At 42.5% G+C, this 288,358-nt stretch overlaps 4 protein-coding genes across 29 annotated transcripts in view; 2 read left to right on the top strand and 2 right to left on the bottom strand.

Moving 5' to 3' along the window:
* The window catches only part of LOC115160590 (E3 ubiquitin-protein ligase MYCBP2), a 342,793-nt gene extending 275,671 nt beyond the window's left edge, over nucleotides 1-67,122 (top strand). For 13 of the 19 annotated variants that reach the window (XM_029710772.1, XM_029710778.1, XM_029710765.1 and 10 more), the window contains 27 exons: nucleotides 1,970-3,673; nucleotides 4,029-4,198; nucleotides 7,285-7,529; nucleotides 7,887-8,054; nucleotides 8,274-8,431; nucleotides 8,967-9,166; nucleotides 9,660-9,818; nucleotides 10,345-10,505; nucleotides 15,077-15,233; nucleotides 15,781-16,038; nucleotides 16,170-16,235; nucleotides 17,261-17,500; nucleotides 17,607-17,696; nucleotides 17,824-17,904; nucleotides 18,139-18,405; nucleotides 26,120-26,403; nucleotides 26,818-27,034; nucleotides 27,645-27,746; nucleotides 32,278-32,406; nucleotides 35,697-35,829; nucleotides 36,130-36,233; nucleotides 39,513-39,701; nucleotides 44,686-44,793; nucleotides 55,208-55,417; nucleotides 57,989-58,096; nucleotides 58,463-58,628; nucleotides 65,694-67,122. In XM_029710772.1, the coding sequence (XP_029566632.1) occupies nucleotides 1,970-3,673; nucleotides 4,029-4,198; nucleotides 7,285-7,529; nucleotides 7,887-8,054; nucleotides 8,274-8,431; nucleotides 8,967-9,166; nucleotides 9,660-9,818; nucleotides 10,345-10,505; nucleotides 15,077-15,233; nucleotides 15,781-16,038; nucleotides 16,170-16,235; nucleotides 17,261-17,500; nucleotides 17,607-17,696; nucleotides 17,824-17,904; nucleotides 18,139-18,405; nucleotides 26,120-26,403; nucleotides 26,818-27,034; nucleotides 27,645-27,746; nucleotides 32,278-32,406; nucleotides 35,697-35,829; nucleotides 36,130-36,233; nucleotides 39,513-39,701; nucleotides 44,686-44,793; nucleotides 55,208-55,417; nucleotides 57,989-58,096; nucleotides 58,463-58,628; nucleotides 65,694-65,809 (5,990 nt within the window). In that variant the 3' untranslated portion in view covers nucleotides 65,810-67,122. The remainder of the gene's footprint in view (nucleotides 1-1,969; nucleotides 3,674-4,028; nucleotides 4,199-7,284; nucleotides 7,530-7,886; nucleotides 8,055-8,273; nucleotides 8,432-8,966; nucleotides 9,167-9,659; nucleotides 9,819-10,344; nucleotides 10,506-15,076; nucleotides 15,234-15,780; nucleotides 16,039-16,169; nucleotides 16,236-17,260; nucleotides 17,501-17,606; nucleotides 17,697-17,823; nucleotides 17,905-18,138; nucleotides 18,406-26,119; nucleotides 26,404-26,817; nucleotides 27,035-27,644; nucleotides 27,747-32,277; nucleotides 32,407-35,696; nucleotides 35,830-36,129; nucleotides 36,234-39,512; nucleotides 39,702-44,685; nucleotides 44,794-55,207; nucleotides 55,418-57,988; nucleotides 58,097-58,462; nucleotides 58,629-65,693) is intronic. The other 6 variants (XM_029710779.1, XM_029710780.1, XM_029710766.1 and 3 more) reach the window with 4 other exon arrangements.
* Nucleotides 67,123-81,745: 14,623 nt separating this feature from the next.
* Nucleotides 81,746-83,970, top strand: LOC115161498 (BTB/POZ domain-containing protein KCTD12-like). Its single transcript, XM_029712478.1, has one exon. The coding sequence runs from the start codon at nucleotides 82,879-82,881 to the stop codon at nucleotides 83,788-83,790; it is 912 nt and encodes a 303-aa protein (XP_029568338.1). The 5' UTR covers nucleotides 81,746-82,878; the 3' UTR covers nucleotides 83,791-83,970.
* A 25,128-nt stretch (nucleotides 83,971-109,098) lies between these two features.
* On the bottom strand, nucleotides 109,099-232,123 carry LOC115160588 (LIM domain only protein 7). 8 transcript variants are annotated; one of them, XM_029710750.1, is made up of 26 exons: nucleotides 231,960-232,123; nucleotides 218,893-218,995; nucleotides 184,774-184,890; nucleotides 173,069-173,324; nucleotides 165,706-165,738; nucleotides 164,557-164,671; nucleotides 146,781-146,893; nucleotides 144,599-145,298; nucleotides 140,261-140,617; nucleotides 139,761-139,875; nucleotides 137,538-137,699; nucleotides 132,883-133,055; nucleotides 132,542-132,605; nucleotides 124,764-124,814; nucleotides 121,605-121,630; nucleotides 120,874-120,981; nucleotides 120,041-120,133; nucleotides 119,546-119,955; nucleotides 118,113-118,169; nucleotides 115,420-115,475; nucleotides 115,050-115,208; nucleotides 114,467-114,662; nucleotides 113,613-113,945; nucleotides 111,321-111,429; nucleotides 110,383-110,485; nucleotides 109,099-109,933 (listed from the first exon to the last, which is right to left on the bottom strand). In XM_029710750.1, the coding sequence occupies exons 4-26, from the start codon at nucleotides 173,284-173,286 to the stop codon at nucleotides 109,911-109,913; spliced, it is 3,774 nt and encodes a 1,257-aa protein (XP_029566610.1). In that variant the 5' UTR covers nucleotides 173,287-173,324; nucleotides 184,774-184,890; nucleotides 218,893-218,995; nucleotides 231,960-232,123; the 3' UTR covers nucleotides 109,099-109,910. The 8 variants fall into 8 exon arrangements, with proteins under 8 accessions (XP_029566610.1, XP_029566611.1, XP_029566616.1 ...); XM_029710751.1 differs by lacking the exon at nucleotides 231,960-232,123 and adding an exon at nucleotides 174,780-175,012 and having other exon boundaries at nucleotides 218,893-219,204; XM_029710756.1 differs by lacking the exon at nucleotides 231,960-232,123 and having other exon boundaries at nucleotides 132,883-132,974; nucleotides 218,893-219,203.
* On the bottom strand, nucleotides 167,770-170,140 carry LOC115160589 (LIM domain only protein 7-like). Its single transcript, XM_029710759.1, has one exon. It carries the CDS (start codon nucleotides 169,606-169,608, stop codon nucleotides 168,829-168,831), a length of 780 nt encoding a protein of 259 aa, XP_029566619.1. The 5' UTR covers nucleotides 169,609-170,140; the 3' UTR covers nucleotides 167,770-168,828.
* Nucleotides 232,124-288,358: the final 56,235 nt, after the last annotated feature.

The following is a 288,358-nucleotide window of genomic DNA, read 5'->3' as shown; positions in this document are numbered from 1 at the left end:
AAAAAAGAAATGTCCTCTCATTGTCAACTGCGTTTATTTTCAGCAAACCTAACGTGTGTAAATATTTGTATGAACATAAGATTCAACAACTGAGACATAAACTGAACAAGTCCCACAGACATGTGACTAACAGAAATTTAATAATGTGTCCCTGAACAAAGGGCGGGGTCAAAATCAAAAGTAACAGTCAGTATTTGGTGTGGCCACTAGCTGCATTAAGTACTGCAGTGGATCTCCTCCTCATGGACTGCATCAGATTTGCCAGTTCTTGCTGTGAGAAGTTAGCCCACTCTTCCACCAAGGCACCTGCAAGTTCCCGGAGATTTCTGGGGGAATGGCCCTAGCCCTCACCCTCCGATCCAACAGGTCGTGCTCAATGGTATTGAGATCCGGGCTCTTCAATGGCCATGGCAGAACACTGACATTCCGGTCTTGCAGGAAATCATGCACAGAACGAGCAGTATGGCTGGTGGCATTGTCATGCTGGAGAGTCATGTCAGGATGAGCCTGCAGGAAGGGTACCACATGAGGGAGGAGGATGTCTTCCCTGTAACGCACCGCGTTGAGATTTCCTGCAATGACAACAAGCTCAGTCCCATGATGCTGTGACACCCCCCCAAGACCATGACGGTGACGGACCCTCCACCTCCAAATCGATCCAGCTCCAGAGTGCAGGCCTTGGTGTAACGCTCATTCCTTTGACGATAAACGCGAATTCGACCATCACCCCTGGTGAGACAAAACCTCAACTTGTCAGTGAAGAGCACTTTTTGCCAGTCCTGTCTGGTCCAGCGACGGTGGGTTTGTGCCCATAGGCAATGTTGTTGTTGCTGGTGATGTCTGGTGAGGACCTACCTTACAACAGGACTACAAGCTCTCAGTCCAGCCTCTCTCAGCCTATTGCGGAGTCTGAGCACTGATGGAGGAATTGTGTGTTCCTGGTGTAACTCAGGCAGTTGTTGTTGCCATCCTGTGCCTGTCCCGCAGGTGTGATGTTCGGATGTACCGATCCTGTGCAGGTGTTGTTACACGTGGTCTGCCACTGCGAGGACGATCAGCTATCCGTCCTGTCTCCCTGTAGCGCTCTCTTAGGCATCTCACAGTACGGACATTGCAATTTATTGCCCTGGCCACATCTGCAGTCCTCATGCCTCCTTGCAGCATGCCTAACGCACGTTCACGCAGATGAGCAGGGACCCTGGGCATCTTTCTTTTGGCGTTTTTCAGAGTCAGTAGAAAGGCCTCTTTAGTGTCCTAAGTTTTCATAACTGTGACCTTAATTGCCTACCATCTGTAAGCTGTTAGTGTCTTAACGACCGTTCCACAGGTGCATGTTCATTAATTGTTTATGGTTCATTGAACAAGCATGGGAAACAGTGTTTAAACCCTTTACAATGAAGATCTGTGAAGTTATTTGGATTTTTACGTATTATCTTTTGAAAGACAGGGTCCTGAAAATGGGAAGTTTCATTTTTTGCTGAGTTTATATTACCTATTCTAGGGCACAGTGCTGGGCTGCATGGGCTTCTTCTCATCAGTTGCACCATGATCCATTAGCTACCCCTGTCTGTGTAAGTGGCCTTCAGACATGCATAGATAGTACTTTTCCAAACTATATTAATCTATGTCAAGGCCATTGAAGGCTCTTCTAGAATTATCTATGTCCTCTGCTCTAATGCTGTCACTTTTCTAAAATCTATTGGTCCACAACTTTCCAGTCTAAGAAAGAGGTTTCTTATTGACTCAAAAATAATTATTTCATTTTTTTATGTTTTAACATGTTTTTAAAAAATTATAAAATGTCCAGACTTCTACTGTTGTTTCTTTTCTCCCCCCCATTTTTTCTTCCCTTTCATAATCCATTTTGTTTTGACCCTTAGATGTTGAGTATTGTACTCAGATGTGCCGCCTTTTACAGTAATTCTCTTAGTTATAGTATAACTGTTTCTATGTTGTGCTTGGCTACTAGGTAACTCAGGGCCGCGCCCCATGTCCCCGGCCACCAAACAACGACTGGAAAGTCGCTCCCCAAAACAGGAGGGGCGCGGCGGTCGCTCCTCGGAACAGTCCAAAAGCAAAGATCCGCCGGCCAGCGAGGCCCTGATCCTGAGGTCGGACACTGCCAAGCTGCGGTCGGACTCGCATAGCCGCTCCCACTCGCCCAACCACAACACCCTGCAGGCACTGAAGGCCGACGGGCGTGATCGTAATTCCTCCGGGCTGCGCGCCGAGTCACCTAACCCTGGCTCCCGCTCCACCTCGCCCAAACAGAAGGGCCTTTCCTCCACCTCGGGGAGGTCTAGCCCCTCCAGCACCTCCTCGCCCCGCTCCTCCTCCACCCAGCACGACAAGAACTTTGCTCAGGACAAGAACCAACCAATTGACAAGAATATGCCACAAGACAAGAACCAACCCCATGACCAGAACCTCCCTCCCAATGTCAGCCCCTCCTCCAAGGCTCAGCTGGACCCGCCCAGAGAAAGGTCCAAGTCGGACTCATACACCCTGGACCCGGACACCCTGAGGAAGAAGAAGGTCCCGCTCACCTCGGAGCCCCTAAGGGGAAGGTCCACCTCACCCAAACTACCACCCAAGGACGGGAGCAGCAAAGGAGGTGATAGGAACGCGGAGAACCGCACCCCGTCACCCCATGTGACCCAGGAGAACCTCCACAGCGAGGTGGTGGAGGTGTGTACGTCTAGTGCTCTTCTTTCCAATGATGATGAGGGAAACAACGAAAACGTGGAGGTGAGCAATGCAGAGGAGGGCTCCTCAAAGGTGCACTTCAGCATCGGCAAGGCACCCGTCAAGGAGGAGCTGGAGAGCAGCCGCTTGTCGCCCAAAGTCAGCCGCAAGACCTCCAGCCGACACGTGCGCCCCAAGAAGGACAAGTCGGGCCCGCTCTTCAAGGGCGAGAGCTCGTCGAGGGTCGCCGAGCCCGCCAAGCAGGCTATGTCACCCTCAGTTGCAGAGTGTGCCCGGGCGGTCTTCGCCGCGTTCCTCTGGCACGAGGGTATCGTCCACGACGCCATGGCCTGCTCCTCGTTCCTCAAGTTCAACCCAGAGAGGACCAAGGAGCACGCGCCCATCCGCAGCTCGCTGGGTGGCCAGGGCGGCCAAGAGGAGAAGGAAAGCAGGCTGAAGAACCGCCACTCACTGGAGATATCCTCGGCCCTCAATATGTTCAACATCTCCCCGCATGGGCCAGACATCTCCAAGATGGGCAGCATCAACAAGAACAAGGTCCTGTCAATGCTCAAAGAGCCTCCCCTGCCCGAAAAGTGTGAGGATGGCAAGGGGGAGCACGTCTCCTTCGAGGTGGCCTCTCACCCTGCAATGAGGGCTAAGTCCATCCTGCCGCTCACCCTCCAGCACCTCGTTGCATTCTGGGAGGACATCTCAATGGCAACCATCAAGGCAGCCACCCAAAACATGATTTTCCCCAGCCCGGGTTCCAGCGCCATCCTAAAGAAAAAGGAGAACGAGAAGGACACTAAGAAGTCCAAGAAGGAGAAAAAGAAGAGAGATAAGGCGGAGGTGCGCCCCAGGGGGAACCTGTTTGGGGAGATGGCCCAGCTGGCCATGGGGGGACCGGAGAAGGACACCATCTGTGAGCTGTGTGGGGAGTCGCACCCCTACCCTGTCACCTACCACATGAGGCAGGCCCACCCAGGTAAGACCAACAATGTTGGGTTTGCTTTTATTCCATACTGTTAGAAATACACATGCCATATCAATGTGAGAGGTTAGCCAACCTCTCGCATAAAAGTCTGACTTTTAAGTCCTATGAAAGGCTATATTTTGTTTATTACATTTGTGGATAAAAAATAACGCTTTAAAGCAGAACATTTCTTCATACTGAGGCGGATGGTGGCTGACCCCATTGAACCATTTGCACTGTATCTCTGCTAATATGGCAACACTGCTCAATATGATCTTAGCATATATGTATATTATTTTAATATATTTTAATATGTTCTATTTAAGTTGGTGGATTTTAGCTTAATTTGATGTTTTGTTTTGGGCAGGTTGTGGTCGCTATGCGGGAGGCCAGGGTTATAACAGCATTGGCCACTTCTGTGGGGGCTGGGCGGGAAACTGTGGAGACGGCGGGATCGGAGGAAGCACCTGGTACCTGGTGTGTGACCGTTGCAGGGAGAAGTACCTAAGAGAGAAGCAGACTGCAGCCAGGGAAAAGGTACTGTACTTCTCGACGCTTCAATCAATTGTTGTTTTCTACTGTATCTTTACACATTCAATTCTTCAAGTTCAAATGGATACTTGGATAGTTAACAGTCAGGATTTAACATATTATGCTCAATATACTAATTTCTCACAGTAATAGTCACAGTTCAGAGGATAACCTTTCGCTACCATGTACTTTCATAAACAGCCTTGGTAACATGCTTGTGACAGTCTTACAATGCATTATAACTGCATTATTCCTACAAGTAGAGGTGTGCCCGGGACTGATTTATTCATCCCGCCTGCACCCGCAGTATTTCATACGCTTGCGTCCCACCCTAGTCAACAGCCAGTGGAATTGCGTGGCGCGAAATACAAATACCTCAAAAATGCTATAACTTCAATTTCTCAAACATATGACTATTTTACACCATTTTAAAGACAAGACTCTCGTTAATCTAACCACTTTGTCCGATTTCAAAAAGGCTTTACAGCGAAAGCAAAACATTAGATTATGTCAGGAGAGTACCCTGCCAAAAATAATCACACAGCCATTTTCAAAGAAAGCATATATGTCACAAAAACCAAAACCACAGCTAAATGCAGCACTAACCTTTGATGATCTTCATCAGATGACACTCCTAGGACATTATGTTATACAATACATGCATGTTTTGTTCAATCAAGTAAATATTTATATCAAAAAACAGCTTTTTACATTAGCATGTGATGTTCAGAACTAGCATACCCACCGCAAACTTCCGGTGAATTTACTCACGATGAACGTTGACAAAATACATAACAATTATTTTAAGAATTATAGATACATACCTCCTTTATGCAATCGCGGTGTCAGATTTTAAAATAGCTTTTCGGCGAAAGCACATTTTGCAATATTCTGAGTAGATAGCTCGGCCATCACAGGCTAGCTAATTTGACACCCACCAAGTTTGGGACAACCTAAACTCAGAATTACTATTAGAAAAATTGGATTACCTTTGCTGTTCTTCGTCAGAATGCACTCCCAGGTCTTCTACTTCAACAACAAATGTTGTTTTGCTTCCAAATAATCCATAGTTATATTCAATAGCTCTGTTTTGTTCGTGCGTTCAGGTCACTATCCGAAGGGTGACGCGCGAGCGCATTTCGTGACAACAAATTTCAAAATATTCCATTACCGTCCTTCGAAGCATGTCAAACGCTGTTTAAAATCAATTTTTATGCTATTTTCTCGTAAAATAGCGATAATATTCCAACCGGGCGACGTTGTATTCATTCAAAGGCTGAAAGAAAAAAAATGGAGAATTCTCATGAATGCGCATCTCCAGTGTCACTGTCCCCAGCCTGACCACTCAAAATCTCCTGCTGTTCTTCGCCCAGAGACAGGAGACACATCATTCCACTTTCTGGTGCCTTTTGAGAGCAAATGGAAGCCTTAGAAAATGTCACGTTACAGCAGAGATGCTGTGTTTTTGATAGAGATGCAACAGAAGGACAACAAATTGTCAGACAGGGCACTTCCTGTATGGGATCTTCTCAGGTTTTGGCCTGCCATATGAGTTATGTTATACTCACAGACACCATTCAAACAGTTTTAGAAACTTTAGAGTGTTTTCTATCCAAATCTACTAATTATATGCATATTCTCATTTCTGGGCAAGAGTAGTAACCAGTTTAAATCGGGTACGTTTTTTTATCCGGCCGTGCAAATACTGCCCCCTAGCCCCAACAGGCTAAAGATGGCTGAGTTGGAGAGACTTGCACTTTCTTTTGAGCTATTTTTTATAGCCTACTGTATCAAAGCAGGTAACTAACCAACCAGGCTCAATGTTAGCTAGCTAACACTAGGCTATAGCTAGCTAAGCAAATGGCTCTGAGGTACAAATAATAAGATCATATACTTAACATTAGCTAGCGAGCCAGCCAGCTAACGTTTGCATACTTGCTTGTAAACAATCAACCATAATCACAACTCATGACGTTACTACCCTGCATGAATCTGCAGGTAGCGAACCAACCAGGTTCAATGTTAGCTAGCTAACATTAGGCTATAGCGAACCAAGCAATGGCTCTTTCTGTCAAATGAGGAATGTGTAATATCTGATGCCATGGTTGCCCTTAGTTTTAAGATGTAATCCGGAGACAGGTGTTTTCTCCATCTCCTTAGCTATTATGCTCTAATTCCACTGATTTCAAAACTCAGTCCTCCAAAAAGTGGAGAGCAACACTTTAATACACGATACATAAAAAAAGCAGCGTTATACAGGATTACCAACACATACTGACAAGCTCAAATAGACAGACACATGCTCATCTCTCAGCATGTCCAGCCCACTCATTATCTCAACCAATCATGGCTAGCGGGAAGGTTGCTGACTTTTTGGTCAAAAAAGAAAAAACTAGGCTTGTAATTTAACAATTTTATTTGTATTTACAGATGGCATGCACGTTTGTTATTAAGGCACATGAAAGTTCACATGTTCGAGAAAGCATTTCTGGCAACAAAAAAAACGCATTTTGATAAAAACATTTATTTAAAAAAAGTTTACGTTCAAATGGTTCTCCTGTGAAGTAGTGACCCGCGACATACGCCTAGTTTCCTGAAACGGGTCACAAATATGATTGATCAATATTTATTTCTAGGCGATGTAGTAAACTATAGCTTAATCATATTTAGGAGGTATATTATGTGAATAATGCAACAAAGATGTGCTTTTTAATACAATAGGTAAGCTAACCCATAAAGTGCAGAAGATGACCATTTCCAAATAATCTGCCAGACAGCAAAAAATATTTTAATCCCAAAATTGTCTGACATGACCGCACGCTTCCAACAGAAGCATGAAAAATGCAGACAGCGCCGCAATGATCTCTCTAGGGACCCGCTTCCCTCTACCTACAAATATTACTACAAACTTCAACTCTACATTTTATTAATTTAGCAGAAGCTCTTATCCAGAGCGATTTACAGGAGCAATTAAGGTTAAGTGCCTTGCTAGGTAACCTTTTGTTTACTGGCCCAATGCCCTTAACTGCTAGGCTACCTGCTCTCCCCTCTAACCCACCCGTGGCCTCTAACCACCCTCCCTACCCATCCAGGTGAAGCAGTCGAGGAAGAAGCCCCTGCAGGTGAAAACGCCGCGGGCGCTTCCCACCATGGAGGCCCACCAGGTGATCCGTGCCAACGCCCTGTTCCTGCTGTCCTTAAGCAGTGCTGCTGAGCCCAGCCTGCTGTGCCACCACCCGCCTCGCCCGCTCCACTCCACACTGCCCAGCCTCAAGGAGGGCGTCTCGGATGAGATGCCCAACAAGATCGGCTGCCTCTACCTGCAGACGCTGGCCAGGTAAATGATGGATATCTATTGTGATGATCAAAATGAAAAGGACTGGCGAGACTGGGAGGGAAAAATTAAAGGTGATTTCCTTTTATTTTTTCTTCCTAAAGAGTCTCCTCCTCTTTTAGTTTTATGCCCTTTGGGACAGCATTACACTTGAAGCGCTGTGGCCACTTTAATTCAAGCGATGATCATACATTTTGTGTGTGTAGTATCTTACCCATATCCCGTGAACATGTTACACAGTGAAAACCATCATGGAATTCTTAACATTTATTTGCTAGGAGGTAGCATCCACATAACCTAAACACTAAATCTTTCAACTACATATGATACATGTATGTAAACCTGTCTCCTCTCTTCCAGGCAACACACAGAGAACTTTGGTGGGTACACAGATGACAACCTGTTCCAGGACGAGATGAGGTACCTGCGCTCCACATCTGTCCCTGCGCCCTACATCTCAGTCACCCCCGACGCTTGCCCCAACGTGTTCGAGGAGCCCGAGAGCAACATGAAGTCCATGCCCCCCAGGTAACACACACACACCTCTTTTTGAGAGTAGAGATGAGCAGACTGTGATTATGTCTGTGTATGTGTTGTATGTGGTTGTAGCGTGTGTCATATCTGTGCGTGTGTGTGTGTGTGTGAAAGAGACTCATTCCAGTGTGCTGTGAGTGTGTGTGTGTTCTATTTATGTGTCATGTATGACATAAACAGATGGTCAATATTTCTTTGTTGTATCTCTTGCAGTCTAGAGACCAGCCCAATCACAGACAGTGACTTGTCCAAGCGGACGGTGTTCCAGAGGTCCTACTCTGTGGTGGCCTCTGAGTACGACAAGCAGCATTCGGCCTCCCCGGCCAGGGTCAAAGCCGTGCCCAGACGCAGAGTCCACAGTGGGGATGCAGGTGGGTAAACCTTCCCCTGAACCACGAAACCAGAGGAATGTGATCCTATTTACTAGTATAGTCCATTAAACTAAGGGTTTTGGATGCAGACAAAAGTTATTCTACACTTCACCATTAACTCGTGTACCTGGTGTTTACTACAAAATAATTATGGTAATGGTCATTACGTGATAAAGACATTGAAGTGTAACTCTTTTTTTTGTTTTCATAGGATTAATTGTTTGTAATTGTCAGCTGGAATAGGGTTGCAAATTACTAAGTGTTACCAGTCATCATGACATTTGTAATACCGTATTTATTGTTTTGTTATTTATATCATATTTATACAATGGGTAGGTCTAATCCTGAATGATGATTGGTTAAAACCGCATTCCAGCCGGTGTCTATTCCACAAGTTACTGGTAACCCGTTGTATAAAAGTGATAATGCCCTCGAAGACTTCATCTCGGGCCTAACAACCCCCATGCCAATATATCCTCCAAACACCAGCTTCTCGGGCATTATCACTTAATTGTAACACTGTCCTCCCCTCCAGAAGTGGGTTCCTCTCTGTTGCGCCACCCGTCCCCGGAACTGTCCCGTCTCATCTCGGCCCATGGATCCCTCAGTAAGGGCGAGAGGAACTTCCAGTGGCCCGTCCTGGCCTTCGTCATCCAGCACCACGACCTGGAGGGTCTGGAGGTGGCCATGAAGCATGCCCTCCGCAAGTCCGCCTGCAGAGTCTTCGCCATGGAGGTACATCTGTCAAAGATAGTATTTCCCATAGGAAAATGTCTCATGCTTACTCTAGCTGGGCATTTGCAGTTGTATAGCACAATTAAACAGTTAGCTGTGTAATGTTAAATGCTAATGTGATTAGCCTATTGGCTTACATCCTCTTTGAGGTGTCAGTGGTAGTCGCTAGACGGCCCTGTTAGAAAGGACAAAAGTGTAGGCAATATCTGAGATGATAAACTGATTAGAATGTTTATTTTTCTGAAGTAGTAGTACTAGGGTTAAGGTTAGGTTCGTGGTTTGAAAAGCACTGTACCTTTTTCCTAAATTGTATCGCTTTTCCATTCTGTCCTTAATCTAATGTGATCTGGTGATTTTCAAACCAATAACTTTTGTCAGCGTTATACATCGTTGGTTTTTGTTAGTTATATATGCAATAAATTAATACATTTCAGGTTTTTGTTGTAAAATGAAAAGGACTGAGCCACCATCTAACCCATCTCCCCCCCCTCAGGCATTCAACTGGCTGCTGTGTAATGTGATCCAGACCACTTCGCTGCACGACATCCTGTGGCACTTTGTCGCCTCACTCACCCCGTCACCATTTGAACCCGAGGAAGAGGAGGAGGATGAAAATAAAGCCCATGGGAACAAGGAAATTGTGATGGAGCAGGTATGTTTGATTATTATTATTTGACCCTGCTGGTCATCTATGAACATCTTGGCCATGTTCTGTTATAATCTCCACCCAGCACAGCCAGAAGAAGACTGGCCACCCCTCATAGCCTGGTTCCTCTCTTGGTTTCTTCCTAGGTTCTGGCCTTTCTAGGGAGTTTTTCCTAGCCACCGTGCTTCTATACCTGCATTGCTTGCTGTTTGGGGTTTTAGGCTGGGTTTCTGTACAGCACTTTTGTGACATCAGCTGATGTAAGAAGGGCTTTATAAATACATTTGATTGATTAAGAATCCAGGACCTGGGTGGTGGTGGGGGGGGGGGGGGTGTCGTCTCTTGCGAAACAGGTCTCTTCCAAATTAGATTATCTCAATGCGCCAAACCTGGATACATAAACGTTTTTATTTGAGGTACCGGTACAAACATTTTCTATATTCAGACAATGTCAATGTATGTCTGAAGTCATTGCTTCCTTAATATGTGTGTTTTTATAAACTTTTCCATTATGTTTTCTTCGTACACACAGGAGAGGGACCTTGGAGTGTGTGAGCACCCGCTGTCTGACATTGTGATCGCCGGGGAGGCCGCCCACCCCCTCCCACACACCTTCCACCGCCTCCTCCAGACCATCTCTGACCTCATGATGTCACTTCCTAGTGGAAGTTCCCTGCAGCAGATGGCCCTCAGGTACGGTGGCCCTGTTGCTCAAAGTTCACCTCCGCTTTAAACTCAAACCTGCCTTCAGCTAAATAATTTTAACCATACACTTGGAACAGAGCATATTATCTTGCAATTAGACGAAAGCTATATCTTTTAAAGGGTCAAATCATTTTCTATATATGAATAGGCAATATAATGTTAACTTTAGCAAATATTTTTTCACAGCCACAGTTTCTTTTCACATTTAAAAAAAAAAAAATAAACTAGAACTGCTGGGTTTCTCAACATACAAGTATCCGGTAGACTAAAGAGCGCTGTCCGCCATCACCTTTACTACTCATCTGATGAATCTACTGTGTTGTCATCAACCTAAGTAAATACCATCGTCATTTTTTTAAATGGAAAGATTGATTGAATGTAACAGGTTCAGGGAACAGAACAGAAAACCGAAAGTGATCTGTAGTGTTCCGCAACAAACTTTATTTTAAAAGCATGGGAACCGGTTAATAAAGTTATTTTACATTCTAGGCAGTTCTTTTCAGTCCCAAGAAAAACGGCAACTAAACCTCTATGCAAAAGCATTCTCTGCCACTCAGAAACTACTCCTTCCAGTGTCTGAAGTTTGCTATATGGTTAGGGCTGTTACGTGACCGCATTACTGCCACACCTGCAGTCACAAGTCATGACCGCAGTCAAATTCCACATGACCGTTGTGTAACAGTAACTAGGCTTCTCCAAAACTGCACTCTGATGCCACTGACGGTCATTTACAAAATAGCCTCCAATACCCTACTCAATAAACTGGAAGCAGTCTATCACAGTGCCATCCGTTTTGTCACCAAAGCCCCATACTCTACCCACCACTGCAACCTGTACGCTCTCGTTGGCTGGCCCTCGCTTCATACTCGTCGCCAAACCCACTGGCTCCAGGTCATCTACAAGACCCTGCTAGGTAAAGTCCCCCCTTATCTCAGCTCACTGGTCACCATAGCAGCACCCACCTGTAGCACGCGCTCCAGCAGGTATATCTCTCTGGTCACCCCCAAAGCCAATTCCTCCTTTGACCGTCTCTCCTTCCAGTTCTCTGCTGCCAATGACTGGAACGAACTACAAAAATCTCTGAAACTGGAAACACTTGTCTCCCTCACTAGCTTTAATCACCAGCTTTCAGAGCAGCTCACAGATCACTGCACCTGTACATAGCCCATCTATAATTTAGCCCAAACAACTACCTCATCCCCAACTGTATTTATTTATTTATTTATTTTGCTCCTTTGCACCCCATTATTTCTACTTTGCAATTTCTTCCACTACAAATCTACCATTCCAGTGTTTTACTTGCTATATTGTATTTACTTCGCCACCATGGCCTTTTTTGCCTTTACCTCCCTTATCTCACCTAATTTGCTCACATTGTGTATAGACTTATTTTTCTACTGTATTATTGACTGTATGTTTGTTTTACTCCATGTGTAACTCTGTGTTGTTGTATGTGTCAAACTGCTTTGCTTTATCTTGGCCAGGTCGCAATTGTAAATGAGAACTTGTTCTCAACTTGCCTACCTTGTTAAATAAAGGTGAAATAAATAAATACAAATAAATTAGTAGCCTACCAGTCGCTAATGGCCTGGTACTCAGTCTATTGTCCCAAATCCAGTTATCAAACAGCATCGCCCTCTTGGCTTCGGAGGTTACCGCGCCATCGTCACCTATCCTATCCGGACTCTTTCCCTGGGGGATTCTGCCTTGGACTTGGATCCTCCACGTTCCAGGGGGGATTCTACCTCGGATCTACTGCGCTCCTCCTCTTTCCGGAACTCGAGTGTGTCTGATGCACTGGCTCCTCTGTCAGCCACAATGGGTTTTGTGGCCGGCTTGAGGTGCAAAATCTGCCAGACCTCTGTCATTTCACCAGCCATTATCATTGGCAGCTCTATGGTGAGTAACATCTCGGTTCCTGGGGGGAAAAACTTGTGCTATCCTGGAGATCGCATGTAGGACATTACTAGGTGTTTTCCTACCGTTCTACGACAGCTGCCGGGGGCTGACGAGGTCGTAGTCCATGTGGGGTCAAACGACATAAGGAGGGCTAGCTCGGAACTGCTGAAACTGGATTCTCATGTTCGATCGAGTTCAAGTCCGGGCTCTGGCTGGGCCACTCAAGGACATTCAGAGACTTGTCCCGAAGCCACTCCTGCGTTGTCTTGGCTGTGTGCTTAGGGTTGTTGTCCTGTTGGAAGGTGAAACTTTTCCCCAGTCTGAGATCCTGAGCGCTCTGGACCTTGACATTTTCAACCTCTCCCTGACTGAGTCTGTAATAGCAGTTTCAAGCAGACCACCATAGTCTTTGTGCCAAAGAACACTATGGTAACCTGCCTAAATGACTACTGACCCGAAGCACTCACATCTGTATCCAGAAATGCTTGTCATGGCTCACATCGGCACATGTGACGAATAACATTTGATTTGATATTACATACCAGGTCAAATGCCAGTGAAGACACTTGCCAATTGGTCAGCACATGCTATGAGTATGCATCCTGGTAATCCGTCTGGCCCTGCGACCTTGTGAATGTTGACCTGTTTAAAGGTCTTACTCACATCGGCTACGGAGAGCTGATGTTCTCATGCATGCTTCAGTGTTGCTTGCCTTGAAGCGAGCATAGAAGTGATTTAGCTCGTCTGGTAGGCGCGTGTCACTAGGCTGCTCGCGGCTGTGCTTCCCTTTGTAGTCTGTAATAGTTTGCAAGCCCAGCCACATCCGACGAGCGTTGGAGCCGGTGTAGTAAGATTCAAACTTAGTCCTGTATTGACGCTTTGCCTGTTTGATGGTTTGTCGCAGGGCATAGCGGGTTTTCTTATGAGCTTCCGGGTTAGAGTCCCGCTCCTTGAAAGCGGCAGCTCTACCCTTTAGCTCAGTGCGGATGTTGCCTGTAATCCATGGCTTCTGGTTGGTGTATGTATGTACAGTCACTGTGTGGACGACATCATCGATGCACTTATTGATGAAGCCAGTGACTGATGTGGTGTACTCCTCAACGCCATCGGAAGATCTGACCACTTTTTTATAGACCGAGTCACTGGTGCTTCCTGCTTTAATTTTTGCTTGTAAGCAGGAATCAGGAGGATAGAGTTGTGGTCGGTTTTACCAAATGGAGGGAGAGCTTTGTACGCGTCTCTGTGTGTGGAGTACAGGTGATCTACAATTTTTTCCCCTCTGGTTGCACATTTACCATGTTGATAGAGATTTGGTAGAACTGATTTAAGTTTCCCTGCAAGTCTCCGGCCACGAGGAGCGCCGCCTCTGGGTGAGCGGTTTCCTGTTTGCTTATTTCCTTATACAGCTGACTGAGTGCGGTCTTAGTGCCCGTATCTGTTTTTGGTGGTAAATAAACAGCCACAAAGAAGGAGTGTGGCCTGCAATTTATCACAATATACTCTACTTCAGGCGAGCAAAATCTAGAGACTTCCTTAGATTTCGTGCACCAGCTGTTGTTTACAAATATGCACAGACCCCCCCGTCTTACCGGAGTGTGCTGTTCTATCCTGCCGGTGCAGCGTATATCCCGCTAGCTGAATATCCATGTCATCATTCAGCCACGATTCCGTGAAACATCACAGTTTTTGATGTCCCGTTGGTAGGATATTCGTGATCGTACCTCGTCTAGTTTATTGTCCAATGATTATTGTCCAATTGGCTGATGGAAGATAAGGCTACTCAGTCCAGAGGCTGCGACACAGCAAAGCCTAATCAGACATGCCCGTGTACATCATGGCCTTAATGGCCATGTACTCTTATAACCTCCACCCTGCTTTGCCAGAAGAGGACTGGCCACCCCTCAGAGCCTGGTTCCTCGCTATAGGTTTCTTCCTAGGTTCCTGCCTTTCTAGGGAGTTTTTCCTATCCATCGTGCTTCTACATCTGCATTGCTTGCTGTTTGGGGTTTTAGGATGGGTTTCTGTATTACACTTTGTGACATCAGCTGATGAAAAAGCACTTTATAAAAAAATGTATTTGGTTCTTACAGGCAAAGTGAAATTATACAATGAATTTACTCGTGGTGCACATCTCTCAAACTATATTTAACAACACCCTGAGTGCATCAGACATGAAACAATACAAATGTAACAACAGCACAACAAAATAAATAAACCGTTTTCCTTTTGCAGGTTATTTTTCATTTTAACACCAGCGGTGTAACTAGCACTTTCTATTAACTGCACTGAGCCAAAACAGTGTGTAGTGGAAGTGAAGCAAAACTTTAGTGGTCCAAACCATTCAACTTGAGGCGACGGGGGTTGGGGGTGCAAAATGCAATCTTAATTCTAAAATATTTTAATACAGACTAGTTCAAAACATTACTAATCAAGGAAAATTACAAATGGATCATTTTCTAGTTATAAAGTGGGGTTGCAAAAAAAAATATATATATATATATATATATTTGAAAGTGGTGGTGCAGCTGCTCCGTTTGCTCCATTGCTCAGGCGCCTATGGGTGCACCATCCTCCAACCAACTTAGCTACCACTGTGTACTGATCAATGTGAGTGCGTGATCTCACCGTTGACCCGGAGTGTGTCCCCCTCTTTCTATTAGGTGTTGGAGTCTGAAGTTCAAACAGTCAGACCACCAGTTCCTGCACCAGAGCAACGTGTTCCACCACATCAACAACATCCTGTCCAAGTCGGACGACGGCGACAGCGAGGAGAGCTTTAACATCAGTGTGCAGTCTGGCTACGAGGCCATGAGCCAGGTGAGACAGAATCCAATAGGAGAGCCATACTCATAGGGCTGTTTTCCCGGACCCATATTAAGCCTAGTAGTGGACTAAGAAGTTATTCAAATAGGGAATCTCCTTTGAGAATGATTTCTAAACCAGGACTGGATCTGGGAAACTGGCCCATGACGTTTTGTGGTGGCTAGCTCGACCTTAAGAAAGCAGGTAAAAAAAGAGAGTAGGTGAGTCAGGTACCACAAATGCTGTCTGAGACCCAAGTGCAGACCAACACAACAGATACCTGAGTCGTGTTCATTAGGGTATGCAACAAAAAATTGTTTTAAATGTTCTTATTTCTTAAGTCCAGTTATTCCCTCCTATTTTCAGTCTGCTTTCTTCCGTTTAGTGCCTAATGAACATGACCCTGGACCTTCTTTGTTGATAAAATTATTACTTTTTTGTGGGACTAGGTTTAGGAGTAACTACATTGTAAAACTTTTAGATTTTTAAATGCATTGTATCCACTTGAGTGGCTGAAATGTTCATTTCTAAATTGTCCAATAAATCTTATTTATCTATATAGCTGGGAGGTGTTGAACATCATTTGACCTTCCAGGAGCTGTGCCTGGTGACCAGTCTGAAGGACCTGACCATCTTGGTGGACATGAAGACGTCCAGCCGTCCTGCCATGATTGGCAGCCTAACAGACGGCTCCACCGAGACCTTTTGGGAGTCGGGAGATGAGGACAAGAACAAGACCAAGAGCATCACCATCAGCTGCGTCAAGGGCATCAACGCCTCCTACGTCACCGTGCACGTGGACAACTCCCGCGACATCGGGGTGAGTAGGGAGGGCTGAAAGGGACATAATTCTCCAAAATCAAATTAATCAGATGCCACAATCTAAGGTTAATGGAAAAACTGGCTGTTTTCATTGATATTAAAGCCGCTCTTCTCTGTCTCACTCCACAGAACAAAGTCACCTCCGTGACGTTCCTGTGTGGCAAAGCCGTGGAGGACCTCTGCAGAATCAAACAGGTTTGGCCTCTTATTTTTGTAATGTTGTGTAAATAATGTTGTGTAAATAAAGAAAGGACTCAAATAATCACCCTAAGCTGTGCCTCTGGTTAAAAGTAGGTCACTATATGTATTGCACTACTATTTGGGAATATACCGGAATTTACGGACTATAAGCCGCTACTTTTTTCCCACGCTTTGAACCTCGCGGCTTAAACAATGACGCGGCTAATATATGGATTTTTCCCGCTTAAAAAAAAAAAACTACAAAAAAAAAACATTCTGTGACGTACTCAGTTTTTTTGGCGGCATGAAGCTTTCATTAGACCAATGAAATTGCCGAACTGGTTAAGGTCAAACAACTTTTTTGTTTACTGTTTAGATTAAATCGAGCGAGCTCAAACTTCCCATCATTCTGATTACGGTAGTCATTTTGTCACCCTCATCATGGCAAAGACACGGAGAAATGCATATGATGCAGCTTTCAAGTTGAAGGCGATTGATCTGGCTGTTGGAAAAGGAAATAGTGCTGCACGGGAGCTTGGTCTGGAGCAATGACTCTTGGTAGGCTACTGTTTACTGCAAAAAAAATGTTTTGTTAGAAGCCGTGTTTCGTTAAAGCCTATTTATTTTTGTTACAAGCCGTGTTTCATTAAAGCCTATTTATTTTTGTTACAAGCCGTGTTTCGTTAAAGCCTGTAAAGTTCATTTGTTTCAATGTACCGGTAGGCACCTGCGGCTTATATACATGTGCGGCTTATTTATGTTCAAAATAATATATTTTTTTAAATTCAGTGGGTGCGGCTTATATTCAGGTGCGCTCAATAGTCCGGAAATTACGGTAAGTGAGATACAGCCTAATATCGGATATGGCAAACTTGCAGCAATTAAAGCCCTTTTGTACAATGTGTATTGTAATTTACTGTATGTAAATAAAATTTGTTTTCAAAAGAAGGAACAAAGGAAAAGCAGTACTAAACATTTTGATTCACCTCGGTGTCAAGACAACCTTCACTCACCAATCCCTTCTCCCCACCTCTCTCCAGATCGACCTCGACTCGCGTCACATGGGCTGGGTGACCAGCGAGGTTCCTGGGGGAGACCACCATGTGATCAAGGTGGAGCTGAAGGGGCCCGAGAACACGCTGCGGGTGCGCCAGGTCAAGGTGTTGGGCTGGAAGGAGGGCGAGAGCATCAAGATTGCAGGGCAGATCTCAGCCAGCGTGGCCCAACAGAAGAACTGCGAGGCCGAGACTCTCCGCGTGTTCCGCCTCATTACCTCACAGGTCGGTTCAACTGTCAATCACACAATCAACATTTTTATGTTTTCTTTCACTTTAGATCTAAGAGAATTGGCTAGGTTAAAGTTTTACCCTTGGTGTGTGTGTGTAGGTGTTTGGGAAGCTGATCTGTGGAGATGCTGAGCCCACCCCTGAACAGGAGGAGAAGAACCTGCTGTCATCACCAGAAGGAGAGGATAAGGTCAGGGGTCATACTGTATACCAGGGGTTCCCAACCTTTTTCACCCACCCCCTATTTCACACTAACTTTTTAGCAAATTAAGATGATAAATATTGTCATTTACATGTTATTGTTTACCTGTCATCAGGCACCTTCAGATGCAGACCTGAAGGAACACATGGTGGGCATAATTTTCAGCCGGAGCAAGCTGACCAACCTGCAGAAACAGGTCAGTAGTCTCTTGCCTGACAATCTCTGGAATGAATACCTGGCCAATAAAGTGCAATCAACTACAATATAAAACTACAATACAATGTGATCTCTGGCTACAATAATCCTCAGTAGCAGGCTTTGAGGGACCGGTTTCAAGCCCCTGACTCTGCTTACCCTCTCCCATGTTATCTTAACACTTGAAATTGACTTCATATACCTCTTTTGCTTTCCTCTCCCTTCCCCCTTCCAGGTGTGCGCCCACATAGTCCAGGCCATTCGCATGGAGGCAACCCGTGTGCGTGAGGAATGGGAGCATGCCATCTCCAGCAAGGAAAACGCCAACTCGCAGCCCAGCGACGACGACGCCTCCTCGGACGCCTACTGCTTCGAGTTGCTCTCCATGGTGCTGGCACTGAGCGGCTCCAACGTGGGCCGCCAATACCTGGCCCAGCAGCTAACACTGATGCAGGACCTGTTCTCGCTGCTGCACACGGCCTCGCCCCGTGTCCAGAGACAGGTGGGCAGTGTTCATTTCGTCATCAAGAAATGTGACTAAAATAGACTAAAAACACCTATTTTTCAGTGGTAATTGACGAGAGATAGCTGTCTAAATAGACCAAGAAAAAACTAGAACCAAACAGAAAATCTCTGTCACTAAAATCTGACTACTAAGTGGACTGGACAATAGTTTTTGGAGAGATTGAGAGCATTTCAGCAATAAGCACAATTAATATTAGAAGCACAGATGTGCAGCACAGTTCTGTTCATCAGTGGAAAGGACACCCGGCACCCGTCCTTCATCAGCTGGTGAGCTGCCTGGGAGCAAGCGATGAGTGTGGGCAAACAGTGTGACAGATGAGTGTGACTCCGCTTTCGATTATACACATCATGCAGACGACTCTTGCTTCCCCATAGCTAATCAGTCACCACCAGCCTTCTAGTTATATACCCTTTGCTTGGTTATGAAACACAAGCTGCTTTACGAAATTAAAAACAATATTAGCATTAAGTTTAATAGTAAAACAATAGTCTAGCTATGTTTTTCTCTCCCTTGAGTATAGAAAGGTTTTAGATTTTGTAGTCTCACTCAACCCTCACACTTTACCCACTGCATTTCATAGCTAGGTTCTGTAGCCGACGTCCTAGCCAAGTCTCCCTCTTTTCCTCAGAGAAAACAGCATTGCGTTCAAAAGATATGACCCATAATACCAGTGCTACGGTTTTTTTATTCTGATTGTTCATTGGCGGGACACATTTTGCATTCATAAAGCATATCGCTGGCCATTCTAAATCTAGGCTACTTGCGGACCGGATCGTTAATCATTTGTTTAGGCTACACCTTGTTCAGTCATGTTACGTCATTAGCTAGCTATAGCTAACAACCTGGAGCGCGTTCAGCAGGACGCAGCGTTTTTGAACATTCAGATAGAAATATGTTATGTACTAGAAACATGCCTCTAAAGGCGTCAGCATGTTTCTGTTCTTGAGTAACCCAAGATGGCGTAGCAGTCAGGCGTCTGTCTTCGTCTTGTCGTGTCCCGTGTATATATCTTTTTTCTTCGCATATATTTTTTAAATATTTTTTAACCTCAACTCCAACATACTCTCCTGCAACCCGCCTCACCCAATATGGTATGGATCTGCTATTTTCTTTACTTTAGAACCGGAACCCCCAACAGAAGCTTACTAGCTAGTAGTCAGCGAGCCACTGCTAGCGGTCATCAGCTAACCTTTAGCCCGGACAACTCCTGCCAGTCTGCACAGCACGATTCAACCCAGAGCTTCCTGGACTCTATTTCCCCACATCTCCTGATTCTTACCGCAAGGTCTGAACCTTTTCACCTGGATCATTGCAGCTAGCTAGCTGTTATCCGAGTGGCTAATCCTGGCTAATGTCTCTGTCCCAAAGCAAGCACCAATTAGCCTGGAGCTAGCTTATGCTAGGCCCATCTCCCAGCTCGCTGAAGAGGTCCATCAGCCACTCCTTGGGCTACAATACCTATTTTGCCAATTGCCCTGGACCCTTTTACTACACGGAGCCCTGCCGATCCATCACGACTGGTCTGCCGACGTAACCTCCCGAGGGGGCTACAACTGACTCTTCCGTCGCGACGTCCCCCTAAGGCCTTTCTGCTAGCCTGATTTTTCAACGCCGATACTGATTATTGGAGGACCAAAAAAAGCCGATACCGATTAATCGGCCGATTTAATAAATAAAATAAAAATATATATATTTGTAATAATGGCAATTACAACAATACTGAATGAACACTTATTTTAACTTAATATAATACATCAATAAAATCAATTTAGTCTCAAATAAATGAAACATGTTCAATTTAGTTTAAATAATGCAAAAACACAGTGTTGGAGAAGAAAGTAAAAGTGCAATATGTGCCATGTAAAAAAGCTAACGTTTAAGTTTTTTGCTCAGAACATATGAAAGCTGGTGGTTCCTTTTAACATGAGTCTTCAATATTCCCAGGTAAGAAGTTTTAGGTTTTAGTTATTATAGGACTATTTCTCTCTATACCATTTGTATTTTATATACCTTTTGACTATTGGATGTTCTAATAGGTGCCAGCCTAATCTAATAGGTGCCAGCCTAATCTCGGGAGTTGATAGGCTTAAAGTCATAAACAGCGCAATGCTTGAATCACAGCGAAGAGCTGCAGGCAAATGCTGGAAAGTGCTGTTTGAATGAATGCTTACGAGCCTGCTGCTGCCTACCACCGCTCAGACTGCTCTATCAAATCATAGACTTAATTATAATATAGAACACACAGAAATACGAGCCTTAGGTCAATAATATGGTAAAATCCGGAAACTCATTTCGAAAACAAAACGCTTATTCTTTCAGTGAAATATGGAACCATTCCGTATTTTATCTAACGGGTGGCATCCCTAAGTCTAAATATTGCTGTTACATTGCACAACCTTCAATGTTATGTCACAATTATGTACAATTCTGCCAAATTAATTGCGGTCTTTGTTAGGAAGAAATGGTCTTCACACAGTTCGCAACGAGCCAGGCGGCCCAAACTGCTGCATACACCCTGACTCTGCTTGCACAGAACGCAGGAAAAGTGACACAATTAACCTAGTTAAAAGAAATTCATGTTAGCAGGCAATATTAAAACCTGTTGAGGCCACGGGTTAGCAATGAACCCTGAGACGGGATTGCTAGCAAGGCTGGAAATTCAAAACATCAAAAATCTAATAATTTCAATTTCTCAAACAATCAACTATTTTACACCATTTAAAAGATAAACATCTCCTTAATCTAACCACATTGTCCGATTTTCAAAGAGGCTTTACGGCAAGAGCATAAAGTTAGATTATGTTAGGACAGTACATAGCCACAAAAGTACAAACATCCATTTTCAATTCAAGGTCAGGCGTCACCAAAAGCAGAAACCAGCTAAAATTATGCACCAACCTTTGACAATCTCCATCAGATGACACTCCTAGGACATTATGTTATACAATACATGCATTTTTTGTTCCATCAAGTTCAAATTTATATCCAAAAACCGCATTTTACAGTAGCTGTGAAATTCTGATTTTTTTCTTCTCTGAAATGCTTCCGGTGAACAACGTTACAATTTTCAAAATTACTATTCGAAAACATTGGTAAATTATAATATTGTCATTCAAATAATTATAGTTTAACATTTCGTAAATGATACTGTCTTGCCAGATTTCAAAATAACTTTACTGGGAAATCACAAGTTGCAATAAACCAGGTGCTGTGCTAAGAACAATAAGCTAGCCTAATTAGCTTAGCATCATCTTGTAACCATGTAATATCAATAATACTATTGTCAATAATCCATTACCTTTGATTATCTTCATCCATTGGCAGTTCCAGGAATTCCAGGTCCACAACAAATGTGGTTTCTTTTGACAAAGTTCATAATTGATGTCCAAAGAACTCCAAGTTGTTCCATGTTGTTAGCGCTTCGGTGGCTACTAAAAAGTAGCGCGGGGGGGGTGTGTGAAGTCACGGCAAAAAGTTAAAAAAGTTACAAAAATAATCTATTTATGTTTGTTCAAACATGTCAAACGTTGTTTAGCATCAATCTTTAGAGCCATTTTTAACGTGAAACATCAGTAATGTTTCAACCCGACCTCACCTGTGTCTAGAAAAACGTTTTTGAAAAATGTCCCGTGTCTCATGATTGCGCAGGTGCAGGCCATAATGGAAGTGACGACATCCCACGGACGTCAACTTTAATGCATTCTTATTTGCTCCCTGTTAATCATGGAAGCTTCAAACAACTTTATAAAGATCGCTGACATCTAGTGGAATCCGTAGGAGTTGCGAACTGAATCCTTTCTCACTATGGTATCTAATAAACAATGACACTAAATAGTACAGCCACAAAATTCTCATTTTTTTTAATCTATTTTTCTCAGGTTTTTGCCTGCAATATGAGTTTTGTTATACTTACAGACACCATTCAAACTGTTTTAGAAAATTCAGAGTGTTTTCTATCCGAATGTGTTAATAATATGCATATCCTAGCTTCTGAGTTGGTGTAGGAGGCAGTTAAAAATGGGCACGTATTTTTTTCAAAATTCTCAATACTGCCACCGTGGCCCGTAGAGGTTAACTAAATATGCAGGTTTTAAAATATATACGTGTGTTGATTTTAAGAAAGGCATTGATGTTTATGGTTAGGTACACATTGGTGCAACGACATCGCTTTTTTTTCACGAAAGCGCTTGTTAACCTCTATGGGCAAGGTGGGACGTCACCGTCCCACTCTATTCAACAGCCAGTGGAATAGCATGGCGCGAAAAACAAAACCTCAAATGCAATAATTTTAATTTTTAAAACATACGACTATTTTACACCATTTTAAAGACGAGACTCTCGTTAATCTAACCACTTTGTCCGATTTCAAAAAGGCTTTACAGCGAAAGCAAAACATTAGATTATGCCAGGAGAGTACCCTGCCAAAAATAATCACACAGCCATTTTCAAAGCAAGCATATATGTCACAAAAACCAAAACCACAGCAAATTCAGCACTAACCTTTGATGATCTTCATCAGATGACACTCCTAGGACATTATGTTATACAATACATGCATGTTTTGTTCAATCAAGTTCATATTTATATCAAAAAACAGCTTTTTACATTAGCATGTGATGTTCAGAACTAGCATACCCACCGAAAACTTCCGGTGAATTTACTAAATTACTCATGATAAACGTTGACAAAATACATAACAATTATTTTAAGAATTATAGATACAGAACTCCTTTATGCAAACGCTATGTCAGATTTTAAAATAGCTTTTCGGCGAAGCACATTTTGCAATATTCTGAGTACATAGCTCGGCCATCACAGGCTAGGTAATTTGACACCCACCAAGTTTGGGGCTCACTAAACTCAGAATTACTATTAGAAAAATTGGATTACCTTTGCTGTTCTTCGTCAGAATGCACTCCCAGGTCTTCTACTTCAACAACAAATGTTGTTTTGCTTCCAAATAATCCATAGTTCTATTCAAATAGCTCCGTTTTGTTAGTGCGTTCAGCTCACTATCCGAAGGGTGACGCGCGAGCGCATTTCGTGACAAAAAAAATCAAAATATTCCATTACCGTACTTAGAAGCATGTCAAACTCTGTTTAAAATCAATTTTTATGCTATTTTTCTCGTAAAATAGCGATAATATTCCACCCGGGCAACATTGTATTCATTCAAAGGCTGAAAGAAAAAAATTGAGAATTCTCATGAACGCGCATCTCAGTCTCACTGTCCCCAGGCTGACCACTCACAAACAGAGCTGTTGTACTTTGCCCAGAGACAGCAGACACCCCATTCCACTTTCTGGCGGCTTTAGAGAGCCAATGGGAGCCTTAGAAAGTGTCACGTTACAGCACAGATGCTGTATTTTCGATAGAGATGCAACAGAAGGACAACAAATTGTCAGACTGGGCACTTCCTGTATGGAATCTTCTCAGGTTTTGGCCTGCCATATGAGTTCTGTTATACTCACAGACACCATTCAAACAGTTTTAGAAACTTTAGAGTGTTTTCTATCCAAATATACTAATTATATGCATATTCTCGTTTCTGGGCAAGAGTAGTAACCAGTTTAAATCGGTACGTTTTTTTATCCGGCCGTGCAAATACTGCCCCCTAGCCCAGACAGGTTAATATATTAACACATAATAGTTATTTGTATACATATGTTATATGACAGTGCATTCGTAAAGTATTCAGACTGCTTGACTTTTTCCACATTTTGTTACATTACAGCCTTATTCTAAAATTGATTAAATTGTTGTTTTTTCCCTCATCAATCTACACACAACTCCCCATAATGTCAAAGCAAAAACTTGATTGGAGTCCACTTGTGGTAAATTCAGTTGATTGGAAATTGTTTGGGAAGGCACACACCGGTCTATATAAGGTCCCACAGTTGACAGCGCATGGCAGAGCAAAAACCAAGCCATGAGGTTGAAGCAATTGTCCGTAGAGCTTCGAGACCGGATTGTGTCGAGGCACTGATCTGGGGAAGGGTACCAAAAAAAGTCTGCAGCATTGAAGGTCCCCAAGAACACGGTGGCCTCCATCATTCTTAAATGGAAGAGGTTTGGAACCACCAAGACTCTTACTAGAGCTGGCCGCCCGGCCAACCTAAGCAATTGGGGGAGAAGGGCCTTGTTCAGGGAGGTGACCAAGAACCAGATGGTTACTCTGTCAAAGCTGTAGAATTCCTTTGTGGAGATGGGAGAACCTTCCAGAAGGACAACCATCTCTGCAGCACTCCACCAATCAGACGTATATGATAGAGTGGCCAGACGGATGCCACTCCTTCATAAAAGGCAGGTGAAAGCCAGCTTGTCGTTTGCCAAAAGGCACCACCATGAGAAACAAGATTCTCTGGGCTGATGAAACCAATATTGAACGATTTGGCCTGAATGCCATCTGTCACGTCTGGAGGAAACCTGGCACTACTGTGAAGCATGGTGGCAGCATCATGCTGTGGGTATGTTTTTCAGCGGCAGGGACTGGGAGACTAGTCAGGATCGAGGGAACGATGAACAGAGCAAAGTACAGAGAAACCTGTTTAGCTTTGTCATTATGTTGTATTGTATTTCGATTTTAGGGGGGGGCAATTTAATCCGTTTTGGAATAAGGCTGTAGTAACAAAACGTGTAAAAAAGTGAAGAGGTCTGAATACTTTCCAAATGCACTGTATACACTTGGCATTCCTACTCAATAAAGAACCGTTGGGTGCTGGTCCAGTCTGGTTTCCTGAATCATGACAATCTTAAAGACATATCAACATATCTGGTTAAAACCTGCGTATGTGCTATCAGTATTAGTCATATACAATTGTATTAGTTGCAAAAGTGGTAGAACTTTGGTCATAAAGTGAGTATCTTCCAAAACTGATATTAACAAGATTTAAAGATTCTAGGGGTACATAAGAGTTTTTTGAGGAATTTAGATTTCAAATTGCCGACATGTCAATGGCTGCCAGCACCAGAATAACCAACCTTCAGCCCTTTTTCTTTACAGACAGCAGCGCTAATTGAGGCATTAGCACACAGCGTCTCCGGACTCATTTGATTGACATAATTTGAGACAACGAATAAGACAACAAATGAGAGGATCTCTATGAAAGCACCATTCTATCGGACAACTGCATTAAAAATGTCACATTAATTCAAATTCGTAAAATAGAACCACTGATTTGATCCATGTCGTCTTCTAAAGCAACAAACATCGTCGCTAATGTTATATATATTATAAGAACGAGATATGTTTGTTATTAACACCTGATTTTTTCCCCCCAATTTCAAACATCCTTACATTCATGAGCTAACGTTAACATCACAAACAACTGTCATTAAAAATATGGAAATGCTCAGAGCTTGAGATTCTTGACCAATCAAGTTTGCGTTGTCATGTGGCATCACCCATTTGCTATGCCATTGTTCACGCGGATGGTTGCTGTTTGGGATATTTCAAGTCAAGAGGAACACACAACGGTAGGCTATTAGCGAACATAACTCACTCCCAACTCTTTTTGCTTCAGTAATGGCGGGGGAAAAACTTGGCGAAATCAGTGAATTCAGTCCCCCTATAACATCAGTAAAGCCTAAGAAAATCTCTGCATGATGTGCAGTATATCACTCCAACCGTTAGATAACATTGACCACATGGCTATCCATTCTCATCCTTCACCTGTCCCCTTTCTCCCAGGTGACCTCTCTCCTCCGTCGTGTCCTCCCCGAGGTGACGCCTGTGCGCCTGGCCAGCATCATCGGTGTCAAGGCCCTGCCACCTGCCGATATCAGTGACATCATTCACTCGACCGAGAAGGGTGACTGGAACAAGCTGGGCATCCTGGACATGTTCCTGGGCTGCATCGCCAAGGCACTCACCGTGCAGCTCAAGGCCAAGGGGACCACCATTTCCGGCACGGCGGGCATGGCGGCAGGCAAAGGCGTTACCACTGTCACACTGCCCATGATCTTCAACTCCAGGTGAGACCACAACTTTGAGATGTACTTGGGTGACGGTGGTGTTCATTCAGCACGAAATTGAAGAAAATTGTTTTAAAAAAAATAAATAAAAAAATGAGTGAAATGGGAAGGGACTATGTGGGCTTGTCCAATCAAAAAAAGCGTGTTTTTCTTTTCCGTTGCTAGACGTTTTGCGGTGTCGTGCCCTAACGACCCTGGTACTATAAAGGTAGCCCACCTGGATGGGTTATCTCTCAAAAACAATACATGACTTCATCAACAAGCATTTTGAGATATTCTCAAACCAATTCTCATTTGTGGTTGTTTGTATATTGTCTTATCACATGTGATTTCTCCTTGTTTTGCTGATCATATCTCTAGTATTATGTCCGGTACTGAACACATTGGTCGAACACTGCCTCTCTCCATGTGCAGCTACATTCGCCGGGGAGAGAGTCACTGGTGGATGAAGGGATCCACTCCCCCTCAGATCGCTGAGATTATCATCAAGCTGGTCAAAGACATGGCTGCCGGACACCTGTCGGACGCCTGGTCTCGGGTGACAAAGAACGCCATTGCTGAGACCATTATCGCCCTCACCAAGATGGAGGAGGAGCATCGCTCGCCAGTCCGCTGCATCGCCACCACCCGGGTACGGCTGTTTTCATATCACACTACCGTGTGTGTGTATGTATGTACACGTGTGGTGTGTAGCAGACCTTGGTTGAAATATTATTGAAATTACTGTCACATACATTTCGAAGTAAGTATTTATATTTGTGTGTGTGTGTATATATGTGTATGTATATATGTGTGTGTAATATATATATTTTTTAAATACAGTAGTTGAATATTGGAAAGTATTGGCATGTATTTGAAATTTTCAAATCAAATAAATACTACCATGCATTTGAACCTAGGAGTATTTGAAATAATGCATTTGTAAATAAGTATTTAAAAATATTTTCAAATAGTAAAACATTATAGTAGGACATTATCATTTATAGGACAATACTTTCAAATATTTCGGCCACATTATTTGAAAATAATCAATACACAGAAAGTAAGTAGCTATAACAAATAATTAAAATACACATGTATTTGAACCCAGGTCTGGCGTGTGGGTGAAGTATTTGTATGAACTGCGCTCTGTGTGTGTGTGACAGATGTTTGTCTGTACACATATGTTAGGTTAGTGTGTTTGAGTAAATTTCTTGGGATATTCTCCTTTATCATCTCTGTCCTCTCTCTCTGTACTGTAGTTGTGGCTGGCCCTGGCCTCTCTGTGTGTGTTGGACCAGGATCATGTGGATAGGCTGTCCTCGGGCCGCTGGATGGGCAAAGATGGACAGCAGAAACAGATGGTAACCTGTCCATATTGGCCTCAAAGAACATGTGCACTTTGGCAAAGCAATATAGAGTCAAGACTTTGCATTGTAACTTGTAACCAATACAATCAGAGGCTGTTTTCAATTGTAACCTGTTGAGATAATGCATTAATTAATGGACTGGATTTATAGCACTCAAAAGCGAATTTCTTACAAATGCGATAATTTCTACATTTCCATTCATAGGACTATATGGTAAATCAATTTTAATTCAATCACTTTTTGACAGCATCCCTTTTGATTTAAACAAAACTTCCATACATGTTTGCTCATGGAAGTAGGACCTGAATGCCAAAACTTTCACAAAATAAAGGTGTTCAGTTGAACTGTTTTTGCATACCCCCCCATACCATGAGACATCCATGTCTTCATCACTGGAAAATATAAACTATTTGCGTATTCCTTAAAAATAAATTGCATATGTTGTAGCTTAGACCTTATTTCACATCATCTGAGGTTTTAGTGTTGTGCTCTTGAATTTAGGGTGAGTGTAATTTCAATCATAGGAATAGGATTCATAGAATGGATCCCTTCAGACCACTGCAGTTTAGCTGGTACACCATTGAAATGTAATTTAAATGTTAACCTCTATGGGCTATGTGGGACGCAAGCGTCCCACCCCTGGTACACCCTATCAACAACAGGTGAAATATCAAGAGCGCCAAATTTGAAAACAATTAAATGTCATAATTCAAATGTCTCAAACATACAACTATCTTACACCCTTTGAAAGATAAACATCTCCTTAATCTAACCACGTTGTCCGATTTCAAAAAGGCTTTACGGCGAAAGCATAAAGTTAGATTATGTTAGGACAGTACATTGAAAATAGCTGTGTGTAATGTTTTGTCAATGTGAAGACACGAGTCCCCAAAAGCAGAAAACCAGCTAAAATTATGCACTAACCTTTCACAATCTCCATCAGATGACACTCCTAGGACATTATGTTAGACAATACATGCATTTTTTGTTCTATCAAGTTCATATTTATATCCAAAAACAGCGTTTTACTATGGCGTTGATGTTGAGGAAATCTTTTCCCTCCAATACCGCCAGTCAAATCAGCACAACAAATTAAATAATTACTATTCAAAAACATTGGTAAAATATTATATTGTCATTCAAAGAATTATAGATTTACATCTCTTGAACGCAACCGGATTGCCAGATTTAAAAATAACCTTACTGGGAAATCACACTTTGCAATAATCTGAGCACTGCGCCCAGAAAAATACGCTTTGCGATACAGACTAACCTCCATGTTGGAGAGATCTAAAATCGAAAATACTATGTAAATAATCCATTACCTTTGATTCTCTTCATCAGATGTCACTTCCAGGAATCCCAGGTCCATAACAAATGTAGTTTTGTTCGAAAAAGCTCATAATTTATGTCCAAAAACCTCCGTGTTGTTGGCACATGATCTAAGCCCGCCGGACTTCTCTTCATGAAAGAGGGGAGAAAAAATATTTACGTTCGTTCAAACATGTCAAACGTTGTATAGCATAAATCATTAGGGCCTTTTTCAACCAGAACATGAATAATATTCAAGGCGGACGATTGCATTCTCTTTTAAAACGTATTGGAACGATAGTACCCAACATGAACTCGCGCGCCAGAGTCTTGTCGGCCACCACCGTTCTAAGGCTCTTGTTCGTTCAGTTCTCACAGTAGAAGACTCAAACAACTTTGTAAAGACTGGTGACATCTAGTGGAAGCCATAGGAAGTGCTCAACGATTAATAAGCCCCTGTGTGTTTCAATGGCATAGGCTTAAAGGTAATTCAACACATCAGGTATCCACTTCCTGTCAGAATTTGTCTCAGGGTTTTGACTGCCATATGAGTTCTGTTATACTTACAGACAACATTCAAACAGTTTTAGAAAATTCAGAGTGTTTTCTATCCAAACCTGAACAATAATATGCATATTCTAGCTTCTGAGTTGGTGTAGGAGGCAGTTAAAAATGGGCACATATTTTTTTCAAAATTCTCAATACTGCCCCTTATCCCCAACAGGTTTAACTTGTAATTACTATCACAATGATGACCGCAGGTCCATCCACCTTAACATGTAAACTTAAATGGTCGTACCTATTCTGTTATGTATATTTATGATTTCAATAGGTTTCCTATAGATGATTGACCTTAATTTAAAATAACATATATTCCCATTCAAGTCAACAGTCTTTATGGTACCATTTAAAAGTTTACTTTAAATTTTATTCCCATTTTAGCACAATTATCAGCCAAAACATGATACACACCCTGTGTTCAAGAACATGTCTCAACAGATGGCGGGCACAACACAAAAACCTTAAGATGTAAAATAGGGTCTAAGCTACAACATATGTGAAGATAAAAAAAAATCAGAGTTTATTTTTTTGTCATTGTTGTTCGGAAACCACTTCCCTCAAGTCGCCACCACCCCCACCCTGTCCGTTTGTTGAGCATGCTGAACTGCCATGTACACGCGCCCAGTTGCGCCTTTTCCCCAGTTGCCCGGTCGAGTGTGTATAGCTAGCTACAGTTGAAGTCAGAAGTTTACATACACTTAGGTTGGAGTCATTAAAACTAATTTTTCAACACTCCACAAATGTCTTGTTAATAGGCTAGAGTTTTGGCATGTCAGTCAGGACATCTACTTTGTGCATGACACAAGTAATTTTTTCAACAATTGTTTACAGACAGATTATTTCACTTATAATTCATTGTATCACAATTCCAGTGGGTCAGAAGTTTACGTACACTAAGTTGACGGTGCCTTTAAACAGCTTGGAAAATTCCAGAAAATGTCATGGCTTTAGAAGCTTCTGATAGGCTAATTGACATCATTTGAGTCAATTGGAGGTGTACCTGAGGATGTATTTCAAGGCCTACCTTCAAACTCAGTGCCTCTTTGCTTGACATCATGGGAAAATCAAAAGAAATCATCAGCCAATTGCAACTGCACATGGGGACAAAGATCATACTTTTTGGAGAAATGTTCTCTGGTCGATGAAACAAAAATAGAACTGTTTGGCCATAATCACCATCGTTATGTTTGGAGGAAAAAGGGGGACGCTTGCAAGCTGAAGAACACCATCCCACCCGTGAAGCACGGGGGTGGCAGCATCATGTTGTGGGGGTGCTTTGCTGCAGGAGGGACTGGTGCACTTCACAAAATAGATGACATCATGAGGTTGGACAATTATGTGGACATATTGAAGCAACATCTCAAGACATCAGTCAGGAAGTTAAAGTTTGATCGCAAATCGGTCTTCCAAATGCACAATGACCCCAAACATGCTTCCAAAGTTGTGTCAAAATGGCTTAAGGACAACAAAGTCAAGGTATTGGAGTGGCCATCACAAAGCCCTGACCTCAATGCTATAGAAATGTGTGGGAAGAACTGAAAAAGCGAGTGCGAGCAAAGAGGCCTACAAACCTGACTCAGTTACACCAGCTCTGTCAGGAGGAATGGGCCAAAATTCACTCAACTTATTGTGGGAATCTTGTGGAAGGCTACCTGAAACGTTTGACCCAAGTTAAACAATTTAAAGGCAATGCTACCAAATACTAATTGTGTGCATGTAAACTTCTGACCCACTGGGAATGTGATAAAATAAATTAAATCTGAAATAAATTATTCTCTCTACTATTATTGTGACATTTCACATTCTTAAAATAAAGCGGTGATCCTAACTGACCTAAGACAGGGAATTTTTACTAGGATTAAATGTCAGGAATCGTGAAAAACTGAGTTTAAATGTATTTGGCTAAGGTGTATGTAAACTTCCGACTTCAACTGGATATTTGTATGTTATCCAAAGCGTTGGTGACTGTAACTGTGCTGCTGGCAACAATTTAATTATGCGTGAGTGCTCTGAAATTGGAGTAGATAGCCAGAGCGAATTTACCAGCTATGTCTATCGACAGTTGTCGCAGTACCATCATGAACATTCTACTGAAATGGTTACTTGCATAGTGGAGTCTTTTGTTTAGATGTGTAGCTAGCTAGCTAAACAATGAGCCTTAATCCCAGCTCATAACGTTACCACCCTGCTTGAATCTGCAGGTTGCTAACCAACCAGGTTGGTTCAATGTTAGCTAGCTAACATTAGGCTATAACTAGCAATGCAAATGACTCTGAGATACGAATAATATTACTACACAGATCATACACGTAACGTCAGCTAGCAAGCCAGCCAGCTAACGTTAGTTAGCTAACAGTACACTTGAACTTGAAATGAAATCCCATTTCTGTTGCTAAACCAACTAGGCTCGTAATGTAACAATTTTATTTGTGTTTACAGATGGCATGAAAGTTCACATGTTCCAGAAGGCATTTCTGCCAAATGGCTTTCTTGTGAAATAGTGATGGGTGACATACGCCTAGTTTCCTTAAACTAGTCACAAATTCAAGCTGGGAGTGCCCTTTTTTTGTTGCGCTTGCCCCCTGAAAGGTCTGTGCACAGCCCTGCCGAGGTGTTCAGGTCATAACCGAAAGTCTCGTGCTCCCATCCACAGCCCATGTGCGATAACCATGACGACAGCGAGACTGCAGCCATCATCCTGTGTAACATGTGTGGTAACCTGTGTACCGACTGTGACCGCTTCCTCCACCTGCACCGACGCACACGCTCCCATCAGAGACAGGTCAGTAGTACCCACATTCACCTGTAGGTGGCAATCTGCTCCCAGTCATTCCATTGCCTTCAGAAAGTATTCACACCCCTTGACTTTTTCCACATTTTGTGTTAGACTGAATTTAAAATGTGATAAATTAAATAACAAAAATGTCACTGGCCTACACACAATACCCCATAATGTCAAAGTGGAATTATGTTTTTCGAAATCTTTACAAATTACTTAAAAATGAAAAGCAGAAATTTCTTCAGTCAATAAGTATTCAGCCCTTTGTTCTGGCAAGTCTTTGTAATGGCAAGTCTAAATAAGTTCCGGATTAAAACAAGTCACATAATAAGTTGCATAGATTCACTCTGTGTGCAATAATAGTGTTTAACATGACTTTTGAACGACTACTTTAGCTCTGTACCCCACCCATACAGTTATCTGTAAGGTCCCTAAGTCGAGCTATGAATTTCAAACACAGATTCAACCACAAAGACCAGGGATGTTTTCTAATGCCTCACAAATAAGTGCACCTATTGGTAGATGGGTAAAAATAAAAAAGCAGACATTGAATATCCCTTTGAGCATGGTGAAGTTAATAATTACACTTTGGATGTTGTATCAATACACCCTGTCACAACAAAGATTCAGGCGTCCTTAATAATACTGAAAAACATTTTTTTTAATCCTGAATACAAATCCAGTACTACACGTTACTGAGTACCACTCGATATTTTCAAGCATAGTGGTGGCTGCATCATGTTCTAGGTTTGCTTATAATCGTTAAGGACTGGGGAGTTTTTCAGGATAAAAAATAAATGGAATGGAGCTAAGAACAGGCAAAATCCTAGAGGAAAACCTGCTTCAGTCGGCTTTCCACCAGACACCGGGAGATTAATTCACCTTTCAGCAGAACAATATCCCAACACACAATACCAAATCTACACTGGAGTCACTTACCAAGAAGACAGTGAATGTTCCTGAATGGCCGAGTTACAGTTTTGACTTAAATCTACTTAAAAATCTATGGCAAGACCTGGAAATGGTTTTCTATCAATGATCAACAACCAATTTGTGAAAGCCTGAAGAATTTTGAACAGAATAATCGGAAAATGTTGGACAATCCAGGTGTGGAAAGCTCTTAGAGACTTACCCAGAAAGACCCAAAGCCGTAATCGCTGCCAAAGATGCTTATACAAAGTATTGACTCAGGGGTGTGAATACTTATGTAAATTAGATTTCTGTATTTCATTTTCAATAAATTAGCAACATTTTCGAAAAATCATGTATTCACTATGTCATTATTGTGTATATAAATCTGTTTAGGACTTTTTTAATTCAGGCTATAACACAAAATGTGGAATAAGTCAAGCGATATGAATACGTTCTGAAGGCACTAGACTGGGAGCCTGTCAAAATGTCATTCTTCTTTCCCCCTTTTTACCACCTGCAATAATGTGTATACCCTAATTTGTGAAGACCTGACCACTTATAAATGTTACAGATGTTTGACACAAAATACACTGCTCAAAAAAATTAGGGGAACACTAAAATAACACATCCTAGATCTGAATGAATGAAATAATCTTATTAAATACTTTTTTCTTTACATAGTTGAATGTGCTGACAACAAAATCACACAAAAATAATCAATGGAAATCCAATTTATCAACCCATGGACGTCTGGATTTGGAGTCACACTCAAAATTAAAGTGGAAAACCACACTACAGGCTGATCCAACTTTGATGTAATGTCCTTAAAACAAGTCAAAATGAGGCTCAGTAGTGTGTGTGGCCTCCACGTGCCTGTATGACCTCCCTACAACGCCTGGGCATGCTCCTGATGAAGTGGCGGACGGTCTCCTGAGGGATCTCCTCCCAGACCTGGACTAAAGCATCCGCCAACTCCTGGACAGTCTGTGCTGCAACGTGGCGTTGGTGGATAGAGCGAGACATGATGTCCCAGATGTGCTCAATTGGATTCAGGTCTGGGGAACGGGCGGGCCAGTCCATAGCATCAATGCCTTCCTCTTGCAGGAACTGCTGACACACTCCAGCCACATGAGCTCTAGCATTGTCTTGCATTAGGAGGAACCCAGGGCCAACCGCACCAGCATATGGTCTCACAAGGGGTCTGAGGATCTCATCTCGGTACCTAATGGCAGTCAGGCTACCTCTGGCGAGCACATGGAGGGCTGTGCAGCCCCCCAAAGAAATGCCACCCCACACCATGACTGACCCACCGCCAAACCGGAGGATGTTGCAGGCAGCAGAACGTTCTCCACGGCGTCTCCAGACTGTCACGTCTGTCACGTGCTCAGTGTGAACCTGCTTTCATCTGTGAAGAGCACAGGGCGCCAGTGGCAAATTTGCCAATCTTGGTGTTCTCTGGCAAATGCCAAACGTCCTGCACGGTGTTGGGCTGTAAGCACAACCCCCACCTGTGGACGTCGGGCCCTCATAGCACCCTCATGGAGTCTGTTTCTGACCGTTTGAGCAGACACATGCACATTTGTGGCCTGCTGGAGGTCATTTTGCAGGGCTCTGGCAGTGGTCCTCCTGCTCCTCCTTGCACAAAGGCGGAGGTAGCGGTCCTGCTGCTGGGTTGTTGCCCTCCTACGGCCTCCTCCACGTCTGCTGATGTACTGGCCTGTCTCCTGGTAGCGCCTCCATGCTCTGGACACTACGCTGACAGACACAGCAAACCTTCTTGCCACAGCTCGCATTGATGTGCCATCCTGGATGAGCTGCACTACCTGAGCCACTTGTGTGGGTTGTAGACTCCGTCTCATGCTACCACTAGAGTGAAAGCATTCAAAAGTGACCAAAACATCAGCCAGGAAGCATAGGAACTGAGAAGTGGTCTGTGGTTACCACCTGCAGAACCACTCCTTTATTGGGGGTGTCTTGCTAATTGCCTATAATTTCCACCTGTTGTCTATTCCATTTGCACAACAGCATGTGAAATTGATTGTCAATCAGTGTTGCTTCCTAAGTGGACAGTTTGATTTCACAGAAGTGTGATTGACTTGGAGTTACATTGTGTTGTTTAAGTGTTCCCTTTATTTTTTTGAGCAGTATACAACCTAAAATGATTTTTCCACCTACATTGGCTATAGTAATTTACAAGACAGTTTTTGGATATGCATTTAGCTTATTAAGGTATTTGTTAGTCAAGCTGTGTATTTTCAATATTACCATTCATTCTGAAAATGTCTAACACCCTACAATCCAATTCATATTACAACAGCATCCCTTTCTGACAGGAATATAATTCAACATGGCGGTAACCCTAGTCTGCTGTTTCTCTCCAGGTGTTTAAGGAGGAGGAGGAGGCAATCAAAGTGGACCTCCACGAGGGCTGTGGGAGGACAAAGCTCTTCTGGCTCATGGCTCTGGCCGACTCTAAGACCATGAAGGCCATGGTGGAGTTCAGGGAGCACACAGGTAACAGACCCTGTCCAGACCCTTTCTGGCCCTCTCCAGAAACAACCCCTAGCTTACCATTACCCCCTAGAAACTTGTGTAGATCTGAGAGGGACTGAATATGGTTACATTTCCACCTTGCCTATTAGAAGGTAAAGTGGAGCTATTACTTGTTGCTTATACCTTTCTAATTCTTTACGATCATAAAACGACGGCGGCTGTCATGACTGTTGATATCTGCCATGTGATGTTAATGACAGGGATGTGTATGCCTTATGATCCTTTTGTTGTGCATAGCTAATGCTCTGCCTCTGTGTGCAGGGAAACCAGCCTCCAGCAGCTCAGACGCCTGTAGGTTCTGTGGCACCAGGAACGGCACCGAGCTCTCGGCCGTGGGCAGTGTCTGCTCTGACCCAGACTGCCAGGTACCAACCACTCACAACATCCGTCATAATGATCATAGTTTTGAATTGCATTGATAAAGCTCTTTTCATATTCAAGTGTTCAGAGAGCTAAACTTACTTAGTCTAGTCATAGTGATCATAGTAACATATTGGATCTACAGTTGAAGTCGGAAGCTTACATACACTTAGGTTGGAGTCATTAAAACTCCATTAACACTCCAGAAATGTCTTGTTAACAAACTATAGTTTTGGCAAGCCGGTTAGGACATCTTCTTTGTGCATGACACAAGTCATTTTTCCAACAATTTATTACAGACAGATTATTTCACTTATAATTCACTATCACAATTCCAGTGGGTCAGAAGTTTACATACACTAAGTTGACTGTGTCTTTAAACAGCTTGGAAGATTCCAGAAAATGTAATGGCTTTAGAAGCTTCTGATAGGCTAATTGACATCATTTGAGTCAATTGGAGGTGTACCTGTGGATGTATTTCAAGGCCTACCTTCAAACTCAGTTCCTCTTTGCTTGACACAATGGGAAAATCAAAAGAAATCAGCTAAGACCTCAGAAAATAAATTGTAGACCTCCACAAGTCTGGTTCATCCTTGGGAGCAATTTCCAAATGCCTGAAGGTACCACGTTCATCTGTTCAAACAATAGTACGCAAGTTACAAACACCATGGGACCACGCATCCGTCATACCACTCAGGAAGGAGACGCGTTCTGTCTCCTAGAGATGAACGTACTTTGGTGCGAAAATTGCAAATCAATCCCAGAATAACAGCAAAGCACCTTGTGAAGATGCTGGAGGAAACATGGATCAAAAGTATATATATCCAGAGTAAAATGAGTCCTATATCGACATAACCTGAAAGGCTGCTCAGCAAGGAAGAAGCCACTGCTCCAAAACCACCATATAAAAAGCCAGACTACAGTTTGCAACTGCACATGGGGACAAAGATCATACTGGTCTGATGAAACTGTTTGGCCATAATGACCTTTGTCATGTTTGGAGGAAAAAGGGGGAGGCTTGCAAGCCAAAGAATACCATCCCAACCGTGAAGCATGGGGGTGGCAGCATCATGTTGTGGGGGGTGTTTTGCTGCAGGAGGGACTGGTGCACTTCACAAAATAGATGGAATCATGAGGTTGGACAATTATGTGGATATGTTGAAGCAACATCTCAAGACATCAGTCAGGAAGTTAAAGCTTGATCGCAAATGGGACTTCCAAATGGACAAGACCCCAAGCATACTTCCAAAGTTCTGGCAAAATGGCTTAAGGACAACAAAATCTATGTATTGGAGTGGCCATCACAACGCCCTAACCTCAATCCTATTGAACAATTGTGGGCAGAACTGAAAAGGTGTGTGCGAGCAAGGAGGCCTACAAACCTGACTCAGTTACACCAGCTCTATCAGGAGTAATGGGCCAAAGTTCACCCAACTTATTGTGGGAAGCTTGTGGAAGGCTACCCGAAACGTTTGACCCAAATTGAACAATTTAAAGGCAATGCTAACAAATACTAATTGCGTGTATGTAAACTTCTGACCCACTGGGAATGTGATAAAAGAAATAAAAGCTGAAATAAGCCATTCTCTCTACTTTTATTCTGACATTTCACATTCTTAAACTAAAGCGGTGATCCTAACTGACCCAAGACAGGGAATTTTTACTAGGATTAAATGTCAGGAATTGTAAAAAACTGAGTTTAAATGTATTTGGCTAAGGTGTATGTAAACTTCCGACTTCAACTGTATATAGCTAGCTCTTTCAAAGTGTTCAAAACGCGTAGGCCATACAAATTGAATGTTTAACTGATACATTTTATGGAAAAGTGAGACGAGCGGGGAAAAAATAAGGGGAAAAAGTGAATATACTATATACTATTATTTATTTAACTAGGCAAGTTGGTTAAGAACTAATTCTTATTTTACAATGACAGTCTACCCCTGCCAAACGCTGTGCAAATTGTGCGCTGACCTATGGGTCTCCCGATCACGGCCATTTGTGATACAGCCCGGGATCGAACCAGGGTCTGTAGTGACGCCTCTAGCACTGAGATGCAGTGCCTTAGACCGCTATGCCACTCAGGAGATGTTAGCCTCTGGGGAGGCTAAAAGAGGCATAGTTCAGCCATAATCTGAGCAGAACTTGTATGTCTCTTTATTGGAAGCTTGAGGACATTCTTTATTAACTATAATCTTGCAATTTTTCATTTTACAACTTTTCACATTTCAGATATTTATTTGTATTTTACGTTTCAGAAAAGTGAAAAATAGCATCCTTTAGACATTGTTTCAGGCTTGTTTTCTGAAAAATGAATAAGAATAAGAAAGAGACCTTTCTGTCAGTGGACTGTAGAATCATGCAGTACTGGTTTGCACGCGTGACCGTGTACGCGCCCTTCGTTGTTTTTCCTTTCTATTGAATACGCTATTGTCCGGTTTAAATATTATTGATTATTTAGACAATTGACAACCTGAGGATTAATTATAAACATCGTTTGAGATGTTTCAATGAACTTTACCGGTACTATTGGGATGTATTCGTCTGCATGTTTTGACCGCCTTTGAACCAGTGGATTACTGAACAAAATGCGCCAATAAAACAGAGTTTTTGGGATATAAAGAGGGACTTTATCGAACAAAACAAACATTTATTGTGTAGCTGGGACTCTTGTGACTGCAACCAGATGAAGATCTTCAAAGGTAAGTGATTAATTTTATCGCTATTTGTATGCTTTCGCGTAAAGCCTTATTGAAATCTGACAAAGCGGCTGGATTAACAAGAAGTTAATCTTTAAACCGATATTTAACACATGTATTTTTATGAATGTTTATTATGACTATTTCTGTATTTTGAGTTTGGCGCTCTGCAATTTCACCAGATGTTGTCGAGGTGGGTCGCTAGCGGCACGCCTGCGCCAGACAGGTTAAATATTACATTTGTATGGCCTTAGCTTACCTCATCCGCCACTATTATGAAAAACCCAACTCGGTAATAATGACTATAGTAACGGATTTTCAACTGTCTAAACTTACCTTACCTACCACCAGTGGGAGACACCCAACTCAACTTGGCTTATTAGGCTTGGAGTCCATTCAATATATGGACATTGAAATTCTATTTATTTTAAATTGTACAGTTCATGAATTGAATTCCAAGTCACTCTCTAAATTGATAGATTTGAAATCGATTTGACCTCGACTCTGCTGTACAGTATTGCACTGCAAAGGGTGTTGCTATTTGATTAGATGTAAAAAGCATAATATGACCCTCCGTGTCCTGTGTAGGAGTATGCCAAGCTGGCGTGCAGTAAGACGCACGCGTGCGGCCACCCCTGTGGCGGGGTGAAGAATGAGGAGAGCTGCCTGCCCTGTCTGCACGGCTGCGACAAGAGCACAGGCTGCCTGAAACAGGACGCCGACGACATGTGCATGATCTGCTTCACAGAGGCGCTCTCTGCCGCTCCCGCTGTCCAGGTATACTATACTGTACACAGAATTAAATACAATATACTATTATTTATTAATAGTATATTGTATCTCTATGATACTCTGACTTGCTTGAATCAGACGGTAACTCACCTGGGTTCAATTAGTATCCGTTTTCTTTTGTGTGTGTGTATATATATATTATATATATATATATGTATGTGTATTTTTATGAATGTTTATTATGACTGTTTCTGTATTTTGAGTTTGGCGCTCTGCAATTTCAACAGATGTTGTCGAGGTATACATATACATACAGTCAGGTATACATATACATACAGCCAAAAGTTTTGAGAATGACACAAATATTAATTTCCACAAAGTTTGCTACTTCAGTGTCTTTAGATATTTTTGTCAGATGTTACTATGGAATACTGAAGTATAATTACAAGCATTTCATAAGTGTCAAAGGCTTTTATTGACAATTACATGAAGTTGATGCAAAGAGTCAATATTTGCAGTGTTGACTCTTCTTTTTCAAGACCTCTGCAATCTGCCCTGGCATGCTGTCAAATAACTTCTGGGCCACATCCTGACTGATGGCAGCCCATTCTTACATAATCAATGCTTGGAGTTTGTCAGAATTTGTGGGTTTTTGTTTATCCACCCGCCTCTTGAGGATTGACCACAAATTCTCAATGGGATTTAGGTCTGGGGAGTTTCCTGGCCATGGACCCAAAATATCGATGTTTTGTTCCCCGAGCCACTTAGTTATCACTTTTGACTTATGGCAAGGTGCTCGATCATGCTTGAAAAGGCATTGTTCGTCACCAAACTGTTCCTGGATGGTTGGGAGAAGTTGCTCTCGGAGGATGTGTTGGTACCATTCTTTATTCATGGCTGTGTTCTTAGGCAAAATTGTGAGTGAGCCCACTCCCTTGGCTGAGAAGCAACCCCACACATGAATTGTCTCAGGATGCTTTACTGTTGGCATGGTAGCGCTCACCTTCTCTTCTCCGGACAAGCTTTTTTCCGGCTGCCCCAAACAATCGGAAAGGGGATTCATCAGAGAAAATGACTTAACCCCAGTCCTCAGCAGTCCAATCCCTGTACCTTTTGCAGAATATCAGTCTGTCCCTGATGTTTTTCCTGGAGAGAAGTGGCTTCTTTGCTGCCCTTCTTGACACCAGGCCATCCTCCAAAAGTCTTTGCCTCACTGTGCGTGCAGATGCACTCACACCTGCCTGCTGCCATTCCTGAGCAAGCTCTGTACTGGTGGTGCCCCAATCCCGCAGCTGAATCAACTGTAGGAGACGGTCCTGGCGCTTGCTGGACTTTCTTGGGCGCCCTGAAGCCTTCTTCACAACAATTGAACCGCTCTCCTTGAAGTTCTTAATGATCCGATAAATGGTTGATTTAGGTGCAATCTTACTGGCAGCAATATCCTTCCCTGTGAAGCCCTTTTTGTGCAAAGCAATGATGACGGCACGTGTTTCCTTGCAGGTAACCATGTTAGACAGAGGAAGAACAATGATTCCAAACACCACCCTCCTTTTGAAGCTTCCAGTCTGTTATTCAAACTCAATCAGCAAGACAGAGTGATCTCCATCCTTGTCCTCGTCAACACTTACACCTGTGTTAACAAGAGAATCACTGACATGTTGTCAGCTGGTCCTTTTGTGGCAGGGCTGAAATGCAGATGAAATGTTTTTGGGGGATTCAGTTCATTTGCATGGCAAAGAGGGACTTTGCAATTAATTGCAATTTCTTCTGATCACTCTTCATAACATTCTGGAGTATATGCAAATTGCCATCATACAAACTGAGGCAGCAGACTTTGTGAAAATGTATATTTTTGTCATTCTCAAAACTTTTGGCCACGACTGTGTATGTATGTGTGTATATATTTATATGTATGTGTGTGTATACACAGTACAAGGTCAAAGGTTTGGACACGCCTACTCATTCCAGGGTTTTTCTTAATTTTTTCTACGTAGTTGAATAATAGTGAAGACATCAAAACTATAAAATAACACATATGGAAGCATGTAGTAACCAAGAAAGTGATAAACAAATCAAAATATATTTGAGATTCTTCAAAGTAGCCACCCTTTGCCTTGATGACAGCTCTTGGCATTCTCTCAACCAGCTTCATAAGGTAGTCACCTGGAATGCATTTAAATTAACATGTGTCTTGTTAAAGTATATTTTTGTAATTTCTTTCCTTCTTAATGCATTTGAGCCAATCAGTTGTGTTGTGACAAGGTAGGGGTGGTATCCAGAAGATAGCCCTATTGGGGGAAAGACCAAGTCCATATTATGTCAAGAACAGCTCAATTAAGCAAAGAGAAACTACAGTCCATTACTTTAAGACATTTTCTTCAATGCAGTCGCAAAAACCATCAAGCACTATGATGAAACTGGCTCTCATGAGGACTGCCACAGGAAAAAAAGACCCAGAGTTACCTCTACTGCAGAGGATAGATTCATGGTCGAATTGCTGCAAAGAAACCACTACTAAAGGACACCAATAAGAAGAAGAGACTTGCTTGGGCCAAGAAACACGAGCAATGGACATTAGACGGGTGGAAATCTATCATTTGGTCTGATGAGTCCAAATTTGAGATTTCTGGTTCCAACCGCTGTCTTTGTGAGATGCAGAGTTGGTGAACGCATGATCTTTCCATGTGTGGTTCCCACCATGAAGCATGGAGGAGGAGGTGTGGGGGTGCTTTCCTGGTGACACTCTGATTTATTTAGAATTCAATGCACACTTAACCAGCATGGCTGCAGCAATACGCCATCCCATCTGTTTTGCGCTTAGTGGGACTATCATTTGTTTTTAGCAGGACAATAACCCAACACACCTCCAGTCTGTGTAAGGGCTATTTGACCAAGAACAAGGGTTATGGAGTGCTGCATCAGATGACCTGGCCTCGACAATCACCCGACCTTAACCCAATTGAGATGGTTTTGGAAGAGTTGGACCGCAGAGTGAAGGAAAAGCAACCAACAAATGCTCAGCATATGTGGAACTTCTTCAAGACTGTTGGAAAAGCATTTCAGGTAAAGCTGGTTGAGAGAATGCCAAGAGTGTGCAAAGCTGTCATCAAGGTAAAGGATGGCTACTTTGAAGAATCTAAAATAAATTTGGATTTGTTTAGCACTTTTTTTTGTTACTACATGGTTCCATATGTGTTATTTCTTAGTTTTGATGTTTTCACTATTATGTAGAAAATAGTAAAAAATTAAGAAAAACCCTTGAATGAGTAGTGTCCAGATAGATAGATATCTATCTATCCATCTCAGCAAAAATGAAACATCAAGTTTTCTAATGAGGATGCTAATGATGTGATAATAGTCTAGTCAGTTCAATGACGACAAAGCATGTTAAATAAGTAAACTCGGCAAAAACAAGAAATGTTCTCTCACTGTCAACTGCGTTTATTTTCAGCCAACTTAACATGTGTAAATATTTGTATGAACATAACAAGATTCAACAACTGAGACATAAACTGAACAAGTCCAACAGACATGTGACTAACAGAAATGGAATAATGTGTCACTGAACAAAGGGGGGGGTCAAAATCAAAAGTAACAGTCATGGTGTGGCCACCAGCTGCATTAAGTACTGCAGTGCATCTCCTCCTCATGGATTGCACCAGATTTGCCAGTTCTTGCTGTGAGATGTTACCCCACTCGTCCACCAAGGCACCTGCAAGTTCCCGGACATTTCTCGGGGGAATGGCCCTCACCCTCCGATCCAACAGGTCCCAGACGTGCTCAATGGGATTGAGATCCGGACTCTTCGCTGGCCATGGCAGAACACTGACATTCCTGTCTTGCAGGAAATCACACACAGAACGAGCAGTATGGCTGGTGGCATTGTCATGCTGGAGGCTCATGTCAGGATGAGCCTGCAGGAAGAGTACCACATAAGGGAGGAGTTTGTCTTCCCTGTAATGCACAGCGTTGAGATTGCCTGCAATGACAACAAGCTCAGTCCGATGATGCTGTTACACACTGCCCCAGACCATGACAGACCCTCCACCTCCAAATTGATCCCGCTCCAGAGTACAGGCCTCGGTGTAACGCTCATTCCTTCGACGATAAACGCAAATCCGACCATCACCCCTAGTGAGACAATACCGCGACTCGTCAGTGAAGAGTACTTTTTGCCAGTCCTGTCTGGTCTAGCGACGGTGGGTTTGTGCCCATAAGCGACGTTGTTGCCAGAGATATCTGGTGAAGACCTGCCTTATAACAGGCCTACATGCCCTCAGTCCAGCCTCTCTCAGCCTATTGCGGACAGTCTGAGCACCGATGGAGGGATTGTGCATTCCTGGTGTAACTCGGGCAGTTGTTGCCATCCTGTACCTGTCCCGCAGATGTGATGTACCAATCCTGTGCAGGTGTTGTTACACGTTGTCTGCCACTGTGAAGATGATCAGCTGTCCATCCTGTCTCCCTGTAGCGCTGTCTTAGGCGTCTCACAGTACGGACATTGCAATTTATTGCCCTGGCCACATCTGCTGTCCTCATGCCTCCGGTACGTTCACGCAGATGAGCAGGGACCCTGGGCGTCTTTCTTTTGGTGTTTTTCAGAGTCAAAAACTGCCTCAAGTTTTCATAACTGACCTTAATTGCCTACTGTCTGTAAGCTGTTAGTGTCTTAACGACCGTTCCACAGGTGCATGTTTATGGTTTATTGAACAAGCATGGGAAACAGTGTATAAACCCTTTACAATGAAGATATCTGGATTTTTACGAATTATCTTTGCAAGACAGGGTACTGAAAATGGGACGTTTCTTTTTTTGCTGAGATTATATATATATATTTTTTTTTGTTTTACCTCCCTGAAGTGCCAGATGGGTAGGATTTGAACTTGTGGGACAATTCCATTGGTTTTGTTGTTTGAAAAGAAAACAACAAATACTATTTGAACCAAGGTTTCTTGTTTTACCTTTATGCCAAAGATGTGTTCAGATTCGAGGTCAGGTTCTATGTGTGTGATTCTGTTTTGTTCCTCAGCTGGACTGCAGTCACGTGTTCCATCTCCAGTGTACCCGTCGTGTTCTGGACAACCGCTGGCTCGGACCCAGGATCACCTTTGGCTTCATGTCCTGCCCAATCTGCAAGGTACTATTCACCTTATGTAGCCCCGCCCATTTGACCTGAGCCATTTCAAACGTGATTGTCCTACAACTTCTGGCCCAGTGACACACAAGCAAAACCATGGTTAAATATTAAATAAATGTGTCGTTATCATGTAGTATAAGCACTCGGAAGCCGACATTAGCATATTCAGCATTCCTAAAGGCCATAAAATGGCGGGTTAGCTAGCTAGCTTATTAGGCTGTATCAAATGGTCGTTATCTGTACAGGCTGTATTACTTTTTAATTGAAGATCAATGCTTGAAAGGGCAAATGTTGTTAGACACAGAATACAAAAGACAGCAACAGTGCTGAAATGTTTTGATGTCCATAACATTAAGATATTTGCAGTCGGTTGTGCCCAATGATTTATAGAAACACTAGATGACTGCCACTGTGCCTCCATCTTGGAGCTATAGAAATGCATTTATTAATCTATACATTCATTTTTGGACACATTTATTCTATTACAGACACTTTAAGCCATCATATTAAGTTATATTATGTGGGCAAAAATATAACATTTTCCTTAAGGAATATATTTTTTTATTAATAATGTTACTGTCCCCACTACATTAAAAAAATACCTAGCAGCTACTCTTCCTGGGGTCCAGCAAAATTAAGGCAGTTATACATTCTTTTCAACATTACAATACATTCACAACAGATTTCACAGCACAGTCTGCCCTCAGGCCACTACTCTACTACCACATACAGTATCTACAACATAAAATACATGTGAACATGTGTGTGTATAGTGCGTATGTTATTGTGTGTTTACATGCATGTGGCTGTGCCTATGTTTGTGTTGCTTCACAGTCCCCGCTGTTCAATAAGGTGTATTTGTATCTGTTTTTGAAATCAAATTTTACTGTTTGCATGAGTTACTTGATGTGGAATAGAGTTCTATGGCGTCATGGCTCTATGTTGTAGTGTGCGCCTCCCATAGTCAGTTCTGGACTGTTGGACTGTGAAGAGACCAGGTGGCATGTCTTGTGGGGGTATACATGGGTGTCTGAGCTGTGTGCCAGTATTTCAAACAGACATTCAACATGTCAATACCTCTCACAAATACAAGTAGTGATGAAGTCAATCTCTCCTCCACTTTGAGCCAGGAGAGATTGACATGCATATTATTAATATTAGCTCTCTGTGTACATCCAAGGGCCAGCCGTACTGCCCTGTTCTGAGCCATTTGCAATATTTTTAAGTCCCTCTTTGTAGCACCTGACCACATGACTGAACAGTAGTCCAGGTGCAACAAAACTAGGGCCTTTAGGACCTGCCTTGTTGTTAGTGCTGTTAAGAAGGAAGAGCAGCGCTTTATTATGGACAGACTTCTCCCCATCTTAGTTTCTGTTGTATCAATATGTTTTCACCATAGCAGTTTACAATCCAGGGTTACTCCAAGCAGTTTAGTCACCTCAACTTGTTTAATTTCAACATTATTCATTACAAGATTTAGTTGAGGTTTAGGATTTAGTGAATGTTTTGTCCCAGATACAATGCTTTTAGTTTTAGAAATATTTAGGACTAACTTATTCCTTGCCACCCACTCTGAAACTAGCTGCAGCTCTTTGTTCGTGTTGCAGTCATTTCTGTAGCTGTAGTAGCTGATGTCTATAGTGTTGAGTCATTTGCATACATACACAAGCCAGTGGCATGTCATTAGTAAAGTTTGAAAAAAGTAAGGGGCCTAGACAGCTTCCCGGGGAATTCCTGATTCTACCTGGATTAAAGAACAGCCTTTGTGTTCTCTTAGACAGGTAACTCTTTATCCAAAATATAGCAGGGAGTGTAAAGCCATAACACATACGTTTTTCCAGAAGCAGACTATGATGGATAATGTCAAAAGCCGCACTGAAGTCTAACAAAATAGCCACAACAATAATTCTTAGCAATTTCTCTCAGCCAATCATCAGTCATTTGTGTGACAGCCTTACTTTTGAATGTTCTTTCCTAAAAGCGTGCTGAGTCTGTCAATTTGTTTACTGTAAAATAGCATTATCTCAACAAACACCATTTTTTCTCAACAATGTTTCTAACGGTTGGTAACAGGCTGATTGGTCGGCTATTTCAGCCAGTGAAGGGGGCTTTACTATTCTTAGGTAGGGGAGTTTGCCCTTTTGCCAAAAATGTAATTTAAGGTGCTCCAAAGCATTTTACTGTCATTCTTTGTCATTTATCTTTGTTTCATAGTGTAGTTTCTACTTTCAGTTGAGTCGCATGATTTCTCAATTTGCAATATGTTTGCCAATTGGTTGTGCAGCCAGACTTATTTGCCATTTCTTTTGCCTCATCCTGCTCAACCATACTATTCTTCAATTCTTCATCAATCCACAGGGATTTAAGTTTTCATAGTAATTTTCTTAATAGGTGAATGCTTATTAGTAACTGGGATAAGCAATTTCATAAATGTATCAAGTGCAGCGTCTCATTACACACCATGGACCAAAAAATATTCTTTACATCAGCAACATAGGAATCAATACAAAACATATTGTATGACCTCTTATACGCTATATTAGGCCCAGCCTTTGGAACTATGGTTTTCCTAGATACAGTTGAAGTCGGAAGTTGAAATACACCTTAGCCAAATACATTTAAACTCAGTTTTTCACAATTCCTGATATTTAATCCTAGTAAAAATTCCCTGTCTTGGTTCAGTTAGGATCACCACTTTATTTTAAAAATGTGAAATGTCAGAATAATACTAGAGAGAATGATTTTCAGTTTTTATTTCTTTCATCACATTCCCAGTGGGTCAAAAGTACACTCAATTAGTATTTGGTAACGTTTCGGGTAGCCTTCCACAAGCTTCCCACAATAAGCTGGGTGAATTTTGACCCATTCCTCCTGACAGAGCTGGTGTAACTGAGTCAGGTTTGTAGGCCTCCTTGCTCGCACACACTTTTTCAGTTCTGCCCACAAATTTTCTATAGGATTGAGGTCAAGGTTTTGTGATGGCCTCTCCAATACCTTGACTTTGTTGTCCTTAAGCCATTTTGCCACAACTTTGGAAGTATGCTTGGGGTCATTGTCCATTTGGAAGACCCATTTGCGACCAAGCTTTAACTTCCTGACTGATGTCTTGAGATGTTACTTCAATATATCCACGTAATTTTCCTACCTCATGATTCCATCTATTTTGTGAAGTGCACCAGTCCCTCCTGCAGCAAAGCACCCCCACAACATGATGCTGCCACCCCTGTGCTTCACGGTTGGGATGGTGTTCTTTGGCTTGCAAGCCTCTCCCTTTCTCCTCCAAACATAACAATGGTGATTATGGCCAAACAGTTCTATTTTTGTTTCATCAGTCCAGAGGACATTTCTACAAAAAGTATGATCTTTGTCCCCATGTGCAGTTTTAAACCGTTGTCTGGCTTTTTTTATGGCGGTTTTGGAGCAGTGGATTCTTCGTTGCTGAGCGGCCTTTCAGGTTATGTCGATATAGGACTCGTTTTACTGTGGATATAGATACTTTTGTACCTGTTTCCTCCAGCATCTTCACAAGGTCCTTTGCTGTTGTTCTGGGATTGATTTGCACTTTACGCACCAAAGTACATTCATCTCTAGGAGACAGAACGCGTCTCCTTCCTGAGCGGTATGATGGCAGCGTGGTCCCATGGTGTTTATACTTGGGTACCATTGTTTGTACAGATGAACATGGTACCTTCAGGCGTTTGGAAATTACTCCCAAGGATGAGCCAGACTTGTGGAGGTCTACAATTCTTTTTCTGAGGTGTTGGCTGATTTCTTTTGATTTCCCCATGATGTCAAGCAAAGAGGCACTGAGTTTGAAGGTAGGCCTTGAAATACATACACAGATACACCTCCAAATTATGTCAATCAGCCTCTCAGAAGCTTCTAAAGCTGTGACATCATTTTCTGGAATTTTCCAAGCTGTTTAAAGGCTCAGTCAACTTAGTGTATGTAAACATCTGACTCACTGGAATTGTGATACAGTGAAATAATCTGTCTGTAAACAATTGTTGGATAAATTACATGTCATGCACAAAGTAGATGTTACATTTCTTGTTAACAAGAAATTTGTTCAGTGGTTGAAAAACGAGTTTTAATGACTCCAACCTAAGTGTGTGTAAACTTCCGACTTCAACTGTATGGCTCCTACAATGTGATCACCACATCCAATGGATTTGGACACTGCTTTCAAGCTAATTTCTGCAGCATTAGTAAAGATTTTACCAATACATGTTGATGATTTAATTCCTGTGCTGTTTTTAACTACCCTGGTAGGTTGACTGATAACCTGAACCAGTCTGCAGGCATTATAGTTTTGAAGCTTTCTCTTGAGTGGACAGCCTGATGAAAGCCAGTCAGCATTTAAATCACCCTGAAAATAAACCTCTCTGTTGATATCACATACATTGTCAAGCATTTCACACATGTTATCCTGATACTAATTGTTAGCACTTGGTCTATAGCAGCTTCCCACCATAATGGGCTTTAGGTGAGGCAGATGAACCTGTAACCATATTACTTAAACAGTATTTAACATGAGATCCTCGCTAAGCTTTACAGGAATGGGGCTTTGAATTTAAATGGCCACATCTCCACATTTGGCCTTTCTGTAGGTCTTATAACCATGTATTTCTACCACTGTTCATCAAAAGTATTATCTAAGTGAGTTTCAGAGATTGTCAGAATATGATTATCTGTTACTAGCAAATGATTGATTTCATGCATCTTAAGCTACATGGGCTATTTTTAGCACATTTCTGGGATGCGTGGTTGTTTTTAATGCTTTGCTGGGAAGCTTAGCAGAGGTAGACATGCTCAGGTTATTTATGTTAGTGCAGGGTGAGCTGCACACAGTGCACTTCCTGCTTGGGCACATCGTCTCAGTGCTAACAGTATAACTGGTTCATAGGCACATGATTACTGTATACAATAGCTGTAGGATCAGCAGAGGCATGCAGGGCAATAAGAGGGACATACATTTGGTTACTTACATTGTGTCTTCCAGCGCCCCTGAGATAATGTACATTTGCTAAAGTTTATGACAACTCAGCGACACAATGGTAGGGGATTACATGAGCTGGGCTTGAGTCATTGATAAGTCATTGTCTCAACGCAGCCTTATAATGCTGCGAAAGGATCCAGGAACCCAAGTGGTTTGGGTGGATCCCATCCTCCTTATAATACTTTGTTTCCAAAAGGTATCAAAATGGTCAATAAATGTTACAACCACAGAGCTGCAATAGTCTCGTAGCCAGTTATGGAGGGCTAACAGTCTGCTGAACCATTCAATGCCACGATTTACGGAGGGCAGAGGGACAGATATTATGGGGCGTTTGTTGGTGTCAAGTTAGTGGCCCAATCAATTCTTTAAAATCCATCTTCATGTTAATGCATTCAATATTATTATTACCGTATTTTACCGTTCTCATTGTCGAGTGGACATGTTTGCTTACTGCACAACCTAGGCTACACTTGTGAGGAACAAGTTCTGGTGTAGTTAATTTCTTTTACGAGTTGGGCTGTATGCACTACCCTCTGTAGCGCCTTACGGCCGGATGCCGAGTAGTTAAAATCCAATTGTATTTGTCACATACACATGGTTAGCAGACGTTAATGCGAGTGTAGCAAAATGCTTGTGCTTCTAGTTCCAACCATGCAGTAATATCTAACAAGTAATCTAACAATTTCACAACAACTACCTTATACACACAAGTGTAAAGGAATGAATAAGAATATGTACATAGAAATATGTGGATGAGCGATGGCCGAACGGCATAGGCAAGATGCAGTAGATGGTATAGAGTACAGTATATACATATGAGATGAGTAATGAAGGGTATGTAAACATTAAATAAAGTGGCATTGTTTAAAGTGGCTAGTGATAGATTTATTACATCCAATTTTTTATTATTAAAGTGGCTAGAGATTTGAGTCAGTATGTTGGCAGCAGCCACTCAATGTTAGTGATGGCTGTTTAACAGTCTGATGGCCTTGAGAAAGAAGCTGTTTTTCAGTCTCTCGGTCCCAGCTTTGATGCACCTGTACTGACCTCACCTTCTGGATGATAGCAAGGTGAACAGGCAGTGGCTCGGGTGGTTGTTGTCCTTGATGATCTTTTTGCCCTTCCTGTGACATCGGGTGGTGTAGGTGTCCTGGAAGGCAGGTAGTTTGCCCCCGGTGATGCGTTGTGCAGACCTCACTACCCTCTGGAGAGCCTTACGGTTGTGGGCGGAGCAGTTGCCGTACCAGGCGGTGATACAGCCCGACAGGATGCTCTCGATTGTGCATCTGTAAAAGTTTGAGTGTTTTTGGTGACAAGCCGAATTTCTTCAGCCTTCTGAGATTGAAGAGGCGCCACTGCGCCTTCTTCACCACGCTGTCTGTGTGGGTGGACCATTTCAGTTTGTCAGTGATGTGTACGCCGAGGAACTTTCCACCTTCTCCACTACTGTCCCGTCGATGTGGATAGGGGGCTGCTCCCTCTGCTGTTTCCTGAAGTCCACGATCATCTCCTTTGTTTTGTTGACATTGAGTGCAAGGTTATTTTCCTGACACCGCACTCCGAGGGCCCTCACCCACCTCCCTGTAGGTCGTCTCGTCATTGTTGGTAATCAAGCCTACCACTGTAGTGTCGTCTGCAAACTTGATGATTGAGTTGGAGGCGTGCATGGCCACGTAGTCATGGGTGAACAGGGAGTACAGGAGAGGGCTGAGAACGCACCCTTGTGGGGCCCCAGTGTTGAGGATCAGCGGGGTGGAGATGTTGTTTCCTACCCTCACCACCTGGGGGTGGCCCGTCAGGAAGTCCAGGACCCAGTTGCCCAGGGCGGGGTCGAGACTCAGGGTTTCAAGCTTAATGACGAGTTTGGAGGGTACTATGGTGTTAAATGCTGAGCTGTAGTCGATGAACAGCATCCTTACATAGGTATTCCTCTTGTCCAGATGGATTAGGGCAGTGTGATTGCGATTGTGTCGTCTGTGGACCTATTGGGGCGGTAAGCAAATTGGAGTGGGTCTAGGGTGTCAGGTAGGGTGGAGGTGATATGGTCCTTGACTTCATTTAGCTCAGTTACCTTAGCTTTCTTAGGAACAGGAGCAATGGTGGCCCTCTTGAAGCATGTGGGAACAGCAGACTGGGATAAGGATTGATTGAATATGTCTGTAAACACACCAGCCAGCTGGTCTGCACATGCTCTGAGGACGTGGCTACCGATGCCGTATGGGCCGGCAGCCTTGTGAGGGTTTTACTCACGTTGGCTGCGGTGAAGGAGAGCCCGCAGGTTTTGGTAGCGGGCCGTGTCGGTGGCACTGTATTGTCCTCAAAGCCAGCAAAGAAGTTGTTTAGTTTGTCTGGGAGCAAGACATCGTGGTCCGCGACGAGGCTGGTTTTCTTTTTGTAGTCCGAAATTGACTGTAGACCCTGCCACATACCTCTCGTGTCTGAGCCGTTGAATTGCGGCTCTACTTTGTCTCTATACTGACGCTTAGCTTGTTTGATTGCCTTGCGGAGGGAATAGCTACACTTGTTTGTATCCGGTCATGTTTGCGGTCGCCTTGCCCGGTTGCCATCACCAAGCAGTGATGTAGGCAGTCAAGATGCTATCAATGGTGCAGCTGTAGAACTTTGAGGATCGGAGGGCCCATGCCAAATCTTTTCAGCCTCCTGATGGAGAAGAAGCACTTTTCACAACTGTGGTAGTGTGTTTGGACCATGGTATGTCGTTAGTGATGTGAGCACCAAGGAACTTGAAACGCTTGATCGTCTCCACTACAGCCACGTGGCAAACTTAATTCGCCATGCAGATGTGGAGGAACAGCGAGTACAGGAGGGGGCTAAACCCCCATGTTGAGGGTCAGCGTGGCGGTTGTTTTTGCCTAACCTCACCACCTTGGGGCGGCCCGTCAGAAAGTCCAGGATCGAAATGCAGTGGGAGGTGTTTAATCCTATAGGGTCCTTAACTTAGTGATGACCTTGGAGAGCACTATGGTGTTGAACGCTGAGCTGTATTCAATGACGAGCATTCTCATGTAGGTGTTTCTTTTGTCCAGGTGGGAAAGGGCAGTGTGGAGTGCAATAGAGATTGTGTCATCTGTGGGTCTGTTGGGTCGGTATGCAAATTGGAGTGGGTCTAGGGCTTCTGGGGTGATGGTGTTAATGTGAGCCATGACCAGCCTTTCAAAGCATTTCATGGCTACAGATGTGAGTGCTACTGGGCGATAGTCATTTAGCAAAGTTACGTTGGCCTTCTTGGGCACGGGACTATGGTGGTCTGCTTAAAACATATGGGTATTACAAACTGAGTCAGGGAGAGATTGAAAATGTCAGGGAAGACACTTGTCAGCGAGTTCTCTGAGTACGCGTCCTGGTAATCCGTCTGGCCCTGCGGCCTTCTGAATGTTAACCTGTTTAAAGGTCTTACTCTAATTTGGCTACGAAGAGCATGATCACAGAGTACGGAACAGCTGGTGCTCTCATGCATGGTTCCGTGTCGCTTGCCTCGAAGCGCGCAAAGAAGGCATTAAGTCTAGTAGGCTCTCGTCACTGAGCAGCTCGCAGCTGGGCTTCCCTTTGTAGTCCGTGATAGTTTGCAAGCCCTGCAACATTTGACGAGCATCAGAGCCAGAGTAGTAGGATTCAATCTTAGTCATGTTTGATAGTTCGTCTGAGGGCGTAGCGGGATTTCTTAGAAGCTTCCAGGTTAGAGTCCTGTTCATTGAAATCGGCAGCTTTACCCTTTATTTCGGTATGGATGTTGCCTGTAATCCATGGCTTCTGGTTGGGATATGTACGTACGGTCATTGTGGGGACGACGTCGTAAATGCAATTATTGATGAAGCCAGTGACTGATGTGGTATACACCTCAATGCCATTGGATGAATCACAGAACATATTCCAGTCTGTACTGGCAAAACAGTCCTGTAGCATCCGCATCATCTGACTACTTCCATAATGAGCCAGTCACTAATACATCCTGCTTTAGTTTTTGCTTGCAAGCAGGAATCAGGAGGATAGAATTATGGTCAGATTTGCTAAATGGAGGGCGAAGGAGAGCTTTGTATGCGTCTCTGTGTGTGGAGTAAAGGTGGTGTAGAGTTTTTTTTCCTCTGGTTACACGTGACATGCTGGTAGAAATGAGTTAAAACAGATTTAAATGTGCCTGCATTAAAGTCCCCGGCCAGTAGGAGTGCCGCTTATGGATGAGCATTTTCTTGTTTCCTTATGGCCTTATACAGCTCGTTGAGTACAGTCTTCGTACCAGCATCGGTTTGTTGTGGTACACAGACGGCTATGAATAATATAGATGAGAACTCTCTTGGTAGATAGTGTGGTCTACAGCTTATCATGAGGTATTCTACCTCAGGCGAGCAATACCTCGTGACTTCTTTTATATAAGACATCGCGCACCAGCTGTTATTGGCAAATAGACACACACACCCGCCCCTCGTCTTACCAGATGTAGCTGCTCTGTCCTGCAAATGTACGGAAAACCCAGCCAGCTCTATATTATTCGTGTCGTCGTTCAGCCACGATTCGGTGAAACATAAGATATTTCAGTTTTTAATGTCCCGTTGGTAGGATAGTCTCGACCGTAGATTGAGTTTATTTTCCAGTGATTGCACGTTGGCCAATAGAACCGATGGTAATGGCGATTTACTCACTCGCCAACAAGGCACCTCAACCTTGACAGGGATTTGGGCTTGGTCTCCGGAGAGCATTATATCCTTCGTGACGGACTCTTTGTCCAGTTTGAGGTGAGTAATCGCTGTTCTGATGTCCAGAAGCTGTTTTTGGTCATAAGAGACGGTATGTACAAAATAAGTTACAAACAATGCGAAAATAAACTAACAAAATAGCACAGTTGGTTAGGAGCCCGTAAAACTGCAGCCATCCCCTCCGGCGCCATTATCATTCTCTTCTGATTCGTTGAAATAGAAGTCCTCATCCAAAACGAGGTTAGTAATCGCTGTTTTGATGTCCAGAAGCTGTTTTTGGTCATATGAAACAATATCTGAAACATTATGTACAAAAACAAGTTAGGACCAGCCCAAAAAAAACACAAAATGGCACAATTGGTCAGGAGCCTGTAACGGTGGCCATCCCTCCAGGGGCCATTCTCGAATCCAACCCACTGCCCTTCTGACTCGCAGTCCTCCTACCTTTACGGTCTACTCTTCACTGTCCTATCTGGTCAATAAAACAAAACAAAAAAATACATTGTTGTGTAGAGTTCAGGACTTGAGTTCTCAAATTTACTAATTGACCTTACAAAGATTCATATCTTCAATTTAACTTGCTTGGATCATAACAGCTCTGGCTCCGTTTGTTTGAGCTAACATTTTGTCAACCGAGTTAAGGAGCGAAAATTGACTCATACTCCAAGACTTGAGACTTGACTGTTGCCTTTTTTCCTCCCAGAACAAGATCAACCACTCGGTCATCAAGGACCTGCTGGACCCTATCAAGGAGCTGTTTGAGGACGTACGGCGGAAAGCTCTGATGAGAATGGAGTACGAGGGGCTGCACAAGAGCGAGGCCATCACCACGCCTGGTGCCCGCTTCCACAACGATCCGGCCGGCTTCGCAATGAACCGATACGCCTACTACGTCTGCTACAAGTGCAAGAAGGTAGGCAGAATTCTGTTTCATTATAGAATGGATGTTTCCCTTAAAGGGCTAGTTCACTTTTTTAAGTTCAAATTATTTGTATATTTAGTGTTGTCAATTTGGAAAAATAACCTTAAACTTCAAAATAATTAATATCTTTATCCCCTAGTGTCTGTCTGCGCCCCCCGCGGTAATTGAATTAGCATAATAAAAACATCCCCATTGGTTTGAAAAATAAATAACTTGATACATTTGCATGGGCAATGGCAGCCTTCCCATCTGCGGTCCTCATAAGGGACTTCAGCTCAGTGTACCTCGACTGTGCAAAATTGGCAAAGATTGTGTTGATTATCCCTGTTTCCATTGTGCCCGCCAAGATGGGATTCTTTCTCCAAAACAGAGTAAAGACGGCCTTCTTGAGGACAAAGTAACAAAGCTGCTCCAAGGAGTTGGGCAGTTTTGACTTCCCAACAGCAGCGGCTCACTTTGAACAGGCCAAGGTCTGCCACAAACTCAAGTAAATTAGAGGCAAATTATTGTGTTCATCAGGTCCAGTCCTAGCAGTTCTGCTGCCGCCCTAGGCAAGATCAACATATGCAGCTCCTGTGTCATGTATAGTTTAAATATTTGTAATGGATTGATAGACTAGACTAGGGTAATGATGTATATCATGCGCAATTGGTGCTTATTCAGTAGCACTTGGAAATGAAACATCGTTGCCAACTATTCACAACTATAACATTAACCTAATTCTCCTAACCTGCTATGAAAAGTCAAATCTAACGTTAATTTGACAGAAGCTGGATCCCTTTTAGCCATGACCGGCCAGCCCTTGTGTTCGTAGACAGCCATATTTTGTTATTTATTAGGGCTAATTAGAATGTTCATGCCTAGGCTAAATTAAATTAGAGAGGCCAAGATTTGTATTTGAAAACAGCTGTTTTATTTATTTATTAAAATGTTCATACAATAGCACATGTTGTTCGCACAATAATATGATACTGTGTAGGTGTTCTAGGCTAAATGGTTTTTTTTTCTTAAATTATATTAATTTATAGCAGGGATGAAGAGACGCAATGTTTTGCTTTTCAATAAAACACTCATTTCTATTCTGTTAAGATGAATGACAATAACGTAAATATGATTTTGAGCACGGTGGGTCAAATCAAAGTTTATTTGTCATGTGCGCCGAATACAACAGGTGTAGACCTTACAGTGAAATGCTTACTTACAGGCTCTAACCAATAGTGCAAAAAAGGTATTAGGTGAACAATAGTGAAGTAAAGAAATTAAACATCAGTGAAAGGACAGGCTATATACAGTAGCGAGGCTATAAAAGTAGCGAGGCTACATACAGACACCGGTTAGTCAGGCTGATTGAGGTAGTATGTAGATATGGTTAAAGTGACTATGCATATATGATGAACAGAGAGTAGCAGTAGCGTAAAAGAGGGGGTGGTGGGTGGCGGGACACAATGCAGATAGCCCGGTTAGCCAATGTGCGATAGTACTGGTTGGTCGGCCCAATTGAGGTAGTATGTACATGAATGTATAGTTAGTGACTATGCATATATGATAAACAGAGAGTAGCAGCAGCGTAAAAAGAGGGATATGGGGGGGGCACACAATGCAAATAGTCCGGGTACCCAATTTATTTGGGGTGGACGCCCTAATGCTTTACCTACCCAATGCATATGGATGTCCAGTAAATTTCTCAAATGTCTGGTAAATTCAAATCTTGCCGGTCGCATTGTCTGCTGCCAAATTTTCCTAACTGAAACCCTGATATGGAAGTAATTTAGTACCCTACAAAAAAAGGGGTTAAATATGGGTAATAAAAAAAATGTAATTTCCTGATCTTTCTTATATATCTCAGATATAGGACAGACACTTTTAAAACAAAATGTATTTTTGGACTGTTTTTCCATGTTTGAGTATTTTCTGAATCATATATCACTAGGCTTTAGGATAGTTAAAAGGCCAGTGCTGGAGGACCTGAGGGACCTACTGGGTACATAACTCAAAAGCATACAGTGAATTCAAAAAGTATTCAGACCCCTTGACTTTTTCCAAAATTTGTTACGTTACAGCCTTATTCTAAAATGGATTTTCTCATCAATCTACACATAGTACCCCATAGCGAAAAACCAAATGTTAGCAAATTTATAAAAAATAAAGATACCTTGTTTACATAAGTATTCAGACAAAGCAAAAAAAACTGTTTTTGTTTGTCATTATGGAGTATTGTGTGTAGATTAAATACTTTCCGAATGCACTGTATTTCTTCTGTAGGCTAATAGCAGTAAGGCCAAATTCAATGTTTCATCAAATATTTTTGGGGAATACCTAAAGGGTCCTAAAATTACAAATCAAATTGCCAAATGATCCTTCGTCTGACCATCTTAAAACATTTCCATATGTTAGTTTAGGCTTAGACTCTTAAGGATTAACTTCTGAGAATACAGTAGCAGCAGGCATAAATTTTCCCTACATGGAATATATTTCACAGAGGTCCTTCAGTCAGTTTCGCTTGTCTCTAATAAACTACTTTGGGAGGCTTATCCACTGACCCATTTCCTTCCTCTGTTGCAGGCATACTTTGGGGGAGAGGCGCGCTGTGACGCGGAGGCAGGGCAGGGAGACGACTACGACCCCAGCGAGCTGATCTGTGGAGCATGCTCAGATGTGTCCAGGGCACAGGTGGGTGGAGGAAAAGGTCCAGAGAAGGCCTTAGGGCATTGACTCCATTGGGCAGTGTAACCGCATCCACACTAGCATACTGCATAGTATGCATGGCCAATACATTGCTGAATTGTTGGTAGTATCCAAGTTTGTATAGTGGGACACATCTTGACACTTTAAATATCACTTAAAATGAAGACATTATTTTTCAAATAATACGATTTGTCCATTTCAATATAAATTCATTTTGCAACCTCAGCAATACATTTTAAATACTAAATACACAAAATCAATACATTTTTATACAATACAATCGACACACTATACATCCCTGAAAAGTTTTATTTATATATATATATATATATATCCATGTTCTGTCTGCAGATGTGTTCCAAGCACGGGACAGACTTTCTGGAGTACAAATGCCGTTACTGTTGCTCGGTGGCTGTTTTCTTCTGCTTCGGCACCACTCACTTCTGTAACGCCTGCCATGATGACTTCCAGAAGATGACCAGTGTGCCCAAGGAGGAGCTGCCTCACTGTCCTGCAGGTACTGACTTACCGTGCAAAATGCATCATCATAACATACGTTTTGGCTTTGTACGGAAAGTGCTCCATCTTAACTTGACTGCTGATATGCATACTTCTTCGGGATTGTATTTAAAAGTAAACAAAATTAACTAAATACTGAACAAAACACTAAAAGATTGCTTGTGAGTGTAGTATTCTTTTAAGCCCTTAGCTCCTTTAAGGAGCATATCAAGCCGTTGTCAAATGTCCTCCATTTCACTCGGTACGGGGCAAGTTTTTAGTTGTCGCCACAGTTGAAGCACCAGGTATGCAACCAGACAACCGGACCAATACCCTATTTATCTATTCAGTTATTTACTTACCCATTATTTATAACCAGGAACGTTGATTTAGCACCTATTTATGATAGTATCTTCTGGCCGGGGAGCTTTGTTAAGAGCCCCAACACTTGCTCTAAACGGTTTTGGGAACATACCTTTCGTATCAGTGAGGAAATAATTTCAAAACTAAAGATCAAATTACTACACACCTTTTATAGTGTTAGTGTTCCCGTACGGCTATATTTCTATGTTACAGCACTTGTTTACATAAAACAGAGTCGACTACCAGTGCTAATTAGCTATCTGCGTCCGAACACCTGTGTGTAAACGCTCCCCACACCTAATGCGTGTTGTCACAGACAAATACTGTCCGCTGCAACTTTGTTAAAATCACTTAAAACCAGGCAAGATGGCGTACTGAACACAACGGTGCAAAATCACCTCAAGATAAATACGTAATATTCAATATCAGTAAGTTACACCAAATATTAGCACTTCCTTCCAGACTCACATTAAGCATCTCCAATCCAAAATTAAATCTAGAATCGGCTTCCTATTTCGCAACACAGCATCCTTCACTCATGCTGCCAAACATCCCATCGTAAAATTGACTATCCTACCGATCCTTGACTTCGGCGATATCATTTACAAAATAGCCTCCAACACTCTACTCAGCAAATTGGATGCAGTCTATCACAGTGCCATCCGTTTTATCACCAAAGCCCTCGCTTCATATTCGTCGCCAAACTCACTGGCTCCAGGTCATCGATAAGTCTTTGCTAGGTAAAGCCCCGCCTTAGCTCAGCTCACTGGTCACCATAGCAGCACCCACCCGTAGCATGCGCTCCAGCAGGTATATTTCACTGGTCATCCCCAAAGCCAACTCCTCTTTTGGCCACCTTTCCTTCCAGTTCTCTGCTCTCAATGACTGGAACGAAAAATCACTGAAGCTGGAGTCTTAAATCTCACTCACTAACTTTAAGAATCAGCTGTCAGAGCAGCTTACAGATCATTGCACCTGTACACAGCCCATCTGTAAATAGCCCATCCTACCAACTACCTACCTCATCCCCATATTGTTATAGATTTTTTTGCTCCTTTGCACCCCAGTATCTCTACTTGCACGTTCATCTTCTGCACATCTATCACTCCAGTGTTTAATTGCTAAATTGTCATTATTTCGCCACTATGGCCTATTTATTGCCTTACCTCCCTAATCTTACTACATTTGCACACACTGTATATAGCCTTTTCTATTGTATTATTGACTGTACATTTGTTTATCCCATGTGCTTTATCTTGGCCAGGTCGCAGTTGTAAATCAGAACTTGTTTTCAACTGGCCTACCTGGTTAAATAAAGGTGAAATAAATTTAAAAAATATATATATATATACACTCGGGGGTAATTACATTCAATCTGGATAACAACACAAAACAAATCATAATGCTAGAGAAATGTATTGACAAATATTACGAAAACAAGCAACACTCAAACATGACCGAGGGTAAATGTGGAGAATCAATATCGAAAAAGAAACTCCTCCGCGGATACAAACAATTTATGCTTTTCACCACTGGGACTGGTAAGTGTGGAAAGTGATCTGTTAAAGTCGATAAATGACAAACTGGGCATACTTGAATTAGTCAGTGAGGATATAAAGGAGTTGAAGGCGAGCCTTAAATGAGTGACGAAAGAGCTCCGATAATAGAGAAAGAAACAAAGAAGCTAAAAGGGGACAGTCAGTAAGATAGAAACAGATGTTAATGAACTTAAAAAGAACATCGTTCTGAGAGAAGCCTTACTAGACATAGACTAGATCTATGAGAGAAAATCTGGTACTTACTGGTATCCAAGAGAGAGAAGGAGAAGTTCCTGGAAACGTAGTGAAGGAATTCTTTCTTACAGTGCTTCAAATCCCACTCGATGCTGTCGAATTAAAATCCAACTCAAACATATACACTGTTTTGGACAAAGAGGACATAGATATGAGTATCCAATCGTTGCCAAATTTGCTTTCTTTAAGGATAAAGTAATGGTTAAAAGACTGGGTAAAAGACTCGCTGGCATGAAAATAGGCATGAATGATCAGTTCCCGAGGGAGCAATCTTAAAATAGAACTAATTGGAACACAAAAGTACTAATTCAACATGGTGAAGATAAAAACACAGCAAACAGAAGACATAGAAGGCACGGTATGTGGGGATGTATTGTGATGAAACGTGTGGTGTGTGTTTTTGGTGTTTGGAAAAGTGTGGCGTTGAGGGAGAAAGGAAATGGTTGCATATCCCGGAACCAATGTATGTCTGTGAGCAGGGGTTGGGAGAGAGAGCTTTGAATTTTGTACAGATGAGGGATATACATTTTAAAATAAATTATACATCTAATTTATTTATTTATTTATCATAATGGAACAGTCCACAACCCTTTACCCTAGACACCCACCATACACTGAAGAGAAGACCCTATCTGTTTTATGGGCCTGCTGTTAGCTGCCTGTATGCAGCCAAAACAGAAAGATAAATGCAGTCAGAGACCTACTAGAGCAGTACCGCCCCCTCAATTTTCTGAGCCTGCCTGGCAGGGTTGGTCCTACAAAGCCAGGGCCCCCTGATGGGAGAGCATAATATACAAGGAAATTCTCAAAGTTGCTAATGAGAACATTGACGACCTTGTACCTAGCCGGTGTAGATTCCGGTGGGATTATACTTTAATGAAAACTAAACACTTTTACAAAGAAACAAAATGACAGCAAACAGTTCCGTAAGGCAACAGACAACAAAACAGAAAACAACTACCCACAAACACAATAGGAAAAAAAACAACTTAAATATGATCTCCAATTGGAGATCAACCCCCAAAAAAACAACATAGAAATATAAAAACTAGAACTTAAACATAGAAATAGAAAACATAGAAAAACACCCCGTCACGCCCTGACCTACTTTACTATAGAAAATGACATCTTACAAGGATCAGGACGTGACAACAGGAAACTCATTTAACAATTTTAGATGAAGGTGAGCGGAATATAGACTGAGAAATATACTTCATTCATGGCCAAAGAAACTCAAAAGGGTTGATTATATTAATTAACAGTCATTTTGATCCGAATGTGCAAATTGTCCAAACAGATACGCAAGGTAAATGGATGATTTTACATATATTATTGGACCATAAACAGATATGGCTCAATAACCTTTACGGACCAAATAATGATGATCCACGCTTCTTTGAAAATATATATAATACATGATCAACCCTGTAAGCAATACAAGACTCCATTATTATAGTGGGAGATTATAATACTGTTTTAAATACCTCAATGAACCGTAAAGGAAATCACAATACAAACTATCACCCTCATGCCCTTAAGGCAATCATGAGTGTCATGGATATATTGGAACTAGTGGATATATGGAGGCTTAAATATCCTGACCAAGTGAGATATACATGGCAGAGGCTCAATCAAGCTAGTCGTCTTGACTTGTTTCTAATGTCATTCTCATTGGCACCAAAAGTGAAAAAAGTGTTGATAGGGAATAGAATGTGGTAGGACCATCAGATAATTGGCATATACATTACTTTTACTGAATTTCTACGTGGGCGAAGATATTGGAAATTTAATCAAAGCCTATTGGATGATCATTTGTTTTTAACTAGGACAGAATAATTTAGAACTGAATTTTTCCAACATAACATAGTTACAGCAAATCTGCGTATTGTATGGGACACTTTTTAAATGTGCCTTTGGAGGTCATGCAATTCAGTACTTATCTCTAAAACCAAAGTAATTTAGGTCAAAGGAGTCCATACTAACAAAGGAAATAGGTCTAACAGAACAGATATATGGCAATAAAAACTGTACCATAGAGGCACAGAATAATTTTGTGGAAAAACAAAAGGAAATGGAGGAACTTATTCAAAAAAGATCAAGTCTAATATATTATAATAATAAAGCAAACTGGATGAAAAATGTGGAAAAAATGCACCAAATCCTTTTTAATCTTCAACATAGAAATGCTACCAAAAATAATTTACAGAAACGTGTTACAAATAACGGCGTCACCTATGATTCACCAAATTATTTTTTGAAAGAAGAAGCAAAGTGAGCTAAGCATATGTTTTCATTTCTGTCTCCTCCAGCTCCTCTAACCAAAGCTAATTGTATATATTATTTTCTATGAATAATGTAAAGTTAACAGCCATACAGAAAGACTCAAGTGAAGGTGAAATTACAGAGGAACATCTTGATGCAATTAAAGCCTTTATGTCCAGGAAAACTCCAGGGCTGGATGGCATACCAGTTGAGGTATACCAAACTATGTTTGATATACTCAAGAGGACCATTATTAGCATGTTTTAACGACTCCTATGTAAATAGTAGATTATCGGACACTCAACAAGGCCTGATTTCATTATTACTGAAACAGGATACAAGTGGTAAATATAAAGGTACAGTCCATTAAAAAAAAAAATGGAGGCCCCTTACACTTCAGTGTTGTGATGCTAAAATCCTAGCAAAATGTATATCTTATAAAATGGGTTAAAATCATGTATAGTAACCCTAGGTGTAAAATACTAAATAATGGCTACTTCTCAAGAAGTTTGAGTAGTAAAACAAGGTTGTCCGCTATCGGCATATCTATTTATTATGGCCATTGGAATGTTAGATATTAGAATCAGATCCAACAATAATATCAAGGGATTAGAAATACAGGGCTTAAAAACAAATGTGTCATTATACGCTGATGATTCATGTTCATCTTTTACGGCATCTTTTACAACACGGCTCCCTCCATAGCCTCTTCGATGATCTTGATAATTTTTCTAACCTCTCTGGATTACAACCAAATTATGATGTGTACTATATTATTTATTGGATCACTGAAAAATACAACTTTTACTTTACCATGTAGTTTACCAATATAATGGTCTGATGGTGATCAAATTTATTTATAAAGCCCTTCTTACATCAGCTGATATCTCAGTGCTGTACAGAAACCCAGCCTAAAAACCCAAACAGCAAGCAATGCAGGTGTAGAAGCACAGTGGCTAGGAAAAACTCCCTAGAAAGGCCAGAACCTAGGAAGAAACATAGAGAGGAACCAGGCTATGAGGGGTGGCCAGTCCTCTTCTGGCTGTGCCGGGTGGAGATTATAACAGAACATGGCCAAGATGTTCAAATGTTCATAGATGACCAGCAGGGTCAAATAATAATAATCACAGTGGATGTCGAGGGTGCAACAGGTCAGCACCTCAGGAATAAATGTCAGTTGGCTTTTCATAGCCGATCATTGAGTATCTCTACCGCTCCTGCTGTCTCTAGAGAGTTGAAAACAGCAGGTCTGGGACAGGTAGCATGTCCGGTGAACAGGTCAGGGTTCCATAGCCGCATGCAGAACAGTTGAAAATGGAGCTGCAGCACGGCCAGATGGACTGGGGACAGCAAGGAGTCATCAGGCCAGGTAGTGGTGATGTGGATATACTTAGTATACATATCCCAAAATAAATAAATGATCTCACTCCAATACATTTGAATAAAAAGTTAGCAAAAATAGATAAGATCTTGCTGCCATGGAAAGGTAAATACCTTTCTATTTGTGGAAAATCACCCTGATTAACTCTTTAGTCATATCACAGTTTACCTATCTGCTTATGGTCTTGCCTACACCTAGCGAACCATTTTTTTTATTATTATTATATGAGAAAAAAATATTACATTTTATTTGGAACGACAAACCAGACAAAATTAAACGGGCCTATTGATATAATGAATATGAATTCGGAGGACTACAATTAAAGCATTAGACCACTCACTAAAGGCTTCAGTTGTACAAAAGTTATACTTAAATCCGAACTGGTTCTCTGGCAAATTAGAAAAAATGTGTCACCCTATGTTCAAGAAAGGCCTTTTTCCCTTTATTCAGATTACAACTTCGCACTTTCAATTATTTGAAAAGGAAATCATCTCCCAGATATCGCTATTTTTAAAACAAGCCATAGAAAGTTGCTTGCAATTTCAATTTAATCGACCAGAAAAGACCGGACAAATAATACAACAAATATTGTGGTTAAACTCAAATATACTAATTAATAAATATCTTTATTTAACTAGGCAAGTCAGTTAAGGACAAATTGTTATTTACAATGACGGCCTAGGAACAGCCTTGTTCAGGGGCAGAACGACAGATTTTTACCTTGTCAGCTCAGGGATTTGATCTAGCAACCTTTCGGTTACTGGCCCAACGCTCTAACCACTAGGCTACCTGCCGTCGAAGATTAATTATAATCTTCGTAACAGATATTATAAATACGACTAGTGGAGTTACGTCATACATGCAGCTAACTAAAATATATGGAAATGTCTGCTCTACCCAAAATTACAACCAACTAATTGCGGCATTACCACAAAAATGGTAGAGGAAAGTGGAAGTGGGAAAAAGTAAGGAACTTGTCTGTCGGCCCTGCATTAAAGGCCATAATTGGTTAAAGAAAATTGTGATAAATAAAAAAGTATACAAGTTTCATTTAAGGACCAAAAAATTGACAGCCTTGCCATATAGATTGCAAAATAGTTGGGAAGAGATTTTTGACATACCGATTCCATGGCACATGGTTTATGAACTGATACGCAAAACGACGCCGGATTCAAAACTTTGAATTTTTCAAGTGAAATTATTATACAGAATTCTTGCAACCAACAGAATGACTCAGATAAAGTATTTCAAGCCAAATTCCTCATTGTTCCCCTTCCATCCCCAGGTCCCAAAGGCAAGCAGTTGGAGGGGACGGAGTGCCCCTTGCACGTGGTTCACCCTCCCACCGGCGAGGAGTTTGCCCTGGGCTGTGGAGTGTGCAGGAACGCCCATACCTTCTAAAATCACCCAGTTCTGAAAACCCAGAGACCTGTACCGAACACTCGTTCTTCTTCTGTGACTGCAGGCTGTTGGCTGCAGCCGGAGCCCAGCCTGTCAAGTTTTTCCTCGTGTTGGCTCTCGTTGTCAGGTGGCCATGGACACTGGTTCAGGTATTTCTAACGTACCCAAGAGTCCCAAGTTGTGCTCTTCGACATACCAATCAAAGTCTTCAAGGCTTTACTACAAAAACAGCTCTCTGTGGATTCCAGAGGAAACTCCCATGTAAAAAAAAAAAAAATCTTATTAGTATTATTATTTTTTTTAACTTGTGACGTGTTTGCATGCGGCCGTTGTAACCCCTCGGCTTCCATAGACGTTGCACACCTCCCGATCACTGAAGTGTAAAAAAGTATTTAAAAATTGTATATGAAATACATTTTGCTTAGGCAACTGTGGATGGACTTGGATATATAAAAGGAAAAAAAAATGTGACAGGCCTTATTTCCAGCTTCCTAACTATGAATTCTAAATATTGTTGTATGTAAACAGACTTTTTTTCCCGTAATCCTGTACAGTATTCTCTCCACTGTCGAGTGCATCAGGGGTGCATCAGGGGACAACAACAAAAAAAGAGCAGAATTCTGATGAGGGGGTGAAAAAGTGTACGATTTATCTAATCTTGTATATAATGATAGTATCCAAAATAGCTGTATTCCGAAGTTGCTACTCTACACTTCAGTTTCGTTTGATATTCTGGGTTATGTTTTGAGCCAGAACTTTTAATGAAGTGCAATACTGAGTGTGCCTCCTATCTTGCAGCAGTTTAACCTATGGAATGTATGTCAATAAAAGCCACTGTACATTTTTATACAGTGATAAACACAGTCGTGTATTATCCCAATTCAAAATGTCAGATCACTTATGTTCTCTGAAAATGCAGAGGATCCCAGCGTCTTCAGTGTATGAAGGTTGATTGATGTGAACCCTTTTTTTAGTTCCTCAATTAGACAAATAACGTGGTGGTACAAACTTTTTTTCTGTCATTTTTTAAACAACTGAGAAGGTGATTACGCTATAGGCTACCATTGTATTGTAAAGGAGTGCTAACTGAACGTGTTGGGGGCCAGTCTTCACCAAATATAAAAAATAATTGTGATTCTGTAATGCTTCTCCATCATTAGGAGGCAGGCGGGACATATGGGTATGGGGGTTTGAGAGAAAAAACAAACAGCTGCTGTTATAAAAGCTTAATACTTGTGAATCTGCTCTGTATCTGTGATGGATGGAGTTGAATGGTAATAAACCAGGTTCTCTGTTTCGCAAGGTACATTCAAGCGGACTCCTGTGTGTTTATTTCACGGGGTTATAGTTTTACCAGACCAATGCAAGTCATTTCATACAGTATACTGCTGAGACAGTCAACACCACATGTATTTGGAAAGTGATGCTAGCTAATGTTTTTAATTTGGCTCTTTGGTTTGTTTTACCCAATATTAACTAAATGGTGAATGATGACTGGAGTAGTTTTCTTTCGAAGTAGTATATAACATGTTTCTGAACACTAACGCTACTAAATGAATCCTGATAATGCCATGATTGAGAAAAATCATGAATTAATCATGAATAATGATGAGTGAGAAAGTTAGAGGCTACAACAAAACATGCAAATCTCTCCCTATTACCAGTAACAGGGGATCTTAGCTTTTGGGGGGGATCTTTGTCTCTAACTTTATTTTTCATCGTTATTCACAAGTCCATCTAATCTTACAATAAATGTGACTCCAAAATGACAAGACATTATTCACCATTCAGTTCCTATTGGGCAAAAATAAAAGTTGACTGCCTAATATGAAACAATTCTCAAATCCAAAATTCTGGAATATAGAGACAAATTATATATTTTTTTGCTTCACTGTCCAAATACATATGGTGTTGACTGTAATGTAGAGAATATGAATTGCCAGTTAATATTACTATTACTGCTGCACAGTTTTACACAGAAAAGGGCAATACATCAGACATTCAATGCCAAATGACTTTTGTGCATTTCATGAAGTTGTAATCTGTCTCTCAATTTTTTTCATACTTTGGGCAGATTATTATTTCTTAATTGGGCAGGAGCTCACCAGAACTGAGTACAGGCACCTTACCATTTCTACTGCTTGAGTTCCTGCACCTCTTATAAATATTATCTCAAAAGTATTATACAGTTCCTGCATGTAAATATAAACCGTACCACCACCCAAAATGAGTACCGGCACCTATTTTAGTCAAGCACTGCATATGCCATACTGCTGTGCAGGTAAGCAGACTTCACTGTGTTTGAGATATGCTATGCATTGTTATGTTTACTCCTAAGTAGGTATTCTAAAAATTATTTAGAAAATATTCAACACAGGAGACAGCCATTTCATACAGTACCACCACAAATAGAACAATGAGACAAATATTTCACTGGATGTATGAATGTGAAGCATCGGGTTGGTGTTTCCACTCACTACCAAATATGGTGGTGAGAGGAAGCCAAGTGGCTGAAGATGGAGCGAGATGGATTTTGGCCGACATTCTGCAAATTTTCTCATGGATTAAACATTTGCTCTCAATACAATTTTCCATTTCCAAAACTAAAATATGTTACGAACAAAGTAGAGTAAGTGCCAAAGTTTTAAAAAATGGCGTTGTTTAGAACGATTGCAAGAGCTAATTGAGTTATTGCACACGCGCACTTCAAAGTAAGCATTCCTAATGCAAATAATGCTAGCTCATGCTTGGCCTGTCCACCTCCTTGCTTGTTCTGCCCACTGTTATTAATTTGTTCCCATTGGAAATGACAGGCTGTGGTCTGTCTATCTTGGGTTAGTTATAAAAAATATTTGGTATCACCCACAATGCACCGCTTCTGTCACAACTCATCGCCATTTCAGGGATGGGGGGTGGGAGCAAGCTGAAACTCCCGCGAAGGAATCAAGGTCACCGAAAATATAGCAATTCACACGAACATACTGTATCTTCAAGAAAATTGTAAATCCTGCTCAATCTTAAACTGATGGCACCGAGTTGGTTCCCGATAACTGTTATTTGGCTCGGGCGAATTAGTTTCTCATTATGGGATTCAAGTTTTCAGTAATTAGATTTTTCACTGCGAACAGCTAACCGTTAGCTAGCCAGCCAAGTGCAAACATAAGGTAAGGAAGGGGATGGGTATGCTAACAGCTAGCTAACGTTAGCTTTCCTTTTCACCACCATTCAATGTTTGTCAAGATTAGTATGTTATTATTCACTTAAGTAGATAACTAAAACCAAACGTTAAATTCTAAATACACTGCTCAAAAAAATAAAGGGAACACTTAAACAACACAATGTAACTCCAAGTCAATCACACTTCTGTGAAATCAAACTGTCCACTTAAGAAGCAACACTGATTGACAATACATTTCACATGCTGTTGTGCAAATGGAATAGACAACAGGTGGAAATTATAGGCAATTAGCAAGACACCCCCAATAAAGGAGTGGTTCTGCAGGTGGTGACCACAGACCACTTCTCAGTTCCTATGCTTCCTGGCTGATGTTTTGGTCACTTTTGAATGCTGGCAGTGCTTTCACTCTAGTGGTATCATGAGACGGAGTCTACAACCCACACAAGTGGCTCAGGTAGTGCAGCTCATCCAGGATGGCACATCAATGCGAGCTGTGGCAAGAAGGTTTGCTGTGTTTGTCAGCGTAGTGTCCAGAGCATGGAGGCGCTACCAGGAGACAGGCCAGTACATCAGGAGACGTGGAGGAGGCCGTAGGAGGGCAACAACCCAGCAGCAGGACCGCTACCTCCGCCTTTGTGCAAGGAGGAGCAGGAGGAGCACTGCCAGAGCCCTGCAAAATGACCTCCAGCAGGCCACAAATGTGCATGTGTCTGCTCAAACGGTCAGAAACAGACTCCATGAGGGTGGTATGAGGGCCCGGCGTCCACAGGTGGGGGTTGGCCTTACAGCCCAACACCGTGCAGGACGTTTGGCATTTGCCAGAGAACACCAAGATTGGCAAATTCGCCACTGGCGCCCTGTGCTCTTCACAGATGAAAGCAGGTTCACACTGAGCACATGTGACAGACGTGACAGTCTGGAGACGCCGTGGAGAACGTTCTGCTGCCTGCAACATGCTCCAGCATGACCGGTTTGGCGGTGGGTCAGTCATGGTGTGGGGTGGCATTTCTTTAGGGGGCCGCACAGCCCTCCATGTGCTCGCCAGAGGTAGCCTGACTGCCATTAGGTACCGAGATGAGATCCTCAGACCCCTTGGGAGACCATATGCTGGTGCGGTTGGCCCTGGGTTCCTCCTAATGCAAGACAATGCTAGACCTCATGTGGCTGGAGTGTGTCAGCAGTTCCTGCAAGAGGAAGGCATTGATGCTATGGACTGGCCCGCCCGTTCCCCAGACCTGAATCCAATTGAGCACATCTGGGACATCATGTCTCGCTCCATCCACCAACGCCACGTTGCACCACAGACTGTCCAGGAGTTGGCGGATGCTTTAGTCCAGGTCTGGGAGGAGATCCCTCAGGAGACCGTCCGCCACCTCATCAGGAGGTTAATTCATGTTTTGCTATCATTGTTTGTTCCATTTGTTGGTTTTTTAATTCATGTTTTGTTATCATTGTTCATTTATAATCATTAGTTAGTTTTTTTAATTCATGTTTTATTATCATTGTTTGTCCATTTATAAGTAATTCCCAAGTTTATATCAATTGAACATTAGGACACTATTGTTCAAGAGTAGGGACTGTTGGATTCGGGCTAAACTTTGAACATTGAGATATTAAAGACATGATAGATCAGACGCATAGTATATAAAGAAGTGAGATCTGTAGAAAGACAGAGTTGCTGTGGAATGTGCTGGGTGGACTGGAGAGAGTCACGGGAGTGTGATAGGTGATATGAGAGTGGATTAGGTGAAGGAGGGTTTTTTTAATTTATTTTTTATTTTACCTTTATTTATCCAGGTAGGCAAGTTGAGAACATGTTCTCATTTACAATTGTGACCTGGCCAAGATAAAGCAAAGCAGTTCGACACATACAACAACACAGAGTTACACATGGAGTAAAACAAACATACAGTCAATAATACAGTAGAAAAATAAGTCTATATAGAATGTGAGCAAATGAGGGGAAATAAGGGAGGTAAAGGCAAAAAAGGCCATGGTGGCAAAGTAAATACAATATAGCAAGTAAAACACTGGAATGGTAGATTTGTAGTGGAAGAAAGTGCAAAGTAGAAATATAAATAATGGGGTGCAAAGGAGCAAAATAAATAAATACAGTAGGGGAAGTGGTAGTTGTTTGGGCTAAATTATAGATGGGCTATGTACAGGTGCAGTGATGTGTGAGCTGCTATGACAGCTGGTGCTTAAAGCTAGTGAGGGAGATAAGTGTTTCCAGTTTGAGATTTTTGTAGTTCGTTCCAGTCATTGGCAGCAGAGAACTGGAAGGAGAGACGACCAAAGGAGGAATTGGCTTTGGGGGTGACCAGAGAGATATACCTGCTGGAGCGCGTGCTACGGGTGGGTGCTGCTATGGTGACCAGTGAGCTGAGATAAGCGGGGACTTTACCTAGCAGGGTCTTGTAGATGACCTGGAGCCAGTGGGTTTGGCGACGAGTATGACGCGAGGGTTGAGGAATGGAGGTCAGGTCAGATCCCCTGAAGGGAGTAATAATGGTTTTAGTATCCTGTTACCCTCTTCCTGTGGAACCATAAGATGTAAGGATTGGCGAGAAGGAGGAGTGTCCAAAGTGGGGTATTCACCTAGGGGTCATGATTGGGGCTGTACCAAATGATTGATGTATTAGAATAATTGATTATGCTTATGTTGTATTAATAGAAGGGGAGGGGTCATAAGACCCCTCCCTCCTTACATTTATAGGGTCCTAGACTACAGATGAACAATATATATACATTGAGGTTTAATATTGTTCCACCATTGTTTTCTAGTTCTCTCTCTCTGCCTCTTATAAAGAGACCCCTCTGAGAAATGTGTGACTGAGACAGAACTCTGCAGGGGAGTGTAGGAGATGAGACTAGTCAGACATTCCGCTATAAATCAACTTGGACATTTACTGCTAAGCTGTTAGATAACACTAAAAGCCTAGTTTATATAGCTGTGTAGGCATGGTTTTGGTCTCATGAGTAAAAGGTAATGACGTAGGCAGTGACATCACTAGGGCTGGACTTCGGACCTTTGATGCAGAACTTACTCGGAAACATGCGTTAGGAACTTCTGTCTGCAATTGTATTAATAAAGGTTTTTGAATGATTTAATTGAAGATATTGTCATAATGCTAATTTCACCAATGAGCCAATTATTGACAAGGAACAAGGAAACGAACCACAACAGTATATATACATGTGATGGTGAGAACATGTTTTTGTCTGAATACAGCTGTATCAACCCTTTGGGAAGAATTCAACTTGGTCAAGCTTCTCTAGTGTCTGAGTTATTACTCTGAAAAATAAGAACCTAACAATGTTATTAAACATTATAGCACCTATTTATTAAGCTGTTTGCCGGCTGAAGACGAGTCTCCGACAGTGCCCCGCAGGTCTGTCTAAATGCAAATACACCTCGCAAGCGGTACAGTTTTGGAAACATATGGAACTTAACCTTCATAACAGCGAGAAATAATGTTTAAAATACAAAATCTACACTTGCTGTACGTAGTTTAGGAAAGTTTCACCTGGCTGTATTTTGAGAAACAATGGAATGTGAGCGCAAGGTAAAAGGATGTGTTTTAGCCGACGTGGTGTGTGAAAACAGCCAGGTGCAACATCCTGAAACTGCGTACAGTAAGTATATTTTAGTATTTTGTATTCTCGCTTATATGAAAGTTAAGTTCCAAATGTTTCCAAAACTATCGACTGCAAGGGGTATTTGCATTTACATAGCGCTTCGGGATTAGAGTGTCAAGATTGTAAACTCAGCATAAAAAGAAACGTCCTCTCACTGTCAACTGCATTTCTTTTCAGCAAACTTAACATGTGTAAATATTTGTATGAACATAACAAGATTCAACAACTGAGACGTAAACTGAACAAGTTCCACAGACATGTGACTAACAGAAATTGAATAATGTGTCCCTGAACAAAGGGGGGGGTCAAAAGTAACAGTCAGTATCTGGAGTGGCCACCAGCTGCATTAAGTACTGCAGTGCATCTCCTCATCATGGACAGCATCAGATTTGCCAGTTCTTGCTGTGAGATGTTACCCCACTCTTCCACCAAGGCACCTGCAAGTTCCCGGACGTTTCTGAGGGGATGGCCCTAGCCCTCACCCTTCGATCCAACAGGTCCCAGATGTGCTCAATGGGATTGAGATCCGGGCTCTTCGCTGGCCATGATAGAACACTGACATTCCTGTCTTGCAGGAAATCACGCACAGAACGAGCAGTATGGCTGGTGGCATTGTCATGCTGGAGGGTCGTGTCAGGATGAACCTGCAGGAAGGGTACCACATGAGGGAAGAGGATGTCTTCCCTGTAACACACAGCGTTGAAATTGCCTGCAATGACAACAAGCTCAGTCCGATGATGCTGTGACACACCGCCCCAGACCATAACAGACCCTCCACATCGATCATGCTCCAGAGTACAGGCCTCGGTTTAACGCTCATTCCTTCGACGATAAACTGGTCCCGTGTGGCTCAGTTGGTAGAACATGGTGTTTGCAACGCCAGGGTTGTGGGTTCGATTCCCACGGGGGACCAGTACAGAATTTTTTTTTTAATGAAATGTATGCATTCACTACTGTAAGTCGCTCTGGATAAGAGTGTCTGCTAAATGACTAAAATGTAAATGTAATAAACTCAAATCTGACCATCACCCCTGGTGAGACAAAACCGCAACTCGTCAGTGAAGAGCAGTTTTTGCCAGTCCTGTCTGGTCCAGCGATGGTGGGTTTGTGCCCATAGGCGAAGCCCTCAGTCCAGCCTCTCTCAGCCTGAGCACTGATGGAGGGATTGTGCGTTCCTGGTGTAACTCGGGCAGTTGTTGTTGCCATCCTGTACCTGTCCTGCAGGTGTGATGTTCGGATGTACCGATCCTGTGCAGGTGTTGTTACACATGGTCTGCCACTGCAAGGACGATCAGCTGTCCATCCGGTCTCCCTGTCTTAGGCGTCTCACAGTACGGACATTGCAGTACGGACATTACATCTGCAGTCCTCATGCCTCCTTGCAGCTTGCTTAAGGCACCCTGGGAATCTTTCTTTTGGTGTTTTTCAGAGTCAGTAGAAAGGCATCTTTAGTGTCCTATGTTTTCATAACTGTGACCTTAATTGCCTACTGTCTGTAAGCTGTTAGTGTCTTAATGACCGTTCCACAGGTGCATGTTCATTAATTGTTTATGGTTCATTGAGCAAGCATGGAAAACAATGTATAAACCCTTTACAATGAAGATATGTGAAGTTATTTGGATTTTTATGAATTATCTTTGAAAGACAGGGTCCTGAAAGTGGGACATTTCTTTTTTTGCTGAGTTTAGTTCACAAGGTGTGGTCTGTAACATCCGTTAAGAAATGTTTGTTTTGTTCGATAAAGTCCCTCTGTCCCAAAAATTCAGTTTTGTTGGCTCGTTTTGTTCAGTAATCCAATGGTTCCAAGGCGGTCACATCAGGCAGACGAATACATACTAAAAGTACCGGTAAAGTTCGACGAAACATGTCAAAAGATGTTTATAATTAATCCTCAGGTTGTTTGTCTTTATAATCAATAATATTTCAACCGGACAATACCGTTTTCAATAGAAAGGAAAAATAACAAACGGTCCAAATCAGGTCTGCAAACGTCCTCTGTCCTCTGACCAAAATGGCTTTTTACACGTTGTTTTTCAAAATAAAAGCCTGAAACCATGTTAAAGACTGTTGACATCTAGTGGAAGCCATAGGAACTGCAATCTGATTCCTAACCCATTGGATTCTCTATAGGCATTGAGTTGAAAAACAGCTACATGAAAATAATTCCACTTCCTGGATGGGTTTTTCTCAGGTTTTTCCTGCCATATCAGTTCTGTTATACTCACAGACATTATTGTAACAGTTATGGAAACTGTACAGTGTTTTCTATCCAAATCTACCAATTATATGCATATCCTAGCTTCTGGGCCTGAGTAACAGGTAGTTTACTTTGGGCACGCTTTTCATCCGGAGGTGAAAATACTGCCCCCTACCCAAGAGAGGTTAACAATGTGGTAAGCTATGCATAATTATATATATATATATATGCATGAAAACCAAAGTCAGAGAGCATGACAATTCCCACTCTCTCTTCACCTGACTATGCCTCCAGAATACTTTTCTGCTGGACTCCACAAAAATTAAGGCCTTAACCCCATACGGGACGGACGTCCAGCGAAAAATCCTATCTCCATTAGCATAACAACATTTTTAAAAAATTATATTGTTTTATAGATACACCTCTCCTGAATCGAACCACGCTGTCCGATTTCAAAAAGGCTTTACAGCAAAAGCAAAACATTAGATTATGTTAGAGGAGTATATCGTAAAAGTAGCCACATAGCCATTTTCCGACCAACCACATGCATCACAAATAACCAAAAAACAGCTAAATGCAGCACTAACCTTTGACAATCTTCATCAGATGACACACCTAGGACATCATGTTACACAATACATGCATTCTTTTGTTCGATAAAGTTCATATTTATATATAAAAACAGCATTTTACATCGGCGCGTAACGTTGACTAACTATTTTCCCTCAAATGCATCCGGTGAAATAGGGCTACAATTTACTAAATTACTATTCGAAAACATTTTTAAAATGTAATATTGTCATTCTAAGATTTATAGATGAATATCTCTTGAAAGCACCTGTAATGCTAGATTTAAAAATAACTTTACTGGGTAATCACACTTTGCGATAAAAGGGGATGCGATACTCAGAACAATAGGCTAGCAATACAGGTCAGCGCCATCTTGGAACAATCGCATATCAAATCTAGTCTTGTATACTATTGTCAATGATCCCTTACCTTTGATTATCTTCATCCTTAGGCACTTCCAGGAATCCCAGGTCCACAACAAATGTATTTTCGTTCGAAAAAGTTCATCCTTTATGTTCCAATAGCTTGTTCTTGTTAGCGCGTTCTGAAGGCTGAACCAAAAGAACCGTCGTGCGCGGGGCTACTCTTTCAACAAAATGCATTTTTTTCATATTTAGGTTCGTTCAAACATGTCAAACATTGTATAACATAAATCTTTAGGGCCTTTTTCAACCAGAGCTCCAATAAGATTCAAGGGGGACGATTGCATTGTCTTTATAAACGTTTCGAAAGAGGAGGGTAGCCAGGGGCGCCGGCGTCATAATGGTGATGGCCCTCCTCATGTGACCACGTTCCACAGCGTGTCATTCAGTCAGTTTTCACAGTAGGAGACTCAAATCACTTTGTAAAGACTGGGGACATCTAGTGGAAGCAATAGGAAGTGCTCAATGAACCATTGCTCACGGTGTGATTTATAGGCAACGAGATGAAGTTGAGTCCACAATTCAGAATTCCACTTCCTGTTTCGATCTGTCTCGGGATTTTGACTGCCATATGAGTTCTGTTATACTCACAGACACCATTCAAACAGTTTTAGAAACTTTAGGGTGTTTTCTATCCACAAGTATTAATTATATGCATATCCTAGCTTCTGAGTTTGAGTAGGAGGCCGTTTAAAATGGGCACACATTTTTTTCAAAAAGCGCTGTAGCGCCCCCTATCCTAGGCGACCGTCAAGAGGTTAAGGAATCAGTGATATTTGATCCCAGGCATCTAATAAAAGCTTGTTTTAGACTTGGTCTCCTATGTCTCCCTTAATTAACATACATATACTGTATTGGACTTCCATCAGTCCTGGATGCAAGAACCCTACTCAAGACATATCAGACATATCAGTGTTCCATTTAGTGGAATCGACACCATCTAAAATAAACAGTCCCACAATCACTTTCCGGTAATCCTATCAGTTTAACCTGTTGCATTAATTTAGTAAAATACAAAACTGTTGTTTAACAAATGTATAACCTTCAAAAAGTTGGTGCTGTCTTATCAGCTTAATAGTCAATAGTTATTTCATTCTACTTTTATCACTGTACACTGTTCCACGTAATGGAAACAGATTATAATTTTAGAATACATTATCTTCCTGCTAAAATTCATTGGTGTTACCTAACTATATAACCAAGCAACAATAATCAGAAACTGTCAAAGAATGTTTCTCATACCTCTGCTTCAAATATCCCACTACCTGCTTGCTTTCAACCACAGCTAATCTTTTTTACATTCGCAAAGCTCAATCCCTCTACTCATCATTTAACCTTGTATTGAAACCTCAGCTTTTCAAATTACCGCATCATTATAGTGCTTTAAAAAAACACTAAATAACATATTACCATTCACATACTGTCAGCACTCATTACGTTTACATCAATCCTGCTTATCAATATGACTGTTTTTATCACTAACCACTGCTTCACACTCATTAAACATCTGTTATTTTAAGATTAACTTAACGTCTATTTCTCTATTTCTATGGGCACAAACACTGTTCATGACACAAACTGTTTACACCTGTTGTTAGTGGAGAGAATGTTGCACTTTTATAGCAAATTTTCTTGCAATTTTATACATTTTGCCATGTCTAATGTGCATTCATGTTATGAGTGACAAAAAAATTGGGCAAAAAAATAAACATTTAAAATAAAACTTGTCAGAAATGTCCAGTTAAACTAACCCATGTCAGCTAAGTTATAAATAGTTCTCTAATCTATGCAATGACTAACTTGACCAGAGGAACTGATGATGCACTACTCAATTTCCAAATTGCACCTTGTGCATTGTACTATTAGAACTTTCAAGAGTAAGTTTAAAGCCGGACTGAGTTCTGGACTGAAGCCAGTGTAGAGAGGCTAGCACCAGAGTAATATGATACATTTTTGTTGGTTCTAGTCAAGATTCTAGCAACCGTGTTAAGCACTAACTGAAGTTTATTTAACGCTTTATCCATGTAGCTGGAGAGTAGAGCATTGCTGTAGCCTAATCTAGAAGTGACAAAAGCATGGATGAGTTTTTTTGTTTAAATTCACACAGGACACCGGATGTAAGTTGCTCTGGATAAGAGCGTCTGCGAAATGACTAAAATATAAAAAAAATATATAAGACAGGACAAATACTCCAGATATAACAGACTGACCCTAGCCCCCCCGACACATAAACTACTTATGAGTCTGAATACTTATGTAAATGTGATATTTCATATTATTATTTTTAATTAGCAAAACTTTCTGAAAAAACTGTTTATTTTTGGTCTTTATGAAGTATTGTGTGTAGATTTATGATGAAACCCCCCCAATTTAATCAATTTTAGAATAAGGCTGTAATTGTCATGATTGTCGTAAGGAGTGGACCAAAACGCAGTGGGAAAATGTATACTCATCTTCTTTTTTATTTGAAGATGTCACGTCCTGACCAGTAGAGGGAGTATTTGCATTGTAGTTTGGTCAGGACGTGGCAGAAGGGTATTTGTTTCATATGGTTCGGGTTGTGTGTGTAGTATTAAAGGGGTGTTTGGTTTATGTATTCCGGGGTTTTAGTGTATGTTCTGGTTTTCTGGTTTGTCTATTTCTTTGTTGTCTGTGTGGCTCCCGATCAGGAACATCTGTACGTCGTCGTTCCTGATTGGGAGTCATATATTAGGAGCTTGTTTTCACCTGGGGTTTTTGTCGGTAGTTGTCTTTTGCACTGCTAGTTATATTTAGCCTGCGAAACTGTCATCTGTCGTTCTTTGTTTTCGTGTTCTCTTTATTTAATAAATTCAAGATGAGCATTCATATTCCCGCTGCGTTTTGGTCATCAATACACAACGACACCCGTGACAGAAGAAGGAAAAACAAAATAAACACGTATACAAAACAAACGACTCCAAACAGTCTCGTCAGGTGCAACAAACACTAAACCAGGAAATAACTACCCACAAACCCCCATAGAACAAACACCCCTATAAATAGGACCTTCAATCAAAGGCAACGAGAAGCAGCTGCCTCCAATTGAAGGTCAACCCAATAAACACCACATAGAAATAGTCCAACTAGAAATAACATAGAAATACACTAACATAGAACATAACCCAAACAACCCCGAAACACCCTAAACAAACACCCCCTGCCAAGCCCTGACCTAACTACAATAACAAACAGCCCCTTTACTGGTCAGGACGTGACAGTACCACTCCCCCCAAAGGTGCAGACCCCGGATGCACCTTAAACAACAAAAAAAACACACAGATAATCCCCAACACAAAAATAATCCCCTAACTAAAGGGAGGGAAGGGAGGGTGGCCACCGTCACCGACGGTTCTTGTGCTACACCCCACCCCCCTCCCCAACCAAGAACAGGCTCCGGCCTTACTCCCCAACCTAACCTGTCCACCCCCGCTAACTGCTTATTATTATTTACCCCTCCCGAAGTCTCTGGACTAAGGCACATCGCTGAAGACCTCGGGCTGAGGCACGTCGCTGGAGACCTCGGGCTAATGCGCGTCGCTGGAGACCTCGGGCTGATGCGCGTCGCTGGAGACCTCGGGCTGATACGCGTCGCTGGAGACCTCGGGCTGATGAGCGTCGCTGGAGACCTCGGGCTGATGCGCGTCGCTGGAGACCTCGGGCTGATGCGCGTCGCTGGAGTGGAGACCTCGGGCTGATGCGCGTCGCTGGAGACCTCGGGCTGATGCGCGTCGCTGGAGACCTCGGGCTGATGCGCGTCGCTGGAGACCTCGGGCTGATGCGCGTCGCTGGAGACCTCGGGCTGATGCGCGTCGCTGGAGACCTCGGGCTGATGCGCGTCGCTGGAGACCTCGGGCTGATGCGCGTCGCTGGAGACCTCGGGCTGATGCGCGTCGCTGGAGACCTCGGGCTGATGCGCGTCGCTGGAGACCTCGGGCTGATGTGCACCGCTTGGGAGCTCCGGACTGGAGGGCGACTCTGGGAGCTCCGGACTGGAGGGCGACTCTGGGAGCTCCGGACTGGAGGGCGACTCTGGGAGCTCCGGACTGGAGGGCGACTCTGGGAGCTCCGGACTGGAGGGCGACTCTGGGAGCTCCGGACTGGAGGGCGACTCTGGGAGCTCCGGACTGGAGGGCGACTCTGGGAGCTCCGGACTGGAGGGCGACTCTGGGAGCTCCGGACTGGAGGGCGACTCTGGGAGCTCCGGACTGTGGGCCGTCTCTGCTGGCTCCGGACTGTGGGCCGTCTCTGCTGGCTCCGGACTGTGGGCCGTCTCTGCTGGCTCCGGACTGTGGGCCGTCTCTGCTGGCTCCGGACTGTGGGCCGTCTCTGCTGGCTCCGGACTGTGGGCCGTCTCTGCTGGCTCCGGACTGTGGGCCGTCTCTAGACGGGGTACTGTCGCCGGAAGCTCTGGACGGGGCACTGTCGCCGGAAGCTCTGGACGGGGAACTGTCGCCGGAAGCTCTGGACGGGGAACTGTCGCCGGAAGCTCTGGACGGGGAACTGTCGCCGGAAGCTCTGGACGGGGAACTGTCGCCGGAAGCTCTGGACGGGGAACTGTCGCCGGAAGCTCTGGACGGGGAACTGTCGCCGGAAGCTCTGGACGGGGAACTGTGCACTGAAGGCCTGATGCTTGGGACTGGCTTAGGAGGCGCCAGATTAGGGACACGCACCACAGGGCTAGTGAGAGGAGGAGGAGCAGGACGAACTGGACTGGGCTGACGCACTGGAGGCCTAGTGTGTGGGGCTGGTACTGGAGGTACCAGACTGGAGACACGCACCCCAAGGCTAGTGCGATTAGCGGGAACAGGACGTACTGGACTGGGTTGATGCACTGGAGGCCTGGTGCATGGTGCTGGCTTTGGAGGCGCCAGACTGGAAACACGCACCTCAAGGCTAGTGCGAGGAGCAGGAACTGGATACACTGGGTCATGAGTAGGCACCGGCGGGCTAGAGCGCACCGCCTGCACAACCCGTCCTGGCTGGATGGTAACGGTAGCCCTGCACGAGCGGAGTGCTGGCACAGGGCGAACTGGGCTGTGCAGAGGCCTGATGGCTGCCGTGCGTAGAGCAGGCATAGGTTAGCCTGGGCCTAGGAGGCGCACTGGTGGCCAGATGTGCTGTGCAGGCATACTCCTACCCGGCTGGATGCCCACTCTAGCACAGCACTTGCGAGGAGCTGGGATCGTGCGCACTTCCGCATACACCGGTGCTCTCATGATCCGTTGCTCCCCATAATAAGCACGGGAAGTTGGCTCAGGTCTATTGCCTGACCTAGCCAATCTTCCCGTGTGCCCCCCCCCCCAAAACATTTCTTGGGGCTGCCTCTCAGGCTTCCTTGCCAGTCGTGTACCCACATAACGTTCCCGGTCCTGTCCAGCCTTCCTCCATGGTCCTTCTCCCGCTAGTATCTGCTCCCATGTCCATGATTCCTTATAGCTCTGCTGCTGCTCCTTCCTCCGCTGCTTGGTCCGTTGGTTGTGGTAGTTCTGTCACGATTGTCGTAAGGAGTGGACCAAAACGCAGCGGGAAAATTTATACTCATCTTTTTTTATTTGAAGAAGGAAAAACAAAATAAACACGTATACAAAACAAATGACTCCAAACAGTCCCGTCAGGTGCAACAAAAACTAAACCAGGAAATAACTACCTACAAACCCTCATAGAACAAACACCCCTATAAATAGGACCTTCAATCAGAGGCAACGAGAAGCAGCTGCATCCAATTGAAGGTCAACCCAATAAACACCACATAGAAATAGACCAACTAGAAATAACATAGAAATACACGAACATAGAACATAACCCAAACAACCCCGAAACACCCTAAACAAACACCCCCTGCCACGCCCTGACCAAACTACAATAACAAACAGCCCTTTTACTGGTCAGGACGTGACAGTAATGTAACAAAAAAGGTCAAGGTGTCTGAATACTTTCCCAATGCAATGTGTTTACTCATCCTTTACAACAGTATATGGAGTTATATTAAGTGACATTTGGGAGTAAAGACCACACCTACACAGACCACACCCTTCCCTCTCTCATTAACATCAGTTTTATACATACCTGGCATGGTACATCAGGTGAGCAGGAGCTCTGATTAAGGTCATATGACATACTAGTAGTATGATAACAATGGGAAAGGGTAACCTAGGGTCCATACAAATAGTACAGTTTTCTACCATCTTCACTGGTCTGACAACAAAATGCAGGTGGAAAAACACTAAATAGGAAGAGAATAGGTTTTTACTTTAATTTTGTCTTAGATCTGCAAAGGTGTAGGGAGGAAATAAGGAGATTAAGTGTAAATAAGATACTAATAAACAAATGAAAACTTATTATGAAAAATGTTGAATTTAATAAGTATTCAAGTACAGGAAAGAACGTGACAAGTATGTGTGTTATAAAACATTTACATAAAATAAAAAGTATTGGTGTGTTTGTGCATGTATGTACATGTAAAAATTAAACATTTCATAGCTAAACACACAAATCACCTGTAATCTGTAAGAGAATAACTAGTGCATGTCTTTTTGGCAAAACTGCAGACAGATACAGGGTCTACTCATACAGACAAGACGTAGTAGGGGGACTTCAGACATGGCCATAAAGAGTGAGGGCAGGGCACTGGCGATCTGAGGTGCATAGAGGAGTGGAGGAGAGTTGTGTGTGTGTGTGTGTCTGAAAAAAATGTAAGTGAATGTGTAGTCACAATACAGGTAAACACAAATGTCACCTTTAGTCTTGTAAAAGAACAACAAGAGCATCTGAATTCTCTGGTGTGTGAGTTTCAATTCAGTTACTTTTCATGCAATCTATGTACAACTAATAATGAACGCTATTGAGTAACTGTTTACTTTATGAATTCCATGAATTGTATACTCAAAAAGCCTACAAACAACCGGTCTCCCCTAGTCTTTTCTATCACCCTTTTAGAAAGGGTTAACAGTCATCACTCAAATCAGCTGTCTACTCTCTCCTCCCACACCGACAAGTACAGCACTACATAAACAAACTGCTAGACGTTCACTCTCATTATTACATGATTCCAGTCGGTAACATAGACCCAGGGCTGCGAGTGAAGATGTCACTGGCAGACACAGACACAGAGCGGGGGATCTCTGGCGCCGAGTCCCCTTTCTCGGAGGTAATTGAACTGAATGTAGGGGGACAGGTGTATGTGACACGGCACATAACTTTGGTCGCTGTCCCAGACTCGCTCCTCTGGACCATGTTCAGCAAGAAGACTCCAAAGGATCTGGCGCGCGACAACAAAGGGCGCTACTTCTTGGACAGGGACGGATTCTTGTTTCGTTATATTTTAGACTACCTACGGGACCTCAACCTGGTACTGCCTGATTATTTCCCCGAGCAAAGCCGGCTGCAGAGAGAGGCTGAGTTCTTCCAGTTGCAGGACCTGTCCATGCGCATCAGCCCCAGGATGAGCAAAGATAACTCCATCAGTGACGATATTTGCCAGAGTAAGCCCGAGGAGGGTGTGCTCCAGTGCGGCATAGGGACCTCCAGCGGAATGGAAACTTTGCGCATGATGTCTGCAATGAGCAGCGCCCACTCCCCGTCTCGGGAGTCCAGAAAGTCAGGGTACATCACAATTGGATACCGGGGATCGTATACTATCGGTAGAGATATCCAAACTGACGCCAAGTTCAGAAGAGTGGCGCGCATCACGGTGTGTGGGAAAACGTCCCTTGCCAAAGAGGTGTTCTCAGACACTTTGAATGAGAGCAGGGACCCCGATCGGCCACCGGAGAGGTACACGTCCCGTTACTACCTGAAATTCAATTTCCTTGAGCAGGCGTTTGACAAGCTGACGGAGGTTGGCTTTCACATGGTGGCTTGTAGCTCCACAGGCACATGCGCCTACACTAACAATGATCCAAACGAGGATACATTCTGGACGAGTTATATGGAGTATGTGTTTTGTCGGGACTAAAATGTTGATATGATCCCACCCCAGTAGCCGCTATAACTTTGATGTTTACTGACCGTTTACTGACCCGCACGCACGCACGCACACGCCACCTTTCAGTTATTTCACAGATCAGTCATTATGGCAGTTAGTGGCATTGAGCCAATCTTCAGTATTGTTTTCTGAATCCAGTCCTGTTAAAAAGAAATTGATAGAGATGATTAATGTAAGATATCATTCTGAATGTCCAAGAATAATAGACATAAATGTAGTTGTACTTTATTTTGTATACTAGACAGTGGCGACCTGTCATTCAGGGCAGGTGGGGCAGAGCTTGTTAGCATGTGATTTTGGCATTAATACGTGTCACATATCAGTTTGAAAACAATGTAAAAATAATAATAATTGAGTTAATAAAGCTGCATACAAACATGGTCTCTTTTTTGCTTTCTTGAGTAAGGCAGCTCCAAAATGCAGGTGTTTCAGCCTAGCTCAGTGCTTTCTGTGGTGGTGGGGCAGCCAGCAGAAAATACAGAGTGTAGGGGTTGGTAATGTTCTCTAGTTGAACTGTGATTGGCTCAGTGTTCTGTCACTCATGGGGTCACTACCTCACCGCAAAATCTACAGAGAGAGCTCAAAAATTCAAGGCCCTTGGGTGCTGCCATAGATTTACATTAGAAGTGCCCATCCAAGAAGGCTCAAGGTCATTGGCCACAGATAAAATGATGTCAAATCACATTATATCTACCCTAACTTTGATTGGACTGATCATGTCAACATCATACTTTCAAAATCTTAACTAGCAAGCTAGACAAGCAGTCATTATCATGAATGAAGTTGACAATCTACTGGCAAACCCTTTTCAATCCTTGTCATATGAAGATAAATTATAGATAAAACATATCAGTGCTCATCGGCCATTGTACATAAACATTACACAAGCTGAAAATTGCAAATTCAACAATGAGTGGTTTGGAAGGAATCAGTGGCTAACTGCAAGTGTTTCAAAGCAATCACTAGCCTGCTATTCAGTGGAGAGGGTGTGTAGTCCAAGTCTGGGTTTAAGAGTCTTTTCAAAGCAACACCGTGGGCTAGAAAAAGTTGAATACATTGGCCATGCTGTCAAACCAGCATGACTTCTACCGCGTTCAAAACAACTGGAAACTTGGAACTGGGTAATCACAAGCTTCAGTGAATACAAGAGAACTGGGAATTCTGAAAAAAATGAGCTCTGACTGGGAAAATACGTTTTGAACGGTCATCCATCCAAGTTGGGAACTCAGGCCTCTTTCTAGAGCTCCGACCTGAAGATCACTGATGTCATGATTCAACCTTGTTTTTTTTCAGAGTTTCCAGTTGTCTTGAAAGCACCATAAATCCAGAGGATGTCAGACATTGATGACGAAGTTTGATGACAAAATTTGCCCACAAGAAGGACTGCCACACCACCTTCCTGTTTAAGTGAGCACAACAAGGTGTTGTGTCACCAAAAATGTCTTGTATGCTGCTATATAAATTATGTAATATTTCAGGGAGATATGTATACCGTCGCTAAGAAAATAATACTAAGTGTATGTTGTGTAGTAAGACCATGTGCCTCACCATAATAATTTGGTCCCTTTCACACTCATAACTTAGCCTACTGTTCTGACTTGGTGGTGCACATGTAGCCTATAGCCTGTTTTAGAGAGATGTCCTCATCCAATATTGTATGAGCTTTCGTTGTCTGCTTATATGCCTCCTTTATTTATCCTACGGTTCTGACTTGGTGTACAGGGAGAATACTGTAAGAACGGCCCATGTTCTGAATTCTGTCGCTGTACATTTCAAAAGTGCTGAAGAAATATTTGTATTGACTACGTCTGTTTTAGCTCGCTCATTAATGTCTTCATCCAAATTACAGATTGCCTCTTATCTTCTCATAGTTCCCTTATGCCATATTTTGTACATCTCAATTGTCAGTAGAAACCGCATTTGTTTAAGCAAGTCAGCCATGTTTTTAAAAAGGCAGTAAAAAAGGCTGAATGAACTGTTTTGCTGCCAGACAAGGCTCTGCTGATAGCCAGGTGTAGCGGTGGTAATGATTCACTCCATGGTGCTGAAAAGAAAGCTCTGCTGTTGGGACAGCTTTATGTAGGCCCTTACAAATAAAATTATTCAAGTTCTTTCAAATTGGTTGTTGATCATTGCTAGACAAACATTTTCCGGTTTTGCCATAGATTTTCAAGTAGATTTAAGTCAAAACTGTGACTTGACCACTCATGAACATTCATTGTCTTCTTGGTAAGCAACTCCAGTGTACATTTGACCTTGTGTTTTATGTTATTGTCCTGCTGAAAGTTGAATAAATCTCCCAGTGTCTGGTGGAAAGCAGACTGAAGAAGGTTTTTCTCTAGGATTGTGTCTGTGCATAGCTCCATCCCATTGCTTTTTAATCCTGAAAAACTCTTCAGTCCTTAACATGATGCAGGCACCTCTATGTTTAAATAAAGGTGAAATAAAATAAAAAATAAAAAATGTAATACAGCAAAAATGATTTGTCCTGAATACAAAGTGTTATGTTTGGGGCAAATCCAATACAACACATTACTGAGTACCACTCTCCACATTTTCAATAGCATATTTGTAATAGTTTCCATAAATCCTTTATGCATTTTGTTATAAGCACAATAAAAATGGACAGGAAACCCCAAGCTCTTGAAGAAGTTAGTCAGAACTACACAGTTCTGATTATCACTGATCATGAAAAGCATGCAGTTACTTGCTGTATAACTCTGATAGAGATAAATGTGTGTAATTGTTTTGCATGGAATAATTTGAAATGTGTACTTCTGACTACGCTCTTCAAGAGGTGACGTTATTACAATCAAATAGTTAACATTTATTTAACAATCCCTTGAAAACGGCACACAGTTGTCAATGGTTTTAGCGGAGCTGGGGGTCTCCTTTCCCCCCTGCAGTCAAATCATATCATACACTACAGTTGAGGAACAGTTGAGGAACAATGGGAAAGCAATTCTGCTTTGAAAGTTGCTAAACTTGTAACCTCTTTTGTGAAAATGGCCTTTGAATGTTTTGTTACACCTACTGAAGAGCTCTTCTTTGTCTACATCCATTCAGCATCGTTCACACCCTCTAAAAGCTTTAGCCCCGCCCATCTCTTTAACCTGTTGGGGATAGGGGGCAGTATTTGCACAGCCGGATAAAAAAACGTACCCGATTTAATCTGGTTACTACTCCTGCTCAGTAACGAGAATATGCATATAATTGTTTGATTTGGATAGAAAACACCCTAAAGTTTCTAAAACTGTTTGAATGGTGTCTGTGAGTATAACAGAACTCATTTGGCAGGCAAAAACCTGAGAAGATTCCTTACAGAAAGTGCCCTCTCTGACCATTCCTTGGCCTTCTACACTCTCTTTATTGAAAACCGAGGATCTCTGCTGTAACGTGACACTTCCTACGGCTCCCATAGGCTCTCAGAAGGCGGCAGAACGGTGAAGTATTTTTTCGTCTTTGAACGAAAACAGGGTTTCCCGGTCGGAATATTATCGCTTTTTTACGAGAAAAATCGCATAAAAAGTGATTTTAAACAGCGGTTGACATGCTTCGAAGTACGGTAATGGAATATTTAGAATTCTTTTGTCACGAAACGCGTCGGGCGCGTCACCCTTCGTCACCCTTCGGATAGTGTCTTGAACGCACGAACAAAACAGAGGATATTTGAACATAACTATGGATTATTTTGAACCAAACCAACATTTGTTATTGAACTAGAAGCCCTGGGAGTACATTCTGACGAAGAACAGCAAAGGTAATCCAATTTTTCTTATAGTAAATCTGAGTTTGGTGAGTACCACACTTGGTGGGTGTCAAAATAGCTAGCCCGTGATGGCGAGCTATCTACTCAGAATATTGCAAAATGGCTTTTGCCGAAAAGCTATTTTAAAATCGGACATAGCGATTGCCTAAAGGAGTTCTGTATCTATAATTCTTAAAATAATTGTTGTGTTTTTTGTGAACGTTTATCGTGAGTAATTTAGTAAATTCACCGGAAGTTTGCGGTGGGTATGCTAGTTCTGAACGTCACACGCTAATGTAAAAAGCTGTTTTTTGATATAAATATGAACTTGATTGAACAAAACATGCATGTATTGTATAACATAATGTCCTAGGAGTGTCATCTGATGAAGATCATCAAAGGTTAGTGCTGCATTTAGCTGTGGTTTTGGTTTTTGTGACATTATATGCTAGCTTGACAAATGGGTGTCTGATTATTTCTGGCTGGGTACTCTGCTGACATAATCTAATGTTTTGCTTTTGTTGTAAAGCCTTTTCGGACAGTGTGGTTAGATTAACGAGAGTCTTGTCTTTAAAATGGTGTAAAATAGTCATATGTTTGAGAAATTGAAGTAATAGCATTTCTAAGGTATTTGAATATCGCTCCACGGGATTCCACTGGCTGTTGAGTAGGTGGGACGATTTCGTCCCACATACCCTAGAGAGGTTAACAAGCTTTCAGAGTGCACACTGGATGCTCTGGCCGAGGACTAGGGTGGATCTGAGCGTTCTGTCATAACAACAGAAGTCAAGCACCCAAGCTAACTGGCTAACATTGGCTAGCTTGCTAGCTACTTCCAGACACAAATGAGAAAACAGCTCACTCGGACCATTTTAGTCACCCTAGCAGACCTGGTTAGGCTGTTTTTATGTTATCCAGACCGTTGGGGACTGCACCTGTGCTGATGGCAACAATTTAATTAAACTTTTTTTGCCAACGTTTCCCTACATCGGCAATATTCAATAGGTGTTGAGCGTTTGTAAATTCGTCAGTTATTCTGCTCTCTGGCACACTCAGACAAGAGTGCTCTGAAATCGGAGTAGATAGCCAGAGCGAATTTACCAGCTATTTCTATTAACAGTTGTCGCAGTGACATCATTAACATTCTATTGAAATGGTTACTTGCATAGTGGACTCTTTTGTTAAGACATGTAGCTAGCTAACTAAAATATTAACCATAATCCCAACTAATGATGTTACTACCCTGCATGAATTTGCAGGTATCTAACCAACCATGTTCAATATTAGCTAGCTAACATTGGGCTTAAACAAGCAAAGCAAATGGCTCTGAGATACAAATAATATTACTACACAGATCATACATGTAACGTTAGCTAGCGAGCCAACCAGCTAACGTTAGCAAGCTAGCTAACAGTACACTTTAACTTGAAATTAAAATAACTTTCTGACTAAATTTGAAATGTGTAATATCTGAAAATCTAGCTTGCTAGACTATCTTACCCGTATACATGGATGGACACTTCTCCCTCTCGGTCACGGATGCCATTGTTGCCCTTAGTTTGAAGATGTAATCCGGAGACAGGTGTTTTCTCTATCTCCTTAGCTATCATACTCTAATCCCACTGATTTCAAAACTCTGTACTCCAGAAAGTGGAGAGCAACACTTATGCAGTTTTACTATGTGATATCGTTAAAAAAAGCTGCATTAGAAAGGATTACATGCTACATATACTGACCAGCTCAAATAGGCAGAAGGGTGCTACATAACAGACCAATCCGAACTCATCTCTCGGCATGTCCAGCCCACTCATTATCTCAGCCAATCATGGCTAGCGGGAAAATTGCTGTCTTTTCCTGTGGCTAAACCAACTAGGCTCGTAATTTATCAATTGTATTCATATTTACAGATGGGATACAAGTTTGTTAATAAGGCAAATCAAAGTTCACATGTTCCAGAAGGCATTTCTGCCAAAAAACGCAGTTTGATAAAAATACAAAAAGTTCGGATGGGGCCACAGTGTCTTATGATCCCTCCTGTCTCAGCCTCCAGTATTTATGCTGCAGTAGTTTATGTGTCGGGGGGCTAGGGTCAGTCTGTTACATCTGGAGTATTCTCTTGTCTTATCCGGTGTCCTGTGTGAATGTAAATATGCTCTCTCTAATTCTCTCTTCTCTCTTTCTTTCTCTCGGAGGACCTGAGCCCTAGGACCATGCCTCAGGACTACCTGGCATGATGACTCCTTGCTGTCCCCAGTCCACCTGGCCATGCTGCTGCTCCAGTTTCAACTGTTCTGCCTGCGGCTACGGAACCCTGACCTGTTCACCGGACGTGCTTGTTGCACCCTCGACAATTACTATGATTATTATTATTTGACCATGCTGGTCATTTACGAACATTTTAACATCTTGACCATGTTCTGTTATAATATCCACCCGGCACAGCCAGAAGAGGACTGGCCACCCCTCATAGCCTGGTTCCTCTCTAGGTTTCTTCCTAGGTTTTTGGCCTTTCTCAGGAGTTTTTCCTAGGGAGTTTTTCCCAGCCACCGTGCTTCTTTCACATGCATTGCTTGCTGTTTGGGGTTTTAGGCTGGGTTTCTGTACAGCACTTTGAGATTTCAGCTGATGTACGAAGGGCTATATAAATAAATTTGATTTGATTTGATTTTGATTTTTACGTTCAAATGGCTCTCGTGTGACGTAGTGACATGTGACATACACCTAGTTTCCTGAAACAAGTCACATTTGTGGTATGTTTACATATATTTTAGAGGCTATTTATGCAGACATTTTTCATAAAACCTATATTAACTGTATTTATAACTATACAACAATATTTTAGGTTGACAATAATTTTATTACACAATTTCTGTTCTATCACATGCCTTGCTTTTATTTTCCTGCATAAGTAAAATCAGGATCATGCCTCTACTGCCTTTCATTCCAATAAGTCTGGTTTGGATTTCTCCCTGTCCAAAATGGCTGCCATTTTCACCTAATTGTGTACGTTTGAGGATTAATGACATAGCCCCTCTAGTAATTTAATAGCATCTCTACCCTTGCAACTTAGATTTAAAGTTTCATATAAAGAGATATTATCGTGGAAACGAAGTCAACTACTGTGAGTTGAATGCCGGTGGTCTTCAGTCAGCTCAACTGTCCTACAACACAATATCTGGCTAGTTTTGTCTCTCCTTATGTCTGCTGTTAGAGCATCCCGTGGGACAAATCCCAGAATTAATATCCCTACTGATTGCACAAACATCACCCAGCTTGCGTGTAAATATGTTTATCAACAAAAAAATCTGCTCTAAATATCATATATACTGCTCAAAAAAATAAAGGGAACACTTAAACAACACAATGTAACTTCAAGTCAATCACACTTCTGTGAAATCAAACTGTCCACTTAGGAAGCAACACTGATTGACAATACATTTCACATGCTGTTGTGCAAATGGAATAGACAACAGGTGGAAATTATAGGCAATAAGCAAGACACCCCCAATAAAGAAGTGGTTCAGCAGGTGGTGACCACAGACCACTTCTCAGTTCCTATGCTTCCTGGCTGATGTTTTGGTCACTTTTGAATGCTGGCGGTGCTTTCACTCTAGTGGTAGCATGAGACGGAGTCTACAAACCCACACAAGTGGCTCAGGTAGTGCAGCTCATCCAGGATGGCACATCAATGCGAGCTGTGGCAAGAAGGTTTGCTGTGTCTGTCAGCGTAGTGTCCAGAGCATGGAGGCGCTACCAGGAGACAGGCCAGTACATCAGGAGACGTGGAGGAGGCCGTAGGAGGGCAACAACCCAGCAGCAGGACCGCTACCTCCGCCTTTGTGCAAGGAGGAGCAGGAGGAGCACTGCCAGAGCCCTGCAAAATGACCTCCAGCAGGCCACAAATGTGCATGTGTCTGCTAAAACGGTCAGAAACAGACTCCATGAGGGTGGTATGAGGGCCCGACATCCACAGGTGGGGGTTGTGCTTACAGCCCAACACCGTGCAGGACGTTTGGCATTTGCCAGAGAACACCAAGATTGGCAAATTCGTACTGGTGCCCTGTGCTCTTCACAGATGAAAGCAGGTTCACACTGAGCACGTGACAGACGTGACAGAGTCTGGAGATGCCGTGGAGAACGTTCTGCTGCCTGCAACATCCTCCAGCATGACCGGTTTGGCGGTGGGTCAGTCATGGTGTGGGGTGGCATTTATTTGGGGGGCCGCACAGCCCTCCATGTGCTCGCCAGAGGTAGCCTGACTGCCATTAGGTACCGAGATGAGATCCTCAGACCCCTTGGGAGACCATATGCTGGTGCGGTTGGCCCTGGGTTCCTCCTAATGCAAAACAATGCTAGACCTCATGTGGCTGGAGTGTGTCAGCAGTTCCTGCAAGAGGAAGGAATTGATGCTATGGACTGGCCCGCCCATTCCCCAGACCTGAATCCAATTGAGCACATCTGGGACATCATGTCTCGCTCCATCCACCAACGCCACGTTGCACAACAGACTGTCCAGGAGTTGGCGGATGCTTTAGTCCAGGTCTGGGAGGAGATCCCTCAGGAGACCATCCGCCACCTCATCAGGAGCATGCCCAGGCGTTGTAGGGAGGTCATACAGGCACGTGGAGGCCACACACACTACTGAGCCTCATTTTGACTTGTTTTAAGGACATTACATCAAAGTTGGATCAGCCTGTAGTGTGGTTTTCCACTTTAATTTTGAGTGTGACTCCAAATCCAGACCTCCATGGGTTGATAAATTGGATTTCCATTGATTATTTTTGTGTGATTTTGTTGTCAGCACATTCAACTATGTAAAGAAACAAGTATTTAATAAGATTATTTCTTTCATTCAGATCTAGGATGTTGTTTGTGTTCCCTTTATTTTTTTGAGCAGTGTAGATGTGCTTTAAAAGACTACACTTTACCTAGAAAATGAAAATAAGTTGTGTGAGTGTACAAGTTCAGCTGTCTAACCAGAACTAGAATGGAATGTATTAATATTTCTATGGTCTATTTGGCCAAATCTAAGGATTTGTCTGTATAACTATGCACAGCTCTCTGGGTGACATTCTGTCTTCAAGTCTCCAGTGGTTGATTAAGTCCCTTCCATATATGTAATGTATTACAGGTTATGGACAGGTACAATCAGGTGGCAGGAGGGGTAGAGTGCATGACACTCCATCCTGGATATGACAATAGTTTGCCTCAACCCATTGGGTCCAGCAGGCAAACTACCTTGCCAAACACGTCAATCGTCATACCTTCCTGTATAGGGACCAATGAACTCCAACCACCTATTCCGCATGGTAGGGTCCTTCGGCATGGCGTGCAAACCACAGTTGGTTGTACATCCTGGAAGCATGCTTTGTCGAACCGGAGACAAAGAAATGGTCAATCCATAGAGAGATCTTTGCTCAGTCTCAAAAGCCCCATTTATACCTGGTGCTAACATGTGTCCTTTGTCCTGGTCTTGTCCATAATCTGATTGTGCCCACATTTTCAGACTGGTGTAGACGAATAAAAGGCGCATTGTGACCTGATTATGATCAGTGTGTAAACAGACAAGATCACGACAAGAGCAGGACGAAGGACGCAGGTTAGAACCAGGTATAAACAGGGCAAGAAGGGACCATTTTCACATGGATCTTGGCGAAAGAGGGCATGAATTGTTTGCATAATTATAATCCAAACCCAACATTCTTAACATCTTGATGAACTCTTGTCACAAATCTCACAAAACTCATGTTTGGTACTAGAATAAATGTTTCTGACTCAAATTGATGCTATTTAGTCCTTTTCAAAGGAGGAATATGCTTTTTTGATTCAGTTGCTCTTGAAAAGTGTGATTGGTTTTAATCCTGGCCTAAGGCCTAGATTCAATCAAATCAAGCGTTAACCGGCGATAGCCAACCCACGCATAGCTGATGTTTTGGCAGTGTTGGAGGTGAAAATGCGTTGGAGCTGTCAAATTGATGAGCAGCTGCTCTTGTGATCATTGTCACGAAGCCATGCCCGTCCCACTCGTGTTATAAGTTCAGAAGGAGAAAGTGTAGGCTATATAGAAATAATGACACTCAAATTGAAAATCTTAAAACAAAATAATTACAGCCTAATTGAGGTGTAGATTACATCTCACATGTTCAAACTTGTGAACAAGACTGCATGGGATTTCTCTCAATGCGACTCCGTGTAGCCAATGGCAATGTCCGCTTTAGTTATAATGGGAGCCGTTATGGATTTGACACCGTCAAAACATCACCTATGCAGATTTAGTCTAAACCCGAATCGGGCCCTAAGATGTACCAGTCCTTCTGGAATCTGCTCGACTGCCCTACAGCCAGTCTGTTTCTGACTTATTGGCTCAGTATACCACACTGAGAATGGGTCATCCATGTACTGTAAATTAGAGGGAACAACCCCACAGCTGATTCAAATCATACATTCAACTTTACAAATGCCCCCCCATGCCACTCCACATGTGAATGATACAATAGTGTCTGTTTCCCTCATCTCTTTATAACACAAATTTGGCTGTGTGTGATGTCGGTGCAAAATGGAGCAGCTGGCCTCATTTTATGATGTCATTATCATTTCAAGTGTAAATAACAAAAGGCTCCAGCTGCAGAGATAAGAGAGTGGGAGAGAGAGATAATTGGGAAAAGGATCTGTGATGAGAGAGTGAAAGGAAAAAATTAATAGAGCAGAGCTTCTCAACCTTTTTATTTTCTGAATCGCCACTGAAACGCTTTGAAAAAATATATTTTATATCAGCTGTTTGTTATCTGCCCCTACTCCCCTGGTTCAGAATCACTGGAATCGAAGACATCCATGAGTGGAAATGACCTGCCATTGACCCAAGATATTATCTCATTCTGAATAACAACATTTGCTACGAGAAATATCTATCTTTCAATTTAGTTACTGTATGTAATTTATTTGGCACGAAGAACACGTTCATCATGTTAATGAAAACATGTCAGTTTAACGTCACTTTAAAGGTGCCGGAGTGAAAGAAACATATTGTACATAATTCACTATTCATAAATTTGCTTCAATACCAATATACATAGTTGTTTAGAATACTCCGTTGGCTCAGATTATGGTAAAGATTATCAACCAGTCAAACAAATGAAAGGAATCAATGAAACATGAATTTGAACTAGAAAAGGACATTACTAAAGTAAATGTAGTGTGCTTGCTAGTCTTGAAGTATTTATGATTGTGAAATAGTAGTAGCATAGTAGGTAGTGATGGCAATAGTAATTGTAGTAGTAGGGTTTTCATAGGCTATGTGTTTGTTATACTGACCTATTTTTGGTTTGTAGGTGCGGAGTTATTATAGTGGGTTGTAGTGGGATAGTATAGTATGCTAGAGTGAGGACTATATCATCATTAGCCATATAATGTGTTTTTAAGATCTTCAAATGATTTAGTTTGAACATTCTGAACGTTTTGGGGCAGTGATTATGATTATTCCTACCTACTATTTCCTGAGTACTCTATTATTTTGCACTTTGGGTTTCATCCCGCTTTTATATATGGTGCTTTAATAAATTCAATAGTTCTAAACCTTTAACTGCCTCCTGCCTACTCCTCTCTACACCTGTGACAGAATGACTGACCCAACAGAACAGGAAGCAGCAGGACATCCCGACCTCTCCTCTATAGGAGCGACCTCCACCTTGCCCGTCATGCCAGGACGGCCTCCGAGAGGGACTAGGTGGCCTTGGTGATCTCGGTGCTGACAGGCCGGGCTCTGGAGTGGGCGCCCGCCGTCTGGGAGAGGGACGGTCCAGAAGTGCAGTCCTATGAGTGCTTCACCTAAATCTTCCGTGACATTTTCAACCACCTTACATAGGGCCGAGATGGAGGTCAGCGTCTCCTCTGTCTACGCCAGGGGTCCAGGACAGCATCTGAGTACGCTCTGGATTTCCAGACAGTGGCTATGTTCACTGGCTGGAACGACCAGGCCCTGTTGACGGTTTTCCACAGCGGGCTACAGACGGATGTCCAGACTGAGCTGGCCTGTCGAAATGAGGACCTCAAGCTGGACCAGCTCATCGCCATGGCCATCCGCCTGGGTAATCTCCTACGTGCCCGTCGTCGCCCATCCCGGGCATTCGGGTCTCTCCCAGGAACCTCCAGCGAGACTGAGCCCAAGGAGGTGGGCACAAAGCACCTTCCCCCAGAGGAACGTCAACGCTGCCGTCAACAGGGTCTCTGCTTCTACTGCGGGGAGTCGGACCACCCCTGGAAGACCTGTCCTAGAAGGAGAACCAGGCGAGGAAGTGACAGGCCGGGGAGCGCTCCTGCACTTTCCCAGGTAGGCGTGGTTGTGCCTTGCTCCTCTCTGTCCACCCAGTCCGTCCTCCTTCCTGTCACCTTCCCAGAGTCCTGCCCTAGTGGCCTTGTCATTACGCATTCCTCTAGTCTCTTTACAACCCCCTATCCCAGTCCATGACCTAGACAACCGTCCCCTAGGAACAGGACTGGTGTGCCAGACCACGATTCCCATTTCTCTCATAGTTGCTCACACCCACCATGAACGCATCACTTTCCTCATCTTAGACTCTCCCGTAGTTTTAGGTTTCCCCTGGTTACAGTTGCATAACCTCAGGATATCATGGACAGGTAGGAGGTTGTTGGGTGTCAGGAGTGTCAGGGGAATTGCCTCTCTGTGTCTGTGCCACCTCCAAAGTCTGGACCAGGCCACCCACGTCTCTATAACACCGGGACCTACAGGTGGTTTTTCGAAGACTCGTGCCACGTGCCTGCCCCCTCATCACCTTTGGGACTGCACTATTGACCCACTGCCTGGTTCTACCCTCCCGCGGGGGCACATCTACCTTCTCTCGCATGCAGAGACCGAAGCCATGGAAGTCTACGTCCAGGAGGCGCTGGCCCAAGGATTCCTCCGTCCGTCCACCTCTCCGGCCTCCTCCAGTTTATTTTTTGTGAGGAAGAAAGACAGAGGTCTCCTTTACCAAATTGGATTTACGCAGTGCCTACAACCTGGTGCGCTTCAGAGAGGGGGATGAATGGAAGATTGCCTTCAGAACCGGGCACTACAAATACAGGGTAATGCCCTACTGACTGACAAATGCACCCTCTGTGTTTCAATCCTTCATTAACGAGGTGTTTAGAGACATATTGGGTCGTTGTGTAGTGGTGTACAGTGGGGGAAAAAAGTATTTGATCCCCTGCTGGTTTTGTACATTTGCCCACTTGCAAAGAAATGATCAGTCTTTAATGGTAGGTTTGTCTTTTTTACAGGTAACAAGCTGCGGTTAGGAGCACTCCCTTTAAGAGTGTGCTCCTAATCTCAGCTCGTTACCTGTATAAAAGACACCTGGGAGCCAGAAATCTTTCTGATTGAGAGGGGGTCAAATACTTATTTCCCTCATTAAAATGCAAATCAATTTATAACATTTTTGACATGCGTTTTTCTGGATTTTTTGGTTGTTATTCTGTCTCTCACTGTTCAAATAAACCTACCATTAAAATTATAGACTGATCCTTTCTTTGTCAGTGGGCAAGCATACAAAATCAGCAGGGGATCAAATACCTTTTCCCCCCACTGTACATAGACGACATCTTGGTGTACTCCACTACACGAGAGCAACACATCTCTCGTCAGGTCCGTTTTGGAGAGGATGATAGGGCATGACCTGTATGCCAAGGCGGAGAAGTGCCTTTTCTTCCAGCAGGCAGTCTCTTTCCTGGGCTAAAGGATATCCACCGCTGGAGTGGAGATGGAAGAGCAGTGGGTCAGTGCAGTACAGTCGTGGCCTGTTACATCCAACATAAAGGCGGTGCAGCGCTTCCTAGGTTTTGCCAACTATTTCAGGGACTTCATTAGGGGTTTCAGCACAGTGGTGGCTCCTCTCACCTCCCTCCTGAAAGGAGGTCCTCGACAGCTGTGATGGACTGAGGAGGCCAACAAAGCCTTCTGTGCGCTCAAGGAACATTTTACGAACGCACCTGTTCTGGCTCATCCTGACCTGTCTCTGCTCTTCATCGTGGAGGTGGATGCCTCCAAGGTTGGAGTAGGGGCTGTTCTCTCCCAACACACTGGTTCGCCGCCTAAACTCCATCCATGCGCCTTCTACTCACAGAAGCGGTCTCCCGTGGAGTGGAATTACGACGTGGGGGATTGTGAGTTGCTGGTTGTCAAGAAGGCACTGAAAACATTGTGGCACTGGCTGGAGGGTGCTCAACACCCATTCACCCATTGGTTTGGACGGACCAACAGAACCTAGAGTATATTTGAGCCGTGAAGAAGCTGAAATCGCGTCAGGCCAGGTGAGCCCTATTCTTCGCCAGGTTTGACTTTACCCTCTCCTACCGGCCGGGATCTAAGAAAGTCAAGGCTGATGTGTTGTCCCGGGTGCATGACACAGAGGATCAGAGGGAGAAAGTGTAACCCATTATTCCCCTGTCCCTCATTGTTGCTCCTGTCGTGTGGAATGTGTCCGCGGATATCAGTCGAGCCCTGTGACAGGAGCCCTCACCTGCCCACTGTCCTGAGGGGTGTACCTATGTGCCCTCTGATGTGCGGGACTGTTTCCTTGCCTGGGCACAACCAGCACCTGTGTCGGGGCACCCGGGTATAGCCCGTACTGTCGACTGTCTCTCTGCCAAGTGCTGTTGGCTCACCTTGGCCCAGGACGTCCTGGTTTACGTCTCTTCCTGCTCTTCCTGCTCCAATACTACCACACCAGCCTTCGCTTTGGCTCCCCCTCCTGTCCAGCTCAGGCGTTCGGTGTCGCCGGCCATCTAGCTGCTGCCGAACCTGCTGCTGGCAAACGCCCTTCACTCATCAACCCCGGACTTGTCTCGTCATCATTACACACACCTGGTTCCAATCCCCACTCTATCACTGTATAATTACTCCCTCTGTCATTTGTCTTTGCCGATCATTGTAAATGTTGCTTGTTTCCTGAGCGGAATCTCTCCTACTATTTCCTGAGTGCTTTATTATTTTGCACTTTGGGTTTTGTCCCGCTTTTATATATGGTGCTCTAATAAATTCAGTAGTTCTAAACCTGCGCCTGCCTCCTGCCTTCTCCTCTCTACACTTGTGACATACACATTATTACACACACCCACGTACATAGATAAAGGCTTCCAGGTGAACATCATATTATTAAATTATTACAATATTGAGAAAAAGGTAAATGTACAAAAAATAAATGTTATTCTGTGCTTACTTTGAGTGGGGTTGTACTGTACTTTCGAATATGTTGGCAGATTACGGGTGGATATCTAGAAAATGTGGTAAAAAATACTATCATACCAGATCTACACTGAAACAAATAACACTTTGTAAATGATATACAATTATTCATAGGACTGAATAGTTTGAAATACTAACGTTAATTAGCATCAAGGCCTTTTAAAATAGGAAGTCAATTTGGCTGTTTACAGCTATTATTAGACAACTTGCTAGGAATCGTAGCTAAGACTTGAATGTCTATCTGGTTGATAATGTTAACTAGCGAGGTCAAAGAAATATATGGCCAGATATTAGTAATCCTAGATGTAATAAATACCCAGCTAGCTAAATAACTGACTAGGTAGCCAACGTCATAACTTTTAGAACCTAGACGTGTTCGCTGACAGGAAAATATATTATTGGTAATGTCAGATAACAGGATAGCATCTTTGATACAGGAGACCTGTAAGTTAGACATTTGTGTATGCAATGTGTACAGGTCTCCTGGACCGAAGAGGCTACTAGCAGGAGGATGCTAACTAGTAAGCCTGTAGCTAGAGAACGGTGTCTTGTTGCTACTAATGTATAAAGTTGGTTTTTGATATAAATATGAACTTGATTGAACAAAACATGCATGTATTGTATAACATAATTTCCTAGGAGTGTCATCTGATGAAGATCATCAAAGGTTAGTGCTGCATTTAGCTGTGGTTTTGGTTTTTGTGACATATATGCTTGCTTTTCGTCCCTGCTCAACCTTTCGCAACCTTTCGTCCCTGCTCTGGATCGAGCTGGACTTCTCCATCTGTCGGAGGCTTGCACCATTCTGTGAAGGGTGGGAGTGGGCAGATTTCCTCAGCCATGATTTTGGGCAGCTTCATGGTAAGAAATGTGACTGTTCCTGGTGCAAAAACAATGTCCTATACTGGCGCTCGAGTAAATTACATGTGGAAGGACCACCAGAGGGCAGGCTGGGCTCACGGATAGTAGCCCAACAAGGCATGTGAGACCAGGGAACCAGAGCCAATTAAGCACAGCTGACGGTACTAATGAGAGATTCTCTTTCCCCTACAAGAGAGAGGATGGAACCAGCAAGAAAGGGGGAAGATCAACTATCTTTGGAGAATGGCTACGGAGAGAGAGGTGCTATCCATGAAGAGCCATTAAGACGGTGATGAATATGTGATTGTTGTTATAGTTTGAAGATAATCGTAATGTGATCCTGTGTCCTCTAAAGAAGATGTATGTTGTTCCTTTGGAGATTCTCATTGACTGTGTTGGAGTGTCTGTATTGTCAGAAATCCCTCAATAGAGAACTGTGTTGAATCAAGAAAACCTACTCTGGACTCGTTTATTCCACCTTTCCACTTTAGAGTGACACCAAATGACTTGGCCCGCTCACATTGGTGGAGAATGTGGGCACTAGGTGGACGAGTGACACAAGGATAAGTGAGTAAATCAAGATTCTTCCAGTAGACAGAGGAACCATTCAAGAACGATGGACAACGCCCTACTACAACAGTTGATCCCGGCACAGCAGACAACCATAGAACTCCTGCAACGACAGCTGAGTGGGCGAGAAGAACCTAGAGTGAAGCCTAGAGCGGCTGCTCATGCCATCTTACCTCGTCTCTCCAAGGAGGATGATATCGAGGCCTTCCTCATGACCTTCGAAAGGACGGCCACCTTGGAAGAGTGGCCGCCCACAGAATGGGCGAGCGCATTAGCCCCTCTTTTGACCGGGGTGGCCCAGGAAGCCTATTTTGACCTGGATTCTCGCGAAGCTGCGGACTATGGGCGACTAAAAACCGAGATCCTGTCCCGGTACCAGCTGACTGCCAGAGATAGAGCTGTGAAGTTCCATCAGTGGACCTATATGGCTGACCAACCCGTCCGTGCCCAGATCTTCGCTCTAATACGACTGATGAAACAGTGGCTGGAACCCGGAAAGGGAGTAGGACATGTAATTGAGACCCTCGTTGTGGACAAGATATTGAGGGAATTACCCAGTGACTTAAAAAGGGTTGTGGGTCAAACCAACCCGTTGTCAGCCGACGACATAGCCCAGGCGGTGGAAACATACCGATCTACAGGGGAGTTGTTAAAAGAGGACAAGAAGGAACGGAAGGATTCTGCAAATCCCGTACCACGACTCGCCCCGGCACGTCCGCCACCGAAACCTCCAAACCCCCTCCGGAGGTGGGAGAAGTCATCCCCCACACAGCAGGGTCGGTGTTTTAAATGTCAGTCTCCAGACCATTATGCCTCACACTGTCCTAGCAAGGACGAGTCCATGGTCACGGAGTCATCGCTGCCCATCCCCACGCATCCCGGTTCGAGAGGGCATGATCAACACTGTTGGTTAACAGAAATAGCCCCAGCCCCAGAGATTCCGGTTCGAGTAGAAGGACAAGATGTGGTTGCCATTCTCGACTCGGGGAGTATGGTTACGTTAGTAGAGGAGCGGATGGTGACCTCAGCAACACTGCTACCAGACAAAGTAGCCGTGTCCTGTATCCATGGAGACACCCACTATTACCCCACCGTGAATCTGTCTATTCTCACTCCGAAAGGAAGGTGTACAGTCAGGGCAGGGAAAGTACCCCAGCTGAAGGTGCCATTATTGATAGGGAGAGACTGTCCTCTATATAAAGAGCTGCGGCAGATAACGTTATGCATGAGAAGAAGGGGGACAGGAAAGAAGAAAAAAACCAAACCCGACAGGAGGAAGAAGGTCCAACTCTATCACATAAACCTGTTGAAGAAGTACCATGGAAGAGAGGAGGAGGTGGCTTTGATGGCCATGGAGGGCCAAGGAAAAGAAGAGGTTCTACCACAGGTGCGCCATGGCCAAACTCTCTTGCCGGAACAGTCGAGACAGCTAGACAAGCTGATTATTCACTTCGGCCGGGTATTCTCTCCATTCCCAGGACAAACAGATGTCTTGTTCCACCATATCCACACTGAACCCGGCAAGAAGGTGCATATCCGTCCGTACAGGATTCCTGAGGCCCGCCGAGTCATCGTCAAGAACGAGGTAAGGGAGATGCTGAGGATGGGTGTGATCGAGCCATCAACGAGTGAGTGGTCCAGTCCCATAGTCCTGGTCCCCAAACCCGAGGGTGAGACTCTGCAACGACTTTAGGAGCGTGAATGCAATCTCTACATTCGACGCATATCCCAGGCCCCGCGTGGATGAACTCTTGGAGCGCTTAGGAAAGGCCAAGTTCATCACCACCCTGGATTTGACGAAGGGATATTGGCAAGTGCCGGTGGCTCCAGAGGACCGCCCAAAGACCGCCTTCGCCACACCGGAGGGGCTCTTTCAGTATGTGAGGATGCCCTTCGGACTGCATGGTGCTGCTGCAACTTTCCAACGCCTCATGGATGCCATTCTACGGCCCCATCAAGAGTACGCAACGGCGTACATAGACGATGTGGTCATCCACAGCGAGGACTGGGATAGTCACCTCCTACGACTACGGGCGGTGCTCATGAGTCTGGAAGCCACAGGGTTGACGGCCAATCCAAAAAAATGCTGCCTGGGTCTGTCCGAAGCGGAATACCTGGGGTACACCGTGGGGAATGGGAAAATACGCCCACAGGCAGAGAAGACCAGGGCAATTCGGGACTGGCCTCGACCCCAGACCAAGCGGGACGTTCGGGCCTTCTTAGGGATAACGGGATATTATCGCCGTTTTATCCCTGGATATGCAACCATTGCCAACCCCCTCACAAACCTCATCAAGAAAAACTTGCCAAACCGGGTAGAGTGGAAAGATGAGGCGGAGGAGGCCTTTCAATTGCTAAAAGAGGGCCTGTGTTCTGATCCCGTCCTACAGGCTCCAGACTTCTCACAAGAGTTCATTGTACAGGTAGACGCCTTGGATACGGGGCTCGGGGCCGTACTAGCTCAGGGTGAAGGTGAAGCTGAGAGGCCGATTCTCTTTATAAGTAGAAAGCTCAGCGATCGGGAACAGAGATATGCTACCGTAGAGAAAGAGGCCCTAGCCATTAAGTGGGCCCTCGATTATCTCTGGTACTACCTACTGGGTCGGAGGTTTGCATTAGTTACGGACCATGCGCCCCTCACGTGGATGGCTGGTAAGAGAAACCATAACAACCGAATAGCCAGATGGTTTCTTGCTTTACAACCATTCTCTTTCCATGTCATCCACAGGGCCGGATCGAGGAACGGGAATGCAGACGCGCTGTCCCGACGCGACCAAGACGGTGCGTCTGGCGCCCGACCCTCCGGTCCGGTCCTGAGGGGGGAGGTATGTGGAAGGACCACCAGAGGGCAGGCTGGGCTCACGGATAGTAGCCCAACAAGGCATGTGAGACCAGGGAACCAGAGTCAATTAAGCACAGCTGACGGTACTAATGAGAGATTCTCTTTCCCCTACAAGAGAGAGGATGGAACCAGCAAGAAAGGGGGAAAATCAACTATCTTTGGAGAATGGCTACGGAGAGAGAGGTGCTATCCATGAAGAGCCATTAAGACGGTGATGAATATGTGATTGTTGTTATAGTTTGAAGATAATCGTAATGTGATCCTGTGTCCTCTAAAGAAGATGTATGTTGTTCCTTTGGAGATTCTCATTGACTGTGTTGGAGTGTTTGTATTGTCAGAAATCCCTCAATAGAGAACTGTGTTGAATCAAGAAAACCTACTCTGGACTCGTTTATTCCACCTTTCCACTTTAGAGTGACACCAAATGACTTGGCCCGCTCACATACATTACTAAGCTGCTCCCGAATGTACTACGCCAGGACATGGACATCTATTCTATCGTAGTCCATGTGGGTTTTAATGACATTATGAAGGGCAGCTCTGAACAGTTGAAACTGGATTTTAAAGAGCTGATTGACTCTGCTAGACACTAATAAAAGACCCATCATATCTGGCCCTGTGTCCTCTCTGAATCGTGGCATTGAACGATTTAGCAGGATTCTTTCTCTTCACAACTGGCTACATGATTATTGCAGGTCAATGGGTGTAAAATTTGTTGAAAATTTCGATACCTTTTGGAAACAAAACACATTTTATAAGGAGGATGGGATCCACCCAAATCATTTGGGTTCCTGGATCCTTTCACAGCATTATAAGGCTGCCTTGAGACTGACTTATCAATGACCCAAGCCCAGCTCAGTTAATCCCTTCCATTGTGTCGTTGAGTCATCATAATGATTTAGCAAATGTACATTATACCAGGGACATTGGTAGACACAATGTAAGTAACCTAATGTACAGTGCCTTGCAAAACTATTCACCCCCTTGGCGTTTTTCCTATTTTGTTGCATTACAATCTGTAATTTAAATGAATTTTTATTTGGATTTCATGTAATGGACATACACAAAATAGCCCAAATTGGTGAAGTGAAATGAAAAAAATAACTTCTTTAAAGAAAATGTAAAAAATTTCAAACGGAAAAGTGGTGAGTGCATAGGTATTCACCCCCTTTGCTATGAAGCCCCTAAATAAGATCTGGTGCAACCAATTACATTCTGAAGTCACATCATTAGTTAAATAAAGTCCACCTGTGTGCAATCTAAGTGTCACATGATCTTTCACATGATCTTTCACACTATTTTAAAATCGGACATATCGAGTGCATAGAGGAGTAATGTATCTATAATTCTTAAAATAATTGTTATGCTTTTTGTGAACGTTTATCGTGAGTAATTTAGTAAATTGTTAGTAAATTCGCCGGAAGTTTGCGGGGGGTATGCTAGTTCTGAACGTCACATGCTAATGTAAAAAGCTGGTTTTTGATATAAATATGAACTTGATTGAACAAAACATGCATGTATTGTATAACATAATGTCCTAGGTGTGTCATCTGATGAAGATCATCAAAGGTTAGTGCTGCATTTAGCTGTCTTCTGGGTTTTTGTGACATTATATGCTAGCTTGAAAAATGGGTGTCTGATTATTTCTGGCTGGGTACTCTGCTGACATAATCTAATGTTTTGCTTTCGTTGTAAAGCCTTTTTGAAATCGGACAGTGTGGTTAGATTAACGAGAGTCTTGTCTTTAAATAGCTGTAAAATAGTCATATGTTTGAAAAATGGAAGTTTTCGGATTTTAGAGGAATTTGTATTTCGCGCCACGCCCATCATTGGATATTGGAGCAGATGTTCCGCTAGCGGAACATCTAGATGTAAGAGGTTAACAAGAAGTTAATATTTAAACCGATGTATAACACTTGTATTTTTTATGAATATTTATTATCACTATTTCTGTATTTTGAATTTGGCGCTCTGCAATTTCATCGGATGTTGTCGAGGTGGGTCGCTAGCAGAACGCCTACGCCAGAAAGGTTAAAAACAAAGGATCCATTTCGGGAAAGTCGTATTTCTGGTCGGAATGCTGGTTAGTTCCCGCCGCAATGATATCAAAAAGTTATTTCCAGCTATATGTAATAAAACAAAAAAACGTTCTGGGCTAATAGGTTTCCTCCAGACGTGACGCGTCGCATTCAGGCCAAAGAGTTGAATCTTGGTTTCATCAGACCAGAGAATCTTGTTTCTCATGGTCTGAGAGTCTTTAGGTGCCTTTTGGCAAACTCCAAGCGGGCTGTCATGTGGCTTCTGTCTGGCCACTCTACCATAAAGGCCTGATTGGTGGAGTACTGCAGAGATGGTTGTCCTTCTGGAAGGTTCCCCCATCTCCACAGAGGAACTCTGGAGCTCTGTCAGAGTGACCATTGGGTTCTGGTCACCTCCCTGACCAAGGCCCTTCTCCCCCGATTGCTCAGTTTGGCTGGGGGCGGCCAGCTCCAGGGAAGGCTCTTGGTGGTTCCAAACTTCTTCCATTTAAGAATGATGGAGGCCACGGTGTTCTTGGGGACCTTCAATGCTGTAGAATTTTTTTGGTACACTTCCCCAGATCTGTGCCTCATCACAATCCTGTCTCGAAGCTCTACGGACAATTCCTTCGACCTCATGGCTTGGTTTTTGCTCTGACATGCACTATTAACTGTGGGACCTTATATAGACAGGTGTATGCCTTTCCTATTCATGTCCAATCAATTGAATTTACCACAGGTGGACTCCAATCAAGTTGTAGAAACATCTCAAGGATGATCAACGGAAACTGGATGCACCCGAGCTCAATTTCGAGTCTCAAAGCAAAGGTTCTGAATACTTAAATAAGTGTATTTCAGTTAAAAAAATTTAATAAAATTGCAAATATTTATAAAAACCTGTTCGTTTTGTCATAATGGGGTATTGTGTGTAGATTTCAGAGGATTGAAAAATAAAATAAAAATAGAATAAGGCTGTAAGGTGTCATAATAAAATAAATAGAGAGACAGAGAAATAGGGGCACTTAACATGGACACATTCTATAACTATTCTCCCATTAATGAAATACTTTACACACAAACCGCCGCCTGTTTGGAATATGAAAAAATCATGAATGTATTTACTTGTGAGTGCCCTTGTTTGCCGTCTATCTCTATTGGAACCATGTCTTCTTAGGAAGGAGGTAGGTTGGCATTTCAGCGGCACGCTTGTAAGGGTCTGGACCTCCCTCTTCTACTGTTGTTCACTCTGGAAGACAGCCAGCTGTGTCGACGATTCCCATTGCTGATGATAGTCAGAGAATACAGTGATTTGAGACTTGTAGTAGGATGGGATGGTTCGAAGTGTAGTAGGATGGTCCCTCTCTGATTCGCTTTCCTCGATATCTGACTTAGGACAGCTAATCAGCCGTGCCAGTGATTGTCTGAGAGGGGAGTTAGTCGCCTCTTCCTCATCTTGATAGTCAGGATTTAAACCACTTTAGACGGTGGGCTGCAGCTCCCTGTCTTTCCTGGTCTAAAGAAAGGTGAGTTTATTTCTTCACCTCATGTTGAGGTTCAAAGTTCCAACCATTTTAAACATGTAGCTACCGCTCCACGCTTTTCTGGTCTAATGTTAATTTTGTTACCAAGGCTTTTTATGCACTCTGGCCAAAGGGGATCGCTCCGTTCGTCTGACACGCTCTCTGACCTCGCTCGGGGCATGGCTACTTACTTATGTACAGTTTATTGGAGATAGATTATCTTATACCTCCTAAAATCACATTCCTATCCAAGCAAAAATACTTTCATAATTGTTCATGTTATATGTGTATTGGATGGTCACCTCCCTGACCAAGGCCCTTCTCCCCCGATTGCTCAATTTACCACAGGTAGACTCCAATGAAGTTGTAGAAACATTTCAAGGATGATCAATGGAAACATGATCCACCTGAGCTCAATTTCGAGTCACTTAGCAAATGGTCTGAATACTAATGTAAGTAAGGTGTTTAGTTTTTTATTTGTATATGTTTGCAAAATTTTCTAAAAACCTGTATTCACTTTGTCGTTATGAGGGTATTGTGCATAGATTGATGAGAAAAATATGTTGAATCCATTTTAGAATATGGCTGTAATGTAACAAAATTTGGAAAAAGTCAAGGGTCTGAATACTTTCCGAATGCACTGAATTATGAAAAATAGAATTGAAACTTGTATCACATTATGGTAAATGGTGAAATAAGTAAAGCCAACTTTAATTTAATGGCTTAGCAGATAATAAGAAAAGACGAAAAGACATATTTACTTGGCTAAAAGAAAATAAATGTAATATACTGTACCAGTCAAATGTTTGGACACACCTACCCATTCAAGGGTTTTTCTTTATTTTTACTATGTTCTACATTGTAAAATAATAGTGAAGACATCAAAACTATAAATAACACATATGGAATCATGTAGTAACCAAAAAAGTGTTCAACAAATCAAAATAGATTTTAGATTCTTCAAAGTAGACACCCTTTGCCTTGATGACAGCTTTGCACACTCTTGGCATTCTCTCAACCAGCTTCACCCGGAATGCTTGAAGAAGTTCCCACATATGTTGAGCACTTGTTGGCTGCTTTTCCTTCACTCTGAAGTCCAACTCATCCCAACTCATCTCAATTGGGTTGAGGTCGGGTGATTGTGGAGGCCAGGTCATCTGATGCAGCACTCCATCATTCCTTGGTCAAATATCCCTTACACAGCCTGGAGGTGTGTTGGGTCATTGTCATGTTGAAAAACAAATGATCTAATTTCCATTGCTCAAGTTTCTTAGCCCAACCAAGTCTCTTCTTATTATTGGTTTCCTTTAGTAGTGGTTTCTTTGCAGCAATTCGACCATGAAGGCCTGATTCATGTAGTCTCCTCTGAAGAAGTGTCTGTTAATTGAACTCTGTGAGGCATTTATTTGGGCTGCAATTTCTGAGGCTGGTAACTCTAATGAACGTATCCTCTGCAGCAGAAGTAACTCTGGGTCTTCCTTTCCTGTGGCGGACCTCATTAGAGACAGTTTCATCAAAGCAATTGATGGTTTTTGCGATTGCACTTGAAGAAACTTTCAAAGTTCTTGACATTTTCTTAAAGTAAAGATGGACTGTTGTTTGTCTTTGCTTATTTGAGCTTGAAGAAACTTTCAGAGTTCTTGACATTTTCTTAAAGTAATGATGGACTGTTGTTTGTCTTTGCTTATTTGAGCTGTTCTTGCCATAATATGGACTTGGTCAAATAGGGCTATCTTCTGTATACCACCCTACCTTGTCACAACACAACTGACTGGCTCAAACGCATTAAATTACACAAATTAGCTTTTAACTAGGCACACCTGTTAATTGAAAAGCATTCCAGGTGACTACCTCATGAAGTTGGTTGAGAGAATGCCAAGAGTGTGCAAAGCTGTTAAGGCAAAGGGTGGCTACTTTGAAGAATCTCAAATATATTATGATTTATTGAACACTTTTTTGGTTACTACATGATTCCATATGTGTTATTTCATAGTTTTGATATCTTCACTATTATGCAATGTAGAAAATAGTAAAAATAAAGATAAACCTTGGAGTGAGTAGGTGTGTCCAAGCTTTTGAGTGGTACTATATGTTTATGCAGATATCAATTCATTAGACAGCTCAAATGGAAGAATACCTTAAGAGAATAGCTTATCATAGTGAGTAATGTATGAATGCGTGGGGGAATTAAATATGCATGACAAATTGGCTTTGGAGGACGTACGGCAGGCATGTCCACTCAACCCTGCTCATCAACTCATTGAAATTCCTTTCATTATCAGTAAAACACTACAGAGTGAAAGGGAAGGAGAAAGAGAGAGAATGAGATAATATAGGTTAAGAGAAAGAGAATGAAACAGAATAGGGAAGACCTAGAGAAGAGAGCGGGAGAAGGATGTAAAGGAGGATGAGAGACAGAGCAATAAAAGAGAAAAAAATGAGAGAAATCTATTGAAAAAGACTAAGACCAAGTCAGAGACCACAATTTACTCATTTTATTTACAAATGTTGCCTTAATGCCATACATTATAATGATATACATTTTTCTCAGCCCCCCAAAAATGTTAACTCCTAAAATGTATAAGATTAATGCGAAACAACTCCCCAATAAGTTCTAACTCTCTCTAACAAATCATGCAAGTTTTTAAATATATTTTCAATCCATTTAATTTAAATAATCTCCCCCCATCACAAACAAAAAACGCACATCGATAAAAATAAAGAGTCAACAACAAACCTTAGTCAACAAACCTTAGTCAACAACAAACGTGTTGTAACAAAGATTTGCAGGCAAAAAGAAGAATAAATCGCAGACTTCCCCCAGCCTAACATGAAAACTCTTACAGTAGATCTCTGAAATATGAAGTAATCAGGATCAATAATCTCATGAACAAGACCAAAATCAATTTCCAGTAATGTTTCGTTACGGTTGCAAAATTCCCAAAACCCTCCACCAGTGATTTCTGATAAACCCATGAAATTTGGTAAAGTTTTCAGAATTTTCCAACACTATTTTCAGCTAAAAGTCTAAAACTCACAGGTGCATGCACATCCCTCCTACTTTATACAAGCAATTGGTAAAAATAATACGTTGATATCAACATTTTCACTTTTTTGGTCAATCTCACCCTCTCAAGCGTACAGTAGAAATAAAGAATAGGATAGTTGTTAATTGAAGAATCAGGGCTTTTTGTCAAATCACAAAACACATTAATACATCTGAAGTTACGGCTGGTTGCAGTGTTCATGGGTTGTTGTCAAGTAGTCCTTTATCTACTGTAGTACAGCGTTGTCACATGGACGTTGGCTGTCCAGCTAGAGGGGGAAGAAGATAGAGGTTATAACACGATACGAAATTATACTATTCGATAACACAGCATATCACTAAATGACACGGCACGACTCAACATAATATTACTGACATGACACAACACAGACAAAAGTAACAGGAGCCCTTATAGTATTTATAAATGGTGGCAGGTAGCCTAGTGGTTAGAGCGTTGGGCCAGTAACCGAAAGGTCGCTAGTTCAAATCCCTGAGCTGAACATTTTGAAATTATGTGCCCTTGAGCAAGGACCTTAACCCTAATTGCTCCAGGGGTGCTGAACAATGGTGACCACACTCTCAAGGGGAGTTGGGATATGCAAAAAAACATATTTCCAATTTACACATGTACATGTAAGCACCCACCAAATTATTATTATTCAGCTTTGATTCTAGTTGGCTCACTTTTCAGCTGGTACCCAGCTAAAGTCATACTCACTTTTGAATCGCATGTAGCAGGAGTTACAGTAGAGCTGTCGGTTACGTATTCTGACCTCAGCTCCGGCCTCCGATCCTCCTAGGTTGGACTTACAGTCGATGCACTGGAGGATAGGTAGAGAGGGAAATGGTCAATGAGGGCTAGCCCAGATCCCTCACTCCCAGATGGGGAGAGGAGAGGAAAGTTGCCCCCTGGAGGAAAGATGAGTTCCACAGACAGAGGAGCCATGGGGAGAGTGCTAGACATATACCCATGGAGCCACAACCAGATAGACAGAGCCCATGAGAGACACCTGACACTTGACTGACAGACAGAGAGACCAATGAGATTATAAAAAACTGACAGTTCAAGCCCAAGTATACATGTAGGGACTTTTGGAAGCTCGTCATGATGTCAGCAGCAAGTGTTGGTGATAGGAAATAGTGAGGTGAATGATTGATTAGTGAGGTTTGGCACAAATGCAGTCAGATTTGCTGAAATGCTCATAAAACCATGAAAACAATGTCCCAAACTGTTTGCCATTTCTGCAGCAAGTTATAGATCTTAGGGAATTTGGAAGATACTGTATTTTTCAATTAACTAAAAAGTTAATGGAAACATTACTCTAGTCAAGTTACACTGGAAACCTTAATTATATGGTAATCATTGGCCACATTGGAAAAGTCATCAACTGTCCATCTTACAACCCAGTGGGACTTTGGACTTCTGTTTCCTTGGTTTTGTGTGTACGGTTATACAGGATCAGATCAGATTGTGATCCATTCATGCTGTTTAGGTTAGTATAACATTAATCAGGGTTAAGTTGTCCATATTAGTAGTCTTATTCCATGGATAAGGTTAGTACTGTGAGGATCAGGCAGGTTTAGTCTTTGCTATGGAACAATCATGACCTCAATTTCCAGGTCAGGGATGTCCGGTCTTGAACTTTGAACTCTCACCTTGAAACAGGTCAAATGATAGCAGAGTCCCAGGGACTCGATGATCATGGCAGCTCCCTTGCCCAGCACCGTGTCACAGAACGTACAGACTTTCTTGCCACTCACTGACCTGAGATTACAGAACGCAGAACCATAACTAGACTGGAGAACCCAGAACACAGACACAGACACACAGACTGGAGAACCGAGAATATACATGCCCACCCATGCCCCATCAACCACACTGGATAACTGAGAATACACACACATTCCTATCCAAACAAAAATACTTTCATAATTGTTCATGTTATATGTGTATTGGATGGTCACCTCCCTGACCAAGGCCCTTGCTCAATTTACTACAGGTAAACTCTAATGAAGTTGTAGAAACATCTCAAGGATGATCAATGGAAACATGATCCACCTGAGCTCAATTTCGAGTCACTTAGCCTACTCGAACAGAGAGGAATGCTATTTATGTTAGCTAGCTGGCTAAGGCTATCCAACACAGGAACTCTTCCAAATCGAGGTAAACTTTTGGTTTTATTAATTTATTGCCACTGTGGGCTGCCGGTGTAAATGCTAAATTGCTTTCTGTACACTGAACTGTGTGATTGTAGCGGATTTACTAACGAGTTAGTTCTAGTAGCTATGTTGACTATGACGTTAGCTAATATGGTTGACAACGATGTAAGCTGTGTGTAGTGGTTAGCGGTTATGGTAAGAAGGTTTAGCTTGGAGAGGTCAAGACAGCTGTTGTGTTGTGCACTGTCCACAAGCGAAGGGAAAAGGTAAATGTAGATGAGAGAAGGAATTATACAATGAGAAATGTGATGATGCTGTTTGTATGTAGCTGCTATGAAAGTGAACTGTGTGTGTGGGTGATCAGAGGTGTATTCATTCCGTCAAATCTGTTGAAAAATGTTTCTTAACATCTTTGGGGTAGGGGGGCAGTATTGAGTAGCTTGGATGAATGAGGTGCCCAGAGTAAACTGCCTGCTACTCAGGTCCAAAAGCTTGAATATGCATGTAAATAGTAGATTTGGATAGACACACTCTGAAGTTTGTAAAACTGTTTGAATGATGTCTGTGAGTATAATACAACTCATATGGCAGGCAAAAACCTGAGAAAAATCCAACCAGGAAGTGGAAAATCTGAGGTTTGTAGTTTTTCAAGTGATTGACTATCCAATATACAGTGTCTGTGGGGTCATATTGCACTTCCTAACGCTTCCACTAGATGTCAACAGTCTTTAGAACGTTGTTTCAGGCTTCTACTGTGAATGGGGAGAGAATAAGAGCTACTGGAATCAGGTGTCTGGCAGAAAGGCATGAGCACAGTCATGGGCGCAGCTGTGAGCGCAAGCCACATTCCCTTTCCTTTCTGAAGACAAAGCAATTGTCCGGTTGGAATATTATTGGAGATTTATGATAAAAACATCCTAAAGATTGATTCTATACATCGTTTGACATGTTTCTACAAACTGTAATGCAACTTTTTGGACTTTTCGTCTGGACTTAGTGCATGCGCCTTCTGCATTTGGAATAGTGAACTGAACGCGCGAACAAAAAGGAGGTATTTGGACATAAATATGGACTTTATCGAAACAAAACAAACATTTATTGTGGAACTGGGATTTCTGGGAGTGCATTCCGAAGAAGATCATCAAAGGTAAGTGAATATTTTTAACGCCAGTGAACTGGCTAACTTCTGGCTAACTTCTGGCTAGCTTCTGGCTAGCTTCTGTTGTGGATTTCAGATTTGAGGTGAATAATATATATATTTTTAAAACAATTGGTGAGGCGGGTTGCAGGAGAGTGTTTTGAAGTTGAATTTTTGGAAAAAAAGATTTGCAAAGAAAATATGTAAATATATATATATATATACACGGGACACGACAAGACGAGGACAAAGGACGTCTGACTGCTATGGCATCTTGGATTGAATGCTTGTGTGCACCTACGTGATACAGTTTCATTCGTAGGCTAGGTTGTAGCAACCTCATGATGAGTGTAGGGAAAATTTGAGTGTCATGAGCTGGGTGAATGGAATATGAATGACAGTCATCCAATATGCTGTAATATAAATAAATAAAAAAGAAACCGCGGTTCACGCCTAAGCACCGACATTTTGACGTATGTCAGCATTTGTAACTTTGAGCAAGGGTTTTTGGTGTTACCCTTAACCCGAGATCGAGAATTTGAATTTCAGATCCAGTATCTAACATTGTATCAGTGATTGGGAGCAAATCTACCGACTCAGTTTTTTGGCAAGCAGCAGTGTGCCACATGATTGGGCGTTGGATGTTTTACCTGCTGCGTTGCTGTGAGGATGGGCGTGACTCGGGTTCGGGGCCAAGAGAAGGGTTGGGGGATGGCGAGGGTGAGCGCAGGGAAGATAGGTTACACCCCCCGGCCTCTCTGAGGGAGCTCATGGAGAGGGAGGAGGGCAGGGTGGCTAAGCCAGGACGACTTCCGACCCCGTAGCCACCACCACCATAGGCAACACCGCCATAGGTAGTTTTGAGGCCAGAAAGGGCGGAGTGAGGCCGGCTGTAGTTGGGGATGGACGAGGTGCTTCCATGTGTCCATGACGAGCGCCAGGAAGAATGGGGCGCGGTGTCCAGGTTGTCCAGAGACTCGCCTCTGAAAAGTTGAACACATTACCGGATGTTAGTGGATGTTAGCGGGTTAGCGTAAGCACTCAAATAGCCTGGATACCACAGGCCATTAGGTTTCTGATTTAGCCAACTCTTTTGATAACTGCAACAGAAAAGAGACTGGAATCCAGGCTAGAGCCCAAAATGTTAGTCACTAAAAACAGTTACTTCTACTAAAATAGTTGTTGTAAATTATGTGTTAACATGTTACACACACTCATTCAAGCTAGCATTATACAGCATTAAACCCCTGGTGACCCAATCTAGGCAGTTTAGTGTGCTGTCCATATTGGAACAGAGTAGTCACAAATCCATGGAAGGCGTGTCAAAGTTACTTGGAGTTGTCAGAGTCATGTGGAGCTCTCCTAATATGGACGCCCAGGTGAGTCCCAGGTAGAGTACCTTCTAATAGGGCCATTGAGGCTGGCTTAACACCTATCATTCAACACACACATTGTATTGTACTGATCCACCACCCCCATGCCAGCGGAGCCCCAGGAAGAGTACCTCCTGATGGGGCTGGCAGTGGGGTCCTTGCTGGTAGTGGTGCTGGAGGAGCGTTGGCGAATCCAGCTGTTGTCTGTGGCCAGGTTGGTCTTCTTCTTCATCTCCTGCAGGATCTGCTGCCTCTCCAGCTCCGCCTGGGGTACGCTCTGCTGGCCCTTCCTCCCTAATCCTTCGCCTATCCCACCGCTGCTAGTCACTGTGGGCCAATGAGACAGAAGAGGGAATCAGGAAATAAAGATGAGTCAATGGGAGAGGAGAGGGGATAGACATGAGAGCCAATCAGATTGGATGGAAGTCCAGAAATAGACTGTAGACCAGTGATTCATCCAGGAAACACCAATAAGACCAGTGATTCATTATCGTGACAGAGCCACTGGAGAGGACAGATTCATTTTCTGTATTCAGCTTCAGTGACCAATAGGACATGATCAAGACATATTATAAAATCTGGAAGTGTCTGTTTATATATTTCATCATGCTAAACGCGATTGATCGGCTGAGCTGGTTGGTTGACTGAGTCCTGCATTGATTAGACAGGAGCGGTCAGGAGCGGTAGAGGAACGGTCGAGGCTGTGAACCACACCTCTTTCTGGCTCTCTGTATCTCATGGCGTTTAGGATGTTTCTCCTCTCCAACTCCAGCTCTGACGCAGCCCGGAGACTCTGGGCCTTTTTGTCTGCTTTACGTCTCAACTCCTCCTCCAGTAACCTCTGGGCCATGCCCCCCGAGCTGCCGTACCAGCCTGGGCACAGTGTGTACAGTATTCACACTCACTGACATACAGTTACTTACGCGGGTACACACACACACACACACACAAAAACACACACACACACCATCTTCCCTTGCTAATTTGAGCAGCTAAGTAATGGTTCAACTTCCGCCGAAGGTCAATAAGGATTAACGAATATTGATGAATACATTGATGAAGACATTAATAAATCCCCACTGACCTTTAGTCTCTGTTTTCTCCACGTCGTCCAGCTCTGGAGTAGATTTCGACTTTGCCCTGCCAATCACAACAAAACACATTTATGGGCTGATAATCAAGAAAATTCATTATCTCTCAAATCAATGTACACTGTAAAACACATTATTGATTAACTTTTTCTACGTTCCAAATGGTACCCTATTCCCTACAAAGTGTACTACATTTGACCAGGGCCCTTATTTTCAAATACGTACAGTTCAATACATGAACACATACAGTACATGAGTGGCCTGCAATGGAAATAAGCCTTCAGGCTTTGTTGCGGAATCTCTGTGATACCACTTTTTTACTTTACAGTGCATTCGGAAAGTATTCAGACCCTTTGACTTTTTCCATATTTTTTTACATTACAGCCTTATTCTAAAATTGATTAAATGTTTTTTTTTTCTCTCAACAATCTACACACAATACCCTATAATGACAAAGCAAAACAGGTTTTTAGAAACGTTTACAAAAAAAATTAATACAACTGTCACGTCCTGACCAGTATAAGGGTTATTTGTTATTGTAGTTTGGTCAGGACGTGGCAGAGGGTATTTGTTTTATGTGGTTCGGGGTGGTGGTTTATTTAGTCGGGCGTTTGAATGATTATTTCTGTTTTTTTGGGTAATGTTCTATGTTTGTATTTCTATGTGGTCTCTGGTCTTTTGTATTTCTACGTCTGGTTTATTGGGGTTGGACTCTCAATTGGAGGCAGGTGTGTTCTCGTTGCCTCTGATTGGGAGTCCTATATATGGGTATGTGTTTGTGGGAGATTGTTTCTTGTTTTGCGTGTGTGAGCCTGACAAGACTGTTTTGTTTTTCGTGCGTTCTTTCTTTGTTTGTTATTTTGGTGTTTTCTTGACTTAAAATAAATACAAGATGAGCATCCACATTCCTGCTGCGTTTTGGTCCTCCATTCCCGACGACAACCGTTACAACAACTAAATATAACATTTACATAAGTATTCAGATCCTTTACTCAGTACTTTGTTGAAGCACTTTTGGCAGATATTTCAGCCTTGAGTCCTCTTGGGTTGACGCAACAAGCTTGGCACACCTGTATTTGGGGCGTTCTCCCATTCTTCTCTGCAGATCCTCTCAAGCTCTGTCAGGTTGGATGGGGAGCGTTGCTGCACAGCTATTTTCCGGTCTCTCCAGAGATGTTCAATCGGGTTCAACTCAGGGCTCTGGCTGGGCCCCTGAAGGACATTCAGAGACTTATCCCGAAGCTGGTCCCGCGTTGTCTTGGCTGTGTGCTTAGGGTCGTTGTTCTGTTGGAAGGTGTACTTTTAGCCCAGTCTGAGGTCCTGAGCAGGTTTTCATCAAGGATCTCTCTGTACTTTTCTCAGTTCATCTTTGCCTCGATCCTGACTAGTCTCCCAGTCCCTGCCGCTGAAAAACATCCCCAGGGATGGTGCCAGGTTTCCTCCAGACGTGACATTGGTCTGAGAGTCTTTAGGAGCCTTTTGGCAAACTCCAAGCAGGCTGTCATGAGCCTTTTACTGAGGAGTGGCTTACATCTGGCCACTCTACCATAAAGGCCTGATTGGTGGAGTGCTGCAGAGATGGTTGTCCTTCTGGAAGGTTCTCTCATCTCCACAGAGGAACTCTAGAGCTCTGTCAGAGTGACCATCAGGTTCTTGGTCACCTCCCTGACCCTTCTCCGCCAATTCCTCAGTTTGGCTGGGCGGCCAGCTCTAGGAAGAGTCTTGGTGGTTCCAAACTTCTACCATTTAAGAATGATGGAGACCACTGTGTTCTTGGGGATCTTCAATGCTGCAGAAATGTTTTGGTACCCTTCCCCAGATCTGTGCCTTGACACAATCCTGTCTAAGAGCTCTACGGGCAATTCCTTCAACCTCATGGCTTGGTTTTTGCTCTGACATGCACTATTAACTGTGGGTCTTTATATAGACAGGTGCATGTCTTTCCAAATCATGCACAATCAATAGAATTTACCACAGGTGGACTCCAATGAAGTTGTAGAAACATCTCAAGGATGATCAATGGAAACAGAATGCACCTGAGCTCAAATTCGAGTCTCATAGCAAAGAGTCTGAATACTTACGTAAATAAGGTATTTCTGTTGGGTTTTTTTGCACAAAAAAATGTAAACCTGTTTTTGCTTTGTCGTTATGGGGTATTGTGTGTAGATTTCTGCCGATTTATTATTATTTTTAATCCATTTTAGAGTAAGGCTGTGATGTAATATTTTTGAGCCATTAGGGCTCTGTTCAAAAGTAGCGCCCTGTATTGGGAATAGGGTGCCATTTGGGACATGGGCTGAGCTACACATTTAGTTCTGTTGGTTAAGTATTGACTCTTAGAACATAATGTATTAGTTATAGGCTGAGGCATGCTTTCCGTTTGCTAGTAACAGACAATAGATTTTATGAACGCAATTAAGTCATACTGTATGTTTGTCTGATTGCAATAGAGGCAAAGCCGTGGCCATTCTAACGCATACAGACACGCATGCACTCACACCAGACCTGGGTTTCAAACACTTGAACATCATACCAAATACTTAATATGTGTAGGTTTGAGCTTGCCTGACTTAATAAACCAATATAATAGTCAGAAAACTGCAAACCCAGCCCATCTGGCACTCAAGGCAGACGTAAGCAATTACTTAATTACTTTAAGTATTTGATGTTTAGGCTGGACACTGACCTGTCTGCCATGGATATCTCCGGCTGGACCTTGGCATAGCCATAGAAGTCCCCGACCCTGCCAGCAGTTTTACGAAAGGGTTATGGGGTTACAGCAGCAGAAAGATAATGTACATAGGGAATACAGACAGAGACACAGACAGAGACACACATAGACGGACAGACAGACGGACAGACGGAAGGAACAGATGGACAGACAGGACAAAACACATACAGAAAAGACAAAACACAGGCAGCCCATTAGTGGGGGTTAGAGGTTACAATACAATGTAAAGTAGACCTTAGAACAGGCAACAATTAATTATTATTTAACTAAATGTTAATGTTTAATATACTGCAGTGAGTTGGTGTTTTACAATAAGCATTTGAAGATTTAGCACACACAAATCTTAAAGCCTTACAAACACTTTAACATTATGTCTGTAACAACAAAAGCGCTATAGAAGATAGATGGGCTAGAATAATAGATATATAAGACATGTGAATAAAACCTTGGATGTATGCGAAGGTAACTAACATAAGGCAGAGGTAGATCCTCACATTATTTTGCAGTTGCTATATTGTTTATATCTTTGCCTTCATTTATTTGTTATTTTTCTATTTTTGTTATTAATCCTTGGTGTTTAAAATGGTATATGTAAGACAGTGGGAATGGTCTTTTGTTTCTGTTTGATAATTTTATTTATTTATTAGTGTGCTTGCTACAGCAAGACCACTACTGTTATCCGTCATTGTTCTTTTTTATTAGTGTGCTTGCTATTTTTTATTATCCATCAATTTACTTCTTTAACCTCTCTTCACCCTTGCCTTCATTCCCCAACCACTCTTTATCTTTCCATCATCCCAACTACGGGTACGCAAGTACGGGTTTTCGGAAAGGCACAGTATTTAACTCATTCAACTTCTGTTCAGCTTGAACTCTACCTTTGCCAATTTATCCTCCTCCCACTGCCAGAAAAAAATATATTTTTAGACTGCACACAAATTATATTTACTTTTTGAAAATTAGGGGAGGGAACTGGGTAGGATAGGAAGGGAGAATTATGGGGGAGGAAAAACTACATTATTGCAAATCTTTATCATTGTAAAAAGCAACACTGAAAAACTGGGGGAAAAAATAAACAATTCCTGTAATGTATACTGGAGCATCATCTATAAGTGACTTTGTTCGGCTACATAATCAATTTCAGATACTTTAGGATAATTTGGACATGATGAGCGAAAAATGCTAACATAGGTACAACGACTTGCATTAGATTAGTGCCACAAATGTTAAAATGTTAGCATTTGGAAACAGTGCCAGAGAAACTAAAACAAAGCATGGCTTGCTGTTATACCTCGTCCATAGACTGCTTACAGGGTAAGGAAACCAATTTGTCATTTTGTAATTTGGGTGAACTAAACCTTTAAAGAAAAGAAAACATTATTATTAACCGTTGCTGCTGCTGCTCCTGCATTTTCTCTTTCTCCCTGTGCTCTTGTTCAGCAGCCTCCTGGCGCCTCCTCTCCTCCCTCTCCTCCTCCTTCCTCCTCTGCCATCTCAGCTCCTCCTTTTCCCTCTGTCTCCTCTCCTCATCCTCCTGCTTCTCCCTCCTCTTCCTCTCCTCCTGAAGACGCAGCAGCTCTCGCTCCTCCTCCTCCGTCCTCCTCTCCTCCTCCCACTTTTGCTGCTCCTCCTCCACTCTCCTCCTCTCTTCCTCCTCCTGTCTTCGCTGTGCTTCCTCCTCTTCCCTACTCCCCCTTTCCTCCTCTTGGGATTCCTTGTCCTCCCAGGGCATGGTAGGCTGGTGGAGGGGGGAGAGGGGGCTGATACTCCTGCTGTCCATCTCCAGGCCTCTCGGCTCCTGAAAAACAGACAGTAAAGGGTTAAAGCCAAAGTCCTGAGTTACAACCAGAAAATTACATTGCTATGGTGATATGATTCCTCACCTCTTGGTGGTGTCTTCCCCCTTCTGTCACAGCCTCCTGCTGGGCCCGACGCCACTCCTCCTCCAGTTTCTCCTGGTCACGACGGTATTTCTCCTGATCACAAACACGCACACAGAGAGAGACAGGTTACTGTACTGTATGCACCCACACACACACACACACACACACACACACACACACACACACACACACACACACACGCAGAGTTTATCAAGCGCTTTGGTCACCGGCCCCCTACTGACAACCACTTTTAACCACAATTTGATGTAAGAGGAAAATAGTCTCTCTTGTTAAACAATAGAAATAGAAAGGTTTCTGGTTTCATGGTAATGACAAGGAAATTGCTTCAACTCATTCAACAATTGACATCCCTTAATATCCCAACAAAAAAAGAATTACCACATTTTAGTCTACCAAAACCTAAGAAAAGGGCAATTGGAAGACAAGGATTAGCTGAAGTCTACCTAACTCCTGAGAACAAAAACTGAAACAATCCCAAAGTTTCACCTTCAACCGCTCAGCTCTACATTCCAGCTTCATTCCCCAGAGTAGGTGAACCTTGTTAGATTTTCTGCCAAGCTTCTATGTCTCATTAAGAAATTAGGCCGTTTGACCTGCGGGGAATACAGAGTCTAGGAATAACGAGCCTTGGCTTCTAGTCTACAGCTGCTCTGCAGGGGTCAGTTTGGACACATTTTTATCTCTCTACCTCCATAAATAGACCTCGGGAGTAATTCACAGTATGCACACACACACTTCAAACAAACAAACAATCAAAAACACACGCAACAATCAACTCCACCCCCCCCCCCCCACAAATACTACACTGTTACCTGTAGGAGTCTCTCCTGCTCCTTCTGCCATTTCTCCTGCCTCCTGCGCTCCTCCTCCGGGTCACAGGACAAGCGGTTAGAGGAGGGAGCGATGGAGGCAACGGGCATCTGATGGAGGAGAGGAAGAGGAGAGTAGAGAAGAGACATTGCCATTATTCCTTTATAGGTGAACAAATGTATCCTGCAAATACACAAATTACTTTATTGTGTATAAGTAATTCTTACAGTATGTTAATCACACTTAATCAACAAAGCTATTTGAGTCTCCCCAACCCTTATACATATTGTCATGCATATCACTTGTTTTTCATTTAAATGTTTCATTGTTTATGTATTAACATGCTACCCATGTACAGTATTTCAGTGTCTATGACTAAGATGAAAAGTTAAAACTTGAACTGTTAGTTAAGTTATTCCTTTAGTCAACCTTTTCAAAGTGAGCCACAGATGCTTCAGTCCACTCAAGTTATCATCCAATTTCAAAGATTGAGTATGTATGAACAATGACACAAAGGTTGGGACTAGCATTTTCAATCAAGGAGTTTAAGGGGGCTCAGGATCCTGCCCCTGGTGTGGTAGTTAAATAACCCATTACTATCCCACACAGTAAAGATGTCACTCAGAATGATGGGTCAATGCATTGTAAAAACTTAAGAACATAAATATGTACTTGAGAGAAAAAAAAACACTTGCTTGTAAACATTTTGTAAATATTAAATAGAATTGCTTACATCTGATTTTGCTGACTCTGATCCTCCTTGAAAAAGAATAAACATCATCAAATAAATCGATCTAATGGTTATAGTCACATCTCAGAGTGATATACAGCATTCAGTATATGCTCCCATGAGAAGCATTGTTTCTGCATTCTAAAATACTACATCATTGTCATGTTCGTTAAGACAGTTAAAAGTTTGCTAAAGCAGACACACAGACTGACACCTAGGATAGATATAATACATGTATTTAAATCTCACACACCTGGAGGCTACACATGCTACCATACAGACCAAAAATGGACAGGCTTGTTAAAACCTCAACTCTTATCTGAGGTTGAGTGTGTGTTCAGATTTTAGTGTTTCAACTTCTAAAACTTTTAAATGGTGTTTAAACTTTAACCAAACCCTCAGCTATAATTTGAGATTTTAAATCAAGCCTGAAGCAAACAAGATGTATTTTAAATTCACCTACAGTCTTGCCAATATTGCCACAAGAGTATGATTTTGGCAGAATAACAGTCCTTGACTGCTGAATAGTAGGTCCCAACATACTGTTGGTGTGTTACCAAAGTACATCACACTAACTAGATTCAACTTATTAACATCTCTTTTTTTGATTTTTTATGGATATAACAATAAACATGCACAAGATGCAAAGAGTCAAAAAAAAAGTCAACAGTCACCAAAATGCATGTTGATGCATGCAGAAGCATTGGCTATTAGTAATAACAGAAGTGCAAAAGCACAGCACAGCAAAGCATGCAAGGTTGAGGAGGGGAGCCAATGTGTGACACCTGGACATCATACCAACATACTGTACCATACACCTGACAGCATATGACACCCGAGTTAGCCTTGTGATGGCATTACTTTCTAGGCTTATGGCTTAGTGAATAGCCCAGAGCCATAGATATGCACTACATTACCAAAATGATGTGGACACCTGCTCGTAAAACATCTCATTCCAAAATCATGGGCATTAATATGGAGTTAGTCCCCCCTGCTGCTAAAACAGCCTCCACTATTCTGGGAAGTCTTTCCAATAAATGGTGGAATGCTGCTGCAGGTACTTGCTTCCATTCAGTCACAAGAGCGTTAGTGAGGTTGTGCACTGATGTTGGGTGATTAGGCCTGGCTCGCAGTCAGCGTTCCAATTCATCCCAAAGGTGTTTGATGGGTTTTTATTTATTTTAATTGTATTTATTTTTGAACGTTTATTTAACTAGGCAAGTCAGTTAAGAACAAATTCTTATTTACAATGACAGCCTACCGGGGAACAGTGGGTTAACTGCCTTGTTCAGGGGCAGAACGACAGATCTTTACCTTGTCAGTAACGAGGATTCAATCCAGCAACCTTTTGGTTACTGACCTAACGCTCTAACCACTAGGCTACCTGCCACCCTAAGGCAGTGATGGCCCTGTGCAGGCCAGTCAAGTTCTTCCACATCGATGTCAACAAACCATTTCTGTATGGGCCTCGCTTTGTGCACAGGGGCATTGTCATGCTGAAACAAGAAAGGGCTTCCCCAAACTGTTGCCACAAAGTTGGAAGCACAGAATAGTCTAGAATGTCATTGTATGCACTAGCGATACGTTTTACCTTCACTGGAACTAAGGGGCCTAGCCCGAACCATGAAAAACAGCCCCAGACCATTATTCCTTCTGCACCAAACTTTACAGTTGGCACTACGCATTCGGGCAGGTAGTGTTCTCCAAACCCAGATTAGTCCGTTGGACTACCAGATGGTGAAGCATGATTCATCACTTCAGAGAACACATTTCCACTGTTCCAGAGTCTAATGGCGGCAAGCTTTACACCACTCCAGCTGACGCTTGGCATTGCGAATGGTGATCTTAGGCTTGTGTGTGGCTGCTCGGCCATGGAAACCCATATCATGAAGCTGCTGATGAACAGTTCTTGTGCTGACGTTGCTTCCAGAGGCAGTTTGGAACTCAGTAGTGATTGTTGCAAACTAAGACAAACAATCTTTATGCGCTACACGCTTCAGCACTCGCTGGTCCTGTTCTGTGAGCTTGTGTGGCCTACCATTTCGAAGCTGAGCCGTTGTTAATCCTAGACGTTTTCACTTCACAATAACAACACTAACAGTTGACCGGGGAAGCTCTAGCACGGCAGAAACTGACTTGTTGGAAAGGTGGTATCATATGACGGTGCCACATTGAAAGTCACTGAGCTCTTCAGTAAAGCCATTCTACTGCCAATGTTTGTCTATGGAGATTACATGGCTGTGTGCTCGATTTTATAAACCTGTTCGCAACAGGTGTGGCTGAAATAGCCGAATCCACTAATTTGAAGGGGTGTCCCTTCGCTATCCTATATGGCTCTGGAACAGCCTAGAATTTATCATCTTTAATGTTGATTTTCAGTTACTCCTGTGTATGCAGGTTCTCAAAATGCAGGAAATCAAAAGCACACAAGCAAGAAGTGAAAATTTTGTAACCACTTCTATGGAGTCTAGTAGATTGGTATGTTGGTATGGCATTCTGACATGCTGTCTCAACTTTGGTGCTTCAAAGTGTTGGTGAAAACACAACTTTCTCATCAAGTGTATCCCAACCCTCTACTGAGGGATCCTCAGACAGTTCTCAATTTGGTTTTAATCCTGAACTAGCCACCTGATTCAACTAATCAAGGCCTTCGTGATCAGTTGTCAACTCAGAGCTGCAACAAAAATGTAGATAGATTGCTGGTCCCACAGGAGAGGGTTGGGAAATACTGGTCTAGACTCATTGAGCTCAGTGTCTCTGGGAGAATCACCACACACTCAACCCTGCTTATCACAGAGGTAGACCAGTGCACTGAAACTTGGCCCTGAGAAGCCCAGGAGTGGGAGGGAGGGGGAGACCAGTGGGGTTACACTCACTCAGTACCAGATCAGATGGAAAAAAGCAGTGGATTTTAAGCAGCGGGCCCAACATGGATCCCTAGGGAACTCCTGAGTATTCAACTGTTTGTCTCAATCTTTCCTTAATCATGATTAGGTTAAGTCATAGTTGAAACAAAAACCTGTATACCGGGAAGGTCCTTAGGAGAACCACTGGGACAGATAGAAAGAGACGGAAGCCTAGAGCACCCAGCCTCTTGATAGTTACACAGACAATTGATAATAACCCTTCACCAACACCAGGGCTCGATCAGGGGTGTTTTACCTTGTTCAAAAAACTCTGACCTCCGTTTTAAATTTTTCATGGATATGGGTTCTATGTGAGAGATGGAGAAATCAGAACAGGGTCAGAGAGCATAAGCGAGTGGGAGAGAAACATTGAAGTAATAGCTTCAATCATACAGCTACGTGCACAGATATGGTTCTACCTGTGCAGAGCACATGCCCCTTTGCCCTTCCAGTCTCCAAATTGCCTGGTAGTATTTTTTTGTATACATATTTTGTCACTGTTGTTTGGAACCCACTGCACGCAAGACAAGCTGTTAAGTTCACTAGCCACCATCCTGTATGTTGGTTGCACCTGTTGATCTGCCCTGTATGGAGCTCGTGTGCGCCCGGTTGCGCCTTTTGCCCAGTCTGTTCTGTACGGAGAATCCGTGCACCTATTATCCAAACATGTATACCTTGAGAGATGCGGTCACTGGTTGAGTGTGTGTAGCTAGCTACCTAGCCAGCTAGCTAGTTTAAATATCAACAATACTGACACAGCAGCATAACATTTCATTAACACTTGATTTAGCCTACAGCATGATCAATATTCAGTCTGGTTTGCTGATATGTGCAACAGAGAGAGGCAGTAAGACATGGAGAGGTAAATCACAATCAGTAAAAGAAATTGAGGTAGCTAACAATCAGATTTACATCAATCATCTACATCAATGGTCAGCTGATTGCCCACCCTCTTTACCCGATGTCAATTATGTCTCAAGGAGTCACTGCAACAGAGGCATATGGTATGTTATAATTTTCGAGATATGAATTATGAAAGGTCTGTGCACGGCCCTGCTATCATGGCATGGGGAACTTCAATCAAGATCTCCATTCTCCACTATTGAACACATAACAACTACATTAGGATTATGTCATCACACTGAAAACAAAAAAATCATATGCAGGGCCAGCTCCGGGCATAAGCAAATTTTTTGGGTGGGAACTCAGTTGGGGTCTGAACTTACTCTTGAGAGTTAGAATAGTACAATACACAAGGTGTAAGTTGAAAATGTGGTTATGCATCAGCAGTTTTCCTCTTCTGTCAGTCATTGACAGTCACTCAATTATCCATGTCATTTAACCATTTTTTGATCGATAAGTTAGTCTAGCCAGTTATCTAAACTTGTATTGATCATTGCCGAATACCAACAGGGCACGCAGGGCATTGTTTTGTTAGTCATTCTCACTCAGATATCATTAACATTGCAAAATGTGTAGAATTGCAGGAAATTAGCTTTAAAACTGAAAAAAAATATTTCAGCCCCTTGAAAATTTATTGGAATTGCATGACATTTTTTATAAAATTCCCCCCCAAAATCTACGCCCGATTGCAAAATGTGTAGACTTGCATGAAATTAACATTAAAACATACATTTTTCACCCCACCGTCAAAAGGGGGGGCCACAAAAAAAGCCCGCTTGGTGGTCTCCCATAGGGCCCCCAAAAGTCTAGAGCCAGCCCTGATCATATGTGAGGTCTTCCCAAAATGCTCACACAGACATATCCGACATTACAACGAAACAGTACATCATCATATTTGCATATGTATTTGTATTTATTATGGATCCCCATTAGCTTCAGCTACTCTTCCTGGGGTCCAGCTAAATTAAGGCAGTTTAAACAATTTTAAAAACATTACAATACATTCACAGATTTCACAACACACTGTGTGCCCTCCACCACTACCACATATCTACTGTAAAAAATCCATGTGTGTGTGTATGTATGTCTGTGCCTATGTAATGTTTTTGCATTGCCCCCCCCCCACTACGCTGCTGCTACTCTCTGCTATTATCCACTTTAATAATTCTAGTTACATGTACATAATTACCTCAATTACCTCGACACCGGTGCCCCGCACATTGACACATTGACTCTGTACCGGTACCCCCTGTATATACAGTACATAGCCCCGCTATTGTTATTTACTGCTGGTGTTTAATTATTTGTTATTCTTATCTTTTACTTTTTTTTAAAATTTTCATAAAACTGCATTGTTGGTTAAGGGCTTGTAAGTAAGCATTTCACTGTAAGGTCAACACCTGTTGTATTCGGCGCATGTGACAAATACAATTTGATTTGATGTTCGTGTTGCTTCACAGTCCTCACTGATCCAAAAGGTGTATTTTTGTCTGTTTTTTTAAATCTAATTTTACTGCTTGCATCAGTTGCTTGATGTGGAATAGAGTTCCATGTAGTCATGGCTCTATGTAGTACTGTGCGCCTCCCATACTCGGTTCTGGACTCGGGGACTGTGAAGAGACCTCTTGTGGCATGTCTTGTGTGGTCTGCATGGGTGTCCGAGCTGTGCGCTAGTAGTTCAAACAGACAGCTCGGTGCATTCAACATGTCAATACCTCTCATAAATACAAGTCAATCGCTCTTCCACTTTGAGCCAGGAGAGATTGACATGCATATTATTATACACTGCTCAAAAAAATAAAGGGAACACTTAAACAACACAATGTAACTCCTAGTCAATCACACTTCTGTGAAATCAAACTGTCCACTTAGGAAGCAACACTGATTGACAATACATTTTACATGCTATTGTGCAAATGGAATAGACAACAGGTGTAAATTATAGGCAATTAGCAAGACACCCCCAATAAAGGAGTGGTTCTGCAGGTGGGGACCACAGACCACTTCTCAGTTCCTATGCTTCCTGGCTGATGTTTTGGTCACTTTTGAATGCTGGCGGTGCTTTCACTCTAGTGGTAGCATGAGACGGAGTCTACAACCCACACAAGTGGCTCAGGTAGTGCAGCTCATCCAGGATGGCACATCAATGCCAGCTGTGGCAAGAAGGTTTGCTGTGTCTGTCAGCGTAGTGTCCAGAGCATGGAGGCGCTACCAGGAGACAGACCAGTACATCAGGAGACGTGGAGGAGGCTGTAGGAGGGCAACAACCCAGCAGCAGGACCGCTACCTCCGCCTTTGTGCAAGGAGGAGCAGGAGGAGCACTGCCAGAGCCCTGCAAAATGACCTCCAGCAGGCCACAAATGTGCATGTGTCTGCTCAAACGGTCAGAAACAGACTCCATGAGGGTGGTATGAGGGCCCGACGTCCACAGGTGGGGGTTGTGCTTACAGCCCAACACCGTGCAGGACGTTTGGCATTTGCCAGAGAACACCAAGATTGGCAAATTCGACACTGGCGCCCTGTGCTCTTCACAGATGAAAGCAGGTTCACACTGAGCACATGTGACAGACGTGACAGTCTGGAGACGCCGTGGAGAACGTTCTGCTGCCTGCAACATCCTCCAGCATGACCGGTTTGGTGGTGGGTCAGTCATGGTGTGGGGTGGCATTTCTTTGGGGGGCCGCACAGCCCTCCATGTGCTCGCCAGAGGTTGCCTGACTGCCATTAGGTACCGAGATGAGATCCTCAGACCCCTTGTGAGACCATATGCTGGTGCAGTTGGCCCTGGGTTCCTCCTAATGCAAGACAATGCTAGACCTCATGTGGCTGGAGTGTGTCAGCAGTTCCTGCAAGAGGAAGGAATTGATGCTATGGACTGGCCCGCCCGTTCCCCAGACCTGAATCCAATTGAGCACATCTGGGACATCATGTCTCGCTCCATCCACCAACGCCACGTTGCACCACAGACTGTCCAGGAGTTGGCGGATGCTTTAGTCCAGGTCTGGGAGGAGATCCCTCAGGAGACCATCCGCCACCTCATCAGGAGCATGCCCAGGCGTTGTAGGGAGGTCATACAGGCACGTGGAGGCCACACACACTACTTAGCCTCATTTTGACTTGTTTTAAGGACATTACATCAAAGTTGGATCAGCCTGTAGTGTGGTTTTCCACTTTAATTTTGAGTGTGACTCCAAATCCAGACCTCCATGGGTTGATAAATTGGATTTCCATTGATTATTTTTGTGTGATTTTGTTGTCAGCACATTCAACTATGTAAAGAAAAAAGTATTTAATAAGATTATTTCTTTCATTCAGATCTAGGATGTGTTGTTTAAGTGTTCCCTTTATTTTTTTGAGCAGTATATTAGCTCTCTGTGTACATCCAAGGGCCGGCCGTGCTGCCCCGTTCTGAGCCAATTGCAATTTTCCTAAGTTCCTTTTTTGTGGCACCTGACCTCACGACTGAATAGTAGTTCAGGTGCGACAAAACTAGGGCCTGTATGACCTGCCTTGTTGATAGTGCTGTGAAGAAGGTAGAGCTGTGCTTTATTATGAACATACTTCTCCCCGTCTTAGCTACTGTTGTATCAAATATGTTTTTACCATGACATTTTACAAACCAGGGTTATGCCAAGCAGTTTAGTCACGTCACCTTGCTCAATTTCCACATTATTTATTACAAGATTTAGTTGAGGTTTAGGGTTTAGTGAATGATTTGCCCCAAATACAATCCTTTAATTTTTAGAAATATTTAGAACTAACTAATTCCTTTCCACCCACTCTGAAACAAACTGCAAATCTTTGATAAGTGATGTAGTCATTTCAGTTTTTGTAGTAGCTGACATGTATAGTGTTGAGTCATCAGCATACATGAACACACTGGCTTTACTCAAAGTGGTACGTCATTAGTCAAGAATAAAAAGGTAACATTTTTGACATGCGTTTTTCTGGAATTTTTTGTTGTTATTCTGTCTCTCACTGTTCAAATAAACCTACCATTAAAATTATAGACTGATCATTTCTTTGTCAGTGGGCAAATGTACAAAATCAGCAGGGGATCAAATACTTTTTTCCCCTCACTGTAGCAGGTGGTGTAAAGCCATAACACATACGTTTCTTCCAGCAGCAGACTATGATCGAAAATGTCAAAAGCTGCACTAAAAAACATAAATTTATCTAAGCCAATCATCATTTGTGTAAGTGCTGTGCTTGTTGAATGTCCTTCCCTAAAAGTCTGAAAGTTTGTTGACAATTTGTTTACTGTAAAATAGCAATGAATCTGGTCAAACACAATTAAAAAAAATGTACTAAGTGTTGAGAACAGGCTGATTGGACGGCTATTTAAGCCAGTAAAGGGGACTTTAGTATTCTTAGGTAGCGGAATGATTTTTGCTGCCCTCAAAGCCTGGGGGCACACACTTTCTAGTACGTTTAAACTGAAAAGATTGCAAATAGGAGTCACTACAGACCCTGGTTCGATTCCAGGCTGTATCACTACCGGCCGTGATTGGGAGTCTCATAGGGTGGCGCACAATTGGCCCAGTGTCGTCGGGGTTAGGGTTTGGCCGGGGTAGGCCATCACTGTAAATAAGAATTTGTTCTTAACTTACTTGCCTAGTTAAATAAATACAAAACTATATGAATGATAGAGCTGAGTTTGCCCTTTTTTCCCCAAAATGCCAATTAAGGTGCTCCAAAGCTTTTTACTATCATTCTTTATGTAATTTATCTTTGTTTCATAGTGTAGTTTCTTCTTCTTTTTATTCAGTTTAGTCACATGATTTCTCAATTTGCAATATGTTTGCCAATCCGTTCTGCAGCCAGACTTATTTGCCATTCCTTTTTTCAAATCCTCATCAATCCACGGGGATTTAATAGTTTTTAGTCATTTTCTTAATGGGTGCATGCTTATTAGTAACTGGAATAAGCAATTTCATAACTGTGTCAAGTGCAGTGTCTGTTTGCTCCTCATTACACACCGCGGACCAACAAATATACTTTACATCAACAACATAGGATTCACTACAAAAGTAGTAAAGATGTGATCAATACATGTTGATGATTTCATTCCTGTGTTGTTTGTAACTACCCTGGTAGGTTGACTGATAACCTGAACCAGGTTGCAGGCACTGGTTACAGTTTGAAGCTTTTTCTTGAGTGGGCAGCTTGATGAAAGCCAGTAAATATTTTAATCACCCAGAAAATGTTATCAGTACATTGTATTAATATGGATTCAATGTGACCATGCAACAAACAAAAATATTTTTTTCTCTCACAATGATGTGCTATGTCAATGTCCTTACCAACCTTGTCACAACATGTTTGCAACTTTGGGAAAATATACCTCTCTGTTGATGTCACATAAATTATCACGAATTTCACACGTTATCCAGATACTGACTGTTAGCACTTGGTAGTATATAGCAGCTGCTGCTATCAGGAAACTAGGCGTATGTCGCGGGTCACTAATTCACAGGAGAGCCATTTGAATGTAAACTTGAAAAAAAATGAAAATGTGGTTATTAGCAGAAATGCCTTCACAAACGTGAAATTTCATGTGCCTTAATAACAAACTTGTATACCATCTGTAAATATGAATAAAATTGTTAAATTACGAGCCTAGTTGGTTTAGCCAAAGAAAAAGTCAGCAACCTTCCCGCTAGCCATGATTGGCTGAGATAATGAGTGGGCTTGACATGCCGAGAGATGAGTTTGCATTGTCTATTTGAGCTGGTCAGTGTGTCTAGGTAATCCTGTCTAACGCGGCTTTAAAAAAAATGTATCGTATATTAAAACTGCATGTGTTGCTCTCCACTTCCTGGAGGACTGAGTTTTGAAATCAGTGGAATTCGAGTATGATAGCTAAGGAGATGGAGAAAACACCTGCTTCTGGATTACATTTTCAAACTAAGGGCAACCCTGGCATCCGACAGGAAATGCGTCCAACCATGAATGGTGAGTGAATGATGATTAGTCTAGCTAGCTGTCACATCCTGACCAGCAGAGGGAGTAATTGTATTAGTTTTGGTCAGGACGTGGCAGAGGGTCGTGTTTTGTATGTATTTCTACGTTCTGTCTAGTTTAGGTTTTCTATGTTTAGGTTTAGGTGTTGGACTCTCAATTGGAGGCAGGTGTTTCTAGTTGCCTCTGATTGAGAGTCCTATATATAGGTGTGTGTTTGGTTTGAGTTTTTGTGGGTAGTTGCATTTGCACTGCTGTTTGTCTAGCCTGCAAATCTGTTAGCTGTCGTTCTGTTTCTTGTTTTTCCCGTTACTCACTTTAAACAATAAATTAAAGTATGAGTATTCCGGTACCCGCTGCGCCTTGGTCTCACCTCTTCGACACTTGTGACAGAACTACCCACCATACCAGGACCAAGCAGTGGAGGATATCTGGCGAGGACCGGGGAACACGGCTGGTAAAGGAGCCGGAGAGGCAGCCCCAATAATTTTTTGGGGGGGGGCACAAGGGCAGTTTGGCGGAAAACACCTGCCTCCAATTGAGAGTACAATCCCCAATTAACTAAACATAGAAATACAAAGAACTAGACTAAACATAGAAATACATTAACATAGACCAGTGCCCAAACCCGGAATAATAAATCAAACACACCACTAAACACACAACCACCCCGAACCACATAAAACAAATACCCTCTGCCATGTCCTGACCAAACTACAATAACAAATAACCCCTATTACTGGTCAGGACGTGACAACTCTCGTCTGAGTGTGCCAGAGAGCGCAGAATAACTGTTGAACTTACGAACACTCAACACCCGTTGAATATGGCCGGTGTCAGTAAATGTCGGCAAAAAATAAATAGCGGTCCTACAGTAGCTGTTAAAAGCTAACCGTGTCACGGAATCCACGTAAAAACAAGTTCGGTATTTGTATTTAATGAATAGCGGTTTTGTTTTAATCAAAAATAACAAACCAAGTGATTTCCAGCATACAATGTTCAGCTGCACACCCTGATCAAGTTATGTGGTGGCATGCGCAAACAAAATGTGTGAATGTACATAATTGTACATAATTGAACAATGAGCATTCACCACCAAAAACACTTGTTCCTGTTAATAAAGGCTAGTCATATCCTCTCTGGTTAGTATATCTGCTCTATGCTCTTTACCTTTGTTTCTCACGGTCACTGTCTCGTCACGGAAGCCTCCATTCACTCCATTGGATGCCACATCCTGCAACAAGATGAATTAAAAGCCTGTTGAGAACTGTCTGGGGTTTTATCAGTACATTGTATTACTATAGATTCAATGTGACCATGCAACAAACAGAAATCACACGTTTTTTCACAATGATGTCCTATGTCAATGTCCTTACCAACCTTGTCACAACATGTTTGCAAATTTGTGATATATCAAGTTTTATTTGGGTATTTGTGAGTAACATAGCAAGAAAGCTAATAAGAAACATTTGAACCTTATCAACACAACGAGGTCTTCGTGTAAAACTCACAATGATTGGTTGGGTAGTGACCTTCTTGGTGGTTTCCATGGATCCCCGAGAGGTGAAATCCAAGCTGGTGGTTGTGTCGGGGGAACCTATAACTGTTGGATGATGATCCATACTGGTCAGATTGATGGTCTTATGGCTTTTAAACGGCAGGGAAGGTAGGTCTCTGTCCCAGTCTGAACGTCGCAGACGTGTGGCAATGGCAAAATTAAAAAGGGTTGTGTGAGTGAGTGAGTGAGTGAGTGAGAGAGAGAGAGATTAGGAAAGGTACTAGTACTTTAAAGGTACTACTATACAACTATATTACACAAAGTACTTACAGAATTTTCTGCATGGTATAATAATAGTAAAGACATCAAAACTATGAATAAGAGAGATGCATTCACTCTTGGCATTCTCTCAACCAGATTCATGAGGTAGTCAGTCACCTGAAATGCATTTCAACTAACAGGTGTGCCTTGGTAAAATACTTTTTTTGAATTTATTTTCTTCTTAGTATGCTTGAACCCCATTGTTGTGACAAGGTAGAGGTGGTATACAGAAGATAGCCCTATTTGGTAAAATACCAGGTCCATACTATGGAAAGAACAGCTCAAATAAGCAAAGAGAAATAACAGTCCATCATTACTTTAAGACATGAAGGTCAGTCACTAGAAAATTTCAAGATCTTAGAAAGTTTCTTCAAGTGCATTCGCAACAACCATTAAGCGCTATAATGAAGCTGGCTCTCATGAGGACCGCCACTGTCACGTCCTGACCAGCAGAGGGAGTAATTGTATTATAATTTGGTCAGGACGTGGCAGAAGGGTATTTGTTTTGTATGATTGGGGTTGTGTGTGTTATTAAAGGGGTGTTTGGTTTATGTAGTCTGGGGTTTGAGTATATGTTCTAGTGTTGGTTTTCTACGGTTTTCTAGTCTGTCTATGTCTGTGTAGTTTGTGTGGCTCCCGATCAGGAACAGCTGTACGTCGTTGTTCCTGATTGGGAGTCATATATTAGATGCTTGTTTTCACCTGGGGATTTTGTGGGTAGTTATCTTTAGCACTGCTGTTGTTATTATAGCCTGTTAAACTGTCTTCTGTCGTTCTTCATTTTTTTTTTTTTTGGTGTTCACTTTATTTAATAAATAATCAAGATGAGCATCCACATTCCTGCTGCGTTTTGGTCATCGCTACCCAACGACACCCGTGACAGCCACAGGGAAGAAAGACCCAGAGTTCCCTCTGCTGCAGATGATATATTCATTAGAGTTAACTGCATCTCAGATTGCAGCCCAAATAAATGCTTCACAGAGTTCTAGTAACAGACACATTTCAACATCATCTGTTCAGAGGAGACTACATGAATCAGGCCTTCATGGTCGAATTTCTGCAAAGAAACCACTACTAAAGGACACCAATAATGAGAAGAGACTTGCTCGGGACAAGAAACACGAGCAATGGACATTAGACCGGTGGAAATCTGGCCTTTGGTCAGATGAGTCCAAATTTGAGATTTTTGGTTCCAACTGCCGTGTCTTTGTGAGATGCAGAGTAGGTGAACGGATGATCTCCATATGTGTGGTTTCCACCGTGAAGCATGTAGGAGGAGGTGTGATGGCATGTGGGTGATTTGCTGGAGACACTGTCAGTGATTTATTTAGAATTCAAGGCACACTTAACCAGCATGGCTACCACAGCATTCTGCAGTGATATGCCACCCCATCTGGTTTGCGCTTAGTGGGACTATCGTTTGTTTTTAACAGGACAATGACCCAACACACTTCCAGGCTGTGTAAGGCCAATTTGACCAAGAAGGAGAGTGATGGACTACAGCATCAGATGACCTGGCCTCCACAATCGACCTCAACCCAATTGAGATGGTTTGGGATGAGTTGGACCGCAGAGTGAAGGAAAGGTGCTCAGCATATGTGGGAACTCCTTCAACACTGTTGGAAAAGGATCCCAGGTGAAGCTGGTATAGAGAATGCCAACAGTGTGCAAAGCTGTCTTCAAATATTTTGATTTGTTTAACACTTTTTTACTTACTACATGATTCCATATGTGTTATTTCATAGTTTTGATGTCTTCACTATTATTCTACAATGTAGAAAATAGTAAAAATAAAGAAAAACTCTTGAATGAGTAACTTTTGACTGGTACTGTACGCTACCGCTTGGAAGGGAAAATAAGGTTGTTGTTATGGTGTCGTTCTAAAGAACAGCGAGGATAACAGAGAAACCACCTTCCGCACCCATGCACAATCTACAAACCCCTAGCTTTCCCAACAGGTTTACACGCTCTCGTACAAAAGCGTCTATTTTGATATGCATTGCACATTCAACAGATCACACAAATCAATACACTGACTGATGTTTTGGTGGTGTAATTGTGATATAGTAGGATGGGTAAACTTGTTGGTGAAAACATACAGTGAGCTCCAAAAGTACTGTGACAATTACATTTTTGGTTTGTTTTGCCTCAGTTATATAATAACTGTGAGGTTAAAGTGCAGACTGTCAGCTTTAATTTGATGGTGTTTTCATCCATATCGGGTTAACCGTTTACACACTACAGCACATTACACAAAAGTATTGGGACAAATACACGTATATGTGTATTAAATTAGTAAAAAGTTAAGTATTTGGTTTCATATAACACTTACTAATGACTACATCAAGCTTGTGACTCTACACATTTGTTGGATGTATTTGCAGTGTGGTTTGGTTGTTTCAGATTATTTTGTGCCCAAAATAAAATAATGGTAAATAATGTATTATGTTATTTTGAAGTCACTAATTGTAAATAAATGAACAATGATGAGTGAGAAAGTTAGACGCACAAATATCATACCTCTCCCAAAATGCTAACCTCCTGTCACGGATCCCTCCGGAACTGTGTCATTACGCACACCTGGTCCCCATTTCCCTGAGTGTAATTGTATAAATCTGCCCTTTGGTTTCCATTGGGCTGTCAATTATTGTTCCAATGTCCATTGGTCATGTGAGTACCTGTGCTGTGTTGGTTTTCGTGCCGCGTGTATTGCGCAGATGATTACGGGTCTCGTCCCGTGTGGTATCATTGTGCGCTTGTGTTATTTATTCGAGGTACTCGCTCCTTTTGTTTTTGGGTTTCAACCCTGTGTTTTGTATACATGTTTATTTGGTCTTCGTCTCTGTGCCTTTACATGGCACGCTGTAATTTGATCCCTTTATACCAACGTGACAGAATAATCGACTATTAAGGGAGACAGCGGGATTGGCCCGCCCGATGACGCTGCGACTGGTCCGTCCGGCGCTGCTGCAACTTAAGCTGCTGCAACTGGGCCGTCCGATGTCGCCACAACAGGTCCATCCAACGACGCAACTTCGGCAGTGGCAACTGGCCCGTCCGATGACACAACTTTGGCAGCTGCATCGGGTCCTGATCGACCCGCACTGCGTTCCTGTGATCGTCCTCGGGGTCAGTGTCATTGCACTGCTTGAGCAGTCCATTGGTGGTGTCCATTGGTGGTGTGATTACCTATGCGTTGGTGCAGCTGTTATGCTGTGTGCTATATATATTGTGTATTATGGGTATCGTGTGTTTTTGTATACGTGTTTTGTTTTGGGTGTATTAAAAACCTCTAATTTGTTTTCCAAAAACCCCTTACACTGTCTCCAAAATCCTTTATACCAGCGTGACACCTTGCCTTGTTATTGCAATGATGAGAGGTTAGCACATCGTAGTGGTATGATATTTGTGCATCTGTAACTTTCTCACTCATTATTATTTAGGATTATCCATAATCATGGTATCATCCACCTTAATGTAGAGTCAAAATGACACAATACATTATTTACCATTCACTTCTATTAAGCACAAAATAATCTGAAACACAACAAAAACAAACAGAAAATGTGTCCAACAAATTTGTAAAGTCACAAGCTTGATGTAGTCATTGCGTGCTATGAAAATGAGACCAAATACTTAACTTGTTATTACTTTAATACACAAGTAAATTTGTCCCAATACTTTTGGTCCCCTATTTTAGGGGACCTATGTACAAAAAGTGTTGCAATTTCTAAACGGTTCACCTGATATGGATGAAAATACCCTCAAATTAAAGCTGACAGTCTGCATAACCTCATACTCATTGTATCATTTCAAATCCAGTGCTGGAGTACAGAGCCAAAAGACCAAGTTCGGACCTGTGGGATCTTGTGCCTGAGTATGAGTTAATTCTCCACAAGGTAGACACCACATAAGGAATGAACAAAGGAGAACAGAGGGAGACAGAAACAGACAGTGATAAAGATTCAGAAACACAAACAGACTGTCAGACAGACAGACATAGAAGGGGAAACAGAAGTATAGAAACACAAGCATACAGAAAGTGAGAGACAGACAGACAGACAGGCAGGCAGAGACAGTGAAACTACAGACAAGGAAGATAGACAATACTGGGCACACATATCACTAACTAAAGGGTTATTCCAGAACAGAGGACTAGAAAACTAAGGAAATGATCATTAAACAGCCATTAAATAATTGAGCCATGATACCAGAAAAATGTACTGACCAATTTAACGTGTCGCAATAGTTTACCAACACAGCAAACATAAATAACACTGACATTCTACCAATACAAATACTCTGTAACAACACACACATTCTCTCTCTCTCTAGTCGTCTACTCACTGTTCCTGCCGTGACGGCGTATGTCCATGGTAAGGCTTCCCTGCTGCAGAGCTTGCTCTGTGCTGCTCTTCCACTTGCCGTAGCTCATCCCTGCCACCCTTTGCCCGCTCACCGACAGCACCTCGTCGCCCACCTGCAGTTGGCACAGCTCTGCTGGGCTGCCTGCGGGGCACAAGAGAGGGGCAGCGAGGTCAGATATAGAGAGGGTAAAGAAGGAACAGAAGGAAGGAACAGTGGTCAGATATAGAGAGTGTAGAGGACACAGGGGGTGAGATAGATATGTAGAGAGGGAATCGGGTCTCAGATATAGGGGCAGAGAAGGCACTGGGGTGAGTAATAGAGAGGGCAAGACAGGTGTCACAGTAGTGATGTAGACCAGTCAAGATACATTTAAACTGTTACAATAGAGAGATGACAGAGATAGGACAAGGCAGCGATTGCAATAAAACATCTCAATTATTTAAAGTGGCTTCAGCTTCTCGTCTCCTTCCCTCATTTGCATTGATGAGAAAGAGCTGGACTACTGAAAAGTCAGGGGTGGAATGACAACAGGTACCAGGTACTCCCCTAGTACATACAGTATAGGCTAGAAAGAGACAACCCCAGCAAATCTGACCTAGATAGAGGCTGCCCTACATAAGGCCGGGCACATGATTTGCAACTGACTACTTATCTTCTAGTAATTTTAAGAAACATTTGTGTGTTGAAAATGCCTAGCCACTTGTATAACATATTTGCATACACTTCAAACACTTCAAAATACACCAGACACGCCACTATGGGTTTCTTCACGGTACCCAAACCAAAAAGAGATTAGTTATGTATAGAGTCACGTCATCGTGGAATGCGCTGCCATCCAGATGCAAAAACGAAGTTTAGCAAAAAAAAATATATATATTTAAAAAACACTGTATCACAGTGCCTCTCCTCTTTCTAAAGATCTAATTTAACTGGACTGTATATAAGAATATGAAAATGTATGTATAAATAGTGTGTAAATAGTATTTTTTTGTTTTCTCTTGGTGTCTTTCCTTTACATAACTCTTATTTTATGTAATATAGTTGACCAAGCTACCAATTACTTCCCACTGGAAGAAGTTAAGCTACACTAAAGCTAGCCTTAAGAAACATATAGTTTACTTAACTAAACTACTTTGTGATAAATACTAATATCTAAATCTGAAATATCATAGACTACAAATTTGCAAGAACAGATCACTCTGGAGTCAACTGTTAACATAATGTTTAATTTAGTCTATTAAACGCAACAACTGTCTCAAGTGTGAATTAGGAAGGTCTGATGTAAAAAATGTATGAAACTTCTTGCCTACCTTTTTAGCAAAAAACAAAGTGTAGTTGTAGTAGTTATTTTCACCGCTACATGGCAAAATAGTAACTAACTACTAAAAACACTACCCATATTTGAATTTAATTCAACTACCAACAAGCTACTGCAAAATGTAGTTCAATTACTTGTATTTCACTATTTCACAGTCTATTGGCACTGTACTAAGGTATCTGGCACTATGTGTGGTTGCCAGCAGAGGCAGAAATTGGAGGACGGGCTCATTGTAATTGTTGGAATAGAATCAAATGAATGGTATCAAACACATCAAACTCATGGACCTCCAGCTACTGGTGCAGTGTTAGCAGTGGAATGGTATTTACTCTTTTGTGTGAATTATGAATGGTTTTTGAACAAAAGGGAGTGAAGCCATTGTCCACAAATCAAATCTCACCAAGCAACTACAGTCCTTTGTTGCGTGAGAAGTCAGCTGAAATACATTTTGGTAATGAGATGCTGAAAAGGAAGACTGCAACAAGGACACGGTATATTTGCTCATAATTGATCAATGATCATGTCCTAGGGCAGTTTTCTTCCCAGTGTCTCACACATTGTCCATTGCTTAAATAAACAACCTTTAAAACTTTCTCACCGAGATGAGAGATGAGCCTGCTGTGCCAGTGGAGGCTGGTGTCACTTTAAAAATGATGTGCTCATTGTTAAGGCTGGAGTATCAAACACATTAAACATGGTTCCGAAGTGTTTGATACCGTTATAATAACTGCCATTACTCTGTGCTCATTCTTCCTTCACTATCCTCCAACAGGCTGTCTGTACGAAGGCCCGGTTTACAATCAGACAGTTGTTACTCTTTGTTTGTGTTAACCATGCTAAATGTGTGTGTTTTGTGCTAAATGTGTGTGTGTGTATGTGTTTACCTGGTTGGATGGAGGTGACGTGTGCTCCAGTGGAGTCCCACTCTGCCTGGAAGCCAAAGTCTCGACTGCTGTTGGGCTTCTGGTTGAGACTGATCCGCATGTCAGCGTAGCTCTCCTACACAACACACACACACACATTAAGAATGCCAGGTTGTGTTCCAAAGCCAAGGAAATAATAACATTTGTTCTTCACTATAAATTATTAGTTGCTGTCTGACAATGGAAAGCATCGCTCCTACTGTATCTCCTACTGTATGTAGCACTAGCTGCATAGTATAGTATGCACAGTGACACTACAGTATGCAGTACACATCGTACTCGCTTTCTCGCTCACTCGCTCCAGTACTGTGTCTGCTATTTACATTCCAAAATGTCTTTAACAAATTGGTTTTACATGTGATGTCCTTATTACTATGTGCTATTTTTGGCTTTGGCTCTGGAATACTGCAAATGTGCCCTGAAAAAGTCTAATCTGCCTAATAACCAAAATCTAAACCTACCTGGTTTGTGTCTTTTGTAGGTAACGGACTGACTGGGGCTGGGTAGGCCACTTTTGGGGTCTGGAGGGCGGGTGAAGGACTCCTGGCCTGAGAAGGGACAGGAGAAGGGGCCAGGGTAGGGGCAAGTGTTGTGGCAAGTGTGGGGGTCACACCCCTTTCTTCTTCTTCTTCTTCTTCTTCTTCTTCTTCTTCTTCTTCTTCTTCTTCTTCTTCTCCACTGCTGTGGGCAGAGCTGGAGAGGGAGTGCGCCTTGTCCTCAGAGGTCATGACCTGGATATAGCGGCTCGGGGCCGACGGCTTCTTGGTGAATTCCGTCTCTCCGTTCACACTTTCCTGAGAGTCAGCCATCAGAGGAGCCTACAGTGCATTCGGAAAGTATTCAGACTCCCACACTCCCCCCCCTTATCAATCTACATACAATACTCCATAATTACATTTTTTGAAATGTTTACAAATTGTCCTGTTGGAAGGTGAAACTTTGCCCAAGTTTGAGGTCCTGAGCGTTCTGGAACATGTTTTCATCAAGGATCTCTCTGTACTTTGCTCCGATCATCTTTCCCTCAATCCTGACTACTCTCCCAGTCCTGCAATTGAAAAACATCCCCACAGCATCATGCTGCCACCACCATGCTTTGCCGTAGGGATGGTATTGGCCCGGTGATGAGCGGTGCCTCCAGACGTGATGCTTGGCATTCAGGCCAAAGAGTTAAATCTTGGTTTTATCAGACCAGATAATCTTGTTTGTCATTGTCTGAGAGTCTTTTGGGTGCCTTTTGGCAAACTCCAAGCAGACTGTCACATGCCTTTTAACGAGGAATGGCTTCTGTCTGGCCACTCTAGTATAAAGGCCTGATTGGTGGAGTGCTGCAGAGATGGTTGTCCTTCTGGAAGGTTCTCCCATCTCCACAGAGGAACTCTAGAGCTCTGTCAGAGTGACCATCGGGTTCATGGTCACCTCCCTGAGCAAGGCCCTTCTCCCCCAATTGCTCAGTTTGGCCGGGCAACCAGCTCTAGGAAGAGTCTTGCTGGTCTCAAACTGTATTCTTGGGGACCTTCAATGCCAATGTTTTGGTACCCTTTCCCAGATCTGTGCCTCGATACAATCCTGTCTCGGAGCTCTACGGACAATTTATTCGACCTCATGGCTTGGTTTTTGCTCTGACGTGCACTGTCAACTATGGGACCTTATTTTGACAGGTGTGCCTGTCCAAATCATGTCCAATCATTTGAATTTACCACAGGTAGACTCCAATCATTTGTAGAAACATCTCAAGGATGATCAATGGAAACAGGATGGACCTGAGCTCAATTTCGAGTCTCATAGAAAAGGGTCTGAATACTTATGTAAATAAGGTAGATTTTTCATTTTATTGTAATTTTTTTTGCAAACATTTCTGAAAACCTGTTTTTGCTTTGTCATTATGGGGTATTGTGAGTAGATTGATGATCATTTGTTTTTATTTAATCCAATTTAGATTAAGGCTCTAACGTAACAAAATGTGGAAAAAGTTAAGGGGTCTGAATACTTTCCGAATGCACTGTATATTTATATGGTTAAAAGGGAGCCTATTTTTACATGGTTAAATGTACTTTGATAGAATAATTAAAAGTTGTGAGCAAATAATAATCAAAGTCATAACAAGCCAACAGTAAACCTGTCGTCCCCACGAATGATGCAGCGCCAATCAAGGTAGTTTTGTAAATGCCGGAGCTCTACGGCAAAATGCATCATTCACCAATGTTTCGTCAAAATCTGGCCAGTGGTGTCGGAGATATCACGTGGGTTAGTAAGACTCATATCCCTGAGCACATGTGGCAAATTTTATGACTGAGTCAAACAGATCAAGAGAAATAAACATGTGCCAGTTATAGTGCCACAGTGTGGTTGATAGGAATGTTCTTGTACATTCTGAGTCTTGAAAGTGTTTGCAACATGTGTACCACATTTTGTCACAATACAAATATCCTTGACTAATTTATTTACATTTATGTACCAGACTACACCCAAGTGAATGTTTATGGGCCAATAGCGTTGTTGTTTTAGGTACTAGCCTGAAACATATTGCTTGAGAGACCTTTGTCCCTAGATCCCACATATCAAGTTTTGTGCAGATCGGTCATTCGGTGCCAGAGGAATAACTTTCATTCTAAATTACTTTAGGTCAAACGGGGTCAGACTCTTGGCCTTTCAAACGCTTGTTATAGTGGCACCATCTGGCCAATCAGTGTAATTTTATAAATGAAGGATCTCTATGGCAGACACATCATTTCATCAAAATCAAGCCAGTGGTGTCTGAGATATCATGTGTGATGTACGTATAGAGGACACAGATCCATAGTCCGATTTCATTGCGAGGGACAATTATAAAATGATCAAAGTCGTAAGCCAATAGTTTTTTCATTATTACTATTGTATCAAACCCTATAGAGACTGAGAGATGTAAAGTAACTATTTGGACAACACTGTCTGGAGGTCTCTCAAGCTTAATGTACAATATACTAATACTAGTTAGAATTGTTGCTAGCTCCAATGTGTTGATGCTAAACAACTTAAAGAGATCGTGCCTGAACAAGTTCATGACACAAGTTATTCGCTCGTGGACAGATGCACGTCACATAGGATGGTATCCCACAAACTGTGGGATGCAAAGACTAATGAGGAACTTCGTTCCGCTGTGCAAATTTCTTCTTCACTGATCATTAGGAACAAATCACGATTGAACAGGTGTTTGCATCTTTCTCGAATTTTTGACAGGAGGGGACATTTTGGCCCATGCTTTGGCTGAGTGTTTCAATTTGGGGGGGCGGGGGGGGGTGGAGACTAGTCTCATTGATATATTTTATCTTCCATCTCCCCCTAGAGCCTAATCGAGCATCTGACTTTATGTTCTGGTTTTCCGAGATTTCTAACACTCAAATAATCACTCAATGTCACAACGTCCACAGAAGGTGGCGCCTCTCTCCGGTCGGGCGGTGCTCGGCGGTCGTCGTCGCCGGCCTACTAGCTGCCACCGATCCATGTTTCGGTGTCTGTTAGTTATGTCTGTTTTTTGTCTGCACCTGTTCCTTGTTTGTAATTAGGGGGGGTATTTAGTTTGTCTGTTTGGTTTGGGGATTTGTGCGGGATTGTTGCTTGTTATGTTTTATGTTGTGGCCAGGATTTATTTATGTATTAGACTACGCGTACTATTTAGGTTTTAGGGTTGCCGGGCTGCACCCCGTCTATTTTTGTATTTTGGAGCTGTTCTCCTGCCTTATTGGGACTCTGCACCCTGCCTTGTTGCGGCATTTTTGTTTATAGATTATTAAACGTTTTGTTCAACGAACCTCCGTCTCCTGCGCTTGACTTCACCCCTTTTCCTGCCATCGAAACGTGACACTCAAACTCTGTTTTATATCAAAATGCCCTGCTAATGATATTCTTCTGATGCTATACAACTCGCCTTCGTAACAGCTGTAAGAATATTTTAAGATAAATACACAACGGGGAGGACTAAAGGTTAAGAGTGGGTCAGAGACACAGGAGGAACTTCACTCTAGGACTCATAGCTATATGTGGCAAGTTCTCATTGGTCCGAATTGTCTATACATTAGGCCTGAAACAGGATACTTGGTATTTGGCCATTGGCCCAGTTTTATTGCAAGGAATTCTAATTGGTCAACCACAGGCTAGGGTTGGGTTATAAATTACATCCTGTTGCTTTGTTCTGAGGAGAAGACATTGAGAACAGGGAAGAATGACCATCTACTTCCCAGCATAACAACTATGATTTGTACTCTTTGTATAAATATATTTTTCTCCCCTTGATTTACTTTGGGGTCTGTGTTTTTGAAGAATAACATCATCTGCTAACACAGTGAAAGTGAAGGTAATAGAGTGACAAGGCTGGAAACAGCAGCTTTGCTAAGTAAATGGTCACATAGTTCAAAAAAGCTTCATTCATTATTCACTGACAGATAAAACAAATCAGGCGTGTGAGCAACTACTACACTGGAAATAGACTACGCTGCAACCGACACAATACAACATTCCTACAGTCTTAGGTCCTGTTCATTATGTAACAAATAGAGGAAAATGGACTGAAACAGGTAGCGATTATCTGGACTTGTCTATTATGAAACATTAATTTAAATGTTTTGTTGTAGAAGTTTCAAAAACGTTGCGTGCCCTAATGAACATAACCAAGTACACAACACACAGCCATTGAAGTACCTCACCCAAATCCTCTAGTCTACTAAAAGCAGTTTCTGCAGAAAGCAGTCCTGAGGTAACAAACAACTACACACATAGACAGAACTGGAAAGTGTGGTAATATTACTATATACTACGGTACTCACGGTGTAGGCGCAGGGCAGTGCTGCGACGCCTGTGGACTGGCTCCCGAAGGGCCGTGGCATGACGACAGAGGTGAGCCGAGCACTGTCCGATCTCATGTAGCTCCTGGGGAGAGAGGCAGAAACCCGAGACACACCAGGAGGCATGGGCTGTGGGTCCATCACCACCGAGTTGTACTGTGGCTGTTGTTTGTACAGAGAGCCACCACCAGTGGATGGGGTCACTTCTTCAGACACCTTCCCCACCCATGGGCGACTGGGCTCGTGCACTTTGGGTAGTAGGCTGGGGGTGGTGGTGGTGCTGAAGGTCTCCTCCGTCTTGGCTGCACTGGTGTACCGTGAGGCCAGGCCTGGGGCTCTCTCTGAGGGATTCGAGGCTAGAATGTAGGGGTTGTAGTTGGAGGTGTAACCCACAGTGGTAGTGTTGTTGGTGACGTCGCTACCAGAACCGAAGGGACTGTCGATACTGTCACTCATGTTGCCCCTAGAAGGCGAGACAGCCCTGTTGGTTGTCGTGGTGGCAGCGCATGCCTCCTCCCTTGGGGTGAGCACGGAGGAGCTAGTGGGTCTGAGGCGGTCAACAGGGGTGTAGGGGTTGTCGAAGGTGTAGCTCCTCGGAGGGAGGGTGCGGAAGACCGGGGCGGAGTCTTCAAACACGTCCTGGTCCAGAGAGGCAAGGGAGTTGAGGCGACGGCCGATGGAGCTGTGGGGATGGAAAAGAGAGGGAGGGTGGTGAAGTAGAGAGGGAGGGGGAGAGAGAGGAGGGTGAGGGGAGAGAGGGATGGAAGAGAAGGGAGGTGAAAGAGAGAGGGGAAAGGGATTAAAAGGTGTTAGGTAAGCGATTGAGAGAGAGAAAGACAGAGAGAGAGAGAGAGAGAGAGAGAGAGAGAGAGAGAGAGGAGGGCAGGGTAAAAGGAAGATAGGATGGGTGAAAGAGAGAAAGGAGCCGAGGAAAGGAGGCGAAGAGGCAGGGGAGGATGGGAAAACCAGAGGAAAAAGTGAAAGGTGGAGGGGATAAAAGGAGAGGGCAGAATGAGAAAAGGATTGAGGTAAGGTGAAAGGGGGAGTGAAAGAGAAGTTTGAAAGAACAAAAAAAAGGTGAGGTAGGATTTAAGCCACGATTAGATTATACTTTCACACAATGCTTTGCAGAGAGACAATTACTGTTCATTCATTAAAACAGTCTCAGGTCACTTTCTCTCAGGGCAAACGTCTAAACAAAAGTCAGTAAAAAACACAAAAGTTTGCATGGCCCTGTATTTGTGCCTGAGTTGTCATCGACCGGTGTTTGTTGGTGTAGTAAGTACTTATACAGTAACAGGACAGTTTTGAGTGAGAGTGAAAACACATCTAAAAATACTGATTCGAATTCTGATGACAAAATACTTTAAACAGGGTAAAACATATACAACCAATAAAGGATTATACAATGCCTTCAGAAAGTATTCAGACCCCTTGACTTTTTCCACATTTTGTTACGTTACAGCCTGATTCTAAAATGGATTTAAAATAAATCCTCAGCAATCTAGACACAAAACCCCTTTATGACAAAGAATAAGGCTGTAATGCAACAAAATGTGGAAAAAAATCAAGGGGTCTGAATACTTTCTGAAGGCACTGTATGTTTCTAATTGTCTGGTCAAAAATAATGATTTATACCTTGTAGGAGCATGGCTAGCCCAAATGCCCTTTGGTAACTGTATAGAATATAGAGAACATAATAACTAGAACACATGCAGGATTTGTATTTGAGGATGTCTAATCTAGCAGATACAGTTCTTTCATCAATCCATCATTCATAGACTCCTTTTTTAAGTCTTACATTCAATCAGGCCATATTTCATGAGCACATTTCATTATATAGGTTATTGTTAGATGATTGCCTCACCTTGCGAGACAGTTTTGTCACATTAACAATGCACTTTGCTGCAGCACAGGCATTCAAAAAGTAACTGTTTAATGCCCAGACCTGTATGTACACAACCTAGGTGCAGTATCTACCTGTCCCCACTGTCATGTTCATCAGGCACCAAATGGAAGAACAGGCAGGGACTACGTGGACATGTAGGGATCAACTGGACATGTCCAGTAAGAAAGCCTCATTATCATTTTCCCTTGCAAATTGTTTTCCGTTGAGTGCCTGAATTAAATCATTGGCGCTGGTGTCTACCTGTCACTCTATTACCTCCAATTGGAATTCTGGAAACCGTGGCTCCCTATGGTCTGCTCCCTCTCCTCTTTCTTCTTCACAATATCAGAGTTGAAGCTCTTGCGACGGTTCTTCCACTTGGTGAGATCCTGCAGAGAAGAAACGCAAGCCAGAAACCACCTTAGAAACGTGCATCTTGGAAAAATGAATGTAACAGTTAAATCCCCTAACGGATGTTGAGGGTGGCTAATGTGATAGGTGTTAGCTGCATAGTGGACAGAGAGAGAGAGAGAGTCCTATTTGTGTCAGTTTAACTCCTCCCACCTCAAGTCCCATGTATATTGGGGCCCGTGAATGACCTAAATCTGTGCTAAGACGCCATACTATACTGCTGCACCATGTCATCACAAAACTGATAGACATATAGCACTGTAACTGACTACAGTAACAGGTAAGAATGAGGCCTGCCTCACACAGGAAGCGGCGCAGGTCCTAATCCAGGCACTTGTCATCTCCCGTCTGGATTACTGGGCCAGAATAGCTGTTCTCTTCAGATTTCTATTCTCCCCATTTCAAATACGAACTAGACTGATCTGTCATATAGTATGTTGTTACAGTGGGGGAAAAAAGTATTTGATCCCCTGCTGATTTTGTACGTTTGCCCACTTACAAAGAAATGATCAGTCTATAATGTTAATGGTAGGTTTATATGAACAGTGAGAGACAGAATAACAACAAAAAAATCCTGAAAAACGCATGTCAAAAATGATTTGCATTTTAATGTGGGAAATAAATATTTGACCCCTCTGCAAAACATGACTTAGTACTTGGTGGCAAAACCCTTGTTGGCAATCACAGAGGTCAGACGTTTCTTGTAGTTGGCCACCAGGTTTGCACACATCTCAGGAGGGATTTTGTCCCACTCCTATTTGCAGATCTTCTCCAAGTCATTAAGGTTTCGAGGCTGACGTTTGGCAACTCGAACCTTCAGCTCCCTCCACAGATTTTCTATGGGATTAAGGTCTGGAGACTGGCTAGGCTACTCCAGGACCTTAATGTGCTTCTTCTTGAGCCACTCCTTTGTTGCCTTGGTCGTGTGTTTTGGGTAATTGTCATGCTGGAATACCCATCCACGACCCATTTTCAATGCCCTGGCTGAGGGAAAGAGGTTCTCACCCAAGATTTGACGGTACATGGCCCCTTCAAATGATGCGGTGAAGTTGTCCTGTCCCCTTAGCAGAAAAACACCCCCAAAGCATAATGTTTCCACCTCCATGTTTGACGGTGGAGATGGTGTTCTTGGGGTCATAGGCAGCATTCCTCCTCTTCCAAACACGGCGAGTTGAGTTGATGCCAAAGAGCTCCATTTCGGTCTCATCTGACCACAACACTTTCACCAGTTGTCCTCTGAATCATTCAGATGTTCATTGGCAAACTTCAGAGGGGCATGTATGTGTATTCTTGAGCAGGCGGACCTTGCGGGCGTGCAGGATTTCAGTCCTTCACGGCGTAGTGTGTTACCAATTGTTTTCTTGGTGACTATGGTCCCAGCTGCCTTGAGATCATTGACAAGATCCTCCCGTGTAGTTCTGGGCTGATTCCTCACCGTTCTCATGATCATTGCAACTCCACGAGGTGAGATCTTGCATGGAGCCCCAGGCCGAGAGGGAGATTGACAGTTCTTTTGTGTTTCTTCCATTTGTGAATAATCACACAAAATGTTGTCACCTTCTCACTAAGCTGCTTGGCGATGGTCTTGTAGCCCATTCCAGCCTTGTGTAGGTCTACAATCTTGTCCCTGACATCCTTGGAGAGCTCTTTGGTCTTTGCCATGGTGAAGAGTTTGGAATCTGATTGATTGAATGCTTCTATGGACAGGTGTCTTTTATACAGGTAACAAGCTGCGGTTAGGAGCACTCCCTTTAAGAGTGTGCTTAAAGGGAGAGAGGGGGTCAAATACTTATTTCCCTCATTAAAATGCAAATCAATTTATAACATTTTTGACATGTGTTTTTCTGGATTTTTTGTTGTTGTTATTCTGTCTCTCACTGTTCAAATAAACCTACCATTAAAATTATAGACTGATAAGTTCTTTGTCAGTGGGCAAACATACAAAATCAGCAGGGGATCAAATACTTTTTTCTCCCACTGTACAAGTAGACAGCTGGGATGGCTTTGACTTGAGTGTACACATTTAGACAAAGACACAATAACCATGGCTTATATAGTGATATGGTTGATGACTGTTTAATTGGTGATGATTAAACAGGCCTAGTTCCCTACATATTAATGACCATACTAGATTGCATAAAGCATGGGTTGGACAGGCTTTGCATTCTAATTTTAATGGCAAAGCCAGGGGAACATCAATTTTGTGATTCACAAACTAGTACAGTTTTCACCCTCACAGATAATTTCAGATCCTGGAGGATGTTTTACAATAGTTAGTGACACCCTCTTCCAGAACTCTGTAGTAAGACTCCATAAGACTCCTGAACAGGTAATCAAATGGCTACCCGGACTATTTACATTGTGTGCCCCCAACCCCTCTTTTACGCTGCTGCTACTCTCTGTTTAACATATACGCGTAGTCACTTTAACTATACATTCATGTACATACTACCTCAATTGGGACGACCAACCAGTGCTCCCGCACATTGGCTAATTGCATTGTGTCCCGCCACCCGCCACCCACCACCCAACACCCGCCAACCCCTCTTTTACGCTACTGCTACTCTCTGTTCGTCATATATGCATAGTCACTTTAACCATGTCTATATGTACATACTAACTCAATCAGCCTGACTAACCGGTGTCTGTATGTAGCCTCGCTATGTTTATAGCCTCGCTACTGTATATAGCCTGTCTTTTTACTGTTGTTTTATTTCTTTACTTACCTATTGTTCACCTAATAGCTTTTTTGCACTATTGGTTAGAGCCTGTATGTTAGCATTTCACTGTAAGGTATACACCTGTTGTATTCGGCGCACGTGACAAATACACTTTGATTTGATTTGATTGTGAATGTTTCCGCCCCTAACTGGGATGACACTATATTTATGATCTCTTTTAGCCTCTCTCCTTATTCTTGACACCCACCGCCACATCTTCGGCGAGGACCTTAACTGTGTTATTGAACCAAGACTTGACCGGTCTAATCCCAGAACACCTATTCCTTCCGGAATGGCAAAAGCTCTTTCTACATTCATGACCCAAATGGATTGTGTTGATCCATGGCTCTTCCTCCACCTGGTCACAAAGGACTCCTACTTTTATCATGTTCATCAAGTCTACGCGTGCATAGACTGCTTTCTTTTTTTTTTTTAGATAGAACCCTTCTCCCCTCAGTTAAAACTACAGAATATTCTGCTATAGTCTTTTTCCCCCACATTCTGGTCTTAGCTCTTACTCCGAAGAGAGTAAGAGGCGAAACTTCAAACTCAATTTAATCTGCTTGCCACTGATAAAGCAGAGTTTCTGTTTCAATGAGCACAGGGGACGTACTACGAATATGGTGACAAGGCCAGCCACCTTTTGGCACACCAACATCAAATCTAATGTTATTTGTCACGTGCGCCGAATACAACAGGTACCGTGAAACGCTTACTTACAAACCCGTAACCAACAATGCAGTTCAAGAAATAGAGTTAAGAAAATATTTACTAAATAAACTAAAGTAAAAAATGTAATTAAAAGTAACACAATAAAATAACAATATGGAGGCTATATACAGCGGGTACTTATAAGGAATCAAGGTAAGTGCAGACTGTGAAGTAACAATGTTTATTGTAACAACAGGAGCAGGCAAACGACAGGTCAAGGCAGGCAGGGGTCGATAAATCCAGAGTAGAGGCCAAAGTACAGGATGGCAGGCAGGCTCAGGGTCAGGTCAGGCAGAGGTTGGTAATCCAGAGGTGGAGCAAAGGTACAGGACAGCAGGCAGGCTCAGGGACAGGCATAGGGGTCAGGCGGGTGGGTACAGGGTCAGGACAGGCAAGGGTCAAAAACCAGGAGGATGAGGAAAAAGAGAGACTTGGGAAAAAGAAGCAGAGACAACCACTGGTTGACTTGAACAAACAAGGTGAACTGGCACAGACAGACAGAAAACACAGGTATAAATACCCAGAGGATACGTGGGGAAGATGGGCGACACCTGGAGTGGGTGGAGAGCACAAGGACAGGTGAAACAGATCAGGGCGTGACAGTACCAGTAACGAGTCAATGTGCGGAGGAACTTGTTAGTTGAGGTATTTTGTACATGCAGTTAGGGGTAAAGTTAAACGCCAGTCAGCATCGCATCTTATCTCTCAGGTACATGAGTCTTCCTGTAATCTTACAAGTGATTCCTCTAATATTAATTCACCGTTTGTGTCATTGCATTCTAACCTCTACAAATCCGAACCCTCATGAGATAATACGGCCATGGACAACTTTTTAGATAACTTGGATATTCCATTCATTCATATGGACATGAATAAAGTTCTGGATAACGCTCTGCATCTAGATGAGATAACAAAGGGTCTAAAGTTAATGCAAAGTGGCAAGGCCCCATGCCCGTCGATTTTATTAGCTCGCCCCATTACTATTAGATATGTTCACCGACTCGTTATCACAGGGCTCTTTCCCACCGACGCTAACTCAAGCCTCCATCTCACTTATACTCAAGAAAGATAAAGATCTGTCAGAATGTGGTGGATTTCGTCCCATTTCACCCCCCGCTCCTTTTTACACTTTCGATAGAACCACTTTCCTTGGCCTTAAAATTATCATCATTATTCAATGGAATCTACCAAGCTGGTGAAGAACACAAATTGTCACTGTATGCGGATGATTTACTATTACATATCACTAACCATGTGAACTCTGTCGGTAACATACTGCATATTTTAAACACAATTGGATCATTCTCAGGTTACAAATTGAACATTCAGAAAATGTTTTCCGATCAAGCAAATTCCCCCTGGAGTCCTGCCTTTCCATCTATTGCCCTCTGGTTTTTCCTATTTAGGTGTGAAAATAACACATTCTCAGGCTACCCTCCATAAAACTAACTTTGCGAGTCTTGTCACACGATTTAAAGCAGACTTACAATGCTGGGATAGTCTGCCTCTCTCCTTAGCTGGAAGAATCCAATCTGACTCATTTCAGGACACTAGGCATATGATGCACATCAGTACTTCACAGGAGAGCCATTTGAACATAAACTTTTTTTTTATATCAAAATGCGTTTCTTTTTGTGACCTTTCATGTGCTTTAATAACAAACGTGTATGCAATCTGTAAATACAAATGAAATTATGAAATTATGAGCCTAGTTGGTTCAGCCACAGAAAAATAACCTTCCCGCTAGCCATGATTGGCTGAGATAATGGATTGGCTGGACATGCCGAGAGATGTGTTTGGATTGGTCTGCCATGTAGCAGGCTTCTGTCTATAATATGAGCTGGTCAGTATGTGTAGGTAATCCTTTCTAACGTGGCTTTTTTGAAAGATATCACATAGAGAACTGCAAAGGTGTTTCTCTCCACTTTCTGGAGGACCTAGTTTGGAAATCAGTGGAATGCACGGTGGAATTAGAGTATGACAGCTAAGGAGATCGAGAAAATTCTGCCGTTTGATTGCAAATATGCAGACAGCTATAAAAAGAGAACACACAGAAGGCTGTTGTATAAAACACCTGTCTATCCGGATTACATCTTCAAACTAAGGCAACCATGGCATCCGTGACAGAGAGGGAGAAGCGTTCATCCATGTATACGGGTAAGATAGTCTAGCTAGCTACATATTCAGATATTACACGTTTCTAATTTTGTCAGAAAGTCGTTTTCCTTTCAAGTTAAAGTGTACTGTTAGCTAGCCAGCTAACATTAGCTGGCTGGATCACTAGCTAATGTTACCTGTATGATCTGTGTAGTAATATTATTCATATCTCAGAGACATTTCCATTGCTAGTTGTAGCTAGCTAGCTAACATTGAACCTGATTGGTTCAATGTTGATTCATGCAGGATAGTAACGTTATGATTTTTTTGTTTAGCTCGTTAGCTAGCTACATGTCTAAACAAAAGACTCCACTATGCAAGCAACCATTTCAATAGAATGTTCTTGATGTTACTGTGTCAACTGTCGATATACGTAGCTGGTAAATTCTCTCTGGCTATCTACTCCAATTTCAGAGCACTCGTCTGAGTGTGCCAGAGCGCTGAAAAACTGACAAATTTATGAATGCTCAACACCCATTGAATGCAGCCGGTGTCAGTAAACATTGACAAAAAAGCATGATAAAATTGTTGCCAGCAGCATAGTTTCAATCACCAACACTCTAGATAAAGACAGCCTAACCAGCTCTGCTAGGATGAGTCAAATGGTCAGAGTGAGCTGTTCCCTCATTTTTGTATGGAAGTAGCTAGCAAGCTAGCAACGTTAGCCAGTTAGCTTGGGTGCTTGACTGCTGTTGTTAGGTTAGAACTCTCAGATCAACCTTACTCCTTGGCCAGAGCGTCCAATAGTATATTAGTAGTATATTACATGTTAAATAACATAAGATGAAACAAATTAAAGTACTTTGAAATGCTCCGAGACTCTCAGAGGTCACCAAGCACAGAGAGAAATGCTCTGAATGCTCCGAGACAGTCAGAGGTCACCAAGCACAACATAGCTTCAGCGTGTAAATCAGCTAGAAAGATGTGTTTGAATCAAGTAATTGTCTCTGGCCTCCTCCCAGTTAGGGGGAGTGATGAGCTCTACAGCAGTCTCACAACTCAATCACTGGTTGAAAAATGTTTTCTGCCCCTCCCAAAAGATAGAATTTGTAGATAATTGGCACTCTTTCTCGGACTTACTCACAAACAGGACCAAGCCTGGCCTGCTGAGGAGTGACAGACTTCATCCTAGCTGGAGGGGTGCTCTCATCTTATCTATGAACATTGACAGGGCTCTAACTCCTCTAGCTCCAAAATGAGATAGGGTGCAGGCCAGGTAGCAGGCTGTTAGCTAGCTTGCCAGCTTAGTGGAGTCTGCCACTAGCACAGTCAGTGTAGTCAGCTCAGCCATCCCCATTGGGGTGGCAGGTAGCCTAGCGGATAGAGCGTTGGGCCAGTAACCGAAAGGTTGCTAGATCAAATCCCCGAGCTGACAAGGTCAAAATCTGTCGTTCTACCCCTGAACAAGGCAGTTAACCCACTGTTCCTAGGCTGTCATTGTAAATAAGAATTTGCTGTTAACTGACTTGCCAAGTTAAATAAAGGTTAAACCAAAAAAACTATGGAAACCGTGTCTGTGCCTCGATCTAGGTTGGGCAAAACTAAACATGGTGGTGTTTGCTTTAGCAATCTCACTGGAATTAAGACCTCCTGTCATTATTGAAAGATAATGTTAGATCCCTCACTTACAAGGCAGTTATAGTCAATTAACTGATCATAATCTTGATGTGATTGGCCTGACTGAAACATGTTGAAGCTAGGGGGCAGTATTGGCACGGCCGGATAAAAAAAGTACCCGATTTAAACTGGTTACTACTCCTGCCCAGAAACTAGAATATGCATATAATTAGTAGATTTGGATAGAAAACACTCTAATGTTTCTAAAACTGTTTGAATGGTGTCTATTAGTATAACAGAACTCATATGGCAGGCCAAAAGCTGAGAAGATTCCATGCAGGAAGTGCCATGTCTGAGAATTTGTTGTCCTTCTGTTGCATCTCTATCGAAAATACAGCATCTCTGCTGTAACTTGACCTTTTCTAAGGCTTACATTGGCTCTCAGAAGGCGCCAGGAAGTGGAATGATGTGTCTCCTGTCTCTGGGCGAAGAACAGCAGGAGATTTTGTGAGTGGTCAGGCTCGGGACAGTGACACTGGCGATGTGCGTTCATGAGAATTCTCAATTTCTTTCTTTCAGCCTTTGAATGAATAGAACGTCGCCCGGTTGGAATATTATCGCTATTTTACGAGAAAAATAGCATAAAAATTGATTTTAAACAGCATTTGACATGCTTCGAAGTACGGTAATGGAATATTTTAATTTTTTTTGTCACGGAATGTGCTCGTGCGTCACGCTTCGGATAGTGACCTGAACGCACAAACAAAACTGAGCTATTTGAATATAACTATGGATTATTTGGAACGAAAACAACATCTGTTGTTGAAGTAGAAGTCCTGGGAGTGCATTCTGACGAAGAACAGCAAAGGTAATCCAATTTTTCCAGTTTAGTGAGCACCAAACTTGGTGGGTGTCAAATTAGCTAGCCTGTGATGGCCGAGCTATCTACTCAGAATATTGCAAAATGTGCTTTCGCCGAAAAGCTATTTTAAAATCTGACACCGCGATTGCATAAAGGAGTTCTGTATCTATAATTCTTAAAATAATGTATGTATTTTGTGAACGTTTATCGTGAGTAATTTAGTAAATTCACCGGAAGTTTGCGGTGGGTATGCTAGTTCTGAACATCACATGCTAATGTAAAAAGCTGTTTTTTGATATAAATATGAACTTGATTGAACAAAACATGCATGTATTGTATAACATAATGTCCTAGGAGTGTCATCTGATGAAGATCATCAAAGGTTAGTGCTGCATTTAGCTGTGGTTTTGGTTTTTGTGACATATATGCTAGCTTTGAAAATGGCTGTGTGATTATTTTTGCCAGGGTACTCTCCTGACATAATCTAATGTTTTGCTTTCGCTGTAAAGCCTTTTTGAAATCGGACAATGTGGTTAGATTAACGAGAGTCTTGTCTTTAAAACGGTGTAAAATAGTCATATGTTTGAGAAATTTAAGTTGTAGCATTTTTGAGGTATTTGTATTTCGTGCCACGTGATTCCACTGGCTGTTGACTAGGTGGGACGCAAACCTAGCCCATAGAAGTTAAGACCTGATGAATTTAATGTGTTAAATGAGGCCTCTCTTCCTGTTTACACTAGTGAACATATCCCCCACATATCCTGCAAAGGTGGAGGTGATGCTAACATTTACAATAGCAAAATTCTATTTACAAAAGAAATTACTGCCTTAGTTAGGAGCACACACTTGGCATTCTCTCAACCAGCTTCATGAGGTAGTCACCTGGAATGCATTTCAACTAACAGGTGTACCTTGTTAAAGGTTAATTTGGTGAATTTCTTTCCTTCTTAATGCATTTAAGCCAATCAGTTTTGTTGTGACAAGGTAGGGGTGGTATACAGAAGATAGACCAAGTCCATATTATGGCAAGAACAGCTCAAATAAGCAAAGAGAAATGACAGTCCATCATTACTTTAAGACATGAAGGTCAGTCAATCCAGAACATTCCAGAAAGTTGAAAGTTTCTTCAAGTGCAGTTGCAAAAACCAGCAAGTGCTATGATGAAACTGGCTCTCATGAGGACCGACACAGGGAAGGAAGACCCAGAGTTACATCTGCTGCAGAGGATAAGTTCATTAAAGTTACCAGCCTCAGAATTTGCAACCCAAATAAATGCTTCACAGAGTTCAAGTAACACATCTCAACATCAACTGTTCAGAGGACACTATGTGAATCAGGCCTTCGTGGTCGAATTTGCTGCAATGAAGCCAATACTAAAGGACATCAATAAAAAGAAGAGACTTGCTTGGGCCAAGAAACGTGTGCAATGGACATTAGACCGGTGGAAATCTGTCCTTTGGTCTGATTAGTCCAAATTTGAGATTTTTGGTTCCCAACCACTGTGTCTTTGTGAGATGCAGAGTAGGTGAACAGATGATCTCCGCATGTGGTTCCCACCGTGAAACAATGGAGGAGGAGGTGTGATGGTGTGGGGGTGCTTTGCTGGTGAAACTGTCAGTGATTTATTTTGAATTCAAGGCACACAGCCTTCTGCAGTGATACGCTATCCTATCTGGTTTGGGATTAGTTGGACTATCATTTGTTTTTCAACAGGAAAATGACCCAACACAACTTACACAGGATGTGTAAGGGCTATTCGACCAAGAAGGAGAGTTATGGAGTGCTGCATCAGATGACCTGGCCTCCACAATCACCCAACCTCAATCCAGTTGAGATGGTTTGGTATGAGTTGGACCGCAGAGTGAAGGAAAAGCAGCCAACAAGTGCTCAGCATATGAGGGAACCCTTTCAAGACTTTTGGAAAAGCATTCCAGGTGAAGCTGGTTGAGAGAATGCCAAGAGTGTGCAAAGCTGTCATCAAGGCAAAGTGGGGCAACATTGAAGAATCTCAAATATAAAATATATTTTGATTTCTTTAACACTTTTTTTGGTTACTACAGTTGAAGTCGGAAGTTTGTATACACCTTAGCCAACTACATTTAAACTCAGATTTTCTAAATTCCTGACATTTAATTCTAGTAAAAATTCCCTGTCTTAGGTCAGTCAGGATCACCACTTTATTTTAAGAATGTCAAATGTCAGAATAACAGTGGAGAGAATTATTTATTTCAGCTTTTATTTATTTCATCATCACAATCCCAGTGGGTCAGAAGTTTACATACAGTCAATTCGTATTTGGTAGTATGGCCTTTAAATTGTCAAATGTTTCAGGTATTCTTCCACAAGCTTCCCACCATAAGTTGGGTGAAACATTGGCCCATTTCTCCTGACAGAGCTCATGTAACTGAGTCAGGTTTGTAGGCCTCCTTGCTCGCACACACTTTTTCAGTTCTGCCCACACATTTTCCATAGGATGAGGTCAGGGCTTTGTGATGGCCACTGGGAAGTATGCTTGGGGTCATTGTCCATTTGGAAGACCCATTTGCGACCAAGCTTTAACTTCCTGACTGATGTCTTGAGATGTTGCTTCAACATATAAACATCATTTATCTACCTCATGATGCCATCTATTTTGTGAATTGCACCAGTCCCTTCTGCAGCAAAGCACCCCCACAACATGATGCTGCCACCCCCATGCTTCACGGTTGGGATGGTGTTCTTCGGCTTGCAAGCGTCCCCATTTTTACTCCTAACGTAACGATGGTCATTATGGCCAAACAGTTCTATTTTTGTGTCATCAGACGAGAGGACATTTCTCCAAAATGTACGATCTTTGTCCCCATGGGCAGTTACAAACCGTAGTCTGGCTTTTTTATGGCGGTTTTGGAGCAGTGGCTTCTTCCTTGCTAAGCGGCCTTTCAGGTTATGTCGATTTAGGACTCGTTTTACTGTGGATATAGATACTTTTGTGCCTGTTTCCTCCAGCATTTTCACAAGGTCCTTTGCTGTTGTTCTGGGATTGATTTGCACTTTTCGCACCAAAGTACGCTCATCTCTAGGAGACAGAACACGTCTCCTTCCTGAGCGGTATGATGGCTGAGTGGTCCTATGGTGTTTATTCTTGCGTACTATTGTTTGTACAGATGAACGTGGTATCTTCAGGCGTTTGGAAATTGCTCCCAAGGATGAACCAGACTTGTGGAGGTCTACAATTTTTCTTCTGAGGTCTTGGCTGATTTCTTTTGATTTTCCCATGATGTCAAGCAAAGAGGCACTGAGTTTGAAGGTAGGCCTTGAAATACATCCACAGTTACACCTCCAATTGACTCAAATGATGTCAGTTAGCATATCAGAAGAACATAATTTTCTGGAATTGTCCAAGCTGTTTAAAGGCACAGTCAACTTCGTGTATGTAAACTTCTGACCAACTAGAATTGTGATACAGTGAATTATAAGTGAAATAATCTGTCTGTAAACAATTGTTGGAAAAATTACTTGTGTCATGCACAAAGTAGATGTCCTAACCGACTTGCCAAAACTATAGTTTGTTAACAAGAAATGTGTGGAGTGGTTGAAAAACGAGTTTTAATGACTCCAACATAAGTGTATGTAAACTTCTGACTTCAACTGTACATGATTCCATATGTGTTATTTCATAGTTGTGATGTCTTCACTATTATTCCACAATGTAGAAAAAAGTAGAAATAAAGAAAACCCCTTTAATGATTAGGTGTGTCCAAACTTTTGACTGGTACTGTATATGTGTGTATGTACTCCTACATCGCTGTAGTCGGCTGCTACAGACCCCCATCGGCTTCGGGAGACGAACTAACCTCTCTTTCTGATGTCCTGCACAAGCTAAATGACTCTGAATTCATTATTTTAGGAGATTTGAACTGGGACATGCTTACATCTGTATCAGACTCTTTTAAAGAACTGTGTGACTCTCTGAATCTCGCTCAATTAATTAATGCGCCTACAAGACCGAATCCCAGAGCACCTAACAAATCAACTCTATTGGACATTATTCTAACGAATACCCCTCACAAATACACATCGACTGGGATATTCTGTAATGATGTCAGTGATCACTGTGCAATTGCTTGTGTTAGAAATACAAAAATGACCAAAGCCAAACCCCGTTATATTTTTTAAATACATTTCAGACAGTTTGATGAGCAAGCATTCTTACATGATCTTTACCATAATATTGACGACCGACACTGCCTTGGACTATTTTTATATGAAATTTGTGTCCATTTGTGATAAGCATGCGCCTGTGAAGAAATTGGAAGGGACAATCCCTGGTTTTCAGATAACCTGGCAGAATTAATTACAAAGATAAATATATCTTGGGCTCAAGCTAGACATACAAATTCTCCTGTTGACTGGGCCTCCTTCAGAGCGCTAAGAAACAAATGCACAGGTTTGATCAGGAAGTCCAAATCAGATGACTATTTCAATGCAGTCACAGAGAACCTAAACAACCCTACCAAGTTCTGGAAGCTAATCAAATCAGTGTCAGGTTCTAATGTATCCTCTGGCCTTCCTGACCATTTAATGATGGATTCTAATGAAGTGAAGGATAAAGCTGATATTGTAGGGGTTTTTAATAAGCACTTCATTTCTGCTGGTTCAGTTTTTAATAATGGTGGGGCCCAGGCCTCTAATGTAAGCTCTGTTACAGTAAACTATGATATAGGACCTCATGTGAACCATTTTAACTTTGAGCCTGTTAGACACTAAAAAGTCTACAGACTACCGGGACCCCTACAGTGGTTCCTCCTTTAAAAGTTGCGTCATACTGCGGCACATCCTGCGTGCTGCTGCAGCATTCTGTGGTACGTCATTTAATTCTCAGCCATTTCTTCTGATACTGCAAGTTATTGCTAGTTTGACCACCAGAGGGAATCTTTGAGAAGCATTTGATAGTATTCCATATTGGCATTACCAGAGAATTTAAAACCTTTTTTGTAATAACATAATATATGGGATTGATTTTAAGAAATTTGGCTTGATTAATTAGATTAATATTATGATGTTTCCATTCAGAGAAAAATTGTCAGTTTGTAAATTCAGACCGTTTCGCTGTCGGAGCGCAGTAGGGTTGATTTGAGCGTTCTGGCCTTAGAACGGCAGTCAAGCACACAAGCTAACGTTGGCTAGCTACTTCCAGACAAAAAACAGGCGTTATTTTAGTGCATTTTTTACCCTGCCAGCTCCTATTAGCACCAACTCGCCTTCCGAACGTTCTATTCCCAGCTTATTGTTCAATGTCACAATGCCTGCTTCGCTATTGTTGGCAGTGAGACCTGCTCACATTGTTTTATAGCTAAAATGTAAACAACAAAATGTAAACAACAAAAATAATGTTGGAACTCTGTGGTCTTCCCGTTGTTTCCTATGGGGGAAATATAGGCATGTCTGTCTATTTTGCCAAATATCTCGCAATGTGTTCAGTATACCTCTTAAAGACAGTACCACAACTGCAGCTATGGCAGTGGCAAATGAAGTCATTAATGCACTTGATAAAAAGCAACATTGTGCTGCTCTGTTTGTGGATTTATCAAAGGCCTTTGATTCAGTTGACCATGAATTGTTGCTAGCTAGACTCAGAAACGTTGGTCTCAGTGAAGGGAAAGTAAATTGGTTTAGGAATTATCTTACTGACAGAACACAATGTGTGTATACTGACAATAACAAGTCTAGCTTTCTTGAGATTAATATAGGTGTGCCCCAGGGTTCCATTTTATCTCGTGTTGTTCTCAATTTTTATTAATGATTTGGGAAATGGGATACAACCAGCAAAGTTAAATCTATATGCAGATGATGCAGTCATATATTCCTGTGCTCCTTCTCTGGTTCAGGCTGTTGAAGAGCTCCAGACTGCTTTTCAGTCACTGCAGGCCTACCTTAATGGTCTCAAACTGGTCTTGAATGTCCAAAAAACTAAATTCATGACCTTTACCAGAGCTAGAACTCTGCCAGGGAAGGTTAGCATTGTTACATCTGGTGGCTTATCAATTGAAAAAGTGTTGTCCTACAAATACTTAGGTATTTGGTTGGATGACAAGTTGATCTTAAAGGTTCATGTGGATAATCTTGTGACAAAGCTTAAATTGAAATTGGGATTGCTTCCCGCTTATGGCTAGAAAGAAGCTTGTTCGGGCAACTTTTCTCTCTGTAATTGATTATGGTGACTTGTTGTATATGCATGCAGCCTCCTCTGTCTTACAGAGACTGAACTCTGTTAATCATGCATCCTTGTGCTTTTTTACAAATGCCAAGTCACTCACCTACCATAGCACCTTGGACCAAATGGTAGTTTGGACCTCACTTTATACGCGCAGAAAGATTTGAATGTGTTCATCGACAAAGTCCTTTCGGGTAAACTCCCTCTTTACCTCTGTAGTCTGGTCTCCTTCACCACCAGCAGTTACCATACCCGGTCTGCTAGGTGGTTGCTACTTAAAGTCCCCAGGACAGTCATAGTATTAGGCAAGACTGCCTTCTTTTCTTGTGCACCAGAGGCATGGAATAGTTTGCAATCCATGCTTCATCTAGATACGTTAGTGCCACTGAATGAATTTAAAATATTGATGAGAGACTGTTACAGAGGAGTGTAAATGCTTTTTTTAGGCTGGATCATGTTGTATTATATATTTTAATTATGTAATGTATTGATTGTTGCTGTTGCCTTGGCCAGGTTTCCCTTGAAAAAGAGACTCTGGGACTCAATGGGCTTTTCCTGGTTAAATAAATGTTAAATAAATAAATATATAAAATGTATGTGTACATACTGTATATATGTATATTTATATATTATTATTTCCAATTGTATGTTTTAATTTATTTTATTTTTGTATGTATGCTGCTTTTGTTGTTAAGGGGATGGAGGTGTTTCAGTAAGTATAGCTATTCCCAAACTGGGGACAGGGTATGCGCAATGCCGTTGGGAGTACGCCAAAGAAATGTGATTCACATTAAAAAAATTATAATTATTAGTATTAAAAAAATGTTTTAAACAAAAACATTTCTTCACATTTTCAAACAGTACATTTCTATTTTCCAACGGGGCTATACATTTGGGTGAGGTTTTTTTCTCGCCTGAGTAGCCTTGTTTCACTGCCAAAAATACAATTAAACCATCTAGTGTTCAGCGAAATAACAACACAATGTCAAATACAGCTAGTCTAGTCTCTCTCGCGGGAATTCCACTAACGGTCCACATGTAGCCAAACGTAGCTGCTGCTCATTCCGTTTGCTCAAAAATGGATCAATGGTTAAAAAAAGTAAGGCCCGTGTCCATAGAGAGACATACCAGCTGTACTGGTAGTACTGCTACACCTGCACCTGTCGACGACACAAGTCCTGCTTCCACGACCACATCCAATGCTAGCATCAGTAATTCTACATTTGTTGTTAGCCCAGCTAGCATGGACACTGACAGTTGTGAATCTGATGCAGCCCAAGAGCTACTGCTCTGTTACCAGGGAAAGCCCCGAACCACAGACAAGGTCAGTGGACCATTGAAGTGGCGCAAAAATTATAACTACATTGATTTGGGGTTCACTTATATTGGGAGTAGTGCCTTTGCTCAGCCACAGTGTGTTATATGTGCAAAAGTACTATCTCACAACTCGATGAAACCACTCTTGCGCAGACATTTAGAAACAAAACATGCCAATTTGAAAAATAAGCCACGGGAGTTTTTTGAGAGAGAATTAAGATTTTTGAGTAGTAAGACATGTTTAAAAGCAACAGATACCATTAATAAGAAGGGGCTAGAAGTGTCTTATATGGTGAGCTACCGAGTGGGTAGGACAGGCAAGCCCCATACTATTGTGGAGGACTTAATTATTTCTGCTGCCGCAGATATGGCTGGGACAATGCTGGGGGAAAAGGCTAAAAAAACTATACAGACAATGCTTTCATCAAACAACACTGTTTCACAACGCATCAGTGATGGCAGGAGATGTTTTGAAATAATTATTGCTTTGCATACATGTCAGTGTATTCTATGCGTTACAGCTGGATGAGTCAACAGATGTGGCGGGCCTGGCACAGCTTCTGGTATATGTTTGTTACGTTTATGGAGGGTCAATTAAGAAAGACATCCTCTTCTGCAAACCGCTGGAAACCAGGACAATAGGAGAGGATATTGTTAAAGTACTGAACAGCTTTGCGTCATCAAATGGACTTTGGTGGTAAACATGTGTTGGTATCTGTACTGATGGCGCAAAAGCCATGACAGGGAGACATAGTGGAGTGGTAATGTGCGTTTGCTCCCAATTCCACTTGGTACACTGCATAATCCACCGAGAGGCTCTTGCTGCCAAAGGAATGCGTTTTGGACACTACAGTGAAAATGGTTAACTTTGTTAAAACAAGGCCCCTGAACTCTTGTGGATTTTCTGCACTATGCAATGATATGGGCAACAACCATGTAACGCTTTTACAACACTGGTTATCAAGAGGCAAAGTTTTGACACGTTTTTTTTAACTGAGAGAAGAGCTTAAAGTGCTCTTTACTGACCATCATTTTCACTTGTCTGACCGCTTGCATGATGACGAGTTTCTCATACGACTGGCCTATCTGGGTGATGTTTGATCTGAATCTAGGATTACAGGGACTCTCCGCAGCTATATTCAACGCGCAGGTACTTTCCCGAAACGGATGACACAAACAACTGGATTCATTATCCCTTTCATGCCCTTCCTCCAGTCCACTTACCGATATCTGAACAAGAGTGCCTCATCGAAACTGTGAATGTTTAATTTAATCAGAAGCCACTGCCAGATTTCTGGATTGGGCTGCGCTCAGAGTATCCTGCCTTGGAAAAGCGCGACACTGATGCCCTTTGCAACCACATACCTATGTGAGAGTGGATTCTCGGCCCTCACTAGCATGAAAACTAAATACAGGCACAGACTGTGTATGGAAAATGATTTAATAAATGTATCGTATGTGGCAGGCTTACAATGATGGCAAAAACAACATTTGAGAGTGCGCTGACCCTGGTGCTAGAGGGGGTACGCAGATGGAGGTTGAATGTTTGAAGGTGTAAGGGACTATAAAAAGTTTGGGAACCACTGGTATAGGGGGATAAAAGGATGTATCTGTTGAATTTGTCATTTGTATTTCTTTATATGTGCAATAAAAATATACATATATACATTTTTCATAAATCTGTTATGTCATGATTAATACGTTAATGTAGCCCTCATGAGGGAGGGTTCAAGTCAAGTGTAATAACAGTCTTTTGGGTTGAATGTGTGTGATCCCTGGTAAGGTGGGGACCGCTAGTGTTGAACGAATATATGGGGCGTATTGCCACCAAACCAAACCTAACCAAAGGACTGACACAGGGTGAGACTACCAGGGGTGTATTCATTAGTGCAGACCGTAGAAAAATGTTTTGCAATGCAAACTACAGTTTCTATTGGACAAATTCAGGTAGGTCCTTACCAGTTTAGTCCTGTTTGCTTCCATTTGGTTCTTAGCGAATTCACCCTAAGACTACCTGATCCAATAACAAACACTTATTTTCATTTAGCGTTTCAAAATATTTTGTCACAGTATACCTACTGAACACAGCCCATGTATGTGGTGGTCGCAGGTTCATATACTCACATCCTGCCACTGGTCTTCGTTCTCCTTGACCTGCTCTCTGATCTTCTGTAGCTCCTCGTAGCGCACCTGCTTCAGGGCCTCCTGGTCCACCGCAAGGTCTGTCATTGATTTGCTCCTACACACCACCAGAGAAGAGGAAGAGGGTTTAAAGACGGGGTTGAGATCAGTGTCAACTCAGTTACAGGCATTGGACCATCAGTTAGGAGCATAAACCTACAGTGCACAAGACTGATGTTACGGTCATAAATTAGGCTACAGATGTATGTATCAAAACACACTCCAAATCCACTATAATCACAGATACAACACACATGCCAATCATAAATGCAGTCAAAATGTGGAGCAAAAAGTGCTTGTTAAAGTAAATCTCAATTAAATAAACTGAAACATACTTTTACACATAAGTTTATTGTAAGAACACAGAAAACAAAAACCTTTCAAGGTTCAACATTCATTGAAGATGAAACAATAATTTTCATCTACATAACACCATTAAGACTAAAAGGTAGTACAAACAAAACATGGTCCCCATTTTTCAAATTTCTTAGTTAGGTATTAGTAAGCAAACAAAATAAGCAACAGTTGAGTCACGCTAAACACAAGCTTAATGCGATTTTAGCCTAATGGGTTAGACAAACCATGCAGTATATCTCAGCCATTCCATTCTGCAAATACGCTTGTTCACTCAAAGCTTTCAAAGTTGTCTATGGCCAAAAACATTCACTGCATTTGACTTACCTGTAAACTTCTGAATCATACTGCTATCAATGTCTCTCTATCTTGTCTGTCTGTTACACAAAACCAACCATCACGGTAGCCTACAACCTGTGCTTCAACAATTTTCTAACTCTCAGCTGTACATAACATACAGTATGTTTGGTTGGATGACCCCTCATTCCACTTTGATGCCTTGTCAAACGCTGTGTCCCACCCTCCTTGGTTTGGCCCCGCGCCATTCAATACCCAACAATGTGTCAGTGTCATCGTATAGCAGTCAGCCATCGAGTGAGGGAACTAGTAAATGAGCGCAGCAACACAAAGGCAAAAGGAGGAAGGAGGCAGGGGGTGCTCTGTGATTGCATGGTGGGGGGAGGCCTTGGAGAGAACACGACCATGCCACATTCCTGGGAACCAACATAATCAACTCACCCATCGCTAGCAACGTTATGCTTTTGGAGCAGTCTCGGAGAACCAGAAAAGAGAACCACATAGACAAAAAAGTCACATTTGGGCCAGAATTTATTTTCCTACTCTGGGAATAAGTAGAGGTGAAGTGATCCATTTACATTTTAGTCATTTAGCAGACACTCTTATCCAGAGCGCCTTACAGTAGTGAATGCATACATTTCATACATTTTTTTTCTCCATACTGGTCTCCCGTGGGAATCAAACCCACAACCCTGGCGTTGCAAACACCATGCTCTACCAACTGAGCCACAGGGGACTGATCCCTAACTGATCCCTAACCAGTGTCTGGAGTTATTCTCTCCCTCTAATGGCTAAGGTTAGGATTGGGAATCTAATCCTAGACCTGTGGTAAGGGATTGCTACCTTCAGCCTCTGTCTTCAAGATTCATATAGTAGGGGAAAAAGGAAGGGGAAAAGGTAAAGTGCATGGATGGACACAATGGTTCATTGCAATGCATAGTCAAGTGCCACTTCACTTCAGCTTCGTTCTCCTGGGGTTTCACTGTCCTTTTTATTGAAGGTGGGCATGTATCACAGTTAGAGTAACACCTTCCTTTCATCTCTTCGAGACCACAGCTAAGGTGATGTCACTGGAAACTCTACAGGAGTTTTCCATGTGTGAGAGAAATACATCCAGATGCCTCAGACCCATGTTTGAATGGCCTGTTTTGTGAGTGTGTCACACAGAGAAATAGAAAGAGTGTGATTGTGAGTTTGTGAGAGGGAAAGTGTGTGTGCGCTTCATATGTACACACACCTCCATATGTATTTGGACAGCGAAGCTACATTTTTTTATTTAGTCCCTCATTTGAAGAAATCACAAGTATTTGCACTTATAGTGTATTAAAGCAGTCAAAAGTGTATTGTTTGGTCCCATATTCCTTGCACGCAATGACTACATCAAGCTTGTGACTCTTGTTTTGGTTGTGTTTTGGATTAAGTAATGCCTAATAGGAATTGCGTGCAAGGAATACTTAAAATAATTTAAATTAATACACTAAGTGTACTTAGTCCAAATGCTTAGGACTTCTTCACATGGGGGGGGGGGGGAACTAGCTACATGCTACATGCTTTCATTTGTAATTGGTATGAAAATACCCTCAAATAAAAGACGTACGCTCTATGATTATCATCTACCTCTGCTGTGCAGACCTGGGTTGAAATACTATTAGAAATGTCTCAAATACTTTGAGAGTTTACTTCAGCCTGACTGCCATTGTCTGGAGTGCCATGTGGGTGGGGTTTGCACTTTTGAGAATTCTCTATTGAATCCATTTCGCCAGGCAAGCTCAATTGACCACAGCTAAAGTATTATAAATTATTTCAAAGAGTATTGAGAACCCAGGTCTGGTTTGGTGCAGTGTATCCTTTGATCCTTCGATGTCGGCTCTTCCTATCATTGTGAAGCAGAATTCACCAAGCGTTGGATTGTTCACCCACTAATAGGGAACGTGAACTGGGTTTAGACCGTCGTGAGATGGGAATGGTGAAATACATCTAACTAGATCTAACAAAGACACAGCATTCTGTAGTGTGACAGTGTGGAAAATTATTTATTTAAGTAGGGGGTTCATCTCGAAAACCCAGAACTAAAATCTTGCATAATTGCATAAGATTCTTGATTAGGTTCAGGAGGGAGATAATATACTGTATTTTATGAGAAAAGATACTAACAAGACTAGGGAAGTCTCCACCCACCTAAACGGAAACTCTCAGCCAAAGCATGGGCCAAATGTTCCTTGTTAGTCGTCTCATCCCCGTCTGTTCGACAGATGTTACAATACCATCTTATGTTACGTGCGTCTGTCCATGAGAGTGAGTGTGGGGTCAATAGCTTGAGTTATATATAGATCTTACTCATGTTCAAATTCCTTTTCATACCACTGTGCTCATACTGCTCCCCCAAGTCAGTGTGAAGTTCCCTGATGTTGAGACACTGTTTTATTCCAAGGCAAATAGAGGTGCTAGGGTGACGTCATACTTCGCCGTTCGTGAACAACCTAGTAATTGATTCCATGACAACAGTTTTCAGTCTGTTTTTGTCTATTTTTATTAAGCATGGGACAAAGTATTTTTAAATTCACAGGCAAAGGCAATCCATGAGCAGAAAAACAAAAACAAAAAAACAAACAAATGTAAAACAGAATAGGGTCTTGTTGTGTTAATTCTGATGGACGTATACATTTTTGGTCAATGCATTGACAACAGTGCTCATGTGGTGGTGTCTAGAATTAGCACACAAAAAAAGGTTAGCAGCAGTTATACAAGTTTTACAGAAAGGTCATTTACTTAGGGTGTTGCGTTTTAGATCTTCAGAATTGTATAGCTTGTATGGTTTCAGAAAATACCACAACCTGCGTAAAAAAGGTAATTTGTTTGACCTAATCAATCAAACCACTTTCTCAAAAGCTGAGGTAACATAACCGTGGGTTATTTTTCTACATTTCCACCACTGGGTTTATGTGCTAAAAATACATTTACGGTAAAATTGTCTTTTATCAATTTGTTGCAGTTAGTGTGAAAGGCACATGTTTGTTTTTGGTAGAGACGTGCTTAATATAGTTAATTGAAATTTCCTTCTATGAGGTCCTTCTATAAGCACCACTCCGTATCAATGCATATCCACATGCGATTTAGGGCACTTCAATAACAGACAGAAAAGGGTTCTTAGAAGTAAACAGCACCGGTGTGTGTGTGGGGGCGGGGGGTGTGGGCGTTAAAGAAGAAAACAACAGCACACAACCCGGAGATTTGGGTCTCTGTCTCAAATGGCACCCTATTCCCTATATAGTGCACTACTTTTGACTAGAGCCTTATACGGTAGACCTATGTGGCTCCAGGTCAGTCAAAGTAGTACAGCGCCCCTGGAGCAAATTAGAGTTAAGTACTTTGCTCAGGGGCACATCGACCGATTATTCACCTTGTATTTGAACCAGCAACGGTTACTGGCCCACCGCTCTAACCGCTAAGCTACCTGCGGCCCATAGCAGTGCACTATATAGGGTTTGGGGTGCCAAATGAGATTTGCCCTGAGAGCAACAGGCACTGTAGCGGGATTGTTGTTTTCGGCAGCCATTTTAATTCCTAACTGTTCAGAAAGGCTAACCTCTCGATCATCATCCTCTTCTTGTACCTCAGCCGACTCGCCTCCCTAATCGCCACCATCTTCTGCAGGTCACCCTCGCTACAGGAAGTGGGCAACGACGGACCCATCTGATTGGCCGACATACCTAGATATGACCGCTGACCTTGGACACGCACTGCCCCCACCCCCACCCCGAGCACCACCCCAAACTTCCTCAGCAACATGTCGTCCATTTTAGGGTGCCCATCAAGATCTCCTCTTTCCTCATGGTTCGCCCCGCCCTCAGCTTCAACCTCCTGGGTCAAAGGTGAGGGGGCGCAGAGCAGCCGCGCCTGGAGCTTGGCAGGCAGCGCCCAGGGCTCAGGGATGATCATTGGGTTGTAGCTGTCGGCCGCACCCAACAGTGGTCTCTGCCGCCGACCATCTTGGGGCTGGTTGACCTTCCGAAAAATGAAGTCGTCCCGCTCGATGTCGGGGATGACGGTCTTGTCATCCTTGCCCGGCGTCTGCGGCTGGGTGACGATGTTGAGCTGGGGGTTCGAGGCGTAGAGGTGGCCGGACAAGTGGTTTACGCACACCTGGGTTTTCAGCACAGCCAGCTCCGAGTTGGAGTGGAAGGCCTGGGTGCGTCGGGCGAACATGTCGTCATTCTCCAGGTCAGGGAAGATGCTCGCCAGGGACTCATTCAACGGTTCTGGAGGATCCAGGGGGTTGTCACGCCCCAGAAGGGGATGCTTCTCGCATTTGACCAGCCGGGGGCCTGAGGTAGGGTCGATCATAGGAAATACCACTGGGTAGCGCTCAAAGTATGGGATGTTGGTGGCTTGCTTTTTGGGGGGCTGGTAGAGGGCAGTGTGTTGTGGCTGAGTGTTGTAAGGACTGGGGGGGGGGGTGGAAGAGAGGAGAAGGAGAGAGAGGACAGAGGGTTGATGAGTTGCATGCAAGTATAATAGGAGGAAAGCAGAAAGAGCTAGGAAAAGGAGGTTTAAAAAATGGAAGGCTGTTTGATTCAAAACAGGGCTGCATCAAACTGAGGACCTTGTATTCTGAAGCAGCTTATTCAAATCGTAAGTGCTTGGCAAACACAGTACAGTATCTTAACATATGTACTGATGCAAATTAGACTAAACAGCAAGACAGCAAAGCGATTATACCTCAGTATAACTGGTATAACTCTCAAAACTGCTCTTCAAGGCATGTTAGGGCACAGTTATTAGCTTAGCTTTTTAGCACAGTATCGCTGTTAGTACATGAGGGAGGGCAGCCAATCAGAACTCCTGCCCTTGTAAGGCAATGCGCTAGACCAGTGCTCCTGTGATTTCACAGTCAATCGAGCAGCTGTATCGACCTTTGACCTGCAGCCGGGTGGCTGGTGTGGGTGGAGCCTTCAGGTGCATGGGGGTGAGAGGAGGGGGAGGGGCCGGAAGGGGCTGAGGAGAGCCAGTGACTGACATCACAGTCAGAGTCGTCAGAGGATGAGCCGCCAGACTTCTTTCGGCTATGGCCCCAGAGAGAGGAGTGGGTGCAGCAAAGAGAGAGAGACAGAACGAGAGAGAGGGGGGAGAGGGAGAGTGAGAAGGATGATGAGGGAAAGTGAGGGAAAATAGAGTGGGGAAAGGGAGTGTAAGGCAAAGTGAGAAGAAAAGAGAGAAACGGAGAAGCAGAAGTCAGACAGGTGGAATCAATACAGTGAAGGGGTGACAGCGTAGCCTAGTGGTTAGAGCGTTGGACAAGTAACCGAAAGGTTGCAAGATTAAATCCCTGAGCTGACAAGGTACAAATCTGTCGTTCTGCCCCTGAACAAGGCAGTTAACCCACTGTTCCTAGGCCGTCATTGAAAATAAGAATTTGTTCTTAATTAACTGACTAGCCTAGTTAAATAAAAAAAAGTAGTGTAAAAGTAGAGTAAAATAGTTCCCTACAGCAGTGTGGACACAACTTATCAATCAAATGAAAGCTTTATGAATGATGTTAGAATCACACGCATTAAACAGACTATAGGGAATCACTGGAAAATGTTGTGATAGAAAGAGATAGAAACAGGAAACTGTGATAGAAAGATAATGAAAATAGTTGGTGATAGAGTGATAAAGTACTGTTAGCAATAAGAATGGGATGTGCCATTAGAAATAGTGAATGTAAGAAAGAGTAAAGAAATTATGTGTGTTGTTTGTAAATGTTGGCATTGTATGTACTAATGTTTTATATAGTATTTGAAATGTACAGTATGAACATGTGAATGGAACGCAAGTGCTTTAAATGATGACGTTAAATCTGTGTTATGGGGTATGATGCTGTAAGTGTTTGTGCGTGTGCAGTCTTTAACATTGACCCTCTTTGCATCGTCCCCCCTCCCCCTGTCAGTATGTCCACAGACCTGAAGCCCTGAATCTTCTTGTACCAGGGTCTCCTCTGGGACCCCAGTTTGATCTTCTGCACGTGGGTGTCCTCCTCAGGCGTCCAGAACTTGGGCAGAAACCTGTCATATGACACGTCGACAGTTGACTTGGGCGACACACCCACTTTGCGAGCGTACAGGTCATCCTGAACGGGGTCAGCATACCCAACATCATCTTCCTCGTCTTCAGAATCATCGTACATCTGTCGGAGGAGGCTGTCAGTGGGGAGAGGATGGTGGTGGTCCACCCTCACTGAGCCCATCTGAGGCTGGGGGGAGCACATCGGCGTCATTGGCCCACTGCTGCTACTCGAGAGAGAGAAAGGGAGACCAGCCAATCATATGAGTGGAAAGGGTTTATCAGGAAGTGCACACAAGCAATCAAAAGGCAGAGCAAGGAGCGTATGGTGTTGGAACATCCTTGGGTAAATGGCACACAATCTCCAATGAGAGCACACAAGGATAGAGTTACAGGACAAGGCAGAACCAAAACGAAAAACATCAAATCAATGAAATCAAGTAAATTAAATTAAATAGAGTCAATGTGAAATTGGATATTTTGGATGGCAAGTCACTCACTCAGCCACTGCAAATCCAACTGCAAGAGGAACGAGCAAATACAACTAAAGTAAACAATCAAACAAAACAATCAAACACACAAACAAAAAAAAACGTATTCAATCAATCAGTTAGAAGAGCCGCCAAGTTAAGACCAAGGTAGCCTGCTACACTCATGGTTCTAGAAAACCATGCAAACTGAAGCGCTCTCTCGTTCTCTCATTCTTTCTTTCTCCCACACTCGTTCATTCTGCAGGCATAACAGAAGAAGCTCTCTCTCTTTCTCTCTCGCTCTGGTCAGATCCCACGGCATCAGGCTTTCTGACCTGAGGCAGGTCACCGTCTGCCGCGGTGGGGCGTTCGTGTTTGTGGTCATTGTGACCGTTGGCCAGGTCCCTCCTTTCGCCACTGAAACCACTCCTCCCCCTCCTCCTAATCCCACGGCATTCCCGGCCTCCACAGGGCTGATTGGTAGTGCGAAGTTGGTAGGCAGGGCATGGGAGGGACTGTGGAAGCGCCGGCTGGCCAGGTCGTCCAGAACGAGGTCGGGGTCCGGCCGCTCGCGGTCAGAATCATCGTCACTGCCACTCTCGTACTCGTACGCCCACTGCAGTTGGGCGGCGTCCAGGGAATTCTGGGATATGCATCTGTTGTTGGAGGATTCGGACCTGGTCTCACAGAGGTCAGTGTTCCGAGGTTAGGCGCAACATATGATGGTACAGTGCACACACACAACCATATCCATGGGACAATTATACACAACCATGGGAGAACCAACCAGAAGACAGACAGAAAGACAGTGGAGATGATAGGAGAGGAGTGTGGAAAGACAGGGCAAGGATCAGGGTATGGCATACAGTAGATTTAAACCACATAGAGTCAGATCCATGTCTTATACAGTATTCACCAGTGCAAAGCAATAGTTTTATTTGGTGTGAAAGAAAACAAGCTGGCTTATAGAGCTAGCTTACTGTAGCTTGTGTTGCAATGGAGTTTCATAACAATCAAAGAAACTGGGTGGCAAGGCTTGGCTCGATACCATTACCATTTAACAGAAGGATACCAATTCACCTGAATTATACTGAATTAAAATGGAATTGAGCCCCACCCTTCTAGATGATTTAACCATTGACAGACCAGTGAACAGGCCGGAATGAACCTTTTACACTTCTATTGGTCCTTCGTATATCCAAAAGGATTTGCTAGAGCAGCACCTGTGGATAAAGACTCGAGGCAGCTGATTTCTGGTGTATTAGCTACAGGTGTGTGTATGACTCTGCTACCTGGTGAAGGTGCCATCCTCCTCAGTGTACATGGGGCTGGCCCAGCTTTGGCGGCTATCCTCGTGGCGCTCGGCCCGCTTCTTGCGGAGCGGTGCTGGCACGTAGGCCGCCGGCTTGTCCTTGGTGGGCAGGAACTGGTTGAACTGTGTGGTCGTTTTGGGTGCGATGACCAACGAGCGGCGGTAGTGCAGCGAATCCTTGTTACTGTCTGCCGCCATCCTGAAGACTGAGTCCACCTCCGTGTCACTCCCACAACCTAAGGGGTTGAGGAGATATAGAGAAGGAAGAGGTGAGAAATTGAAGAGGAAGGGGAAGGGAAGGACAGGGGAAATTGAAAGGGGAGGGAAGGCCCACGTCCATAGAGACACATACCAGCTCTACTGGTAGTTCTGCTACACCTGCACCTGTCGACGACACAAGTTGTTCTGCTTCCACGACCACACCCAATGCTAGCATCAGTAATTCTACATTTGTTGTTAGCCAAGCTAGCATGGGCACTGACAGTTGTAATTCTGATAGAGCCGAAAAGCTACTGCCCCCTTACCCGGGAAAGCACCGAACAACAGACAGCGTCGTTGGACCATCGAAGAGGCTAAAAAATGATGAGAATTACATTGATTTGGGGTTCACTTATATTGGAACTAGTGCCTTTCCTCAGCCACAGCCAATTTGAAAAATGAGCCACAGGAGTTTTTGGAGCAAGAATTACTCGCTCAAAAATGACTTTCGAGTAGTAAGACATGTTTAAAAGCAACAGATACCATTAATAAGAAGGGCCTAGAATCGTCTTATATGGTGAGCAACCGAGTGGCTAGGACAAGTAAGCCCCATACTATTGTGGAGGACTTAATTCTTCCTGCTTCCGCGGATATGGCTGGGACAATGCTGGGGGAAAAGGCCAAAAAAACTATTCAGACAATGCCTTCATCAAACAACACTGTTTTACGACACATCAGTGACATGGCAGGAGATGTTTTGAAACAATTACTGCTTCGCATTCAAGCCAGTGAATTCTATGCATTACAGCTGGATGAGTCAACAGACATGGCAGGCTTGGCACAGCTCCTGGTTTATATTCGTTACATTTATGGGGGGGCAATAAAGGAAGACATCCTCTTCTGCAAACCGCTGGAAAGTCTCTCTCTGTAATTACTGACCTGCTCTCCTGGGCCTTAAACACCACCAACCAAAACAAAACCTATTCGACTTAATTGAAATCACTATTATTAAATAGAAGTAGAAAAAAAGCTGTTTGTGTAATATATTTTTCTCCTTACAGTGAGTTTGATAAGTTTCGAAGAGAAAATATAGTTATATTTATCAACCACTAGAGGGTTAGTAGTTTGCTCTCTTCAACTGATGCTACATGTTTTTGTATCCCAAAACATTATTTGTTTTACAGTGAGACCAATTTTATTGTCGGGTGCGAGACATTTAACCGATAAAATAGTCCACACACTGTAAAATATGTCAACAAAGATCTGGTATCGGTAAAATTAACATGCTCAGTGTGAATTTCACAGATAATCTCAGATAGTCCTCAGGAAACAATACCATCTGCTCTTCAAATACCATCACGCTAACACAATCACTACTCCTCAAGATCTCAGACTAAGATATAGAGATATACTACTAAGAGCCAAAAACAAAGCATAACAAAGTACAACCAAAACACACTCAAGTACACACTCAGGTGTGTGCATGTCCATACCCTCACTGCTGCCTTTGAGAGTTTTAGAGGATTTGCTGTGTGGTCTAGAACCCAGGGAGTCCAAGCTATCCAAAGAGTCCCCTTCTGTGTCCTCCTCCTCCTCCTTCTTCTCCACTCAGTATAGGGAATAGATCGTCTTTCTCACTGTACCAGCTGTCTCCAAAACTACTGTCTCTTTCTCTAAAGCTGCTGCCGCTGCTACTGGCTTTCTGGCCAGACGATACCTTGAGTGCCTGCAATACACACACACACACACACACACACACACACACACACACAGACACAGACACAGACACAGACACAGACACACACAGACACACACACACACACACACACACACACACACACACACACACACACACACACACACACACACACACACACACATTTGCTTCCGGACAAGCTAAACACCTTCTTCACCCGCTTTGAGGATAACACACTGTCACTGATGCAGCCTGCTACCAAGGACTGTGGGCTCTCCTTCTTCGTGGCCGATGTGAGTAAGACATTTAAGTGTGTTAAAAACCTCTACAGGATCGGTGGGTTTCCGGGCGGGATGGTTCAGCTAACGTAGGCTAATGTGATTAGCATGAGGTTGCAGCTTCTATCCACAAGCTTTGTTTGGATAAATTTTAGACACACCTACAATGGCAGATGGAAGGGAGGGTGGTGCGGCAGTTGCCGCTTCTCCCACAGATGCTGTTATTTTATCTAAAACATCAGGTGTAAGCTGACCCCAGCTAAGTAACTCATGCAAAGATTTAACCTGTTTGGGATAGGGGGCAGTATTTTCACGGCCGGATAAAAAGCATACCCAATTTAATCTGGTTACTACTCCTGCCCAGAAACTAGAATATGCATTTGATTTGGATAGAAAACACTCTACAGTTTCTGTTTGAATGGTGTCTGTGAGTATAACAGAACTCATATGGCAGGCCAAAACCTGAGAAGATTCCATACAGGAAGTGCCCTGTCTGACAATTTATTGTCCTTCTGTAGCTTCTCTATCGAAAATACAGCATCTGTGCTGTAACGTGACATTTTCTTAGGCTTCCATTGGCTCTCAGAAGGTGCCAGAAAGTGTAATGAGAGGTCTGCAGTCTCTGGGCTAAGTACAGCAGCTCTGTTTGTTACTGGCCTGCCTGGGGACAGTGACACTGGAGATGCGCATCCACGAGACTACTCCATTTTGTTCTTTCAGTCTTTGAATGAATACAACGCTGCCCGGTTGGAATATTATCGCTATTTTACGAGAAAAGTAGCATAAAAATTGATTTTAAACAGCGTTTGACATGCTTCGAAGTACGGTAATGGAATATTTTGAATTTTTTGTCACGAAATGCACTCGCGCGTCAAACTTCGGATAGTGACCTCAACGGACGAACAAAACAGAGCTATTTGAATATAAATATGGATTATTTGGAACCAAAACAACATTTGTTGTTGAAGTAGAAGTCCTGGGAGTGCATTCTGACGAAGAACAGCAAATGTAATCCAATTTTTCTTATAGTAATTCTGAGTTTAGTGAGCACCAAACTTGGTGGGTGTCAAATTAGCTAGCCTGTGATGGCCGAGCTATCTACTCAGAATATTGCAAAATGTGCTTTCGCCGAAAAGCTATTTTAAAATCTGACACCGCAATTGCATAAAGGAGTTCTGTATCTATAATTCTTAAAATAATTGTTATGTTTTTTGTGAACATTTATCGTGAGTCATTTAGTAAATTCACCGGAAGTTTGCGGTGGGTATGCTAGTTCTGAACATCACATGCTAATGTAAAAAGCTGTTTTTTGATATAAATATGAACTTGATTGAAGAAAACATGCATGTATTGTATAACATAATGTCCTAGGAGTGTCATCTGATGAAGATCATCAAAGGTTAGTGCTGCATTTAGCTGTGGTTTTGGTTTTTGTGACATATATGCTTGCTTTGAAAATGGCTGTGTGATTATTTTTGACAGGGTATTCTCCTGACATAATCTAATGTTTTGCTTTCGCTGTAAAGCGCTTTTGAAATCGGACAATGTGGTTAGATTAACGAGAGTCTTGTCTTTAAAATCGTGTAAAATAGTTGATTGTTTGAGAAAACTGAATTGTGGTATTTTAGTTGGTTTTGTATTTTGCGCCGTGCGATGCCATTGGCTGTTGGCTAGGGGTTCCGCAGGCGGAACGGAACGTCTGTCCTTAAAGCGCAATGATGTGTTTTATCTCCAGTACATTGCCATGATTGTCAGTTATGTAGCTGCTCTACTGATAATCTCAGTGCGTCCTTGCTGGGATGACACAATCAATCTACTGCCGGAGAATATCAACACCAAACACATTGGTTCACCGTTCCACGGGAGCGGAGAGTACACAGCATACCATAATGTTCTGAATAATGGTCAAGTCTACCTCGCTCCCTATTCCACTGACCCGCTTAGGCGTAACAAACACAAGTCCAACATTTATCGGAAACTGTTAAACTACCTGTTCACTACCCTCCTGCTCTCCGGGGATGTGCAACTCAATCCTGGGCTTAACATCACCGAGCCAGCGATACTCACTGAGGTGGAAAGCAATGGATGGCCTCGTCCACTGATCGTCGCCGCTGCGGAATTAGGTGAGTGCTATGGTCCCATGGTTTCTCTCGAGTCACCCGGCCCCAAGATGGAATTTGACTCTTCAAACATAGCCAAGTCGCTATATGCAATCCCTGACTTTGCTTCTGGTATGCAAGCTGTTTTAATTAGTTACCTGCATTCAGTGCAAGCGGGAGGGATAGTTAATTGCACTACCAATCTGCCCATAATCAAAACGAAACAAAACGGCCGTCAGAAAACACAGAAAATTTTACTTTTTCCAAAATGTGATCAAATTCAACATCTTCTCACAGACTCCAACCTTGACTTCCTTTGCCTTTCAGAGACATGGCTCCATAAAAACTCTCCATATGTTGCTTTGATTGTGCCTGGCTACAATGTTTTCAGGAGAGACAGGATTGAAGGAAGGAGGGGATCTGATGATTTACATTAAAGAACATATTCGATGTAAACAAATTGAGTGGTCATGTGATAATGAAGTAGAATGTATTGGCCTGAACGTTACACTGTCTCCCCAAATGTCTTTTACCCTTATTGGAATGTATAGACCACCTTCCACCAAAAGTGTGTTTTTTGATCAGTTTAATAACATTTACATTTACATTACATTTTAGTCATTTAGCAGACGCTCTTATCCAGAGCAACTTACAGTAGTGAATGCATACATTTCATACAATTTCATACATTTTTTTTTTTTTTTCTGTGCTGCCCCCCCGTGGGAATCGAACCCACAACCCTGGTGTTGCAAACACCATGCTCTACCAACTGAGCTACAGGGAAGGCTATAACATGCTTAGGGAATGTGATTTTGGGAAAGAGGTCATCTTAATGGGAGATTTTACTATTAATTATGAAGACAAGTCTGGTAGGAAAACCCTCAAATGGATCACTAATACCTTTGACCTTACACAGCTAGTTAAAGGGCCAACCAGGGTGACTTGTTGCTCTAAAACACAGATTGAATTGGTGTTCAGTAATAAACCAGAGAGAGTGACTAAATCATTCAGTATGGTTACTGGGCTATCTGATTAGAATCTGACACTTATAGCCAGAAAGCTTTCTATGAGCAGGTTTAACCTCTCTACTGTTAAAAAGCCGGATCAACTAAGAATACCTAAGAGTGAATTAAATTATCTTGAAAATGCAATTAAGGGAATTAACTGGAATGATCTCTTGTCCTATACAGATGTGAAAGCTGAGAGTCAGCCCTAAAATCCAAATTAGAGCATGACAGACGTAGGTTTATCATGTTGAGAAATAAGGTGATGAAAGAAATCAGACAGGCCAAGGCAAACTGTTTTATTAACATAATTGGTGAAGCAAAGGGAAATTATAAATTGATCTGGGAGAATCTAAAAAAGTTAACAGGGAAAGACATAGTAACACTGCAAAAAGTGAAATGATGGTGAATAACAATCTAACACAGGATGCAGTCGAAATAGCAATAGCCTCCAATTCCTACTTTATTGAATCTGTCAGGGTACTGACACAGAAGAACCCCTCCACTGGTTTCTTGGGCTCAGTGCTAGTAAATGACACTCAACCTGTCTTCATCATAAGAGAGGTTTCTGAGTCAAAGGTGAACAAGGTGATTAGCTCACTAAAGAACTCTAAAGCCAAAGATGTGTTTGGGCTGGGCTCTACCTTTCTTAAAAACTACAAAGAGTCACTCATTGGCCCCATTAATAAGGTCACCAACACATCTATTGGTCTGGGGCTGTTTCCAAGGGTATGGAAGTCGGCCATAATAACGGCCATCTTTAAATCGGGTGACCCTGCTGAGGTGAGTAACTACAGGCCCATTAGTATACTACCTGTGGTGTCGAAGGTTGTTGAAAAGTGTGTAGCAGAACAACTAATTGCCCACCTCAACAACAGCCCTTCACATTACTCCATGCAGTTTGGCTTCAGAGCGAAACACTTCACAGAAATGTCCAACTGCTTTCTTCTGGAAAATGTGAAGTCCCCAAAGGGTGCGTTGTTGGGCCTGTGTTTCTGGACCTAAGGAAGGCTTTAGATACTGTTAACCATGAGGTTCTCATCACAAAATTGTCCAAGTTCAACTTTTTCCCCGATGCCTTGAGATGGATGAAATCATACCTTGAAGGCAGAACTCAGTGTGTCAGAGTGCGCAATGAGCTGTCGTCCACTCTTAGCTATTATGTGGGCGTGCCCCAAGGGTCAATACTGGGGCCCTCCTGTTCAGCCTGTACATTAATGATCTGCCTTCTGTGTGTACTGGGTCTGAAGTTCAAATGTATGCAGATGATACAGTGATATATGTGCATGCAAAGAGCAAACAACAAGCTGCACAAGAACTCACTACTGTAATGGTCCAGGTTACAAAGTGGCTCTGTGACTCGTGTTTGCATCTCAATGTGAAAAAAACTGTCTGCATGTTCTTCACAAAGAGGGCAACAGATGCTACAGAGCCAGATGTCTATGTGTCAGGGGAGAAGCTCCAGGTGGTATCTAATTTTAAGTACCTTGGCATCATACTTGATTCCAACCTCTCTTTTAAAAAGCAGGTGAAAAAGGTAATTCAAATAACCAAATTCAACCTAGCTAATTTCCGATTTATACGAAAGTGTTTGACTACAGATGTAGCAAAACTGTATTTCAAATCTATGATACTCCCCCACTTAACATACTGCTTGACTAGTTGGGCCCAAGCTTGCTGTACAACATTAAAACCCATTCAGTCTGTCTACAAACAGGCTCTCAAAGTGCTTGATAGGAAGCCCAATAGCCATCATCACTGTTACATCCTCAGAAAGCATGAGCTCCTGAGTTGGGAAAATATTTTGCAATACACCGACATGTCTTGTATTCAAGATCCTAAATGGCCTGGCTCCCCCTATACTCAGTACAATTGTTAAACAAAAAACCCAAACATATGGCAGTAGATCCACAAGGCCTGCCATGAGAGGTGACTGTATAGTTCCCTTAAGAAAAGCACCTTTAGTTAATCCACTTTTTCTGCGAGAGCTTCCCATGTCTGGAATACACAGCCATCAGACACACATAACTGCACCACCTATCACACTTTCACAAAAAACATGAAGACATGGCTGAAGGTCAATCAGATTTGTGAAATAATCCCTAGCTTGTTTTGCCGCTTTCCATGTTGTCTGTTGTCAGTAGCTTGTTAGTAGTGGTAACACTTTGTTGCTTTTAAGGATTTTGTCCTGTTGCTTTTTGTGCTATGTTGCTCTGTCTGATGCTATGTCTTGCTTGTCCAATGATGCTCTGCGTGTGCTCATTGATTGTCTGTATTGTAATTGTTTTTAATAACCTGCCCTGGGACTACGGTTGAAAATTAGCCAGCTGGCTAAAACCGGCACTTCTACTGAAATGTTGATTAATATGCACTGTCCCTTTAAAAAATAAACTCAAACTAAATTCGGTTGAGCTAACGTAGGCTAATCCGATTAGCATGATGTTGTAAGTAACAAGAACATTTCCCAGGACATAGACATATATGATATGGGCAGAAAGCATAAATTCTTGTTAATCTAACTGCACTGTCCAATTTACAATAGCTATTACAGTTAAAGAATACCATGATATTGTTTGAGAGTGCACAGTTATGAATTTGAAAATGTATTGGTAAACCAATTAGGTACATTTGGGCAGTCTTGATACAACAATTTGATTAGAAATACAATGGTTCATTGAATCAGTCTAAATAGTTGTTTAGACTGATTCTGGTTCTGATTCTGATTATTTTGGCCACTGATGCCATCTAGTGGCCAAAATCTAAATTGCGGCTAGACTCCTAAGTGATATAATGGCATTTCTATTGCATTTCAAAGACGCAAGTTTTTTTATTTGTATTATCTTTCACCAGATCTAATGTGTTATATTCGCCTACGTTAGTTTCACATTTCCACAAACTTCAAAGTGTAGTGCAGCGACTACAGGCTCGAGTCTTCTTGGGTATGACGCTTCAAGCTTGGCACACCTGTATTTTGGGGAGTTTCTCCCATTCTTCTCTGCAGATCCTCTCAAGCTCTGCAAGGTTGGATGGGGAGCATTGCTGCACAGCTATTTTCAGGTCTCTCCAGAGATGTTCGATCAGGTTCTGGCTCTGGCTGGGCCATTCAAGGACATTCAGAGACTTGTCCCGAAGCCACTCCTGTGTTGTACTGGCAGTGTGCTTAGGGTCGTTGTTCTGTTGGAAGACGAACCTTCGGCCCAGTCTGAGGTCCTGAGCACTCTGGGGCAGGTTTTCATCAAGGATCTCACTGTACTTTGCTACGTTGATCTTTGACTCGATCCTGACTAGTCTCCCAGTCCCTGCCACTGAAAACATCGCCACAGCATGATGCTGCCAACACCATGCTTCACAGTAGGGATGGTGCCAGGTTTCCTCCAGAAGTGACGCTTAGCATTCATGCGAAAGAGTTCAATTTTGGTTTCATCAGAGCAGAGAATCTTGTTTCTCATGGTCTGAGAGTCTTTAGGTACCTTTTGGTAAACTCCAAGCGGGCTCTCATGTGCCTGTTACTGAGGAGTGGCTTACGTCGGGCCACTCTACCATAAAGGCCTAATTGTTAGAGTGCTGCAGAGATGGTTGTCCTTCTGGAAGGTTCTCCCATCTCCACAGTGGAACTCTAGAGCTCTTTCAGAGTGACCATCCTATTCTTGGTCACCTCCCTCACCAAGGCTCTTCTCCCCCGATTGCTCAGTTTGGCCGGGTGGCCAGCTCTAGGAAGAGTCTTTCCGAAGGCATTGTACATAGACTTGGAATCGCTGGCCATTTTAATAATGGAACACTAGTCACTTTAATAATGTTTACATACTGTTTTACTCATCTCATACTCATCTCATATACTGATATACATATACTGATTGGCTATGAAAAGCCAACTGACATTTACTCCTGAGGTGCTGACCTGTTGTACCCTCTACAAGCACTGTGATTATTATTATTTGACCCTGTTGGTCATCTGTGAACATTTGAACATCTTGGCCATGTTTTGTTATAATATCCACCCAGCACAGCCAGAAGAGGACTGGCCACCCCTCATAGCCTGGTTCCTCTCTAAGTTTCTTCCTAGGTTCCGGCCTTTCTAGGGTGTTTTTCCTAGCCACTGTGCTTCTACACCTGCATTGCTTGCTGTTTGGGGTTTTAGGCTGGGTTTCTGTACAGCACTTTGTGACATCAGCTGATGTAAGAGTTCATAAATACATTTGATTTATTGATTGATTGATACTGTATTCTATTCTACTGTATTTTAGTCAATGCCACTCTGACATTGTTCAATCTAATATTTATATATTTCTTAATTCCATTCTTTTACTTCTAGATTTGTTTGTATTGTTGTGAATTGTTAGATACTAATGCACTGTTGGTGCTAGGAACACAAGCATTTCGCTACACCCGTAATGACAGCTAAATATGCTAAATAGGTGTGTGTGACCAATACAATTTTGTTTGATTTTTATTTGATTTGAAGACAGAGTGATGTGTTTCTTAGTCATTTAACTCTTTAGGGTTATCCTCACTGGGTACATGACAACTCACACACACACACCTTCCCCACACACATACTTCATAGTGTTTTCCACTCTGACTCATACAAGCACAACCCGGTTAGCCATGCATTGTGTGACGGTGACAACCATGATAACTGTTGACAGGCTAAAGACTGGCTTAGCATAAAGCACTCAAACTGGACAGTTTTATATCCATCTACACATTCAAAGACTTAATCATGGACACTCTTACTGACACTTGTGGCTGCTTCGCGTGATGTATTGTTGTCTCTACCCTTTTTCCCTTCGTACTGTTGTCTGTGCCTAACAATGTTTGTACCATGTTGTGTTGCTACCATGTTGTTGTCATGTTGTGTTGCTACCATGTTGTGTTATCATGTTGTATTGTTGTCTTAGGTATCTCTTTATGTAGTGTTGTGGTGTCTCTCTTGTTGTGATGTGTGTTTTGTCCCACTTTTTTATCCCAGCCCCCGTCCCCACAGGAGGCCTTTTGCCTCTTGGTAGGCGTGATTGTAAATAAGAATTTGTTCTATGGACTTGCCTAGTGAAATAAATGTTAAATAAAAAATTGCCTAGAGCCTCTCTAACCAGCCTGCTTCCCAACAAGCAACAACTTGTCAGCCGCTCTCTATGAAACAATAACTGCCTCTGTTCCCAACTGGCACCCGTTTCCCTACATAATGTAATACTTTTGAACACATCCCTATGGGCCCTGGTCAAATGTAGTGCAATATGTAGGAAATAGGGTGCCATATCGGACACAGACAATGTCAGATCAATAATTGACTTTGAATCCAGGGCTAAACATTGCTATTCTATGCTATTCTATGCTATTCCCTACTGAGCTTGGCTTAACATCGCTTCACTGAGCTCAGACTGGAACAGATAAACGCATGGAACATGTTGTAACTAACCATCACTTTAACTAATCATCACTTTTGCCTGTTTTTAATTGTATAAAAACCCATGGTATTGAATGTAATCGTAGGGCTTGAATGTGCTTGGTAAATCTAACTACAAACAAACCAAACTGTAAAAGTCAACAACGTCACGACATGTACAAACACGCATGTGAAAAGACAGACACACACACCAAAACACACTTTTATGTATGTACCAAGTGACCTATGGGCTTCTGAAGTAAACACGATTAAAATAGCTGCGTCAGGAGATTGGATCAGTTATGACTTAACTTTGCTATGGTTTTAGTACAGACTGTCAAGTATTCTGAGCCTGAAGCCCCTCGGCCAATGGGCTGGCTTCCTCAACACATAGCTAAAATAGCAGGAAGGATTTAGAGATGTGATGGGCTGTGAGTGTAAAAGAGGATTTCATTCATACGATTTGATTCCTACTGTAGCTATGCTGATTACTCAAACCATTACATGGCAACACACATAACACAAAAACTGTAGTTTGAATAACAATGTACAGGTACGTCAGGGTTGAGATCCATTCCAATTCAATTCAGTTTCATGAAGGAAATTCATGAAGTGTTGAAAAATCCAAATTGAAACTAAAAGACACCTTTCCATTCTTGAATTGCAATTTCAATTCACATCCTGAAATTACCAAAATAAAATGGAATGTCTATCAATTGGTGGACCCCAAACTTAACTAGCCCACTGAAGTACAGTGAGGCAGCTTTACTTTGAATACTGCTAATACCGTAGCCTGTCTTCGTCATGCAAACTCCTGTGGTTAAACACATTGGCAAGACAGTACAAACAAATCTGGGACCAGGCTACTAATACCGTACACATAGAAATATAATTACTAAAAGGGGCAAACATAAAAAAGAATGGGTTATATAGAGTATAATAGAGTGAATAACTATAGAAGAATAAAGTGTTAACCTAGCCTAGCCTAGCACAGCATACAGTATGTACAGTAAGGTTATATATTTACCTTGGAAATTTCTGCTATGCCCAGTAGTCGTTCGAAGGCCTTGAGGTTTAGGTTAGGTCTATTATAGAACGTTTCGCTTTGTGCCTTCCTACCCAGCCAGTATATGGTGATCAGCACCTGGGAGAAAGAGGACATGAGTTATTACAAAAATCATGATTATAATGTATGCAGAAGTACTTTACAGGAGCAATGCCAATCTCTCTAAATACAGCAACTGGGTGGGTGCAGGTGCTTTTTGACAGAATTGTTTCTACTGTTCTTCTACTAGAACAGCTATTAAACAGAATAAACAAGCAGACCTGGGTTCAAATAGTACTTGTTTTCTTTCAAATATGTTGAGTGTTTGAGGAGTGCCAGAAGCGCAGGGTTTGCAGGTTTGCACTTGTGGGACTATACAATTAGTTATATGCCAGGCACCCTCAATCAAGTGTGGCTCATGATCCTGTTTGAACCCAGGTAAACAGTGGAAAATAGTAGGATATAGTTATATATTGATAAGGACACACTTACAGTACATTCTAGCAGAACACTAAGTAGCCTACATATAGTATGGACTGTTAGGATGGCTCATGATTAGATTTCTGTATTGTTATTGTATAGTAATGCCCATACATAGTTGTCCTAAGGTTATACAGGCCTCTGTGGCTCCTGTGGCCACTAATGTCCAGCTCTTTGCTTTCCTGCCTCATCCAGAACCGTCTGATACATCGCTATTTGTTTGTGTGCACTGACCTGACCTATACCTCTTGTAAATATTTAGGTCTTTGAATCATGTTTTAGAAAGTAATGTAGCTCTCAATAATGTAATTCCATGAGCACAACAGATATCACAGAACTCAAGTGCTATTTGCATGTAAAAAATGTTGAGGGATGCATTTACTCCATTTAGTACGTTTTTGTCGGTGTCCCACTCTTTGATGGTAGTTCCCCTTTTTGTTCAGTTTTCTGCATATTACATGGTAATTACATTTTGTATTGGTAGCACAGGGTAATACAGTGCATATTACAGGCCTTCCCTGCAAAAACATTGCTCAAGAGTCTTTAGACTAAAGCGGATACCTTGTCAGTTGCACAACTGAATGCATTTAACCAAAATGTGTCTTTCACATTTAACCTAAGGTACAGGGGGCTGCCTTATTCGACATCATCTATGCCTGGGGAGCAGTTAATTACCTTGCTCAAGCGCAGAAAGGCAGATATTTCCAACTTTGCTGGCTCAGGGATTTGAACCAGCAACCTTTTGGTTTTCTGCTCCAACACTCTTAACCACTAGGCTACCTGCCACCCCTTAGCCTAAGCTACTTGCTGCCCCAGAAAGTGATCTGGGTATGGTATTATGGAGATCACTTCTAATGCACATTGTTGGGCTTCTATTGACACGGTCTGATGGTTAAAAAATGACTACATACTGTATACAGTAGATTGGAATGTAGCAATAGGATGGATAAAGACATACTGTAAGTACAAAACCCTACAGTCACTCTACTGTTCCATTCTACAGTAGTGGGCAAAGCCAATCTCAGCCATCTCCTCAAACATTCCCAAGTAAAATAAAAACATTTCCACTCACATGTTTCAGTCCCCTGTTGGTCTCTTGATAGGTGTGTGTGTGAGAGAAGTGTATGTGGGAGTGTTTGTGTGGTTTATCACTCACAGCCTGCTAAAATGACAATAAAAGAATAGTGTATTTAGGTCTATGTGCTTCCCCCACTGAAAGAGCTGGAAAGAGAGAGTACAATCCATGCGACTGCCAGCCCTCGAATCACCCCTGCCCCCCTTACACAACAACAGAACAAGACAAAGGCTGGGGCTGGGATGGAGTGGAGGCCACACACACAAGCACACAAATGGACACGCTAAGCACACATACAATTTGTGTCAATGGGCATATGCACACATACATACAGTGCCTTCGGGAAGTTTTCTGACTTCTAGACTTTTTCCACATTTTGTTAGGTTACAGCCTTATTCTAACATTGATTAAAATGCTTCCCCCCCCCATCAATCTACACACAATACCCCATAATAGCAAAGCAAAAACAGGTTTTTAGAAATGTTTGCTAATTTCTTAAAAATAAAACACAGAAATATTACATTTACATAAGTATTCAGACCTTTTACTCAGTACTTTGTTGAAGTACCTTTGGCAGAGATTACAGACTTGAGTCTTCTTGGGTATGACGCTTCAAGCTTGGCAGACCTGTATTTGGGGAGTTTCTCCCATTTTTCTCTGCAGATCCTCTCAATCTCTGTCAGGTTGGATGGGGAGCATCACTGCACAGCTATTTTCAGGTTTCTCCAGAGATGTTCGATCGGTTTCAAGTCCGGACTCTGGCTGGGCCATTCAAGGACATTCAGAGACTTGTCCCAAAGCCACTCCTGAGTTGTCTTGGCAGTGTGCTTAGGGTCGTTGTCCTGTTGGAAGGTGAACCTTCGGCCCAGTCTGAGGTCCTGAGCACTCTGGAGCAGGTTTTCATCAAGGATCTCTCTGTACTTTGTTCCGTTCGTCTTTCCCTCAATCCTGACTCATCTACCAGTCCCTGCCGCTGAAAAACATCGCCACAGCATGATTCACAGTAGGGATGGTGCCAAGTTTCCTCCAGACGTGACACTTGACATTTAGGCCAAAGAGTTGAATCTTGCTTTCATCAGACCAGAAAATCTTGTTTCTCATGGTCAGAGAGTATTTTTGGCAAACTCCAAGTGGGCTGTCACGTGCCTTTTACTGAGGAGTGGCTTACGTCGGGCCACTCTACCATAAAGGCCTGATTGGTGGAGTGCTGCATAGATGGTTGTCCTTCTCGAAGGTTCTCCCATCTCCACAGAGGAACTCTAGAGCTCTGTCAGAGTCACCATCGGGTTATTGGTCACCTCTCTGACCAAGGCCCTTCTCCCCCAATTGCTCTGTTTGGCCGGGCGGCCAACTCTAGGAAGAGTCTTGGTGGTTCCAAACTTCTTCCATTTAAGAATGATGGAGGTCACTGTGTTCTTGGGGACCTTCAATGCTTCAAAAAAAATTGGTACCCTTCCCCAGATCTATGCTTTGACACAATCATATCTCGGAGGTCTACATACAATTGCTTCAACCTCATGGCTTGGTTTTAGCTCTGACATGCACTGTCAACTGTGGGACATATAAAACGGTGTTTGTCTTTTCAAATCATGTCCAATCAATTGAATTTCAAGTTCCAATCAAATTGTAGAAACATCTCAAGGATGATCAATGGAAACAGAATGCACCTGAGCTCAATTTCGAGTCTCATAGCAAAGGGTCTCAATGTAAATATGGTTTTTTATGTTTATACATTTGCAAACATTTCTAGAAACCTGTTTTCGCTTTGTCATTATGGGGTATTGTGTGTAGATTGCTGAGGATTTTAATTTTATTTGATCCAGTTTAGAATAAAGCTGTAAAGTAACAAATTGTGGAAAAGGTCAAGGGGTCTGAACACTTTTTGAAGGCACTGTATTTGGCAATAGTACATTGCTTCATTGACTAAATGGGTTATATCAAATAGATGTTTTCTGATCTCTTTAATAAGAAGTGTATGTTTTAAAATCGAACAAGTTTGATTCCAGAACAATCTTCTCTGTGAGCATGTTTTGGAGGTGGGGGTCATGGTTCTAACCTTCTTGAACTTACACTCTGCCTCCAATTAGTCTCCATATGTCACCTGTGAAGGGGACAGTAGTACGTATATCATGTGTGCTTCAACAGGGGACAAATAGAGCTGTAAAGTAGCACTAACGTATATATCCCACAATGACAGAGGGATATACTGTATACAACCATTCTCCGTCTCTCGTGCTCCGCACTGAGCGTGTGTGGTATCCTGTGGCCCTTGCTTTTATCCAGCATGCAATGGGGCTGGTGCGGCTTGGAGCACTTGCTGAGTATACTGGGGGTGAACATTCCGTTCTGACAACTGAGCTGCTGCGAGGACGACCATCAGACTTTCTAGCAACATGGTCAGAATTCTACTACTACTTCGGTTTAGCATGAAAAGCGACAACAACAAAACATATAGGTATGAGAAAGGTTCAATTCTGTTTGAAGTTAAATTATTGGTGTTGTTATCCAAATATTACTTTTTAGATGATCTTTCAACTTTATTTGGTATATGAAAGTACAATATAGTCTGATCTATGCGACACAAGACCACTGGCAAATTTAGATTTTTGGGTTGACCTATCTCTTTAAAACCTGTTGAGGATCTTATCCCGATCTTATCCCGGTATTGGGATTCATTGTCATGTGACCATGGCGGGGAATTCAAAACTGCAAGAGTAATCATTTCAAAAAATCAAATAATCAACTATTTTCCTCCATTTGAAAGATATATCTCCTAAATCTAACCACGCTGTCCGATTTTCAGAGGCATTACGGAGAATGCATAAAGTTAGGTTATGTGAGGAGAGTACATTGACAATAGCTGCGTGTAATGTTTAGCCAATTCAAAGAAGGGCATCAACAGACAGAAAACTAGCTAGAATTATGCACTTACCTTTGACAATCTGCATCAGATGACACTCATAGGACATTATGTTATACAATACATGCATTTTTAGTTCCATCAAGTTCATATTTATATCCAAAAACAGCATTTACAGTCGCGGTGAAATTCAGAATTTTTTTCGGCTCGAATGCACCCAGTGAATCCAGCATTACAAATCACGGAATTACTATTCGAAAACATTGGTAAATTATAATATTGTCATTCAAAGAATAATATATTATCATCTCGTAATTGCTACCGAATGGCCAGATCTCAAAATAACTTTACTGGGAAATCACATTTTGCATAAACTGGGTACTATGCTAACAACAATAAGCTATATGCTAAGCTAAGCTAAGCTATACCGTTAGCATTAGCATCATCTAATATCGATAATAACATTCTAAATATCCCCTTACCTTTGATTATCTCCATCAGAAGGCGCTGCCAGAGATCCCAGGTCCAGAACAAATGTGGTTTCTTTTGACAAAGTTCATAATTTATGTCCAAATAGTTAGCGTTCAGTAGGCTCCCACAAAATGAGGTGGGCAGTGTAAAGTCACGTCGAAAAGCTAAAGAAAACCTAGTAAATAATCTATTTACGTTTGTTTAAACATGTCAAACGTTGTTTAGCACTAATCTTTTGTTCCATTTTTAACGTGAAACATCAGTAAACATCAGTAATATTTTCACACAACCTATCAAGTGTCTAGAATAAACGATAATGACAAAGGCACTCTTCTCAGATTCATGCGCAGGCGCAAAAAATGAAGTGATGACGTGTCAACTTGTAAGCTTTCTAATTCGGTCTGTATTCATGACAGATGCTTCCAACAACTTTCTAAAGATCGTTGACATCTAGTGGAAGCAGTAGGAGTTGCGAACTGAATCCTTTCTCACTGTGGTATCTTTAAAACAATGACACTAAATAGTACAGTCACAAAATTCTCTTTTTTTTAATCTATTTTTCACAGGTTTTTGCCTGCAATATGAGTTTTGTTATACTTACAGACACCATTCAAACTGTTTTAGAAAATTCAGAGTGTTTTCTATCCGAATGTGTTAATAATATGCATATCCTAGCTTCTGAGTTGGTGTAGGAGGCAGTTAAAAATGGGCACATATTTCTTTCAAAATTCTCAATACTGCCCCCGTGGCCCGTAGAGGTTAAATGCCACCAATATGGTTGATGAAAACAAGCTAGCTAATGAAGTCAACATGGGTTGACACAACACCACAGTATTTGATATCACCACGGCTGGCTCTCAAGGACCTGCATCATTTCAAATGCAAGCGATCCTTACACCCCAACAAACCTGTGAACCCAAGTGAAAATTAAACCAGGCGTTCACCGATTCCATGTCTCCCGGATTTATGGGGCCAATAAAACATCTCACTTTCTCTCTGGTTCGGCCTGGAACAAAGTCTACATTCTTAACATGTATGGTACTGCGAGGACTGGAGGGGCGGGGGGTCAGGCCAAACTACCACAGGCTTGGTTACCTAATGCTAATTTATGAGGGGTGGTAATGGATGTAGGCCTTGTTAGGAAAACATGGGATAAAAACCTATTCTCTGTGCCCCTCAGGCCTGTACTGACGCCTCACCACCGGATCAGCTGAGAGAGAGCTATCAACAGCACCAGGCATTGTGACTAGTGTCGTCATTGAAACTGAGGCATTATGCCGCCTAGTTTCATCCTGTAGATATAGAACATTCATTCACTCTCATACTAAAACGTATACCTAACTAGTCATCATAGTTCAGTCACCTTCAAAATGATTATGTTGAACAAAACTCCTGTGGGATTGGGATTCAGCTGAGATATGGGACTTATATAAAAGAGGCTGGGAGAAGACCTGGGAAGGCAAGGATCCCGGAGTCGCCTCTTCGCCGTTGACGTTGAGACTGGTGTTTTGCGGGTACTATTTAATGAAGCTGGCAGTTGAGGACTTGTGAGGCATATGTTTCTAAAACTAGACACTCTAATGTACTTGTCCTCTTGCTCAGTTGTGCACCGGGGCCTCCCACTCCTCTTTCTATTCTGGTTAGAGACAGTTTGCATTGTTCTGTGACGGGAGTAGTAAACAGCGTTGTAAGAGATCTTCAGTTTCTTGGCAATTTCTCGCATGGAATAGCCTTCATTTCTCAGAACAAGAATAGACTGACGAGATTCAGAAGAAAGTTCTTTGTTTCTAGCCATTTTTAGCCTGTAATCGAAACCACAAATGCTGACGCTCCAAATACTCAACTAGTCTAAAGAAGGCCAGTTTTATTGCTTCTTTAATCAGCACAACAATTTTCAGCTGTGCTAACATAATTGCAAAAGGGTTTTCTAATGATCAATTAGCCTTTTAAAATTATAAACTTGGATTAGCTAGCACAATGTGCCAATGGAACACAGGAGTGATGGTTGCTGATAATGGGCCTCTGTACGCCTATGTAGATATTCCATAAAAAATCAGCCGTTTCCAGCTACAATAGTCATTTACAACATTAACAATGTCTACGCTGTATTTCTGATCAATTTTATGTTATTTTAATGGACAAACAATGTGCTTTTCTTTAAAAAACAAGGACATTTCTAAGTGACCTTACCCTACACTTTTGAATGGTACTGTATACAAATTCTATATATATTTTAAATTATTTTTACTGCTCTAGGGTTCTAGTTATTGCTTGGATAACCTGATTTACTATTATGTATTGATTTATTTTTCACTCTTTATGTGGTGTGCACTGCCGAGAACACCGGAAGAATTATCACTGAATTATCACAGTGAATTATTGTAATGTTTGTTTAATTAATCTATTTGCCAATGGTGTACAAAGCTGTTATCAAGGTAAAGGGTGGCTACTTTGAAGAATCTCAAATATAAAATATATTTTGATTTGTTTTGCACTTTTTGGTAACTATGTGTTATTTCATATTTTAATGTCTTCACTATTATTCTACAACGTAGAATACAGTACAAATAAAGAAAAACCCTGGAATGAGTAGGTATGTCCAAAGTTTTGACTGGTACTATATGATTGATGTATTTATGCAGGGCTCATTTAAAAAAGAGACTCTAGTCTCAGTATGGCTTCCCTGTCAAAATAAAGGTTTAATAATAGCAGGATACCATCGGATTAAAAATTAACACGGTTGGCTCTATTACACCTACAGTATCTATACATACTTTACATTGTTTGCGAAATCACACATAATATCACTATAATCAGAGTGTTCATTTTCAGAAGTTGCTTTCATTTCAGCGCATGTAATTTTTAAACATTTCAACTGTATTACATAGATAATTACACCCATCTTTCTTCTCTTTCTTGTGATATAAGTGTCGAGACGATGCCTTAAATCCCAGACTAATCTTTGGCGTTCTTATAGATGCAACGGAAAGACATATTCCATTGAGCCCAATTCAGTCATTACCGGGGGATGTTTGACAGGTCAAAACAAACATTTTGTGTACATTAATGATGTACTGTATATTACTGTTTTGTATGTGACTGTTTTGAGAGGCTCAATTAGATAATGGATAACTACAGCGCCACTTTGTTACCTATTCACTGTGTTTCTTTAGGACACTAGTTTATTGTGACTTAATTCCATTTTAATTGCAGGTGGATTTCTGAAGACTTAGATACACATTCAGGCTAATCACAAACATACACATACATGCATGCTAATAACAAAAATACAAACACTAATCGCACACACAAACACTAATCAAATTTTTATGACACCTGATTTATGCTTAGTGACAAGCTGTTATGCGTACGTATATATGTGAGGTATTTATTGATGCCGAACGCAGAGTAAGGGCTTGGCATGGGTGGGGTGGACCAATGGGTCGTTGGCATCTTGCAGGTGTGGCCATGCTAATCACACACACACACACACACACACACACACACACACACACACACACACACACACACACACACACACACACACACACACACACACACACACACACACACACACACACACTCAACAATAAAAGGATCTTGCACTTGCTATTGCTCCGTGCCAAACTAACTACCTGTACACAATGGAACACCACCCACAAGGCCACACCTGCAAGATGCCAACGACCCATTGGTCCACCCCACCCATGCCAAGCCCTTACTCTGCGTTCGGCATCAATAAATACCTCACATATATACGTACGCATAACACCTTGTCACTAAGCATAAATCAGGTGTCATAAAAAATGAAAAGGTGGGGTATAAAAAAATGAAAAAAGTTCTTGAGGTAAAATGTCTAGGATCAGTCTCAGCTGAGCTCAGATGTCAAATATTGTTTTATTGGAGGCATCACACACACACAAATATTGAGAGAGGGATTGTGTCACGCTTATGAGACACTATAGGCACTGTTGTCGGGTGAAAGAACAAGTGGGTGGGCAAACGGTTGGGCTGGCATTTCTCTCTCCAGCCAGGGAACACAAATATAGCCTTTGAGCTGTGTTGCCCCATCACCGTTTACAGCCTGGGCCGTTACCATGGAGGAGAGAGGACTTTATTGGCCATTCACCATTATCGCTACTCGTTCCGTTTCACAATCTCTTCACAGTTCAAACATGGCTGCACAGAGGACGGATAGTTTGAGCAGTACAGTAAGGGATGAAAGCAATTCAATACAGTGCAACTGTTGTGTCACAGACACATCCTAAATTCAAACAGAGAGCTCTTTTTTTCTGCTTTACTGAAGAAAAGTGACAGTTACAGACTTGTCCATGTGAAGGTAAAACAAACAAATGTTGTTTCTTTACGCCTACCAAGGGCAAGCTGAAATTTCATTAAAAATTATTTTAAAATCCTTGAATATGAGATGGTGCATCTCAAGGGGTTAATACTGTCATGAAAATGTCTAATGAATGATCACATATTTGTGCAGCATTCCTATTCAGCTTGATTTTATGTTTAGGTAAAGTAAACTTTCATATCCAGCCGTCAATCTGACAAAAAGAAACTCCACCCTGTAAATCAGACAGTTTGCTCGATCAACAGTTGCAGAGTGTTGCATAATCAAATGCTATCGTGCCACATTGCCACTCCTCTAGCTTATTGTCTGGTGATGGTCATTTAAATTCCTCAGGAGCCGACGATTATTGTACTCTACCTCATTCAGAAGCCTGTGTAAAGTTCTGTTTTTGGACTGTGAAGTAATCTCCCCATGTCAATAATTTGTTAAATCGAAAGGCCATCAGCAGAGTGACTTTGGACCAGAAATCCAGTCTGTGTATCTCATAGACACAGAAAGGAAGAAGACAGGTCTCAAAGTAAGACAAAAGCAGAGCTAAATACTGCATATTTAAGCTGCAAGGTAGAATTTGCCCTTAACCACAGATCTAGGATCAGATTACTCTACCCTCTACCACCCCAACCATTAGGGAGGAAGTAAAAATGATCTGACTCTGGCAATTTCTACCAACACTGTAAAATGAGCTGAGTAAGAATGCACATTTCTAACATCCTACTGTACAGTGGGTTCATGACTGTAAATTACTACAACAGTGCTGTTGGTGCAGTCGTATCCATCTTATAAGCTAGAAAGCCCCTTTAGCCTGTAGATTTGGGAAGTAATATGATGTATTCTGAAGGTGTAGGTTCACATACTACGACCTAATCAGCTGATTTCCAGGATCAGCTGGTAAAGCCTGACTCAATAAATTCCCGAGCTTTGTTTTCATAACAAATCAGAGAGAGTGTAGTGCATTTTTCTGCATTCAACGTTACATTACATTGTTGGGAGTCAGTTTGTCCTGACCAAGTGACCTGAACTCTCTAGATAAAAACTCTAGAACTGAACAATGCTACATCATTGCTAGGGCTGTTTTACCTGACCACGTGACCATCATTGGTAAGGCTAGTAGGTTTTCCCTGTCCATGTGACCTGACCACTAATAACTCTTGAACTCTGTAGATAAAAACTCTTGAAAAGTCTAGAACTGAACATCACTACATCGTGGCTAAGGGCACACTGCAAAGAATTACAATCTTTTTTTACCCCTTTTTTCTCCCAAATTTCATGATTATCATCTTGTCTCATTTCTTCAACCCCCAACAGGCTCAGGAGAGGAGAAGGTTGAGTCCTCCAAAACATGACTAGCAAAGCCACGCTTCTTAACACCCACTCACTTATCCCAGAAGCCAGCTGCATCAATGTGTTGGAGGAAACACTGTTCAACTGACAACCGATATCAGCCTGCAGGTGCTCCTGCCACAAGGAGTCGCCAGAGCGCAACCGGTCAATTTTACAACGCCCCATGGGACTCCCGGTCATGGCCGGTTATGACACAGGGATTGAACCCCAGGCTGTAGTGACACCGCAACGCTGCGATGCAGTGCCACTAGGGAGGCCCCAAGAATTACAATCTTATCTAGGTTTTTAATCTTGCATTGAAATAAGTAAAAATACCAGGATACATTATATTACGGCACTGGCATACGATTCTGTAAAGCCAATACTACAACAATGAGCTAGGGCTCAAAGGTCAAGCTAAGACAACCATATAGTTCCTTTTATGGTTGTCATGACATCAGAGCCTACTTTGGAGTCAACTGTGATCTGAGACAATAAACTATTTAGGTCATCTCAACCTCTCAATACTAGCCTGAAGCCTCAAACTAAATTATTATGCTGCTCTGTCATTGGCCACAGATTTTAGTCTGAATCTGCCTTTATTGAAAGTTGCTTGTGTGATGTCGTTTGTGGTGAAAACAAAGTCAGACAAGTGAAAATTATGGTCAGTGTAGAAAACTTTAAGCTTGTCAAAAAAACGTGTCAATACTTTACCCCTTGATAACCAGCGCACTTCTGTGCGTTGTAAAAGCGTTACATGGCCGCTGCCCATATATCATTGCATAGTGCAGAAAATACAAGAGTTCAGGGGCCTTGCTTTAACAAAGTTAACCCTTTTCACTGTAGTGTCCAAAACGTCTTTCAAGCTGTCAGGCATTCCTTTGGCAGCAAGAGCTTCTCGGTGAATGCTGCAGTGTAACCAAGTGGCGTCGGGAGCAACTGCTTGCACGCGTTACCACTCCACTTTGTCTCCATGTCATGGCTTTTGCGCCATCAGTACAGATACCAACACATCTTGACCACAAATGTCCATTTGATGTCACAAAGCTGTCCAGTACTTTAAAAATATCATCTCCTGTTGTCCTGGTTTCCAGTGGTTTGCAGAAGAGGATGTCTTCGTTAATTGACCCCCATAAAAGTAACGGACATATACCAGGAGCTGTGCCAGGCCCGCCACGTCTGTTGACTCATCCAGCTGTAACGCATATAATTCACTGACTTGTACGCAAAGCAGTAATTGTTTAGAAACATCTCCTGCCATGTCACTGTTGCGTAGTGAAACAGTGTTGTTTGATGAAGTCATTGTCTGTACAGTTTTTTGGGGGTTTTCCCCCAGCATTGTCCCAGCCGTATCCACGCCAGCAGGAAGAATTAAGTCCTCCACAACAGTATGCCTGTCCTAGCCACTTGGTAGCTCACCATATTTCTTATTAATGGTATCTGTTGCTTTTATACATGTGTTACTACTTGAAAGTCGTCTTTATTCTCGCTCCAAAAACTCCTGTGGTTTATTTTTCAAATTGTCATGTTTTGTTTCTAAATCTCTTCGCAAGAGTGGTTTCATCGAGTTGTGAGAGAGTACTTTTGCACATATAACACACTGTGGCTGAGGAAAGGCACTACTCCCAATATAAGTGAGCCCCAAATCAATGTAGTTCTCATCATTTTTGAGCCTCTTCGATGGTCCAACATCCCTGTCTGTTGTTCGGTGCTTTCACGGGTAAGGGGGCAGTAGCTCTTCGGCTGCATCAGATTCACAACTGTCACTGTCCATGCTAGATGGGCAAACAACAAATGTAGAATTACTGATGCTAGCATTGGATGTGCTCGTGGAAGCAGAACAACTTGTGTCGTCCACAGGTGCAGGTATAGAGCTGGTATGTGTCTCTATGGACGCGGACCTTACTTTTTTTTTTTTACCATTTATCAATTTTAGAGCAAACGGAATGAGCAGCAGCTAGGTTACATGTGGGCCGTTAGTGGAATTCCCACGAGAGAGTAACGGTTAATGTGATTGGATGTTAATTATTTGATTAGGTTACCTGTATTTGACATTGTGTTGTTATTTCGCTGAACACTAGACGGTTTAATTTTATTTTTGGCAGTGAAACGAGGCTACTCAGGCGAGAAAAAAACCTCAAATGTATCATCATCATTGGAAAATCTAAATGGACTGTTTGAAAATGTGAAAGAAATTTATATTATTATTTGGCATACCCCCAACGCCATTGCGTGTAATCACAGTTTGGGAATACCTGGCCTAGAACATCAAGTCAACAGGCCCAACATCAGAACAACATACCAACCCAATGATAACAGGAGTGATATTGCTGCTGATGTATGAGATAATGACTGGTGTATGAGAACACACAGACATGGAACAGCACACCTGTCAGACTGGGTTTGAGGGAGTGGAGACTTGGACACACACCAGGAACACAACAGCTGATGTGACATTCTTAACGTGTGTGTGTGCGCGTGCGTGTGTGTATGTATGTGTGTATGTTTGTGTGGCCAACAACAGCTCCAGGAAGACAGGAGTCATGGCCCAGGGTTTATATTGGTAGTCATTTCAGTTTGTGCATGCAAAACATCCACATACCTCCTCACCCTCAACACGCAACTCACAGTTTATAAGAAAACACACAGTCACACACACACAAGGACTAATCGAGGGGAGAATGCCAAGCGGGGGAGAAAACACAAGCTAAAAAAAGCTCCATTCCCACGAGTGCTCTCATCATTCCACTTAATCCAATGTCAAAATGTGATCCTCCAGGTCCTAAATTTAGCCAAGCTAGCCCCCCATACCATTCCCCTCACTTGGATACCTGAGATGGGGGGAACAGAGAAAAACATTGCCCCTAGAGAGAACCAGCACTCAGCCTGGTAGTAACTCTGTGTTTACTGCCCCTAAGGGAGTATTAGCCTCTTGGACATTTGATACTATATTTTTTTACATACAGTACCAGTCAAAGGTTTGTACACTTCTACTCATTCAAGGGTTTTAAAAATGTCTTTTTTACAACTTTATACATTGTAGAATAATAGTGAAGACATCAAAACTATGAAATAACACATATGAAATCATGTAGTAACCAAAAAGGTGTTAAACAAATCAAAATATATTTTATATTTGAGATTCTTCAAAGTAGCCACCCTTTGCCTTGATGACAGCTTTGCACACTGTTGGCATTCTCTCAACCAGCTTCATGAGGTAGTCACCTGAAATGTCTTGAAGGAGTTCCCAAATATACTGAGCACTTGTAGGCTGCTTTTTCTTCACTCTGCGGTCCAACTCATCCCAAACCATCTCAATTGGGTTGAGGTCAGGTGATGCAGCACTCCATCACTCTCCTTGGTCAAATAGCCCTTACAGAGCCTGGAGGTTTGTTTTAGGTCATTGTCCTTTTACAAAACAAATGATAGTCCCACTAAGCGCAAATCATATGGGATGGCGTATTGCTGCAGAATGCTGTGGTAGCCATGCTGGTTAAGTGTGCCTTGAATTCTAAATAAATCACCAACAGTGTCACCAGCAAAGCACACCCACCCCATCACACCTCCTCCTCCATGCTTCAATAGTGGAATCCACACATGCAGAGATCATCCATTCACCTACTCTGCATCTCACAGAGAACCAAAAATCTTACATTTGGACTCATCAGATTTCCACTGGTCTAATGTCCATTGCTTGTGTTTCTTGACCCAAGCAAAATGGCGGACTGAACACAGCAGTGTAGATCACCTCAAGATAAAAACCATATCGGTAAGCTAGACTAAATATTAGTTCTTCACAAACTGGTGGGTAATAACCTTCAATCTGGATATCAACACAAAACAAATCATAAGACTTGAGAAATGTATCTACAAATATTACGAAAACAAGCAACACCCAAACATGACGGAGAGTGAAACAGGGGAACCAATCTCAAAATGAGAATATGACTCTTCTACAGACACAGACAATTTAATGGTAAAGGTTGAAATCGATCTGTTAAAATCAGTAAATGTCAAATTGGGCATACTTGAACTAGTCAGTAATTATATAAAAGAGTTGAAGGCAAGCCTCGAGATGAGTGAGTAAAATGCTGCGACATTGGAGAAAGATACAAACAAGCTAAAAGGGACAGTCAATAAGATTGAAACCGATATTAATGAACTTAAAAAGGAGAACATCTTTCTGAGAGAAGCCTTACTTGACATACAGACTAGATCCATGAGAGAAAATCTGGTATCCAAGAGAAAGAAGGAGAAGTTCCTGAATGTGTAGTTAGGGAGTTCCTCCTTACAGCACTTCAGATCCCACGCAAAGCTGTTGACAAAATCCAACTCGAACGTGTGCACCGTTTCGGACAGAGGTATGAATGCCCAATCATTGCCAAATTTGCTTTCTTTAAAGATAAAATAATGGTTAAAAGCCTGGGTAAAAGACTTGCTGGGACAAAAATAGGCATGAATGATCAGTTCCCGAAGGAAATTGCAGAACCGCTCAAAGTTCTGTATCCGATCTTCAAGGAAAATAGATTTAAAGGGAAACGGGTATGTCTCGTAGTCGATAAACTGTATTTTGATAAACAAATGTTCAGAGACACAAAGACTACTCCATGGCTATTCTAAGAATTGCGAAGTTCTCGTAGAAGAGGCGAATAATGGAACTCACAATACTAGCCATGATAAGGATTGCAATAATACAAAAAAATTGATAGAAAAGCAATCTTCAAATATAACTAATTGGAACACAAAAGTACTAATTCAACAGGGTGGAGATAAAAACACAGCAGACAGAAGGCACAGTATGTGGGTATGTGTGGATGTATTGTGATGGAAGATGTGGTGTGTGTTTTTGGTGTTTGGGAAAGTGTGGCGTTAAGTGAGTGAGAAAGGAAATGGTTGCATATCCCAGAACCAATGTATGTCTGTGAGCAGGGGTTGTGAGAGAGCTTGCAATTTTGTGCAGATGAGGGATATACATTTTATAATGAATTATACATATAATTTATTTATTTATGGTCCTATCATGATGGAACACCGTTTTAAAATAAATTATACATATAACGCATTTATTTATGGTCCTATATTGATGGAACGGTCCACAACCCTTTACCCTAGACACCAACCTGAACGACCCAGACACTAAAGAGAAGTCCCCATCTGCTTTATGGGCCTGCTGTAAGCTACCTGTATGCAACCAAAATGCGGTCAGAGACCTACTAGAGCAGCACCACCCCCTCAAGATTCTGAGCCTGCCTGGCAGGGTTGGTCCTACAAAGCCAGAGCCCCTGATGGGAGAGCGTAATATACAAGGAAATTCTCAAAGCTGCTAATGAGAACCTTGACGACCTTGTACCTAGCCGGTGAGGATTCCGGTGGGGTGCCCCCACCCAGGCAGTGGCAGTGCTGGCAACACTAGCTGCAGTATCCCATGGGAAGGGGATCACACTCTGACATTCAGAGAGGGGGCATATTATTGTGGTTCTGGTGGCACAAAATCAGCAAAGGTCTGACTGCACTGAGATGCTTGGGAATATGGTCACTACGGGGGACCACGTGTGGGTGTTTCAGGGGAAGGGGGTATATCTAATCTCCGTCACCTAGGTTGTGACAATGGTTAATCAAATCTCCCCATTTTTGCCCAGTTTTGCTCAGTTTTGCAGGCCTTCTCATACAGCTGCAACTGTATATGCATTCGTAAATCAAGGCCTTTCTTGAGTTGGGCTCTGGGATGGTGCAACTGTTGAGCATCTGATTGTAAGGTTGTTTGTGGGAGAAAGGGGTTGAGTGTGTATGAGTGTGTGTGTGTATGTATCCCACAACTGTTGTGAAGGAGTAAAATATGTTAGGGACAATATAGGATTGTCCTGACTTTATATTGTTAATGTGGCGACTGCTGTTTATCGAATAATTAACTGTGTTTCTAATGACGTGATTCAATTAATCAGGTAACCATTAACTAAGTAACCTGGTGCACCATGGGAAAAGTTTGTTTAATGAGTTACCATTTCCCAAATTAGCTCAAAGAATATCAGAATATCGATTTCCGTACCACACCAATTGATTTGATTATTTATTCACAAACAACCTAAATGATAATACAAGATACACATACACAAACACATAGTACAATGAAACAGGGCCCTAGAGGACCAACACAATATGGCACGTGTTACACAAGATGGGGATTTAGAAAGAGAGAGAGAGTGCACGAGAGAAAAGCACACTTGGATACATTTGTAAACTATGCTTAGTTTAGCCCTAACACCTTGCCTCGAGCTGCCTCTCTTATGGGTCAGAATAATAATAATGTAATTACTTGTTGAAAGTCTCTTCGTGGACCGAGTTCCGCTTACTGGATGGTTCGATGAGGACTATTCCTTCAATGGAGGTCTCCTTTGTTATCGGGTGTAAGTCTTTGATTGTCCAAAAGATGTCAGTGTCCTTTCTCTTAGTGGTCTGTTCCCTTGCACTCGTTCGTGTGAGTGGACTTCTGAGGAGGCTAATCAGCCGTGTCGATGCTCCCAGCATGGGCAGGAGGGCCGTATAGACAACCGATGATTTGAAGAGAATAGCTGGTTGGTCCTTCTAGAATTCACCTTCGTAGATCTAGTACTCAATCGTAGCCTTGATTGTTAAGAGTTTCTTTTGTCCTCTTCCTCGTGCTGCATTTGTGGGGTTGCGGCTATCTTAGATCACACTGCAGCTGTGGTCCGTTTTAGTCTGATATGTAAATTCTTAACTTACATGTTTTATACCCCAGGGTAGAAAGGGGCATTTCCGTCTTTATGACAAGTTCTCTGGGGTGTATCTAGTTATGAGGCAAGGTATCAGGATTTTATTCTGATCTAGTTTAAACAACTTAAATCACTGTTCATAATTTCAAAGATATTCTCTTTGATCTGTATATTTTCTACACAACGCACAGTATGTAAACATCATGTATATATTATGAAAACTCTTGAAGTTACAATGTTTTCGTTATAACGTCGTCATTTAACGTTTAATAACATAACAAAAACAACATTCATTTTCATATTCCATCTATCGCTGTTACCACCATTTTGGCTGATGAAATATATTGTCCTTAAGTCCATTTATTGCATGTTACCGTTCTGAGGTAGATTATCCATAGGCCCACCATACATTCCAATCCTCCACACCGAGAGGACAAAGGATTCATGTACTGCTTTAAGATTTACAATTGGCATGAGGTGTCATAAACCCCCCCATCAACCCCTCTCCCCCTCTGCGGAAGTGAGAGATGTCTCTGTAGGACTGTGATCCATGGTAACCTGACCTGAACAGGCCAGTCATGATAGGATGAATCACAATAATTGTTTGCTAAAATTATAATCGCTTGCAAAAATCAAATTTTTGTAATGGAATACTGGTAAGAGGTAACAATCCTTTGCATAAACTACCTACATTACTACAAATATGAAAAGCTAATTATGGAAATTAAGATACATCTTTTTTAAATATATATATATATATATATATATATATATATATATATATTTCCATCGCCCTCACCTCAATTTGTATTATATATTGCTATTAAAATATATATATATATATATATATATATATATATATATATATTAATATATATTTTAATAGCAATATATAATACAAATTGAGGTGAGGGCGATGGAAATGCTTTTGGCGGTTGATCTGCTTCTGTTCTGTGGGTGGCACTGTGTGCTCTTTTCGAAGGATGGGTCCCGACCTGGGATCCGGGTAGTCGGGGGTGGCCTGCCGGTCATTGGGATGACAACCAACTCGGGATGAGGAGGGGTTTTAGCGGGTGGAAAAGTGGGGACCAATTGGAGGTTTACTTAGTAGCAATGCAAATATCATGGTACAGCTATATAGACACTCAATCTTCAACTTTTTAATGGTAAGTTTACAAACATATATTATGATAAATAGAATTGAAACGTGTGTCTAATTATTGTAATTGATGAAATAAGTATAGCCAGTTATAATTGTAATGGCTTGGAAGATAATAAGTAAAGACGATCAGTATTTACCTGGCTAAAAGAGAAGGAATATAATATCTACTGTTTACAGCAGTTCCCAAACTTTTTATAGTCCCGTACCCCTTCAAACATTCAACCTCCAGCTGCATCAGGGTCAGCCCACTCTCAAATTTTGTTTTTTGCCATCATTGTAAGACTGCCACACACACACACACTATACGATACATTTATTAAACATAAGAATGAGTGTGAGTTTTTGTCACAACCCAGCTTGTGGAACATGACAAAGCGCTATTATGGGACCAGGGCACAAATAATAATATATTAATAATCAATAATTTTGCTCTTTATTTAACCATCTTACATATAAAACCATATTTGTTCATCAAAATTGTGAATAACTCCACACACAGTCTGTGCCTCTATTTAGTTTTCATGCTAGTGAGGGCCGAGAATCCACTCTCACATAGGTACGTGGTTGCAAAGGGCATCAGTGTCTTAACAGCGCGATTTGCCAAGGCAAGAAACTCTGAGTGCAGCCCAATCCAGAAATTTGGCAGCGGCTTCTGATTAAATTACATTTTCACAAAACAGCTTGTTGCAATTTCGATGAGACTCTCTTGTTCAGATATCGGTAAGTGGACTGGAGGCAGGGCATGAAAGGGATAACGAATCCAGTTGTTTGTGTCATCCATTTCGGGAAAGTACCTGAGTAATTGCGCACCCAAGTCACTCAGGTGCTTCGCTATATGACATTTGACATTGTCCGTAAGCTTGAGTTCATTTGCACAGAAAAAAATCATAAAATGATGGAAAGACCTGTTTGTTGTCCTTATTGATGCAAACAAAGAAGAGCTCCAACATCTTAATCATAGCCTCAATTTTATCCCGCACATTGAATATAGTTGCAGAGAGTCCCTGTAATCCTAGATTCAGATCATTCAGGCAAGAAAAAACATCACCCAAATCGGCCAGTCGTGTGAGAAGCTCATCATCATGCAAGCGGTCATACAAGTGAAAATGATGGTCAGTAAAGAAAACTTTTAATTCGTCTCTCTTTTATTTGGTGTACCCCAGACGGCATTGCGTACCCCAGTTTGGGAATACCTGATCTAGAGCTTCCATTATGTCCATCCAGTTCCATTCACTTGTGCTGCGGTGCAGGAGCTGAATTCATAGTTCTCCGTTGCATAAGGGCAATAGTCTGGCCCATTATTATTTACAAGCATATAAATTATTTATCTCCATGTTTACAACCTCAATTAATAAGCCTTACGAGGCTTGGACATCTTATTTAGATTGTGATATTTGTAAATATATGGCTCTGAGGTGGACTATTGTGACTGCAGCTGTGAACTATATTTTAAGGAGCATACATACTCCATTCATGACATCATGACCCTTTCCTGTTTTATCTGTATCTCAGATTCTGTCTGTCTGTGCTGACCGCGCTGTTAGGGACAGGAAGGTGTGGTGTGGTTAGTTACTTTGTTTGATGTGTTTGTGGGCTGGTTAGTGTGGGTGCTATTTGGTGTGTGTGTTGTTGTTGTGTGTCAACCTATGTGTGTTCACCAGCCGTGCCTTTGACAGAATGGTGGATGACACAGCCATTGTGGATCCTGGGAGAAATTAACCTGCTGCTTATGCCACTCCACCTTATCAAAGGAGTGGCTAATTTAAGCATAGCTGGATCATTATACAATGCTGAATGACACACTAAAGCCAAGACAGAGCGAGGAGAGAGAGGCGAGAGAGAGAGAGATTCACTGGCATGGCAGGTTCACTTCACAGTGGTTTTGTATTTTAAGACATTACTGGAACACACTTCTGTCAAATGAATCACTTCTTAAAAGGGTACAATGTATAATACACTTCAACCATGAGAGTCAATAGTCTACATCAGGAGTGTTTGACTCTCATAGTGAACTGATTCATCTAAGCAAAGTTCATTGTGAGCATAATAATGTTTGTGTCCCATGGTTTTTGGACCACTATAGGCAGCCAGGCACTACAGACATTCTTATAAGCAAAGTGTATTGATATTTGTTTGTGTTGTTTGGTTTTCTCCATGCTGCGTCTGCTGCCATGGTGAACATGTCTGAGTGTATGATCTCTACATCCCTCCACCTCACCTTTCTGCCTCCCTGCCTCCCCAAGACACACCTGTGTCAAAACTGAACAGGTTATTCGACATACCGCATGCAACTCCGCCCAGTGCGCTGGTTGGAGCTGAGAGAAGGAGGGCAACCAACACAACAACTCAAACTATAAACACTGTAGAAGCATACCACACACACACACACACACACACACACACACACACACACACACACACACACACACACACACACACACACACACACACACACACACACACACACACACACACACACACCTTACAGTATATCCTGAACACACAAACAAGAAAGACCATGACATAATGATTGCTCTCTCTACCTCTCTCTCTCTCTCTCTCTCTCACACACACACACACACACACACACACACACACACCTTACAGTATATCCTGAACACACAAACAAAAAAGACCATGACATAATGATTGCTCTCTCTACCTCTCTCTCTCTCTCACACACACACACACACACACACACACACACACACACACACACTCACACACTCACACACTCACACACTCACACACTCACACACTCACACACACACACACACACACACACACACACACACACACACACACACACACACACACACACCTTACAGTATATCCTGAACACACAAACAAGAAAGACCATGACATAATGATTGCTCTCTCTACCTCTCTCTCTCTCTGTGTCTCTGTCTCTAGTTCTCTCTTTCTCTGCTCACTTTGTTTTTGGTTTCACTGGGTGAATACTAGCGTAGCATTGTATATTAAAGAGACATAACACAACCACGGCTGATGTCAAATTCGAACACCTGGGTGGTATTCATTACGGAGCAGACACACAGTAACAAAAATGTGCATTTATTATTGGACAAGTTGGACCTGCAAAATCCCTAACAGTATGATAATTTGCAGCCGCTTTTATTCCAATCAATTTATAGTTAACACATACTTAACATATACTCAAATCTGTTTGTTCCAACAAAATGCTCCAACTAACTAGGCCATCTCTGCCACTCGATACTAGCCTGACGCCTCACACTGAATGATTCCCCTGCTCTGTTGTTTGCTACAGACTTTATTCTTAATCTGCCATCATTGAAAGTCGTTTGGGTGACAGCATTTGTGGTGTAAATAAAGTCATCAGCGATTGCATCGTCTCTAACCAATCACAGTATCAATACCAGTTACGTACTTTGAAAACATAGCTTAAGCCATGTGTATTCTGGCTCTGGCCCAGGCTCAAGGAGTATGGTCTGATTCAGACTCCTTGCAGAGTAAGAAAAGTCCGTGGGCATGGCGTAGGGTTTGAACGGAGCAATTATTCTGGGTAGCCAGGCAATCTCAATACCATTTATGTTCAGAGTCATATTCCTGTACAGTTTAGAGAGGATCTCATGTCATATGCTGTTGAAGTAACATGACTACAGGTTCATTGCCTCACCTAAAGCCCATTCTTGTGGGAAGCTGCTATAGACCACCAAGAACTAACAGTTAGTATTTGGGTAATATGTGTGAAATGCTTGAGAATGGATGTGATATCAACAGAGAGGTATATTTTCTGGTGACCTGGATATTGACTGGATTTCGTCAAGCTGCCAACTTAACCTGTTGGGGCTAGGGGGCAGTATTTTCACGGCCGGATGAAAAACGTACCCAATTTCAACAGGTTACTACTCTAGCCCAGAAACTAGAATTCGATAGATTTGGATAGAAAACACTCTGAAGTTTCTAAAATTGTTTGAATGGTGTCTGTGAGTATAACAGAACTCATATGGCAGGCAAAAACCTGAGAAAAAGTCAAGCAGGAAGTGAAAAATCTGAGGTTGTAGTTTTTTCAAGTGATTGATTGCCTTGACTGTATACAGTGAGTTAGGGTTCATTTTGCACTTCCTAAAGCTTTCACTAGATGTCAACAGTCTTTGGAACGGTGTTTGACGATTCTATGGTGAATTTGATGGGAATAACAACACAAGGAAGTAGGTGTCCCATTATAAGGCATGGCTCAGTAATGCGCAAGGAATTGGGAGCGAGCTGAATTCATATTCACTCCTAAAGAGAACGGATAGGTCCGGTTGGAATTTTATTCAAGATATATGATAAAAACAACCTAAAGATTGATTCTATACATCGTTTGACATGTTTCTACAAACTGTAGTATAACTTTTTTGACATTTCGTCTGGACTAAGTAAGCATGCGTGTTGTGGATTTGGATAGTGAACCTAACGCGCGAACAAAATGGATTATTTGAACATAAATATGAACTTTATCGAACATTTATTGTGGAGCTGGGGTTCCTGGGAGTGCCTTCTGATGAAGATAATCAAAGGTAAGTGAATATTTATAAAGTAATTTCTTAGTTTTATTGACTCCAAGATGGTGGGTTTCTGTTTGCTTGTTATTGGTGTCTTCTGGGCTGTACTCAGATTATTGCAAATTGTGCTTTCGCCGTGAACCTTTTTTGAAATCTGACAAAGGGGTTACATTTAGGAGAAGTGTATCTATAATTCTGTGCATAACACTTCTATTTTGATCAAAGTTTATGATGAGTATTTCTGTAATATGTATGCTCATTGTGCTCATTCACCGTGGGTTTGGAGGGAAAACATTTCTCAACATTATGCGCCAATGTAAAATGCTGTTTTTGGATATAAATATGAACTTTATCGAGCAAAACATACATGTATTGTGTAACATAATGTCCTAGGAGTGTCATCTGATGAAGATCGTCAAAGGTTAGTGCATAATTTTAGCTGAATTTCTGGTATTTGTGATGCCTGTCCTTGCTAGGAAAATGGCTGTGTGGTTTTTCTTGTGTTGGAACTGTCCTAACATAATCTAATTTTATGCTTTCGCCGTAAAGCCTTTTTGAAATCGGACAATGTGGTTGGATTAACGAGAAGTTTATCTTTAAAATGGTGTAAAATAGTTGATTGTTTGAGAAAATGGAATTATGAGATTTTAGCTGTTTTGAATTTGGTGCTCTGATTTTCCACTGGCTGTTGTCAAAAACAATCCCGTTAACGGGATAAGAACGGGAAGGGGTCCCTTAAAAAAGAAGAAGAAACAGTACAATGAAACAAAGCTAAATTATATAAAGACTGATAGCAAAAAGCTTTGGAGCAGCTTAAATGATATTTTTGGCAAAAAGACTAAGGCAAAAACACCAAGTCCATATTAACCTCTCAAGGGGATGTGTTATAAATAGGTCCTGCGTGGAAATGAAATTAGCATAATAACGCTAATATCCATCAATATCCATCTGTTTAAGGCAAGAACAGCTCAAATAAGCTAAGAGAAACGATCGTCCATCATTACTTAAAGACATGGTCAGTCAAGAACTTTCTCAAGAATGTTTCTTCAAGTGCAGTCGCAAAAACCATCAAGCGCTATGATGAAACTGGCTCTCATGACGACAGCCACAGGAAAGGAAGATCCAGAGTTACCTCCTCTGCAGAGTATAAGTTCATTAGAGTTACCAGCCTCAGAAATTGCAGCCCAAATAAATGCTTCACACAGTTAACAGACACATCTCAACATAAACTGTTCAGAAGAGACTGCGTGAATCATGCCTTCATGGTCGAATTGCTGCAAATAAACCACTAGTAAAGGACAGCAAAAAAGAACAGACTTGATTGGGCAAAAAACACAATCAATGGATAGACTGGTGGAAATCTGTCCTTTGGTCTGATGAGTCACAAATTTAGAATTTTGGTACCAACTGCCTTGTCTTTGTGAGATGCTGTGTAGGTGAACGGATGATCTCCACATGTGTGGTTCCCCCCGTGAAGCATGGAGGAGGAGGTGTGATGGTGTGGGGTTGCTTTGCTGGTGACACTGTTGATAATTTATTTAGAATTCAAGGCACACTTAACCAGCATGGCTACCACAGCAACCTGCAGCGATACACCATCCCATATGATTGGCGCTTAGTGGGACTATCATTTGTTTTTCAACAATGATCCAACACACCTCCAGGCTGTATAAGGGCTATTTGACCAAGAAGGAGAGTGATGGAGTGCTGCATCAGATAACTTGGCCTCCACAATCACCCCACAATGAGAAAGCAAAAACAGGTTTTTAGAAATTTTTGCAAATGTATATAAAACAATGGCAGCGATTACAGCCTTGAGTCTTCTTGGGTATGACGCTACAAGCTTGGCACACCTGTATTTGGGGAGTTTCTCCCATTCTTCTCAGAAGATCCTCTCAAGCTTTGTCAGGCTGGATGGGGAGAGTCTCTGCACAGATATTTTCAGGACTCTCCAGAGATGTTTGATTAGGTTCAAATCCGGCTCTGGTTGGGCCACTCAAGGACATTTAGAGACTTGTCCCGAAAGTCACTCCTGAGTTGTCTTGGCTGTGTGCTTAGGGTCATTGTCCTGTTGGAAGGTGAACCTTGGCCCCAGTAGGAGGTCCTGAGCACTCTGGAGCAGGTTTTCATCAAGGATCTCTCTGTATGTGGTTGTTTACGTACTTAAGTTGAATGCACTGACTGTAAGTCACTCAGGATGCTAAATACCCAAAATCAAAGGTAAATGTAAAAATTAACACTAGCAAAGCATGCTGGGTATGATTATTATTCTAATGAGCTCCACCCCCAAACAAGAGTACATTTTAATAAAAATGTATAAAAATAATATACTGTTGTCAACAGTATATTTTAAAAAGAAAAATAGATTGGTGGGACTTGCTTTAACTCTTTAAAAGTATTTTTGTGGTAGTGGTAGAATAAAAAAAAAGTTTTACTTTACTATTTAAAACATAGTAGTTACATATAGTCTAAGTTAATGTAGTAAAATTATTGGTCTGATTACTTTGATAGACTACTAAATGGTTCAGTTAGATTACAAAAATGTCTAGACCACAGTTGTTGCATGTGAAAACTGAAAGAAGAAAGACATTGGACAATGTGATCTTCTGTCAGTAGATATGAATAAAAGGCAGGATCTTTTAGGAAAACAAAGCAACTGAATAATTTTTGCTGTGGGTTTCAGATAAATAGATGCACGATTTACTTTGCAAAATGTTCAGTGTATATTAAGTTTGATTTTAGTTGAATGATGACATAACAATAAGGACGATTTATGCTATTATTTGGGGAGAGAAATATGATTGTGCATTTAGTGATGACAGCTCTTTAATCCTATTTTATGTGGCAGTTGAAGAACTATGTCGAATACGTTCGTATGTAGACCTACTGATACAGTAGCTAGGTGTAGTTCTATCTAATAAATAAATCATTTAGGCTAACAGTGATCACTGAAAAGTACATTTCCTGAAGAAAATGTGTTTTGCTTGCTAGCTTGTTTTAAATTATGTATGGTTTTGAAATAAGTTATAGTGCTAATGACTCAAATGTAATGTAAATGTAGTGGTAGTGTCTGCAGTAGTAATGGTGTTGACTGGTTATAGTTGGAAAAGTAGGGAAATGGAAAGATTGATTGACCAATTGATTGGTTGGTTGGTTGATGGGATAGGATAGCATGAACATGTGAAAGTTGGTTTGGGGTCTCTAACCTGAATGCCCATAAGTAGTTAGAATTCAATTTGAATAATTTGGGGAGTGCTTATATTTGTCCTGTTATACACACGTGTGTAATGGAAATGTGTTTTTTTGCATATCCCAACTCCCCCTGAGAAACAAGCAGAGAGTGGGTTAATGGCCACCCTTATATAGCACCCATGGAACAATTAGGGTTAAGTGCCTTGCTAAAGGGCACAGCAACAGATTTGTTCACCTTGTCGATTCTGGTATTCAAACCAGCAACCTTTTGGTTACTGGGCCAACACCAGAGATAGACCAGAGCTAGTGTGAACCAGAGCTAGCTAGCTACACCCAGGACCAGAGCTGGACAAGAGCTAGTGCAGACCAGAGCAGTAGTTGTGGTCAGTAGTTGTGGTCAGTAGTTGTGGTCAGTAGTTGTGTGGTCAGTAGTTGTGTGGTCAGTAGTTTTGTAGTTTTGTGCTTGTGTTGCAGGTTCTTTGGACTCTACAGTATGGACGGGGTCAGTAGGGGTGTGTCAGTAGTGGTGAGGTCAGTAGTAGAGTGGCTGTGGTCAGTAGTTGCTGTCAGTAGTTGTGTGGTCAGTAGTTTTGCTGTTTTGTGCTTGTGTTGCATGTTCTTTGGACCCTACAGTATGGACGTGGTCAGTAGGGGTGTGTCAGTAGTGGTGAGGTCAGTAGTAGAGTGGCTGTGGTCAGTAGTTGTGGGTAGTAGTTGTGGTCATAAGTTGTGGGGTTGTGGTCAGTAGCTGTGGCCAGTAGAGGCCAGTAGTTGTGGTCATTAGTTGTGAGGTTTTGGTCAGTAGTTGTGGTTTAGTAGTTGTGGTCATTAGTTGTGTGGTTGTGGTCAGTAGCTGTGGTAATTAGTTGTGGTCAGTAGTTGTGTTTAGTAGTTTTGTGTTTGTGGTCAGTAGATGTGGTCAATAGTTGTGTGGCTGTGGTCCTTAGTTGTGTGGCTCAGTAGTTTTGTGGTCAGTAGTTGTGGTCAGTAGTTGTGTGGTTGTGGTCAGTATTCGTGGCCAGTAGTTGTGGCCAGTAGGGGTCAGTAGTTTTGGTAAGTAGGTGTGTGGTTCAGTAATTGTAGTCAATAGTCTTGTTGTTGTCATCAGTAGTTGTGGTTTTGTAGTTATGGTGATTAGTTGTGTGGTTGTGGTTAGTACCTGTGGTCATTATTTGTGGTCAGTAGTGATCAGTAGTTGTGGTCAGTAGTTGTGTTCGGTAGTATTGTGGTTGTGGTCATAATCTATGTGGTTCAGTAGGTGTGTGGTCATTAGTTATGATCAGTAGGTGTGTGGTTGTGGTCAGTAGTTGTGGTCAGTAGTTTTGCTAAGTAGGTGTGCGGTTCAGTAATTGTGGTCAGTTGTGGTCAGTAGTTTTGCTAAGTAGGTGTGCGGTTCAGTAATTGTGGTCAGTAGTTGTGTAATTATGTAGTGGCCAGTAGTGGTCAGTAGTTGCCGTCAGTAATTTTGTGGTTGTGGTCAGTAGTTGTGGTTTATAAGTAGTGGTCAGTAGTTTTGTGGTTGAGGTTAGTGGTTGTGGTTTATAAGTAGTGGTCAGTAGTTTTGTGGTTGAGGTTAGTGGTTGTGGTCAGTAGTTGTGGTTTAGTAATTGTGGTCATTAGTTGTGTGGTTACAGTCAGTAGCTGTGGTCAGTAGTGCTGGTCAGTAGTTTTGTGGTTGTGGTCAGTAGTTGTGGTCAGTAGTTGTGGTCAGTAGTGATCTAAAGTTTTGTAAGTAGGTGTATTTGTATTTATTAGGGAGCCCCATTAGGGGGATCTTCCTGGGGTCCAAAAACATGAAGGCACTAACATTACATATAAAACAGAAGATAAAACAGTACATCATATAATATTATTACACCACTACATATCTACAGTACAAAATGTATAATACCACCACACAACAATATTACAATGTACGTGTGTGTAGAGTGCGTGTGCTAGCATTTGTGTGCGTATGCATGTGTCTGTACCTTTGTGTGTGTCTCTTCACAGCCACCACTGTTCCATAAGGTGCATTTTTACCTTCTTTTTAAATGTGATTCTACTGCTTTCATCAGTTACCTGATGTGGAATAGTTCCATGTAGTCATAGCTCTATTTAGTACTGTCCACCTCCCATAGTCTGTTCAGGACTCGGGGATTGTGAAGAGACCTCTGGTGTCATGTCTTGTGCTAGTAGTTTAAATAGACAGCTCGGTACATTCAGTTTGTCAACACTTCTTACAAAAACAAGTAGTGATGAAGTCAATCTCGTGTTGGTAACAGGCTGATTGGTCGTCTATTTGAGCCAGCAAAGGGGCTTTTACTATTCTTGGGTAGCGGAATGGATTTTGCTTTCCTCAAGGCCTAAGGGCACACACTTTCTAGTAGGCTTTAGTTGAAGAAATTGAAGATAGGTGTGTGGTTCATTAGTTGTGGTCAGTAGTTGTGTGGTTGTGGTCAGTATCTAGTTTTGGTCAGTAGTGGTCAGTAGCTAGTTGTGGTCAGTAGTGGTCTGTAGTTTTGTGGTTGTGGTCAGTAGTTGTGATCAGTAGTTGTGGTCACTGTCTAAACTACTGTGTGGAAACTAAAAGAAGAAAGACATAGGACAAAGGGATCTTCTATCAGAAGATAGGAATAAAAGGATCATGTGGAAAACACTCTTAAGAGAGCAAATCAACTCTGAATCATTCATGCTTTGGGTTTCAGATAAATTTATGCACAATTTAATTTGGAAAACATTCAGTGTAAATGAAGTTTGATTTTAGTTGAATGATGATATAATGATTAGAAAGTTTTATGCGATATTTGGGGAGAGAAATATGATGGTGCATATAGTGATGAGAGCTCTTTAAAATATGGCCATAAGCCATAAGACTCCTGAACAGGTAATCAAATGGCTACCCGGACTATTTACATTGTGTGCCCCCCCAACCCCTATTTTTTACGCTGATGCTACTCTCTGTTTATCATATATGCATAGTCACTTTAACTATACATTCATGTACATACTACCTCAATTGGGACGACCAACCAGTGCTCCCGCACATTGGCTAACCGCATTGTGTCCCGCCACCCACCACCTGCCAACCCCTCTTTTACGCTACTGCTACTCTCTGTTCATCATATATGCATAGTCACTGTACATACTACCTCAATCAGCCTGACTAACCGGTGTCTGTATGTAGCCTCGCTACTTTTATAGCCTCGCTACTGTATATAGCCTGTCTTTTTACTGATGTTTAATTTCTTTACTTACCTATTGTTCACCTAATACCTTTTTTGCACTTTTGGTTAGAGCCTGTAAGTAAGCTTTTCACCTGTTGTATTCGGCGCACGTGACAAATAAACTTTGATTTGATTTGAGTTGAAGAACTATGTAGAATAGCTTTGTATGTAGATCTATTGATAGCTAGGTGTAGTTCTATCTAATAAATAAACTCTTTTGGCTATCAGTGATCACTGAAAATTACATTTCCTGAAGAAAATAGTGGTATTGTCTGCAGTAGTGGTGGTGATTGGTTATAATTGAAAAAGTAGGTAGATGAAAAGATTGATTGGTTGGTTCATAGGAAAGGATAGCCTGAATATGTGAAAGTTGGTTTGTTGTAACAGTTTGGTGTAATGGTCATAAGTTGTGTGGTTCAGGAGTTTTGTGGTTAGTAGTTGTGTGGTTGTGGTCAGTAGTTGTGGTCAGTAGTGGTCAGTATTTCAAATTCAATTCAAATTCAAATAATGTTTATTTCCTGGGAGGCAACTTCATGTTTTGGTCAGTAGTTTTGTTAAGTGGCTGTGTGTGTGGTTCATTAGTTGTTGTTGTGGTCAGTAGTTGTGGTCAGTAGTTGTGTGGTTGTGTTGCAGGGTCTTTGGGCCCAACAGTATGTACCTGGTCAGTAGTTGTGTGGTTGTGGTCAGTGTCTAAACTACAGTTGTTGCGTATGAAAACTGAAAGAAGTGTGATGAGAAGTGATAGGGTGAAATATGAAGCAAGGGAACGAAGACAGCTTCGCTCTATGCAATCAGAGCTGCAGGATCAACCTACAGCCCGCTCTTTCCTTTACAGACAGAAAAACTAGCCAGTTGAGTTATTTAGAGCATGGGGCATGATCTAGAGAAGCAGAACGAAGCTAGTGAGCGTTAGAAATCTTCTGTGTATCAATCCAGGTCATCCGCTAGTTCAGTAGTTCATACCTTTGATGATACTGTGGTAGGAATACATAAGATCTACAGAAAATATAGAAATGCCAAAGGTGGAGGTGTGGCTGTTAATATTCAGAACCACATTCCTGTAAAGCTTAGAGAGGATTCATGTTAAGTACTGTTGAAGTCATATGGCTACAGGTTCATCTGCCGCACCTAAAGCCCATTCTGGTGGGAAGCTGCTATACTCCACCAAGTGCTAACAGACAATATCTGGATAACATGTGAAATGCATGTGATATCAATAGAGAGGTATATTTTCTGGGTGATTTAAATATTGACTGGTTTTCATCAGGCTGCCAACTCAAGAGAAACTTCAAACTGTAACTAGTGCCTGCAATCTGATTCAAGTAATCAATCAACCTACCAGGGTATTTACAAACAGCACAGGAATGAAATCATCAAAAATCATCACAGGAATGAAATCATGTATTGATCACATCTGTACTAACGCTACAGAAAATCCATCGGATGTAGTGATCACAACATACAGTTGAAGTCGGAAGTTTACATACACCTTAGCCAAATACATTTAAACTCAGTTTTTCACAATTCCTGACATTTAATCCTAGTAAAGATTCCTTGTTTCAGGTCAGTTAGGATCACAACTTTATTTTAAGAATGTGAAATGTCAGAATAATAGTAGAGAGAATGATTTATTTCAGCTTTTTTTTCTTTCATCACATTCCCAGTGGGTCAGAAGTTTACATACACTCAATTAGTATTTGGTAGCATTGCCTTTAAATTGTTTAACTTGGATCAAATGTTTTGAGTAGCCTTCCACAAGCTCCCACAATAAGTTGGGTAAATTTTGGCCCATTCCTCCTGAAAGAGCTGGTGTAACTGAGTCAGGTTTGTAGGCCTCCTTGCTCGCACACACCTTTTCAGTTCTGCCCACAAATGTTCTATAGGATTGAGGTCAGGGCTTTGTGATGGCCACTTCAATACCTTGACTTTGTTGTCCTTAAGCCATAACTTTGGAAGTATGCTTGGGGTCATTGTCCATTTGGAAGACCCAAAGCTTTAACTTCCTGACTTGATGTCTTAAAATGTTGCTTCAATATATCCACATAAGTTTCCTCCTCACGATGCCATCTACTTTGTGAAGTGCACCAATCCCTCCTGCAGCAAAGCACCCCCACAACATGATGCTGCCACCCCCGTGCTTCACGGTTGGGAAGGTGTTCTTTGACTTGCAAGCCTCCCCCTTTTTCATAATGATGACCATTATTTGTTTCATCAGACCAGAGGATATTTCTCCAAAAAGTACGATTTTTGTCGCCATACGCAGTTCCAAACCGTAGGTTGGCTTTATTATGGTGGTTTTGGAGCAGTGGCTTCTTCCTTACTGAGCGGCCTTTCAGGTTATGTTGATATAGGACTCGTTTTACTGTGGATATAGATACGTTTGTACCTGTTTCCTCCAGCATCTTCACAAGGTTGTTTGCTGTTGTTTGGAATTGATTTGCACTTTTCGCACCAAAGTACGTTCATCTCTAGGAGACAGAACACGTCTCCTTCCTGAGTGGTATGATGACTACGTGGTCCCATGGTGTTTATACTTGCATACTATTGTTTGGACGTGGTACCTTCAACCATTTGGAAATTGCTCCCAAGGATGAACCAGACTTGTGGAGGTCTACAATATTTTTTCTGAGGTCTTGGCTGATTTCTTTTGATTTTGATGTCAAGCAAGAAGGCACTGAGTTTGAAGGTAGGCCTTGAAATACATCCACAGGTACACCTCCAATTGACTCAAATGATGTCAATTAGCCTATCAGAAGCTTCTAAATTCATGACATTATTTGTACTGAAAATTGAGAAATCATGTGACTAAATTGAATAAAAAGAAGAAACTACACTTTGAAACAAAGGTAAATGACAAAGAATGATAGTAAAATCTTTGGATTACTTTCAATGAAACTTTGGGCAAAAAGGCAAACTCTACTCCACTATTCATTGAATTAGATGGCTCATTCATCACTAAACCCACTGATATTGCCAACTGCTTTAAGATTTCTTTATTGGCAAGATTAGCAAATTTAGGCATGACATACCCGCAACAAACGCTGACACTACACAACCAAGTATTTTTGACAAAATTATGAAAGACAAGCGTTGTCATTTTGAAGTCCGTAAAGTAAGTGTGGAAGAGGTTCATTTTTTTGTTGTTGTCTATCAACAATGACAATCCACCGGGGTCTGACAACTTGGATGGAAAATTGATGAGGATAATAGCGGACGATATTGCCACTACTATTTGCCATATCTTCAATTTAAGCCTACTAGAAAGCGTGTGCTCTCAGGCCTGGAAGGAAGCAAAAGTTATTCCCCTACCTAAGGATAGGAAAGCCCCCTTAATTGGCTGAAATAGCCGAGCAATCAGCCTGTTACCAACCCTTTGTAAACTTTTGAATAAAACAATTGTTTGACCAGATACAATGCTATTTCACTGTAAACAAATTGACAACCAACTTTCAGCATGCTTATAGGAAAGGACATTCAACAAGTACAGCAATTACATTATTGATGATTGGCTGAGAAAAATTGATGATAAAAAGTCATTTCATTCATTTTTGTTCTATTATCGATACAATAGGACTTAATTGATTTTGGCCCAATAGGCCTGGCATATTGCCACGTTCAAGAGGCTTTCCCTTTTGATTGGGTTATTTTGCCTAAAAACATTTTGGCCTGCTTATATAAAAATAAAAAAAACAATTCTCCATCTCTGCCCAGCCTGGCAAGAGTGGCCAAAAGGGTGTTTAGCGTCCCCAGTGGCTCTGCAGGTGTGGAGAGGGTGCTGGCCTGTTCTCCAGGCACCATCACATGAGCCTGAAGCCACAGACTGGACAAACTACTGTTTCTAAAAATGAATTAAAAGGAACTAATAAGTCATTTTCCGTTTAATTTGTATTTAATTCTAAGTAAGTCACAGCCTGTGTGCACAATTTATAGACAATAATGATTTAATGCAACAAAATGTTGTTTAAATGCTGAACGCTTTATATCCCTACCAGCCCATTGTGTCACACTCGCAAATGCTTCACAATGCATTTCTTTGTTGGCAATAGCCTTAAAATAATTGAAATAATATAGCCTAAATAATTAATTTTTGGCTCCCTGTCTGGCTCCTGACCTATTTAGAGTGTGTATATGCTGTTTAATATAACATTTAGTCTATTTGAACTGATGTGCGCTTCTTACATTCACCTTTTCATGTTTATTCAAATGATTTTCATTCAAATTATTTGATTTGGTTTCAATACTTCAAAACCAAATGGTACGTCCAGGTAGTAGTTTTAATGAATGGAGCGAATTTGGAGCTGCAGTTTTTTTCCTGTGTGCATGGAGTGGTTTTTAGCAGAGCGATTTGAAAGGATGAGTGGTGCACATCTCTGAGTTGGATTTCCAACCGTTCAACTCCGCTCACATAATCGGCCCAGTATGTTCCAGTCACAGATCAGACAATACATACAAAAGTAATCAATATCTTGTCATCTGTATGTAAATACAGTACCAGTCAAAAGTTTGGACACACCTACTCATTCGCTTTTCATGTAGTAACCAAACACTTTTTTGGTTACAACATGATTCCATATGTGTTATTTCAAAGTTTTGATATCTTCACTATTATTCTACAGTATAGAAAACAGTAAAAACAAAGAAAAACCCTTAAATGCGAAGGTGTGTCCAAACGTTTGACTGGTACTGTATGTGCATCCTAATATTTTAGCAGCACTTACTTGACAGTGGCTTTAGTGGATGTGTCTTGGAGGTCTCCTGCGTGAAAGAGCTGTACCTCCTTTAGTCCGAGCTTCCCACAGGAAGGAAGACGTTGAAGTTGTCCTGTGGAGAGACAGATAGACAACCAGACGGACTGAGAGACGGACAGGGAGAGAGGTTTTCCACCTTTAGAGTCACCGTCAATAATGACTCAGGCATTCTCTGGCAGACTTGACAAGCAACAGTTCCACACTTCACTGCTGCATATCCAAAGTTCATTCCACCGGGGATAACTGAGAAAGGGGTGGGTAGGAGCGTGTGTGTGTGTAGCAAATAGAGAGTGACAATGCAGAACACACACAAGCAGGGGCAGGGCAGCATGACCAGCAAATTGACAGCTCTAAAACTACCTGTGAGAGTGTGTGGGCCGGCCAAGGGGCGGGGTATTTGGAACTAGGAGAGGTGAGTGAAGTTTACAGTCTGTAACACTTTATCTCTCACACACACTCTCATGCACACCCTTAAACTGGCCTCCCTACCCTCCCTGCACTGTAGAACACCTGCGGTTGTAACAAGAGGTTGTGTGACTGAAACAGCGACTGAAACAGTGCTACAGGCTATAAATGTCATCTGTCCTGACATAACACCCTGCATATTTAAACCCTGTATTACAATCCAAAAAACAGATCCCTAGTGTGTGTACAATAGGCCAATTCCCTCTTCCTAGAACAGTTTAGCTCTAATGTGTCTTGTTCTAACTCCCTAGTGCCTCCTTCTCCCACCTCGTTTGTACATCTGCATATCCCTTAGGGATTTAGGACTACACACAACCCTACTCCATGTAATGACACATTGGATTCAAGCATTCAACTTTGGGCTGAAAAATAACAGGGGTAGCCGGGTCTATATTTAAACACCAAACATGCTTATTAGCAGATGGAAGGGGAGAGTTGACCTCTGCAGCTGCCGGCTTCGCATTACGGGAATTTTAGTGGGCCTCTAAGCTCACAGTAGTAGGACCTCAAAATGTGAAAGGTCAATAGCCTCTCACTTCCTGCATAGGGGGGTTAACAGTTGCACTGTTTACTTGTAATAGTACTGTATATTGGGGGGTCTTGTTTTATCTGGGTCTATTTATGTTCGGGAAGGCTTATCTGATTACTGTTGGGTTGAGCAGAACAGTGATACAGTAAGACCAAACCTGTGGGGTATATCACAAAGCAGGATAACCAAATTAGCCATCTAACTTTGATAATCATTCAGAAATAACTATTGATTTTCTGGTTCATTCAGAAAGCTAAGCTTGTTAGATGTTCAGTCAAATTATACAATGTCCATTTTTAGCCAGCTTCTTGCCATATCCCCCAGACCGGTACCAGAAAAATATGAACTGCTGAATTAACTGATTGGCTGACATCGCATGCTGTTATAGCCACCTGAGCAAACAAACACTCCTTTAAAAACAATCAGATACAATTCATATGGACATTCCATTGTGTGAACTGAATTCATAAAATTGTTACTCAATGCATACCATAGGTATAGTTTACTACAGTTAAAGGCCTTGATACATGAGGCAATTTTTTAAAAACCTTTGTGTTTCTATCCCCTTCGATCAGTATGTGACCTATGTTGTGTTAACGTTTATCTTATCTAACACATTGCAAAGCAAACTGATGAGACAGTGTGAGATAAACTAGACAGTGTGAGGTAAAATAACTAGAATCACATATATTATGTTCTCGTGAAATGGGAAAATATGCAGAGTTGTAGTTTCCACCAAAAATTGTTTGTTGATTGTGATGCTGCAATCTGTACAGTTTAAAGATAGAATATGGAAGTTTAGTTTCTAATCAATTACCCCACATTTTGGCTTGATTGTTCACTGTATGGTTCACACAGAATAATATAATAAAATTGATTTCTGGGCAATATTACGGGCCATTTATGAGCTTAGAACCCCCTAGATGCAGATATTCCGAACAGCCTCTTTAAATGGAAACTCCTATTTTAAGACTTCTACAACCACACATGACCTACATAAGGGACGAATGTGATTGATGAGGATCTTCATAGGGCAAATGGACAGTCCCTTACTAGACGTGCGTGGGTGCTATTAAAATATGCAGACGGCCTCAGATCACCCCCCAAGGTCAAAAAAGAAAGTTTCCAGGACACTCGGTTTCCGAGATATAAGTTGTTATTTTTTGTAGATTTCTTTCTGTTGTTCCAGAACATTCCACCAGATGGTGACTGGCTGTATATTGCAAATGGACATTTCATAACCACAGACTTCAAAGACGAAACTCGTGAGCACAGGGCTGGCCAAATGTACTTTTAGCCCAGAAACAAGATGGTGTCGAGGCCACAACGCTCTTTGAGTTAATGCACATTTTGTGGGATTAAAGGTCGAAAACGGTAATACAGCGCTAATTTGATCTCTTCACGTCAAAGTACATAAACCTAAGGTGTAAGGAAAATAGAACCAGCCATTTATCTATAGTAGTTTACGAGAAATCATAACAATGTCCATTTCATGATGCTAAAACAAATGTTTTTTTGCCTTCCCCGTAGCTCAGTTGGTAGAGCATGGTGTTTGCAACACCAGGGTTGTGGGTTCGATTCCCACGGGGGGCCAAGTACGAAGAAAAAAAAAAAAAAGAAAAAAAAAATGTATGAAATGAAAATGAAATGTATGCATTCATTACTGTAAGTCGCTCTGGATAAGAGCGTCTGCTAAATGACTAAAATGTAATGTAAATGTAAATGTTAAGTTATAGATCCAGTTGAGGCGTGTTAAGGCGAATCCGTTAAGGTGGGTTTCGGAGATCTACATGATTTCTGTGATTTTCTGTACACACACACGCACGCACGCACGCACACACACACAGCAAGGATGGAGTGACACAGTGTGGGGCTTACAGACACACAGAGCCTGCAATAGTTACCGGCGTTCGAACCATCTACGAACCGTCAGACCTAGAGCTCTGAAACTGTATAAACCTGCTCTAGAGCTTAAGTCGGTAGTGCACAGTGAGTTCTGTGGCTCTACAAGGTTCTCAGGCCGGGAAACAGCCTTGTGCATTTGCAATATCTTCAATTCATTTTTAACGTCGCAAAAATTACAACATTTAGAAAAGTCTCAGAATCACAAGACTAGGTGCATTGAAACCGCCTTGGCCCATAATGACGGACCCTACAAGTTTCTGTCCGATAGCTCTTTCAGGGACCCCGTAGCAATGCCCGCTGCTCGGGCTCTGAATGACCTATCGAGCCCCAACTCGGGAGTCAGGTCGCCTCAGTAGACCTACACATAATGTCAGACCTGGACCCGCAGCTAGAACGTAACTACGTGTTTTCCTTTTTTAAAATAGTTTTAACAGAAGGCGCTGTGAATTTTGTGCCGGCTCTGAAATATGTGATAGTTGGCTTCTAAACACACCAAAGTGTGTTTGGTGTCAGAACGTATCTTTTTGGTGTCAATATGATATCTTATTGACTGATGGATGGCTGACTTATTGTCAATTTCCAATAAGTTTAAACAGTGATTTACCATTACCAAATGGACAGGCTGAAATCAACACTGAAAGTGGCATCACCGTAGTCTCTAGACCGTGCCGAGTTCAACAAGGTGCCCCACTTGACCGTAGCTCACTCAGTCTGACCACAGCAATATTTGTATTTATACAGTACCGGTGAAATGTTTTAGAACACCTACTCCTTCAAGGGTTTTTCTTTATTTTTACTATTTTCTACATTGTAGAATAACAGCGAAGACATCAAAACTATGAAATAACACATATGAAATCATGTAGTAACCAAAAAAGTGTTAAAAGAATCTAAATATATTTTATATTTCAGATTCTTCAAAGTAGCCACCCTGTGCCTTGATGACAGCTTTGCACACTCTTGACATTCTCTCAATCATTTTTTGGGTATCAAGAGTACCTGTGGCCTTAATTCTAATGGAAAATATAGTATGACATAATGGACAAAACATGAACAGCAACCGTTTTAACCAATCAAATGGGCAGACAATGGTGGGAAGGAAGTGGTAAGCACATTCCATCCCTCCCTGCATATTTCCGCTATGTATCCAGCTCTTTAAGTAGAACATGAGTGAAAGGGAGGAGGGGACAAGAGGAGAGGATGGCAGGGGAGAAAAGAAGAGGAGGGAAGTGGTGCTGAGAGGAGAGGTGGGGAGGGTAGAGGGGGAGGAGAGGAAGGGGGAGGAGAGAAAGAGAGTAGAGAATGAGAAGTAGAGGAGAGAGGAGATGAGGTAAAGAAATGTACTTTGTTCAGGGTTGGGGTCAATTCCATTTCAATTCCAGTCAATTCAGGAAGTACACAACAATTCCAATGTTTTTCAATGAGGAACATTTGGAATTGGAATTTGATTTACCTTCTGAATTGACTGGAATTTAAATTGAATTGACCCCAACCTGATTGTGTTTTTATCTTTCTAACTTTTTATATTTTATGGGAAGCACTTTGCACAGCATCTTACCTTTAATGAAATGTGCTATTTAAATAAAGTTTGACTTGATTTTTGAAAAGAGGATATGAGAGGAGACAAAACAATAGAATAAAAAAGAAGAGAGAAGCTGGCAGACACATGGCGCTTACAACTGTGATGTTAACCTTTGCTCCTACTAATGATCTAGGAGTGTGTGAAACACTGACCTTTGTGATCAGGTTATTGAATGAGTCATTGTAGTGTGAAATTCGAAAAACAAAGAAACTATCCCTCTGGTGTAATGAGTCAGATAAGGACACAGATTTACAAGTAGGAACCATTTCTGACACCTATACATTGTTGTGCCATTGTTGATTAGGATATACAAACAATGGTTTGATAGTTCACTGCATCCTCCCTCAGTAAGTATTCATTACTACTACACAATGCAATTATCTCACATAATACATGGATTGTTTTCGTTTGGAATATGTCAATTTGCAGTGGTATACAGCACTGTAGCCTGGTCCCTGATGTGTTTGTGTTGTCTTGCCAACACCTGCGCACTGTAAACCCTAACAGTGTCATGGAATAAAACACATTTTTGTTGTAAACTCATTATGTGGCAAATCGTTATCCTGACTAAAGTATTGGGTTACCCTGACGTGCATGAAGCATTTACTTTTCCTGAACTCAACTATTTTATCTGAATACTGTAACTCATATTTTTAACTGTACAGCCCGTTGTCTGACGTCATGTGCGTCAACAACGTTCTGTACCGTGGTGCAGCTCAAAGCGAAGGAATTTCAAATACCGTTAAGAATTTTCATAGTAAGAAGAACAGTAGTAAATATCTGTTTGGTCAACGACTGTATAATCAAACAGGTTTTACTGTGTGACTGGAACTAAACAGTCCCGTTTGGACAGCAACCATGCTGATTATGAGTTTTATCTAAGTTTTTATTATTAGTGAGTTCTATGGAGATATTGTGCAATTCAGTTTAGCTAACATTAGTCTAGGTATGTTAGTGTGTTGCTTGACAGGTGGATGTTTTGACTGCGTGTACAGAGTATGGTGACAGAATTCGTTTATTAATGTTATGTCAAGAGTGTACGCACTGAAGAGATCCAGCAACAACTAGTTGGTGCCATTGGTGGTCAACACACATCTTCTCCTGCTGCAGTATGGTGGTCATATGCTTATTGAGCACGCTGATATGGTAAGTTATAAATGATCAGGACATTTGAATTCCTTGCTTTGTAAAATGTCTTCCAACAAATCTGTGCGATATGTGACTAGGTAACCCTAGTTTGCTAGTTGTAACGGCTGTCTTCGTGAAGAGAGGACCAAGGCGCAGCGGGTTGCATGTTCATCATTATTATTTATTAAATAAATGTGAACACGGAAAAACAATAAACAAAGAGAACGACAGACGACAGTTTCACAGGCTACGACAACTAGCAGTGCGAAATACAACTACCCACAATAAACAAACAAAACACATCCCTATATATAGGACTCTCAATCAAAGGCAACTACAAACACCTGCCTCCAATTGAAAGTCCAACACCCAATTACCTAACATAGAAAATACTAAACTAGAAAGAACATAGAAATACAAAAACATAGAACATAACCCAAAACCCGGAAATAATAAATCAAACACCCTTCTAAACAAACCACCACCCCGAACCACATAAAACAAATACCCTCTGCCACGTCCTGACCAAACTACAATAACAAATAACCCCTATACTGGTCAGGACGTGACAGTACCCCCCCTAAAGGTGCAGAAAAAATAAAGAAAAAAACCACAACTAAAGAGAGGGAAGGGAGGGTGGCTGCCGTCAACGACGGCACCTGTGCTACACCCCCCCTCCCCAACCCACCTATACTGGAGGTGGCTCAGGTGCTCGACGTGGACCCCGCTTCACCCTTGGCTTAGCCCACTTAGGTGGCTCCCCTGGCTGCGCCCGGCTGGCGGGCGACCCTGGCGGCTCCAGACTAGCGGGTGGCCCTGGTGGCTCCAGACTGGCGGGCGGCCCCGGACTGGCGGGCGGCTCTGGCGGCTCCGGACTGGTGGGGCGACTCTGGCGGCTCCGGACTGGCGGGTGGCTCTGGCGGCTCCGGACTGGTGGCAGACTCACCCGGTTCCGGACAGTGGGCCGTCTCCCCTGGTTCCGGACAGTGGGCCGTCTCCCCTGGTTCCGCACAGTGGGCCGTCTCCCCTGCTTCCGCACAGTGGGCCGTCTCCCCTGGTTCTGCACAGTGGGCCATCTCCCCTGGTTCCGCACAGTGGGCCGTCTTCCCTGGTTCCGGACAGTGGGCCGTCTCCCCTGGTTCCGGACAGTGGGCCGTCTCACCTGGTTCCGGACACTCTGGACGAGGCACTGTTCCGGACAGTGGGCCGTCTCACCTGGTTCCAGACAGTGGGCCGTCTCACCTGGTTCCGGACACTCTGGACGAGGCATTGTTCCGGACAGTGGGCCGTCTCACCTGGTTCCGGACACTCTGGACGAGGCACTGACACTCTGGGCTGACACTCTGGGCTGACACTCTGGACTGGGCTGACACTCTGGACGAGGCACTGTTGCCGGACACTCTGGACGAGGCACTGGAAGCCTGATGCGTGGGGCTGGTAGTGGAGGTACCAGCCTGGGGACAGGCACCTCCGGGCTAGTGCGGGGAGCGGGAACAGGCTGAGTTGGACTGGGCTGATGCACTGGAAGCCTGATGCGTGGTGTTGGTACTGGACGTGCCAGCCTGGAGACACGCACCTCAAGGCTAGTGCGTGTAGCGGGAAACACTGGACTGTAGAGGCGCACTGGCGGTCTCGAGCACAGGACTGGCATCACCCCTACTGGCTGTATGCCCACTTTCCCCTGGCACATGCGGGGCGCTGGTACTGCGCATACCGGCCTGAAAATACCCGGCCTCGTCACAGCATCCATCACCCCAAAGCACGGGACCTGTCCAGTCAATGGTCGTTTGGAAAAAACACAGGGATTTGGCTTGGGACTTAATCCTCGCCCAGCCAAACTACCCGTGTGCCCCCCCAAAAAAATTCTTGGGAATGCTTTTCCAACAGTCTTGAAGGAGTTCCCAGATATGCTGAGGAATTTTTGGCTGCTTTTTCTTCACTCTGCAGTCCAACTCATCCCAAACAATCTCATTTGGGTTGAGGTCAGGTAATTGTGGGGGCCAGGTCATCTGATGCAGCACTCCATCACTCTCCTTCTTGGTCAAATGGCCCTTACACAGCCTGGAGGTGTGTTAGGTCATTGTCCTGTTGAAAAACAAATGATAGTTCCACTAAGCGCAAACCAGATGGGATGGCGTAACACTGCAGAATGCTGACAACTATATCTGACTCTTGGTTATATACTGCTCAAAAAAATAAAGGGAACACTAAAATAACACATCCTAGATCTGAATGAATGAAATAATCTTATTAAATACTTTTTTCTTTACATAGTTGAATGTGCTGACAACAAAATCACACCAAAATAATCAATGGAAATCCAATTTATCAACCCATGGAGGTCTGGATTTGGAGTCACACTCAAAATTAAAGTGGAAAACCACACTACAGGCTGATCCAACTTTGATGTAATGTCCTTAAAACAAGTTAAAATGAGGCTCAGTAGTGTGTGTGGCCTCCACGTGCCTGTATGACCTCCCTACAATGCCTGGGCATGCTCCTGATGAGGTGGCGGATGGTCTCCTGAGGGATCTCCTCCCAGACCTGGACTAAAGCATCCGCCAACTCCTGGACAGTCTGTGGTGCAACGTGGCGTTGGTGGATGGAGCGAGACATGATGTCCCAGATGTGCTCAATTGGATTCAGGTCTGGGGAACGGGCGGGCCAGTCCATAGCATCAATGCATTCCTCTTGCAGGAACTGCTGACACACTCCAGCCACATGAGGTCTAGCATTGTCTTGCATTAGGAGGAACCCAGGGCCAACCGCACCAGCATATGGTCTCACAAGGGGTCTGAGGATCTCATCTCGGTACCTAATGGCAGTCAGGCTACCTCTGGCGAGCACATGGAGGGCTGTGCGGCCCCCCAAAGAAATGCCACCCCACACCATGACTGACCCACCGCCAAACCGGTCATGCTGGAGGATGTTGCAGGCAGCAGAACGTTCTCCACGGCATCTCCAGACTCTGTCACGTCTGTCACGTGCTCAGTGTGAACCTGCTTTCATCTGTGAAGAGCACAGGGCGCCAGTGGTGAATTTGCCAATCTTGGTGTTCTCTGCCAAATGCCAAACGTCCTGCACGGTGTTGGGCTGTAAGCACAACCCCCACCTGTGGACGTCGGGCCCTCATACCACCCTCATGGAGTCTGTTTCTGACCATTTGAGCAGACACATGCACATTTGTGGCCTGCTGGAGGTCATTTTGCAGGGCTCTGGCAGTGCTCCTCCTGCTCCTCCTTGCACAAAGGCGGAGGTAGTGGTCCTGCTGCTGGGTTGTTGCCCTCCTACGGCCTCCTCCATGTCTCCTGATGTACTGGCCTGTCTCCTGGTAGCGCCGCCATGCTCTGGACACTACGCTGACAGACACAGCAAACCTTCTTGCCACAGCTCGCATTGATGTGCCATCCTGGATGAGCTGCACTACCTGAGCCACTTGTGTGGGTTGTAGACTCCGTCTCATGCTACCACTAGAGTGAAAGCACCGCCAGCATTCAAAAGTGACCAAAACATCAGCCAGGAAGCATAGGAACTGAGAAGTGGTCTGTGGTCCCCACCTGCAGAACCACTCCTTTATTGGGGGTGTCTTGCTAATTGCCTATAATTTCCACCTGTTGTCTATTCCATTTGCACAACAGCATGTGAAATTTATTGTCAATCAGTGTTGCTTCCTAAGTGGACAGTTTGATTTCACAGAAGTGTGATTGACTTGGAGTTACATTGTGTTGTTTAAGTGTTCCCTTTATTTTTTTGAGCAGTGTATTTTATCTTAAAATACAAAAGACACATTTTTTCTTTCTCCCTTAGGGTCAAAATGAGAATGGTCAGCGGCAGTCCTTAATTGATGCAGTACGTAAAGCTGTCTCAATGGAAGGCTGTATAATTAGATTATCCATGGATATATTTCCTTTGGTGCCATAAAATACACTACATGACCATAAGTATGTGAACACATGCTCGTCGAACATCTCATTCCAAAATCATGGCAATTAATATGGAGTTGGTCCCCCCTTTGCAGCTATAACAGCCTCCAATCTCCTGGCAAGGCATTACACTAGATGTTGGAACATTTCTGCGAGGACTTGCTTCCATTCAGCCACAAGAGCATTAATGAGGTTGGGCACTGATGTTGGGCTCAATCTCAACAAACCATTTCTGTATGCACCTCGCTTTTTGCACGGGGGCATTGTCATGCTGAAACAGGAAAGGGCCTTCCTCAAACTAAATAGAAATTCCTTGAATGCATGAAAATTGACTGACTTTGAGTTGTATGTACTAAGAATATAGTATGGTTTGTTATGTTTTGAGTTAATAGTACCTAACTAAATTTAGCTAATCACTTTCCATAAATGGTTGAAGGAAGGTCAAAGGAATTTTTTTGTTTCATTGAAGTAAATATTTTGAGTTGGTACGACTATTGCACTACTCAATGTTCAATCTTTACTAACGACATGCCACTGGTTTTGAGTAAAGCCAGTGTGTCTATGTATGCAGATGACTCAACACTATACACGTCAGCTACCACAGTGACTGAAGTGACTGCAACAAGTAACAAAGAAATGCAGTTGTTTTCAGAATGGGTGGCAAGGAATAAGTTAGTCCTAAATATAAAAAAAACCTAAAAGCATTGTATTTGGGACAAATCATTCTCTAAACCCTAAACCTCAACTAAATCTTGTAATGAATAATGTAGAAATTGAGCAAGTTGAGGAGATTAAACTGCTTGGATTAACCCTAGATTGTGAACTGTCATGGTCAAAACATATTGATCCAACAGTAGTTAGGATGGGTGAAGTCTGTCCATAATAAAGCCCTGCTCTGCATTCTTAACAGCTCTCAACAAGGCAGGTCCTACAGGCCCTAGTTTTGTCGCACCTGGACTACTGTTGAGTCATGTGGTCAGGTGCAACAAAGTGGGACTTTTTGTGGCACCTGACCACAAAATTGCAATTGGCTCAGAACAGGGCAACACGACTGGTTCTTGGATGTACACAGAGAGCTAACATTAATAATATACATGTCAAAGTAGAGGAAAGATTGACTGGCTCAAAGTAGAGGAAAGATTGACTTCATCACTACTTGTATTTGTGAGAGGTATTGGCATGTTGAATGCACCGAGCTGTCTGTTTGAACTACTGGCACACAGCTCGGACACCCATGCATCTCGGTAGGACCTCGTCCTTTTGGGCTCACAAGTGGCGCAGAGGTCTAAGGCACAGCATCTTAGTGCTAGAGGTGTCACTACAGACACCCTGGTTTGATTCCAGGTTGTATCACAACTGGCCGTGATTGGGAGTCCCATAGGGCGACGCACAATTGGCACATTGTCGTCCGAGTTAAGCCGGTGTAGGCCGTCATTGTAAATAAGAATTTGTTCTTAACTGACTTGCCTAGTTAAATAAAATAAATAAATAAATACTCCACAAGACATGCCACCAGAGGTCTCTTCACAGTCCCCAAGTCCAGAATGGGCTATGGGAGGCGCACAGTACTACATAGAGCCATGACTACATGGAACTCTATTCCACATCAAGTAACTCATGCAAAATTAAATAGACAAATTTATAAAAAATACACCTTATGGAACAGTGGGGACTGTGGAAGCAACACAAACATAGGCACAGACACATGCATAAAAACACATGATAACAAACACACTATACACACATGTACACATGGATTTTGTGTTGTAGATATGTGGTAGTAGAGCAGGGTCCTGTGGGCACACACTTAATCTGTTGTGAATGTATTGTAATATTTTTTTTTTAAGTATAACTTTTGTATACATTTTGCTGGACCCCAGGAAAAGCAGCTGCGTCCTTGGCATCAGCTAATAAATACAAATACAAACTAAGTTGACTACAGTTAAAGCATAGCAATTCAATATACAGCAATTCAATGTACTAAATTAATTAACAATATATTTTTAAGTAAAGTACAGTTGAGAACCTTTTAATTTGCATAAAACCATTAGGTTAACTACAAGTAATTCAAAATAATTAGTTGTGCCTTAATTTTAACTTTTAAGTGTTTTAATTTACAATGTTGGAGGTAATCTGTTTGCTAAAAAATCTATTTCACGGAACTTATAGGGTTTTACAGTGAAGTTATTGTCATGCAAAACATGACAACGACCATAGGAGCCGTGATCTGTTTCACCTGTCTTGTGCTTGTCTTCACCCCCCTCCAGGTGTCGCCCATTTTTCCCATTATCCCCTGTGCATTTATACCTGTGTTTTCTGTTTGTCTGTTACCAGTTCGTCTTGTCTCGTTAAGCGTACCAACGTGTTTTTTCCCGTTCTCCTGTTTTCTTTAGTCCCTATTTTCTAGTTCTTCTGGTTTTGACCACTCTGCCTGCCCTGAGCCTGCCTGCCGTTCTGAACCTTCTGACACTGCCCTGGATTACTGACTGCTGCCTGCCCTGGCCCTGAACCTTCCTGCCATTCTGTAGTTTACGGAGTCTGCCCTGGATTACTGACCTCTGCCTGCCCTTGACCTGTCGTTTTCCTGCCACCTGTTTTGTAAATAAACTTCTGTGATTCGAACTGTTCTGAGTTCTGTTAAGGAGTTGAGTATAAAGCACCAACCGATCTGGAACCAGGCTAACAGTACTGAAGACTACTTCCATAGACATTGAGAAAAAATTGAGAATTCCCCTATGTCTGCCGTTATCTTGAGGGTGGTAAAAAGCGGAGTCAGGATGAGATCAGCAGAACGATAGGCTGTCTGTCTGTGTCTGACTGTGCTTTACAGAGTGGATGGCCCAAGTGGTCAGGGAGATTTCGCAATGCCTGTGGTAATTAAAGCCCTCTGCTGAGTCACTGAAACAACACCAGGGTGTCTGGGCAAAGAACAGCAACACACACACACGCTGAAGATACATGCATGCTTACACATGCATGCATCTCAATGTTATCATAATGTTATGCTAGCATCTCTTTCCACATGAGTTGAGTGTCCTTAAATTCATTTAGGTCCATGCAACACTGCTTTGCTTTCCACTGTGGTTTCAGCTACAGCGATCCCAATTAACTCCACAGCCTATCACCCCTCTCATTAAAGAAGCCAAGATGGCAACCAGCCCGCTCCATCCCAATCACATCTGTCGCACAGGCAAAATCATCCCCATTTAAACTACATTACAAGACATCATAGCAAAATGAAATGGGACAGAGAACAAACAAACAAAAAATGTGTGGGTTTTACTAGTAACATTCTTCGTTGGAAATGTTACTAGTAGGAAATGTCAGTAACAAGACGTCATTGCAAAACAAGACTGAACAGAGGAGAATATGACAATCAAACACTAACATGGCATATATTTAAGTCCAAATGGGCTCTGTTTTCAATAAGGTGGTTTAACAACAAGGTCTAACAAACAAACATTCTGTAGTACATTCAGTGCTGGGAAATCTCAGTAACACTTACGGAAGAAGTAGAGGTCTGGAGATAGGAGAGAGGGTCCTGAATGAATGGGAGGCTTGAAAGAGCGACAGCAAGATATATTTATAGAGACAGAGAGAGAGAGAGAGAGAGAGAGAGAGAGAGACAGAGAGAGACCGTTCTCCAGTGCAGATCGGAAATTGTTGCACCCAAATGTTTTCTTGGTTACCGCCTGTAAATGTGATGAAAAGACGGATACAGTGTGAGAGAGAGAGAGAGAGAGAGAGGGTGAGTGAGTTAACCTAGAGAAGAAAGGTAGGATGTATAGAACAGTAGAGGATGCTCTGTGTTGTTTTTTCCTTCTCAGTCTTCTCCAATCCTCCACTATAAGTTCCTGCAGAGTGAAAGTTAAGTTCCTTCAGTTCCTTCACTTACTGCGTTGGCTCCTGTAAGGTCCCCGGTAAACAGAAAAGGGGAGTGCTATAAACTGTTCTGGAGCCAGCCAGGCAGACCCCAGGGGCAAGCATCTGGAGTAGAGGGGGAAACACACACACACACACACACACACACACACACACACACACACACACACACACACACAGCCCCAGTGTTGTTTCGGCCTTATGCCTTTCCCATGATCTCAAAACACTGAGCAAAAGCAAGAGAAACAGGCCATTGTTGTCAAAACACACACAGAAGAAACGTACAAAAACACAGACACACACACAGACTCTGGGGTGGTGTTTATACATGGGTGTGAAGTCAGTTAACATTGATCAGGCCTATCCCAATACAGTTAAATAAAAACTGATATTACTGTGGTTATACAGGACTAGCCATTGGGAAAAAGGCCTTCTGACTTAATTGGAAATGTATACTAAATAAAGGTTATATATACACTGCTCAAAAAAATAAAGGGAACACTAAAATAACACATCCTAGATCTGAATGAATGAAATAATCTTATTAAATACTTTTTTCTTTATATAGTTGAATGTGCTGACAACAAAATCACGCAAAAATAATCAATGGAAATCCAATTTATCAACCCATGGAGGCCTGGATTTGGAGTCACACTCACAATTAAAGTGGAAAACCACACTACAGGTTGATCCAACTTTGATGTAATGTCCTTAAAACAAGTCAAAATGAGGCTCAGTAGTGTGTGTGGCCTCCACGTGCCTGTATGACCTCCCTACAATGCCTGGGCATGCTCCTGATGAGGTGGCGGATGGTCTGAGGGATCTCCTCCCAGACCTGGACTAAAGCATCCGCCAACTCCTGGACAGTCTGTGGTGCAACGTGGCGTTGGTGGATGGAGCGAGACATGATGTCCCAGATGTGCTCAATTGGATTCAGGTCTGGGGAATGGGTGGGCCAGTCCATAGCATCAATGCCTTCCTCTTGCAGGAACTGCTGACACACTCCAGCCACATGAGGTCCAGCATTGTCTTGCATTAGGAGGAACCAAGGGCCAACCGCACCAGCATATGGTCTCACAAGGGGTCTTGAGGATCTCATCTCGGTACCTAATGGCAGTCAGGCTACCTCTGGCGAGCACATGGAGGGCTGTGCGGCCCCCCAAAGAAATGCCACCCCACACCATGACTGACCCACCGCCAAACCGGTCATGCTGGGGGATGTTGCAGGCAGCAGAATGTTCTCCACGGTGTTGCCAGACTCTGTCACGTCTGTCACATGTGCTCAGTGTGAACCTGCTTTCATCTGTGAAGAGCACAGGGCGCCAGTGGCGAATTTGCCAATCTTGGTGTTCTCTGGCAAATGCCAAATGTCCTGCACGGTGTTGGGCTGTAAGCACAACCCCCACCTGTGGACGTCGGGCCCTCATACCACCCTCATGGAGTCTGTTTCTGACCGTTTGAGCAGACACATGCACATTTGTGGTCTGCTGGAGGTCATTTTGCAGGGCTCTGGCAGTGGTCCTCCTGCTCCTCCTTGCACAAAGGCGGAGGTTGCGGTCCTGCTGCTGGGTTGTTGCCCTCCTACGGCCTCCTCCACGTCTCCTGATGTACTGGCCTGTCTCCTGGTAGCACCTCCATGCTCTGGACACTACGCTGACAGACACAGAAAACCTTCTTGCCACAGCTCGCATTGATGTGCCATCCTGCACTACCTGAGCCACTTGTGTGGGTTGTAGACTCAGTCTCATGCTACCACTAGAGTGAAAGTACCGCCAGCATCCAAAACATCAGCCAGGAAGCATAGGAACTGAGAAGTGGTCTGTGGTCACCACCTGCAGAACCACTCCTTAAATGGGGGTGTCTTGCTAATTGCCTATAATTTCCACCTGTTGTCTATTCCATTTGCACAACAGCATGTGAAATTTATTGTCAATCAGTGTTGCTTCCTAAGTGGACAGTTTGATTTCACAGAAGTGTGATTGACTTGGAGTTATATTGTGTTGTTTAAGTGTTCCCTTTATTTTTTTGAGCAGTGTATATACAGTGGGCGGAAAAAGTATTTGATCCCCTGCTCATTTTGTATGTTTGCCCACTGATAAAGAAAGGATCAGTCTATAATTTTAATGGTAGGTTTATTTGAACAGTGAGAGACAGAATAACAACAAAAATATCCAGAAAAACGCATGTCAAAAATGTTAGAAATTGATTTGGATTTTAATGAGGGAAATAAGTATTTGACCCCTCTGCAAAACATGACTTAGTACTTGGTGGCAAAACCCTTGTTGGCAATCACAGAGGTCAGACTTTTCTTGTAGTTGGCCACCAGGTTTGCACACATCTCAGGAGGGATTTTGTCCCACTCCTCTTTGCAGATCTTCTCCAAGTCATTAAGGTTTCGAGGCTGACGTTTGGCAACTCGAACCTTCAGCTCCCTCCACAGATTTTCTATGGGATTAAGATCTGGAGACTGGCTAGGCCACTCCAGGACCTTAAGGGCAGTCAGGTCTGGAGAGAACCAAGGGCTATATCTGTTCCTGGTTCTAAATTTCTTGAAAGGGGCATTCTTATTTAAGATGGTGAGGAAGGCATTTAAAAAAAATAACCAGGCATCCTCTACTGACGGGATGAGGTCAATATCCTTCCAGGATACCAGGGCCAGGTCGATTAGAAAGGCTTGCTCGTTGAAATGTTTCAGGGAGCGTTTGACAGTGATGAGTGGAGGTCGTTTGACCGCTGACCCATTACGGGTGCAGGCAATGAGGCAGTGATCGCTGAGATCTTGGTTGAAAACAGCAGAGGTGTATTTAGAGGGCACGTTGGTTAGGATGACATCTATGAGGGTGCCAGTGTTTGCGGCTTTGGGGTTGTACCTGGTGGGTTCATTGATAATTTGTGTGAGATTGAGGGCATCAAGCTTGGATTGTAGGATGGCTGGGGTGTTAAGCATGTCCCAGTTTAGGTCACCTAGTAGCACGAGCTCTGAAGATAGATGGGGGGCAATCAGTTCACATATGGTGTCCAGAGCACAGCTAGGGGCCGAGGGGGGTCTATAGCAGGCGGTGACGGTGAGAGACTTGTTTTTGGAGAGGTGGATTTTTAAAAGTAGAAGTTCAAATTGTTTGGGTACAGACCTGGATAGCAGGACAGAGCTCTGCAGGCTATCTCTGCAGTAGATTGCAACACCGCCCCCTTTGGTCGTTCTATCTTGTCTGAAAACATTGTAGTTAGGGATGAAGATTTCAGAGTTTTTGGTGGACTTCCTAAGCCAAGATTCAGACACAGCTAGGACATCCGGGTTGGCAGAGTGTGCTAAAGCAGTGAATAAAACAAACTTAGGGAGGAGGCTTCTAATGTTAACATGCATGAAACCAAGGCTATTACGGTTACAGAAGTCATCAAAAGAGAGCGCCTGTGGAGTAGGAGTGGAGCCAGGCACTGCAGGGCCTGGATTCACCTCTACATCCCCAGAGGAGCAGAGAAGAATGAGTATAAGGGTACGGCTAAAAGCTATAAGAATTGGTCGTCTGTGACGTCCAGAATAGAGAGAAAAAGGAGCAGGTTTCTGGGGGCGATAAAATAGCTTCAAGGTATAATGTACAGACAAAGGTATGGTGGGATGTGAATACAGAGGAGGTAAACCTAGGCATTTAGTAATGATGAGAGAGATATTGTCTCTAGAAACATAATTGAAACCAGAAGATGTCATAGCATGTGTGGGTGGAGGAACTGAGAGGTTGGATAAGATATAATGAGCAGGGCTAGAGGCTCTACAGTGAAATAAGCCAATAAACACTAACCAGAACAGCAATGGACATTGCATATTGACATTGAGGAGAGGCATGCTTAGCCGAGTGATCAAAGGGTCCAGTGAGATTCAGACAGCTAGCCGGGCCATAGGTAGCAAGCTGGTGGAAGATGGAGGGAGGTCTGCTTTTAGCCACCTCGTGCGTTTCCGTCTGTGGGGTTCCGTGTGGAAGGGGGGACCAGTCCAAGTTGGCAAAATAGTTAGTTATAGTGGCCCAAGAAAAGTGTCCGATAGACCTATTCAGATCGCAGCCGATAAGACAGCTAACGATTAACGATTAGTGGGCCGCAGATGGGCGATCAGGTTACGTCGCGACGGAGGGGCCAGTTGGATAACTCCCTCGGGCAGATAACGTCGGTGGTCCAGTCGTGAAGGCCCGATGGGGCTCCGCATCGGCAGTAAAGCGGGTCAGGATAGGTGATTGTAGCCCAGGAGACACTTCAGCTGGCTAGCTCAGGAAAAGCCCACGAGTGGCTGACGGAACTCTTCAGCTGGCTAGCTCCGGGATAATGTGTGTTAATTCCGGGACCGACGTTGCCAATAGTCACTCAGGTAGCAGCTAGTTAGCTGCAAGATCCAGGTGTAAATGTCCAGAGCCTGCGGTAGAAATCGGGGAAAGGAGAGAGAGTAGGTCTGGTGTGCTCTGGTCTGAGTCGCGCTGTACAAAAACTGGCGATAGCTTTTCGAGCTAATGGATAGCTGAGGACAGCTAACCGTGGCTAGCTGAACTCCAACGTTAGCCAGTGAAAATGGCTAACCTCTGGCTAGCTTCTGTTGTGGATTTAGGATTTGAGGTAAATAATACTTTCTTTTTTAAATTGGTGAGGGGGGTTGCAGAGAGTGCTTTGAGGTTGAGTTTTAGAAGAAAAAATGTAAAAAGATAATGCGAAGAAAAAATATGTAAATATATATATACACGGGACACGACAAGAGGAGGGTAAAGGACGTCTGAACTGCTACGCCATCTTTGCCCAGAGACAGGAGACACATCATTCCGCTTTCTAAAGGCTTTAGAGAGCCAATGCAAGCCTTAGAAAGTGTCACGTAACAGCTCAGATCCTGTAATTTTGATAGAGATGCAACAGAAGGACTACAAATTGTCAGACAGGCCACTTCCTGCCTGGAATCTTCTCAGGTTTTTGCCTGCCATATGAGTTCTGTTACACTCACAGACACCATTCAAACAGTTTTAGAAACTTTAGAGTTTTTTCTAATTATATGCATATTCTCGTTTCTGGGCAAGAGTAGTAACCAGTTTAAATCGGTACATTTTTTATCCGGCCGTGAAAATACTGCCCCCTATCCCAAATAATTTTAAGGTCAATTTAACCACTTCCGGTTGCTCAAGTTGAAGTTAGGGCAGCAGACAGTGTATTCCTTTGGGGAGAGATGTCAATGTAAACAGTTAGAAGAAATACACCCTGTTACCACTGTTAAGGGTTAATTCCACACGGTCAAGGTTAGGCTTGCACAGATCGGGAGGACCTTAACGTAAAGACCTTAGGAACATTCCTGTGGTTGAATTGGGTTTCTAGCCTCAACGGTTCTGCCGCTGTCACTGAAAAGAAAACCACTGCTTTTAATCAGGGCAAGGCAACCGGAAACATGACCGAATACAAACAGTGTAGCTATTCCCTCCGCAAGGCAATCAAACAAGCTAAGCCTCAGTATAGAGACAAAGTAGAGTCGCAATTCAACGGCTCAGACACGAGAGGTTTGTGGCAGGGTCTACAGTCAATCACAGACTACAAAAAGTAAACCAGCCCCGTTGCGGACACCGATGTCCTGCTCCCAGACAAACTAAACAACTTCTTTGCTCACTTTGAGGACAATACAGTGCCACTGACACAGCCCACCACCAAAATCTGCAGGCTTTCCTTCACCGCAGCCATCATGAGTAAAACATTTAAACGTGTTAACCCTTGCAAGGCTGCCTGCCCAGACGGCATCCCTAGCCGCGTTCTCAAAGCATGCGCAGACCAGCTGACTGGTGTGTTTACGGACATATTCAATCACAATCCCTATCCCAGTCTGCTGTTCCCACATGCTTCAAGAGGGCCACCATTGTTCCTGTTCCCAAGAAAGCTAAGGTAACTGAGCTAAACGACTATCGCTCCATAGCACTCACCTCTGTCATCATGAAGTGCTTTGAGAGACTAGTCAAAGATAATATAATCTCCACTCTACCTAACACCCTAGACACACTTTGATTTTCTTACCGCCCCAATAGGTACACAGACGACGCAATCACAATCACACTGTACACTGCCCTAACCCACCTCGACAAGAGGAATACTTATGTAAGAATGTTGTTCATCGACTGCAGCTCAGAATTTAACACCATAGTACCCTCCAAACTCATCATTAAGCTCGGGCCCCTGGGTCTCAACCCCGTCCTGTGCAACTGGGTCCTGGAATTTCTGACGGGCCGCCCCCAGGTGGTGAGGGGAGGAAACAACATCTCCACCCCGCTGATTCTCAACACTGGGGCACCACAAGGGTAGGTTCTCAGCCCTCTCCTGTACTCCCTGTTTACCCATGACTGCGTGGCCATGCACACCTCCAACTCAATCATCAAGTTTGCAGACGACACTACCGTAGTAGGCTTGATTACCAACAACGATGAGATGGCCTACAGGGAGGAGGTGAGGGCCCTTGGAGTGTGGTGTCAGGAAAATAACCTCACACTCAACATCAACAAAACAAAAGAGATGATTGTGGACTTCAGGAAACAGCAGAGGGAGCAGCCCCCTATTCACATCGACGGGACAATAATGAAGGTGGAAAGTTTTAAGTTCCTCAGCGTACACATCGCGGACAAACTGAAATGGTCCACCCACACAGACAGCGTGGTGAAGAAGGCGCAACAGCCCCTCTTCAACCTCAGGAGGCTGAAGAAATGTGGCTTGTCTCCAAAAACCCTCACAAACTTTTACAGATGCACAACCGAGAGCATCCTGTCAGGCTGTATCACTGCCTGGTACGGCAACTGCTCCGCCCACAACCGTAAGGCTCTCCAGAGGGTAGTGAGATCTGCCAAACGCATCACCGGGGGCAAACTACCTGCCCTCCAGTACACCTACACCACCCGATGTCACAGGAAGGCCAAAAAGATCATCAAGGATAACAACCTCCCGAGCCACCGCCTGTCAACCCCGCTGTCGTCCAAAAGGCGAGGTCAGTACAGGTGCATCAAAGCTGGGACTGAGAGACTGAAAAACAGCTTCTATCTCAAGGCCATCAGACTGTTAAACAGCCATCAATGACATTGAGTGGCTGCTGCCAACATACTGACTGAAATCGCTAGCCACTTTAATAATTATAAATTGGATGTAATAAATGTATCACTAGTAATTTTAAACAATGCCACTTTATATAATGTTTACATACCCTACACTAGTCACCTCATATGTATATACTCTACTCTATACCATCTACTGCATCTTGCCTATGTCGTTCAGCCATCGCTCATCCATATATTTATATGTACATATTCTTATTCATACCCATTACACTTGTGTGTATAAAGTAGTTGTTGTGAAATTGTTAGGAATTGTTAGATTACTTGTTAGATATTACTGCACGGTCTAAAATAGAAGCACTTCGCTACACTCACATTAACCTGTTAGGGCTAGGGAGCAGTATTTACAAGGCCGGATAAAAAACGTACCCGATTTAATCTGGTTATTACTACTGCCCAGAAACTAGAATATGCATATAATTATTGGCTTTGGATAGAAAATACCCTAAAGTTTCTAAAACTGTTTGAATGGTGTCTGTGAGTATAACAGAACTCATATGGCAGGCCAAAACCTGAGAAGATCAGCAAAGGTAAGTCAATATTTCGAACATATTTTTAGAGATTTGTCGACGCCGTGGTTGTAGGCTAACTGTATAGCTTAGCATTGAAGGCTAAGTTCTGGACTCAGAATATCGAACAATGTGCTTTTTACGTAAAGTTATTTTGAAATCTGACAAGGTGGTTGCATAAAGGAGTAGATTATCTCTAATTCTTTAAATAATTGTTATACATTTTGTCAACGTTTATGAGTTCTTCTGTAAATGAATGTGCCTATTCACCGAAGGTTATGGGGAGAAAACATTTTCTGAACGTCACGCGCCAATGTAAAAATTGGGTTTTTGGATATAAATATAAACTTGATCGAACAAAAAGTGCATGTATTGTCAAACATGATGTCCTAGGAGTGTCATCTGATAAAGATTGTCAAAGGTTAGTGCTTAATTTTAGCTGTATATCTGGTTTTGTGATGGCTATCCGTGCTTGGAAAATAGCTTTTTTTTTGCTAAGGTGCTATGCTAAAATAATCTAATGTTTTGCTTTCACCGTAAAGCCCTTTTGAAATCGGACAATGTGATTGGATTAACGAGTAGAGTATCTTTAAAATGCCGTATAATACACTGCTCCAAAAAATAAAAGGGAACACTTAACCTGTTGGGGCTAGGGGGCAGTATTTGCACGGCCGGATAAAAAACGTACCCGATTTAATCTGGTTACTACTCCTGCCCAGTAACTAGAATATGCATATAATTATTGGCTTTGGATAGAAAACACCCTAAAGTTTCTAAAACTGTTTGAATGGTGTCTGTGAGTATAACAGAACTCATTTGGCAGGCCAAAACCTGAGAAGATTCCTTACAGGAAGTGGCCTGTCTGACCATTTCTTGCCCTCCTTGATCATCTCTAACAAAAACAGGGGATCTCTGGCATGACGTGACACTTCCTACGGCTCCCATAGGCTCTCAGAACCCGGGAAAAAGCTGAATGACGTAATTCCAATCCCAGGCTGAAACACACTAGCCCGTTTGGCAAGTGCTCTATCAGAGGGCCATCAGACTGAGGCTCGTGCATGAGGGGATAGCATGCTTTTACTTTCACTCTCTTTGTAATAAAAAACGATTTCCCAGTCGGAATATTATCGCTTTTTTATGAGAAAAATGGCATAAAAATTGATTTTAAACAGCGGTTGACATGCTTCGAAGTACGGTAATGGAATATTTAGACATTTTTTGTCACGAAATGCGTCGTGCTCGTAACCCTTATTTACCCTTTCGGATAGTGTCTTGAACACACGAACAAAACGCCGCTATTTGGATATAACAATGGATTATTTGGGACCAAACCAACATTTGTTATTGAAGTAGAAGTCCTGGGAGTGAATTCTGATGAAGACAGCAAAGGTAATAACATTTTTCTTATAGTAAATCTGACTTTGGTGAGTGCTAAACTTGCTGGGTGTCTAAATAGCTAGCCCTGTGATGCCGGGCTATCTACTTAGAATATTGCAAAATGTGCTTTCACCGAAAAGCTATTTTAAAATCGGACATATCGAGTGCATAGAGGAGTTCTGTATCTATAATTCTTAAAATAATTGTTATGTTTTTTGTGAACATTTATCGTGAGTAATTTAGTAAATTCACCGGAAGTGTTCGGTGGGAATGCTAGTCACATGCTAGTCACCTGCTAATGTAAAAAGCTGGTTTTTGATATAAATATGAACTTGATTGAACAGACATGCATGTATTGTATAACATAATGTCCTAAGATTGTCATATGATGAAGATCATCAAAGGTTAGTGCTGCATTTAGCTGTGGTTTGGGTTTATGTGACATTATATGCTAGCTTGAAAAATGGGTGTCTGATTATTTATGGCTGGGTACTCTGCTGACATAATCTAATGTTTTGCTTTCGTTGTAAAGCCTTTTTGAAATCGGACAGTGTGGTTAGATTAACAAGAGTCTTGTCTTTAAAATGGTGTAAAATAGTCATATGTTTGAGAAATTGAAGTAATAGCATTTCTAAGTTATTTGAATAACGCGCCACGGGATTCAACTGGCTGTTGAGTACGTGGGACGCAAGCGGAGGAGAGACTGAGGAGAGACTGACTTCATCACTAGTATTTGTGAAAGGTATGGACATGTTGAAAGCACCGAGCTGTCTGTTTAAACGACTAGCACACCACTCGGACACCCATGCATACCCCACAAGACATGCCACCAGAGGTCTCTTCACAGTCCCCAAGTACAGAACAGATTGTGGGAGGTGCACAGTACTACATAGAACCATGACTACATGGAACGCTTATAGGAAATCCTGCTATGCCCTCCGACGAACCGTCAAACAGGTAAAGCATAAATACAGGACGAAGATTGAATCATATTACACCGGCTCCGACAATCGTCGGATGTGGCAGGGCTTGCAAATATTACAGACTATAAAAGGGAAGGACAGCCGCGATCTGCCCAGTAGCACGAGCCTACCAGACGGGCTAAATGTGACTCACCGCCTGGAAACAGCTCTGGGAAACAAATAATAACGTCCGCTAAGGAGCCAGCTAGATAACGTTAGCTAGCTATCTAACAATACACTTTAGATTTAAGACATATATGTAGCTTGTCACGGCCGTCGTATAAAGTGGACCAAAATGCAGCGGGAGTCTGTATACTTATCTTCTTTTTTATTGGCAGAAAGAAGGAAAAACAAAACAAAACACACGTATACAAAAACAATGACGACAAACAGTCCTGTAAGGCATACAGCTATACACGAAACAACTACCCACAAAAACCCAATGAAAAACACCCCTACTAAATAGGACCTTCAATTAGAGGCAATGAGGAACAGCTGCCTCCAATTTTATTTATTTCACCTTTATTTAACCAGGTAGGCAAGTTGAGAACAAGTTCTCATTTACAATTGCGACCTGGCCAAGATAAAGCAAAGCAGTTCGACAACATACAACAACACAGAGTTACACATGGAGTAAAACAAATATACAGTCAATAATACAGTAGAAAAATAAGTCTATGTACGATGTGAGCAAATGAGGTGAGATAAGGGAGGTAAAGGCAAAAAAGTCCATGGTGGCAAAGTAAATACAATATAGCAAGTAAAACACTGGAATGGTAGATTTGTAGTAGAAGAAAGTGCAACGTAGAAATAGAGATAATGGGGTGCAAAGGAGCAAAATAAAAGAAATAAAAGAAATAAATACAGTAGGGGAAGAGGTAGTTGTTTGGGCTAAATTATAGATGGGCTATGTACAGGTGCAGTGATCTGTGAACTGCTCTGACAGCTGGTGCTTAAAGCTAGTGAGGGAGATAAGTGTTTCCAGTTTCAGAGATTTTTGTAGTTCGTTTCAGTCATTGGCAGCAGAGAACTGGAAAGAGAGACGGCCAAAGTAGGAATTGGCTTTGGGGGTGACCAGAGAGATATACCTGCTGGAGTGCGTGCTACAGGTGGGTGCTGCTATGGTGACCAGTGTGCGAAGATAAGGGGGACTTTACCTAGCAGGGTCTTGTAGATGACCTGGAGCCAGTGGGTTTGGCGACGATTATGAAGCGAAGGCCAGCCAACGAGAGCGTACAGGTCGCAGTGGTGGGTAGTATATGGGGCTTTGGTGACAAAACGGATGGCACTGTGACTGCATCCAGTTTGTTGAGTAGGGTATTGGAGGCTATTTTGGAGGCTATTTTGTAAATGACATCGCCGAAGTCGAGGATCGGTAGGATGGTCAGTTTTACTAGGGTATGTTTGGCAGCATGAGTGAAGGATGCTTTGTTGCGAAATAGGAAGCCAATTCTTGATTTAACTTTGGATTGGAGATGTTTGATGTGAGTCTGGAAGGAGAGTTTACAGTCTAACCAGACACCTAGGTATTTGTAGTTGTACACATATTCTAAGTCAGAACCGTCCAGAGTAGTGATGCAGGCGGGCAGGTGCAGGCAGCGATCGGATGAAGAGCATGCATTTGGTTTTACTACAATTGAAGGTCAAAACAATAAACTAGACATAGAAATAGAAAAACTAGAAAATAGAACATAGAAATACAAAACATAGAACACAACCCAAAAACCCCGACAACACAAAACAAACACACCCCTGCCACGTCCTGACCAAACTACAATAACAAATAACCTATTTTACTGGTCAGGACGTGACATAGCTAGCTAGCTAAACAATGAACCTAGCTATGTAAACAATGTCTAAGATCATACACGTCACGTAACGTTAGCTAAAAAGCCAGCCAGCTATCGTTAGTTAGTTAAACAACAATGAACAACGCGCCAACAATGCCACAGTGCTGGGAGCTAACCAACCAGGTCCAATACTAGCTAGCTTATATTAGTCTCATTAGTAGTAACTAGAAAAGTAAACGGCTCTAGGAAACAAATAACGTCAGCTAGGGAGTCAGCCAGCTAACGTTTTTTAGCTAGCTAACAGTACACTTTAGCTTAAAATTAAACCACTTTCTGTCAAAATTAGAAACGTGTAATATCTGAAAATATAGCTAGCTAACACTAGACTATCTTACCTGTATACATCATCATGCATGATAGACGCGTCTCCCTGTCAGGAATGCCATACCACGGTTGCCCTTAGTTTGAAGATGTAATCGGAGACACGTGTTTTCTCCATCTCTTTAGTTATCATACTCTAATTCCACTGATTTCAAAACTTGATCCTCCAGAAAGTGAGGGGCAACACTAATGCAGCTCCACTACACAATACATTTAAAAATAAGCTGTGTTTGACATGATTACCAACATAGACTGACGAGCTCAAATAGACAGAAGCCTTCTATATGGCAGACCAATTCAAACTCTTCTCTCGGCAAGTCCAGCCCACTATTATCTCAGCCAATCATGGATTGTGGGAAGGTTACCCACTTTTTCTGTGCCTTAAAACCTACAAGGCTCATAATTTAACAATTTTATTCATATTTACAGATGGCATACAAGTTTGTTATTTAAGGATCAAGAAAGTTCACATGTTCGAGAAGGCATTTCTGTCAAAAAACGCATTTTGATAAAAAACCTTTGATTACGTTCAAACGGCTCTCCTGTGAAGTCGTAACTTACGCCTAGTTTCCTGAATCGGATCACATATATACAGTACCGTTCAAAAGTTTGGGGTCACATAGAAATGTAGATATTCCATAACAAATCTGCAGTTTCCAGCTACAATAGTCATTTACAACATTAACAATGTCTACACTTTTTAATGGACAAAAAAATGTGCTTTTCTTTCAAAAACAAGGACATTTCTAAGTGACCCCAAACGTTTGAACGGTAATGTATATTACCTGACCTTTGTTATTTCTCATAGATATAGAAACTTCAAAACCTTATTCCTTATGATTTATTTGCCATTTATGAATGTGTTATTCAATGTGTTTACATGTGCTATGGTAGTAGGCCAAATTCAATATTTTATAAAATAATTTTTACAAGACGCGCACAAACACACAGAAAAAGCAACACTCTGACCACAGCTGATGGCGCCCGACAGACATGGCATCTCTGCTTCTAGCTCCCAAGCAACTTTGCAGTATTTAGTTTTTGTGTGTGTTATTTCTTACATTATTAGCCCAGAAAATGTTTTGTGTTATTACATACAACCGGAAAGAACTTTTGGATGTCAGAGCGGCGGTCACTCATCATTATTATGACCAGAAATATGAGTTTCCCAAATTACCCCAGGGTAATTGAACTTATCCCAGAGGCTGCTCCAAGTCGCCCCCGCCGGCAGAGAAGAGGTATTCGGAGTGGACTTCTAGTCCGACTCAGGAGGAGTGCACACCATCCACCACTTCCGAGTATATTACTTGCTAATGTTCAGTCGCTGGACAATAAAGTAGATTAGCTCAGGATGCGGATCTCCTTCCAGAGACACTTCAGGGACTGTAACATACTCTGTGTCCCAGAATCATGGGTAATTCCGGATATACTGTCCCCGTCTATACAGCCAGCTGGGTTCTCAGTGCATCACGCAGACAGGGATAAAGAACTCTCCGGGAAGAAGAAAAGCGGTGGTGTATGTTTCATGATTAATTACTCATTGTGGGATTGTGAGAATGTACAGGTACTAAAGTCCTTTTGTTCACTCGACCTAGAATACCTCACAATCAAATGCCGACCGTATTACCTCCCAAGAGAATTCTCTTCGGTTATAGTCACAGCTGTGTTTATTCCCCCTTAACCTTTTTGGGATAGGGGGCAGTATTGAGAATTTTTGAAAAAATATGTGCCCATTTTTAACTGCCTCCTACACCAACTCAGAAGCTAGAATATGCATATTATTGTTCAGGTTTGGATAGAAAACACTCTGAATTTTCTAAAACTGTTTGAATGGTGTCTGTGAGTATAACAGAACTCCTATGGCAGGCAAAAACCTGACAAGGTTTCAAGCAGGAAGTACCCTGTCTGACAAGGAGTCGTGCGTCTTGCATCTGTTTATTGAAAAGTAAGGATCTTAGCTGTAACGTGACAATTCCCAGGGCTCCGATAGGCTCTCAGAACCCGCGAAATACCTGAAGGTTTACGAGGGAGCCTCAGGCTGAAACACATTATCGGCTTTGGCAAGTGGCGGCTCAGAGGACCTTTGAATGAGGCGCGTGCACGATTCGCTCCTGAGGAGAAATTTTATTCGGCTGTTTAGGCTCAATGCATATTCCCGGTCGGAATATTATCACTTATCTACGAGATAAATGGCATAAAAATTGGTTTTAAACAGCGGTTGACATGCTTCGAAGTACGGTAATGGAATATTTAGACATTTTTGTCACGCCAATGCGCCATGCGCAACACCGTGATGAAGCATTCTGATAGTGTCTAGAACTCACGAACAAAACGTCGCTGTTTGGATATAACGATGGATTATTTGGGACCAAACCAACATTTGTTATTGAAGTAGAAGTCCTGGCAGTGTATTCTGACGAAGAACAAGCAAGGTAAGAACATTTTTCTTATAGGAAATGTGATTTTGGTGGAGGCTGACCTGGGTGGGTGTCTAAATAGCTAGCCCTGTGATGCCGGGCTATGTACTTAGATTATTGCAAAATGTGCTTCATCCGAAAAGCTATTTTAAAATCGGACATATCGAGTGCATAGAGGAGTAATGTATCTATAATTCTTAAAATAATTGTTATGCTTTTTGTGAACGTTTATCGTGAGTAATTTAGCAAACTGTTAGTAAATTCCCCGGAAGTTTGCGGGGGTTATGCTTTTTCTGAACGTCACATGCTAATGTAAAAAGCTGTTTTTTGATATAAATATGAACTTGATTGAACAGACATGCATGTATTGTATAACACAATGTCCTAGGTGTGTCATCTGATGAAGATCATAAAAGGTTAGTGCTGCATTTAGCTGTGGTTTGGGTTTATGTGACATGATATGCTAGCTTGAAAAATGGGTGTCTGATTATTTCTGGCTGGGCACTCTGCTGACATAATCTAATGTTTTGCTTTCGTTGTAAAGCCTTTTTGAAATCGGACAGTGGGGTTAGATTAACGAGATTCTTGTCTTTAAATAGCTGTAAAATAGTCATATGTTTGAGAAATTGAAGTAATAGTATTTCTAACGATTCAAAAATCGCGCCACTGGATTTCAGTGGCTGTTACGTAGGTGGGACGAGTTCGTCCCACATGCGCCAGAGAGGTTAAGCCGATACCAAGATGGCCCTCAAGGAACAATACTGGGCTTTGTGCAAACTGGAAACCACATATCCTGAGGCTGCATTTATTGAAGCTGTGATTTTAACAATGCAAATTGGAGGAAAATGCTACTGAAGTTCTATGAAGACATTGCGTGTAGTTCTCGCGTATAAAAAACTCTCAACCAATGTTACTCTCAGATTATGACTCCATCCTGCTCCTCCGTTCCTATAGGCAGAAACTCAAACAGGAAGTACGCGTGCTAAGGTCTATTCAACACTGGTCTGACCAATCGGAATCCATGCTTCAAGATTGTTTTGATCACACGGACTGGGATATGTTCCGGGTTGCCTCTGAGAATAACATTGACGTATACACGGACACGGTGACTGAGTTCACCAGGAACTGTATAGGCGATGTTGTTCCCACTGTGACTATTAAAACCTACCCATATCAAAAAACGTGGATAGATTGCAGCCTTTGCGCAAAGGTGAAAGTGCATTTAACCACAGCAAGGTGACTGGGAATATGATCGAATAAAAACAGTGTAGTTATTCCTTCCACAATGCAATCAAACAGGCAAAACTTCAGTACGTAGACAAAGTGAAGTCACAATTCAACGGCTCAGACACGAGACGAATGTGGCAGGGTCTACAGATAATTACGGATTACAAAGGGAAAACCAGCCACATCGCCGACACGAATGTCTTGCTCCCAGACAATCTAAATACCTTCTTCACCCACTTTGAGGATAACACAGTCCCACCAACGCAGCCTGCTCCAATGGATTGTGGGCTCTCGTTCTCCATTGCCAATGTGAGTAAGACATTTAGGCGTGTTAACCCTTGCAAGGCTGCCGGACCAGACAGCATCCCTAGCTTCGTCCTCAGAGCATGTGCAGACCAGCTGCCTGGAGTGTTTACAGTCATATTCAATCTCTCCTATCCCAGTCTGCTGTCCCCACTAGCTTCAAGATGTCCACCATTGTTCCTGTACCCAAGAAAGCAACGGTAACTGAAGTAAATGACTATGGCCCTGTAGCACTCACTTCTGTCATCATGAATTGTTTTGAGAGACTAGTTAAGGATCATATCACCTCCACCTTACCTGACACCCTAGACCCACTTCAAATTGCATACCGCCCCTACAGATCCACAGATTATGTAATCGCCATGACACTGTACACTGCCCTATCCCATCTGTACAAGAGGAAATCCTATGTAAGAATGCTGTTCATTGACTATAGCTCAGCCTTCAACACCATAGTACCCTCCAAGCTCATCATAAAGCTTGGGGCCATGGGTCTGAACCCCGCCCTGTGCAACTGGGTTCTGGACTTCCTGACAGGACACTCCCAGGTGATGATGGTAGAAAACAAAACCTCCACTACGCTGATCCTCAACACATTGGCCCCACAAGGGTGCGTGCTCAGCCCCCTCCTGTACTCCCATGACTTCATGGCCTCTCATACCTCAATCATCAAGTTTGCAGACAACACATCAGTAGTAGGCCTGATTACCAGCAATGACAAAACAGCCTACAGGGAGGAGGTGAGGGCCCTGGCGGAGAGGTGCCAGGAAAATAAACTCTCCCTCAACGTCAACAAAATGAAGGAGCTGATCATGGACTTCAGGAGACAGCAGCAGGAGCATGCCCCTATCCACATCGACGAGACCGCGGTGGAGAAGGTAAAAAGCTTCAAGTTCCTCGCAGTACACATCACTGAAAATCTGAAATGGTCCACCAACACAGTCCACCTCAGGAGGCTGAAGAAATTAGACCTGGCCCCTAAGAACCACACAAACTTTTACACACACGCACAATTGAAAGCATCCTGTCGGGCTGTACAATCGCCTGGTACGGCAACTGCACTGCCCGCAACCACTGGGCTCTCCAGAGGGTGGTGCGGTCTGCCCAACGCATCACCGGGGGCAAACTACCTACCCTCCAGGATACCTACAGCACCCGATGTCACAGGAAGGCAAAAAAGATCATCAAAGGCATCAACCACCCGAGCCATGGCCTGTTCACCCGGTACTATCCAGAAGGCGAGGTCAGTACAGGAGTATCAAAGCTGGGACCAAGAGACTGCTTCTATCTCAAGGCCTTCAGACTGTTAAATAGCCATCACTAGCCGGCTACCACCCGGTTATTCAACTCTTTACCTTAGAGGCTGCTGTCCTATGTACATAGACATGGACATTCTATAGACATTCTACTGTATTTTAGTCAATGCCATTCCGAAATTGCTCATCCTAATATTTAAATATTTCTTAATTCCATTCTGTTACTTTTAGATGAGTGTATTGTTGTGAATTGTTAGATACTACTGCACTGTCAGAGCTAGGAACACAAGCATTTCGCTACACCAGCAATAACATCAGCTAAATGTGTATATGTGACCAATAAAATTTGATTGGAGCCAAGGAGCGCACATGAGGAATGTATGCATGTAACAAACTCCAGACCATTTTGTCTACTTTTAACACCACACACAGGAACGCACTGGCACACACAGAAAGAGACACACGCACAGGCAAACCCATGTGCACTCAAACAGACAGACATACACATGCGCAACTCCATGTACAGAGGCTCTCCATGTACAGAGGCACATAAACACACCTCTGTAAAGACTGCCCTTAAGCCTAGCTGCCTGTTAATCTTTCAGTAGTGGAACCAAAAGTGTCACAATCTCTCTGCAGGTCAGCAATAAGCCTTGGTTGCTCACCACTTCCCCAGCTCCTGCCCTTGTCTCTCTTCTTGCCTGCTCCTGTCCTGGTTACAGCTTATGCCTCAACTCCTGACACCACCCCAGTTTCTACTGTACCCGCTCCTACAGTGGCTTGCGAAATTATTATTCCCCCTTGCCATTTTTCCTATTTTGTTGCCTCACAACCTGGAATTAAAATATATTTTGGGGTGTTTTGTATCATTTGATTTACACAACATGCCTACCACTTTGAAGATGCAAAATATTTTATATTGTGAAACAAACAAGAAATAAGACAAAAAAACTGAAAACTTGAGCATGCATAACGATTCCCCCCCTCAAAGTCAATACTTTGTAGAGCCACCTTTTGCAGCAATTATAGCTGCGAGTCTCTTGGGGTATGTCTCTATAAGCTTGGCACATCTAGCCACTGGGATTTTTGCCCACTCTTCAAGGCAAAACTGCTCCATCTCCTTCAAGTTGGATGGGTTTCGCTGGTGTACAATGATCTTTAAGTCATACCACAGATTCTCAATTTGATTGAGGTCTGGGCTTTGACTAGGCCATTCCAAGACATTTAAATATTTCCCCTTAAACCACTGAAGTGTTTCTTTAGCAGTATGCTTAGGGTCATTGTCTTGCTGGAAGGTGAACCTCCGTCCCAGTCACAAATCTCTGGAAGACAAGTTTCCCTCAAGAATGTCCCTGTATTTAATGCCATCTGTCATTCCTTAAATTCTGACCAGTTTCTCAGTCCCTGCCGATGAAAATTAATAATAGATTAAATGGTGCGCCATGGGATGTTCAAAGTTTCAGATATTTTTTTAGAACCCAACCCTGATCTGTACTTCTCCACAACTTTGTCCCTGACCTGTTTGGAGAGCTCCTTTGTCTTCATAGTGCCGTTTGCTTGGTGGTGCCCCTTGCTTAGTGGTGTTGCAGACTCTGGGGCCTTTCAGAACAGGTGTATATATACTGAGATCTTGTGACACTTAGATTGCACACAGGTGGACTTTATTTAACGAATTATGTGACTTCTGAAGGTAATTGGTTGCACCAGATCTTATCTAGGGGCTTCATAGCAAAGGGAGTGAATACATATGCACGACCCAGTTTCTTTTCTTTTTTTTTCTTTTTTAAGCAAGTAATTGTTTTCATTTCACTTCACCAATTTGGACTATTTTGTGTATGTCCATAACATGAAATCCAAATAAATATAAATTTAAATTGCAGGTTGTAATGCAACAAAATAGAAAAAAACACCAACGGGGTGAATGCCTTTGTGTGTACCTTTGCCCCTACTCCAGCTTCAGTCCTAGCCTATTTTTTATTTTATTTTATTATTTAACCTTTATTTAACTAGGCAAGTCAGTTAAGAACAAATTCTTATTTAGAATGACATCCTACCCCGGCCAAACCCTATCCTGGACGAGTTTGGCCCAATTGTGCGCCGCTCTATGGGACTCCCAGTCACGGTCGGTTGTGATACAGCCTAGAATTGAACCAGTGTGTCTGTAGTGATGCCATCAGCACCGATATGCAGTGCCTTAGACCGCTGCGCCACCCGGGAGCCCCCCGAGCTTCTAACAATCCTGGCCACAACAGCCCTTGCCCCAGCTTCTACACCTGACTGCAGTATTTCCCTGCCCCAGCTCTTGTCCAAGTGTCAACCCATCATCCAGCCCTGTCCCTAACCCTGCGTGGTCCACCAGCCTGGCCACAACAATATTCCTACTATCACTACCCAGCCCCATCCCTTATACAACAGTCCCTACAGCTGCCTATGTCTCTACCCTCAGCCCAAGCCCCTATCTACCCCAGCTCCTGTCCTAGCCTCCAGCTCCAGTCCAAGTCTCATTCCCTGCTCCCTAACCCTGCTCCAGTCCACACCTCAGCCCTATCCCCCACCACTGCTCCAGTCCCTGCCAAGTTCCTCCAGCCGCACGGCCACAACAATGTGCCAGTGTGCAAGCGTGAAAGAGGCTGATGTCACAGTGAAAGCATTCAGATTCACCGCTCATGAAAGAACAATATATGTTTAGTTATAGCCAGTGCACTGTTGGGAAGGGAATTCACAAGGCATGGAAACTCCTCATAACTCTAGTACCATGTATAATGGAGGAAAAGGAGATGAGAACAAGGGGGTCTGGAGGCTCCATAGAAAGTTTGGAAACTACCGATCATTGTTCAGCCTGGTCTCATCAACGGGCCCGGGCTTCCGGTCCAGAAGCACAGTTTTGACTGCTCCAACAGTTTTGCTTCGGTACTGCAGTTTAACTGACGTCCGGCCCAGAAAAATATTTTTCTTAGACGCCCACATAGAGAAGTCTGATTTGAAAATTCCTAATAAGACACTTTAGTCATCACCTTTGTGGACAAAACATCAATTTAATTATTCCAATAATTGTCAATGAGGCAAAAAAAATCCCCCACCACTCACAGCCGAAGATATTAAACTGTTATGTTCAAGCTGTGACGTCATGCCCAAGTGGACGAGCTTGTGTCACAGGCACACACTTAAGACTAAACAATAGAAATCATTCACTCTACCACTCAACCGAGACCTGCTTGTGCTGGGTGCTGTGTTGAAAATCTGGTCAGAGACTAGAAGATGACAGAGAATGCCTGTTTAAGTGAATTGATGGATCCAAATAGTTTTGTTAGATCACGACATTTATTGAAATTTTTATTAAATGTTTATTGTATTGTTTTTTTGTAATGATGATACGATGTTGCATTTAAAATATGTTTGACAAAGAGTTGTGCTGCATGTGAATCTTCAGTCTTAAATAAGAAATATGTCAAGAAGAATTTAGAAAAGTCATAACATGCGGTATTCACCATTTATTATATCCAATGCAATAATGTGTGATGTTGATAAAACTTTTCAAAATAAGATAAAGAAAACAATGTGAATAAGTGTAATTATATATATACTATTAATTACATGACTAAGTGGTGTTTTGATTTCAATAATCTAACTGACATATAAATAGATCAAGATATTGCCTAATTTTTGCCAGGTTTTTATGAGCAAGACAATTTTTTCAAGTGGGGTACATTGCATTTTATAGTGTTAATCTGAGGTTGTGTGCAGCATGAGAACCCCTGAAGTAGGCTATTGGAGGTGTAATGGTTGATTCTATTGGTATCACGTGGTTTTCATCGGTCTCTTATGATCTCCTTTAAAAATCAAGGAACGACACACCTGTATGCCTTGCTCCAAGGCTCTATGTCCAGATTCCTCTGTACATCCCTTTGTCACATTGAAAGATTGTGGAGGGTTGCAAAAACCATCACCAAGGATTGTTGCAGTGTGTAAAGACAGAGTGTTGTTTTCAGATAATTCTGAAAACAACTCTGGAAAGCTACCCCAGGGACCTGGAATAAAAAAACATCAATTGCCAATAAAGTACTAGCTGATAGTGCTGTTAAGACCCTCTTTCCGGAGTTGCATAGCCACATGTTTCACACCACTGTGGAAGACGTACATCTCTTGGTGAAAAAGGCATCCTCCATGTACTGCAAAAATCAGGATACACCACTTGGCAAGAAGGGAAAGACAAATTAAGAGAGGAAGGACACTTGCTCAACAAAAGATGTCCAAGTTGATTAATTTTCATCCCGAGTAGTGAGAGGATTGTTCCTACTTTTGTCCCTATGTGTGTGGGTTCCATATCTTTGTGTGTTATGATGTATATACTCACTGCCAAGTTTATTAGGTACACCATCCCGATCGCAAAAATGGTTGGCTCCTATAGACAGTGAGTTACGTAGCCATGGCCTGCTAGTATATAAAGCAGGCAAACAGGTATCAAAGCATTCAGTTACTGTTCAATTGAACATTAGAATAGGCAAAACGAGTGACCTAAGCAACATTGAGCGTGGTATAATTGTCAGTGCCAGGCGTGCTATTTCCAGTATTTCAGAAATGGCCGGCCTCCTGGGATTTTCACTCACGACAGTTCTAGGGTTTACCGAGAATAATGCAACAACATAAAAATATCCAGTGGGTACGCGATCACCAACACTGGACAAATTAGTAGTGGGAAAACTTTGACTGGTCCGACGAAGCCTGGTTCCTTTTGCGTAATGCTGATGGTAGAGTCAGAATTTGGCATAAGCATCATGAGTCCCTGGCCGCATCCTGCTTGGTGTCAACGGTACAGGTCGGTTGCGGAGGTGTAATATTTAGGTCCCTTGATACCGTCGTGGAAATTCTTACACAGGGACAATAAAAGTCCATCTTAAACTGTTAGGGCTAGGGGGCAGTATTTACACGGCCGGATAAAAAACGTACCCGATTTAATCTGGTTACTACTCCTACCCCGTAACTAGAATATGCATATAATTATTGGCTTTGGATAGAAATCACCCTAAAGTTTCTAAAACTGTTTGAATGGTGTCTGTGAGTATAACAGAACTCATATGGCAGGCAAAAACCTGAGAAGATTCTGAACAGGAAGTGGCCTGTCTGACAAGATCTTGTTCTTCTTGTCTCTGTTTATTGAAGACTGAGGATCTTTGCTGTAACGTGACACTTCCTACGGCTCCCATAGGCTCTCAGAGCCCGGGAATGTTATCGCTTTTTTACGAGAAAAATTGCATAAAAATTGATTTTAAACAGCGGTTGACATGAAATGCGCCGTGCTCGTAACCCTTATTTACCCTTTCGGATAGTGTCTTGAACGCACGAACAAAACGCCGCTGTTTGGATATAACTATGGATTATTTGAGACCAAGCCAACATTTGTTATTGAAGTAGAAGTCCTGGGAGTGCATTCTGAAGAACACCAAAGGTAATCAAACTTTTCTAATAGTAAATCGGAGGTTGGTGAAGGCTAAACTTGCTGGGTGTCTAAATAGCTAGCCCTGTGATGCCGGGCTATCTACTTACAATATTGCAAAATGTGCTTTCACCAAAAAGCTATTTTAAAATCGGACATATCGAGTGCATAGAGGAGTTCTGTATCTATAATTCTTAAAATAAGAATAATCTGGTACGTTTTTTATCCGGCCGTGAAAATACTGCCCCCTATCCATAACAGGTTAACGAGAATCTTATCTTTAAAATGGTGTAAAATAGTCGTATGTTTGAAAAATGAAAATTATTGCATTTTTTAGGTTTTTGTATTTCGCGCCATGCGGTCCCATTGGCTGTTGGCTAGGGGTTCCGCTGGCGGATGTAAGATGTAAGAAGTTAACCTGTCTGGGCTAGGGGGCAGTATTGAGAATTTTGGAAAAAATATGTTCCCATTTTTAACTGCCTCCTACACCAACTCAGAAGCTAGAATATGCATATTATTGTTCAGGTTTGGATAGAAAACACTCTGAATTTTCTAAAACTGTTTGAATGGTGTCTGTGAGTATAACAGAACTCCTATGGCAGGCAAAAACCTGACAAGGTTTCAAGCAGGAAGTACCCTGTCTGACAAGGAGTCGTGCGTCTTGCATCTTTTTATTGAAAAGTAAGGATCTTAGCTGTAACGTGACAATTCCCAGGGCTCCGATAGGCTCTCAGAGCCCGGGAAATAACTGAAGGTTTACGAGGGAGCCTCAGGCTGAAACACATTATCACCTTTTGTAAGTGGCTGCTCCGAGGACCTTTGAATGAGGCGCGTGCATGAGTCGCTTCTGAGGAGAAATTTTATTCGGCTGTTTAGGCTCAATGCATACTCCCGGTCGGAATATTATCACTAATCTACGAGTTAAATGGCATAAAAATTGGTTTTAAACAGCGGTTGACATGCTTCGAAGTACGGTAATGGAATATTTAGACATTTTTGACACGCCAATGCGCCATGCGACGGGACCGTGAAGAAGCATTCTAGAACTCACGAACAAAACGTCGCTGTTTGGATATAACGATGGATTATTTGGGACCAAACCAACATTTGTTATTGAAGTAGAAGTCCTGGCAGTGTATTCTGATGAAGAACAAGCAAGGTAAGAACATTTTTCTTATAGGAAATGTGATTTTGGTGGAGGCTGACCTGGGTGGGTATCTAAATAGCTAGCCCTGTAATGCCGGGCTATGTACTTAGATTATTGCAAAATGTGCTTCATCCGAAAAGCTATTTTAAAATCGGACATATCGAGTGCATAGAGGAGTAATGTATCTATAATTCTTAAAATAATTGTTATGCTTTTTGTGAACGTTTATCGTGAGTAATTTAGCAAACTGTTAGTAAATTCACCGGAAGTTTGCGGGGGTTATGCTTTTTCTGAACGTCACATGCTAATGCAAAAAGCAGTTTTTTGATATAAATATGAACTTGATTGAACAGACATGCATGTATTGTATAACACAATGTCCTAGGTGTGTCATCTGATGAAGATCATCAAAGGTTAGTGCTGCATTTAGCTGTGGTTTGGGTTTATGTGACATGATATGCTAGCTTGAAAAATGGCTGTCTGATTTTTTCTGGCTGGGCACTCTGCTGACATAATCTAATGTTTTGCTTTCGTTGTAAAGCCTTTTTGAAATCGGACAGTGGGGTTAGATTAACGAGATTCTTGTCTTTAAATAGCTGTAAAATAGTCATATGTTTGAGAAATTGAAGTAATAGTATTTCTAACGATTCAAAAATCGCGCCACTGGAATTTCAGTAGCTGTTACGTAGGTGGGACGAAATCGTCCCACATACCCCAGAGAGGTTAATGACATTGATTAAGGTCACCAGACACTGATCCAATATGTCCATGATGAACAGTCACAGTAGCCCACAGCTTAGCTCACAGTTGAGATTCAGGGTCAGAAATACCTCCTCAAAGTTGGGGTAATGGAGAAGCTACCTTTTGAGATGATTTTGGGGAGGGATGTGCCTGTACTCTCAGATCTGTTGGGAAGTGTGTGGGGTCAGCTATATGAGCAGTCAGTTTGCCAGTCTGATGTTCAGGTGTCATGTTCAGTTGTCACTCGTGCCCAGGCCAAAGCTGGTTTACAACCTCTGCCTGACTTGTGTGATAGTCTGTGCGAGGGGGGAACCAAAGGGCCCAGAAAGTCATGCCACCAGCTGCCACTTGAGAAGTATGTGGGAACCCCTGTACCTGTTGCTGATGTTTCTGGGTTAGAGGTGCAATGGGATGTTCCACAAAATTGTGCTACACTGCAGAAGTCTGATGCAACCTTGAAAGGTTTATTTCACAAGGCCTTAGCTGGGGACAGTCAATCTTCATGTGGGGGGATTTACATGGTAGATAACCATATACTCTACCTTGGGTCAGAGGCAGATAGCAGGAAGTTGGTGGTGCCATCTACCTGTAGACCACTTGTTCTCAACCTTGCACATGGGCTGGTCATCTAGGGCAACATAAGACCTATCTTAAGCTAGGCTCCCGTTTCTTTTGGCCCTCCACGTATACTGATGTACAAAAATACTGCAAAACATGCCCCACATGCCAGAAAACCAGTGCTTTCCGTAGGTCTGACCTGGCTCCTCTATGTTCACTGCCAGTTATCTCTACCCCATTCAAGAGAATTGCAATGGACATTGTTGGACCCTTGGAGAAGAGTAGCATAGGTTACAAGTATATATTGGTGATCTGTGACTATGCCATCCGGTTCCCAGAAGCCTTCCCACTCCGTTCCATAACCACTCCAAAAAGAATCAGTGCTCTTGTTCAGCTCTTCTCTAGTGTAGGAATCCCAGAAAAAATCCTGACGGATCAAGGGACAAACTTCACCTCGCGACTGATGGTTCAACTCCACCGACAGTTGGTCAGTAAAGGCTTGAGGACCATTCCCTACCATCCCCAAACAGATGGGCTCGTAAAGAGATTCAATCAAATGCTCAAGAACATGCTGAGGAAGACACTGGTAAAGACTGGGATAAGTTGTTACCCTTTCTGCTTTTTTCTTACAGGGAGGTGTCTCAGGCATCAACAGGTTTTTCGCCATTCGAACTCCTCTATGGATGGCCAGTGCAGGGACCACTGGATACTAAGTGGTTACTAGTCTGTAATACTAACATGTTTCAAGCAGACCACCATAGTCCCTGTGCCCAAGAACACAAAGGCAACCTGCCTAAATGACTACAGATCCGTAGGACTCACATCCGTAGCCTTGAAGTGCTTTGAAAGGTTGATAATGGCTCACATCAACACCATTATCCCAGAAACCCTAGACCCACTCCAATTTGCATACCGCCTAAACAGATCCACAGATGATGCAATCTCTATTGCACTCCACACTGCCCTTTCCCACCTGGACAAAAGGAACACTTATGTGAGACTGCTATTCATTGACTACAGCTCAGCGTTCAACACCATAGTAGCGTCAAAGCTCATCACTAAGCTAAGGATCCTGGGACTAAACACCTCCCTCTCCAACTGGATACTGGACTTCCTGACGGGCTGTCCCCAGGTGGTGAGGGCAGGTAGCAACACATCTGCCTCGCTGATCCTCAACATTGGAGCTCCCCAGGGGTGCATGCTCAGTCCCCTCCTGTACTCCCTGTTCACCCACGACTGCATGGCCAGACTCCAACACCACCATTACCGACAATGACTAGACAGCCTATAGGGAGGAGGTCAGAGACCTGGCTGGGTGGTGCCAGAATAACAACATATCCCTCAATGTAACCAAGACTAAGGAGATGATTGCGGACTACAGGAAAAGGAGGACCGAGCACACCCCCATTCTCATCAATGGGGCTGTGGTGGAGCAGTTTGAGAGCTTAAAGTTCCTTGGTGTCCACATCAACAACATTTACATGTGACATTTTAGTCATTTAGCAGACACTCTTATCCAGAGCGACTTACAGTATTGAATGCATACATTTCATACATTTTTTCTCCGTACTGGTCCCCCGTGGGAATCAAACCCACAACCCTGGCGTTGCAAACACCATGCTCTACCAACTGAGCTAGGTTTTCCCTGGCTTCCTCTCGGTACCACACGGGACCAGAATGGTCCAACACACCAAGACAGAGGTGACGAAGGCACGACAAAGCCTATCCTCCCTCACGAAGCTAAAAAGATTGCTACTGTATATAACCTTCTTTTTCGTATTGTTTTATTTCTTACCTACCTTCTGTTAGTAGAGTACGAATTATGGAAGTGCAAAGCCGTTTTCTGTTATGTCAGTCACTGACAGTCACTCAATTAGCCAATGTCAGCTAATATTTTTTAAGTTAGCTGGCTATTACTTTCTGGGGGGGGATTTCATTTTATTAGACACTCTCACTCAGATATCATATTAAAAACTGCAAACATTTCTCTGCACCCCATTGAAAATTGTGTAGAATTGCAGGAAATTTAAGCTGAAGTTAACTTTTTTACAAGCAAATCGCAATTTTTTTATGGAAATGGTTTGTCTTTTTTTTTTTGCGAAACTTACCCCAACCAGCGATTCACTTCCTCATCCTTGTTGTGCAGTACGGGGGTTATGAAAAAACATGAGCAAATGCTCCAAAACATCCAAATACGACCTTTTAGAAACAGAAACGCTGTCAGTATAGTGATGCAGGTGTTTAGATGTTGTTTACCAGAAATTGTCATTTTGGACTATCTGCAACATTATAATCTTGTTTTGTGCGACTCGAACCATTTCCTCAATCCAGCTGTTTCTTTCTCTGTGTAGCCTGCTGCTAGACTGGATGGAGAGGTATCTCTCGATTTGCAACAAAATGGATTGTAATTTTGCAGATGAAGTTCGTAATGACACAATTTCATATACATCTAAAGACATGTATCACTATACTGTGAGCTTTTTTTGTGTTTATGGAAAATGTGTTCATGTTTTTTCAGAGCACCCGCACTGCACACAAGGATGAGGAAGTGATTTGCTGGTTGGGGTACATTTCTCAAATACAAGTGAAAATCGCAAAAAAAGGTGTCAATATTTGCCATTTTCTTGTAAAACAGCAACATTTTTAAAACTCTTAATGTAATTTTCTTCTCTCTCTGCTGTCAAGAGGATAACTAGTAGATGAAATGAATCAGTCATTGTATCAATCAATAAATTGTATCAATCAATAAATTGTATCAATTAAAGGTGACCGTCAGCCAAAAGATGGCTCTCTCCAACCTCATTGATGACTGCATCGATAAGTTTCGTCAGCACAAATTGGGGCTTAAGTGCCTGCTTCGCCTCAACGGCCAACAGGTGTCCACGGAGTGCACCCCTGTGGAGTTCATCGTGGGGGGTGATGGGGACCCCCTCTCTTCAAACACTGTCAGTGAGGGGCTGGAGGAAACAGAGTGGCTGGAGGTTGATGATTTCACTAACAGAGGAGATTTTGGAGGTAAGGACCTCTCCCAGTAGTGTCCAAACAATTGTTGATGAGGGTGTTTATGTTGAAATGTACCACACGGAGCATGATAGCAGTCTGATGGTCCATTTATTTTATCTTTATTGAACCTTTATTTAACTAGGCAATTCAGTTGAGAACAAATTCTTATTTACAATGATGGCCTACCCTGGTAAAACCCGGACGATGCTGGGTCAATTGTGATACAGCCTGGATTCAAACTAGGGACTGTAGTGACTCCTCTTGCACTGAGATGAAGTACCTTAGACTGCTGCACCACTCTGGAGCCCATTGTCCACATGTAGGTGCAAAAAAGGTAGTGGCGAAATAATTACAATTTAGCAATTAAACACTGGAGTGATAGAATTGCAGCATGAGTGAAGGATACTATGTTTGGCAGCATGAGTGAAGGATGCTTTGTTGCAAAATAGGAAGCTGATTCTAGATTTAGTTTTGGATTGGAGATGCTTAATGTGAGTCTGGAAGGAGAGTTTACAGTCTAACCAGACACCTAGGTAGTTGTAGTTGTCCACATATTCTAAAACAGAACCATCCAGAGTAGTGATGCTAGATGGGCGGGCAGGTGCAGGCAGCGATCAGTTGAAGAGCATGCATTTAGTTTTGCTTGCATTTAAGAGCAGTTGGAGGCCACGGATTGAGTGTTGTATGGCACTGAAGCTCGTCTGGAGCTTCGTTAACACAGTGTCTGAAGATGGGCCAGATGTATACAGAATGGTGTTGTCTGCATAGAGGTGGATCAGAGAATCACCAGCAGCAAGAGCGACATCATTGATGTATACAGAGAACAGAGTCGGCCCGAGATTTGAACCCTGTGACACACCCATAGAGACTGCCAGAGGTCCGGACAACAGGCCCTCCGATTTGACACACTGAACTCTATCTGAGAAGTAGTTGGTGAACCAGGCGAGGCAGTCATTTGAGAAACCAATGCTGTTGAGTCTGCCGATAAGAATGCGGTGATTGACAGAGTCGAAAGCCATGGCCAGGTCGATGAATACGGCTCAAGAGTATTGTCTTTTATCGATGGAGGTAATGATATTGTTTAGGACCTTGAGCGTAGTATATGCACTGAACAAAAATGCAGGTCTCCCGGAGTGAAGAGGATATCATGCTAGCTAATGTTACCAATAATAGTTTTTCCTGTCAGCGAACACGTCTAGGTCCAACTTTAGCATCCAAGCCAGTTATTTAGCTATTTATGACTATACCAGAAAGGCTGTCTGACTATATATTGCTTTGCCCTAGCTAATTAATGTTATCAACCAGAGAGACACTGAAGTCTTAGCAACGATTCCTAGCTAGTTGTCTAATGCTAGTTGTAAACAGCCGAGTTGACTTCCTATTTTACACTGAAAAAACATATAAACACAACATGTAAAGTGTTTGAATGCACAGAGATACTGTGACAAGATCCTGAGGCCCATTGTCGTGCCATTCATCTGCCACCATCACCTCATGTTTCAGCATGATAATGCACGGCCCCATGTCGCACTGATCTGTACACATCCTGAAAGCTGAAAATATCCCAGTTCTTCCATTACCTGCATACTCACCAGACATGTCACCCATTCAGCATGTTTTGAATGCTCTGGATCGACTTGTACGACAGCATGTTTCAGTTCCTGCCATGAGCAACAACCAAACCATGAGGTCAAAGGACTTGTCCTTAGAGCTCTGAGACAGGATTCTGTCAAGGCACAGATCTGGGGAAAGGTAGAAAACCAATTTTGCAGCATTGAAGGTCCCCAAGAACACAGTGGCCTCCATCATTCTTAAATGGAAGAAGTTTGGAACCACCAAGACTCTTCCTAGAGCTGGCCGCACGGCCAAACTGAGCAATCGGGGGAGAAGGGCCTTGGTCAGGGAGGTGACTAAGAACCCAATGGTCACTCTGACAGAGCTCTAGAGTTCCTCTGCGGAGATGGGAGAACCTTCCAGAAGGACAGCCATCGCTGCAGCATTCCACCAATTAGGCCTTTTGTTGTTAGAGTGGCCTGACGGAAGCTACTTTTCAGTAAAAAGCACATGACAGCTCGCTTGGAGTTTGCCAAAAGGCACTTAAAGGACTCTTAGACCATGAAAAACAAGATTCTCTGGTCTGATGAAATCAAGATTGAAATTTTTGTCCTGAATGCAAACCGTCACCTCTGGAAGAAACCTGGCACCATCCATACGGTGAAGGATGGTGGTGGCAGCAAGACTCAAGTCTATAATCGGTGCCAAAGGTCCTTCAACAAAGTACTGCTTAAAGGGTGTGAATAAAAATAAAAATGTCTAAAAACATTTACATTTACATTTTTTTTTACATTTTAGTCATTTAGCAGACGCTCTTATCCAGAGCGACTTACAGTAGTGAATGCATACATTTCATACAATTTCATACATTTTTTTTTTTTTTTTCTGTGCTGGCCCCCCGTGGGAATCGAACCCACAACCCTGGTGTTGCAAACACCATGCTCTACCAACTGAGCTACAGGGAAGGTAAACCTGTTTTTGCTTTGTCATTATGGGGTATTGTGTGTAGAGTGATGGAAAACAACTACAATTTAATAAGGCTGTAACATAACAAAATGTAGAAAAAGTCAAGGGCTCTGTCACGTATACTCCCTCTCCGGCCTCTAGGTCATCAGGCTGCTGATTATCCCGCACACCTGTCACCATCGTCTCGCGCACCTGCCTCTCATGACACTCACCTGGACTCCATTACTTCCTTGATTATCTTCCCTATCTGTCACTCCCCTTGGTTCTTTCCTCAAACACCTGTCTATGCTTTGTTTATGTTTCGTTTTCATTGTTCCTTTTATTTATTTAAACACTCACTCCCTGAACTTGCTTCCCGACTCTCAGCGCACTCGTTACAGGGTCTGAATACTTTCTGAATGCACTTGTAACCCTCTCACCAGGCTCGAATATGACTCTCACAATATTAACTTATGCAGAGAATCTCAGCAGCATGGGATGTTAGGTGAGAAGGACATCTCCAATAAGAATTCCTATTGTAAAATATCTAGGGTTATGACAATAGGGTATGAACTTCAGATTAAATTATTATAGGTTTCTGTTATTGAATCAGGATAAACCATCCCATGCATTAAAATAAATTGAAACAATCAATGACTCCACCAAGACAACATACATAATGTTCCATATGTGTATTAAAACATTTTCAAACACAAATACATTTTCAGACACAACATCAAAATAAATAAAAAATAATAAAACCCAATGAGTCCAAATTATTTCAAGTTTGCTTAAATAAACCGTTGGCGCGCATTGGAGCTAAAAAAAAATGACGACAGCCAATATTATCCAGAAGCACCTCACGTTGTGGTTACTCACTCCTTGGTAGATATTCCCTCAACGAAGTATGGTAGTTCCATGCAGGTTTCCGCACACACTCAAAGGCAAGCACAGCTACCCATGCAGACAGTACTCCTTAGCCATAACCGATATCCCATGGGAACATGAACTCGTTAAGCTTCCCAAGCAATTATCTCCCGGTGTCACACGATGCTAGGCTAACCTCAAGGCTGGCAAATACCTCCACAACGAGACGGTAGCTTCAGTCTTTACTAAGTTTTAACAAAATTATAACAACTCTTTTATAAAATAAAACATGTATTTCCCTTCATGTCTAAGTAGGTATGGGTTTTGTTCTAGTTCTGTCGTCTTCTTTTATAATTTTTCTTCACCAACCGTCCTAAGGTAAAACGTCCATCCTTTCATCAACGTCCTTTTTTCCCTCTCTTTTTTCCAAGGTCTCCCGTTAACCAGGTCAACTCCCATTGGCCACAACTTAACAAGCGACCTTATTGGTCAAACTTAAACTCAAAGTAAAACAAACTATTCGCTTATACATTAAATAAATATTTCTTCAAAAAGCATAATGCATTAACAACATTACAGTTTAGGAGCAATTCAATCATCTTTTAAATATAATACCAATTAATTATAACAAATAAACTCAATACTTGGTTCAAACAAGGGTATTACACACTGTATGCTTTAGAGCATTTCGTTTGATTAATTTCTTGTTCCCTGAACATTGTCTTCGAAGAATATCCAGAATGTTCACTTTGTCACCGAACCCCATCCCTTTCCTAATGTGGTCGAATTTCTTGAGCATAAAATGTTATATTTTGCCCTCTTCAAACTGGATTCCATCTTCATCTACGTAAGGGCTGCAGGTAGCCTCGAGGTTAGAGCATTGGGCCAGCAACTGAAAGGACGTAAGGTTGAATCCTGGAGCCATAAAGGTGAAACAAATCAGTCGCTGTGCTCGTGAGCAAGGCACTTAACCCCAGCTGCTTCAGGGGGAGTTGGGATATGAAAAAAACATTTATATTGCACACTTGTATGTAATAGGACAAGCATAAGCACCCCCCCCATATATTGTTAATATATTTTGGGCTACTGTTTAATTTAAGTTTTGAGTACAAATATTTTACGTCACGGAATTTCTCTATCACGTTGTTGTACTTGACAAATATTGCTGTCCAGTCAGTATCATTCCGGAGGACATCAACTAGTCTTGCAGGTCCTTGATACTATATATCATATCCGGAACGGGCATACAGACAATGCTATCGAGTTGTGCTTCTATGGCTGAATAGTCATTTAGATTTTCCAAACAAAATCTGCACATGTTGGACCATTAAACATTAAGGCATTGGCAGAATCCCTCTGTGTCTGAGTTGCTTGCACCTTCCATCATTGTAATTTCACCTTAGAGCAAGGACCCTGTTCAACAACGTCCTTACTCTTTAGCAACACTGTACAGTGTCCAAAGAAAAACAGTCAAACTCTATGGATCCGAAAGCAGGTATTTGTGCTAAATCTGACAAAACCAAGCACACTAATTTCTTGACCCGATTTGGCATTCATAGATTTGGAGGATTTCCAAATCTATGTGAAGAAATGTAAAAGACCAGTCAACGTACCTGATCTATAATGTTGGCTTGAAGTGTCCCATTTCAATCATTGGCTGCTGTTTTATGAAGAAGCAATACAGCTTGCTACCTTCTGGCACACACACATTGTCAGAACACCATGCTACGCTGCCTGCCTGTGAACTGTTTGTCATTCAATCCGCTCCCACATGTAGTCTCCCCAGTTCCCTGTACTGCAAATCATTTTAATGCCAAGTAGTTGTCCGTTACAATATACTGTACAGGCTAGCTAATTTATGGCCTCATTTAATAGGGCAATTACAGTGCCAGAGTAGTAGTTGCCACAAAAGTATTATTTTGTGTGGTTCAATGTGCTTCTCAATGATTATCAGACCTGGGTTCAAATAGTATTTCCAATCAATTTAATATGTTGGGTTTTTCAATTAAGCTTGTCAGGAGTGCCAGATGGGCAGGGTATGCACTTTTTGGACTGCTCTGTTGGTCCCATTGCGGCATGCAAGCTCCATCAAGCGCAGCTCAAGTACTTTATAGAAAATGTACACAATTTAACTGTAGTTTGATAATTATAATTCAAGCAGTTCAGTTAGCCAGCTGCCTGTCCTTATGCCCAAGCCATTTCCTCATAAAAGCTACTTTAGAAAAGTGGAGCATTGCGCTCAATATGGTTTTCTGTCTGTGGCAGTCCATTATGGGTGTTTTAGTATTTGTGCAGACTATTTGGCCTTCTGTGTGTTTGCTTGTATGTGTGTCTGTGTATTCTTGTGTGACAGAGGAAAAAAGAGAATGAATGTCAAGAACAGGCCCTGTCATGAGAAAAGACATTGTGGACTTGCGTTGTATTCTTCTAAAGCAGCCTCCTTGATCAATATATGAAGGCCTGGTTCCTCATTATTGTGTCTGTCTGTGTCTGTTGTTTCTCAGGTTGGACGCTTTGAGATGAACCTGATCAGTCCAGACAGTAAGACTGTGGTGCTGGAGAAAAAAATAAAATACATCTCGCCCTGCTCTCAGGTTGGTATAAACCTGGGTTTGTTTTCCACTCGACTGTGTTCTGCATTTACATTCAAGTTTATCCAGCTAATCTCGTCTCAGTGTTCTCCACAAATGCACATTCCGAAAACGTAACTCCCTCTTAAACATGCCCACTTCATGAATGAATAAATGCATTGGTTTGGGGGCTTTCAACGTCAGAGGATCATTTCTTATTTATTTTCATTTAATTTGAAATGCACATTGCTTTCTTTTCATTGTCAAGGACTTAATTTGTTAGTACTACTACTAATGTGATTACAAATGGTGTCCTGTGATACGTCATTGAAAAAGTTTGTATTTTTAACCAAAAATTGCTTATAAAACATTAAAAGAACAGTAGTTATTGGCCATATTTGGGGGCAAGATAATGCTTGTGTTATTGTTACACTAGGCGTTTATAACCTAATGCGTTTCAGCTACGCATTGTTTAAACCAGGGACAGCCACTCATAGTCCATAAGACTGCATTACATAGTATCGCTGACGTCTTTCTCCAACTGCCAATGATATTGTGTTGTATTCAGGAATTAAACTGATTTATAGAAGGTTGAGTAACTTCCCTCCAACCAGACCTGGGTTCAAATAAAGCAACTTTGAGCATTTGATTGAGCTTACCTGGAGTAACAGATGGCCTCGGTTTGTATTTTTGGGACTATTCCATTGTGCCTGGCAAGCTCAATCAAGCTCAGCAAAAGTATTAGAAAGAAAGCAATACTATTTGAATGTCTGCCTCAAACATATACTGTACTGCATACATATGCAGTATCAATGTACTGTATCGTCTGTATTGTAGAGTGTAATATTTTATTGTATTGTATGGTTTGCTGTTCACTCAGGGTGCAAACAAGACGGACCACTTTGGGTTTATCTGTCGTGACCCGGGGGAGTCTGGACCGGGCCAGTATGTGTGCTACGTCTTCCAGTGTGCCAGCGAATCCCTGGTGAGTATTTGTTGTCTCCTCCCACTGCACACTCCCTGTGTAAATCTTATTTGTCTCTGACTGACTCCCAGTGGTTCCAATGCATTAGAGCAGGGTTCTCCAACTCCAGTCCTGGAGATCTACTGGGTGTGCGGGGTTTTGATCCAGCCCTGCTGTAACGCCACCGATTTAGCTAATCACGGTCCAGAGAGAAGCTGTGGAGAAATTGAATGTTTTAATCATGTGTGTTACAATAGGGCTAAATCAAAAGCCTACACACTCGATATCTTGAGATAGAGAACTTTTTTAGCATGGTAACAGGGTTTTGAGTTTGCTTCCCACTTGGGCCACATACTATACAGTGAGTACCAAAAGTATTGGGACAGTGACAATTTTTTTGGTTTTGAAATTATACAATGGCTATGGGGTTATGTAATTTCAGATATGTGAGGGTAGCCTATCCATTTGGCATGTAGCTAGCTAGCTATAGCAAACAACTTGCTTTATCGGGGATTAGGCTTTTTGGAAAGGAGCGTTTTTATATTCATTCTGGTAATTTTGGCAGTCTTACTACTCTCATCACTGCTATAGATGGCAAGCTAATCAAACAATATTTGGATATAGGTATCTAGTTTATCCCCTGAAAGTTAGCTTGTTAACTAGCATTATTAACGTGATCTGTCATAGCTCTAGTAAGCCAATTTGGTCCATCAATCAATGTATCTAGCCTATCATGTCTTTCAGCCGCAATCATGATTAACCCCTCTTAAAATCAATATTGAAATGGGGATGTTATCTAACTTAGGTAGGTTAGTTGAAAAAAGTGTACATTACTTACTACCATGCTTACCCAACTGTAGAACGTTTCTAGCTACCGGCAGCTTGCAAAGTAAACATTATCAACAGTAGGCTAGCCAACATGGGCAAATGCACCCTTATGCTGCTTGACAAGCAGAGCCCACAAAGGATGGAAAAGTAACCTAAACCACTTATACTTGTCAGATAGTGTTGGGATTAGTTACTGGAAAAAATATTTTAACAAAAGTAATGCGTTGCTTTACAATATTACTTTGTGTGGAAAGTAACGCGTGTTATTACTAGTTAATCTCCAGTCTCTTTACTCTAACGCATTACTTTTGTATTACTATACCAGTCAGGTATAGTACACTTTTATTTTATATCACTCAAATATCCAATTAATGGTGGCTAAAATACAGAAAGATCATGAGGCTAACCTTAAATACCTGAAATGACATGATGATAGAGCTAAATGCGAGCAATTGTTTTAAAATGAATAATCGGATGGATCAAAAACATTGTAGTTACTCCACAATACTAACCTAAATCGCAGAGTGAAAATAAGAAAGCCTGTATAGAATAAAAATATTCCAAAATATGCATCCGGTTTGCAATAAGGCACTAAAGTAAAACTGCAACAACAAAAAAATGGCTAAGAAATGTACTTGAATCCTAGAGGAACACCTGGTTGTCTGCTTTCCAACAGACACTGGGAGACAGATTCACCTTTTATCAGGACAATACCCTAAAACAGAAGGCCAAAAATACACCGGAGTTGTTTAACATGACAACATTGAATATTCCTGAGTGGCCTAGTTTTTACTTAAATTGGCTAGAAGATCTATGGCAAGACTTGAAATGGCTGTTTAGCAATGAAATTATAAAATAGCTATGGGGTTAAAGTTCTGACTGTCAGCTTGAATTTGATGGTATTTTTATCCATAATAGGAGAACCGTTTTGAAATTACAGCACCTTTTTATACAAAGTCCCCCCATTTTAGGGGACCAAAAGTAGTGTGACAAATTCACTTACACAGTATGTTGATTAAAGTGGTCAAAAGTTTAGTATATGGTTCCATATTCTTAGCATGCAATGATTACCTCATGCTTGTGACTCTACTAACTTGTTGGATGTATTTGCTGTTTGTTTTGTTTGTGTTTCAGTTTATTTTGTGCCCAATAGAAATGAATGGTAAATGTATTTATTACTTAATGTGGATGCTACCATAATTATGGATAGTCCTGAATGAATCATGACAAATGAGTGAGAAATAACACAAATATCATACCCACAAGACATGCTAACCTCTCAGCATTTCAATAACAGGGGAGGTATTGGGGTGTGGGGAGTTTATGATATTTATGCATCTAACTTTCTCACTCATCACGACTGATTCAGGACTGTCCGTAATCATGGTAGTGTCCACATTAATGTAGACGTGTTTAGAAACATTGTATTCTTATATACAGTAAAAGTGACTCCAAAATGACACAATTATTTTCTATTGGGCAAAAAATAATCTGAAACAGAGTCACAAGCTTGATGTAATCATTGCGTGCTAGGAATATGGGATCAAATACTACAGTTTTAGCTACTTTAATACACATATAAGTGAGTTTGTCCCAATAGTTTTGGTTCCCTAAAATGGGGGGGACTATGTACAAAAAGTGCTGTGATTTCTGAACTGTTCACCTGATACCCAGTTGAAGTCAGAAGTTTACATACACTTATGTTGGATTTCTTAAAACTAGTTTTTCAACCACTCCACAAATTTCTTGTTAATAAATAATAGTTTTGGCATCTACTTTGCATGACACAAGTCATTTTTCCAACAATTGTTTACAGACAGATTATTTCACTTGTAAATCACTGTTTGACAATTCTAGTGGGTCAGAAGATAACATATACTAAGTTGACTGTGCCTTTAAACAGCTTGGAAAATTCCAGAAAATTATGTCATGGCTTTAGTAGCTTCTGACAGGCTAATTGACATCATTTGAGTCAATTGGAGGAGTACCTGTGGATATATTTCAAGGCCTACCTTCAAACTCAGAGCCTCTTTGCTTGACATCAGGGGAAATCAAAAGAAATCAGCCGAGACCTCAGAAAAACAATTGTAGACCTCCACAAGTCTGGTTCATCCTTGGGAGCAATTTCCAAAGGGCTGAAGGTACCATGTTCATCTATACAAACAATAGTAAGCAAGTATAAACACCATGGGACCACGCAGCCATCATACTGCTCAGGAAGGAGACACTTTTTTCCTAGAGATTAATGTACTTTTGTGCGAAAAGTGCAAATCAATCCCAGAACAGGATTGATTTCACAAGGACCTTGTGAAGATGCTGGAGGAAACCGGTACAAAAGTATCTGTCACGTCCTGACCAGTAATAGGGGTTATTGGTTATTGTAGTTTGGTCAGGACATGGCAGGGGGTATTTGTTTTATGTGGTTCGGGCTGGTTGTGTTAGTTGTAGGGTGTTTGATTTAGTATTCTGGGTTTTGGGCACTGTTCTATGTTTATGTATTTCTATGTTCAGTCTAGTTATTTGCATTTCTATGTTTAGTTAATTGGGGGTTGAACCCTCAATTGGAGGCAGGTGTTTTCTCGTTGCCTCTGATTGAGGGTTCTATAAATAGGTATGTGTTTGTTTTAGTGTTTTGTGGGAGATTGTGCTGTGTATAGCTCTGTGCCTTACCGGCCTGTTATTTGTCGTTGTGTCTTTTTTTGTGTACGTATTTATTTTGGTTCACCTTCTTTGTCCATTTAAAATAAAAGAAGATGAGTGCACATTTCCCCGCTGCGTCTTGGTCCACTTTAACCTACGACAAAAGTGACAGAGTCTCCCACCAACCAAGGACCAAGCAGCGGGGTAAGGAGCAACGGGATAATTATATGGACTATCGGGAGTTTTGGACGTTGGAGGAGATTTTGGCCGGAGAGGGCTCATGGAGGAAGTCTGGTGAGGACCGGGAACACGGCTGGCTAGGAAGCCGGAGAGGCAGTCCCAAGATTTTTTTTTGGGGGGGGCACACGGGTAGGTTGGCTAGGCCAGGCAGTGGACCTAAGCCAGCTCCCCGTGCTTTTTATGGGGAACAGGTGGAGAAGAGAGCGCCGGAGTATGCGGAGGTGCGCACGATCTCGCCCATACGCACGCACAGTCCGGTGTGAGTGATCCCAGCCCCTCGCAAGTACCGTGCTAGAGTGGGCAGCCAGCCTGGAAGGAGGATGCCTGCGCAGCGCATCTGATCACCGGTGCGCCTCCTAGGTCCAGGCTACCCTACGCCCGGCAACCATCAGGCCCCTGCACAGCCCAGTTCGCCCTGTGCCAGCACTTCGCTTGTGCAGGGCTACTAGTTCCATCCAGCCAGGACGGGTTGTGCAGGAGGTGCGATCGAGACCGCCAGTGCGTCTCCACGGTACGGTATATCCACAACCAGCATCACACACCAGGCCTCCAGTGCGTCAGCCCAGTCCAACTCAGCCTGTTCCCACTCCCCGCACTAGCCCTGAGGTGCATGACCCCAAACTGGCACATCCAGTACCAGCACCACGCATCAGGCTTCCAGTGTGTCAGCCCAGTCCAACTCAGCCTGTTCCTGCTCCCCGCACTAGCCCTGAGGAGCGTGTCACCAAACTGGCACATCCGGTACCAGCACCACACATCAGGCTTCCAGTGCGTCCGGAGCTCCCAGAGACGCTCTACAGCCCTGAGTATTCAGCAGGGGTGGACAGGTTGGGTGGGGGTAATAGACCTGAGCCTGAGCCACCTCCAGTATAGGTTGGTTGGGGAGGGGGGGTGTAGCACAGGAGCCGTCGTTGACGGCAGCCACCCTCCCTTCCCCCCTTTAGTTTAGGGGATTTATTTTGTTTTGGGGTTATTTTTGTTTATTTGTGTGAGGTGCATCCTGGGTCTGCACCTATGGGGGGAGGGGTACTGTCACGTCCTGACCAGTAATAGGGGTTATTGGATATTGTAGTTTGGTCAGGACGTGGCAGGGGTATTTGTTTTATGTGGTTCGGGCTGGTTGTGTTAGTTGTAGGGTGTTTGATTTAGTATGCTGGGTTTTGGGCACTGTTCTATGTTTATATATTTCTATGTTCAGTCTAGTTATTTGTATTTCTATGTTTAGTTAATTGGGGGTTGAACCCTCAATTGGAGGCAGGTGTTTTCTCGTTGCCTCTGATTGAGGGTTCTATAAATAGGTATGTGTTTGTTTTAGTGTTTGTGCTGTGTATAGCTCTGTGCCTTACCGGCCTGTTTTTTTTTGTGTACGTATTTATTTTGGTTCACCTTCTTTGTCCATTTAAAATAAAAGAAGATGAGTGCACATTTCCCCGCTACGTCTTGGTCCACTTTAACCTACGACAACCGTGACAGTATCTATAACCTGAAAGGCTGCTCAGCAAGGAAGAAGCCACTGCTCCAAAACCGCCATAAAAAAGACAGACTACGGTTTGCAACTGCACATGGGGACAAAGATCGTACTTTCTGGAGAAATGTCCTCTGGTCTGATGAAACAAAAATAGAACTGATTGGCCATAATGACCATTGTTATGTTTGGAGGAAAAAGGGGGAGGCTTGCAAGCATAAGAACATCATCCCAACCGTGAAGCACGGTAAGAATGTGAAATGTCAGAATAATAGTAGAGTGATTAATTTAAGCTTTTATTTCATCACATTCCCAGTGGGTATGTAAACTTCTGACACTCAATTAGTATTTGGTAGCATTGCCATTATATTGTTTTAGGACAAACGTTTCAGGTAGCCTTCCACAAGCTTCCCACAATAAGTTGTTGTAAATTTTGTCCTTTTCCTCCTGACAGAACTGGTGTTACTGAGTCAGGTTTGTAGGCATCCTTGCTCGCACACGCTTTTTCAGTTCTGCCCACAAATTTTCTATAGGATTGAGGTCAGGGCTTTGTGATGGCCACTCCAATACCTTGACTTTGTTGTCCTTAAGCCATTTTGCCACAACTTTGGAAGTATGCTTTGTCCATTTGGAAGACCCATTTGCGACCAAGCTTTAACTTCCTGACTGATGTCTAGAGATGTTGCTTCAATATATCCACATGATATGTTGACCAATCAGATTGGCTCTGAAAAATATCTGATGTGAAAAGATTGGATGTGGTTGGTCAAAAGACAAATAAGTGGAAAGATTATCAGAATTGGGCTGCAGCCATATACAGTGCCTTCGGAAAGTATTCAGGCCCCTTGACTTTTTCTACATTTTGTTACGTTACAGCCTTATTCTAAAATGTATTACATTGTTCCCCCCAATCTACACACAATACCCCATAATGACAAACCAAAAACTGTTTTTTTATTTTTTATTTTTGCAAATGTATTACAAATAAAACAATGGAAATATTATATTTACATAAGTATTCAGGCCCTTTACTCAGCATTTTGTTGAATGGAGTGTTTCTCCATGTAACCCACACACACACATTAGCATAGTTAGGAGCCATGGGGGATCCCATAGCAGTACCATTCGTCTGAATAAATAAATCATTTAGAAACATGAAGTAGTTGTGTGTGTGTGTGTGTGAGTACTATTTCATCCAATGTTATAATGCATGCACTGGTAGATAATTCATTATGGTCACGGTGCAGAAGAAAATATTCCATAGCTTCAATACCACCCTCGTGTGGAATATTTGTGTATAACAACAACATCAAAAGTAACCAACAAAGTATTATCAGGGAGAGGATCAAGAGATTCAATAGTAGAGACCATACTGCTGGTGTCCGTTACGAAGGAGGGGAGCTGTTCTGTGAGTGATCTAATAAAATAGTCAACAAAAGTCGATAGAGGGGCCATTACTGCATCAATGCCCGCTACAATAGGGCGCCCTGGAGGTTTTGTAACGTTCTTGTGTAATTTCGGCAAAGTATAGAAAGTGGCAATTTTAGGGTGTTGAATAGCCAAAAAGTTGTGTTATTTTTTGGTTATCTGACCAGAACTTAAATACCGATCTAGGACAGTAAAGATCATGTTCTGAAATTGGGCAGTGGGGTCACTTCTGAGTTTCTTGTAAAAGGTGTAGTCAAGCAGTTGTCTATGACACTCATTTACATAAGCTGTCCTATCCATGAGTACAACCGACCCACCCTTATCAGCAGGGCGGGTAAGGACTGACGTATCGGTTTGTAAATCAAGCAAAGCGTGTTTTTCATCCTGAGGTAAATTATGGAAAGATATGTACTCCTGTTTGTTCTTGAGGAGATTAACAACATCTTTTTCAACGAGTCTGCAATATATGTCTCAATAGAGTGATTGCGATTGGCTGGAGGTACAAAATAACTCTTACTTCCAAAAGGAGTCGGAGTATGTGCAGGAGAACAACCTACACGTTCAGCTGAAATATCACGATTAGGGGAGCTAAAGTATTCCCTTAAATGGATGTTTCTAAAAAACCTTAAACATGTCTACCTTAACATCAAAATCGTTGCACTGAGTTGTAGGCACAAAAGATAAGGAGACATGAGCAGGGCTCAATATCTTGCTTGATAAATTAAATACACTCAGTCCCGTGGGTTCTGGGACCGTGTGAATGATCCCCTCTGCCTCTGGTAGTCATTTCTTCTTACCCTGTTGGGTGCGGCATCTCGTCGGTGCCCGTGGCCACCTCCGCCCTTCCGTCGGCCCAGTCTCTCGTTGGATAAAAACTGGCACTGGAAGCGGATGAGGCGCTGGTTGTAGAGTGTTGGTCAGACGGGGGTGGATAGAAGTTAGCGGCATCCTTCTGCATCTGTCATGGAGAGGAGGAGCAGGACCTCTTTTGTCAGGGCTTCTCCAGAAGTAGACTTTGTCCTCGGCTTTGTGTTTTTTGTCTTGGCTGAATTAATTGATTTTAAGTTCCTTTATTTTTGTAGACAACTTGTCCTGGAGCACTTGGTGAGTTTATCAGTTCATTGAATATGCCATCATTAACAGCTCCTTGCAGGGCTGTGCATTTCTCTTCAATTGTGTTATCCATTTCAATAAAATCCTATTTCAACTGGTCAACAATTTGTTCAGGATGGCACACCAGCGCTCCCAGAAATGATGTGCGCTGACCCAATGATGGTTCTTTTTGCGACCTGAGTCCCTTTGGAATAATGCCTTGACGCACATATTCACTAAGAGTTACTATATGTAGATGCATTCTCGTCTGGGGCTTAGATAAATTTAACAGTTCTTTCGAGAGGTCAGAATTACCCCCAGGGACTCGATACAATTATCTTATAACGTTCTCTTTGGCTTTAATAAATTGAATTTACCACAGGTGGACTCCAATCAAGTTGTAGAAACATCTCAAGGACGATCAATGGAAACACTATGCACCTGAGCTCAATTGAGTCTCATAGCATAGGGTCTGAATCCTTATGTAAATAAGGTATTTCTGTTTTATAAATTTACAAACATTTCTAGAAACCTGTTTTCACTGTCATTTATGTTTTTTTTGTGGAGGTTGCTGAGATTTTATTTAATACATTTTAGAATAAGGCTGTAACTTAACAAAATATTGAATAAGAGTCTGAATACTTTCCGACAGCACTGTAGACATGTAACGATGTGCGCTAAGAGTCGGGAAGCAAGTTCAGGGAGTGAGTGTTTTAATAAATAAATGAAACGAAATACAAAACAAACATGAACAATGCACAGACAGGAAACAGAAACAATGACACCTGGGGAAGGAACCAAATGGGGTGACATGTATAGAGAAGGTAATCAGGGAAGTGATGAAGTCCAGGTGAATCTGACGACACACAGGTGCGCATAACGATGGTGACAGGTGTGCGCCATAATGAGCAGCCTGGTGGCCTAGAGGCTGGAGAGGGAGCACACGTGACAGTACCCCCTTCCTGACGCGCGGCTCCAGCCGCAGGATGCCGACAAAAATGACGATCTCGGGGATCAGGAGCGGACCGGTCACCCCTGCTGATGCACGGGAACTTGTCGCCGACTGGGGTGCAGGAACCTGACAGACCGGCTGAGGCAGGGGAGCCTGGTGATCCGGCTGAGGCATGAGAACCTGACGAGCCGGTGGAAGCAGAGTAGCCTAGCGATCCGGTGAAGGAATTAAAGCCCTACTAGCCATCTCTAGCAGGGGAGCCTGGCGATCTGGCTGAGGTATGAGAGCCTGGCGATCTGGCTGAGGTATGCGAGCCTGACGAACCAGCAGAGGCAGGGAAGCCTGGCTATCTGTCTGAGGCATGAGGGCCTGTAGCGGCTCCAGGACCTGATGTCATTCCCACCGAAACAAAAACCAAAAAACACTCCCTGGTGCTTCCCTTAGGTGAGGCGTCATTCTGTAACGATGTGCGCTGAGAGTTGGGACGCAAGTTCAGGGAGTGAGTGTTTTAATAAATAAATGAAACAAAATACGAAACACGAACAACGCACAGACAGGAAACAGAAAAGATTACGCCTGGGGAAGGAACCAAAGGGAGTGACATATATAGGGAAGGAAATCAGGGAAGTGATGGAGTCCAGATGAGTCTGACGACACGCAGGTGCGCATAACGATGGCGACAGGTGTGCGCCATAATGAGCAGCCTGGTGACCTAGAGGCCGGAGAGGGAGCACACGTGACGAGACTCACTGTATAGATAAAAGGGACTAATGACTAGTGGCCAGAAGAGGATGGGCCACCCCTCAGAGCCAGGTTCTTCCTTCAATTTCTTTCTTCTAGGGAATTTTTCCTGGCCACTGTGATCTCACTTCTACTTTTGTTTTGATCTTTGGAGTCTGGGTCGAGTTCATTTAAAAGGACTGCTGATGTATAAATACATTTGATTGATTGACTAATACACGTTGTAGTAATCCCTATAGAGGATGAAGCCTGCGTCAGACCAGGAAGAGAATGAGCTGGTGATTCTCCACCTCCGCCAGCTATGTGGAACCAAGCAGGCGTTGCACCTGCACATCGGAAAGCCCCCCCAGGTACAGCGGTATCCCCTAACCTGTACTATAGACCTGCCTATATGTTCAACATGTCTGTCAATCAAAAGAAGTATTGCGATAGGTCCCCTCAGCAGTCCAATTTGAGCTCCATAGTTCAAACTATAGACCAGCAGGTCCATGATTAGGAAACTCGCTCATGCAGAGTAGAATTTCATCTTTCTCTCTCTCCCTCGCCCTCTTTCCTGTCACTCACTCACTCGCCCACTCTCTCTGACACACCAGTTTGTCAACAGCAGTGCAGAGCACAGTCAGTTGAATGGAGTTCTTAATGGTCAGACTGTACACTGAGACAAAACTCGAAACCTCTTTTTGTAAGCCACGTCACGAGGGAGCTCAGTCAGGACTCAACGAGAGCACTTCTAGAAGTTAAACAGCTACACACCTCTTGTCGTGCAGATCTTTTACTTCTTCTGTGTTACATGGAAGTAGAGGAGCATAAACTGACTCAAACTCCAGTCTAGTTTTTATGTGATGATTTAATAGCGGTTATTTGCCCAGTGTTCAGTGTTCACCCATCTTTATTTTACCACTACATCCAGCTTACTTACTAAATTTGTTGTCTGCTCCAATTCTTGAAAGTTTTGTGAATTTCGGTAAAGGTGCTCCTCAAGGTAAACGATGACGTTCAGTAATAAGTCTTTATTATTTTACCTCGAGGAGAACCTTGAGGACCATCAGGTACTGCTGGAGTGTCTACCAATCCATCTTTTTGTGAGAAATTACAATGGTCACTCAAAACATGTATAAATACCCCTCACTTTAGATTAAGGACCGCGGAAATACTTTGGTTTATAAGGAGCTATATTAAACGTCTTATAAAATGCCTTTTAAATGGTTTGTACTGATCGTTATTATCGTGTTACCGAAAGTTCTTTGTAACTATGTACATATTCTGTGTTATACACTATGATTTATTTTTAAAGATACATTTTTGAATAGTTTCTTTTCTATGCTGTATTGCATTAGTCTTGGAACCTGACTGTTTCTGCATTTAAACATTGTTGCCCTAAATAAAACGAGGCTGTAGTGTTTTTGACCTTCAACCTTTATCTGTCTGTACCAGAATGCTCCTAACATCACGGCAGCACCAGCAGACAGCACAGGGGCGACGGGCAGCTGCTTTAAACTGGACATCCTGAAGAACAAGGCCAAGATCTCTCTGACCAGCTCACTGGAGAACATTTTCACGGGTACTACCTCAATTTCGGTCTGCTCTCTATTTTTCTCTTTCTCTCTCCCTCTATTCTGTCTCTGTCTTTCTCTCTCCCTTACTGTCTCTTTTGCCATTTTCCCTCTCTCCCCTCTTCCCTCTCCCTCTCTCCCTGTTTCTGTGTCTGACCAAAGCCCTGGAGCCCATCTTCTCAAGGGTCCCAAATATCTGTCTCTTGACATGGTCTCTTTCTGTGTCATGGGTGTCTATGGGATTTGGATTGACCCATTTATGCCACTAAGACTGCTGAATAACACCTCCTGTGAATCTGAGACATTTGCTACCATCTGTTGCTATTGAAAAAACATCCTTAGAATGTATACTGCTCAAAAAAATAAAGGGAACACTTAAACAACACAATGTAACTCCAAGTCAATCACACTTCTGTGAAATCAAACTGTCCACTTAGGAAGCAACACTGATTGACAATAAATTTCACATGCTGTTGTGCAAATGGAATAGACAACAGGTGGAAATTATAAGCAATTAGCAAGACACCCCCAATAAAGGAGTGGTTCTGCAGGTGGTAACCACAGACCACTTCTCAGTTCCTATGCTTCCTGGCTGATGTTTTGGTCACTTTTGAATGCTGGCGGTGCTTTCACTCTAGTGGTAGCATGAGACGGAGTCTACAACCCACACAAGTGGCTCAGGTAGTGCAGCTCATCCAGGATGGCACATCAATGCGAGCTGTGACAAGAAGGTTTGCTGTGTCTGTCAGCGTAGTGTCCAGAGCATGGAGGCGCTACTAGGAGACAGGCCAGTACATCAGGAGACATGGAGGAGGCCGTAGGAGGGCAACAACCCAGCAGCAGGACCGCTACCTCCGCCTTTGTGCATGGAGGAGCAGGAGGAGCACTGCCAGAGCCCTGCAAAATGACCTCCAGCAGGCCACAAATGTGCATGTGTCTGCTCAAACGGTCAGAAACAGACTCCATGAGGGTGGTATGAGGGCCCGACGTCCACAGGTGGGGGTTGTGCTTACAGCCCAACACCGTGCAGGACGTTTGGCATTTGCCAGAGAACACCAACATTGGCAAATTCGCCACTGGCGCCCTGTGCTCTTCACAGATGAAAGCAGGTTCACACTGAGCACACGTGACAGACGTGACAGAGTCTGGAGACGCCGTGGAGAACGTTCTGCTGCCTGCAACATCCTCCAGCATGACCGGTTTGGCGGTGGGTCAGTCATGGTGTGGGGTGGCATTTCTTTGGGGGTCCGCACAGCCCTCCATGTGCTCACCAGAGGTAGCCTGACTGCCATTAGGTACTGAGATGAGATCCTCAGACCCCTTGTGAGACCATATGCTGGTGCGGTTGGCCCTGGGTTCCTCCTAATGCAAGACAATGCTAGACCTCATGTGGCTGGAGTGTGTCAGCAGTTCCTGCAAGAGGAAGGCATTGATGCTATGGACTGGCCCACCCGTTCCCCAGACCTGAATCCAATTGAGCACATCTGGGACATCATGTCTCGCTCCATCCACCAACGCCACGTTGCACCACAGACTGTCCAGGAGTTGGCGGATGCTTTAGTCCAGGTCTGGGAGGAGATCCCTCAGGAGACCATCCGCCACCTCATCAGGAGCATGCCCAGGCGTTGTAGGGAGGTCATACAGGCACGTGGAGGCCACACACACTACTGAGCCTCATTTTGACTTGTTTTAAGGACATTACATCAAAGTTGGATCAGCCTGTAGTGTGGTTTTCCACTTTAATTTTGAGTGTGACTCCAAATCCAGACCTCCATGGGTTGATAAATTGGATTTCCATTGATTATTTTTGTGTGATTTTGTTGTCAGCACATTCAACTATGTAAAGAAAAAAGTATTTAATAAGATTATTTCATTCATTCAGATCTAGGATGTGTTATTTTTGAGCAGTGTATAAGTAAACAACAGGCAGTGGATATTGAGAGAGTAGATATCAATCCCTAACCTTGACCCTATTATCACCCCAAATCTTAACCTTGAAGCTAATCCAAATCCTATTCTAATCTCTTACCCCGACACTAATTTAACTTTGCTGTTAGTTCTGCCGGTTGACCCCCCCAAAACAATATTTTCATGGGTTAGCATGGTTTAATAATTTTATGATTTGAATTATAAGGTTTTCTTTGTAATCAGCAGTTTAGATCAAGGAAATGTTGCAATTTATGTGAGAACACACTTGTTAATTGAAATCAAGTTCAGTTATGAAACGTGCGAGAGAGAGTGAGTATTCCATAGTGAATGTGACAATTTCCAGAGCCTCTCCCTCGATGTAGCAGTCGCTCTGTCCCTCTCTCAGGTGCTTTCTCTCTCTCTTCCTTACAATTTATCCCAAAGGTGTTCAATGGGGTTGAGTTCAGGGCTCTGTGCAGGCCAGTCAAGTTCTTCCACACTGATCTCGACAAACATTTTCTGTATGCACCTTGCTTTGTGCTCGAGGACATTGTCATGCTGAAACAGGGAAGGCCCTTCCCCAAACTGTTGCCACAAAGTTGGAAGCACAGAATCATCTAGAATGTCATTGTATGCTGTAGCGTTAAGATTTCCCTTCACTGGAGCTGAGGGGCCTAGCCTGAACCATGAAAAACAGCTCCAGAACATAATTCCTCCTCCACCAAACTTTACAGTTGGCAGTATGCATTGAGGCAGGTAGCATTCTCCTGGCATCTGCCAAACCCGAGATCCGTCCGTCAGACTGCCAGATGGTGAAGCGTGATTCATCACTCCAGATAACACTTTTCCACTGTGCCAGAGTCCAATTGAAGCGAGTTTTACACCACTCCAGCTGATGCTTGGCATTGCTCATGTTGATCTTAGACGTGTATGTGAATGTGTTTGGCTGCTCGGCCATGGAAACCCATTTCATGAAGCTCCTGACGAACAGTTATTGTGCTGACGTTGCTTTCAGAAGCAGTTTTGAACTCGGTAGTGAGTGCCTATGTGTTGCTTCACAGTCCCTGCTTTTCCAGAAGGTGTATTTTTATCTGTTATTTAAATCAAATTTTACTGCTTGCATCAGTTACTTGATGTGTAATAGAGTTCCATGTAGTCATGGCTCTATGTAGTACTGTGCACCTCCCATAGTCTGTTCTGGACTTGGGGACTGTGAAGAGACCTCTGGTGACATGTCTTGTGGGGTATGTGTTACCAGCCAGTTTACTAGCTCGTGAGCGCAATTTTACACAAAACCAATAACGTGTAAAACAAACTCAAAAATCCATAACAAATGGATTCTCCAAAACAAAATACAGTACAAGTAAGCTATTCAGTAAACATAGTCTCTGTGACTTGTAAATAATTTTTTTTTACCTCAGCTAGCATCAAGCTAACATATACTCTCACTTATTGTAAATTACGTTCTTCTCTCACTCAGTTCGACACAAAACCAACACAAAACCTTTCCTAACGTGATAATACCTTGACAAAGTTGTTAAATATCATGTTATTACATATTATTTCGACATTAGAACATTTGGGAGTTCTGTTACATACCTGTGTGTTCCTGTTTCCTGTTTCCCACAATTCCTGTTTCCGGTCACAACTTGCAGACTTGTTTACGCTGTTGTGCGTTTTTGTTACCGTTTTTACTTTGCTACCTGACGGGTTTTACTTTTTCATTACCGTATATTTTTACTTTTTCCCTCACTCAACTTTTTTTTCATTCAACTCTCCTACCCCGGAGGTTTTATCTGGACATGGTTCGTCAGGACTTCAAACAGCCGAAGCTAAGTAACATTAACATGATGCCTTCTAATTGCAGTCGTTGTACTCATAATATACAGGAGAACGATCGCCTTACGGCAAGGATAGCTGTGCTGCAAGCCCAGCTTCAGACGCAATCGTTAGGCAAGGGTCATTTCAGTGTAGGAAAGGATGAAACAGCGTCTGTGCCACCAGCAAGTACAGATAGTAACGTTAGTATAAACCCCCTCGCACGGTCCCCGCAGCCGGACATCTTTCTCATGGCTTCTGGAGGGAAACGCTGTAGGAATGCTCAACCGGTGTTGCTTATTCAGCCGACAGAAACTTTCAACCGGTTCTCCCCGTTAAGCGAGTCGGAGTCGGAGGCCGAGACTTCTCTGGTCTCTGCTCCTCCCGTTGTGGGGTCTGAGACGCCGACGGCTCCCACCATTAGCTCTGACAAATTGAAAACCCTAGTCATTGGCGACTCCATTACCCGCAGTATTAGACTTAAAACTAATCATCCAGCGATCATACACTGTTTACCAGGGGGCAGGGCTACCGACGTTAAGGCTAATCTAAAGACGGTGCTGGCTAAAGCTAAAACTGGCGAGTGTAGAGAGTATAGAGATATTGTTATCCACGTCGGCACCAACGATGTTAGGATGAAACAGTCAGAGGTCACCAAGCGCAATATAGCTTCAGCGTGTAAATCAGCTAGAAAGATGTGTCGGCATCGAGTAATTGTCTCTGGCCCCCTCCCAGTTAGGGGGAGTGATGAGCTCTACAGCAGAGTCTCACAACTCAATCGCTGGATGAAAACTGTTTTCTGCCCCTCCCAAAAGATAGAATTTGTAGATAACTGGCCCTCTTTCTGGGATTCACCCACAAACAGGACCAAGCCTGGCCTGCTGAGGAGTGACGGACTCCATCCTAGCTGGAGGGGTGCTCTCATCTTATCTACGAACATAGACAGGGCTCTAACTCCTCTAGCTCCACAATGAAATAGGGTGCAGGCCAGGCAACAGGCTGTTAGCCAGCCTGCCAGCTTAGTGGAGTCTGCCACTAGCACAGTTAGCGTAGTCAGCTCAGCTTTCCCCATTGAGACCGTGTCTGTGCCTCGATCTTGGTTGGGCAAAATTAAAAATGGCGGTGTTCGCTTCAGTAATCTTACTAGTATAAAGACCTCCTCCATTCCTGCCATTATTGAAAGAGATTGTGATACTTCACATCTCAAAATTGGGTTACTTAATGTTAGATCCCTCACTTCCAAGGCAGTTATAGTCAATGAACTAATCACTGATCATAATCTTGATGTGATTGGCCTGACTGAAACATGGCTTAAGCCTGATGAATTTACTGTGTTAAATGAGGCCTCACCCCCTGGTTACACTAGTGACCAAACCCCCCGTGCATCCGGCAAAGGCGGAGGTGTTGCTAACATTTACGATAGCAAATTTCAATTTACAAAAAAAAAAACAATGACGTTTTCGTCTTTTGAGCTTCTAGTCATGAAATCTATGCAGCCTACTCAATCACTTTTTATAGCTATTGTTTACAGGCCTCCTGGGCCATATGCAGTGTTCCTTACTGAGTTCCCTGAATTCCTATCGGATCTTGTAGTCATAGCAGATAATATTCTAATTTTTGGTGACTTTAACATTCACATGGAAAAGTCCACAGACCCACTCCAAAAGGCTTTCGGAGCCATCATCGACTCAGTGGGTTTTGTCCAACATGTCTCTGGACCTACTCACTGCCACAGTCATACTCTGGACCTAGTTTTGTCCCATGGAATAAATGTTGTGGATCTTAATGTTTTTCCTCATAATCCTGGATTATCGGACCACCATTTTATTGCGTTTACAATTGCAACAAATAATCTGCTCAGACCCCAACCAAGGAAGATTAAAAGTCGTGCTATAAATTCTCAGACAACCCAAAGATTCCTTGATGCCCTTCCAGACTCCCTCTGCCTACCCAAGGACGTCAGAGGACAAGAATCAGTTAACCACCTAACCGAGGAACTCAATTCAACCTTGCGCAATACCCTAGATGCAGTTGCACCCCTAAAAATTAAAAACATCTGTCATAAGAAACTAGCTCCCTGGTATACAGAAAATACACGAGCTCTGAAGCAAGCTTCCAGAAAATTGGAACGGAAATGGCGCCACACTAAACTGGAAGTCTTCCGACTAGCTTGGAAAGACAGTACCGTGCAGTATCGAAAAGCCCTCACTGCTGCACGATCATCCTATTTTTCCAACTTAATTGAGGAAAATAAGAACAATCCGAAATTTCTTTTTGACACTGTCGCAAAGCTAACTAAAAAGCAGCATTCGCAAATGGAGGATGGCTTTCACTTCAGCAGTAATAAATTTATGAACTTTTTTGAGGAAAAGATCATGATCATTAGAAAGCAAATTACGGACTCATCTTTAAATCTGGGTATTCCTCCAGGGCTTCATTGTCCAGAGTCTGCACAACTCTGCCAGGACCTTGGCTCAAGGGAGATACTAAAGTGTTTTAGTACTATATCTCTTGACACAATGATGAAAATAATCATGGCCTCCAAACCCTCAAGCTGCATACTGGACCCTATTCCAACTAAACTACTGAAAGAGCTGCTTCCTGTGCTTGGCCCTCCTATGTTGAACATAATAAACGGCTCTCTATCCACCGGATGTGTACCAAGCTCACTAAAAGTGGCAGTAATAAAGCCTCTCTTGAAAAAGCCGAATCTTGACCCAGAAATTATAAAAAACTATCGGCCTATATCGAATCTTCCATTCCTCTCAAAAAATGTAGAAAAAGTTGTTGCGCAGCAACTCACTGCCTTCCTGAAGACAAACAATGTATACGAAACGCTTCAGTCTGGTTTTAGACCCCATCATAGCACTGAGACTGCACTTGTGAAGGTGGTAAATGACCTTTTAATGACGTCAGACCGAGGCTCTGCATCTGTCCTCGTGCTCCTAGATCTTAGTGCCGCTTTTGATACCATCGATCACCACATTCTTTTGGAGAGATTGGAAACCCAAATTGGTCTACATGGACAAGTTCTGGCCTGGTTTAGATCTTATCTGTCGGAAAGATATCAGTTTGTCTCTGTGAATGGTTCGTCCTCTGACAAATCAATTGTAAATTTCGGTGTTCCTCAAGGTTCCGTTCTAGGACCACTCTTGTTTTCTCTATATATTTTACCTCTTGGGGATGTCATTCGAAAACATAATGTTAAATTTCACTGCTATGCGGACGACACACAGCTGTACATTTCAATGAAACATGGTGAAGCCCCAAAATTGCCCTCGCTAGAAGCCTGTGTTTCAGACATAAGGAAGTGGATGGCTGCAAATTTTCTACTTTTAAACTCGGACAAAACAGAGATGCTTGTCCTAGGTCCCAAGAAACAAAGAGATCTTCTGTTGAATCTGACAATTAATCTGGATGGTTGTACAGTCGTCTCAAATAAAACTGTGAAGGACCTCGGCGTTACTCTGGACCCTGATCTCTCTTTTGAAGAACATATCAAGACTGCTTCAAGGACAGCTTTTTTCCATCTACGTAACATTGCAAAAATCAGAAACTTTCTGTCCAAAAATGACGCAGAAAAATTAATCCATGCTTTTGTTACTTCTAGGCTCGACTACTGCAATGCTCTACTTTCCGGCTACCCGGATAAAGCACTAAACAAACTTCAGTTAGTGCTAAATACGGCTGCTAGAATCCTGACTAGAACCAAAAAATTTGATCATATTACTCCAGTGCTAGCTTCCCTACACTGGCTTCCTGTTAAGGCAAGGGCTGATTTCAAGGTTTTACTGCTAACCTACAAAGCATTACATGGGCTTGCTCCTACCTATCTTTCCGATTTGGTCCTGCCGTACATACCTACACGTACGCTACGGTCACAAGACGCAGGCCTCCTAATTGTCCATAGAATTTCTAAGCAAACGGCTGGAGGTAGGGCTTTCTCCTATAGAGCTCCATTTTTATGGAATGGTCTGCCTACCCATGTGAGAGACGCAGACTCAGTCTCAACCTTTAAGTCTTTACTGAAGACTTATCTCTTCAGTAGGTCCTATGATTAAGTATAGTCTGGCCCAGGAGTGTGAAGGTGAACGGAAAGGCTGGAGCAACGAACCGCCCTTGCTGTCTCTGCCTTGTCGGTTCCCCTCTTCCCACTGGGATTCTCTGCCTCTAACCCTTTTACAGGGGCTGAGTCACTGACTTACTGGTGTTCTTCCATGCCGTCCATGGGAGGGGTGCGTCACTTGAGTAGGTTGAGCCACTGACGTGGTCTTCCTGTCTGGGTTGGCGCCCCCCCCTTGGGTTGTGCCGTGGCGGACATCTTTGTGGGCTATACTCGGCCTTGTCTTCGGACGGTAAGTTGGTGGTTGTAGATATCCCTCTAGTGGTGTGGGGGCTGTGCTTTGGCAAAGTGGGTGGGGTTATATCCTGCCTGTTTGGCCCTGTCCGGGGGTATCATCGGATGGGGCCACAGTGTCTTCTGATCCCTCCTGTCTCAGCCTCCAGTATTTATGCTGCAGTAGTTTATGTGTCGGGGGGCTAGGGTCAGTCTGTTACATCTGGAGTATTCTCTTGTCTTATCCAGTGTCCTGTGTGAATGTAAATATGCTCTCTCTAATTCTCTCTTTCTTTCTTTCTTTCTTTCTCTCGGAGGACCTGAGCCCTAGGACTACCTGGCATGATGACTCCTTGCTGTCCCCAGTCCACCTGGCCATGCTGCTGCTCCAGTTTCAACTGTTCTGCCTGCGGCTACGGAACCCTGACCTGTTCACCGGACGTGCTTGTTGCACCCTCGACAATTACTATGATTATTATTATTTGACCATGCTGGTCATTTACGAACATTTTAACATCTTGACCATGTTCTGTTATAATATCCACCCGGCACAGCCAGAAGAGGACTGGCCACCCCTCATAGCCTGGTTCCTCTCTAGGTTTCTTCCTAGGTTTTTGGCCTTTCTCAGGAGTTTTTCCTAGGGAGTTTTTCCCAGCCACCGTGCTTCTTTCACATGCATTGCTTGCTGTTTGGGGTTTTAGGCTGGGTTTCTGTACAGCACTTTGAGATTTCAGCTGATGTACGAAGGGCTATATAAATAAATTTGATTTTAAAAATAAATTTGATTTGATTTGATTTGTAATAGTAAAAAGAACAGACAAGTTTACATCAGCAAAGTACTGCCGCTCTCTTTATCCTGAAGGATGGTGCGCACGCTTGGCCAGAACTTGCTGTTTCTCCTACTACCACAGTGCAACAACGCCATCTATTGGCCTAATGGACTACTAATGCTAAAACATGTGGAATATACAATTTAGATTAAGACAAATACATAAGCAAATTGGTTTAAAAATTATAATAAAAGGTTGTCTGTTTTTTGTGACTTTGTTTTCAAACAATTACATATTCATGGGTGTCCGAGCTCTGCGCCAGTAGTTCAAACAGACAGCTCGTGCATTCAACATGTCAATAACTCTCATAAATACAAGTAGTGATGAAGTTAATCTCTCCTCCACTTTGAGCCAGGAGAGATTGACATACATATTACTAATGTTAGCTCTCTGTGAACATCGTCAGATATTAGGTATATCGTCAGCTATTATCCTCTATAATTTTCCATCCAAGTTGTCACACCCCGTGGCTTGTCATTGTTGATTGACAACAATATTTTTTTCACCTCTTCTACACTCACAAAATTGCAATGCTTGTCTTTCATACTTTTGTCAGATACACTTGGATGTGTAGTGTCAGTGTTTGTTGCTGGCATGTTATGCCCAAGTTTGCTTATCTTGCCAATGAAAAAAATTATTGAAGTAGTTGGCAATATCAGTCGGTTTTGTGATGAATGAGCCATCTGATCCAATGAATGATGGAGATGAGTTTGCCTTTTTTCCCAAAATTTCATTTAAGGTGCCCCAAAGCTTTTTACTATCATTTTTTGTCATTTCTCTTTGTTTCATAGTGTAGTTTCTTATTTTTATTCAGATTAGTCACATGATTTCTCAATTTGCAATACAGCGGTTGCTCCACTAAAAGTTTTGCGATTATGCTGCGGGACTTCGAGGTAATTTGTGGTTTAGTATGGTACCCTGCTTCACCATTTCATAGCTCCAGACCAGCGCAAGGGGGAGTTAGAGCACTGATTATGCTTTTTCATCCTACTGTGTGTCTAACTGACAATGAATGGGCGACATAAACCTTCAGTATTACTTACTGTTGTTACACTGAGGTTTTTATTATTTTATTTTAAG

This window comes from Salmo trutta, chromosome 24, assembly GCF_901001165.1.
Source record: "Salmo trutta chromosome 24, fSalTru1.1, whole genome shotgun sequence".
Classification (NCBI taxonomy): domain Eukaryota; kingdom Metazoa; phylum Chordata; class Actinopteri; order Salmoniformes; family Salmonidae; genus Salmo; species Salmo trutta.
Note: the sequence above shows the minus strand (reverse complement) of the source record. Positions and strands in the feature narration are given on the sequence as shown.

Bases quoted from the DNA above. Each gene is read 5' to 3' on its own strand.
- LOC115161498 (XM_029712478.1), top strand. From the start codon at position 82,879: ATGATTCCAGTCGGTAACATAGACCCAGGGCTGCGAGTGAAGATGTCA.
- LOC115160589 (XM_029710759.1), bottom strand. From the start codon at position 169,608: ATGATCGACCCTACCTCAGGCCCCCGGCTGGTCAAATGCGAGAAGCAT.
- LOC115160588 (XM_029710750.1), bottom strand. From the start codon at position 173,286: ATGGCGGCAGACAGTAACAAGGATTCGCTGCACTACCGCCGCTCGTTG. The intron at 165,739-173,068 runs GTAGCAGAGTCA...TGGTTCTCCGAG, and splicing joins GAGGATGGCACCTTCACCAG to ACTGCTCCAAAAGCATAACG. The intron at 145,299-146,780 runs GTAATAGAGTGA...CCATCCCCACAG, and splicing joins TTCCAGAATTCCAATTGGAG to CTCCATCGGCCGTCGCCTCA.